We start from the raw sequence: 285,617 nt of genomic DNA, 5'->3' as shown, positions 1-285,617 counted from the left end.
GATGAATGCCCTTTATCACATGAAGCTATACCATCTCCTTGTGTGTTTCCTATTATGTCTGAGGTGTGGAAATCACATTTTCATCCTTCTCAAGCTGCTTGAGTCAGGTGACTGTGTGCCGTCAGTTTTAAACGTCATGTAGTATGTATTGCTTACACAATGTACATACTTGATAAACATATTTTTCAAATCTAACTTTAATCAGCTGGAAAATGATTTGTTCTCCAAGTATTGAGTACAAACTATGCAACAAGCACTATTTGGCCTTGGTGAGCAAGTCAGAAAAGATTCTTCCTCTTAAGAAACTTAATTTTAATGGAAACAGATGGTAAACAAACAGACACAATAAGAAAACTATGGCATCATCAACTCAATGGACATGAGTTTGAACAAACTCCGGGAGACAGTTAAGGACAGGGAAGCCTGGCATGCTACAGTCCATGGGATCGAAAAGAGTCAGACACAACTGAGCAACTGAACAACAAATCAGAGAGTCCCTGTGGAAAACCAACATGGGCTATGATAGGGAGTGAGGGGGGTGGAGGTACTGCTTCAGGATGGATGATCAGAAAGACCTCTGGGAAAATAAGACCTAAGGCGGGCTCTGGAGGCCAAAGAGTGAGCTGTGCAGAGACAAGAGGAAGGGCATTCCAGGCCAAGGGAATAGCTTGTGCAAAGGCCCTGGGGAAGGAAGGCAATTGGTGCCTGCTTCCTTTAGCAACTTGCAGGATTTCTCAACCTCAGCACTTGTCAGCTTGGGCTAGTACAACAAAATAACAAATGTTCATGGTGGTTTAAACAACGAGTAGTGATTTCTCACAGTTCTGAAGGCTGAGAAGTCCCAAGATCAAGGTCCGGGCAGATTTGATATCTGTTGAAGTCCTCTTCCTGGTTTGCAAAAAATGTCCTTTTGCTGCCGTGTCTTCACATGGCAGAGAGTCTCCTCTTCCTTATGGGAACAGATTTCATCATGGGGGCCTCACCTTCATGACCTCATTTAAGCTTAGTTATATCCCAAAGGCCCTGCTTCCAAATATCATGGCACTGGGGATTAGGACTTCAGCGTATGGACTTGGGGGCAGACAAATATTCAGTCCACGGCAAGGCTGTTGACACTTTTGGGCCAGATAATTCTTTGTCTGGGGGTTTTCCTGTGCCTTGTGGGACATTTAGGAGTCTCCTGGCACCACCCGCCCCAGCCTCTACACGTTAGACGCCAGTAGTCCCCTCCTCCCCTCTAAACTGTGGCAATCAGAATGTCTTAAGAGAGAGACCTCCCTGGTGGTCCAGTGGCTAAGACTCCGTGCTCCCAGTGCAGGGGGCCCGGGTTCCATCCCTGATCACAGAACTAGATCCTGCCTACTGCAACTAAGGGTTTGCCTGCCACGACTAAAAGATCCTGTGTGCCACAGTGAAGATGAAGGATCCCGTGTGCTGCAGCTAAGACCTGGCACAGCCAAGTAAATAAACATTAAAAACATAAAGGCTTTAGCTGGTTTGGGACAGAAGGTCATTCATGTGGAGGTACCTGCTAGAGAGAGGCTTCCCTGGTGGTTCCGTGGAAAAGAATCCACCTGCCAATACAAGAGACGAGGCTTCGATCCCTGGATCAAGAAGATCCCCAGGAGTAGGAAATGGCAACCCGCTCCAGTATTCCTGTCTGGAATATCCCATGGACAGAGGTGCCTGGCTGGGTACACTCCATGGGGTTGCCAAAGAGTAGGTCACGACTTGGCAACTAAACATCAGTAGGAGGAGGGGAGGCAGACCGTGACAAGCGTCGATGGGAAGATCGGGGGTTTCTATCTGCCAGCTTGCATTTTCGCACTGAAGCTTGAAGGTGAGGAGAGGCCCAAGAGTGGAGGAGGAGACTGGAGAAAGTGTGAAGCAGTCATTTGGAGAGTGGGAACAGGAAAAAGCCAGGGAAGTATATTAGGATTGATGAGTGAAGTGAAAGTCACTCAGTCGTGTCTGACTCTTTGGCACCCCATGGATTATACAGTCCATGGAATTCTCTAGGCCAGAATACTGGAATGGGTAGCCTGTTCCTTTCTCCAGGGGATTTTCCTGACCCAGGAGTAGCCGGTGTCAATTGTCCACTAGCTATCTGTGTACTTGAAGTGATACCAGCCAACAACTCTGAGGTTTTTAAAAATTCTTTATTGTGGTAAAATGTCTATGACACAAAACTTACCATTTTAACTACTTTCAAGTGGAATTAAGTCCATTCAAATTGTGGTGCAGCCATCTCCACCATCCTTCTCCAGAATTTGTTTGTTGTCTCACATTGACACTCTGCATCCATGAACCACTAGCTCCTGATTACCCCTCCTCCCAGCCCCTGGGAACCACAGCGGATGTGTTTCACCCCAGCGGTGTTCAGGTGTAGACAAGGAGCGGGTGAATGGTTGAGACACACAGCCTTGGAGATCAAAAGGAGAGGAAGGGAGTTAGGGGTGCTTGCAAAATGAGAGTTACAATGGGGCACCCCGTAACTCAGGCTGGATGAGCCAGGAGGTTGGAGGGGTTCATGAAGAGTGATCAATGGGTGTCTTTGGAGCCCCAGAGATGGTGCCATCTTCCTTCTCTTCCTTCCTCGTTATGGCAGGAGTCAAACCTCACTTCAGATTGAGTCATTCATGTGGTTCCCTACTGCGCTTCTCATCCTGGAGAATGTTCTTCAGAAGAGCCCAGAATGAGTCACCCCTTGAGTCACCTGGCACGATCCCGCCCCTCTGCACACTGCAGGGCCCTGGGATACACGCACCCAGAGAGGTAAGGGGAGAGACATATGGTGTTTATTTGGGGAGAGAGGTGCGTGTTCTATGAATAGCACAGCGATGCGAACAGGCAGGCTGACAGATGATTCCGCTTTATCTGATCACACAATATGGGCATCCACACTGTGTGAAATCCCCCGAAGCTTCGGGAACTTGCAAAACATCCTCCTTGCTTTCTGCCTCTCAGCCCTTGCTTTTCCCTTCACAACTGAAGTAGAGGCGGAAAGGCCCTTTCTCGAATGCTCTGAGCTCTACTTAGAAATTTCCTCTGAGCTCACCTCTTTGGTGCTCTTCATATTTAGTGCTGGGCTCTCTTCTGCATTGCTGATGAACTTGTCTCTTCTTCAAAACATGTTGGTTGTCCTTCTGCTGCGTTTTCTGATGTCGTCCATACATTTGGGGTGGGAGCGCGCTCAGTCCCTTCAGCTGTATCTGACTCTGTGCGACCCCAGGGACTGGAGCCCGCCAGACTTCTCTGTGCAGGGATTCTCCAGGCAAGAATACTGGAGTGGGTCACCATGCCCTCCTCCAGGCAAGAATACTGGAGTGGGTCGCCATGCCCTCCTCCAGGCGATCTTCCCTCCCCAGGGATGGAACCTGCGTCTCTTACATCTCCTGCATTGGTAGGCGGATTCTTTACCACTAGCCCACCTGGGAAGCGGGAGGGCTATTCATTCCATTCCTAAAAGGGGCACTTACACTGTGTATGAGGCTACCCCTTAGAGGGGAGCAGTGCTCCAGGCTGTCTCTCATAGCACAGATGCCCCTGAGGAGAAGACAGAAAGCCACAGAGGGTAGGTTTTCCATGATGGAAGAAGCCGAGGCAGGTCGCATCTTATATGGTGACACTGGGTTAACTGTTTGATAGATAAGTCTAATTTCACATAGAGTTATGTTTCTAGTAATACTTCAGAAGATGAAGGGAGTTCTCCAGTGGCCTAGTGGTTAGGATTCTGGGCTTTCACTGCTATAACCCAGGTTCAGTCCCTGGTTGGGGAACTGAGGTCCTGCAAGCCAAGGGTAAAATAAAAAAGTGATGTAGGAGGGCATCCGAATGCACTCTGTGATGATGGTGGCGGTCAGTGCAACAGAGGCGCTAAGGTCTTAATTTTATTTAAATTGAATTTAAATGGCCACATGGGGATAGTGGCTGCCATGTTGGACAGTGGAGCTTGTGTGTGTGTGTGTATGTATGCTAAGTCCTTCAGTCGTGTCCTATTCGTTGTGACCCTACGGACTCTGGCCCGCCAGGCTCCTCTGTCCATGGGGTTCTCCAGGCAAGAATACTGGAGTGGGTTGCCATGCCCTCCTCCAGGGGATCTTCCGGACCCAGGGGCTGAACCCATGTCTCTTACATGGGCAGGCAGGTTCTTTACCACTAGCGCCCCCCTGGAAAGCCCATGGCGGTTTGTAGTGGAGATCAACTTACTAAAAAGTTACAAGCTTTTCAATTAACATAATTTCAATTCAATTTACCCAATATCTAAATTATTATGATTGTCTTTGGCTGTGAGTAATAGGCTGGCTGAATAGCTGGCTACATAGGTGGGGGGTTTATTTTTCTCCTGTAAGAGAAGGGCTGATGGGCAGTGGGGGACTGGAAATGGAGATGGAAAATGAACCAAGGGCAAACAAAAAGCTTTGCAAAGTCAAAATTGTACAACTCCTGGAGCAGAGAAGTCGGCAAGATAGACCACAATTATGTATGTTATTACCCTTCAACCCAACAATTCCACTTATAGGAATCAACCCCACTCTGGATCAGGAATAAATAAAAAATGACTCATGTAAAAGATTATTCACTGCAATGTTACTGATGATTAAAAAAACTGGAAATAACCCAAGTGTCCATCAATAAGGGACTGTTTGGTTAGTTCATAATGCACTGTGCTGTGCTAAGCTGCTTCAGTCGTGTCAGACTCAGCGACCCCATGGACTGCAGCCTACCAGGCTTCTCCATCCATGGGATTTTCCAGGCAAGAGTACTGGAGTGGGGTGCCATTGCCTTCTCCGAAATCAATCAACTCTATGTCAATACAATTTTTTAAGTGTTTTAAGAAAATTAAATCCTGGGTTCATTTAATTAATTATTATTATTAAAATAAATTTTTTGACTCTACCCCACATCATATGAGACCTAAGTTCCCCAGGCAGGGATTGAACTCACACCCCGTATGCTGGAAGCCAGAGTCTCAAGCACCGGATGCCAGGGAAAAATCCCAAAACTTTTTAAATTAAAAGAAAAAAAATAATTTGGCAATGCATTAAAATAAAAAGCATTTAGCAATGCACGAAATTATTTTTTCACTTAAAAAATATTAGTCAACTTCATTTTTTAGAGAAGTTTGAGGCCCACAGCCAAGCTGAGGGGAAAGTAAGGAGGGTTCTCCTGTTACCCTCTGCCCTCCCCCACTCTCAGCCGCCTGCTCGGGACTTGCTGGCGTATTTGTTATAACTAATGAACCAACACTGACACATCATTATCACCCCAGATCCCCAGGGCAGGAGACTTACTGAGGGTTCACTCTTGCTGCTGTTCCATTCTCCGCACTTTGACGATTGTATAATGACACAGAAGCCCCGTGATGGGATCATTCAGAACAGTCGCGCTGCTCCAGAAATCCTCGGGGCTCCACCTTTTCATCCCTCTCTCCTTTCCTAATTCTTTTGCACTGTCTGCTGGTGATGGTTTTGGCTGTCACAGCTGGGGGTGTAGGTGTTCCTGGCATCTCGGGTGTTGAAGCCAGGGATACTGCGAAACACATTCTACGAGGCATGGAACAGCCCCGTGACAAGGAATTATCTGACTCAAACATGGCAATAGTACTGAGACTGAGAAATCTGTTGCCGAAGCTAAGCAGGAACCTCTTTAATCCACGACTATGTAGGGTGCACAGGGTTCGCTGGTGGCTCATTGGTACAGAATCCACCTGCCAATACAGGAGGCTCGGGTTTGATCCCTGGGTCAGAAAGATCCCCTGGAGAAGGAAATGGCAACCCACTCCAGTATTCTTGCCTGGAGAATCCCCGTGGACGGAGGAGCCTGATGGGCTACAGTCCATGGGGTCGCAAAGAGTCGGACATAACCTTTCAACTAAACAACAACAGTGATGTAGGGTACATAGTAGATACTCAGGAAATACTAAATAAGTAAATGAAGTGTTTGAATAACCCGAGAGAGCTACTTCTGAGTATACACAAAGGAAACATTATCTTATTAAATTCGGGTCCTGTGGTTGTTGTTTGGTGGGGTGGTCTGGCCAGGAAAGGGCATTTTGACAAGGAGAATGCCATTTTCTTTAATGGCCGTGCACCGAGAATCTGTGCGATAGAGGTCGTGCAAACACGCGTGGTGGTCCGTCGGCAGGTGTGAGTTCTGTGACACTGGGCAACAGCTGGTCTGTACTGTTAATCTGTAAGACAGAAAAGTCCTGGGGAAGCATTTAGCACAGAAGCAGCACTTCCCTCCTTTGTTTTATGAAACAGCCGAGAGATTCAGAAATGAAGAAAGGCGAGGGTGGCCGGTTCCTAAACACCACTTGAAAGTGCATTTTGTGTGCCCCGGAGAGTTTTTAATACAGTGTCTGGAGGAACTGCCAGGGAGAACACAGAAGCAAAAGCCTTCTGATATTTAGCTTGAAACAAAGCACAGAGACGTGAGATTCAAAACTAACGAAGAGAGGACTTTCAAAAAAGAAACCGGGGCTGCATTTCCTGGTTATCGCTCTCAAATCGATCGAGATTTGATTACCTACCACCGTGGGTAACCGCAGGCACCCTGGTGCCTCGGCTGTACCAGGAGACCAGGTACTTCTTGCCACACGTCCCTCCTTCGGAGACAATCCTCAGGGAAACTGAACCTCCCTTGGACCTGGTCAACTTCGTGTATTCCCAAGTCGGTCTTGCATGCTGCAAGCCACCCTTGCCTTGACAACACAGAGTGCCTCTCAGCCTCCTCTTCTGCAGACATGCATGCCCGCCAGAGCAGGGCAGGTCACCCAAGTCCGTACCAAAAAGAGGGAGATTCCCTCCAAGCTCTGGGAGCTCATGGGGAGCAAAGGAGACTGTATGAGGATGAACTATGGGAGCCACATGAAAACAGGCTGATTTTTCTAACAGTATTTTCTAAGTGCTCTGAGAACACCTGTGTGTGTGCGTGTGTGTAGTCGCTCAGTTGTGTCCGACTCTTTGCAACCCCATGGACTGTAGCCTGCCAAGCTCCTCTGTCCCTGGGATTCTCCAGGCAAGAATACTGGAGTGGGGTGCCATCTGAAAACACTGATGGCAGAGGGTTTATTTTGGGGGGCAGGCACCTCTGCCTGGGCTATCAGAGGATGCCTGGGAGAGAAGGTGACTTTTCATCTGGGTCTTAAACGTTAAATAAGAATGGAAACGGGGGAGAGTAGGGAAAACATTCCAGGCAGGAGGGGCACAGAGGAAAATCTGAGGGGTTGTAAATGGGCCCATTGTGTTTGAGGGTAAGACAGTCAGTGGGATGGGGGTTAGTGGCAGAGGGAGTAAGCTGGAACTTGACTGTAGAAGATGCTCATTAAATGGCAAAGCTAGCTGGCAGGGGTGCACAGTTGCTCAACTCCAGGGGGCGCTATTCCCAGGACAGTGTGAGGCTGTACCCATGGGCTCAGCTAATGGTTGCTGGGTGATTTCTTCTAGAAGGTTCACTGAGAGCTCTGATTATAGTTTATATTAGTTGATTCTCACTACCCCACAAGGAAAGTTTTATTTCCATTGCCAGTTTACAGATGGGAAGCTGAGGCACACACAGGTAAACTTGTGCAGCTATGAAGCAGTAGGTTTGGGGTTTTAATTCTGTTTGCTTCTACACCCAAGGCGGAGCGGTTCCTAAGTTTTGTCACTGCTGGCGCTCATAGGAAGTGACGTTTTAGGAGCCAGTAGGGTAAATGACGAAGCTGCTCACCATCTGAAAGGCCCTGGCCCAGGGACTGCTGTGACCCGGCCTGCAGCCTGGCCAGCCTGATGGCTGAGGGGACACCCGGACCCATTTCTGCAGCACCACTGGGTGGCAGGTGGGTCTCAGGTCTGGAGAGGACACTTGAGGTCGCTTTTCTAGACAAATTCGGGTTATATTCTGATTGAGCTCTCAAAGAGAGCATAGGGGGACAAAGTCCTGTTGGCTTCAGGCTTCTAGGCGGTTGGTTCTCAGTTTTGTAGTTTTATAGATCAAGGGCAAAATGGTGGTGGAAAAGCCTGGGGTCTGGAGACAGATGAGTCCGGTCATTTTTACATGACTCTGGACAAGATACTCGCTCTCTCTGAGCCTCAGTTTCTCTGGATGGAAAGGCTGTAGTAAATAGGCACTTCATTGATTTGGCATAAAGATTAAATGCAGTAGCTTCTATCAAGGAGCCAGTACCAGCTGTAAACGCCAGCTTCCTCCTCTGCTTCCTCTCCGCCCTCCAATCTTCGTCTTTCTGATTGGAAGCTACAGTGATGTCATGCTGGAGGGCGGTGGTTTGGGGAAAGCCGGGCGGCTGCTGCTAAGTCACTTCAGTCGTGTCCGACTCTGTGTGACCCCATAGACGGTAGCCCACCAGGCTCCCCCATCCCTGGGATTCTCCAGGCAAGAACACTGGAGTGGGTTGCCATTTCCTTCTCCAATGCATGAAAGTGAAAGTGAAGTTGCTCAGTCTTGTCCGACTCTTCGACTCTTCGGGACCCCATGGACTGCAGCCTACCAGGCTCCTCCGCCCGTGGGATTTCCCAGGCAAGAGTACTGGAGTGGGGTGCCATTGCCTTGTAAATAGGCACTTCATTGATCTGTCATAAAGATTAAATGCAGTAGCTTCTATCAAGGAGCTGGCACCACCTGTAAACACCAGCTTCCTTCTCTGCTTCCTCTCCGCCTTCCAATCTTCGTCTTTCTGATTGGAAGCTACAGTGCTGTCGTGCTGGAGGGTGGTGGTTTGGGGAAAGCCGGTCACTAGCCATCTATCAGCAAAACCACTTGTGGTGACTAATGGGGACAATGCTAGTGACATCGCCCTTCCGAATGCCTTCCGGGAGAAAGTACTCCTGACTTCTGTGGGCAGAGGCTTATAGCTGTCGAAACTGGCCATGAAAACAAGCAGGAAACAGTCCCACTGTTGCTGCCACTTTTTTTCCTTTGGTCATCTTGATCATTTAACTGTTTAAATATTTACGTTTATTTTGTTGTTAACATGAAGTTTACCCTCTTGACCACTTTTTAAATCTTTTTTGTGGACACACTGCCATGTGTGAGGTCTTCAGTTCTCCCGCCAGGGATCAAAGCCACACCCCTGCAATGGAAGATTGGCGTCCTGAACACTGGAGCACTTCCCCAACAATGAAAGTCCCCCATCTTTGAGTACTTTTAAGTGCACATTTCACTAGTATATTCACATTGTTGTGAAAGACATCTTCAGAACTTTCTATCTTGCAGACCTGAAAATCTATACCCATGAAATAGCAACTATACCCCCCCAGCCCCTGGCAACCACCATCATTTAATTTTTCAAAAGACAATTCAGTTTCCTGATAAGATGAACATTCCTCTCTGCCAGTCTAGCAGATTGCTTTTGAAATCGGTTAAATACTCCTGTGTTAGAGGCTGATCAGAATTTTGGGGTCTTTTTTTTTTTTTTTCAAAATTAGTATTCAGAGGAGGATCAGTGATACTACTTGAAGACACATATCTCACAGAACACCCATATCTTTTTTCTTCCCTAATAGCTGATGTATCCCACATTCATCCAATAGTCTGACAGTATCCTAGGTTTTACAAGTTCCCTAAAAGGCCCGCTACTGAGTTTGATCTACAGATCAGGCAAAGTATGAGTAAAGGATGCTAGCAGAAAAATCACCTGGACTGTCTTTCTGTTTGAAAAAAATAATCACCTCCCATCCTCTCCCCAACACGGCCTGGAACTTACCTGTGAAATCCTTGGGGAATGAAAACACACAGTATCTCTTGTAGGATTTGGTCCTGCGCCCTAAGAAGGGGCTCAAGCGATGCCTGTGCTGATCAGTAAAAGATAGAAGGACTCTGGGTGAGCAGAAAGGAAGTACTGAGACCCACAGTCACGGGTGCTTATCACATTCTGCAAAATCAGGTCTGTGATGTTCATTACTGTCTGCCTGGTTCTGGCCAGTTCACAGAATATCAAGGATGAAAGGCCCCGTTCCCTAAATAAATTCCACCAAGATATAGGAATCGACCCACAACAAATGAGTTCTCCAGAAGGGGCTTAGCACTTGTGGCTGGGGCGACCCCGCCTTATTCGGGTGTGATGGGGCAGCAGGCCGACATTTGTCTTTTCTTGTGTGTGTGTGCATGCACGCATGTGCGTGCCTGAGCGTGTGCACGTGCCGATTTCTCATCCCCACATTCCTTGTTTTCCTCCTCGGATGGGGATTCTGGGATGCTCAGCTGCCAGGAACAATGCTCTCTTTCTCTGGGACACATTTCTGAGCTGGCGTGTCGCGGGGCCTTTGCCCGGAAGATATGAATCTACTTTCCTTGGTCATCCAGGCCTCTGTTTATTGGGCCAGAAGCACTATTTGTCTTTCTCCCAGTGGGCATTTATTCGTGTTGACCAGCGAGATTTTTCTGGATCCCACCCGGGACAGCAGATTTCAGCTGCGCTCCTAAGAAGGCCTCCTCCCTGCCCCCTGGCTCAGCTTCCCGGTCCCTGCACCTGGTCCTCAACAAGCTCCTTCCTCTTCACCTCGAGTCTCATCTCTGCGCCTTTTGTTTCCTCACTTGCCTCCCCCACTTCCGCCCCCAATTCGTGGCGTAAATTGGGGATCTGGCCGGAAAGCTTTTCAGTGACCACAGGGTGGGCAGCCTTCCTGAGCTCGCTACTTTCTGTGCCCATCCAATGAGTAATGAATCAGGGAGACGTGTTTCAATAATTCTCCTGCCTTCAATTCTCAAACGCAGATCCCAGGGAGGTATAAGGAAGCGGCAGCCCTCAGAATTTCTTCTGTCCTGCATCTTCAGACACTGGGGCGCTCATTGGTCTCTATAAATAGTCAAGGAGGCTGGAACTATGGAGGGGGAAGGCTGGAAGGAAACTTGGAAGCTCTAGGTATATCCTGTGTCATCCTCGTTCAGAGCAAGACTTGAATGCTCCCTGGGTGTTCAGCTGCCAGAGCAAGTGAGGAAGGTCAGCAGTGGAGATGGAGGAGGAGGGGGAGACAAGGAGCCCCGTCCAAAGAGCGAGCTGGGTATCTGCTGGGACCTGACGGGGGGAGAGGGCCACTGACGGACATCCGTTTTCATACTTGTGTCATTAAGAGAATATACGCGCTTCAACTACAACATGGCAGGGGAAGCAAGATGCCTCTTTTGGGGATTTTTTTTGGAATATATTGGAATTATTGGAATATAATTACAATGTATGTATACGCGTATCCCCCTCTCTTGGACCTCCCTTCCAACCCTCCCCATCCTACCCACTGAGGGTGTGGATAAAGGGAAACCCTTTTGCACTGTTGGTGGGAATGTAAATTGGTGCAGCCACTATGGAGAACAATATGCAGGTTTCTTAAAAAAAATTAAAATGAAACTACCACATGAGCCAGAACTACCATCATCCCACTACTGGGCATATACCCTGAGAAAACCATAAATTCAAAAGCACACATTCATCCTAGCGTTCATAGCAGCACTATTTACATTAGCCAGGCCGTGGAAGCAACCTAAATACTCAGCAGAGGAAGGGATAAAGAAGATGTGGCATGCATAGACAAGGGGTTACCACTCAGCCCTCAAAAGCAACAACACTGGGTCATTTGTAGAGATGAGGATGGACCTAGAGCCTGTCATACAGAGTGAAGTGAGAAAGAGAAAAACAAGTATCGTGTATTAGCGCATAATTGTGGCATCTAGAAAAAAAGAGGCCTCTTTAGTGATGAACTTTGAAGGAAGACCTGAAGCAATTCTGATGCCTGGACCACAGGCCCAAGGGAAGACCAGGGAAGGATAAGCAGGTGGGCAGTGCTAGCTGGTGGGCAGCTTAGCACAGCCCCTCCCTGGTGTGGCCTCAGGAAGAGGTCACAGGAGAAAACTACCCAGGAAGCAAAACGCATTCTCTCAGAGCTTTCCACTTTCATCCTTTCGCATCATCAGATTTATGTTTCTCTCCTTGTCATATTCTCTCCAGTCTATTTCCAGATCTCAACCATGGGTAACCCTCATTTTCATTCTTTCAGCGTTGGTTATAAAGCCAGCCTTCCTGGCTGGCTTCCTGGGGTAGCTAGTTGGAGTGAACAAGTCATTCTCCCCTGTTCTGCTGGCTGGAGGAGGGGGCTCCGGTAGGTTCCGATGGGTGGACTTATGATGTCCAAAAGGGACGTCGTCAGTGGGTGCACTTCATAAGTGGAGGTTGCAGTAACGGGAATAAAACCGTGTGCACTGGATGTAGTGTTGAGGTAGTCTAGAGTACTTAATTTGTGTTGTTTGGTCCCTAACTCGTGTCTGACTCTTTGTGACCCCATCGACTGTAGCCTGCCAGGCTCCTCTGTCCATGGGATTTCCCAGGTAAGAACACTGGAGTGGGTGGCCATTTCCTCCTCGAGGGGACCTTCCCCCACCCAGGGATCGAACTTCCATCTCTTGATTGGTAGGCGGGTTCTTTATCACTGAGCCGCCTGGAAGCCCTTTATTTGTATAATGAAGTGAAGTGAAGTGAAGTGAAAGTTGTTCAGTCGTGTCCAACTCTTTTCGACTCTATAGACGACAGCCCGCCAAACTCTGTTCATGGAATTCTCCAGGCAAGAATACTAGAGTGGGTTGCCATTTCCTTCTCCAGGGGATCTTTCCAACCCAGGGATTGAACCTGGGTCTCCTGTATTGTAAGCAGACTTTACCATCTGAGCCACCGAGGTTCTGTGGAATGAGATCCTCAAAGCTGTGGCTGAAGATCCATGTGTTTACCGTTGCTCTATAGTTTACAGTAAGGACATGTTCTTAATGGTGTTCCACATTAGGCAAGAGTGTTTACTGAGGTCAGGTTCAAGTCTGGAGGGACCCCAACATCTTCCAGCCCTAGATGATTCTCCCACTCACTTCATGATCCAGGCTCTGAAGCAAGTGGTGGAGGGGGTCTTGGTGAGAAAGTGTGTTTTGAAGCCAAGGCTCGAGCTTCCTTTTGATTCCACGTTGCTTTAGGAGCTGCGTCAGTTAGTGGAAGGTGAATTCTGTTATCTGCCTGCATATGTGAACAGACACAAAGTTCAGTGTCCTTTCTTTAAAATGTGTTATTATGATTCCCTGGTAGCTCAGCTGGGAAAGAATCCGCCTGCAATGCAGGAGACCCCAGTTCAGCTCCTTGTTCCGGAAGTTCCCCTGAAGAAGGGATAGGCTACCCACTCCAGTATTGTGGGCCTTCCCTGGTGACTCAGACAGTAAAGAATCTGTCTGCCGTGTGGGAGATTTGGGTTCAATCCCTGGGTTGGGGAGATCCCCTGGAGGAGAGCATGGCAACTCACTCCAGTATTCTTGTCTGGAGAATTCCCATGGACAGAGAAGCCTGGGGGGGGGGGTCCCAGTCCGTGGGATCGAGAAGAGTCGGACACGACTGAGGACTGAGCACAGCACATTATGTTAAGTGCTTTTTATATACCAGGCTTTATACCCACAGGTAGTGAACTAAATGCTTTATCCAACAGTCTCACTCATTCCTAAAGAGCTCCCTTAGATAGAAACCCCCGTGATCATATCCCCATTTTACAGGGGAGGAAACAGAGGCTTAGGAGCTTCACAGCTCATCATGGAACAAGTGGCAGAGCCAGGATTTGAACCCATTTCTGTCTTGATTCCAAAGCCCACTTTCCAAACTATAAAGTGAGACTACCTCTCACTGCACGTCTTGGGTTTGAGTGATATCTTCATGTCCAGCGTGGTCTCCAACAGGCATCTCTGTAGACCTCTCACTCCCATTCCCCAAACACCAGCCTGGCTCCTCTTCTGCTCAGAATTAATGAGGGTGGGTGGCTGGGGTGACATCCGGGTGGCCTCCCGTGGTGAGCCCCCCAGTCCAAACCAAATGGCGAGATCAAGCCCACTGGGGGTGTCATTTCCTCACCCCCTAAAAGGAATTCAGTTGTTTCTGCTTGCCAAACGCTTCTGTTCCCTCGCTAAGCCCACGTTAGTCACTGGGATATGTCAGTATGTGAATGGATTTACTGTGTTCCAACAGCTGCCGAGGGCCGAGCATATGCCCCACACATGGCAGACAGAGGGGCTGGGGGTGGGGCGCCCGGCCGGCAACCGGGATCCCTGAGATCGTGCCCGGACCCTGAGACTGGAGAGAGGAGGCTGGAGGAAGACCAGCAAATCCTGGGGTCCGGCTCTTGGCTCCCCTTCCGCCCCCACCCTGCCAAAGTGATGAGGATACTCGTGAGCGGCGAGGGGACAGCCCTAGAAAACACGTCCCCTCCGAGGTGTGGCTCTTGTCCGCTCGCAAGGAAGCCCATCTGTCCGACAGTGCCTGAAATAACACCGCCGGCCGGCGGAGGAGTGTCCATTGTCACACGCGCATTTGGACCAAAGGTAGTCCCCACGGGCCCCTGTAATTCAAGTCACAACAGCCTCTTCCGTGCCAGAGAGGTGGGGAGTCAAAATGGTGACGGTGATTCCAGCAACCGGGAGGATTGTTTTCCTAAGCATTTCTGCCAGTGGCCGTGGAGGACTCTTTGTGTGCGGCACCCACAGGAGATCTTGAAATTTAGGCAGCTATCAAATTCCAAATTAAACACACCTCGGCGCAGCCTGGTCCTGTGGATCTGTGTTCGGGAAAGGCCAGAGTATGATTGTGCTGGAAGCTCTTAGATGGAACTCCTCCTAACAGGCTTTCGCAGGATCTCAAATTAGATGCTCGAGTTTGAAGCTAGCAGGCCAACGGAGCTGTTGTTTAAAAAACTCAGAAATAGTCTGCTTTGAACCTCGGGTCTTGGAATTTTCTAGAATGGGCTATTATGATCCAGTCATGTGGGGATTTTTCTTACTGTTTTTTACACCCAGATGGGCCTGGAGCTGATATCCGGCCTTTGTCACTCCTTTTCAGAGGTGAGCAGCAGTCAGACTGTAGCAAACATTTTCTCCTTTCCCCTAAATATTGACCTCGGGTGGGAGTGGGGGGAATCAAGATGGTGCCATCCAGGACTGAGGTTTAGAAAAGGATTCTTTTTCTAAACACGAACTGTGTTCTAAACACTGAACACGAACTGGGAATCCGTACAGTGTCAGATCCTAAACTTGCGTCTCTGCTGCTTTGGGCCCTTGGGCAAATTACTTAGCATCCCCGAGCCTCAGCTTTTTCTTCTATAAAATGGGGGAAATGGCAGCAAGAAGAACTAACTTGTTAGATTGTTGTGTGAATTAAATGATGTGATTAGGGGAGGAGCTTCCCTGGCGTCCCCATGGTTAAGATTCCCAGCTTTCATTGCAAGGGACATGGGTTCAATCCCCACTAAGGGAACTAAGACCCAGATACAGTGCAACTCAGCAAAAAAAAAAAAAAAAAAAGTAAAATGACATGATTGGAAATTCCCTGCAGTTGATCCCTGGTGGGGGAACTAAGGCCGTACGAGCTACAGCGCAGCCGAAAGAAAAAAAAAAAATGACATGATTAACAAAACATTTAGCACAGTACTCGACTCGTGCGATCAGCACTTAATGTATCAGTTCAGTTTTCGTGTCCGACTCTTTGCGACCCCATGAATCGCAGCACGCCAGGCCTCCCTGTCCATCACCATCTCCCAGAGTTCACTCAGACTCACATCCATCGAGTCGGTGATGCCATCCAGCCATCTCATCCTCAGTCGTCCCCTTCTCCTCCTGCCCCCAATCCCTCCCAGCATCAGAGTCTTTTCCAGTGAGTCAACTCTTGGCATCAGGTGGCCAAAGTACTGGAGTTTCAGCCTCAGCATCATTCCTTCCAAAGAACTCCCAGGGCTGATCTCCTTCAGGATGGACTGGTTGGATAGTAGAGTGTTTCTAAAGATGAAGATGGGAGTTGATTTTTGATGTTTCTTTTGTTCCCTTATCCCTCTTGGGGGAGTGTAAGGTTTATTCTTGGTTTGTTTTCTTGGAGAGGGGCTGCAGGAGCTCCAGCACAAGCGAAGCCCACAGAAAGGCGGAAGGCCGAGGCACTCGAGGTCAGTGGTGGAAACACAGGTTCACACTGGGGAGAAGATGCAGCAGCCCCAGGCTGGGCGCCGAGGGTTCCCAGGCCCGCGTGAAGCAGGCCAGGGACAGGGCGAGGCTGTGGGTGGGGGTTTGAGCCCCAGAAGGTTACTTTGTGGGATGCATGGATGGGTCAGCATGGGCTTCAGGATTGGCAGGAAAGAGGTTGATTTTTTTTTTTTTTAATTGTACCACAGTAAAATATACAGAACACAAATTTTACCATTTTAACCGCTTGTTTTTGAAATTTCTTTTCTTTTTTAAAAAAAATATTTTGACCACACTATGTGACATGTGGGACTTCCCTGGTGGCTCAATGGTAAAGAATCCGCCTATCAGTGCAGGAGACGCGGGTTTGATCCTTGGGTCGGGAAGATCCCCTGGAGAAGGAAATGGCAACCCGCTCCAGTGTTCTTGTCTGGGAAATCCCATGGACAGAGGAGTCTGGTGGGCTACAGTCCATGGGGTCGCAAAGAGTCAGACACGACTGAGCAACTAAGCACAGCACATAGTCCTTCTGTGTTTTATTTTTAAAAAAAACTATCATAATGTTTTCCGTAGTAGTTGTACCATTTTTACATTCCTACCAACAGTGCACACATGTTCTAACTTTACTATTCCTCACCAATACTTATTCTGTTTTTTCTTTTCTTTTTTAAAAAATAATTCTATCCTAATGGGTGGGAAGTGGCATCTCATTGTGGAGGAATGATTTTCACGGCGTCGTTAAAGAGTCAGTCTGTAAACAGAAGGTCTGACCGGCCCAGTGCCTGGCATGTGCTGAATGTTTCAGAACTACCCCTCCTTTAAGGCACTAGCGGTTTGAGCGTGTCGGGCCAAGCGATCTCAGCTCACTAGATTCTTAGCTTTCTCTGGGGCAGACCCTATTTGGAGACCAGTGGCCCACCTTGGCAGTGGGATTTTATGGCATCAATATGTCCATCCGGCCTCAAAAGTGGTCTTCACCAGCTTGGCGTGGTGCCTGACGTCCCCAGCAGGAAGGTTACCCGTTGACATGGAGACGAGGTGCTGGGAGGAGTGGCCTGCTGGTCCGTGTGAGCACCCTGGATGGCTGGTACCGGGCACGGAGTCCTGGGAAGGCAGGCCGGGGCCATCCTGTTGGGGAAAGGCAGGGAGACGATCTGAAGCTGGAAACCAGGCAATCTGGTGAGGCAGGGAAGGGCTGGGGACGGCCTAGGGCCAGCTCCTCTGTTCCTGGGTCAGTGGCTGAACGGGGACGTGTCCTCTCTCCTGTCAGCGTCAGAACTCCTGTGCGGCTTCATCCAGAACCAGCACACTCACTCTCTCTGGGACCTCTTTGGAATCTCGTCTCCTGTTCACCTTCTTTCCATCCTGTCCTGAAATGCACCCCCATTCATGCCTCCACTTGCCAGCTCCCTCCCACTTTGAGTTTTAGTCCCCGGGTTTCTCAGCAGCTGGAGCTTAACTAGAAAATCTAAAAGGCTTGATTCATCTTTGTTTGAGATCGCAAGTAGCTTCAGGCTAAATGTGCCAAGTGGGGTTTAGAGAATAAAAGGAAGATTTTGGAGAACGCAAGATTATGTCCTTTCCACGTTTAAGAGCGCGTTCTTGGTCGTATGGCCGTGGCAGTCAGTGGAGACGCAGGTGATGGAGGCATTTCCCCTCCTGTTGAGGAGTCTGGTGTGTGGCCAGGGACGTAAACGTAGAAGCCCGTGGATGTGGACAGTTTAAATGTCCCAGGTGCTGCCGTGAAGATTGTACACGGTCTGGGCAGGGGAGGCAGAAACAATTGGGGGGATGGCCCAGGGAAGGCTTCAAAGAGGAGGTGACCCCAGCTCACTCACCTTGGCTGCAGTATCAAATAATTGGGGTTTGAAAGGTGTCAGAGTCCAGAGCCTACCTTGCTATTGTATATATGGAATTTAAGTTTCTCTCCTTAATTTTCCTATGGTGCTTTTATGTTTTAAGAGAGAACTACATCAGAAAATGAAAGGCCACCAGCCAGGGTTCCAGGTCCGCCTTTCTTAAGTGGGATCTCAGGGGACAGCAGTTGGGTTACCTGTTTTCCTATCATTTCTCTATCCCGGGACTGTTGGGGATTAACAAACTGATGCTCAAAGAACTTGAAGAATCTTACATCGAAAAAACTTGTTAGTATCAAGTAGAAAGTACTTCTTATTAATATTTAGAAATGGTCAAACAACAGAAGTATATGTGAAAGAAGCTTTAGCTCTTTGATTGATCAAAAAGAAAACATGTTAAAACATTATACTTTAAACTCATGAGCAATCAAAAAATATATTTTTCCCTCCAAGTGTATTCATCTCTCCCTTCAAAAGTTAGTACACACTTAGAAGAACAAAAATTTTAAAAAGCAAACAAAAGTAAAAAAAGAAAAAAAAAGTATACATTTAAGGTTAGTAAATAATAGCTAGTAAACCCACTGTTATAATGGCTGCAGACAGGAGCAAAGCCATTTCATTTTCTTCAACTCAATAAATAAGCTAAAATCAAGATTCAAACTTTTTTTTGGCATTTTGTATATCTACATGTTATTTTATTCTTAAAAAGAAAAAGTGACCTTTTCTATGTTTTTTTATTTTAGGGATCCATCACTAAGTTTTTTGTAACTCCTGATATTGTCTAAAAAAAAATTAGGTTTTAAAAAAGACCGCTGATTTTCAGGCATTTATTCAAATATTTCCCTGCTTCTAAAATACATGGAAAAGTGATACGACTGCTTTCTTAAAGGATTTACCCCGGATTACTGTCTTCAAGTAAAGGGATCCTGAATTCAGTCCGGTTGTCAGTTTGATTAAGAAGGAAGTAGCTCATCTTAGTATAAATATTCGTGAACCGTGCTGTGTGACAGTCTGGCCCAGAGCACCCAGTGGGGGCAGCCTTCTAACTACCATTGGAAATATTCTAAATAATTTATTTTAGAATTAGCGGTGGTGGGTTTGAAGAAAAGACTTCTCTGTGGGCTTGTGATTTTCTTGGGGAGCAGAGTGAAGTCCCCACACCTAGGGGCTCTGGGCTGGTGGCAGTGTGTGGATGCCGCGTGGCTCCCGGATCCGCCTTACTTACATTCCTTACTTTATCCTAAGTGACCTCCCGTCAGTAACACTACACTTACATATTTAAGAAACAGGCACTTACAGTTCCTAATGCGGTAGCAGCAATTTCTTTCCTCTCAGAACTAAGACATTTTTGAAATGATGTATTGACATGAAAGTTAAGGGTAAGGGATGTGTCTAGATTCGGTGGTTCAGGGAAGAAAGGAGGAAGAGAGTTTTGAAGATGTTAGAAACTGTCGTTGCCATTTTGGGCTGTCAGCTTGGCTACCTGGAAGAAAGGAGGCAAGACAGTCTCCTCTTAATGGAAATTTCGAGGTGGGCTAGAAGAATATTTAAGAATTAGGGGATTAACATTTGGGGGAAGTGCAGCAGACATGGCCAGATTTTGTGGAAGTCATTCAGATGAAAATCTGAATCAGAAATTAAATCTAAGTGAATGGCATGCTTCTTCAGTTTACCAAAATGGTAACTTTAGTGATAGGAAAATAATGTGATCTGAACATGCCGTAATGAGAGTGACCGTGGGTGGTTAGTCTGGTCGTGGAACATGAGAAATTTTGTGTGTTTTGGACTAGGCAGGGGAGGGCTTGGACGGTCACCCTATTTCAGGAATGCTGTGTCAGCCAGGAGTCCTAGGGATTTGCCTGCCCTGTTTGTTATGTTTGAGTCTTTGGCTGTATGTGGGTTCCGTGTAAGATTTGAATGTCCTTCTTGGTTGGCTAGAATCTTTGCATGAGAGCACTTTTGAGGAATATTGGTAATGAAGCTGGGAGCCACTTAGGGAGCTGGCATAGAAATGCTTCTGGACACACGGACGAGCTACTGCAGGAAAGGGGCAGGTGCTTAGGATTAGCAAAGGAATTGCCCAGGAAATGGGGGAATGAGGCGGTTTTCCTGACTGCCCTGTGGCCGGCAAGGCACATTCCAAGCTGTAGTAGCCCGGGCGAGGGGGTGGAGGTGGGGTTGTTTTCAGGAAGAGGGGACAACCACACCACTTTCTTTCCTGGCAAAGTACACAAAATGCAGATTATACCACAGGTGGCTGAATCGATGCCAGGTTTCCCTCTAGATAATTCAGACCATGGAGATGAACGAAGAGATACCCAGAGCAAAGATGGTGGATGAGATAAAAGTGAGAAGTTTATGGTAGTGCTTCCGATCTTTTATTAATGGTGGCACACAGAGAAAATAGCATTATTTATCGATTTATTTTTCAAAGTTTTTTTAGCTGCACTGTGAGGCATACAGGATCTTAGTTCCCAGACCAGGCATGGAAGCCACGCCCCTCTGCACTGGAAGTACAGAGTCTTAGCCACTGGAGTACCAGGAAGTCCCAAGAAGATAATATTTTTATGGCAACTGGGCAGCTCTTGGCAGGAGATGACCACCTGGGAAGCTAAGGGTCACCTAAGGGTTGAGGAGATCAGAGGTTCAAGCACACACCTGGAACCCATTCTTGCACACTGACTGGGAAAATTCTAGCTCAGTGAGCATCATGATTGCAGAATGGAGCTCATGGAGCCCTTTGAGAATCTGATGAAGTTTATGGACCCTCATCCCAGAAAAACCATTACGTACGTGCATGCATGCCAAGTCGCTTCAGTCGTGTCCGACTCTGCAACCCCATGGACTGCAGTCCACTAGGCGCCTCTCTCTGTGGGATTCTCCAGGCAAGAATACTGGAGTGGGTTGCCATGCCCTCCTCCAGAGGATCTTCCCAACCCAGGGATTGAACCCAACTCTTACGTCTGCTGCGTTGGAAGGTGAATTCTTTACCACTAGCGCCACCTGGGAAGCCCTCCATCATGTACATACACATAGAATTTTACTCACAATTTCAAGAGCTTCATGAAGTGCTCAAGTCCACTTCTGGAACTCAGGATAAGAATCCTCCCTTTGGGTAACTAAAGAAAGGATGTTAATGAAGAAATGGAGGCAAAGTCATGTGGATAAACTCGAAAAAACACTCGGATTAAAAAAAAAATCCATCTCAAGAAGGACAAAACCACAAACTCTACCTAAAAGGGTTTTCAAAGACCCTGTCTGTAAAGCTCTTGCTTTGGAAATGGTTCAAAGGTTGGGGACACCAAGCAGAAAATATCCAGTCTAGGTAATTAGATCCAAACAATTGAGCAGATTGCAATGGTTGAGCAGATTGCTGAGCTCCATGTTGTCTACTTTCTCAAGGTATTAGTGCTAACTTGGTCAGGGTGATTATTTGGTAAACGGTCAGTGCAGAGGCACAAATTTCATTTCAGAATCCTTCCAAACTATTTTCCAAAGGAACCTTTTCGAATTCTCTGACTATGCATGGGGGAATGGGCTGGCCCTGGCCCTAGAGGCTCTACTGCTTGGCTTGTAATCAATTGTTCTGAGTGACTCGGCTTCACTTGCCCAGCTCAGGGCTATGCACCCTCAAACACCTAGATTCCTACCACAACAAGTACTCAAAACAAGCCATTCAGGGCTAAATGCCCTACCAATTATTTCAGGGACAAAACAAAAACCAGATCTCAAAAGGCTAAGTGGTGAGGAAGGCATGGAGGGTCAGCTTTACCTTGAATAATGCATGACTTCTGTTAGTTTAATCTCAGGTTTCACATCACGTGAAAAGTTGTCTCCTTGCAAAATGTAGCCTGGAGGGAAATTTTGCCAGTGTCGTGCTCTGGTGAGTTAATATGCATTGCAACAGTTTTATAACAGATTATTTACCAACGGGAACAGAATGCCTTGGCACGAGATGCCTTTGAGAGAGCAGTTGTGTTGCACCAGCTAATTCCATGTTTCAATCATTTCCACGCACCTCCTAGTTCTTGCAGGTTCTCTCAAACTCTTCCCTCTACTGGTGAAATGAAAGAACTGACAAGTAGGTGAGATTATGTTGCCCTCTGGTGTCTGCCAACCCCAAAGAAAGAGCTAGAACTCGAAGGGGACAAGTAGAAGGAAAACAGAGAGAAGACACTCCATACCAAGAGCAAGAGGGAGGGGTGGGGAGGTGAGGGAATGGGGAGAGAGGAAGGGGCATGAACCTGACGTGGATCCCACCTCTTCTTGCTGGTGAGTGACAGGTTTTCAGCTCCCCATACTGGCTGAGAAAGAGAGTGATTTGGGGCTATTGGCCTGATCAACCTGGAGCCTTTGTGATCTGAGATGGAGGAGGAGGTTCATGGGCGAATAGGGCCTGGCTTTTCTCTTTGGAGAACCAGTGGAGGAAGAAAACTGGGTGATGGCCATCCATCAGAATTGTAGATGCCTATCTGAGGACCCATCTCTCCCTTGATTGAAACCGAGATTTCCATCCCTTCTGGAGATTACCAGAAGATGCATGCTCCTTGGAAGGAAAGCTATGATAAACCTAGACAGTGTATGAAAAAGCAGAGCCATCACTTTGCCACAAAGGTCCATATAGTCAAAGCTATGGCTTTTCCTAGTAGTCATATACAGATGTGAGAGTTGGACCATAAAGAAGGCTGAGCACTGAAGAATTGATGCTTTTGAACTGTGGTGCTGGAGAAGACGCTTGAGAGTCCCTTGGACTGCAAGGAGAACCAACCAGTCCATCCTAAAGTAGATCAGTCCTGGGTGTCCATTGGAAGGACTGAAGCTGAAGCTCCAATACTTTGGCCACCTGATGTGAAGAGCCAACTCATTGGAAAAGACCCTGATGCCGAGAAAGACTGAGGGCAGGAGAAGGCAGTGACAGAGGATGAGATGGATGGCATCACCGACTCAGTGGACATGAATCTGAGCAAACTCCAGGAGATAGTGAAGGACAGGGAAGCCTGGCGTGCTGCAGGCCATGGGATCACAAAGAGTCAGATGTCACACAGAGATTCAACGACTGTGTAAGAAACTCAGGTTGGTGCTAACTAGAGTCAAGGAAACTGCGAAAGACTAGAAAACACAAGGGAGGTTTAGAGGGAGAAAAAAAAGCCAATGGAATCATTTCCAAAGATAGTTAATTCATAGATTTGCAAATTATTTCAATTTATTGAATCATTATGCAACTATGCAATGGAAAGAGAAGTACGCATAATAATAGTGGTCTCCCCAAACTCTTATCTGTAGGAACACAGATAAGGGGGGGCATGGATTGGGTCAGGAACCCTACTGGGCACTTCCTGTTTCACCTCCCCCGCCCCAGGTATTTCCCTCACAGGTGGAACAGCTTAGATGGATGCATATGAATGCCTAGGGTTGACTGTTAGGGCAAAGAAGCTGCAAAAGGACACTCTGAGCCCACGTGGGGTGTGTATGGGATCCTACTCATTTCACCTTTGAACTTGGGCTCTTTGAGTACCCCTTCACCTCAACTCACTTCCCTTGCATTTCCCCCCTCAGGAAGTGACTCCACTACTTTGGCCACCTAATTAGAAGAGCCCACTTGTCAGAAAAGACCCTGATGCTGGGAAAGATTGAGGGCAGGAGAAAGGGATGACAGAAGGTGAGATGGTTGGAGGGCATCTTTGACTCAATGGACATGAGTTTGAGCAAATTCCAGGAGACTGTGAAGGACAGGGAAGCCTGGCATCTTGCAGTCCATGGGGTGGCAAAGAGTGGGACATGGAGCAACTAAACAACAGCTTCTATAGCACTGGCTTTGCCAGTAACCTTCATGATCTTTTCTACAAACAAAGATTTGGTGAGGCTCACTGTTTTCAGACTGGGTTGTTGCTTAAGAAATCAGTTCATTTTGGCTTTGTTTTGTCAAAATATGAGATATACCGAATTGGATCAATCATTTTGCTAAATCCTCCCCTTGCCATGACCGTGTCTTCATTTGTAAGTCAAAGCTATTTTGTATTACCCATGCCACAAAATGATTTACAAAATGAAACAGAGAAACAATCTATTCTAATGGTTGGAAAGCAATAAAAAATATTTCAGTGCACCTGGCCAATCTTGACTTCTGGGGAGCGTTCACTTGTGAACTAAAAACCAGCTCTCAGGGTTCTAATTCCGAGGGCACATCTTCTAAGGAAAAAACTATCTTTGTTTTTTGGTTTCAGATTCTGCATGTGTCAAACAAAATTTATTAGCCTGCACCCCACTATCGGTGATGCTGTGCAGAACTGTAGTTGATTTCTGTGAGGCTGATTCTCAGAACGGAGGCTTGGAGGTTGGCGATGGAGGGAGAGGGGCTGAGGGTGGGCGTGGAGGTAGGTAAATTCATAAAAGGCGATCCTGTCAGTTTCCTCAGCCAGGGGTAGGGGGAGAGTGGGCTCTTAAATTCTAATCTTCCTAGGCCCCATTTTTTCCTCTATCTTCCTTCCTGTCTCAAATAACAGTGCCCTTGTGAAGAAAGATTTAAATTTTTTTTTTCTTTTTGCTTTTCTTGATTTTTGTTTTCTTTGACCAGGGTTGAGGGATCTTAGTTCCTCCGAACCAGGGATCAAACCCTTGTCCTGGCAGTGAAAACCTCTGATCTCTAACCACTGAACTGCCAGGGAATTCCCAAGAAAGGTATTTTAAAAACTAAAGAACAACAGATAAAAAAAAAAAAAAAATCTCAAAAAAAAAAAAAAAAATGGAGTGGGGGACTTCCCTACTGGTCCAGTGGTTGAGTCTTTGCCTTCCAGGGCTGGGGGTGTCAATCCCTGGTCAGGGAGCTAGGATCCCACATGCCTCATGGCCCCAAATCCAAAACATTAAAAACAAAAAAAAGAAGAAGCAGCGATATTGTAACAATAAAGAATTTTTAAAATGGTCCACATAAAAAAATCCTAATAAAACCCCAGCAGAAGTTTCTGGATGCCTATCTCACCCTCCTGCGGGCACCTCCCACCTCTCAGAGCCTGCCTGCAGCCCACGGCTAGGTGAACAGGAGATTTAAGGCTGTCGGGGTCGAGCTGCAAACCTGCTGGCACCCTGGCTGATGAATCAGTAGTAAAACTCGGCTCAGTAATATTTGTACGAAAAATGCAATGTTTGCACACTAAAGCTCTCCAGATTTTTAAGCCGTAGGAGTGAAGCCAGTTTACAATCAATGATAACAGGTTTCCCTCGTTGCCATTACCACAAATAGTATCTGATTTCGGCGAAATGGTGGCAGGCAGCAGGAGACCCAACAATGCAGATTTTAATCAGAAAATTTAATTTTATATACAATTCACAGTTTGTGCACGGCGAGAAGTGTTTCTCACTGCATGAACTTTCAGGACTCGGCTCCAAGCAAAAAGGAGTTTCAATTGATGTAACGCCTTTCTCAGCACACAATACCCCCAAAGCACTTCCTGGTAATGCGGGCTGGTGCTGCTGCAGGCCACATCTTTCTGAAAATCACCCAGCAGATTTATTCAGAGCAATTAAAAGAAGCGGCTGCTCCCCACGCAAATCTGTGGTTAATGTAGATATTAAGTTGGCCGAGATTTTAAGGCTGCGTGGCCTCCCTGGGTCCTCTCTGGGCTGAGTTGCTCCCTGCTAAAAGGTAGATTTCCGCCTGGGCTCATTGTGTTTCCTAGTTGACTTGTAAACTGAATAGAAGCCTCAATTGTAAATATTGATGGAGCCTTTAAGAGAAGGGCACTGGAGGAGCTGCCTCTGAGGATGAGCCCAGCAAGAGTGGTGGGTATGGGGTGAAGGGTCAGGGGTGCGGGCTCCTGATTCCCTCGCTGGACCAGAATGCTGGGTGCGTCCTAAGGGGTCAGGCTGGTATTTTGGATTTGGGGGTGGGAATGGAGGAGACCCTGTATTATGGAGCGGGGTGGGGGAATGTCACACACATACTTGGTAGGACTCTTGGTAAGAGTCAGAGGAGGCAGAGTCGGGGAGGCAGGAGATGGAAATGGCCAGAGGCTGAGCATCACAGGGAAGTTCAGTTCAGTTCAGTTGCTCAGTCATGTCCTACTCTTCGAGACACCAGGCCTCCCTGTCCATCACCAACTCCCGGAGTTAACCCAAACTCATGTCCATTGAGTCGGTGATGCCATCCAACCATCTCATTCTTGGTCGTCCCCTTCTCCTCCTGCCCTCAATCTTTCCCAGCATCAGGGTCTTTTCAGATGAGTCAGCTCTTCGCATGAGGTGACCAAAGGATTGGAGTTTCAGCTTCAACATCAGTCCTTCCAATGAATACCCAGGACTGATCTCCTTTAGGATGGACTGGTTGAATCTCCTTGCAGTCCAAGGGACTCTCTAGAGTCTTCTCCAACACCACAGTTTAAAAGCATTAATTCTTTGGTGCTCAGCTTTCTTCACAGTCCAACTCTCACATCCATACATGACTACTGGAAAAACCATAGCCTTGACTAGACAGACCTTTGTTGACAAAGTAACATCTCTACTTTTTAATATGCTGTCTAGGTTGGTCATAACTTTCCTTCCAAGGAGTAAGCATCTTTTAATTTAGTGGCCTGCAGTCACTATCTGCAGTGATTTTGGAGCCCCCAAAAATAAAGTCTGACACTGTTTCCACTGTTTCCCCATCTATTTCCCATGAAGTGATCGGACCAGATGCCAGGATCTTAAGTTTTCTGAATATTGAGCTTTAAGCCAACTTTTTCACTCTCCTCTTTCACTTTCATCAAGAGTCTCTTTAGTTCTTCTTCACTTTCTGCCATAAGCATGGTGTCATCTGCATATCTGAGGTTACTGATATTTCTCCTGGCAATCTTGATTCCAGCTTGTGCTTCTTCCAGCCCAGCGTTTCTCATGATGTACTCTGCATAGAAGTTAAATAAGCAGGGTGACAGTATACAGCCTTGATGTACTCCTTTTCCTATTTGGAACCAGTCTGTTGTTCCATGTCCAGTTCTAACTGTTGCTTCCTGACCTGCATATAGGTTTTTCAAGAGGCAGGTCAGGTGGTCTGGTATTCTCATCTCTTTCAGAATTTTCCACAGTTTATTGTGATCCACACAGTCAAAGGCTTTGGCATAGTCAATAAAGCAGAAATAGATGTTTTTCTGGAACTCTCTTGCTCTTTTGATGATCCAGCAGATGTTGGCAATTTAATCTCTGGTTCCTCTGCCTTTTCTAAAACAGGCTTGAACATCTGGAAGTTCACGGTTCACATATTGCTGAAGCCTGGCTTGGAGAATTTTAAGCATTACTTTACTGTCATGTGAGATGAGTGCAATTATGTGGTAGTTTGAGCATTCTTTGGCATTGCCTTTCTTTGGGATTGGAATGAAAACTGACCTTTTCCAATCCTGTGGCCACTGCTGAGTTTTCCAAATTTGGTGGCATATTGAGTGCAGCACTTTCACAGCATCATCTTTCAGGATTTGAAATAGCTCCACTGGAATGCCATCACCTCCACTAGCTTTGTTCATAGTGATGCTTTCTAAGGCCCACTTGACTTCACATTCCAGGATGTCTGGCTCTAGGTGAGTGATCACACCATCGTGATTATCTGGGTCGTAAGATCTTTTTTGTACAGTTCTTTTGTGTATTCTTGCCACCTCTTCTTAGTATCTTCTGCTTCCGTTAGGTCCATACCATTTCTGTCCTTTATTGAGCCCATCTTCGCATGAAATGTTCCCTTGGTATCTCTAATTTTCTTGAAGAGATCTCTATTCTTTCCCATTCTGTTGTTTTCCTCTATTTCTTTGCATTGATCGCTGAGGAAGGCTTTCTTATCTCTTCTTGCTATTCTTTGGAACTCTGTATTCAGATGCTTATATCTTTCCTTTTCTCCTTTGCTTTCCACTTCTCTTCTTTTCACAGCTATTTGTAAGGCCTCCTAAGACAGCCATTTTGCTTTTTTGCATTCTTTTTTCTTGGGGATGGTCTTGACCCCTGTCTCTTGTACAATGTCACGAACCTCCAATCCATAGTTCATCAGGCATTCTATCAGATCTAGTCCCTTAAATCTATTTCTCACTTCCACTGTATAATCAGAAGGGATTTGATTTAGGTCATACCTGAATGGTCTAATGGTTTTCCCCACTTCCTTCAGTTTAAATCTGAATTTGGCAATAAGGAGTTCATGATCTGAGCCACAGTCAGCTTCCGGTCTTGTTTTTGCTGACTGTATAGAGCTTCTCCATCTTTGGCTGCAAAGAATATACTCAATTTGATTTTGGTGTTGACCATCTGGTGATGTCCATGTGTAGAGTCTTCTCTTGTGTTGTTGGAAGAGGGTGTTTGCTATGACCAGTGCATTCTCTTGGCAAAACTCTATTAGCCTTTGCCCTGCTTCATTCTGTACTCCCAGGCCAAATTTGCCTGTTACTCCAGGTGTTTCTTCACTTCCTACTTTTGCATTCCAGTCCCCTATAATGAAAAGGACATCTTTTTTGGGTGTTAGTTCTAAAAGGTCTTGTAGGTCTTCATAGAACCATTCAACTTCAGCTTCTTCAGTGTTACTTGTCGAGATATAGGCTTGGACTACTGTGATATTGAATGGTTTGCCTTGGAAACAAACAGAGATGATTCTGTCATTTTTGAGATTGGATCCAAGTACTGCAAAGGATCCTCGTAGTTGAGACAGGAGCTCATCACTGAGTCATCCATACTGAGGTCTAGTTGGAGGAGGTAATGAGAGAGGCTCCTAAATAGAGGGGCTTGGTCTGAATTAGGGGCTTCCCTGGTGGCTCAGACAGTAAAGAATCTGCCTGCAGTGCAGGAGACCCAGGTTCAATCCCTGGGTCAGGAAGATGCCCTGGAGAAGGGAAGGACAACCCACTCCAGTATTCTTGCCTGGAGAATCCCGTAGTCGGAGGAGTCTGACGGGCTCCAGTCCATGGGGTCACAAAGAGTTGGACACGACTGAGGGACTAACATTTTTTAGGGCTTCCCAGGTCGGGGAAGAGCGCACCTGCAATGCAGGAGGCACACAAGATGCGGCTTTGATCCCTGGGTCTGACAGTTCTGTTGAGTGGGGACACTGGTGGCTTGGACAGAAGCCCCCAGCCCTGTTTTGTGCAGGACCCTGGGGGTGAAGTCACAAAGGCGCTGTGTGTGGCCGGTGGGAAGATGGCATTTACTTTTGACAGAGAGCTGGCGTCACTTACATACATGATCACTTTCAAGCCTCACAGCAACCCGAGGGAGGGTCTGTTTACCTAGAAGGAGCTGGTGGCTCAGAGAAGGGGTAAGTGACTTGCTTGGCTGCAGTCACAGAGTCAGCCAGTGACCACAGACCCACAGGGAGGGCCAAGTATTAACAGAGCCGGCCCCACTGGTGATCAAGTGCCCAGAATAGTGGAGCTTCAGCTTCAGCATCAGTCCTTCCAGTGAATATTCATGGTTGACTTCTTTTAGGAATGACTGGTTTGATCTTGCTGTCTAAGGGACTCTCAAGAGTCTTCTCCAGCACCACAATTTGAAAGCATCAATTTTTAGTGCTCAGCCTTCATTATGGGCCAACTCTCACATCCATACATGACTTGGAAAAGCATAGCTTTGACTAGACGGACCTTTGTCAGCAAAGTGATGTCTCTGCTTTTTAATACGCTGTCTAGGTTTGTCATAGGTTTTCTTCCAAGGAGCAAGCATCTTTTAATTTCATGGCTGATGCTGAAGCTAAAGCTGCAATACTTTGGCCACTTGATACAAAGAGCCGACTCATTGGAAAAGACCCTGAAGCTGGGAGAGATTGAGGGCAGGAGGAGAAGGGGACAACAGAGGATGAGATGGTTAGATAGCATCACTGACTCAAAGCAAATGAGTTTGACTCAATGGACACTCTCTCCTGGGAGAGAGTGAAGGACAGGGAATCTTGGTGTGCTGCAGACCATGGGGCTGCAAAGAGTCAGACACGACTTGGTGACTGAACAACAGCAACAGTGATGCTCTCTCAGGAGTGGGGGCAGGCAGGTCACTGTGGGATCCAGGCTTCAGTCCTAGGAGAAGGGCAGTCACGCCATGGCTCTGGGGGACAGGAGGGCACCCAGTATGTTCAGTGAGAAAAAGGACCCTGAGGCTGATCCAAAGGTAAGGTTTAGGCCAGAGAGGGAGAGGTAGAGACACACGACAGGCCCTGGTTAGCAGTCCCTGCCTGGGCCCTGTTTGGAAGCAGTGCTGAGCCTGCATCTGGACTCAGTTGGAAAGGATTCTGAGGTCGATTAGCCATGTCTGCCCTGGACCAAGGAAGGGGGAGTAGTAGTTATTTAGAAAGCATTTGCAACCCGCACTTAGATGTTTCTTGGCTTTGAGAATGTTCTTCTTTTGGTTAAATGCTTATTCAGGCTTCCCAGGTGGCTCAGATGGTAAAGTGTCTGCCTGCAATGCAGGAGACCTGGGTGCGATCCCTGGGTTGGGAAGATTCCCTGGAAGAGGCCATGGCAACCCACTCCTGTACTCTTGCCTGGAAAATCCCATGGACGGAGGAGCCTGGTAGACTACAGTCCATGGGGTCACAAAGAGTCAGACACGACTAAGCAACTTCACTTTAAATGCTTATCATCTTCCACAAACAGGAATCTTACGTCTCCTTCCCTGATTAACCTGAGCGAGTCCACGGTTTTGGAGTTACACCGCATCACAAGTCCTAGTAGGGGAGAGTCGTCAGGCATACACAAAGAGAAAGTCAAACAGAGTTCTTAATGAGAATTTAAAATTCACAGAACACAGGGAAGTTTAATTTATCTCATATTTATTTATATGGTACTTAGTACAAGCTGGCTTATAAAAAAAATCCTGAGCTTTACAGATGTTAACTCATTTACTCTTCATAACAACCCTAAAAGATAGGTTCTAGTATTAACCTCATTTTACAAATGGGAGAGCTAAAGCCCAGAGGAGCTAAGCAACTTGTCCAAGGTCACGTAGCTTTGTGAACTCAAGCAGTCTGATGCCAGTCTGCATGATTAAATCAACTGAGTCCACATTTCTGTTTTGCTTTCCTTGTGGTACTGTGCCTTCTATGCTTCCTGTTTGTTTTCCAGAATGGACTGTGAATTTTGAAGGAACGGATCACATTTAATTTAATTTCTTTTTTCCCCACACTTGGCAGCGTGCAGGATCGAAGTTCCCTGACCAAAGATTGAACCCTCGCAGTAGGAGGTGGAGTCTTAACCGCTGGACTGCTGGGGATATCCCTTAATTTTTTTTACTTTAATTTGTTTTAGGATGACATTTTACTGTGTATAAGTATCTGACACACAGGAGGAGCTGAAACAAGTCTACTATTAGTGGTATGATTTGGGGAATCAGTCATTTTGTATTTGAGTCATTTTCTGTTAGTGTGTCTGGTTCCACCACTAGAGTGAGCTTCTGGGGGTGGGACTGTGAGTTATTTCTTTCTCTGTCCCCATGATCTAACACAGTAGAGAGGAGACCCTCTCTCATTTGTTCATCAATCCATTAGCTCATTCAACAAAAATTGACTGAGAACAAGCATCATGCTTAGTGCTAGGAATGAACAAAATAGAAGAAATTTCTGTCTCTGTGGCTTAATTCCAACCTCGCAAGAACAGATATTAAAAAAATGATGCCGACATTCCTTACCGTTGACACGTTTGTGCATTTTGCCAAGAATAATACTAGATTATCTGTCACGGCAACTTGCAGTTCCTTCCTTTGCATACTGTGTGATGAAGTCAAGTCGCCAACAGCTGTTTACTTCCTCTTTTATGGACCAGCAGCCCTGGTAGCCCACTGTTAGTCAGATCTAATGTTTAAAGGTAAGAGCCAGCCCTTTTGGTGTAGAGCCGGCGCAAGAGTGATTGGGTTCCCACAAGGCGAGGGGGAACCGCGTCATCCCCTTTTGTTATATGAAAAGCTTCAAGCCTTATTAAGTGATGACAGAGAGTGCACTTGGCTTCTGGGATTTCTTTGAAGGCTTGCCTGTGGCCTGCCGCCTGGAAGCAGGAATGATTCCACAAATGGCCTGGGAGCCACCGTGCAGACCGCCCCTCGCACCAGGTCCAGGTGTGTAAACAGAGCAGACAGGCCCTCCCCCCGGGAGAGGGAATTCCGAGGGTGGACAGCTGGAAAGGAGCGGCGTTCGGGGCCGCTTTTCCTCCTGCAGTATCTCAAACATTCTCTTGACCCACTTTTCCAGTTCTCTGAGGCTGCTAATGCCATTAAGATCCTCCTAATGGAACAGGAGCAGGCTTTCTTCAGGACCCACCAGGAGTAGGTGGCCAAGGCGGGGGGTGGGGGGTGGGGATCAGGTTCCTCTCATGCCAGTCCTGGGCACGGTCCATGACTGGCCGCAGCTGAGCCGATCTTCCCAGTGCCCACATCCTGGCAGCAGGAGGCTTTAGATTGTATGAAAATTTCCTGCCAGGGTCTCTCTACCCAGGGCCTTCTAGGTGACCGCAGTACCATCAAAAGTGGTGTTTCATAGATTCTGTTTATAATTAGCTCCAACTTGCTTTTTTAAATTTTTGATATATATTTCATGAAAAATTTGGAAACACAAAAATGTAAAAAGAAGTCAAAATGAAAATCAGCAATAGGCTCTACCTCCAGACACAGTAATTGCTAACATTTTGGTGAATTTTCTTCTGTTGCGATTTCTTATTAACACCTTTGGAGAAGGAAATGGCAACCCACTCCAGTATATCTCGCCTGCAGTCAGACACGACTCAGCGACTATACACACACGAAATCACATTGTAATAATAATAACAGCTAACACTTGTTGAGGGCATACCATGTGTCAGGTACTCATCTTTTCAGTTAAGTCTCATAACCATCCTATGAGATAGGTACCACTATTACCCCCATTTCACAGAGAATAAAACTGAGGCACAGAGAGGCTAGTTTCTTGCCCAAGGTTCCTCAAATGTAAGAAGTACATAGAAGTCAGACAGTTCAGCTCCAGACTCTACATGCACAGCTTGGTATCTGTTGGTAGATGAAGCTTTTCTTTATTTATTCAGAAACACAAGTTTTAAGTGGCTGCTTAGTATTCCGTCATGGTTTCCATACTTCTCTAATTTAAATGATACAACTGTGAGTTGTGTTTGTGAATGAGGCTTTTTCTATATTTAGGATCACAGAATTTCCCAGATCCAGAGGTAAAAGGAATAAGTAAGTAACAGTAAGTCTGTGGATACACATTGCCAGATATTTTCCAGGAGGACTATACCTAGTTACACTGCCACCAGCCTTGGCAGGTTTTAGCCTTGGAGGTTTGCACTCAAAAAATGATTTAGTTTGCTAGTCAAAAAACTTGGAGAAGGCAATGGCACCCCACTCCAGTGTTCTTACCTGGAGAATCCCACGGACAGAGGAGCCTGGTGGGCTGCAGTCCATGGGATCTCGAAGAGTCGGACATGACTGAGCGACTTCACTTTCAATTTTCACTTTTCACTTTCATACATTGGAGAAGGAAATGGCAACCCACTCCAGTGTTCTTGCCTGGAGAATCCAGGGGGCAGGGGAGCCTGGTGGGCTGCCATCTATGGGGTTGCACAGAGTTGGACACGACTGAAGCGACTTAGCAGCAACAGTCAAAAAACTTATATTATTGTTCTAAATTTTCTCTGGTTCAGTTTCTGACTACTCTTGTAATAACAATGAACTTTCACTCTCATCCAAATTTTGATTTTGGGGCCTTCCCTGGAAGTCCAGTGGTTAGGATTTCATGGTTCCACAGCATAGAGTGGGGGCCTGGGTTCGATCCCTGGTCTGGGAACTATGATCCCACTAGCTTCGAGTGGGAAACAAAAAACAAATTCTGATTTTTGCCTAGATTTATTTTGCTCACCTTTAGTCATCCTTACTTAAAAAAACAAAATTAAATGGTAACAAACATTTTTCTGTTTACAAAACTTAGATCCATTTTAGAAAATAAGGAAAAACCCCAAATCCCACATTTGGGCTTCCCTGGTGGTTCAGATGGTAAAGAATCCTCCTGCCAGCACAGGAGACTTGGGTTCAATCCCTGGCTCGGGAAGATCCCCTGGAGAAGGAAATGGCAACCCACTCCAGTATTCTTGCCTGGGCAATTCCATGGACAGAGGAGCCTGCCAGGCTACAGTCCATGGGGTCACAAGAGTCAGACACGACTGAGGCGACTAAACAACCACAATTTTATCATTCATCGTATTTCTTGGCTATCACAATGATACGAGTTCACTGTAGCCAATTTGAAAGGTATAGAAAAGTGTAAAGGGGCAGAAAGTGAAATAACCAAGCAAGGGCAAATGTTTCAGCAGTTCTTGTCATTAAATGTTTTAAAAATCTTTTCATAAACATTCTTTTTTTATGATTGCATGAGAATCTACCTCCAAGATACTCTTGATTTCTTCCTTATTTTTCGGTCTCAGGCCTGGAGCCTTGGTGCACGTTTGTTGTAAAGGATAAGGAAGAGTAATTAGAACAGGATGGGGGCTGGGGAACCAGAATGAGAAAGGCTTTAACCACCCACGTTCTTTCACTCTGAAGGATCTATTGGACTCAGGGGCCTTGGGGCCAGCGTCAGGATGACCCTCTGAGCCCATCAGTGACACAGTGACATCACTTACTGCAGGCACACCGTAGAAGCTCAATTAATATCTGCCGGAGGAGTGAATTAATGAGCGTATACTATGTAGGTATGCCACATATTAGCATGCCATCTCCCTGTAACTCTATAGCTTTAATCATTGCATCTCGGCATTCCTTTCCTTTAAAAAAGAAAAAAAGAAAAAAGGTTTGCATCTGGGATCCCAGGTCCTGGCCTTATTAGGATCCTTGAGGAGTGTCCCAATAGAGGTCTTTCAGCCCAAGGCAAATAATTGAGATCAAAGCTCCCTGGATCTCTCCTGGGAGGTCCTTGGCCCTTTAGTCCAAATGACTGGAGTGCCCCTTTTCCCTTGGTGACCTGCAAGCATGCCACCTCCGATGCATGGGGAAGGGGAAGAGGAGGGAGCTACGGTGTGGGAAGGGTGAGGGGGTACTGTACTTGGGGGAGGCGGGGTGAGAGCCAGCGTTGACCAAGCTGGCTCAAAGGGCCAGGGAGACCCCAGCTGAGACTTTTTCCTAGAAGGAGCCCTTGCTTTCAGTGTGGTTTCCCTTGCTCTCTTGGGGCCATCAGAGGTGACAGCTAAGCTCACTTCTGCCTTCAAGGGGCCTGGGATGTCCCTTTGCTTCTGTTTTTATAAAACCAGTATGTTGTAAAGCTCTATGGTTCGAGTGTTTTGAGATCATCAGATGACACTGGGAGAAATACTGCTTTTGCCGAGATATTTTACATATATGTAGGAAAAATAAGTTTGAGAATATCAGTCATGGAGCATGACACTGCCACTGAAAAGAGCCAACTTAAGTGAGTTCACAGGAAGGGCAGACATCCACACAAGTGTACCTTATTTCAAAAGTTAAAAGTGAGACATCTCAAGGCTGTGACCATTCCAACCTATTCCGTGACCGGTCAGGGATGTGCATGTGGATAAAATTCCAAAGTATATCGTGGGAAGAATCAGTAAACTACTGTTCAAGCGGTGTGGCCCAAAATGTAGTTACGGAAACCTAAGTTCACTTTTTAAAGTTTAGCATGGCCAGGAGTTGCCAAATCATGTTACGATATTGTACCTTAGACCTCTAATGTAAAAGCCATATTGTGTCTTTCAGAGTTTTGTTTGGTTGTTTCTCTTTTTAACCTGCAAAATGATGGGTTCAACTGGGGTATTTACTAAATGTTCACCTGATAATTCTAATATGTGCCAGGGTCCAGATCTTTGGCTAAGGTGATCTTAAAAGTCCTTCTTTGGCACCAAAATGCTGTGATTTCTACAATTTTAAGTCATAATAAATAAGAGAATCAGATTCACGTAGCAGATAATTCTGCTTAAAAACATCTTCCTAAATTCAGAAGTCTCAGAAATCCTAAAATGAAACTTACTTAATAAGTGGTCCAACCCTCATGAAATATTTTGGGTGGAGCTTATGAATCTGGCAAGTTTATGTTTGTTCCAGATTCCAATATTCCTATATGAGTTTTAAGTCAACACCAAAAAAAAAAAAAGGATTTTTTGTCTTAGAGAGTCAGAATGTGGTCAAAGTGTTTCCAAGTGGAAATCAGAAGGCTCAAGTGAAACTTTATGGATAAGAGAGGAGAAATGAAGATATTCAATCTTTGCCGGTAGCTTGAGATGACAACTCCGTGTGTGTGTGTGTGTGTGTGTGTGTGTGAGAGAGAGAGAGAGAGAGAGATCTGGGAGGAGCAGCTGACATCGGGGACTATGTCACAGAAACTAGAGATGGTGGCAAACTGCAGCCATGGGGCCAGCATGCTCCTGGTTTCAAACTAGGAACCCTTTTCATTGAAGACTATGTCCCCAGAACCATCAAGGTTTCAAATGTAGTTCAACTGGAGATGGTTTTTATTTTCTTGCTATGAAGTCTGGAGTCCCAAGTTCAGGACACAAATGACCATATTCCGTGTCTACCGGAGAAGAGTGTCCGTTGCAAAAACATGTGACATTGAAGCCTCTCCATGAATAAGTCAGGAAACAGAACCATCCAAGTCTGGTATTTAGATTAGAAATACAAGTGAAGAAGGAAGGTTACCATCAGAAATGTGCATTTCTAAAGATATTCATTTGAAAGTTTTGAAAAAAAGTAAAGCTCATGCCCTGGGGCTTCTGGGTGTATGCACAAAATACAATAATTAAATTAAGTCCAGCAGTTAAAATTCCTCATAAAAAGAAAAAGCTGGAGCGCTTCCCAATGGGGAATGCTTGACTTAAAAGGAAGGTTTTACTCTGTGGCCTGAAGGTCAACAAACTGAGACTCTGTGGGAATGTATAAAATTTCTTAAAGGGGTTCTCCGGTCTTTGTTTTGTTGAAAGAAAATAAAAGAGCAAAAAGGGACAAGTTTTGAAAATTCAAAAAATGAAAGTGCAGTCCTAAAATCATCACGATTTTTATTAACGCAGCACTGGAGGCTATGGAAACACGCTCTTTTCTGAGTACTAATGCAAGACATATGCTCTCTGAGAAGGAAGGGAAAAGGCCAGTGGTGCCTTTGGAGCCAACTGTTTTCAAATGTGCTCATTTTCAGAGGCAGTGCATGCAAATTCATGACCCATTTATTTGCTACTTATTTTGAAAATATTCGCCTGAAATAGTCTCATAAATATATGTCACAATTTAAAATTCCTTAGATGATGCAAAGATGGACTGGTTTTCACAAAGCTCTTTGCAAAGCCAAGTTGCAAAAAAAAAAAATGATTTGGGGGGATTCCACCCTCAGTCATCCAAAGTGGAATGTTTATCATAATTTGAAAATACCTGTTTTTATAAATAATCATTTACTGTTACCTTTCTGTTAATGTCCTCCTCCGAAGAAATAAAGTTAAGAATGGGATAGAAAGCAGATTTTTATCTCTTTAAACTCTGTTATTCGTAAGCAGCCTTCTGGGTTCCCACGTGAGTTGCAGGTTGCACACTCACATGACATCTCCTGAAACATAAAGAACGAGTAACCAGTTTGCCAGACCCGCATCTTCTGGTTCGCTTAATGAGAATCTGAATGTTGGCCCTGCTTTAAGACGGCGCAGTCAAAATGCTGGACGTGAGAAATAGCAGCTTTGGCAGCAGTGTTTAGTTTACTGAGTGATTAGCAGCCTCACTGACATTCCTCCATGGATTTCCAAAGTATGGTATTAGCTCTCCTCTGCACTCCGGCTCTCTGCAGTGAAATGGGCCAATAAACTCCCCCCTGCCAAGTTCACAGTAAATGAAGGACCACAGAGGGTCCTGGAGGGGGAGTTCACAGCTTAAGAACCCTCGACTTACTACTTCCCAAACACAGACACGTCATTGGAAAAATTAATTTTTACCCACTTTTGTTTTCTTCCCTACATTCACTATTTTTTGGTTTGCGAATTTACAAGAAGAAGAAGGAAGGTCAAAAATTATAAGGAAAAGGGAAATAGAAGGAGAACAGTAGATGGAGGGGCTGGATGGAATGCGAGGTGATGCACAGAAGGGCGGGGGCCACGGGGGGATGCCGCAGGAGTAGGGGGCAGCCAAGAGGAGACCCCATCCTTGGGTCCAGGTCCAGCTCCTTCAGCCCTCTCCTGGAACCCCTTTCCTGATACCACCCACAACATCATCCATCCATTGCACCAGTCCTCCCAGGGGGCCATCCTGGCAAAATGCGTGCAGGGCTCTTTAGTCTGGGAGGGGCTCGTGGGGGGACACGAAGCCTACCTGGAGGAGGGGCTTGCGTGGCGGCAGGGGTCCCTGGCTGTTTGAACTGTGAGGATCTCAGGATCTCGCACTCCCCTCGCCAGGGTCAGGCAGTGTCTCTGAGGGAGGCAGCTGTTGAAAAAGAGGCTTCAGCTATGTTCTCGTTGGTTCAAAAAACTCCTCTGGCGCTTCCTTTGTGGGGAGCATAACGGGGGGTTCACGGTTGCGCACCCGTGTGGTTCTGTGATTTCATTTCCAGACTGTGGTCGAATTCTTGGTTTTGCCAGCTGTGTGACCTTGAGCAAGTCCACTGGAAGGGCCAATATTTGTACTCATCTGGGAGGCAGGATGTCTGATGGAGGAAACTGAGGTCTCAGGGCCTACTTTTAGTGAAAACATCTTTAGTGAGCTCTTACGGGGGTGCAGGGGGCTGAGCGATGAGGAGGAGTGGGATCTGGACATTCGTGGCAGTGTCCTTTGTTCAGTGCCCCACGCTGTTTCGGGGACACCCAGCCACCCCAGCACACAAAGTATTACATCAGAGCTCTTGACCCAGTGCAGTGGAGAACCAGGGGAGGGCCAGCACGTTGTCTCTGGGGAGCTGGGAAGACTTCACAGAAGTGCTCTTTAAGCTGCATCTTGCAAAATGGTTAGGAGTTGTTGGGTACCATGGAGAGGCGGGGGTGACGGCTCGTGCACAGCCTTTGCACTGGAGTGTCAGGCCCTGAAACCAGGCAGGCAGAGTCCAGCTGCGCAGTGGCCAGGGCCCCCCGGGGGGCAGGCAGTGTGTTGCTGGGTTGGTGTGGGAATGCCGGCAAGGCTCCTGGTAGCCGGTGCTCCCTCGCACCACACTGGGAAGAGCATCACAGAGCCACCCTGGAAGCCGCTGCCTGAATTCCAGTCCCTGGAAACTCCACGGAGGAAACGGATGTGTTCCTCTCCAAATCAGGGAGTCTGCATTATTAACACAGTTTTCCCAGAGATTCTAAGCCAGAAGTTCATGCTGGTTTAATGTTCTTCCTTCCATGGAACCCAAAAGAGCCCATTAAAAAGAAAAAAAATTAAGTAAGATGCCTAGAGTGGGTAGTCTTCTGAAGGAAGTCTCCACACCACAAAGCTGTGTCAGATGGAACGTTCAGTTTTCTCTGGACTCTTTCTGTGTCTGAATCACCAAAGCAACTGGATGCATTGTTTCAAGTCAAAACAAAACCCAAACCAGCTATGTGGCACTATGTAGACAAAAAACAAAAACAAAAAACACCCAGCCTTCTTTTCACTGAGTTCACCTCCTTAGCTAGGTATTTTTTTTAAGAAATGTACTTTTTAACTTGAAAGATAATTGCTTTACAATACTGTGTTGGTTTCTGCCATACATCAGTATTAGCTAGATACTTTTAACGTTGGGATATAGTCGGTGTTTGGTCATCTTTTGCTGTTCAGTGGATCAACTCTCTTACTGATATAATGAAGGGGATCTGTGAAGTTCCTTCTAGGGCTTAGACTAAACTCAGGGACCATGTCCCGTTTTCTCTGTGTCAACATGCTGCACACAGTGTGACAGAGAAATGGATTCTGAGCAACCGAGAAGTCTGATGGAGTTGCAGGATTCCCCCCTGGGTCAATAGGTAGGCACAGGTGATCTGAGCCTGGGTGGTTCTTCCTGGTGACGCGAAGCTTTGTCTTTGACTCAGGGTTTGGCAGTGATACTCCAAGAAGTCTGGTCCCCTCTGCCCTTCCTGAATGTCTGTCCTGATTCCCGAACAAGAACTCGTATTGGAGAAAAACACCCTGAGTTGGCCAAATTCGGCCCTAAGACTGAGCGCAGCTTTCCAATTCCCAGTGTCCAGCCAAGGGCAGAATGGGGCCAAGACCCAGTGTGTTTGATCTTCTAGCAAATCTGACAGGCTGTTTACAAACACGCAGAAAAGCTGACTTCGTTCCTCAGACCCCAGGCAGGACTCTGGTGTCAGGGCTGCAGCCTGGCTGAACTCTCAGGGGCCAAAAGAATTAGGGAGAAGGAGATGAAATAGGTGGGGGGGAAAAAAAAAGTGGCTGGTTTTCAAAGCATATGGCGTGTAGTTTTTCAAAGGCTACAGATTCTTAATCCGCACCTCTCCTGTTACTGTCACTGCAGTAGCCAGTGGCAGTTCTTTTTGTTTTGACATTTGATAGTATTTTATGCCTTTACTCCTTTTTTCACTTCACAGAAGGACATTTTAATTTTAAAAGGAAAGTGCGTCCAGAACCAGTCCTGCGGCTTTCAGACTAGCTGTCTGGCATCCAGTCGTGCTCAAGAGGTGTTTGTTGAATGAATAAGAGAATGAATGAAGTGATTCTCTCGAAAAAGTTATGAGGAATCTTTACCGTTAGCAAAGGTTGGGTTATTTTTCTTCCAGAAACTCGGAATTATCACTTAAAGTATCCTCTATGGAATCTGATAAGAAAATCAAAAAATAGGCTTTTGAAGCAAGTCACTAAAAAGCCCTCTGAAAGGGAATGTTCCTTTTTATCTTGATTCTAATATCGTGCTTAATAAGAGGGCAGTCCCTCCCACCCCCTGCAATGACTGAAAAGCAAGGTGACCCCGATCGGCCAAGGGTCCCCCGGTTAGGGATGGGCTCCGCGCTGGGCAGGCTCAGGCCTCCGGGGCTTCAGTCAGGGACCCCTGGACCCAGGGATGTGCCTGGCGCTAGCAGGGCCCCCAAGGGCCTCGTCCCGGCGCCCGGCCGCGGCGCCGACTTCGGAGGAGGGCACAGGGGCCGGCGGGTCCCCGGGGCGGGCGCGAGGGCCCCGCGCAGGTGTCGGGCCTGTGCGCGGGGTGCTGCGGGGGTGCGCGGGGGCCTGGGAGACCCGAGAGAGACGTTATTGTTGCACTGTAACGAGTCTGATTAACATGCTCCTGACACTTTCTCTTAGTTTCTCGGGCTCCTAGCAACAGCGCACAAAGGCGCGGGATTGTCCGGGCTCCGCGGGGACACGGGGCAGCCTTTGATCTGCCACCACTGCAGCGGGGCTGCGCGACGGGCTCGCCGGCTCGGGGCGGTCCGCGGTCCCGGCCCACTGCGCGCCCCCGCCCCGCCCGCCGGCCCGACGGCGCAGCCTCGGGAGCGGCCACCGCGCGGGCCGGCCTCGCCGGCCGGGCCCCGCACCGTGCGCCCGGCCCTCCGGCTTCGGGAAGCGCGGGTGGCGGGGACGCGGACTCAGCGCGCGGTGGATCCGCGCGCGAAGGTCCTTCCGACGGGGCGCGCGGTCCCAAACATCGGCCGCCCTTCCCGTCGCAAGATGCAAACGGTAAAACCTAGCGGGTCGCTTAGAGTGGAAGAAAATCAAAATTAAAAAAAAAAAAGGCGTGAACAACAAACAAATCCTCGAAGATTTTGTAAAACATTAAAAATTGTAAAGAAACATTCTGTAGGCTTCAGCCCGTTTAGCTAAATCTGTGCTCGATCGGAAGGGACTAACGATTTCGGTTTCCTCCTACAAATCACTTTTCGTCGCTGGCAGTTCTTATAGATTCGTAAGGAAATATGCTGCTAAACAGTTGCTGGAATTTAAACCAACTAACCACCACCACCACCATTCGTCACAGAGCAGTAAAAAGCTGCCCGTTCCCACCGCGCCGGCTTTCAGGTACTAAGGTCTTCGCAAGTCATTTATTTTCCATTTTGTTCATTCTCTTAACCCCCCACCCCATTCCGATGTAAAATAAGGTGTGGAAAGAAGGTCTAAGGTTTTAACATTTTAATGCTGAAGTCTGCTAATTACTTTCCCCCGAAGTTGTAACGTGGAAACCTCGCGGGGATGAGTGTCGCGCCGGGAGGACAGTGTCCCCCAGCCTGGGGTTCGGGCTTGCTGTTACAGAAGGTTCGGTGGCCGTCGGCAGCATTAGCCGGCACAATATCCTGCTGTTACTCTCAGGGCCCCTTTTGTAGCATCAACTGCCTTCCAAGAACCAGAGGTAAAAAATCAAAATCAAAACGGAAGACACTTAGCTTTCCAAGATAAAAAAGCAGAATTCCCTTCAAAAGAAAAAACGTGTATTAACTGCTCTCAAGACATCACTAGAAAATTCATCCTCCCTGTTGGAAGATCATTTTCCTGACGTCCCAAAGAATTATTAGGGGCTGAGGTGTTCATGATAACAACATGCATGTTTTAGAAGAGAAAAAGAAAACCCTACATGGTCTGTTCCATTTACTCAGCAAAATATGCCAGGCAAGGAGTTACTTTGAAATTCAAACTGGAGGCGGCAAGTCTTGGTTCTAGAAGACACTTTTCCCAGTCAGTCCCTGGAGGAGAGGATATCCAGGCGGTTGGGGATTCAATACTTGTAAATCTGATGTCCAGGAACTTCCCAACTTGTACTCAGGACAGTACCTGACTCCGCTGGAGTCCCCCTCACCATTTCAATAAAACATGATTGTACTGATATAATCCTCTATACATTAAAATGAGGTTGTCACAGATTGTCATTAAGACCTCAGTAAAACAATGAAGACATTATTGGGTACCCCCCCTCAGGCAAGGTATTAGGGGATAAAACAATCTACACCACACGGGTCCTATTGAGATTAATGAAAAAATTACGCAAAAAAAAATCTCAATTTCATTTCCCCGTGACGGGGCTTTGCATACATACAGTCGGTCTTGCCTTACACCTGATGATTTATTAAACTAATCTGCGGTGATCACCACTGATGTTCTCAACTCAATCTTGTCCTGGCTCATTTTCTAAGTAATTGTTTCTCATTAGTTCTGATAATGTTTTAATAGTGTTACCCATAATTTAGCCCCCAAGAATTAATAACAGGGGGGTAATATGGCAAAGCAGCTTGTGATGAGCTGCACAAAATAGAAACAGGTATGGTTTTTAATTAATCAAATTACTGCAAGGTTCTCTTCTGATAGCCAGGCCATGCCTAGATGGGAGGAATTCCCAGGTTGGACGTTGTCATATGCCAAGGGGGGTGAGCTCACCAGCTCCCGTTACCCACCCTGTATGACCTTAACCCACGGAGGCACCAAAGAGAAGTGGGTATGAAAACAGTGGGGATACCTCTAGCCTCCCAACATCTTTGTTCTTCCTTGACCCTGACTCAGCCCTCTTCTGGGTCCCTCATTAAGGTATGTGCTCAGAGAGTGGGGACCATGGCCCAGATTTTTTCCTTGATTGGGTCCTGGTGTCATGAGCTTACCATGATTGGGACCCTGGGTCTATAAGATGATAAATCTGATACTTAGGGAGACTTAAACAAGGTGGTTTTCTTGGAACAAAGTGTGGTTTGAGATGAAGAGTGTGGTGACTAGTCCAATATGGCCCGAAGTCTGGGAACATGTGATCCCACTGGGGATGGCGGTGGGGAAGACCTCGCCAGGCCCGGCTTTTAGGACCACCTGGAGATCCTGCTGAGATCATTGCTTTTCTTGAGGTCTGCATGCCTTTGCCCTGGCCTCTGGGGTCCCTTAGAGTGGGGGCTTTGGCTCTCAGGGACCTCCAGTTTCCAAGAGGTCCACCTATCAGGTTTCGGGGTTGCCTATGTAACAGGGGTAAAAATGAGGATGTCTCCCTTTCATGCTGTCAAAACCTGGGGCTAGGGGGAGGTTAATCTGGATCAGCCTGTGAGGATGGGCAGGGTAGCTGCATTGAAATGGGGGCTGCCTGTAGAAAGAACGAAGAAAGGCTTTTATTACCTTCTTTTGTTTAAGACAGGCTCTGCCTATGCGTCTGAAAACTAAGATCATGGCATCTGGTCCCATCACTTCATGGCAAATAGATGGGGAAACAAAGGAAACAGTGAGAGACTATTTTCTTGGGCTCCAAAATCACTGCAGACAGTGACTGCAGCCATGAAATGAAAAGACACTTGCTCCTTGGAAGAAAAGCTATGACAAACCTAGACAGCATATTAAAAAGCAGAGATGTTACTTTGCCGACAAAGGTCCGCATGGTTAAGGCTATGGTTTTTCCAGTAGTCATGTATGGATGTGAGAGCTGGACCATAAAGAAGGCTGAGCACCAAAGAATTGATGCTTTTGAACTGTGGTATTGGAGAAGGGTCTTGAGAGTCCCTTGGACTGCAAGGAGATCCAACCAATCAATCCTAAAGAAATCAACCCTGAATATTCATTGGAAGGATTGATGCTGAAGCTGAAACTCTAATACTTTGGCCACCTGATGCAAAGAGCCGACTCACTGGAAAAAATCCTGATGCTGGGAAAGATAGAAGGCAAGAGGAAAAGGGGATGACAGAGGATGAGATGATTGGATGGCATCACCAATTCAATGGACATGAGTTTGATCAAACTCCAGGAGATGGTGAAGGACAGGGAAGCCTGGTGTGCTGCAGTCCATGGGATCACAGAGTCGGACACACCTGAATGACTGACTGAACAACAGCAAATGCTTCTGATATCCTGATGGGTGTTGCAGTGCAGGAGAGAATGAGAGGAAGCCTCCATCTGCCTCCAAGCAGTCCTCCTGGATTTCAGTGTTCTGAGAAGCAGGGTCCAGCTGCACAAAAACCGTGGTTTTTAAACCACAGGTCATGATTTACCGTGTGCACACTGACAGCTTGCCTCGGTGGGCACAGCTGCTCAATAGGTTGGGGGTATGGCTTCTTCCATGACTGCTGCCCACTGCCACTGTCCAAAGTCCTGAAGCCCACTATGGTTGCAGGCTGGTCACCGCCAAGTTGGCTGAGACACCACCTTCATCCCTGCAGCCCCTCTGAGGGAGGAGGAAGCAGGTTCCCACCTTTTTTTTTTTTCCAAGTGGACACCAGTCAAGCAAATCCCATCTCAGTTAAGAGATGATGTCTCTTCCTGTCCCATGTTGGGGAGAATATCAGTTCATGTCTTAAGCCTGTGTTTCCCAGGACTTGCTCAGCCTGGATCATGTTCCTCTGCATGTCTGTGGCAACTGCTCTGCCCTGGTGGTGGATGCTGTGTGACTGCTTGTGGGCCTCTCCCACTTCGCTTGGGTTCCGTGGTGCCTTTCCTTGTACATAACCGTCAGCCCTACTCCCGACCCGGGCTTCCTGGAGGAGCTGGAAGAGGTAGGAGAAAAGCAAACCCCTGGTTGGGGCACATGGTAGGGGCCACATGGTAGATAAAAAGGGCATAGGAGGAGGTGAAAAATGAAAATTAAAAAAAAAACTGTTTTCTATTTACAAATTTAAATAAACAGAACAGCCTTCCCCGCAGTGTTTGTCTAAGAGTGGCAGCTTTGCTGCTGTGTAGGTCATGAAAAGGTTGGTGTAGAGTTTAAAACTTCCCATTCTGTTAATTTCTTAAAGAACAGTCGTCCGGAGTCTCCACACAAAGGCTCATGATTTAATGAGGAGCAGAAACAAAATCTCTGATTGTTGGTGTTTCAAATTTCATTGGCGTCCTCTGGCAAACACAAGTTGATCCTCTGCGGCTTCAATACCCTTTAGCCTTCAATATAAGAGCACATGCTGAATAGGGAAGAATGGCTGGTTGTTATGTTTATTTACCCTTACTACAAGCTGGGTTAACCTCTTCAAAACAGCTTTACTAAGCCCGTTAACCACACCACCCATATGACCTGTAGCCACATCTCTAATGTGATGCAAATCTCACAGGGGACCATATGCACCAGCTCGGAGGCATTGTGTCTTCTCAGAGGCTACAAGTTTATTGCTGAGGAGGCCCTGTCCCAGCCGTACATTTACGGGGGGGGGGGGGGGGAGATGGCCTCAATGGCAAACAGTTAAACAGGGAAATAAAGGGAGAGAATGGATGGTCTTGTGTTTCTGCACATTTATATTTTAATTGCTGGTAACAGTTGACCCAAAAGCATTCACCCAGGATGAGGGCTTTCAGAGTCATCACCTAGGAGTTTGAGGAGAGGGAGGTTTCATTTTGGGGGAGAGGGTGGAGGTGAAAGCAATCAGTTTTGACGATTTATTTTTACAAGGTATCTATATAAACCTGTATGGTCCTTAACTTTTCTACGCCATCCCTGTTGTTTTACCAGGTTACTAGTGAAATAAACACCATCCCTTCATTGAGTTGTTATTTTTTAAAAGGTTGGCCTTTCTTAAAAATTAACAGTGTTGTGTGAACAATGAACAATGTGGGAAACATCTAACATCAGCAGGGTGAAGGGAGTTTACGTACTCGGGAAAAATCTGTTTTGTTAAAGACTTAACTTTCACTCACAGCCCATCTCTCCCCACTCTTTTATCTCCCTGCGAAATCAGAAGTCCAAACTTGGAACACATCCATGAACAGTAAAATCACACACTTGGAACCAAAAAGAAGAAAGTTCATTTTTAGAGGAATAACTGGCCCCAGTGAGATAACAAAAAAAAAAAAAAAAACACAAAACTTGTGATTAACATGAACTGTAAACAGGGAAAGGCTCCAGTCCAGCATACTAAGAAGTTGCCTTGAGTATAATGGTTTGTCTTTAAGAAAAACCACTGTATATGTTCGGCCCACCTGATGAGAGCTTCATTTAGCAGATCATTTTTCCTTGATGGATGTGGCAAGCGTAACAATGTTCTGGGCCTGCTTCAGTAATGGCATGTCGATCATACTCCCTCGGAAAGTAAAGGCTCCCTGGAAGACAGAGAATACAAACTTCCTGAAAGAATGCGCGGAAATTATAGGCTTCCTTTCTGCGCACACTTGTACGACAAGAACATTTCAGATTCCACCTGAATTATACTGACTTTCCTACCCAACTTTTGAGAAAGCCAAAGTAAATTACAGGGGACAGACTTCTTTTCTTCCTCCTAAAGAAGGGGAGGGGAAAAAAAAAAACTCTTCAGCTTTTTAGTGGAAAGGAAAAACCATCAGACACAAGATATTGGAAACTGTTCATTTAACTCTTGAAATCAAGCAGAAAACAAGGGTTGAAGGAAAATGTAAATACTTCCTTATATGCTTTTTGAAATATTGCATAGGAGTGTGAAAACAGTAATACACTCTGGCAACTGATTGTTGTTGGGGTAAATAATTGTACGGTCAGGTTAACGGGAGAATGCTTCCTTCTTGCTGTAACCTAATTGCGGGGTAGCACTATCGTGTGACGGGAAGACCTAAGGCAGGGTACACTGGGTAAAAAGAGATCCCTGTCTGTCAGTACACATTCTTCAGAAACGGATTAAAGTGACAGGGGCCATGAGTCTGTACCAAAGAAACCATAGCTCTGTTGAATGGTGAGCCTGGAAAGAACCTGCAGTCTCTTGGTTTATCCCCATTTTACAGACTCACTTAAAAAAAAAAAATTCTTATTTATTTATTTGGATGCACCTGGTCTTACTTGTGGTATGTGGGATCTAGTTCCCCAACCAGGGATCAAACCCCGACCCCCTGCATTAGGAGTGTGGAGTCTTAGCCACTGGACCACCAGGAAAATCCCCCAAGGCTCACTTTAAAAAAAAAAAAAAAAACACTTTTGTAAATACTTATTGAATGTATCACATGATCTCAGTCCTGTTCTAGGTGAGGACTCTGAGACCCAAAGAAGTTAATGTGATTTTCCAAGGTCACTTCACTAGGGAATGTTAAAGCTGGGGCCAGTACTCGGGTCTCAGAACCCCAACCCTTCATTACAGACTCACACGTTAAGAGGACAAAGTAGTTCATTTAGTGCCTCAGAGAAAAGAAGAATTAAATGGACAGAAGCAGCATGCCCAGAGTCTGAAGTTAATGTCTTGTTACCCATGTTATTTTAATCACTTCTTTTTGCCGCTTACAATTATAGCTCTTCTCTTTCAAAAATATTCCCTGATGGGTCTGATGGTAAAAAAATCTGCCTGCAATGCAGAAGACCTGGGTTCAATCCCTGGGTTGGGAAGATACCCTGGAGGAGGAAATGGCAACCCACTCCAGTATTCTTGCCTGGGAAATCCCATGGACAGAAGAGCCTGGTGGGCTATAGTTCATGGGGTTGAAAAGAGTCCAACATGACTGAGCAACTAACACTTTCACGTTATTTATTTGGCTGTGCTGGGTCTTAGTTTCGGCATTTGAAATCTAGTTCCCTGACCAGGGATGGAACCCCAGGGCCCCCCGCATTGGGAGCGCAAAGTCTTAGCCCCTGAACCAGCAGGGAAGTTCTGTAATCGTAGCTCTTTTTAATTCCTTTTCTTTCTGTTGGTAAGTTTGTGGGTGTGAGTGGGGAGCGGGTGGTCTTTGGGGACCTGGAGGAAATCTCAGCCCTCATGCATGGTCCATTCGCATATTGTCGTTGTTGTTGATCGCTCAGCCGCGTCTATTTGTGACCCCATGGACTGCAGCACACCAGGCTCCTCTGTCCTTCATCTCCCGGAGCTTGCTCAACCTCATGTCCATTGAGTCAGTGATGCCATCCCACCATCTCATCCTCTGTCATCCCCTTCTCCTCCTGCCCTCAATCTTTCCCAGCATCAGGGTCTTTTCTAATGAGTTGGCTCTTTGTGTCAGGTGGCCAAATTATTGGAGCTTCAGTTTCAGCATCAGTTCTTTCAGCGAACATTTAGGGTTGATTTCCTTTAGGACTGACTGGTTTGATCTCTTTGCAGTCCAAGGGACTCTCTATAGAGTTTTCTACAACACCACAGTTCTAAAGCACCAATTCTTCAGTGCTCAGCCTTCCTTATGGTCCCACTCTCACATCCATACGTGACTAGTGGAAAAACCATAGCTTTGGCTATACAGACCTTTGTTGGCAAAGTAATGTCTCTGATTGGTATATACTGCCATTCATATATACTGCCCTCCAGTTGTGGATTTTACAAGTACCACCCCTAAACAGTCAATATTGTCATTTTTCAAGACTTCCGGAATGGTCTCTCGGGCTCCCTGGAAGCCCTCACCCCTTATAATAATATAGAGTTATACACAGAATGAAGGTTAAAAAAAGCTGGCAGGGAATCCTTAGCAGTGACTCTGAAATTTATTTACTGATCAACAATTGTAATCATACAATATTGAGAAATACGTAACAAAATAAAATTATTGGAGGACAATTGCTCTACCATATTGTGTTGGCTTCTGTCATGAAATTTATTTTTTAATCAAGAGAGAGTTAAAAGTCATTAGGATTAGAATCCTCCCCATTGCCTAGCCTTCTCAGCCTTGGAATGAGAAATCTGATTCAGATGAACACCTGCCTGGCCTAAAATCCTACACCGTGAAGTCATTTTCCAACCTGCCCATTTTACTATTTGAACCCACAGATTTGGTCTTTGCCTAATTTCATTCAACCTGAAGCTAATTTTGATCATCTCTGTGACCATGATGAATTTGGTTAGAAGTTGTAAGATACTCTGTGGGTTAGTGTGATAGGTGGAATCAGGGCGTGGGGCTCATGCTGCTTTACAAGGCAATTGTCTAGTTTTCTTATTGGAGTAAATGATGAAGACCAAAGGCCTCCTGGTTATCCGCCTACCGAGTGGATTAGGGCCCTGTAAAACAGCACATCTGTCCTGTGAACGCTTAAATAATAGGCTGGAGAGATGAAATTAGCACAGATGCACATGAAATCATAATTCTGCACAGAGAACCAAGGTGATGGCTTTGGGTCTACGCCATGTTCCCTGAATCTGCTTTGAATTCCACGTGCACATCAGAGATGCAAAATATTTCATGTAGAGTTTCAAGACAGGGAGATCATTTCTTTCTTTTATGGTGGTGGATTTTGCTTGACTTCCTTTGTTAAGCTTAAGCTGGAAAACAAAAGTTAACATTTTTGTTCTTTGGGTCCTTCATCTCTGCAAACAGGATTTTAGTGTGAAGAATCAGGCTTCCTAGTAGGAATATCCTCCTGCTTTCATGTATCAACCTAGAATATAGTTGGTTTTTTGTTTTGGTTTTTTGAGCATACTGGGCAGGCACATGGGATCTTAGTTCCCTCACCAGCGATTGAACCTGTGCCTCATACAGTGGAAGTGTGGAATCTTAACCACTGCCAGAGAAGCCCAAGGTTAGTTTTTTAACACAGGGAGCTACAAGTGAAGTTTAACGGTCTGCTGGTCAAGATTCAGAAAACTGAGGACTGTCAAAAGCTATTTGCATTTGTGGGGAGGGTCTGAAACATTCCTTAATGAGTGACTGGTTACAGATAGGTTTTGGTTTCACAGCTCAATGTGTTTCTGGGAAATTGGTGGCCCATTCTGGAAAGAAGCGGTAGGGCCTCCCTGGTGGCTCAGTGGTGGAGAGTCCGCCTGCCAGTGCAGGAGACATGGGCTCAGTCCCTGATCTGGGAAGATCCCACGTGCCAAGGAGCAACTAAATCCAAGCGTCACAACTACCGAGCCTGTGCTGTACAGCCCAGGAGCTGCAACTACTGAGTCCGCTTGCCGCAACTGCTGAAAGCTCTGCAACGAGAAGCCACCGCAATGACGAGCCCCGAGCACCACAGCTAGAGGTGCCCCACTTGTCCCAACTAGAGAAAAGCCTTCACAGATCCAGCACAGCTATAAATAAATGCATGCATAAGAAGAGGGAACTTCCATCAGCTTGAAGAGTTGGGCTATCATTTGGTTTAAAAATGCCTTTTAAGAGTCAGAAAGAGAAAGAGAAACATCGTATTCTAATGCATATATACAGAATCTAGAAAAATGGTACTGAAGAATTTATTTACAGGGCAGCAATGGAGAAACAGACATAAAGAATAGACTTACAGACATGGGGAGAGGGGAGGAGAGGGTGAGATGTATGGAAAGAGTAACATGGAAACTTACATTACCATCTGTAAAATAGAGAGCCAACAGGAATTTGCTGTATGGCTCAGGAAGCTCAAACAGGGGTTGTGTATCAACCTAGAGGGGTGGGATGGGGCAGGAGGTGGGAGGGACGTTCTAAAGGGAGGGGATATATGTGTCCCTAAGGCTGATTAATGTTGAGGTTTGACAGAAAACAACAAGATTCTGTGAAGCAATTATCCTTCATTAAAAAAATAAATTAATTTTTTAAAAATGCCTTTAAGTATTAAGTCATTCATAGTAACCTGGCGTGCTGCAGTTCATGGGTTCACCAAGGGTGAGGCATGACTTAGCAACTGAACAACATTCTCGGTTAAAAACCTTAATAACCATCACTACAGCAACAAGAAAGGAAGAAAGAAAGGGAAAGTGAAGTCGCGTCAAACTCTTGCGACCCCATGGACTGTGGCCCACCAGGCTCCTCCGTCCATGGGATTTTCCAGGCAAGAACTGGAGTGGGTTGCCATTTCCTTCTCCAGGGGATCTTCCTGACCCAGGGATCGAGCCCGAGTCTCCTGCATTGCAGGCAGATGCTTTATCATCTGAGCCACCAGTGATTCGGTACAGCAACAATGCAGTTCCTAGCCCCGGACTGTGCCGGGCCCTTGACATGCTTTATTTCCTGAAATGCTCGCAACAACCCCGTGAGGTAGATATGATGACCCACGCCCATTAACAAATTGTTTTCCTTTTTCTTTTCAATTGTAGTAAAAACAAATAACGTAAGTTCACCATCTTAACCATTTTTAAGTGTGTGAGCTGATAGTGTGAAGCTGATTCATTCTGCTGTGCAACAGGCCTTGAGAACGTCTTCATCTTGCAAAAGTGAAGCCCAGTCCCATCAGACAGCTACTCCCCATTACCCTTCCTCCATCCCCTGGCCACTCTGATTCTATGAGGATGTATCCATCCCCATATTATAACTGAGGAAACTGAGGCACAAAGAAACTTCTGTGAGTCTGCCCTGTAGCTCTTAAGTACAGAACTGGGATAACACCTAGCTCTATTTGATGCAAAGTGTGAGCTCCAGGCCCACATTTGTGGATTGTTCTCTGGGTGGGTTGCCTGGCCACCCAAATCAGAATCATCTGGTGGGGAGGCTGCTTGTTAAATGCAGATTCTTGGGCTCCATCCAATGAGGTTTCATGCAGAAGGTCTGGGCATTGGCAGGGAGCCCTCTGATGATTTGAATAGCTCACTGAAGTTTGAGAAGCTCCATGTTTTAGCTCTCCTGGGTAGCAATAGTTAGGCTGGCTTTGACATGGGTACAACTCCATCTTTGCTCTCAAGAGACGCAGGTGCCATACAATGCAACAAGAATTAGAGAAAAAGCCAGTGTGGTGAGCAAAGAGATGGGAGGCCTGGAAAGACTGCCTTTCTCCCCGGTGAGGACCATGTCTGCCAGTTTGCGCTGCTGACTTAGACACGATGCTGTGTACCTACTGATTCCCCCTAATGTTTCCCCTCAGTGCCATGCATTTGCCCCTAGAACTGCCATGGGGCCTCGGCTCCGTGCACAACAGCTTTTGTTCAGCCATTACCTATTGAGTTATTTGTTGTAATAAATCACTAGTCAGCCACTTTGGCACATCTTTCTATACACATGTAAACGGCTTCAGTCTCCTGCCAGTGAAGAGCAGTATCACCTTAGCATAGTTATCTGCATAGGAAGGGAAACAATTATTTATTGGGCCGTAGGTTTTCTAACATCTGGGTCATTGCATGGTGGTGAGATAGGCATTCAAGTAACACGAATGTTATCAGATCCTGATGTTCTTCAAGCAGGGAGAATTGGACTTACAGTTTGATGGCAAAAGGACGGGTGACGATGATGCTGACAGCAGTAATCATATGTATGGGAAATAGTCACATATTTTGCATTTCTGGCACTCAGCTCTTGCAGGTTTTTTTCCTCTGGAGTACTAAAAGAGTAATTTTCTAGTATCCATAAATGAATCTTCTTCTTTCCGTACTCACTGTATTTTCCAATAACTTCTTCGGGCATTCTCTTTGGCACATTCCCATGATGGCGTTGCTTATGTCAGAATTAATAATAATATTTTTGAGCACCGTTGTTATAGTCCTTTTTTCAGAGTAACATTCTCTTTTTTTCCTCTATGATGCTGTCTCTTATTTTAAATTAGCTTTTATTGGAGCTTAGTTGCTCTACAATGCTGTGATGCCTTCTATGGTAGGCTAAGTCTTATGCCCAGTGAATTATTTACCTCACTACGTTTCCTAGTGAATTCCTAGAACTTTTAGTCAGCAATGACCACTATGGAATTTGTGGTCTTGCTTGTGTCCTCTTCTTGCTAAAATCTCTTGGGCCCAGCCCTGACATCCCGTCACACAGCTCTTCCTTACTCCCAAACTTAGCTGTTCCTGATACCTCTCGATGGGGGAAACGAAGCTCTCACAGACACTGATGGGCACCGTTTCTTTCTTTCTTCCCCAGCTTTCATCCTATCACACTTGGAGTCCTTGGACAGGTCCTAGGATGGCCTGGGTCCCCTCACAATTTGGTTAATGGGTAAGGATGGCTTCCCTGGTGGCTCAGACGGTAAAGCGTCTGCCTGCAATGCCGGAGACCCGGGTTCGATTCCTGGGTTGAGAAGATCCCTTGGAGAAGGAAATGGCAATCCACTCCAGCACTCTTGCCTGGAAAATCCCATGGACAAAGGAGCCTGATAGGCTACAGTCCATGGGGTCGCAAAGAGTCCGACATGACTGAGCAACGTCACTTTCACTTTCACCAGGCACCCGAAGTTCATTGGGGAGGCTGTCAGCCCCCAGGCTGGCTAGCAGGGGTCTCACTGAAAGAGTGCTGGGGCATTCACAGGAGAGCTGCGTCTTCCTAACTGGGACCATGAGGTTATTTTTCTAGGATATCAGATCCTCCTTAAGCCTTGCTTTGTCTCCCTTTGGACTTACAGAATCAAGTGCAACCTCCTTAGCAGGGAGCCCAAGGCTCCCTGTGATGAGACCACACCCTGCCTCTGCTCTCGGCTTTGTCTCCTGCCAGTCCACACACACACACACACACACACACACACACACACGCACACACGCACACATGCACACACATGCACATGCACACGCAGGCTCTGCTCTGATCTGATGGTCCTTTCCCTATCTGACCAGCAAACTGCTGCTTATACTTCAAGATGACAGAAAGATGTTATGTCTGTGAAGCATTTCTAGACTTCCCTGGTTGGGCTCATTTCTCTCCTTCCTTCCCTCACACCCCCTCTCGTCATAACCTTTGTCACGATCTACTATGGAAAAGGAAATGGCAACACACTCCAGTGTTCTTGCCTGGAGAATCCCAGGGACAGAGGAGCCTGGTGGGCTGCTGTCTATTGGGTCGCACAGGGTTGGACATGACTGAAGCGACTTAGCACCAGCAGCGGCACGCTCTACTGTAATTATTTGTTTACACTGCCTTCTTTCTCACTGAGAAGCCCTTGAAGATGGGGGCTCCTATATCTTTGAATCCCCAGCATCCAAAACAAGGTTTTGAGTGGAGGTTGGCTCTTCTGTGGGGCCCGAGCTGAGTGACGGAGGGGAGAAAGACTTGGGAAGACAGGATCAACCTTACCTTTCTGCTGCCCTTTATCTGCAAGTGTCTGTTCCATGTGATCATTCCCTGGCCTGGTCACACTCCCTGGTGAGTTGGCTGAGCCTCCAGTAGGACACAGGGATAGACCGAAACAAATGCGCAATGCTGGGTTGGGGTCAGGTTAACTCTTGCAAATGACTTAACGGTTAAAAGTGCAAGCGAGTCCATCTGTAAGTGGTGCTTAAGGGATTAGAAGCTACCGAAAGAGCCATCAGATGGGGTGGTTTGGCCTGGGAAGGGCTCTGGGGGAACCGGAACTTTGAAGGTCAGCTTTGGAAGGTTAGGGATGCCCACTGAAGGTCAAGAGAAGGGCGGGGGAATGGAGCGGTGCATCCTGACGTGAGAGTGGGGCTGGCCCTCTGTGTCCTCTGCTCCCTGTGCCTCTGGTCGCCAGGGACTCAACAGATCAACCGATATGAAGGACCGCAGTATGAGCTACTGGCTCAGTCTACTGATGAAGGGGTTTCTCCAGGGCCTGAGGAACCAGAGCCTTGTCTCACATCAGTGAAAGCCATCGGAAGAGGGATAACAGACTTCCCCAGGACAAAGCACACGGGACTCAGTCTCCGCTTGATGCAGCGAGACTGCAACCCACAGGACTCCCTCTGTTCTCACTGCCTGCCCTGGCAGACCCGAGACTCACTCATCCCTGGACCCCAAGGGGAGGAAGTTAAAGCACTTGTTTTTTCCTTTATTCTGAGTAATTTTTCCTCTGTTCTAGGATAGTCTGGGGATCCAACAATTTGATTTACAGATACAAAGGTAAATCTTTGTATCTGTAAAAAATACTTATCTTTTTAAAGGAACTCCCTGATAGCTCAGATGGTAAACAATCTGCCTGCAATGCAGGAGACCCAGGTTCCCCCTGGGTCAGGAGGATCCCTGGAGAAGGGAATGGCAACCCACTCCAGTATTCTTGCCCGGAGAATTCCATAGACAGAGGAGCCTGGGGGGTTACAGTCCATGGGGTCACAAAGAGTCTGGGTGACTAACACTTTCACTTTCACATGAGTAGGACAGGACTAGAATCTAGGGTTTTTCACCCCAAATCTCAAACTCTTCCTGCTAATCAGTATACTTCAAATTATGACTGGTAACTATGGTACTTAAGAGGATTATAAAATTAATATCCAAAAATTTAATATATATTATTTTACATATACTGTATTTTAAAATTTTATTTAGATGTGACATAAAAAATGTCTAAACTGTTATTTCAGAGATATCATTACTTGAAATGAGGCTGAAAAGATTAATGCTATACAGAGAAGGTCCAGATAAACAAATATGTGAAAACATGATTTTAATAACTGACTTGGGAACAACTGAAATACAATATGCTTTCATTCAGAGTTCCCACTTGGAAGCTCTTAAAAATAATTATTATGACGGAAGAAACACCAAAGGATATTTTCAGTGAGAAAAAAATTCAATAATAAAAATGTGAATGACATTTTAAGTCCTCAAAATACCTGAAGCATTTGTAAGAAGGATTAAAGGAGGTGACATTTGATCCCTGTATGTGCTTCTGAATATCAGTAACCCTTTGTGTTATGGATAAACATCTTCTAAAACTGCCAGGGACAATAAAAGAATACTATTGAAGACCTGGGAAATAGAAAACATGTTTTTCTTTTTTAAAACACTTTAAATTGGAGTGCTCATTTGATAGGTATTTTAATATTTTGAATTAAAATTCAATGGCCATTTACTCCTATGACCAGAGAATTTGCAGATGCTCGTGTATCTCCACCTGAAATTTCTAAAAGCTCAACTGAAGTCATTCAACATGGGCAATTCACATTGGGCTGATCTGTCATTACTGCTGGCACCGAGATGCTGATGGGTGATGTTCCTTAGCCTTTGATGGGGAGGCCCTTTAAATAATTTGTAAGAATGTTAACAGTTGCAGTATTTGAAGGGGGTTCATTTTGTGCCTGATCGGGGAATACAGTGACCATTCAGGCCTGTGGAACTGCTGCAAGAGGATCCCTTCTGCCCCTGCCTCGGAGCCTGGCCTCAGAGGGGGTGTCCGGAGCTGGGAATCCTGCACCCTGGGCAGCCTGTCAGGTTTATCGTCTGTGTTCTAAATGGTGGGAAAGCCTGGAGAAGCTCCGTCCTTAGCCCGCCCAGCCTCCCTCCTGTCTTTTCCCCCGGAGCTGTCTGGCTTGAAGAGCACAGAACCCTCCTTGGAGAGTGGGATGAAGGGGTCTGTACGCCCCCACTGCAGGTCCACAGCCAGGTCAGTGCTGCCCAAGAGGGCGTGCGGGTCGTCCATTCAAGCGGCCCTTCTGTGACTTTCCACCTAACAGAAATGGGCAGCTCCCCGGGCGAGCACATTCTCAGTGGAACTCGGGAGCCTGCAGCTGAAACAAACAGCCATGCACAAGGATATACCAAGAGAAGGGACCTGCTTCTCAGGGCTCTTTCACCTGGGGTGGTGGCTAGGAATATGGGCTGTCTGCTCAGCTCCTCCTGGATTTTCTTTTTTTTCTCCACTGGGTCTGTGTTGCAGCACACAGCCTCTTCCTTGCAGTGTGGGGGCTTCTCTAGTTGCCCCCAGCAGAGGCGACCCTCGAGTTTCGGGGCATGTAGGCTTCAGTAGCTGTGGCCCATGGGCTTAGTTGCCTTGCAGCAGCATGTGGGATCTTCCCCGATCAGGGGTTGAATCTGTGTTCCCTGGACTGGCAGTATGTGCGCGCTAAGTCGCTTCAGTCATGTCTGACTCTATGTGACCCTATGAACCATAGCCAGGCCCCCAGGTTCCTCTGTCCATGGGATCCTCCAGGCAAGAACACTGTTGTGGGTTGCCATTCCCTTCTTCAGGGGATCTTCCTGACCCAGGGATCAAACCCGGGTCCCCTGCATTGGCAAGTGGATTCTTAAGCACTGAACCACCAGGGAAGCCCTTCAACCTGAGTGTGAATCTAGGCTCTGCCTTTTCCTAGCTTTGAGTGATCTGAGCCTTGATGTCTTCATCTGTAAAATGGGGATGATGATCCTTCCCCTTGTAGGGTTGTTGTGAGGATTAAATGAAAGGACGTACATCACTAGACAGGCTCTCAGTGTGTGGGAGCTGCGACTGCCACCACTGCTGCCATCACTGTCACCACGGCTGTGGTCCTGCCCCCAGCGAGCCGCTGCCACTCCCGTCATCAGGGCGGTCACCTCCACCTGTGGCTGTGTCCACCTCCAGGCCCACTGCCACCACACTGCGGCAGTCACTGCTACTGCCGTTGTTAGTCAGGGAAAGTGTCATCCAGTTTATCCCAGGAAGGGCCAGGGAGGAGCAGAGCATCAGATTATGACCAGATTTGAAGATTCCAGACTAGCTTTAAGGGTTCTGAGAGTCATCTGCGTTCTAGGAGATGTATGAGTAGACGGTGACTCCCTCCTCCCCAAAGCTTCCTGTTCCCTCTAAACTCTTATAAATCACAGATTGATTTGTCCCTGTAAGTAATGAGACTGAGAGGTGCTATGTATTTGACACAGCACCCGTATTTGAAAACAAATGCATTTTAAAGAATTAAAAAACAAAAAAGAAACTTAGAATATCTGCTGGAGGAGGTTCTAATCAAAGGCAGGTGACCAGAAGCTGGGAGCCAAAATCAGGCCAAGCATATACCACATGGAAAACTACCTACCAAAGTGAAACAGTTGGATTTCTAAACATATAAGCCTGAGTCTTTGGTCAAATGGTACAGTTTTCAGTAGCCGGTAAGCAGGAAAAGGAAAGTCACAGCATAAAACGAGGAGATTCTTTGGAACATGGGAACTGAGTGGATGTAAAATGAAGATTATCATTAACATCTTGCTTCTCAATAAGGAAGCATGAAATCATTTAGCTTGAGCTCTATACAGGAAGTAGAAACACACGTGTTGGACATTGGTAAGATTAATTTGAGACTCTGCCCATAGTTTTACGAAACTGGTGAAGTAAAGAAGAATTAGCAGAAGATCTGAAAGATGAATTTGGAAGGGAAGGTAGAGGTGGCTGAACAGTAGGGAGGAGAGCTGAGGTGAGTGTTTGGGTCAATTATCTTAATACGTGACCTGTCCTGAGCTGTCTACTTGCCCAGATGGAGTGTCTCCATGGACCAGAGCCTCTTTACTTCACAGACAGACAAGGAGACCAAAGACGCCTTCTGTTTCTAAGATTCTTCTCAGAACCCACTAAATGTAGGCAACAAGCTTTATCTTCTGTTTTTTAAAAATAGCTTTATTGAGGTATTATTTGCATACCATAAAGTTCACCCATTGTCAAGTATATAATTCGTTGACTTTTACTAATTACATAGAATTCTGCAACTATCACTGCTCAGATTTTTTTTGAAACTAGAAATCTTGTTGGAAAATATTTTATTTTTTAATACTGAGATAAATATGTAAATACCTTGCATTTAATATTTTATGTCAAATTTAAGCTGATATTACTATGAGAAAAGCAGAGAATGAAGGCCATTTTATAGCAGTTTGAAGCTGAGACTAATAATTTTAAACTTCTATTTTATATGTTGTAGTCTTATTCTTTCTTTGGAAAATACATCTAAACAAACTAACATTAACTAGAAGGCACTTTAAATTTTAAGCCATTTACTAAAATATAAATGATTAATAATTGATGAAATAGTGAAAATTTTTTCTTTCAATTTTTCTAGAAGGGGAAAAATGTCAGTATCATATATATTGTTAAACAGTACAATGAATAATTTCTTTTTAGCACTGTCAGAAATTTAGAAACCAGCTAGCTAAATAGTATTTACTAAATGTGTATCGTGTACTGATTTCTAAGATGCTGCAGGAGGATGTACAATAGGGAAAATTCTTTACTCTTTGGGTTAGTGGTAAGAAATGCCCCCACTTTTTTTTTTCATTGAGGTCCACTAACTTGAAAAAAAATAAGAGAATTCTAGAAACTTTTGCTTTCTATTTTTTGGTAAAATAAAAGCTCCATTTGCCTGCTTTTAATATTAAAAAGAATGAAAGGATTCTTTAATAAGCACCACAAAATATCAAAGGAATGCTCGGAACCTCTCTAGTATAATCAGCAGAAGGAGAGAAGGCAGGGGACAGGGGTGGGGTGGTGGAGATGATGTGGCAAGAAAGGAAGAGAGAGATACAGAAAAAGAGAAAACCAAAAAGAGTCCACAGAAAGGGAGCAGGGGAGGCAGAGGAAGGACATACACGGAAACACACGCAGACTCACACATCCTGAGAGGGAGAAGTCCCGTAAGAGGGAATGAGAGAGAAAGATGTCCCAGAGTGAAGCCACACTTTCATGGCCCTTGCTTGGTTCTTGCTCTTAAAGGAGCTGAAAGGCATGGTGTATTTCTGCAACCACAGGTGTAACTGAGAACAGGACTTTGGGAACTTGTCCTTTGAGTGAGATGAAACCCAGCTCGGGGTCAGACAGGGCCTCTTTACCAAAGGCCCCAGTCTAGCTCTGAGAGTTTCCAACCTAGCTTAGGAGATCGAATGACTAATAAAACAGAATGAGGTTTGCAGTGATCAGAGCCAAGATGTCTTTTTAGGGCAGGGCAGGTGGACAAGGCCAAGACAGAATTGAGAAGGAGGGAGCCACGTGGGGAATAATAGCTGGGAAGTTACATGGATTTTCAGTGCTCTTTCTTTTCTCATCACTTACTGCTCATGCGGAAAAAAAAAAGCGTATGACGAAGAAAAAGATTCTAATCGGAACTAATCAAATTCACATTTTGTTTTTGAGTGAATACTTTTTAAAGCTCTATCTAGTTTTGGTCATTAGCGTGCGGATTCATTGTGACCAAATTGAAACCAGATTTAAGTTAATTCTGCTCATATCTTTAGTGACAAAGTGAGCCCCGAATTCTGGTAAGGGCTGGATCACCACCTTGGGTGTGAGTGACCTTGGGTAACTTCCAAACCCTTGTTGGTTCTCTGTGTATTTTTTAAGTTGTAAACTGAAAGGATTTAACTAGAAGATTTTCTGAGATTTCATCCAACAGAATTACATTGTTTTCAACTGAAATTAAGCAAGGGAAAAAAAATCCTGAAAAATATAAGCCAGAAGAGAAGTATTTTGATTAAAATATCTTTAGGAATGTGTTATAAATCAAGGATGAAACAACTTGAAAAATCATCAGATTTAACCTACATACAAAATCTCTTATCCTCTAAAACTAAGCCAGCCACTTGCCACTAAACCTGTGTGAAACAAGGATATGATCAGCAGTAAAACTGTATTGCCTTGATTTAAATGCAATTTGTTGTTAATCAGATCAACTTTAAAGTCATTGTAGGCAGACTCAACTTTCTAAGAATTTGACTTCTTAAAAGTCAAAAGTATGGCATATAGTTCTAAAGATTTTCATTAACAAGGAAATAAATGGAGAAATGCAATAACTAAGCATCTCAAAAGAAGAGTGATGTCCCTTCCTCTCTCATTTTCACTGGCAATCACTTGGTTCTGATTTTGAGTGTTTCTGCTTACAAATAAATGGGGCAAGGCTGTGGGTGGTGGGGTGCATGAGTGTAGGAGGGCACACTGCTGTCTATTAGTGGAATCAACTCTTTCCTTTGACAAAGACAACAACCAAATCTTTGGATGGTTTATTTGATCTGCGTGAAAGAGTGGCAGTGGGATTTCTGGCACTTGAATAAGCGGAAACAATATTTTTGGCTAGGGAGACTTCTGAGTTCTCTCAGGGAGCCTTCTAGAAGGCCATCTGGACCAAACAGTATTTCTTTTGTAAAGCCCTGCATTTGGAAACAAAAATGAAAGGTGTGTGAGCCACAATCAGATACCTATGAAAATAACTTTATTTCAGTATTAGGGAGGGGGTATTATTCTTTGGATTTTTCTAGATCAAAAGATTTACATGAGGAAAAAAACCTCTTTCTTTTTTTTTTCTTTATTAAGATATAAGTTCCCATTTATATTCCTGTAGAGAATTTGCTTATTAATATAAACCAATTAATCTGAATTATTGCTTTCTCTGGAGTGAAGTTAGAATGTTTCAGTCACATGTATTGTTTATAGTTGTTATGTCAGCTAGTGACCTTGTTTTTGACCTTTATAATTACTAAAGGAACCTAGATTTTAAAGGTAGACACTTTTCCTTCCTTGGTTTTTAGCCAGCTTGCAAATGAAGAAAAAATACTAAAAAATTTACACAAAATCTTTCCAAAAACCAAACAAAGCATTTAAAGATTTCATATGAATAAAACAGACTGCTTAGAACACTGAAAACCTAGCAAAGTCATATTGGCAGCCAGACACTGCAGAAATATGAATATTCTAGCAAAGTACCTTTAAAAATCGATCTCACCTAATACATGTTGCTATTCTTAATATCTTCTGCTATACTTTCATATTTTTCTGTAAGAGCCTCTATTTGGAAAGAAATGGTAAATTCTTAAATTAGAATTTTCTGGCATTATCCATCATTTTAAAAGAGCAATTGACTATTTCCTTTAGCTGTCATTTTTGCCCAAGAAGTGATGAAATTAACACTGTGTTTAGAATATAGACATGAAAAAATACACAGTATCATACATATATGAATGTATATTTAGTACAAATATGTATGATATATGTGTTTATATATAAATTAAGGTTTCTATTAATATTAACTAATTATGTGTTTGAGATGGTTTCAATTATCCAATTTTCATACTATACATAATTCTTAGTTAATAACAAAAGAACTGCTAAAATCATATCTTAAAATAAACAATACTAAATTCAGTTCTAAATGGAGAATTTTCAAATACTGAAATCATTATTATGAAAAATGACATCAAAATGATGTAAACTTTTAAGAAAATATAAATTTAAGACAAATCACATGGGAGTGATCTATCCTGGCTAAAATATTTCACCAAATAATTTGAGGCTAACATAATTAATGACATGCAGATTGTATCTCAAAATGTATTTTTCTAGAAGGATAGAAGAAAGACTCAAGTTAGATTAATAGTGTGGATATATACCTCAGAACTGATGTCAGCTGAAGCAGAAATATTTTAGCTTATGGGAATTAAAACAGGAGCATAGAGTATGTGGAATGTTTAAATTACTTCCAACCGATTTTAATGAGTCCCTAATATTAATCTACAGTCCTAATTCTTATGCTGGGAGCTGTTACTATGCCAGACAAATTTTGTTAGCTTGAAAATAGTTTCCTTAAACAAAGCAGTCATAAGTATCATTACCTGCCCTACAGTGACAGATTATATGAGCAGATTGTTATTTTTTATTATTTAAAAATTATTTTTAATGTAAAGTATTTTTTATCCAACACTAGGATGAAGGGTATCAAACTTTATTTCCTTAGAACTTTCAATTAATAAAAAACTAAAAAATTTCCCATGATACTAAAGATAAACCCCAATAATTTATCTACTTTGGACCTAAGTATTCTCATGAAATTTGTTATTTGGAGGGGAGAGGAAAAAAAGGTAGAACTTTAATTTCCTAATAATATTATTATTATTACTACTATAGAAAATACAAATGACTCAGCACTAACGGTGAACTTAAGCTATATCTTTCGTCTTAGGGCAAAGTATAGTTTAAGATAGGAGCAGGAAGTAGAGAAAAGCAATGATACATAATTTTGCCTTCTTGGGTCATTTCTACTTGAAAGCATTACTTGAATGAAATTTTCATCAAAGGGTGAAAAAAAACATCTTTTAGAAATTTTAAGTATCTCCCTAGGACACAAACCATCAGCTTCCCATTCGTTGAGTCACCTGTGCTTTGGACAAAATATCCGAGGGTTTATGTTTTCATCAGCGGGTCACATTTGAAATAAAACAGATTAGATGTTTGTTGGAAGCAGTAGTTTATACAACTGAGCGACCTATTTATACTAAATCTTTACAAACAGAACCTACATTATTTAAACCCCAAGACCCCTCAAGACCCAGAGTCACCTACCTGGCAGACCCAATTTTTGTGACCAGTCAATTTATAGGCAAAGAGAAAGAAACATGCGAACTGGATAAAATAACCATATGTCCCCACTGGAAGCCCCATTACTTGAGTCATTTAAACCTTGCTGGACAAAGCACCAGGAGAATTTGCTGTAGGAAACAAACCTACACGAATGAGGCAGGGAAGAAATGACCTAATAGTAAATCTCCCTTCTGCTCTAATTTCTATGGTTCTGTGTTAAGAAAGGCTGTGCTACCACAATGTTGTGAAAGCTTATGCCTCAACAAGAGGGCATTTCTTATTTAAAAACAAAAACAAAAAAACCCCCAACAGTTCATAATTTAACACGTAAGTTGCCATCATCAAAAGGCAAGGACACTTTAGGGCAATTTTCCCTGGGAACAGCACTTTCATGATACAGTGGAAAAGTGTTGCTTTTCCCTTCATTCAATAACTTAAATGCCAGTAAAAGAGTTTATCTCTAGTTTGAATTTTGTTTGCTGGCTACTGAAACTTAGGGAAGCCTCTCCCACACCGCTAGCTGCTTATAATACCAGTGGCATCCTTTGATTTTATTCAATGTGAAACCCAGTGTAGACAGTTAAGGGAGGCATTGTTGGGCCAGAATGGAAGTCTACTTGGTCTGTGTTTTGATGGTGCCCATCCTGCCTCAGTTTATGTCAGGAGGAAGTACTTAATCAGGTGCATATCCTTAGCTGGAAAAAGTTACACACTGAGGTAGAGAACATTTAGTCAGTGTGTGCACAGGCAAGCAGGCAGGAGAGGGCAGTGAATGGAGTTATTTTGCATACATAAATGTTAAAGTACATGGCTCTTCTCTCTAGATGAATATATTTATTCATGGAGGAACTGAACTGGGGGGTCAAGATACAGAAAAAATATTTTTATGAACTGCAATTTTTTTATGGTTATTACTGATTTCAAACAAAAGGTTGCTATTTATCCTGAAATTGGTATAAGCCCTGATTTGGATGTTCCTAGTGTCACATTTTCTGCCTTTTGATTTTAAGTGCAAGTTTGTGCATAGAGGAGCCTACAAGTATGTGAGGGCAAGCATGCGTGCATGGTTGGGATTGAAGGCAGGTAATGAGAGGGAAGGAGTGACCCATTTAATATTGGTACCTAGTTTTGAAAATCTTGGGATTTTTAGGTGTTTTTACTCCAATGAAAAGTATAAGCCACACGTTTCACATTGATGTCACCGGTTCACCACTGAAAACCAACTTTGTTCTTTTTTTTGGTTGGCGGGGGTTACTGTTTAACGTTTAGAAACTTTATAATGTTTCAACACTTTCTCTCCTGAGTAGTTTTGCATCCTAGGCATCAAAACTTCACTCTTTATGTAAGTAACAAGGCTGAGTTTAGATATAACCTCTAGGATAGATTTATAAAGGCAACTTTCCTCCCATCCCCTTAAAAAGAGGCAAACGGTATTATTGCAAATAACCTTTAAGATAATTAACTGACGATGCTGCAACTAGCATAAAATCTTCCTTCGGGCGACACCTCATTTAAGTGTTACTGGCACAAAGTGGAGACAGATTGTGCATCACCACTGCAATATTTACACAGCAGAAACCCACAGAGCAGGAAACGCGAGGCTCAGTGATGCACTAAATTACGAACAACCGTACTCCAGTGTTAATTTGCTTTCCATTCGATCCAAATCTCAGGTCCAGAAATTGGTACTAACACACAGACAACCTCCCACTCTTAATGACTAAACGGGAGGAGATTTTTGTACTCCCCCCCCCAAATTAAAATAACTTGAAATTTATTTCTTCTCTCCCCAAGAATCATTTGATCAAACTGTGTTTATTTCATTACAACTTGCTCTCATTTTGATCTAAAATTATTTTCATATGAATGCCGCATTGGGGTCTGTAGAGCAAAACTAAACAGACTTCTATTTTCTCAAAGGCTGCCAGTATAAGTTTATGAAAAGAATAAAATGGGAAACTTGGGAGCCAGTGAGTGAAATATTTAGGAACGAGCAACAAATTTACCTTAAATGAATTTCTCACTGATGAATGATGTCCCCGTCTAAGCCCACACAAATCCTCCTCCCCCAAATAGGAGTTTTTTTAGAACCACGCAAACAATATATATTTTTTCATTCTTCTGCACAGTATTTTAAACATGAGTTTCACCCACCGTTTCGGGACATTTTAACACGTTTACCTTTCCTAATTGTTGATGTTCTTTAAAAGCAGCAATCAGTTCTTCAGCCCACTTAATTTTTTCAGCAGAAGGAGAAAACTGCTCCTGGACCACCGCAATTTGGTTCGGGTGTATCACCTGCTTACCTACGAGAAGATTAATAACACCGGAAGCACAAAACAACAAACAGATGTTCAAACAAAATGTCTCAGCCGCGCCAGGCTCCCGAATGCCTGCCTTACAGACTGTATGTAAAATAACTCATTCTGTTCAGAACTTTTTAAAAAGAAAATGACCACAATCAGGCAGGCCTTTCCAGAACACCACAGAAGAACAAATACAACAAAGGCAGTAATTGTGTTTTGGATGCTATAGAAATGTCACCTTAGTGCAGAAAATCTCTCATTTTTAGTTACAGGTGGATTGACCAGGCAGCTCACTGATTGACTGCTTTGGCTGGAACTTTAAAGGATAATGTCTGCAAATTAGAACAATTATTTTGAATTAAAGTAGAAAAAATTACATGTTAATTCTTTCCAATTCTGTAAGTTGTCTTTGGCTTTTTCTGTACCATTATTCCACCTTCCATGATTTCTTTTAAAAGCGGCCTGTCGGTTTTCATAGAGGTTACGGAAGCAGGTGTTATAACTACATTAATATCAAATGGTGTCTTATAATAATACATTTAATTTTCGTTCTTTCAGATGAATATGGTGCATCTTGTCTAACCACTAATATAAAATTGGATTTCAATTAAAAAATTTTATCCAGTATAGTAAAAAAGAAAGCAGAGTTGAACACTGAGGGTCTCTAGATTACCACATTTTTAAATGTTTAAATAAAAAAAAAATACAAAATGTTTTTCTAACAACAACAAAAAAGCCCCAGATTTTCCCTTTCTACTTATGGAATGAAGACTGGATATTTCTCCTTTATACAGATTATTAGACACTGCAGAAGAAATCTTATTTCTACAGCAATAGCTTTAAAAAAACTTTAAGAACCTTAAATAAAAATATTACATTAGAGTCACAGGATTCTATGAACAATTTAATAATCAGGGAAGAATGAAATCTAATCAGGTCATTAATAAAGTACAACATAATTTAATGTAATAATGATGAGATTATATTTTATAATATGATAAAATTATAGACATATTTGGTTCTTTAAAAATGAATGTATGCTTAATGATAATTTACTCTGCCAAGTATATTTGCTGGCATATCAATTTGCTTTGCTTTTGAAATAGCTGTTTTAAGTACAAATTATATCCTTGATGTTTTATAAAAGTCCATTCCTGTTATGGTCATTATTCTGTCGAATAAGAAAAAGAACAAAGTTTCTAAGAAAAAATTTTTTTAGCATTTCATGAAAAAGAGTTTAAGTGAATAAATATAACAATATCTTGTCTTCAGAGTGGCTTAATTAAAACATCCTCACGTTGTTTCATTCTTATCTGAGAGCATACTAATAAAACATTAAAATCCTATATAAATTTCTGGGAACAAATAACATCAGTGATGACAAACGAGATTTTTCAATATCAGATACTGAAATCATATTTAAGTAATCTAGCAGTTGTTACAATGTGATCAATAAAGGATGTCTGTCTGGTCGTCACTGTGTACTAATTGTTGGTCCTGAATTTTATAATTTATGTACACAACTTACACTGTTGGGTAAAAAGCCAGATTTCATGGGAACTTCTTGGTACAGATACCATAAATTGAGAAGCAAAACTTAAACTATTTACAATGCTGTGAAACTAATAGAGGCTTTCAAGTAGCCATATTTTGGTAATGAGGCTAAATTTTAAGATATGTGTTAAGTTTTAGAAATTTATGAACCTCCATATGTGAAGTTGTCTTTCATTGATCTTCTATATCCCAACAACTGAATGGCAGACTTTAATGCCATGTGGGAGTGAAGCAAATATTTTATACAGAAGAGTTGTTATTGACAAGTTACTGAGAGGGTGCAAAATTGGAAGACATTAAAATTTATGACCATGAAATCCTTTTTACAGTACCACTTGATATATCGTGCTTTAAATCAATACCTGTCAAGTCTTTTAGGTAACTGTATGATGGTGCCATTTTTGTCTTCTACAAAAGACTGCAAAAAAGAAGAAAACCCATAGTGCTTCATATTTATAATCTTTCTTCTCAGCATGTAGTACTGGAATAACTGTGATGCCTAAGTCAGCTGTTAAAGCTTTATTCCAAGATTTATTTTCGGATTCTTTTTATAAAAATAATTCCTAAAGTTAATAGTCATTTATATAGCTAATGCATTGATTTAAAATCAATCTACATGGATTGTGGCCCTGTGAAACAATGATTACAGAAGAGAAACTATAACCTGCTGTCTGAGGCATGGTTACGTGTCACAAAAGGACAACTCATTAAAAAAAAAATCTAATTTTTTAAAGCCTGGAAAATTCTTATAGCATAGATCCTTATCAGTGTTATAGATAACACAATACTTCATTGAATTTTAAAACTTTCAGTCTTTTGCTTCAAATAGGGTACGCAGTTCTCTTTTCCTGCCCTCCCTCCTTCCTTCCCCTTTTCTTCCTTCTTTCCTTTTCTCCCTTTTTGTGCAAAGCTCAAAGTATGGCAATTACATGACAAATAATTAGGACAAACAGATCATGAGTGGCGTAAAATGCTCATTAAAGCATTCGTTGTTTTAAAATACTACCAATAATCTCCTATCTTATTATCAGACCAATCACCTTTTATTGGTGTATAGAAATAACGTTGGGACAAGAAAGACCTTTCTTTCTAAAAACTGCAAGATGGCTCTGAGGTTTAGCTTCCTACTTCCCTGACTTGTTCCCTTGAATGTATAATGGGCACTGTACCCTCCCTACCTCCCCCTCCCTTCTACTTCCATTTTTTTGTGTGTGATTTAATACTCCCTGTTGTTGAGAAACAATGGTGCCAAGTCTGTAAGCTCCTCACACTGAGTTGGGCACAGTCTGGAAATTTAAATCTGATTTGAAATAACTTGTCTGCTACGATCGAATTAGGGACCAATTTAATTCAGTCCTCTCTCTTGGAGAAACTCGCAAACTCTCGTACAAGTTCTGGAGCAAACACTTACCCTAGAGGAAGCAGAGGACACCCAGGTTATCCTGAGTGATGATCAGAGAGGCCCCATCAATTCGGTGCTTTCTTTTTTTTTTTTAAATTGTATTAGTGCCCATTTCAGAGTAACATCTGGCTGCTTGGCAGCCAATGCCACATAGTTTAGACCAACAACATCAGGGTCTATTAGACAGATTTCATGGAGTCTTTCTCCAACTTTTCCATTTGGGTCACATCCTAAGAGGTCATCGGAAAGAGGCAGGTGTCACAGGTACAGAGCAAGGACAATCAATGCCAGGAACTCTTTTCTTCTGGGTCACTATTAAATGTAGGGGCGATTCATTTATTAATAGTTCAGATGATTGAGAAATTCTCTATAACAGACATCTTATTCATTTAGCAGATGTGGGGGAAATCACATTTTTAACTCTTTGTGTTAAAAACACCAACACATAATATTTGTTTTATTTAGACTGAAAGATCTCTGGTCAGGCACCTTGCCTATATTATGCACTCTGTCAAATGCAGAGTGTTGGCATTACTCCTACTGCCACAGTTAAAGCAAATAATGATGCTCTTTTAAATAAAAAGGCTCCCTGAAACCCTAAAAAAATAAATAAAAACACAAATGCAAAGGTCAGGGCTTTATTTAATTCTCCTATAAACTAACATTGTTTCTTCAGTCTTTCCATTTTACTTTGGGTTAAATTATCATCCATTAAGGTATCTTTTATATTGAAGGTCATTTTATGAAATGTTTCAGTCACCTCTACGCAAACACATTTCAAAAACATTTACAAGAAGAATAGCATGGATGCTTGTCTCTCTTATTTTTGGGTGGTGCATTTCTGATCACAATATTCTTAGAACTTGCAGCAGAAGAACAAATAATAATAAAAGAGATTATGGTGCTTTTTACCCACAGTTGTGTGTGTGTGTGTGTACAACTGCAGACATGTTTGTGTACAGAATCCTATTGTGGTTTTTAAAAAAATAGATTCTTGTTTCAAAAATACAATTTTCGGTTGCTCCCTGGGCTCCTGGGTATGAGTGACTGGGCACACCAATCAACAGATACCTATCTGCCTGCGCTCCGGGACCGGATTTCAAGGACCCGCTGATCTTAATGCCAGCCAACGCCCGTAGGTGTCACCCGGTGCACAGACGCTCACTGGGTGGTGGAAGGGAAAGGAGGGACTTGAAGTGGCAGAAAAATAAAAAGCTGGTTATTAGTTAAAAAGAAAAAAGAAAATATCACTAGATGTTTTTCAGAAATAAATTAATATTTTGGATATTTGAGTACTTTTTTTTTCCTACCCATCAACTCAAATTCTTAAGGCAGTTCACTCAGAAACACTGCTTATAATGGCCTTGCTCTTCCCCTCACATCAGCAAAAACTGCAGAAGAATTATTATTGAGGACAGAAAAAACTGGTAGGTATTATCAGGAGAAACTAAAATGAGTGCTTTGTTTTTTGACTTGCAGAGCCAAAGACGGATATTACCCTTTGTCTGGCAGGTTCTTGTTCTGGATAACTTTTTCATGTTTCAAACAGTGGGATAAGTATATGAGTCACCTGGCTACATTAAATACACCCAGTTCCTGGTTACATTTCTATTTTTCTGGAAAGTTTGCATAAACTAGATGCTGCTTTTTAGGGTATTATCGAGAATCGTACCAGTAAATCCCATTGCAGCTCCTTCTCTCGACTGCCTGAGGAGCCCCTCTTCATCCCGGAAGTCGATGTACACCAGATCTATGGCCTGTAGACCGAAGGCCTTTGCTACAACAATAATCTTCTGTCGAGCGTAGAGGATATCTTGGGTTTCCTTGCTACTTGTTGCACCTGAAGTGTTGACAGAGAAAGCAGATGTTAACTTTGGAAACTGGACCTTGACCTACTATTACAAAAACTCAAGTGTGTAAAGACTTCTGTGTCTACCTGGGGATTTCACCCTAGGGAAAGGATGATGCAAATAAAAAAGAAGAGAGGGTTCTGCGTAGGCAGAGTTAACTCTCACTTGTGTCTCTTTATCGTGCAAAGCTCTTTTCAAGTAATTACTTGCACATGCATTAAGAGAAGGCCCCTCCCCTATCTCGCAAACTAGACACAAATGACTCAATAGGTCACAAAGGACTCCTGGTGTATTCTTTTCCTTCTTGCCATTGCTCAGAAAGTGTCACTCCAAAAAAAAAAAAAAAGAAAGTGTCACTCCAAAGTCAGCACTATACAAGGTGGCCAAATAGCTGTGCGTGGAAATAGTTAACTCCCTTCGCTGAGCACAGAATTCGGGTACTGTGGCTGCAATGCTGTGTCATAACCGAGGTTCTGAGCCAAATACAGCAGCTTTGGGGTGTGGATGGGGAACTGGGAGAAACGAAAGGACACTGGTTTTGAGGGAGGCAGAAAGTGTCCACTGAGCTGTTGTATACACAAAAGTCTCCTGGAAAGAGTGGTATTAAAATAAGTTCCTTTCTTTCCCCCCAGGAAGGGGGACCAAGTGTCACTGTTTATATCTGGACCATGACACTGCTTAGGGAATGCTCCAGTTTTCAGGTCACTGGGACTGGGGTTTTGAAAATGCTTTGTGGCTGAGGCCCCTTTTCTAGACACACTCACAGCCTCTAGTGATACATCTACCCAGACCAAAGACATAGTGTGCCCAGGGGAGGAGGAAGATCAGTGAAAACCAGCATACTATCTCAATAAATATTTTATAATAAAGGAGCTCAGAAATATATTTAGAAATATATTAGGGTGGATTTGAGATCTATGTTAAATATTTACATACTACATTCAGTGTAGAAAATGATTCACTAAAGCAATGTGAAATTGCCTTAAATTTGTGTTACAAGTCTAGACAGCCCTCAGACTAATGGGAAAACAGCATGTTTAAACAACAGAGAAGTTGTTCACATAATGTACTGATTATGAACAATAAGTAGACGTCATATAGACCTGAACACGTCTGAGGCTACGACAAGCTTTTTATTAGTTATTTTATAAATGAATGGAAGTGTTGATGTAGGGTTCTGGAAGCAGGACAGCTATGAGGTGCCCTAAATTATCTCGAAGTGTTGCCCATGGTCATGGTTGGCAAATTGATGTTGCCATGTAAATGCCCATTCTTGAAGGGGCAAAGGAAAAATATATACACATAAACACAGCAGGAATGAGAGGAGAAACATGTCTTTGACACCTATGCTGGCTCGAAAGTCTTCTCCTCCAAAAATTACAGCATCTAGAAAAAGACCCACTTGAGGCCCGTTCTTTACTGCTTCTTCACACACTGCCTGTAAAAGAACAGAACCATACACACACACATTAGAGAAAAGCAGCATGGTATATTTCAGAAACAGAAAGATGCAACTCCTAACACCGTTTGGCTGAAAGCTATCCCGAAAATGCAGCCCCAATTCACCCCTTTCAAAAGTACTTAATATTGTCCAATGTAAATTATGTTGCATGTATTAGCTTTGCTTAATGGATTATATTAATATAGTTGTAAATATGTTATTAATATTGATATAATGTTCACATTTTAGTTCATCCAATCTTTAGAGAAACTTTCAAGTTCACTCATTTTGATGGTACTAGAAGTTACTTCTGTTTCTTCCAAAATTTGTTTCTGCTTTAGGAGACCTTCCAACAATGAACATAAAGGCGCAGGAGAAAAGGAAATAATTTAAAAATCAAACTAATTGGATTATTTGCACTGGGATCAAGATTTCTCAGTAAATGGTCTCAGGATTAAAAACAAACAATACAGAACTCTACAACTCCAGAAGAGAAAATAAAAACGCAGTAAGTCATCCAAGATGTATTAATAAGCATGGACATTTCTTGGTGAAAATAAAGATGAATAGCAGTCATCTTAGACACAACTGTGACTCTGGAAAGGTGGAGAGTCAGCATGCTAATATCTGTGGGTGGGGAAGACATGAGGAACGGGTGAGAGCACTGTTGATCAATTTCAGGGGCTGTGAGCACTTCTAAGTATATTATGAATAAAATGGCAAGTCAGTGCTTCAAATGAAATCACTGTATGAATCTAGTTGCGTCTAGGAAATATGCATCGATTATATTCTCAGAATTCTAGGGCAGGCTGGAAGAACTTGTGGTTCCTGGTGTAAACGTGCTGATGCAGCTCCCCAAGCGTCTGCACTCTGCCCCTCCTGCACGGGCCAGCAGGTCTCCAAGTTTCCTCTCCGAGCACTGGTTCGCCTATTACCTCCCCAGTACAGCTGGACTTTCTCTTTTTGTTTTTAGGTATTTCTCCTCTCCTGCCCTCTGCGATGGGGTACTACAGTGATGTTTACAGGTCAGATGGAATGTGAATGAAGCATATTTTGGATAACAACTTAGATGGCCACTGATCAACAGGAAGAAACAAGCTGGCTATGAATTTGTTAAGGCACATAGTTCAATGCGATCATACAATGGTGAAAAAGCTCGTATGTACATTAGGAAGTATTTTACATTCTAATGTGGCAAGTTAAAATAACATAGAACAAATTAGTATGTACACTAACTCAGAAACAGTAATCTCGGCTATTAGACATTATAGTTAATGTTGCTACAAACAGGCCTGAAAATTTCCCAGTAGATGGCAATTGTCACAAAAGAATAACTGAAAGTTAATTCATAAGGGTGACATATGTTCATGTACACTTACTCTATAAATGAAATAATTCACAGCAAAAATTTACAGTGATTAATTAAAATTAATGCCAGGGATATATAAATGTTTCATTTAAATATTTAGGACTAGGAAGTTTTTTCTTGCTACTTAGCCAGTTTCTTTGTTTTCTAAGATGCTCACAACCTGGTTTTTGGTTGTTACAGATAACACATGGTGCTCAAGGTTTACTGTGCTTTATAAATCTTTCTAGAAAAATATTTTAAGCAGATGTCAAGACTGAAAACCAAAGTTCTTTTCAGGTAATAAATAAAATACTGACTTATTAGCCACATTATGGATTTCTTACCTTAAAATTGAGCAAACCCATTGCAGTTTCCACAAAAGGGATTAAATTCATAGGTTGTTCAAGTTTTCGGTCTTTTAAGTAGAATGAAAATTTGTCTGTAAACTAAAATAAAAAGCGTCATAGGTGACTAGTGGGGGCAAAAATGTACAATCATTGACCTCTAGAATAGAAGTAGTATTTAAGTCTTTGACTTGAGGAAGTAATACATAAAAGAATTTTAAAGAAGAAAAAAAACAGAGGAAAGACTAAGGAAAAAAGGTAATAAAGTTTCCACCAAATGAAATAGTAAAACCCCAAACAGTATCATTTTCTTTTTTCCTGAAGGAACAATTTGAGGCCTAGGAGTTAGAGACAGAAGGAGAGATTCTTGAGTTTAAATACTTTCCTTGAAAACATATTTACTTAAGACCTCTCGCCTCCATTTCGTTCAGTGCAAGTGGCAGGCCCCTAAAACAATGAAGGCTCGGCTCTACCTGCCATTCTGGTTTCGTTTCCGACCCAGAAGGACATCAATGTGACTGTTCAGCAGCGTTCTACGTGGAATCCATATTATTCATTATAGCGACATTACCCTTTGTTCCGAGGTTTTTCTCCATAATTTTTTAGCTTACCTAGGAAGACCTTAAAAAGGAAGTTTAATTCTTTGAAGACCAAAGCTCGCCAATTTTTTCCATGAGACCAGTTCACAGCTAGCTCTGTGCTGTCAGTGGGGTAGCCCAAATTCCAAAATCTATCATCTGGAAACATACAAAAGCTCTCACACAGATCTCCCCCCACCCCTTTCAAAGGGGAAAAAAAAAACCCCACCACACTCTAAATTGTAAATCTATTATGTCCATCTAGATCTAATAAGATGTGGGGAGATAAAAACACACACACACACAGGTACGATAAAGATATTTTTGTAAATAAAGATAAAAACATATATATCCATTTTAAATTTAAGGAATATTCAGCCACTAATGGATATCAAAGGAAAAGGGAATTTTAATCATCTCTCCATTCAGTCTCAGTTGGGTAAATCATATCTAAGAGATTTGCATAAATATAAACCATCAAAGACTTTTCATCTTCAAAGGGGGTTTCAAGACCCTATAAGCTTTGTACTGTAATCATCGCAGGTCACCGCCCTGCAGGAACAGGGCTGCTATGGCAACATAAAAAAACTAATGCTTAAGGCTTAGCATAATATTCTGACTAATAGAAAGGAAACTCATTTTAAAAGCTGGCAGCCTATTTACCAGAAGCAGGATTAGAGGTGTTATTTCCCCTTTTAGCTGCCCCCTCCTTGCCTATGCAGCGTCCCTCCCCACCACAACCACCAAAAAAAATCTAATCACTGGGATCTTTAAAAAGCTTTTGAGCAATTTGCAGTAACTTTACAATTAGGCTAAAATAAATCACAGCTTTCAGTAATGAAGAATTATTCCCAGTTGCACCCACTGCCCCTCCCTTCCTCGACACCATCATCATCACCTCCTTAGCAACTTTACAAGGGAAGGAATAACTCAACCAAAATAGTAAGGAGGAAGCGAAGGCTACAATTTCAGGGGACAAACATATAGTATTCCACGAAAATGGAAAGAAAACATAATTTATGTCGCATTGAAGCTAGAAAATGGGTGATAAAATATTAGTGGCTTTGGGGTTACCTGTGCAGCCAAAAAAAATTTTTTCTTGTTCAAAACAAAACCTTGAAACGTCACTTGTCCCATTCTTGGTGATAATAGTTATAACTACAAAACCCATAAAAAACTGGGTAAATCTTTTACAACCCCTTCCCTGGTTCCTAGTGAGAAAATTCTCTATATTAGCCTTTTGTTTTTAAGCCAGGAGGGGCATTTAAAAATTAAATATTCTAGCCCATCCTCCTCCTCCTCCTCCTCCCCTTCTTTCTTAAAAATTGCATTAAGTACTAACACAAAAGGTAACTAGTGGAGAAGTTTCAATTAATTTTTTCAAAAGGAGACGATTAAATGTTTCCGGCCTGGTAAAGTGTTCATTTCAGCGAGGTGGAGGGGACTGGGGGGGGTTGTGTCGGGGGAGGGAAAGAAGGGGGACGATCACAAAGAGATTGGGGAGGAGATGAAGTAGCCGGGCTCAGCAATTCTTTCAATTCCAGTGCACACCCAATAGTGTGCTGGAAGAATGCACCCCGTTCGGGATTTGTGGGAGAATTGTCCCACCACAAAGGAGGCAGAGTCACGCTTGTTATAGTCCAATAAGCCGTGCCAGTCAAACAAGAACCCACACTAGCGACAAAAGGCCAGTAAGAGATTCTCACACAAAAGAAAACAAGGAAGCCCATCTTTCAGTTGTGCATCAGGCTCTGGGTTTTATGCTTCACATAAATACAAACGGAGAGCAAAAAATAAACAGCCCCGAAGACTTCTGTTAACTAGAAATCCTATTTAGATTTCGGTACTTTCCTCACAAGCCAGGGATTTAAAACAGCAAACAGAGGCTGTGGCCGAAGGCCGGGGTGAGCCCTCCCCTCTCAAATGAGGGGTAATAACAGTGATAAATAGGCATTAACTCAGAATCCAAAAGGGAACAGTGACTTCAGATTCCATTTCAATCAACCTAGGACACGTCCGGATCAGTCAGACCTGGAGGATGTGAACCTCCTCTCACCAGCACCTCCCAGCTGCTGGGGGGTGACCTAGCCCAGGAGAACTCTAGTTTGGAAAGTAAACGGGGGGCCCTTGAATGGAGGTCTTCAAGAAGACGCCGCGCGGAACTGTCCAACAGAAAAATAATGGCAGCTGTGTATGTCATTCTAAACTTTGCAGTAGCTGCATTAAAAGAGAAGGATGAAACAGGTGAGTTTCATTTTAATAAGAGGTTTATTCACCCCAGTGTGTCTGAAATATTATCATTTCAACATGTCATCGACATTAAAAATTATTGAGATGATTTACATTCTCTTTTTTGCAGGGGGGTGGGTGTGTGGGGAGGGTGCTGTGAGGTCTTCGAAGTCCCGGGTGTATTTTACACTTACAGCACATCTCAGTCTGGACTGGCCACACTTCAAGTGCTTCTACCCACGTGTGACAGGCAGCCACGGCACTAGAAAGCACAAAGCTGACACAGCTGTGAGGGCTGAAAAGGTGAGCTGTGTCTGGGTGTCATGTCTAAGACTCAGTTGTAGCCACCACTTTAGAGGTCACCTCGGACATGGCATCAAAAAGCTGTCCACACGCCCTCACCACGCCTCCAGCATCCGGGTGCCATGGGCACCCCCCCTGCCCCCGACTGGCACAATGGAACCACCCTATATTCAGCAGGGATCTGCAGCATCACAGTGACCCCTAAATAAAGTCTAGCCCCACCCAACTCCCCAACCCAGGTCCTGTTTTAACAATGAAAACAATCATAGTATAATCAGGCCCATTTCAAAGTTTTCTTAAGTAATTTGACATGCCAGGGTTTTATTGGCTGAAAAGTCTGTCATGAAACAAACACACCTGTCAGCAATTTAAAAAGGATGAACTAGGGAACTGTTCAGGAAATAATATCTGTGCTAATTAAAACCACTAGTTAAAAGCTTCCTGTCTCTTCCTCCAGTTGCCCTAAGGAGTGACCTTTTCCTCTCCTCCTTTAGGTTCATTTTTTTCCTTTGCAGTTAATGTGCTTTTGCCATCCACGATGACTTCAAACCAATCTGCCTAAGAGCCATGCACATCTCTACTCTTCCAGGTGGAGGGGTAGGGCCTAGCTGTATCTAGTCCCAGGTAAGCTGGTTTCCAGGGTTGCTCTACAGGAAGCTGTTCTGTCCAAACCACATATCTGTGCAGGCAGCAGAAGCATCATTTCAAGTGTAGAGCGTTTCCTGTTGAACACTTAGGGCAAAGCCAGGTTCTCCTTGGATGCAGGATATGGTCTTTTTGGTTCCTTTTTCTCGATTCCATTCTCCTCTGCTCTGTGTATGCATTTTCAAAACCTGAAGCATCCAAACCCTTCCTTTCTGCCAGTCTTTAATTAAAGCAAAGTGTATGAGCTACTCACCCAGTGGATTTCTTCAGGACCTTCAACCTTCGGGAGCATGAGGCTGGAAGGAAGGACCCGAGACTGCAGGATGGCCTCCAGGTCTTCTTCGGCCAGACCACTGGACACCGAGTTGATCCTCACACACTTTTCAGTTGGGCCCAGGTCAAAGTCTTCAAGAGTTTTTACTATTCTCAATCTAGCTTCATCCTATAAGTGTAGATAAAATGTATCTCCTTAGCTTATGTGCCATTGAGGGGAAACACAATCAAACCATCCATGAAATTCTTATGTGGGTTGAGAGTCTGAGCACCATTACAGTGCCTACTATAGCCACCAAGTAAATGATCTTTGAAATGACAGGCAAGTGATTGATTTCCAGACTTTATTAAAGTTGACTATAGCAGAGATGAGAGCCATTGTCATGCATGCTGGCAAAACTCTAAATATTTAACAGTAGGCTCATCTTGCTCATTAGGGCTTCCCTGGCGGCTCAGCGGTAAAGAAACTGCCTGCAAAACAGAAGACGCAGGAGACGTAGGTTCAATCTCTAGGTCAAGAAGATCCCCTGGAGGCGGGCATGGCAACCTACTCTAGTATTCTTGCTGGGGAAATTCCATGAACAGAGAAGCCTGGCGAGCTATGGTCCATGGGGTCTCGAAGAGTTGGACACGACTGAAGTGACAGAGCCTGTACGCAGGCACTTGCTCATTAGCATTACTTTTCCACTGGAAAGATAAAATAATTACTAGGTCACATTTATTGAGCATTTACTAAGCACTAGGCATGGTACTAAGTGCTCCACCTGCATTTTCTTATTTAATAAATACAAGAAACTAGATAACTTATGGACAAATGGTAGTCTTGACTGCCAGCATATTCACATTAGGGAAAAAATAAGGTTTTGTTTTTCTCTATCTACAGGCTTAATGCTTTTTATTCACTTAAAAATTATTTTGCAACTGTGTTGAATCTTGACATTCAATTAAGAAGGTGCTCACAGGAAAATGACACTCCCCGCTACAAAAAAGCTCCAACTTCTTTACATGGAAGGCAATAATATCACCAAGAAGAAATCCCTTCATGACGCGGGAGACAAATACATTTTTTTTCCCCCTTTGATTTGACAGGCTTTGCTCCACAGTTAAGTAAAGCTGAAAGGTTGAAAATCTGCTTCAGTATTTGAATTGTCCCCAGAAAAACTGTATGAAATTAAACATGTTATTTACTGACTTTAAGTTGGGGGTGATGAAGGTGGGGAAGGGGGTGGGGAGAGAGGAGTGCACTGAGGGCGTCAGGGCTGAAATCAAGAGGAAGAAAGCACTTGGGGTCATTACTTCCTGCCAATTTCAGTTTCAAAAACAAAGTCCTCCCACTTGCCAACAGCCCTCAACAAATTCTCATTGTCAGAATGAACACTTATCAAAAGTAGTTTCATTTGAGAAGGGTTTTTATGATACTAATAAAACTTTAAAGCTTCTCACTGCTGATGAATGTAGCTTGGGGAAAAAAAAAAGTCTTAACAATATACGGCCATTTGAACAGCCATAGTTATCTAGGAAAATCACAAACCAAAGCGGAGAGAAAAAAACAATTATTTGAGCCAATACTGAGTCAAAGTCCAATCAAGAAGACCAGCCAGGACAGTAGATTTAAACCAGACGGATGTAGGTCTGAGACTGGGTGGAAGCAGGGAAGACCTCCAAACGTGGTCTGAGTTAAACAGTGTGAGGAAACGCTTAGGGTTGTCAGCTCGGAAGCAGAGTCCAAGGGAGCAGTTTAAGATGGCTCCGTGCAGTCCTGATTTACTGAGCTCTGACTGCTACTAATTAGGCCGAGCTTAGACGAGAGCTCGTACTAGCTGCTGTGGGGGAGGATGCAGCCGCAGTGGCTGGGCTCCACCACGCTGTGGGCTGTTCTGCAGGGACAGAATGTTCCCACTTGCCCTACTGTGCCCTCTTGCTACAATCACTGAATAAGAAAATCCCGATGGTGAAGAGTAGAAGTCAACTCACTAGGATGGTTCCCAGGCTGTCTATGACTGTCGGGAGAAACGATGCCTGCGTGTATTTAGATCCACGGCCTCAGAGAACCGAAGATGTGCTAATGCTCCATGAAGCCTGGTGCAGCGGTAGAACTCAGGGTGGCTCCAGCTCAGAAACGTTTCAACTTCCAGGTTTTCCAAGGGCAGGTTGGGTGTGGAAAGGGTCTCCTGAGACAGAGTGAATGGAAAATGGAAGGGAACTAACCAGATTGTTTAGGCTGTAGTGCGTTTCATTTATTTGTTTATCGCTGTTTTTTTTAACTTTTTATTTTGTATCAGGCTATAGCTGATTAACAAACACTGTTGTGATAGTTTCAGGTGAATTGCAAAGGGACTCAGCTGTATATATACGTTTGATCCATTCTCCCGCAAACTCCCCTCCCATCCAGGCTGCCACATAACAGTGAGCAGAGTTCCCTGTGCTGCACAGCAGGTCCCTGTTGGTGATTCATTTCAAATATAGCGCTGTGTACATGTCCATCCCAAACTCCCTAACTATCCCTTCCCCCTTTCCTTCCTTCCGGCAACCATAAATTCATTCTCTAAGTCTGTGAGTTTCTGTTTTGTAAGTTCATTTGTATCGTTGCTTTTTAGATTTCACATGGACCTAGAGAGTGTCATACTGAGTGAAGTGAACCAGACAGAGAGGGAGAAACATCACATGAAGTGCAATTCTGAATCATCACTGCCATCCTCCCAGTTTAATCTGCACGTGCAAGATCCCCGGCAACATCCGCTTCCTAAATCGTTAATGTTGGGGTCAAACAAAATCTGACCTCTAAGCTGTTCAGTCGTTTTACTTGGATTTGAAGGGGACTGTTTGTTCAAAGCTCATGTTCTAAACCTGTCTGTGATTTTTATCTAAAGTCAGATTGCCATGGTTTCAGCACATTCTGGTTTACTTAGTAAAATTCGGCCCTTGTGAAATTGGCTGCAAATGAAGTACCCCATTCCAATTTTAGGCATAATCTGATTAGTACTTTTCATGCTATAATAATGAGCAGTGAATACTCAGCATTTTATTAAACTCTTTCCCCCCCACCCCCTTTCTGGCTCAGAATTCAAACCAAGCTCTTTCCAGTTCATCATTCTATACCTTTCCAAAAAAAGATGCTCGCTTTGGAGGTATTTTGCCACACAACACCCTTATTAACAGGCTGTTGCTTGTGACAATTTACATAAACCAAGTGTGCATCCCTCTGCTATGTATCCTAAAATATCCAACAACTTCCCTGAATTTACACCAACCAACAAGCATGTGGATTTTTTTTTCTTTTTGGTATTTTAATGGTGAAATATGTTACTGTGCTAGCAAACACACCCATGCCATCTGTTGGGTGAGAGGAAGGCAGTTTCTAGGAACAATTAGGTTTAGCTCTGGGTGTTTAGCTAGAGAGAGCCACAGTCCAGCAGTTGTGAAAAGAAGGAAAGTCTGTCCGCGCTATTCTCTCTCCCTTTCTCTCCAACGCAGACCTTGCCTCTTGCTCCTGGCTCTCTTACAGCTCTTTCATCTCCATCACCTCACTCCCTTTATGCTTTCATCCTCTTTCCCTCTCTTTCTCCTGTTTGGCCCTGACCTTCCTTCCAAGTTCCATCTCATTAGGGGGATTAGTAAGTCTTGGCCTGGCAGACACCACCTTCTCGAAAGGGCTATATGGATGATCTGCTGAGATTACTGGGAGGTAAGTGGTCCCTGGAGAAAGGAAGAAACGGAAATGGAGGCAAAAAGAGGCCACTAAGAAATGAAATTTTTGGCAGGCTGGGGGCCTGGGGGCAAGGGTGGAGGGGGTCTTACATTCTGGTAACAAAACAGGTCTTCCAAAATAAGGTTTAGTAGGAGCTGCATTCTAAATGTGTGAACACTGCAGCACAGCCTTGGCCAGCATTTCTCAATGTAGGATAAACTTGTCCTTCTAAGTCCTGACAACCTGAAAAGAGGGAGTAATGAATTTAAGGCCTTGCTCAACAATTACATTAGGTTTTTGCAGAGACTTAATTAGCATCGTGTGTTTGGAGTAGGTCTGATTCCAGAGGTAGGGTCTGCAAAGGTCACAGAGCAAGGTGGCACAGGTCAGAATGTTCGCAGGCCCCGGGTCTAAAAGGTGATGTTACCAAAGTTCCCACACTGCAATCGATATTTCGTGCCATGGGCTCCTCAGTGCAGTGGACCAGGGGCTAATAAACTTGTCCTTATACATAAGCCACCAGATTATGTGACTCTGTCTGGGCCAGGAACCAAGGCGTGCTATGATTTCAGAGACCGGGTTCTTATCACCTGGGGAAGAGAGACACACTCTGCTGACGTAAGAAAGCGAATAAATCAACCATCCCCGAAACCTGCAGACTCCAAAATGAAAGGAGAAAATATGCGTGCAGTTGGTTCACTTGGCACCCATTAGAGCTAATAACTAATCATCCTCGCAAGTTTTGAGCTCAGAATGATCAAATCTGCAAAGAAAACAACATCCGTCCACTTTTACACTCCAGTGGAAGAGGTGGTCCCTCGCGGCGGGGCGGCACAGTCTCGCCATCTGGAGAATAAATCGAGTGTGAAGTACAGTATAGTTTGGGACCAAGCTCCGTGGCGGCGGCTCAGCAGTCAGTTCATTAGTTCCAAACTTGCAGGGATTAGAGCGGCGTCTCTTTTACTCGGATAGGAAGAGACAGACAGGACCCGAGATGCAAGGAGGATGGTGACAACCAGGAGGAGCCCCTTGGGCTTATTTATAAAACTACAAAGTATAAACATACCCAAATAAGTGTCTTAAATAATAGCATTATCACAGTTTCATAACATCTGAATTAGCACCTTTTTCTTCTCCTACCCGCCCTCCACCACCCCTTGAACCTTTTATGTTAACCTACAGTTTGTTTTCAGAGGAAATCGCCAAGACAACCCTGAATGCAACAGGAGCAGAGGGAAAAGCCATGTGGTCGAAGGGAGATTTGGGAATTAAGAAATAATAAGGGTTCCCAGCTCCAGAGAGATGCTTAATCTGTGCAAATTTTTATTCTTTATATTAATATTCTTTTCCTACAAAAGGCAAATCACCACACCACATACCCAGAAACACTAGTGAATTCTTTCCTGAATTTGTCCAGTTCACCTCACTTCCATTTTATCTAATTCATCAAATGATGTCATAAGCATGGACTGGAACGAATTTGGGGCAGAAGGCCTTGATGTCAGCATCTATACGAAATGATTTTTTTGGAAAATTTTGAGATTGGTTGGTTTAAAATAAAAGGTTCTGATGCACTGTTCCATTTAAGGACTTCTTTTCCGTGTACGTTCTTTTCAAACATTAATATTAAAAAACAGAAGTGCCTGTGACATAAACAAGTCATCATTAGTAAGTTATTGTATTTTTCTGGTAAATATATCATAATCACAGAGACTGTTGTAGTGACTGTATTAGAAAAAAAGACAAATTTTCTTTGATTACTGCAACCTGGTAGTGTTTCTTCGGGTAAGGTGATACTGTTGAATTTTCTGGCCCATTGTTTTTCCTACATGGAAAAAAATCTTGGTTTACCCAGGTTTTTTTATTTTGTTTTGAGCTGAACCATGCAGCATGTGGGATCTTAGTTCCCTGGACAGGGGTTGAACTCATGCCCCCTGTGATGGAAGCACAAAATCTTAACCACTGGACTGCCAGGGAAATCCCATGGTTTGTCTATTTTCAAAAAAAAAAAAAAAAAAATCTACAGCAATACTGAACATACTATAAGTTCCCCGGCACAACAGGGAAGCCTGGTGTGCTGCAGTCCACAGGATCTTGAAGAGTCGGACATGACTGAGTGACTGGACTGAACTGAACTGGCTTAAAATTTCATTCACTGATAACACCAAAAGCACAGGTAACGAAAGAAAAAATAAACAAATTGGACTTTATGAAAATTTTTAGATATTATACATCAACAGAATAAAATCAATATTAACAGAATAAAGACACTATCAATAGAATAAAAAGGCAACCCAGAGAATGGGAGAAGATATTTACAAATTATATATCTGATAAAGGAATACATATTCAGAACATATATGGAACTCCTAAAACTCAACACCAAAAATAAACCGAACAAGTCAATTCAAAAATAGGCAAAGGACTTGAACAGACATTTCTCCTAAGATGTACAAATGGCCAATAAGCACATGAAAAGATGGTCCATATCATTAATCATTCAGTTCAGTTCAGTCGCTCAGTCGTGTCCGACTCTTTGCGACCCCATGAATCGCAGCACGCCAGGCCTCCCTGTCCATCACCAACTCCTGGAGTCTACCCAAAACTATGTCCATTGAGTCAGTGATGCCATCCAGCCATCTCATCCTCTGTCGTCCCCTTCTCCTGCCCCCAATCCCTCCCAGCATCAGGGTCTTTTCCAATGAGTCAGCTCTTTGTCTGAGGTGGCCAGTGTATTGGAGTTTCAGCTTTAGCATCAGTCCTTCCAATGAACACCCAGGACTGATCTCCATTAGAATGGACTGGTTGGATCTCCTTGCAGTCCAAGGGACTCTCAAGAGTCTTCTCCAACACCACAGTTATTAATTTTTTTTTTTTTTTGGAAAGTCACTCAGTCGTGTCTGACTCTTCGCGACCCCATGGACTATACTGTCCATGGAATTCTCCAAGCCAGAATACTAGAGTGGGTTGCCTTTCCCGTCTCCAGGGGATCTTCCCAACCCAGGGATCGAACCCAGGTCTCCTGCATTGTAGGTGGATTCTTTACCAGCTGAGCCACAAAGGAAGCCCTATTAATCATTAGGGAAATGCAAATTAAAACTACACTGAGATATCACTTCATACCCATTAGGATGGCTACTATCAAAAAACCCCCCAGAAAAACACAAGTATTGGGGAGGATGCGGAGAAATTGGAACTCTAGTGTACTATTGGTAGAAGTATAAAATGGTACAGCTGCTCCAGAAAATAATATGGCAGTTACTAAAAAAATTAAAAATAGAATTAGCGTACGATGCAGTAATCTCACTTCTGGGTATACACCCCAAAGCACTGAAAGCAGATCTCCAAGAAATTACTTGTACATCCATTTTTATAGCAGCATTATTCACAATAGTTAAAATGTGGAAGCAACCCAAGGGTCCACTGCCAGAAGAATGTGTGTTACTTGCTCAATCATGTCCGACTCTTTGACCCTGTGGACTGTAGCCCGCCAGGCTTCTCTGTCCATGGCATTCTCCTGGCAAGAATACTGGAGTGGGTTGCCATTTTCTCCTCCAGGGGATCTTCCCGACCCAGGGATAGAACTCGGGTCTCCCACATTGCGGGCAGATTCTTTACTGTCTGAGCCACTGGGTACTCGGACAGAAGAAGGGACAAGCGAAATGTGTTAAATACATACAATGGAATGTTATTCAATTTTATACAGGAAGGAAATTCTGACACATGATACAAGATGGATAAACCCCGAAGACACTGAGTTAAGTGCAACAAGTCGGTTACAAAAGGACAACAATGCGAATGTACTTAATAATCACTTAATGGTACACTTAAAAATGGCTATGATAGGGCTTCCCTGGTGGTCCAATGGTTAGGAGCCTGCCTGTCAGTGCAGGGAACATGGGTTCAGTCCCTGGTCCGGGAAGATCCCAGGTGCCACGAGGCAATGAAACCTGTGAGCCCCAGAGCCTGGGCTCCAAAACAGAAGCCACCACAATGAGAATCCCATACACCGCAGCTAGCAAGTAGGCCTCACCCACTGCAACTAGAGAAAGCCCTCATCCAGCAACAAAGACTAGCACAGCCAATAAATAAATAAATAAATATTTTTTAAAAAGAAACTCATGGTTTAAAAAATGAGTATGATGGTAGATTTTAAGTGATGTGTACTTTATCACAATTTAAAAAAATGAGGAAAATGTTCATTTACTGATTTCATCCCCCAAGTTATTACATTCTAGGCACTCTGCTCCGAAACTGTAGATTTTGGTACAGCAAAGTTTCTGATGTGTTTATTATGAGAGATTCTTAAAAACACAGGTTTATTAAAATGCCAAATCAGCTTCCATTCAAAGGACTGAAAAGGCTCAGGATGTGTATGAGGGCGTACTTTGGCATACAAGTCGCTCTTTAGGTCTCTGTTTTTAATTCTTCTGGGTATATACCTAGGAGTTGAATTGCTGGACCATTTAGTAATTTTATATTTAACTTTTTGAGGAACTGCCGAACTGTTTTCTATAGTGGTGTACATTTTACATTCTTATCAGCAATGTAGAAGAGTTCCAAATTTTTCCACACCCTTGCCAACAATTATTTTTCATTTTATTTGTTTTTGATAATGTGGCGGGTGTGATATCTCACTGTGGTTTTGATTTGCATTTCTTGAATGATTAATGATACTGAGCATCTTTTAATGTGTTTACTGGCCATCAGTACATGGATCTCCCTTGACTTATGATGGAGTCATGTCCCGATAAACCCATTGCAAGCTGAAAGTATTATCAGTTGAAATTGCATTTAATACACCTAACCTACTGAACATCAAAGGTCAGCCTAGCCTGCCTTAAATGTGCTCTGAACACTTAAATTAGCCTACAATAGGGCAAAACCATCTAAACATGAATACCTCATGTAATTTACTGACTACAGTCCTTAAAAGTGAAAAACTGAATGATTGTCCGGGTAGAGAAGGGTTGCAAGTATATCGACTGTCGACCTTAAGACCACTTTGCTGACAGGGAGCTGTGCTTCACTGTCGCTGCCCAGGATCACCAGAGAAGATCAGATCATGTAACACTTGACCAGGGGAAGATCAAAATTCAATATTCAGACTATGGTTTTCATTGAATGTGTATTGCTTTCCCACCAGGTGGACCACTGTAAGTCAACTACCATCTATACCTTCTTTGTAGAAAAATCTATTCTAGTGTTAAATTTTTAAAAATGGGTTGTCCTTTGGTTGTTGGATTATAAATGTTCTTTCTATATCCTAGATAGTAAATCCATATCAGATATCTATGATTCACAAATATTTTCTCCCCTTCTGTAAGCTGTCATTTCACTTTCCTGATGGTGTCTTATAATGCACAAAAGTTAATTTCGCTGAAGTCCAATTCATCTATTTTTTTCTTTGGTAGCTTGTGCTTCCGTGATCATTTTGTGATCATTGCCTAATCCAAGGTTACGGAGATTTACACCTATGTCTTCTAATAGTCTTATAGTTTTTACTTTAACATTTAGTCTTGATATAATTTCAGTCTACACATTGTATTCAGTGTGAGGTAGGGAGGCTTGTGATAGTTTTATTTCATGGTTTCGGTCCTCATCACTCAATAAAATACAATGAAAATTCCCTGGAAAGAGAAAACTCAGGGGGAAAGAAGGGGCTTACTCCCCTGGGACTCTTCACTCAGCTCTGCCCTTGCCCCTGACTGGAGAGTGGCTGGTGTTTAGCCTTCCCGTTCCCAAGGCTCTTTCCATTCCATATCACCATCCTGCTAGCTCTTCCTCTTTCACTTTGCCATTTCCCCACCTGATAGCTCAGTTGGTAAAGAATCCGCCTGCAATGCAGGAGACCCCAGTTCAAGTAGTGGGTCAGGAAGAGGGATTCCTGGTTCAATCCCTGGGTTGGGAAGACCCCCTGGAGAAGGGAAAGGCTACCCACTCGAGTATTCTGGCCTGGAGAATTCCATGGACTGTATAGTCCATGGGGTCGCAAAGAGTCGGACACGACTGAGTGACTCTCACTTTCACTTCACTTTCACTTTTCCCCACCTGCTCCGAGTGGATTTTCCTCAACTCTACATGACAGGCCTCGTGTGTGTGTGTGTGTGTTTCTGAGGACCTTGCCAGACTGTCCCATGAGCCTCTGAGGGACCTCAAACCCACACCCATAGGGAAATGTCAAGCTAGTCCTGAGAAGGTGTCCTGTATGGGCAGAGCTGTGTCTTTAACATTTCTTGTTAACTTTGTGATTTAATAGTGAGGCTTTGAGGTACACTCTGCACACAACACTCTGAAAAGACAAAGTATTTGCTTACTAAAGGCTGGCATAGCCTTTCTCAATGTAAAAAACAACAACCACACTCATGTGACTGGCGCTCTGGAGTCTGCAAGTTCACGGCTCTCTCCACTCATTACTTTGTTCCCGCTCACTGCTTGTTCTTAGCCTTAGAAAGGCCGTGGTATTTCTGTGTTCCAGCTGTGCAGCAGGGCACAGGGAGCCATGAGATTTGTTCCAAGGGCACTATCAGAGGGAGGAGGGAGGAACGGGGTGCTGTGACTGCTCTCTCCTGGGGGGTGAGGAGGGGCTGGGCAGTGGCCACGTCTCCATGATGGGAAGGATCCGGTGGACACCTGCACAATGTCTCACACGTGAGGTGTTTTATGTACTGAAGACCAAGCTTCTAGATACTTGAAAACATTTCAGTTCAGTCGCTCAGTCCTGTCCAACTCTTTGAGACCCCATGAACTGCAGCACGCCAGGCCTCCCTGTCCATCACCAACTCCTGGATCATGCTCAAACTCATCTCCATGGAGTTGGTGATGCCATGAAAACATTTAGATAATTGATAGGGTTTGTCCTTTTTAAAAAGTGACTGCTTGTGATTCTGAAAAGAACACTTCCTGAATATTATTCTCACATTTCAACTCGATGTCTGTGATCTGGAGCAATTAAAATTTTTTAACAAGTAGGATAGGGATCAGTCAAATGTTATCCACCATGCTGTGGATAAGTGTGGAGGAAGGGAAAAGACACATGTCACTTTATACATGCATGCTAAGTCGCTTCAGTCTTTTGTCCATGGGACTCTACAGGCAAGAGTACTGGAGTAGGTTGCCATGCCCTCCTCCAGGGGATCTTCCTGATCCAGGGATAGAACCTGCGTCTCTTTCGTCTAACCTGCTTTGCCAGGTGGCTTTTTTTTTTTTTTACCACTAATACCACCTGGGAAGCAAGTCACTTTATATTGACATGTAAATCAATGCAGGAAGGCATCACCCAGTTGCAGGGTCACAAGGCCTACAGGATGAGAAGTGAAATAACAGTTCGAGTCAGTGGCACAGACATTAGGATGTGGGACTCAGAGGCAGGAGAGAACACTGCAGCCTGAGAGCAGAAGCATGGGGGCTTGAGGGTTTCTGCAGGTGCAGAGGAGAAGGGATGACCCAGCAGAGAGCTGGCAAAGTGCAAAGGGCAGAGGCAGGAAAAGTGAGTGAATAAAAGGGCGGATGATCAGTACCTGTGACGTTAGGGACGGGAGGGGCCGTGCCGGGAGATCGACAAAAAGCCAGGAGATTCCCAAGCCGCCAGAGAGCCCAGGATTTAGGAGGCCCTGTTCCACCGGGGGAGGAAAGGGTGATGGGGTGGGTGGGACAAGGGTCACAGTTCAGGGGGGACTTCCCTGGTGGTCCAGTGGTGAGGACTCCGAGCTTTCTGCTGCAGGGGACGCGGGTTCCATCCCTGGTCGGAGAACTAAGACCCCCAGGTGCCGCGTGGTGGAGCCAAAATAATAATAATAATCATGGCAGTTCAGTTCTGCTTCCACAGTAGAAGCTGTCTGGTGCTCAAGCTTGGACTGCGAGAAGGTCCACCCTGCAGCCCCTTGAGCACTAAGACAAGGGTCCTGCTTGAGGCCGCCCTGCGCATGCTCGGCTTGGGGGGCGGGGGCATGGGCTTCCAGGGAGAGAGGGTCTCGGGTCCCAGAGCCACTGTTTTTGCCTTCGGAATGGGCGTTTGTATGCATTCTGGGATCTGAGTGAGGAGTGTCACAGTACCTTGAGAGCCCTTGAAAGCGAAATGGAAAGTACACGTGGGGCGGGAGAGCCAGCCTGCCGTCCTCCCCGCCCCTTCTAATTGGTCTCTCCCCACCTGGCCTCTGTCAGCGAAGGTGGCCTCCTGCCCACCTTGTGCAAAGCACAGCCCCAAGCAAAGCTGCCCTCTCCCTCTCAAGGGGCTCTGTTTGTGTTGGGTTGGAGGAGGTAATTAACTGTTTTGGTTTAAAAGCCCTCCTGCTGGGCTGCAGTCTGCGTGGGAGAATAAAAGCAAACAAGTGAAAGGGGAGTGTGTCATCAAAGGACTCTGCCCTTACCTGGCTTCCTTATAAGGATGAATACGGGGCTGCCTGCCACAGGTGTCACGGATTCCCCACACAGGGCAGGGCCGCGGGTCTTACATTCTTTTTTTTTTTTTTTTTAACAATAAACTGAGAGCGATCGGTTCATAGTTTAATGAGGCAGCCTTGCCAGTGGTTCCACAGACACACCAGGTAACAGCCATATCACCTGAATCCTGGCCTGAGCAGTTTTACTGTGATGCCAACATATTCTGGCTGATGACTTCCTTTACCTCTCAAGCCAACAGTGAGATCCATGGTTAGAAAGGGATCCAAATGGTCTTAATGTAAATATCAAGAAACAGTTTTTTAATGGTCCTGATGAACCTATCTGTAGGGCAGGAATAGAGATGCAGAGGAAGAGAACAAACGTGTGGATGTGGTGTGGAAGGAGAGGGTGGGACAAACTGAGAGAGTAGTGCTGACATATATACCCCACCACGGCATATACACCCCACCACGGCATACACACCCCACCGCGATATATATACCCCACCACAACATATATACCCCACCACGACATATACACCCCACCGTGACATATATACACCCACCGCGACATATACACCCCACCGCGACATATACACCCACCACGACATATATACACCCCACCGTGACATATACCCCCCACCAAGACATATATACACCCCACCAAGACATACATACACCCTACCAAGACATATACACCCCACCGTGACATATACACCCCCCCACGTGGAAAGCAGATGGCTAGTGGGAAGCTGCTGTGTTGCACAGAGCTCAGCTCCATGCTCTGTGGTGATCTAGAGGCATGGGAGGGAGAGGAAGGAGGCAGGTTTGTGAGAGAGGGGGTATATGTAACACATGAGCAGGTTCACTTTGCTGTGCTACAGAAACTGACACAGCATTGTAAAGTAACTATGCTAGTTTAGTCGTGGCCTTCTCTGCGACCACATGGACTGTAGCCTGCCAGACTCCTCTGTCCATGGGATTCTCCAGGAGTGGAGGAGTGGGTTGCTGTTTCCTTCTCCAAGGGATCTTCCCAACCCAGGGATCAAACCCAGATCTCCTGCGTTGTGGGCAGAGTCGTTACAACTGAGCTAGGAGGGAAGCATACTCCAATTTAAAAAAAGGTTTTAGAAAAGGATAAATGGAACAGAATAAAGAGTACAGAAAAACACCCACCACACCCAAACAAATATAGTCAACTGAACTTTGACAAAGGAGAAAAGATAATTCAGTGAAGAATGCTTAATCTTTTTTAAAAAACAAAAAACAGTTTTTTCTTGTAAGCCAATGTTTCTTCATTTATGGGGCTTCCCTGATGGCTCAGTTGGTGAAGAATCTGCCTGCAATGCAGGAGACCAGGGTTCGATTCTTAGGTCGGGAGGATCCGGCTCAGAGGTTAAAGCGGCTGCCGCCAATGCGGGAAACCGGGTTTGATCCCCGGGTCAGGAAGATCCCCTGGAGAAGGAAATGGCAACCCACTCCAGTATTCTTGCCTGGAGAATCCCATGGACGGAGGAGCTTGGTAGGCTGTAGTCCACAGGATTACAAAGAGTTGGACACGACTGAGTGACTTCACTTTCACTTTCTAGTATTCTTGCCTGGGAAATCCCAAGGACAGAGGAGCCTGGTGGGCTGCAGTCCACGGGGTCACAAGAGTCGGACACGATTTAGTGACTCAACTTCAACTTCTTCAACTTTCTTCAATTACATGGAAGAAAACATTCGTTTCCCTGCCCATCACCAAATTTTGGAGGCAGGTGGGGCTTTTTCTCTGTGAGGCTACGCTAAGTAAGGCAGGTTAGGATGGAGCTTGGCTGCAAAACTTCTGCCTGAGTGCCAAGTCCTTCAATATCACTTTGCTAAGGTGCTGACACAAAGGATCTTTTCTCCATAAGTAGGAAGTTATAAAAGCTTACAGACAGAAGTATAAACGTCTAATGATAAGGCACAAACAACCAGACTAAGCTTAACAGGAATTTGAGCTGGCTGTGGGTTCAAGGTCTTGATTCCTATTCTGGGCAGGAAGCTCTACCCCTGTGGCAGAAGAGCATCCCGAACAGGATTCTTTCCATTCCTTAGTGTTAATTAGTCTTCCTGGCAACTATGAATGAAGAAATCAAGTAACTGAATAAGCTCTGGGATGGCAGAAACAGAATATAAAGAAGTATTTCATGCAGTACGTTAAACTCATTAGTCTCACAAACTGCTTTTAAGGTAGTGAGGCTTCACAGCTAAAAGGAATTTTAAAACTCCCCACACAATATTACGAATTGTTTCTACCTTTGTTTCTTTTGATTTCTGTTGCTCAAATGTATACTCACAACCTCATTTTTTGGTAGCTGATCATTTATTTTTCATGGCTTGTTATTGTTGCTTGTCTTGCTTCCTAGTTATTTCCCAAAGAAAGTGGTAATTCAGAAAGAGTTTTTTTCTTTTGGGTAGCAGATGTAAAAGTATTATATTTTAAAGGGTAGAACTTTTCCATCTTATTCCTTATACATTTTATTTTATTCTAGAATCAGTGAGGAAGGGAATTCTCTGGCAGTCCAGTGGTTAGGACTCTGCATTTTCACTGACGGGGCCTGAGTTCAATTTCTGGTTGGGGAACTAAGATTCCAAAAGTTGTGAGGCACAGCCAAAAAAAAAGAGAGAGAGAAATCAACAAGGAAAGAAAAAGAAAAGAAAAGTACATTGTGCAAACTGGAAGAATGGAGGGTGATGATAGCCATCAGAAGAGTCTATTTTTATTTCTATAATTTTGTTTTTATTATTTTGCCACACTGTGGGGCATGCAGGATCTTAGTTTGCCCACCAGGGATTGAAGGCATACCTCCTCCAGTGGATTCTTAATCAATGGACAACCAGGGAAGTTCTAGAATATTCTATTTTTCAAAAGGCAGATTCTGCCCTATGAAAACTAAGCTTTGGTTACAGTGAAGAACCCTTCTTCAAGGACCAGGCTGCACGGAGGTTTCTCTCTGCTGACTTCACTCGGCAATTCCTCAGAAAATGGAAACCATGGAGAGAGTGGCAAAGCCCAGCATCATCTTCCCTAGCTCACAGACACCAGATCTTCTATGATTAAATGTTTTCCTCGAGAAAATGCTAATAAAACAATGCAATGGCTGGCATTGCCACACTTGGTTTTCATTGCATTTTACACCTTTTCCTCTTGCCAACTCTTCATGTTGACTTTCATTCCTTCACTGGTGCCAGGCAGGCTCACTGTGGAACCACTTGGGTTTTCTTCCCTCTTTCTGCACCCGGTGAATTTTCATAAAGCATTTAACGTGAGAACAAGCAGGTTAATCTGCCGTACCGGTGAGCCAGGCTCTCAGAAGGCCCCCTGCAACACTGCCATGTTTTGGCGTCAGAGTCAGAGGCCTGGGTCCCAGTGGTGGGAATGCTTGCCAGAGCCTTCTCTGTGCAGACACCAGGTGTGATTTAGCATAACAGATTGTGCGGACGCTCAGCGGCTCCTGTAACCCGTGCGTCAGAACCAAATCGCAGCCTTCGTGCAAGATGAAGACGAAGAGTCTCATGGGCTAGACATTCTGCCAGGAAAGGCTTCTGGACATAGAGGAAATGGAGAATCACCCCCGCTCCCCGCCCCTGCCCTTGCAACAAACGCCTGGTTTCAGGAACATAGACGTTCTCCTTCATGGTGTCAGTTCAAATCCCCTGTCAAATCACAATGCTATTTTCCTCTACTGACAGACAGGCAATGAGAACCAAAGATCATTTTTCATATTTAAAGAGAATACACAAAAAACAGAATTATAACGAAATTTAAAAGCTCACTGAATGCAGGAGACTTCTACGGTGGTCCAGTGGTTGAGATTCTGTGCTCTTAACACAGAGGCTTGGGTTCAATCCCTGGCTGGGGAACTAGATCCCACATGCCGCAACTCAAAGAACCTGCATGCTACAACTAAAGATCCGACATGCTGCAATGAAGACTGAAGATCCTGAATGCCACAGCTAAGGCCTGGCACAGCCAAATAAAGAAAATAATAAATAACTTGTATTTTAAAAAAAGCTCACTGAATCCAGCCTTTGCTCTATATCAGTTGACATTGACTTCAAATGCTGATGCTCTAGGTGTCAGCTCTCATGGCAATAATTAAGGAGATTGAGGAGGACTCCCAGGGAAGAGAACGTCCCTGGTGGCTCATATGGTAAAGAGTCTGCCTGCAGTGCAGGAGACCTGGGTTTGATCCTTGGGTCGGGAAGATCCCCTGGAGAAGGAAATGGCAACCCACTCTAGTATCCTTGCCTGGAAAATTCAATGGACAGAGGAGCCTGGCAGGCTACAGTCCATGGAGTCGCAAAGAGTTGGACATGACTGAGCAACTTCACTTCACTTCACTTCCCAGGGAAGAAGCCAAGCCTGGTGGCCAGCACAGTGCAGATTCCAGGGATGAGAAGAACGAGCTCCTTGAGGACGGCAAGCACAGGGAACCTCAAGAAAAGGACAGGCTCAAAGCAGAGGCACAGGCTGCCCCCATAGGGAGAGGGGCTGCAGTCACCCAGAAGACAATCTTAGGACAAACTTAGCAAACATGACTGCTGGAACTACCTGCCTTTTTGTCCAGATCACTGCCACAGGGCAACTTACTGCTCAGCGACGCGCAGTGAGTTACTAGAGAGAACCAGTGTGTTCCAATGCTGAGCAATATGGCTTTGGAATGACGTCTGTGTGCTCAGATATTCAAAGTCCCTTGAAAACAATGATGTACGGGCATACATGGTTCAAAGGACTTGTCTCTCATTCGCGATCACAGCACTCCTGAGGTGTAGGCAGGGCAGGTATTATTACCCACGACTGTTTGAAGAATGTGGGACTTATCCAGAGATTCCACACTAGTCAGCAGTCGAGATGAGGATGAACTCAGATGCCAGGCTTCCAATCTTGTGCTCTGTGTGTAGAACTCTTCTTTGAATATTTTATAGTCTCTCGTTTACCCAATAACCTGTAATCAACTATCTGTGTTCTGCTTAAACTCAGCTGATTCTGTAGTTGGCTACCAGGAGTCCTGGCCAATACAGGGACCATATACACATGCAAGATCCCATGTCTTTTTCACACGACAGGTGGGGAATACGCTTTGTACAGGGCAATCTGCATAATCATGTGTAATGACTACAGAGTCTTCTATTGCATGGGTATGCTGTAATTTGTCTAATCAATCCCCTTATGATTAAGATTTAAATTTAATTTTTTTTGCTATTAATTCGCTCATTTTATTTAACAGATATTTACTGAGCGCTCTTCATGTGCCAGGTACTATTTTAGGTAATGAAGACAACAGCTCCCTGTCTACATAGAACTTACATTCCGGTCAGAAAACAACTAATAAGCAAGTAAACTAATAAACAAATGCAGGCTATGAAAAGAGAACAGAATTTAGTAACGGGAGAGCTGTATATGAGTGTCAGAGAACATTCATCTTGGAGCACTTGTCTGAATAGTCCCTTAGGATAAATCCTAGAAGTACAAATGTAAGGTCAAAACACAGGCTCATTTAGATACCAAAAGGGGGCCATGAAATTCTGTCACAGTCCTCTTCTAAACTGGCTTTGAATCCAGCAAGTCTAGGTTCCAGTCCCAACTGGGCCGGTGACTGGCTAAGAGACTGGAGAGGCTGCTATCCACTGCACATGTCTGCACTTCTGTCCTCATCTGAGAAGTGGGGGTGATAAAAGTGCCTGACTCAGGAATTGGTTAAGATTGAAAATGATATGGCATAAGTGGTTAATAATGTTAGATGAAAAAAAAATACTCATTTAAGCGTGTACACTAAAATTGCTTTTTATTTTATTTTTTTAAATTGCTTTTTAAAAAGGGGTGGGACTTCCCTGGTGGTCCAGTGGTTAACAGTCTGACTGCCAGTGCAGGGGATACAGGTTCAATCCCTGGTCCGGAAAGATCCCACATGCTTCGAAGCAACTAAGCTCATGTGCCGCGACTACGGAAGTCCACACTCCAGAGCCTGTGCTCCTCAACAAGAGAAACTAGCGAAAGGAGACGCGTAGGCACTGCAAAAATCAATGACTGAGGGGCGTACAAATTTAAACTCCCGTTTCTTGGTGCCCAGCCAAGTTCTGAGCTCAAACTAGCTTGACCTGTCTGTTTTCCAGAACCCAGCATCCACACACCACCTGCAACCATGTGAGGACTGGAATGGGGTCTCATTCCAGTGGCTCTCATGTCCCTAGTGCTCAAACCAAAGGGAAATGCAGGGGGCTGGTCTCCTGTGCTGAGGAGAGTCCCCCAAGCAGCCAACATACTCACGGATGGTGGGACAGCCTGCCTCCCGAACCTTAGACCTTTCATTTTGTAGGAAACCAGGTCTTACGTACCACGTTTACTTTCCTACAGGTGCCACGGCCTTCTGTTGGCTGGATTCCTCAGCAGGGTGGGTAGGTCTAGCGCGCTCACCGCTACTTGATAAAAACCACAAATAGCAACCTGCTGAATGTTTTCATTTCAATGTAGAAACTCCAAACTGGAATCCTGAACTGGTGCCTTGGCAGCACTGGAAGGCCACAGGTTGCAGATGGCAGATGACTCACTGCCATCTGAAAAGGTCGATGCTGTTGGTCCAAAATGTGACCACACCCCACTTCTTTCTTTGTCCAACTGTTGTGGCCTAGGAGTGACGATTTTAAAGTTTCAAATTTGGACTGTATATAAGCTGATTTCTCAAGCCACATCCAATATGGTTTGGCAACCAGTACTACTCTGGTGTGATCTGACTAACAAGGTAGTAAAGAACAAGAAGGTGTCTATCTTTCTGCAAACTGTATGCATAGGTCACCTCTTTGAATGAAGGTGGTCGGGATTAAGGTGGCTGGCCATGCAATTGATTCATAAGAAGCCTGGTAAGAAGTTTTGGTTGATTACGACTAATTCTTCATCTACTCAGTGTGCTGAACACCACAGCTTCCATTGTTGTCTTCTTAAATCCAGCTATTCTTAACACCAGTTTTTCAAAAGCATGTTAAGAATGTTGTTTAATAACATAGGAACATGGAAAATCACCATATTTCATAAAAGTCAGGCTCTGACTTCTTTCAAAGCCAAACAACACATGTATTCAGAATTTTTTTTTTTACATTTCACCTTTTTAAAAAAGAATATTTCGATTTTTCTTGTTTTTGGCCATGCCATGCAGCATGTGGGGTCTTAGTTCCCTAACCAGGGATTGAGCTCTCGCCCCTTGCATTGGAAGGAGAGTCTGCCAGGAGCTACCACTGGACTGCCAGGGAAGTCCTTGACAACTCACTTTAACTGCCATGGAACATATGCCACAAATGGTAGCACTCCTGAAACAAAAATTCTATGTGTTTAGGGCCTGAAAAATTGGTTTCTGAGTTTCTTTCTGGCTTCAACATTCAACATTCTCTGTATAGCCCTACTCTGGTTAATTGTCTAAGAGAATCCCCTCCCTCCAATAGTAGAAATATGTACCCTTATGACTTCTTTTTGGATAAAAATAATGATATATTGCTGGCCTAATATTTTAATGGCACAAAATATCTAATGTTTGAGGATTCTTTTGCTTTAAATATAAAAGCTTACAATCTTTGTCATTTTAGATGGAATAGGTTTTTAAATTTTTGCTGAAATTTATTATTTACCTTTAAAATACATCTAATTATTTATCCATAATCAAAGAATAGATAGATAATGCCTATCATCTTTACTGCCTGTTTTAAAATTTTTTGGCCATGCTGCATGGCACACGGGACCTCAGTTCCCCAACCAGGGATTGAGCCCATGCCTCCTGCAGTGGGGGTGCAGAGTCGTCACCACTGGACTCCAGGGAAGTGCCTGCCATCTTACAACTGTATTAAAGAAGCATTGGGCTTCCCTGGCGGCTCAGTGGTGGAGAATCCACTTGCCAAAGCAGGAGATGCAAGAGACCTGGGTGCTATCCCTGGGTTGGGAAGATCCCCTGGAGTAGGAAATGGCTACCCACGCCAGTATTCTTGCCCGGAAAATTCCATGGTCAGAGGAGCCTGGAGGGCGACAGCTCATGGGGCCACAGAGAGCCAGACAGGACTGAACAGCTAAGTACACACACAGAGAAGCATTAAAGAGTATAGAAGCACTGGCACTTTGAGGACGTAGAATCAGGTGGTTTGGTGGAGGGCAAATCAGACATATCATGTAAGGAAAAACCAGTGAGTAGTTTTCAGGATCCAGTTTTCAGTCATAGTTAAGAAGCTCTATGATAAACCTTTCCAAGTATTTAGCAGTGTATTTCTCTGCTCTTCCCTGAGTGGATTGGTTTGGGTGGGGCATAGATGGGTATTTTTCAAGGCTCCCCTGGTGATTCTGATGGACAGTCAGGGTTGAGAACCCTCTCCTAAAGGCATATGCAAATATCTTGCCTGCTGGACACACAGCCGTCAAAGCACAGGTTAAGAAAAGCCTGCTGGGGAAGAGGAAAAACAGCAGCCTCTTAGCATTTGCCAGAAATGTTCAAGTTGCATTCTATTTATCACAAGAATCCTCACAAGCTAGTGGTAAAGAACCCATCTGCCTAATGCAGGAGACATAGAGATGCGGCTTCAATCCCTGGGTCAGGAAGACTCCTTGGAGGAGGGTATGGCAACCCACTCCTGTATTCTTGTCTGGAGAATCCCGTGGACAGAGGAGCCTGCAGGGCTATGGTCCACAGGGTCACACAGAGTCCGACACGACTGAAGTGACTCAGCACACACATCCCACTTGCAGCTGGCTGTTGACCTCCACTGGTGGTCAAATGGAGCTTTCGTTGACAATCTCCTCCCACTCTCTAGCTACCAAAACCCAGAAGTTACTATGGAACCCACACTCCTAATTCTGATAGTGACCAGTGGTAAATGGCTAGTTTACCCAGTCCACTTAGGGAATGGATTCTTGAGCTCCCTTGGAGGATAACTATAGGACTAGAGAAGTCTGTCTGACAATAAACTTCCTCTCCGGGGTATTTCTCAGCTTCGATATAAGTCTGAACCCACCAGTTCCCATTCATCTCCACAGTTACGCCTATCAGTCTTTGCCTTGTCTATATGTTGGGTTTTTCTACAGCATGTTGCACTTATTTAATGTGTCTATTGAACTGAATTAAAAAAGCAGCAGAAGTAAGGTAACGGTGGGGTCTAAGGTGGGTTCTATCAAGAGATCCTCTTGAGGTATGTAAGGAGAAACCAGTGGTACAAACTGGGGGTTGGCACCATGGTAACAGAGAATGTCAGGAAGATCCAAGACCAGTACAAGGTAAGTGCTTTCACATTTTTCCTACTGGGAAAATCAGCCATCAAAGCTAAGTTGCAAATTGGATTATAAAAAACAAATAAGCATACAATGAGTTGCTATTTAAAAACAATTGTTTGGAAATAAATAAATCCAACATTGTCACAGGGCCTCCCCAGTGGCTCAGTGGTAAAGAATCTGCCTGCAGTGCAGGAGCCATAAGAGACACAGATTCGACCCCTGGGTCAGGAAGATCCCCTGAAGGGGAATATGGCAACCCACTCCAGTATTCTTGCCTGGAGAATCTCCATGGACAGAGAAGCCTGGTGGGCTACAATCCACAGGGTCGCAGAGTCGGACGCAGCTGAAATGACTTAGCATGCAAGCAATACTGTCACAAACACTGTGAGCTGTTCACCCACAATTGTGAGCTAGCAAATTGAGTATAATAACAATAATGATATAATTCTAATACATAATATAATCAGTTCAGTTCAGTTGCTCAGTCGTGTCTGACTCTTGGCGATCCCATGAACCGCAGCACACCAGACCTCCCCGTCCATCATCAACTCCTGGAGTCTACCCAAACCCATGTCCATTGAGTCAGTGATGCCATCCAACCATCTCATCCTCTGTCGTCCCCTTCTCCTCCTGCCCTTAATCTTTCCCAGCATCAGGGTCTTTTCAAATGAGTCAGCTCTTCGCATTAGGTGGCCAAAGTATTGGAGTTTCAGCTTCAACATCAGTCCTTCCAATGAACACCCAGGACTGATCTCCTTTAGGATGGACTGGATCTCCTTGCAGTCCAACGGACTCTCAAGAGTCTTTTCCAACACCACAGTTTAAAAGCATCAATTCTTCGGCACTCAGCTTTCTTTATAGTCCAACTCTCACATCCATACGTGTCTAATATATTAATAACAATATAACATCATATTCTAAATGTGAAACAAAAACTATATTGGAAAACAGTTATTAAAAGATGTACTGAGACAGAGCTTTGAGAATATGTCAATAAATTTGGGCCAAATGACGAGAGAGTGAACTGTTTGATAAACGTATAATAAAACAGCAGAATTTTATTGATACTATTACTCCATGAAGCTGAAATACCCTAAAACAGAAAGACTAACAAAGAGCATCAATCTGATACAGAAATGAAGATACCAGAACAAGCCAGGGATGGAGGTCTGCAACCCATTTCTCTGATACTGGAGTGTTTCTTTCTTACAAAAAACACACAAAAAACCTTAAGAAAATGGTTCATTCAGAAGGTGATATTTCTACACAGCTGTTACATGAACAAAAAATGCTGATCTCTAAAGAGATCCAATATTCCAATTCAATAATACTATTAATATTAATGCTGTTTTAAGTCAGCATTTTTTATTATAGTAAAACTGACCATGATGTTACTAGAAAAAGAGATATCATAGCTCCCAATTAATGAAGTCCATCCTTGGAAATATACTCTTCTGAAGTGCATTAGTCCTTAAGGCCGCCATAAGCAATTATCAAAGTTGGCTGCTTACAACAATAGAGACTTCTCCTCTCCCAGCTCTGAAGACCAGAAATTTGAAATCAAGGTGTCACCCGGGCCATGCCCTTTCCTGGAGAATCCTTCCCTGCCTGTTCCAGTTCCCTCGGGCTGCTGGCGCTCCCCATGGCTGAGTCAGTCTGATCTCTGACTCTTGGCCCATGTGGACTTGTCCTCTGTGTCTCTGTGTCGCTGGAACTTAGTTCCCATCTGGGTGATCTAGGCTGGTCTCATTTTGACACCGTAACTATATCTCGGAGAACCCTTTTCCACACAAGGTTGCCTTTATAGGTTCTGGGGATTAGGATGTGGACACACCTTTCGAGAAGCCACCGATCAATCAATCCACTACGGGAAGCACATTCCATGAACAGCGGAATGAAAGGTTCTTCAAAAGAGCCACTACCAAATCGTGTGTTAATGAAGAATTCTCCCTTTCCCATTCTCTTTAAATTCTACATTAAAGATCACAATGCTGTCTGGAGCCATATTCAGGCTGCCCCTGTGTCCTGTGCATCACTGCCTGTTCTTGTCCTTTTTGGTTCTTGCTTCCACTGGAAGCACGTGGTGAAGGAGAAGAGGATGAGAGTGTAGCAATTCTGAATCACTGCTTTTAGGATGTGTGCTTGGGTTAATGCTTTCCTCCAAGAAAGCTGACTTTTAAACTTAGGTCTAGTAGATATCATCCAAAGAACACATTTTCAGATGACTGGCTAAGGTCTGGAATCATAAAAAATACAATTTTAGGGATGAAGGGAGTTCACTAATTATCCAGTCATTTTAGAAACCAGGAGACAAAAGTGAGATCAATAAATCACTGGAAGTCATCAATGCGAGGCGGGGCAGAGTCGAGACTATAACTCAAGTCCTCTGATCCCTACTTAAGCGTCTTTCCACTTAATTCAGAGTGTGATGCAGAGCTCTCTCCTCTGTGGACTACTCAAGTTGGTAGCCTCATGGGTACCACCCAATGAGACAATCAACCTTCTGTGGACTGAACGTTTGTTCCTCTAAAACTGCTATGGTGAAGCCCTAACCCCCAAACATGATGGCATTCGGAAGAGGGGGGTAGTTAGGTCATTAGGGTAGAGCCCTCGAATAGGATTAGTGCCCTCATAAAAAGAGACACAGGGCTTCCCTGGTGGCTCAGATGGTAAAGAATCTGCCTGCAATGCCAGAGATCTGGTTTGATCCCTGGGTTTGGGAGGATCCCCTGGAGAAGGGAATGGCAACCCACGCCAGTGTTCTTGCCTGGAGAATTCCACAGAGGAGCCTAATGGGTCCATGGGGTCGCAAAGAATTGGACACAACAGAGCAACGAATACTTCCACTTTCAAGAAGAGACATGGGAGAAGATTTTTCTCCCGTGTGTGGGCATAGCAAGATGATAGCCATCTACGAACCAGGATGAAAGCTCTTACCAGGAAGCAAACCATCCTGCAACCTTCGATCTTGGACTTCCAGCTTCCGGACAGTGACAAATAAATGTCTGTTGTTTAAGCAACTCAGTCTACAATACTCATGATATCAGCTCGAACTGATTAAGTCACAACCCAGTGAATATATTCCAAAATATTTACTGAATGTGTGCTACGGGCAGAGCTTGCACACTCAGGTGAGTGAATGACTGATGGCACCTGAAAGGCTGCAAGGCTTTGATGCAGCTTTCACATGAGGGTGTTGGGATGACTCTTCACTCCAGCCTTGGAAAAAAGTGAAGTGCCTAGAGTTTATATCCCCACTTAGAACTGCTTCTTAACTTGTCAGGTATCGTCGTTTGAGTCAAAAGCACTTCTTGGCCTAGAAAATAAGTCTCCTCATTCCTCTCTAGTGCTGAACTCTAAGATGAAGCAGGATCCTAAGGTCAACAGCCTAAGCTTTTTTTTTTTTTTTTTTAATTAAAATACACCATTGTTCATAAAATAAAGTATCATCCCTGGGGAAAAAATAAAGTATCATCTCTGGGGAATAGTAAAGCTATCAATTAGCTACTCATAAATGAGAGAGTCATTTTCTGGTGGACACACTGAGCAAAAAAGACCCAGATGGTGGATCCTTTTGGCATAGACTTATCTGCTCTGGCTGTCTAATACATTTCTTCACTGTGTTAATTCTTGCATCAGAACCATCATGGCAGTGTGCTTATTTCCAAGGAAGACGAAAATGGAGAGATTGTTGTCTGTAGGATTCTTGCCTTCCTCCTTCAACATGAGGGTGCCCTGTTCACTGCAGCAGGGGGCAACTGAAATGACCTGGATCGTTGGGTGAAAAATCTCAAAGCTCTGGCCCATGCAAGACTCAACATAATCCCTTCCCCATGAAACAGGAAAGGGGATTAGACTTTTGGGGGGTGGGGTGGGAGGGTAGTGGGGTAGTATTTTACCTGGGCTGGACCCGAAGCCTGAGGAAGATTCAGAATTTATTTTAAAATGAATTTGGCTGCCTGGGTAGAGCATGTTGCATTGCTGCTGGCTGCAGAGTGAGTCCCGCGGGCTTGCGGCCCTGCCTCCTTTCATGAGGAATCCCTGCCAATCCAGGATCTGTGAACTGCTTCTGCCAGCCAATCACTAATTTAGCATATGCACAAAGCCAATTTTTGGACACCATGATGGTGCCTGGCACCTCTGCAGCCCACCATGTTTGCAGAGCTCACAGTGAAATAAGTAGCTAGCAAGAGAGAGGAAAAAACATGCCATGCAAAGCCTTTTGAAATTCACAGATAAATCGCCTATGTATTATACATGTATGTGTGTCTCTCTCCTGCTTTTCCAACAGAAACTTCCCCCACGCCTTTCCTTGTAGTTATTTCATTTAGATTTTCAGTCTGGGATCCACTTAGCAATAGTCAACACTGACAAAGATAAAACCCGGCTACCCGCTGAGAACATCTGATTTTTAAAATGTAGAAATGCTGCTCTTTACAACATAGGAAATTTCCCTTTTAATTAGCTTCCAAATACACCCAAATAATTTGCAACTAGGAAATCATGCCATTTTCAAATACTTAAAAATAATTCCGAGGCACTGCAAAACCAATCTGATGAGAGGCACAAGCCAGTGAAACCTTCCATTCTGAGACAAATTCAGCTGTTTCTTTGGGAACAGCTGTCATAACCATGGGCTCATTCACCTAACCCTCTGGCTTTGATCATTGTTTCCTCTCAGAAAACCCGTGTCTAAGGTGTACTTGCTGAAATATTTGGGAACAAGTAATACAGGCTCAAGGGCACCCATGTGGATCTTCCTGCCTCCCTCCCTTCCATAGACTTCCTTGCCAATCCTCTAGTTTTCAAACAGTTTTTCAGGAGACAAGGTAGTCGCAAAAGCTCTCTGGTGTCACATCATGCTATCTTTGAAAACAAATACATGGACGGTGCTCACCCTGTGATGTGCTGGTTCTGAGTCCAAGGAGGGGTTTTTTGACTGTTCCCTGGGCATCAGTTCAGTTCAGTTCAGTCGCTCAGTCGTGTCCAACTCTTTGTGACCCCATGAATCGCAGCACGCCAGGCCTCCCTGTCCATCACCAACTCCATGACACCAAATCTCTGGACAGAAGGGAGGGGAGAGCCATTTGGTTTTCTGATGTGTCTTTCTCCCAGTGCTTAGACGGTGACGAACGGCCCACGTCTGGACTCTCTTGGTAAGTGGCGTCCCCGCTCTTCTGGCCGGGTGAGCCATCGCTGATAGTTTGCTAAGCGTGGGGTGCATGAACCCTACCAAACTATAACCGGACCTTACCTGCTACGGTTTCTGTTGGTTAAAAAAAAAAAAAAAAAAGTCTGAGCCCTGCCGGTATAAATATTTCAGGAGCTTGGCTGATGGCAAGCCTCGCACGACCATGCGGAAGCCAGGCGTGATTGCCCTGGCCTGGTGTGGGGCTCCCCAGGTGGCAGGGGCTGCGAGCGGGCCACGCCGTTGGTGGGGGGCAGACCTGAGTGCCTCCAGTCATTCCGAGTAGCCCCTGGGCTGATTGGTGACGAGGGCTGACAGGCTCCTGAGGGGAGGTCCTGTCCAGTTTCTCTCTGAGGCAGGCATGATGGGCCAGGCATGGGGTCCTGAAGCCGAGACTGGGGACTTTCTCGTGTGACTGTGAGTACATTCCTCCTCCACGAGGCCACACTCATGGTCTCTTTGGAGGCCCTTGGCTCGCCGGAGGATTACCATTAAGAGACGTCTGCTCAGCGGCGCCAGGTTCTTTCCCCGCCCCTCGGGGGCCAGCACGGTGCCTCCATGCAGATTCACCCAAGCCAGACAGAAGGGCAGGCCACCAGGTCTGGGAATTAGAGAGGGCGATCGATATGTGTATACGGAACACAGTCACGGACAATTGAAAAGGCTTACACGTAACCCCACTGGGAACGGCTTAAAACTGAAGCCTGTGATAAGTGACTCACGGAACCCAGACCCTGACGAGGACGCCTGGGGATGACCAGAGGTGAGGTTCCTAACATCTGTGATTCTCAGAGTTCAAATGGCTGGAAGTACGTAAACGATTCTAGGACTGGTTCTGCAAATAAATATACCTACTTAAAACAGGGAAGCAGTTTTCACTCCTGAGTGATCCTGAAACCTTGAAATACGCAATTATCACTTCTTAAGTTTCATGTCAAAGGCAAGACCACGTCATTGAAATATAGAGTGTACTACTTCAGCCCCACCGTCTTTGCAACTGGAGACAAGTGCCACCTCAGTGGTATACTGAGGTTCTTTAGTGATGGGCATGTGCTCAAGTGGGGAAACCACCTAGGGGAATAATTAGGGATTATAAAATTATGATAATGAAGGCAGATATGGGATTCAAATACAGATATTTTGAACTTCAAACTTCTGATAAGATACAATCAATAAGGATTTTTTAAAGTGTACTTTAGTTCTATCAGAATTTAGTAGATTTTAGGAAGATCTTAACTGCATTGTAATTTGGGATTAATTTATATAGTTTGTTGTTTTACTAATGCAGTTGATTTTCCTAGTGTAAAGAAAACATCTTGAACCTTGGACCACTGACAGCTGGGTTTCTAATAGAAAACAAAAAAGGCAAACTCAAAATAGAGAAAGGTTGTATCGATCAGGGCTCTCCAGAGAAACAGAACCAAAAGGAGATAGAGAAGTGACAGACAGACAGATAGACAGACAGATTTATTTTAAAGAATTATCTCATAAGATGATAAGTTCCAAATCCATCAGGCAAGTTGTGGGCTGGAAACTTGGGCAGAAGTTGATGCTGTAGTCTTAAGGCAGAATTTGTTTTTCAGGAAACCTCAATTTTTGCTTCTAAGGCCTGCAATTGATTGCATGAGGCCCACCAACATCACCCAGGGTAATCTAATCTGTGTAAAGTCCACTGACTGTAGATGTTAACCACATCTACAAAACATGGTCCCAGGAACATCGATATTCATGTTTGATTAAATAACTGGGTATTATAGTTTAGTCAAGGTGACACATAAGGCAGATCATCACAGTAGCTTTATTCCAAGCTGTGAAAAAACAGTAACTGCCTTCAGTCCATGGAGATTCAGCCTTCTTTCTCCCCTTTGGAAGAGTCCAAGTAATACCCCATTATATGAGGTATGACTGCTCGTGATCTGTGGCTCTACCGTTTTCCTCACCAGATACCCACTGGAGGAGGGTCACAGATCCTGAGCCTTGTACAGACGACGTGCAGAAAGGGGACTGGCAAACAAGCTGAAACGGAGGGAGGAAGATCTACCTATTTGGGTTCTACCAGTATCTCTGAAGCAGTTCCTCCAAGCACAGCCAGTACACAAACGGTTGTCTGTGCTGCCCATCTGACTGGTCCCTGGTACCTGCATTCCATTACCATCACTCTCGCCTAGTCACTCAATATGCCCTTTGAGCACGGTGTGCTCTTGACATGTGAGATTATGAACATATTGTATTGGGTCAACAAGCTATGGGTAGTCTTATCCCAGAGAAACATAAGCTTCCTTCTCTGCTAATTATACTCTAAATCTTTCCTGTCATAATTTTTGTATTTGTAAAACACTTTAAACACAAAACATCCTTCATCTGTGTGTGCTTAGTCGCTCAGTCATGGCTGACTCTTTGAGGCTCCCATGGACTGCAGCCCACCAGGCTCCTCTCTCCATGTGATTTCCCAGGCAAGAATACTGGAGTGGGTAGCCATTCCCTTCTCCAGGAGATCTTCCTGACTCAGGGATCAAAACCAAGTCTCCTGCATTGCAGGCAGATTCTTTACCATCTGAGCAACCAGGGAAGCCCTCATCTAAAGAGGACTAAATCAAAAGCACAAAACAAAACACGGAATAAGAACGTGTCCTTCTGGGACTTCTCTCGTGGTCAGTGGCTAAGACTCCAAGCTCCCAGTGCTGGGGGCCTGGGTTCGATCTCCAGTCAGGGAACTAGGTCTCACATGCCACAGCTAAAGATCCCACATTCCGCAAGAGCGAAGATCCTTTCTGATGCAACCAAGACCCGTGCAGCCAAATAAATAACAAATTTTAAAAGAATGCATCCTTTCGATCTCTGAGGTCAGACAATAGTAAGTAACATTTACATGGTACTTTGTCATTTGTTAAGTGCTTTCACATACATTTATTTTATTTTTATTTTGCAGCCACCTTGGGAGGTCATGATGGTATTATCACCATTTTACAGATGACGGAACCAAGGCTCAGAGAGGTTAACAGACTTTCCTGATGTCACCCGGCCATCAAGCTCTGAAGCAGGGACAGGAGCTGGGATCTTCTGCTCCAAGCTCCATGGTGAGCTGCCTAGACTACTTTGGGGCTTGTTGCTGGTGACCACCCCAACTCGCAGACCTCAGTTTATGGAGTTCCATAAACATGGCCAGAATCTGACTGTCCGATAAATCATGAAGTGACTATTTACCTATGGAAGACCGTTGCTGGAGGCAGTGTTCCCACATATGGTCAGGAACTTTTCCCTCTAGGTGTCTTACTTGGGTGCAGAAAGCTGTACTGGGAAGTAGTGGGAGCCGGCACAGTGAAGAGCAGGGAGTGAGAAGGGGGATGTGAATCTATTTCATACAGTGGAAACTTATGTCCTAACAAATAATTAAGAAAAAAATCCGAGGTTGTTTCCTCAGCTGATCATCACCAGCAGAGCCAACTTTGGATTAAACACTTCTGCTCAGTGGTTTTGACATTCTCAGTCAGGCATATCTTGATGAAATTAGAGATGCAGAAAATATTTTTTGATGGAGTGCAGGGGGAAAAAATGCTAGAAGGGAAGCCAATTCTGTGTGGAAACTTGTGCAGACAGAGATAAAGAGAAAGTAGGAGAATGAGAAGTGTGTGCGTGTGTGCGTGTGTGTGTATAAAATAAATGAAGGAAGATGAAAGCAAGTGACAGAAGAGGAAAGGGGAAGCTTGGGTGATGCTAATTAATTAAACTTTAAGATCTTGGCAGCAAGAGGTGTGTTTATCAACAATCCTCACTGAAACATACCTTTCCAACTATTAACTGTTTTATTTGCCAGAAATAGTCTCTGTCTAATTATTCTGTGCTTGTTTCAATCCAAAAGTGGAGAAGGAAATGTTAGTAAGTGAACATAGCCACTCTTATGCTATAAAATATACCTCTGCACAGAGGTTAATGTTTCAAAAATGCTCAATTAATGAAATGTAGCTGATTCAAACTATTTTACAAAAAAAAATTAAGTGGAGGGGTCTATTAGTTTGAAGGCCTTCAAAACAGTGGAAAAGAAAAACTAGACCAAAGATATAAAAAATAATAGAAGGTTAACCATTTAGGAATCTCTAAATAATATGCTTATACTAGGCCAACAGCAAGTCAACTTGTTTTCCTCTTGGGATTTAAGTCTAGAAAAGTCTGATTTGTGAGGATAGAATAAAGACTTGCAGACATGTCAAATGCTTTTAAAAGATTCTCTCTCATGTATCCTATCTGAGGTAGTTAATAAAGGATATACCATTAAAATAAGAGAATAAACCAAGAAAGAAAAAGACGTAAGATCCAGTAAACAGAATATTCAACTCAACAATTAAGTCTAAGAACTTCCCAGGAAGGGAGGGGAGGTCCCAAATAACAATCTAGTGAGCCGCCAGCTCAAGACTGGAGCAGTAGATGGTGACTCTGTTGGAGAGTCTGGGATTCAACCAGGTGAGAGAAATGGAGAAAATAAAGCAAATTCCATAGGTGAAGGGATAAACTGTCATACACTCACAGAGTAGAATACTATTCAGCAATAAACAGAAAAGCCATTAAACCACAAAAAGACATGAAGGAAACGTAAATGCATATTGTTAAGTGAAAGAAGCCAGTCTCATTCCAACTATATAACATTCTGGAGAAGGCAGAATTCTGGAGACAGGAAACATATCAGTGACTCCTAGGATTCCCTGGGAACAGGTGGAATAGAGCAGAGGGGATTTTTTAGGGCAATAAAACAGGATTGCCCTAACCCTAACCCTAACTGGATGGATCCAGTAAACAGAATATTCAATTCAGAAATTAAGCCAAAGAACTTCCCAGATAGGAAGGGAAATTCCCAGATAACAATCTGGTGAGCAACCACCTCAAGACTGGAGACTCTCTTGGAGAATATGGGATTGAATTAGGAAAGAGGTAGAAAATGAAGCAAATTCCATAGGTGAAATTAACTGTGGACTATAGTTAATATTTATGATATCTGTTCATTCATTTATTCACAAAATAATGTGAATTAAACCAATTAAGTGCCAGATATAGGGTAGATGCTGGGAATCCAAAGATGAATACGTTATAGTGCCTATCTTTAAGGTGCTCAGAGCCTAGTAAGAGATAATGGACAGAGATATACTTCAACATCCAAAATCTAATCCATCCCCTGAAAATGGCCAGATAGCAAGTTTTGGGAGGGCATGAGCCCTTCCATCATTTTGAATAGAATCAAAAGTATTATGTTTTCAGCCCACCTGAAAACCTTTAGAAAACAGTTTTGACACTTTAATTGCCCACATAACCATCTACCAGTCTACACAATGTAAAGGATTTAAAACATTGATTATAATTATTTAACAATGAATGAGTACTCATGGGTGCATTTTTTACAGTACATGAGACTATATAATAGCAGATACAACTTGTTTTCCTTCTGCACCATATTAAACATGTATGGTAGTGTACATAAACAATGTAACTATATGCTAATGAACCTCTCTCAGAAGACAATAACATGAGATGGAATTGATGTTAGTGATAACATACATGTTTAAATGACATGCAGTGTGATCCCAGCAGGCATGCAGCTGAACGCACTCTGACCTGAATTCATTCGAAATCCAAACTTTCTTTGTCAGTACACACATACAAACCCACGTTGGAATTTTGATCCAGATGGTAAATGCTGGGTTAAAAGTTTCTGCAAGTTGTGACTTGCAAGACAGTGACTGCTCCAATGGTGAGAGTTTAGACAGTGCAGGAGTTTTATACTAATATTGAGACTATGAAACAATGTGATGATGTCAAGGGTTATTCAATGGAAGTAGGAAACAAAACTGAACTTAGGTGAAAATGGCTAGGCATATATTATGTGCGCATACTGGCACGGCCATTCTGAAGGAGATCAGCCCTGGGATTTCTTTGGAAGGAATGATGTTAAAGCTGAAACTCCAGTACTTTGGCCACCTCATGCAAAGAGTTGACTCACTGGAAAAGACTCTGATGCTTGGGAGGGATTGGGGGCAGGAGGAGAAGGGGACGACAGAGGATGAGATGGCTGGATGGCATCACTGACTCGATGGACGTGAGTCTGAGTGAACTCAGGGATTTGGTGATGGACAGGGAGGCCTGGCGTGCTGCGATTCATGGGGTCGCAAAGAGTCGGACACGACTGAGCGACTGAACTGAACTGAACTTACGGGCATGGTAAACAAAGGGTCTTGAAGTAGTACATCCACTGTTACTTTGATGAATTTCTGAGTGATGTTTTCCTTTTCTATTATTCTATTATTGCTGTTACACTGCTGTTTGCTGTTGTATTGTTGTTTTTGCAGTTAAGACACGATTTTTTAAACATGCAAAAACAATGGATACTAAGATAAGCCCATGAACACAACCCCCAGCCCATGATCTTAGTGCCTGGTCAGACCACTGAAAGTGGAGGAGATCCAACACTCAGGAAACATTACCCGGATCAGATTTGCTTTAGCGAACCTGGTATTCTCTGCAACCAGCAGCCGAGAATGCACGTATCAACATTTGTATAATAAAATACAGGTATCTTGCTTTGCATAGTAGGTGGCTGAGGGTATATTACATGTTTGTAATTTAAATTATACTAAAGAAACACAAGGGGAACTCAGTATTTAAAAGTCCCTTGCAGAGAATTCTTTTGATGAGTAAAAATGTCTTTAACTTTAGTAGTCACCCCCCTGACTTAACTGTTTTGATAAGCTGGATTGTTTCAAAGCAGGGTATAACAGCAGCATCTCACACTTGTTTTAGACAATTATGGTACATCAGCTTGATGGAATATTAAACAGTCATTAACATTTATAATTACGAAGACTGCAGCGATGCGGAAAAAATGCTTGTGGTGTGCTAAGTGAAAAAGAGATAAATATAAAATTATAGTGAAACTATTACTGCAACGAAGTAAAAATGCATGAGGAAGAGCAGGAAGAGAACATGGAATAAGAAAAATATTTTTACACACATCACATTTTGACCTCAAGAGGATTAAGTGGAGCTTTTCAAAAAAGTAAATCCTACCTTACAGCTATAGAGATTGAAGAGGGCAGACCTCACGTTTTAACCACAGCAGTATGAGCTGCTGTAACAGACACCCACAATCATGGGGGCTTACACACTGGCAGTTCCTTTCTTATTCTTGTCAAAACTAATCTGTGATGGGGTGGAGTCAGGGTGCTGTGTCTTCTGGGACCCAGTGTGTCAGTGGTTCTCATCTTAATCCACAATGACCAAAGTCTCTCATCTGGCTGTTATATGGAAGATAGAGAAAAGCTTTTGTGGGTGAGAGGTTTTTGGGCTTTGGAGGTGGCACAGTGGCAAAGAATTCGTCAGTAATGCAGGAGACTCAGGTTCGACTCTTGTGTCGGGAAGATCCCCTGGAGTAGGAAATGGCAACCCACTCCAGTATTCTTGCCTAGGAAATTCCATGGACAGAGGAGCCTGGCTGGTGACAGTCCATGAGGCTGCAGAGTCAGACTCAACTGAGTGATTGAGCATGCATACACAGCTGGAAGTATACATCACTTCCATCCACATTCTGTGGGTTCAAAGATAATCACATGGCAATGTGACACTGCCAAGGAGGGAGGGAAATGTCATCTACGTAGCAGAAGGAAGTAGAAGAGGCTTTTGGTGACTAACTGGCTGATGTCTACCACACAAATTTCCACATCTAACAAGAGGGAGGGCAAGAACTGGAACCGAGGTCTTCCTATCTTAGCTCAGCACTTACGTTTTTATCTCTCACTCATATTCTGTGTGTGTGTGTGTGTGTGTGTGTGTGTGTGTGTGTGTGTGTGTGTGTGTGTGAATGTGTTGAAATCTAAGCAGAAGACAGTGCAAGTTGCTGAGTCATGTCCAACTCTTTGCAACCCCATGGACTTCTCCATGGAATTCTCCAGGCCAAAACACTGGAGCGGGTAGCCTTTCTCTTCTCCAGGGGATCTTCCCAACCCAGGGATCGAACCCAGGTCTCCCACATTGCAGGTGGATGCTTTACCAGCTGAGTCACAAGGGAAGCCCAAGAATACTGGAGTGGGTAGGCTAACCCTTCTCCAGCAGATCTTCCCAATCCACGAATCTAAACGGGGTCTCCTGCATTGCAAGCAGATTGTTTACCAACTGAGCTATCAGGGCAGCCCAAGCAGAAGACAGCTGTTCCACATTTAAGTACAACCAATATAGAATCTAATTCTTTTTAGGAAACACACTATATTCTCAGTGAAAATCATCCCTGGGAAGGAAATACCAGGGATGGACTCAGGTCCTTGAGCAAGAGAATCTGGTTAGGAGCTGACCTGGCTGAGAAAGAATGAGCAAATGCCTACGTAATTACGTGGCCCTTACATTTCCAGTGTCACTCACATCTTTGCATAAGTATGATCCCATTGTCGAAGGGAAGGAAGAAAATCCAATCCTACCTGTTGCATATATTAAGACCCCCCGCCACTTCCCACGAAATCCCAGCCAGAAGGCACTAGAAAAGAGCTGGCATATTTATCTTCTTTGCCGCCTTCTTTTACTCGGCCTTGCTCAGCTTTTCAGGTCTATTCCACTATGGCTGTGACCAATAAACATAAGGACACAGTCACTGGGAGCTATTTTTAAGCAAAAACATCTTCAACGGTACATTAAAATATTATTTGGGGCTACATCCTGAAAAACAGTTTTCTGTCCCAAATTTGGCATTTAAAAATTTATTTATTTATTTGGTTGCACCTGGTCTTAGTTGTGGCATGTGGGATGCAGTTCTCTGATTAGGGATCAAAACCGGGCTCCCTGCATGGAGAGAGGGAAGCCTTCACTACTGGACCACCCGAGAAGTCCCAAATTTGGCATTTTCCACATTAAATGTTTTCATTTGGTGAGAAATCAGTTCAAACCAGGACAAGTTGCCAAATCTTATTGGAACTTGGTGGAGCTTGGTGAGTGCTGTTTGTGTCAAACAAGCCAGAGCTTAAACTGGACAATGACAAAAATAAAACGGCTATTTTATATTCCTCTGTCCCCTGCCAAGGCTCACCAGTGCAATGCTTTGAACACTGAAGCACTGGGTAAATACTGAGCTAATCACGACGAACGTAATCATTATGTTATGCTGTTTGACTACAGTTTAGAAATGACTGAAGTAAGAATGGATAATCGAACCTACAGCAAATGCTGCCAGGCTGCTCTGCTTGTAGACTTCCTCTGAACTATTTTTTTCTTTTGGGCCACATTGTGCGGCATGCAGGAGCTTAGCTCCCCAACCAGGGATCAAATCCATACCGCCTGCATTGGAATCGCAGAGTCTTAACCACTGGACCCCAGGGAAGTCCTTGCTCTGAACATTTTAAGGTTCACCCATTCCCTCATCACCCACAACCCCTACATGCTCTCCCCCATACATCTACACACCCATCCATACACGCCATCCACACGCAAACACATCATACTCCTAGAGATACAACACACACACACACACACACACAACTGTACACACCCATCCACACACAGCATCCACACAAACACATCTATATACAGCATCCACATAAACACCATCTACACACACATACCCATCCACACACACCCCTGAACATACCCATCCACACACAAGTTGTGCCTTGAAGCTTGTAGGGTTTCAGGCCTCTTTTGGAACTGTGACGTCTAACCTTTATTCCTGGGAATGGCGCTCCTCACAGTTGTTCCACAGGGTGATCCTACCGGTCCTGGTGAGCAATTGGGGCTGAAGTGTCACCTCAAGAGGCAGAGTGGGACGACCGGGGCCAGGCATGCCACCGTGGGGCCACTAGAGAAGCTTGTGCTTCAGGAGCCCCACCTTGGCTCTCTCCCCATTTTTTTTTTTGAAATATTTATTTATCTGGCTGCACCAGGTCTGTTTAGGAGCCCTGGTGGCTCAGAGAGGGTAAAGTGGCTGCCTGAAACGCAGGAGATCCGGGTTTGATCCCTGGGTCACGAAGATCCCCTGGAGAAGGAAGTGGCAGCCCACTCCAGTACTCTTGCCTGGAAAATCTCATGGACAGAGGAGCCTGGTAGGCTACAGTCCATGGGGTCGCAAAGAGTTGGACACGACTGAGCAACTTCAGTTTCACCAGGTCTTAGTTGAGGCAGGCGAGATCTTTAGTTGCAGCATGTGAATTGGTTGAGGCATGTGGTATCTAGTTCCCCGACCAAGTATTGAACCCAGGCCCTCTGCATTGGGAGTGTGGAGTCATAGCCACTGGACCAAGTCCCTCTCCCAATTTTTCGTTTCAGTGTTTGAAAGAAACCTTGCCTTTGGGATAAAGGAACATCTAGGAGGCTTAATTCCTATGCTCTGAATTCTCTGTTTCAGATTCTAAGACCTGGGTAAATTCCTTACTTTTCCAATGGGTTTGCCAGCCCTTGAACCACGACTTGCCGTAACCCATAATATCTAAATGCTGCGGAGGAGGAAAGGGTAAATTAAGAGCTAGTGTCAGATTTCTTCAAAGAGAAAATGGTCTTTTAAAATTTTTTAAATTATTGCCTTTGATAAAGTTGGTATAGAAAGGCTAAGGGTAGAAAGAACTATTTCTGTTTGTTTAAAAACAAGCAAAAAAAAAAAAACTGGTTAGGCCATTTGCTAGTGGAAAGAACCCTCAGGGCAAGGCGGGGATGAACTAGGAATGAGAGAGAAAACCCAATTTCTCTGCAAAATAAAGAATGGAGAGGAAGCAAGGAGGGAGTAGGTAAGGTGGGGTGATTTTGGTCCATAACAATGGCCTATGGAGTTTTCTGTGATAGGAAATTTTGTGCTGTGATGTGATTCCCAGGGGTGGAGGACCAGAGGACGGCAAAGTGGCCATCATCTAGTTTTAGGTTAAGATGTCCTGAGCACTTATTGTAGGCCAGGCACTAGGTTATGCTGTCAACATGCACGTTTTTTTTTTTTTTTTGGCCATACCACTCTGCATATGGGATCTTAGCTCCCTGACCAGCAGTCAAACCTGCATCCCCTGCACTGGCAGCATGAAGTCTTAACCACCGAACTGCCTGGGAAGTCCTGACATGCATGTTCTGATTTAATCTTCAAACCTACTACTCTGTGATAAGCCCAGGGCTTCCCTGGTGGCTCAGCAGTAAAGAACTCCCCCTGCCAAAGCAGGAGACGCAGGTTAGATCCCTGGGTTGGGAAGGTCTCCTGAATGGAGGAAATGGCAACTCACTCCCGTATTCTTGTCTGGGAAATTCCATGGACAGAGGACCCTGGCGGGCTACAGTCCTTGGTGTTGCAAAGAGTCAGACACAACTGAGCGACTGGACAGCGACAACAAATCCCCATTTTACAGAGAAGGACTTGGAGGCATGCCGAGAGGCAGATACTCAGTAAATCAGAGTCCAATCTGAGTTTGACTGACTCTAAAATCCATCCTATTTATTAGCCACTGGAGCATATTCTCCTCGTGAACACTGAGGACTACAGCACTAAGCTATGGAGCAGAGATTATTTGTGGTTTACTAATTAAGGGGGATAAAAGCATCCCAGAAATGGCAAGCACTGAATAAGTACTAGTATCATTGTCTTGGAGCGTGACACTGACATCTGAAGGAAGCACTGCCATCTAAATGGAAACATGACAAGCCAACAAGGGCTTATTAATGTCACGTGAAAATGATACATGCTTGCATTCCACTGGATATTCACATTCTGAAAGCCATGCTCTCAGGCACTGGACTCTTCATTAAAGTCAGTCAGGATCGTTGGCAAATGCAGTAGAAAATACCGCCATATCACTTCATTTTTTTCTTCCCCTGGGACAATAGGAAGGAAAGCGGTGCACCATTTTGACGCAGATCTGTAAAGCAGAAATCATGGTGCCTTTACCACTCTTGCTTCAAAGAAAAGAAATTATAGCCTTTCGTTCTCCTAGCAGCATGTAACTAAGGTTTAGATGAGTGAACAGATGCATGCAAAAATCAGCCACGCGCATAGAAAACATTCATTTTCACAATCTGGTAAATCTGCTAGGTACACATGAAACGGAGCCAAACTGATTTCAGCAGAATGCAGTGCCACAGCCCCGGCACGACAGGGATCCTCCTCAGCCTCACTCCTTGGCAGGCCTGTTGCCATCCCAGATCCTGGGGGTATCGATCACCCAGCACCAAGGATGTATGAGCAGTTCTGTACATGGTGGCACGCTTTGCTCAACCCCAGCTGACTGGCTGTGTTATTTCCATCCCTAGGAATGGACCGGAACAGGCACCTGTGTCCTTGCTTTCCCCACTTCGAGGCCTTATCTGAGCTTCTTGCTACCCAGCCCCTCATCCCTCCTGTAGGTAGCTCACAGAATTATGGAATATAAAAACCCAAAGTGTCCTTAGGGACCATCTTGTCCACGTCTTTCACTTTATGGATGAAATCCAGGGAGGAGAAAAGTCTTGCCCAAGGCCACATGGGTCATTAATAATGGCCCAGGCACCTTCTGACTCCCAAACCCATGCTTTTTTCACCGCATGCAGTCTCCATTGAAATTTGGATTCAGATTATGGAAGAGGAAATTTCCGCAGTTCCATCAACCCCAAACATCTCTATGGCTATTAAATATTTATAGTGCAAAGGGCTCTATTTAGTCTGCCCTCGGGTTTCCTAATTGTCCACTAGACCACAAGGCCTCAAACCCATAACAATGCAAGTTTACCATCACAGGTTAGAAAGGCTGGGAGACAAAGGTATTTTAGAATGAAGAATCTTTTGGGAAAGGCAAAAGGTTACGCAGGCAGTTTATCTTATGTCACCCCACCCAGAAACCTGGAGCAAAATGTAGGACTAGTCACACACAGTGGATGGAGTGAACCAATTGCCCCATGTCAGTTTAGGGTAGATTTTGCTCCCAAGTGAAATCAGCTGAAAACTCATAATAAAATTTTTTGGCTTTCGGAGCTCTTTGGATTTTGAAATATAAATCATATAGGTTGTGGCATTAGCCACATAATTAATATTATTCATATTAAAACATGAATAATAGGGTTGTGGATTCCTATTATTCTCTTCACAAGTGGCCTTAAATAAGTATCAGGGACCAGTCGAAAAGCATCACTTTATCCATAACAGGGTAGCTTGTCACTAGAATTTCCATGGCTAGACTTAGGTTTCTCTGTAGGTTTCAGTTATGCCAGTTGCCTCTCGGTTAAATCCCAGATATTAACAGAAAATGGACTAGCCCTACACTGGCCAGACCTCAGGGAGCTTGGGTTCAGAAGCCGACGGCCCCGTTGGTTTCTTGGATCTTTTATAAAACAGATCCAGCTGGGATCACCGGAGGGGCAGGCACGTTACGACCAGCTGGGGAGGCCGTATGGGGATGGGCAGCAGCAGCACCTGTCCTCTTGGGCTTCGGTAAAAGCACAGCAGAGCCGACTTGCCACCGGGTCCCCAATGGGCAACCGATCGCGCCTGCATCCCGGGGCTTTCTCGGGCTCCAACCGCTTCTCAGCTTCCTCCTTCTCATCAGATGGGCAGGTTTCCAGAGCTGTCAGATTTTCTTCTGCCCAAGTTAACAGGGACATTGATTTTGGAGGAAGGGAGGCCCTTCTCCCCCAGCCCGTCCTTGCCTCGCTCCTGGCTCAGCCACGCCAGCTCTGTGGCATTGTCCGGTTTGATTAGCACTGCCTGGATGAGGCCCCCTTTCCCAGGCGGCCCCGGTGGTTCCCAGTACCTCTCCTCTTGGCATGTGGACGTGCACTTCTGCTCTCCCATGGAGAGCCCGCTTACCTGGGTAATGGGCACTTGACCCCCTGGTTTCCAAAGTGGGCTTCTGTATCACAGCAGGGCCTGCATCTATTTTTATTGTTTTCTGGATGGTCGCTGGGAGGGAGTCCTGTAAACGTGACCTTGCTTAGCTGGCTTTGGGACTGATGGAAATCAGATCACTTTGGGGGTTCTAATGGGCCTAGGCAGGGGGCTCTTGGGGTGGAGCAGGAGGGTCTGCTGCATTTATGAGGAAGCCCTTCACTCCTTCAGAACTGAACATGGCTTTCCTACAATCTTTCCAATGGCAGAGAACTGTAGGTACCTGTTTCTTTGAGGAAGTTCTCCATAAAAGATAGGAGGAGGGAATTTTACTTGAAAACTGTAACGATCTTCTAAGAAAAAGAGTCCATTTCTGTCTTTTGGAGCAGAGAAAGTAGCTAAGTTTGGAGGGGAAGGAGGGAGGGAAGGAAGGAAGGAAGTGAGGGGGAGAGGAAGGGAGGGTAGGGACCGGGTCTCCCATGTCCCCTGCGTCCCTCATCACCTCCTTTCTTCCCACTGACCACTGTGATGGCACACGGATGGCCTCACCATCCACTCCGATCCATTCCACAGCATCCGGAATAATATTTTTATAAGCCTCTCATCTCTGCTGCTTAAAGCCCTCAGTGGCCTTCCTCTGTCCTTAGAATACTTGGGTAGATCTGACGGTTCCTACCCAGGTCTGCATCATCCCATCCTGCTACCCCTCGAGCCTCATCCTGCAGGACCCCTGGGCTCTGGGCACTCCAGCCTCACGACCTTCTCCCAGGCTTCCTGCTCCCCCTGGGCCTTTGCAGATGCCTCTCCTCTGGCCCCCAAGGCTCTCCACTGCACTCCCCTTCTCGGTCTCGTTCTCGCTGTTGGAGCCTAATGTCATTTCCATAAGGACTCCTTCTCTCCAGCCTGTGGTCCTGTTGTATATGCCCATAGTACGTGCACTTTGTCTTCCCATCATTTATCACAGGTACACGTCAACCATGGTGGCCACTGGACCGATGTGAGCGTCTCTCTCCAGCCCATGAGCTCCACGGCAGGAGGGACCACATTTTCTTTGTTCACCTCCAGCATCAGTCTTCCCTTGCCGAACAGTGGATTCTCAACAACTACTTGATGAGAACTTCCCTAGTGGTCCAGTGGTTTAGAATCCACCTGGAAACAGAGGGGACACGTGTTTGATCTCTGGTCCCGGAAGATCATACATGCTGCGGAGCAACTAAACCCACACGCCACAGCTATTGAGCCTCTGTGCTGCAATTACTGAAGCCCATTCACTCCAGAACCTGTGCCCTGAAACAAGAGAAGCCACTGCAGTGAGCTGGTGTACCATAACTAGAGAGTAGCCACATCTAGAGAAACCCCATGGAAACAACAAAGATTCAGCAGAGCCAAAAAATATATAAATAAATAATTTAAAAAAAAGAATCTCAATTCAAAAAAATGAATTACCTGATGAGTTACTGAGTGAATCATTTTTCTAGCTGGTATGACTTTACCAACAACGCTAGGCCTATCTAAGAAAAAAGCCCCCTTGTTACTCGAGTGGGCAATGGGAATTTCCACTTGCCGACAAAGTCAGGGATGGGCTATTCTTGAGAGGCAGCACGATGAGCCTGTGTCTTTTACTCCCTGGGGACAAGTCTGCTGTGGTGGCTGCACCCAGCTTCACGTTTCCCTCCAAGGGGCCCCTCTCATGGCAGACTGGCATGCCTTCCCTGAGTTTTTGTGTCGGCCAAGAGGCACATGTCACGTTGGTAATAATGTCAGTAAACTCCGAAGCTGCCAAGGAGAGCGGCAAGCGAAGGCCCAGAGGAAGCCAGCAGAGCCTTAAACAAGAAGCCCTGGAAATCATCTCATTACCAGAGGTGCCAGCCGTTACACCCTGGCTGGAAGGGCATAATTGCTGAAAACAGCTCATCACTAACAGCCTGACAGCCAAGGGCCCGCCCCTTTCTTCACTCCCAGATCTGCCCCGTCATGAGGGGAAAGGTGCCAAAAGAAGAAACCATGCGTGAAGACATGGCTCCCGCCTTGGAGAGAGGACATTTCTGCCCCCAGCTTTCTCAAGATGCTTTGGGAGCCCTCTCTCTACTTGTTCCCAAGCTTGAATCCTTGATGGTTGTTGTTGTTTAGTCGCTAAGTCCTGTCCGATTCTTTGCAACCCCATGGACTGTAGCCTGCCAGGCTTCTCTGTCCATGGACTTTCCCAGGTCAGAAGACTGGAGTGGGTTGCCATTTCCTTCTCCAGGCTATCTTCCCTACCCAGGAAATCAACCACTGTTTCTCACGCTGGCAGGCAGGTTCTTCACCACTGAGCCACCAGGGAAGCCCCGAATCCTGGATGCTTTTGCCCATACGGAGTGCCTCTGGGTCCAAAGATGTGATCGCAAGCTCAGCACGGCAGAGGACAGTCTTCTGCGTGGCACTGGCCACCCAAGGAAGGGAGTCTCACAGAAGCAACATTTTTCTCTCGGGAGGGTATTGGGCAAATACAGATCAGGAACTCATCATGTAGACATGACTGGGGGAAAAAAAAAAAATAATCCAGCTGATGCGAAGAGCTGAGTCATTGGCAGAGACCCAGATGCTGAGAAAGATGGAGGGCATGAAGAGAAGAGAGCAACCGAGATGACATGGTTGGATGGCGTCACTGACTCAATGGACGTGAGTCTGAGCAAACTCCAGGAGATAGAGGACAGGGAAGCCTGGTGTGCTGCAATGCATGGGGTCGCAGAGAGTCGGACACAACTTAGTGAACAAACAACAACAGAAAAAAAAATAATGTTCCTCATAATTTCTTTGTCCAGTTGTACTTGTTATAATGTATTTATAGTAATCGATTAAAGCAAGTGGATGGATTCATCTAGCAAACGTCCACATAGATATCAAAACAGAAGTTACTGCACCTATCTGGGCAGGTATCTACTGCAGGTTGTATGTGTACAAAATTAGCAAGCATAGCACTCGGATAAATTCAAGCATGTCTTTCCCCCCTAAGCCACCTCCTTCAACCACCTGTTGGGCACATTTTGCGTGCCTGGCGCCATACTAGGTGCTTAGGACACAAATGTGGTTGTGGCCTCAAGGAATCTGTGTACTAGTGGAAGAAACCCACAGATAAGTCAGCAAGTGTGCTGTGCAGTAGAAAGTCCTAGAACTGAGGCAGTCAGTATAAATTTTTTAAATGTCTGAGGGTAGCTTTTGTGCACAGAAAAGACCATGTAGGTTACTTTGGTTTTTAAAATTACCAGCGTAAAGCATCTATCTTCTTTAGGCAGTGGTGTTCAGTTTACAAACTTATTATTCTATTTATAAAGAGAATGGATTAACTCAGGTTGAATAGGTTTAAATAAGTTCAAATCTCAACTGGTACCATTAACAGCTTTATTAAATTCCCTGAAACTTTAAAAACCGTATTCATGAATTTAATACATTTTCTTTTTAAGTGATTCAAATGCTTGCCCTAACAAGCTGAGAGATGTGAGAGTTGGACTATAAAGAAAGCTGAGCGCTGAAGAATTGATGCTTTTGAACTGTGGTGTTGGAGAAGACTCTTGAGAGTCCCTTGGACTGCAAAGAGATCCAACCAGTCCATCCTAAAGGAAATCAGTTCCGAATATTCATTGGAAGGACTAATGTTGAAGCCAGGACTCCAATACTTTGGCCACCTGATGCGAAGAGCTGACTCATTTGAAAAGACCCTGATGCTGGGAAAGATTGAAGGCGGGAGGAGAAGGGGATGACAGAGGATGAGAGTGGATGGCATCACTGACTCAATGGACATGAGTTTGAGTAAACTCTGGTGATGGACAGGGAGGCCTGGCATGCTGCAGTCAGTGGGTAGCAAAGAGTCAGACATGACTGAGTGACTGAACTGAACTAAACAAGCAAAACCTTTCCAAATACTTCAGTAGTGCTTGCAACTCTTAAATTACTGATACTATCTGTAGGGACTGACATTCCCCACAGGCCAAAGATGACCTCTCAGCACACAGATGCCCAGGTGATTCCTTGCTAAGAAGATCCCGACCCCTCTTAGGGTTGCTACAACAATGGGGAATGTCAAGTTTCTACCCTTCCAACAGAGTTGGTTTTCTTGAGTCTAAATTATAATCTAACTCAATTCTTTCCTCTCATTTGAGCTGTAGGCTTCTCACGCAAGTTGCTGCTAACTTTTTACAATGAACCACTTTTCATGTTCCTCATATTCTTGGTTGCGTCCCAATTTTTTTTTTCTTTGACAAAGTATCTTATTGTGGTAAAATATACCTAACTTCAGAATTCATACACATTGAGCATGTGTCAGAAATCCTTCCCTTTTTAAAGGTCGAATCCTATTCCATTGTATGGATATACCACATTTTGTTTATCTATTCATCTGTCATGGACACTTGGGTCATAGCTACAGTTTGGCTATTGTGAACCATGCTGAACATGGGTGTGCTGGGTTCTGATTCTTAGAGACACTTTAATGCCACCCAACTGGATTTTACATCTAATCAGACCTCTGTGGCTTAGTCATACTCATGTCAGGGCTTGAGCCTGATTCTTGGGAGCCCAGAGGGGAAGCGCCTAAATCAGAGTAGAACCCTGCAGCCACTGAGAATCAGAGTCTTCATAAAAACAATGGGGCTGGACTCAAGGCAAAAATATGGAAAATTAAAAATAAAAAACAAAGGAGACAGAATGAGAAATAAGTGCACATGAGAAGGAATTTCTTTCCACTATAAAAATATACACTGTACTATATCTTCCAATATTAAATACATGAAAAATGACTAACATGCAGATGAGCTATGCAGTGGAGAGTGTAGGCCTTGGAGTCACTCAGCGGTCTTGCGGCAAGCTGTCGAACTTCTTTCACATCTCAGTAAGAAAGCTTACATATAAAGTGCCTCTCGAGGACTAGGTACTAAAGACACGTGGACTGGACATTCTGCTCCTTATTGCTCTGAGGAGAAACAGCCAGCTGTGGTTTGCAACTGTGGCAGCGGAGCCTGAACCAGCTGGAGGTTAGGAGGCTACTTTTTCCCGTGAACATCCTTGCCAATAGGGGCTTCCCTGATAGCTCAGTTGGTAAAGAATCCTCCTGCAATGCAGAAGACTCAGATGGATTCCTGGGTCAGGAAAATCCTCTGGAGAAAGGATAGGCTATCCACTCCAGTATTCTTGGGCTTCCCTTGTGGCTCAGCTGGTGAAGAATCCGTCTGCAATGAGGGAGACCTGGGTTCGATCTCTGGGTTGGGAAGATCCCCTGGAGAAGGGAAAGGCTACCTGCTCCAGCACTCTGGCCTGGAGAATTCCATGGACTGTAGAGTCCATGGGGTCGCAGAGAGTGGGACACAACTGAGCGCCTTTCACCTTCTCTTTCACCTCAACAATCCCAGGCGAATGCCAGCTCTCATAGGAAGCACTCATGAAAAGCACAGGCCACCTGAGACGGGGTGTCGGTACATCCTTCCAATTCTGCAGTCCCTCTGTTGACCACCCAACCCACAGAATGGAGACACAGACAACCGGAGTGACAACAATGTTTAGTCAGATCAGGTCATGTCTATGTGTGAGCACGATGGCAGGGCTGGCCCTGTACAACCCGCCCACCCTTTACTGTCTCCCAGCAGCTCAGCCACTCAAGAGTCGGAGGCAACAGGGAAAAAAGGGAAATACAAGATGATACGGAAGGAGAGAAGGAAATCAGGTAGGGGGATAACTTGAAGTAGTAAGAACGAAGAGGGTTAAAATTAATTGAGCATATTCTATGCACCAGGCACTGTACTAAGGTGATTCATATACATGATCTTATTTAATCTTCGCAATAATCCAAGGAGGTAGGTACTATTAGTGTTTCTGTTTTTGAAAATGAGAAGTGTGAGTCTAAATGAAATTAAATATAACTTGCCCAAGATTAAGAAGTAATCGAGAAGAACTGAATCTATTTTTGCTTCCGGTATCTAAGGCGTTCATTTTACTGCAAAACTGCTAAAGTCACACAGGAGATAACTGGGCAGAGGGCATAAAGAAGCAAAATGCAGGAAACTCCCTAGCGATCCCGTGGTTTAGGTCTCGGTGCTTTCACAGCTGTAGCCCGAGTTCAGTCCCTGGGCGGGGAACTAACATCCCACAAGAAATACGTCTTAAAAAAAAATGTCTAAAAGGAAAAATTTACATAGATGGAAGCACTTTACTGCTAAAATTATAAGATGTTAAACTACATAATAATTACACAATAAGATTCTATACTAACTATTATAAAGCTGCAGTGACGAACTGGAGACCATGTACATTTTCAGCAGTAGGGGAATGGTTAACTGAACTGAAACCACTTGATGCATATATACATCTATTAAAATAATAAACACAAAGATTTCTATAGCAATAAAAAAGCAGAATATAAAATTATAACTATTCAATCATACAGGAATTACAGCAAAGCCTGAAAAAGAACAGGGAAGTATTAGAGTGAATTTTGCGTGAGACCGGTAGATTCAAAATGATTTATTTCCTTTTAAAAATATTCTTTATGGTTGTTAAAAGCAATAAAAGTTAAAAATTTGAAGTAGCTGACAAGACTTGTCCATAAAAATAAGGGCACCTGCTGGGTTGTTTTGATGACTAAATAAGTTAATGGATACAAAAGCTCCTAGGAACAGCCCCTGCAGGCACTCCACAGGTCTCCCTCCCTGCCCTCTTGACCTCACCTTTCCTTCCTTCCAGCTCCAGCATCCTGAAACTGCAGCATCAACTCTGGGCTCATGGTACCTCTGCACTCTCTTTCTCAGTGTGAGTGCTTCTTCGCTTTCTTATTGCCTTTATCTGTGACTTCCAGAGCTCAATAAGATCTGGTCACTTAACACTTTCTGATTCTCTCATCAAAATAAACTTCTTTTCTTTTGGTTAATATATGGTTTTTTTTGTTGTTGTTTTTTGGTGTTTTTTTTTTTTTTGCTTTTTTAAAAAAAGTATTTAGTATTTAACAGTCTGGTGGTTCTCCCAAAAATTAAACATAGAGTTACCATATGATCCAGGATTTCCACTTCTGGGTATGTATCGAAAAGAAGTGAAAGCAGGGACTTGAACAGCAGCATTATTCACAATAGACAAAAGATGGAATAACCCATGCCCAATGACAGATGAGTGGATAAACAGAATGTAGCATATATACACAATGGGATATTATTCCAGCCTTAAGAAGGAAAGACATTCTAGGGATTTCTTACTTTCTCATGGCATGTGGGATCTTGGTTCTTTGACCAGACAAACCCATGTCCCCTGTATTGCGAGGTGGATTCTTCATCACCAGACCACCAGGGAAGTCCCATGGGGCAGCTTCTGGGCTGGTGAAGCCAACAGCTCAGCAATGTCAAGGATGCCAATTTCTTCTGTACCCCCTTTGCCGCCCACAACGTTGTCTTTGCCCTAAGGCAGACAGTCCTTAGTAGTAACTGTTGTGACACACCCCTTTGTTGTTATTAGAAAGAAAGACTGATCTCTCTCTTTAAAAATGCATATTTATTTATTTATTTATTTGGCTGTGCTGGGCCTTAGTTGCAGCATGTGGGATCTTCTATCTTTGTTGCTGCGTGTGAGATCTAGTTCCCTAACCAGAGATCGAACCCACGCCTGCTGCGCTGGGAGCGTGGAGTCTTAGCCACTGGACCACCAGGGAAGTCCCCTGATTCTCTTCTAAGAGGAAGCAAAACTTTACTAGAAACCTTTGGCAAACCATTCCACATACCACACTGACAATGAGCAGGGGTCACTGGCCAGAGGACTTAATTAGCCTTCCCTGGCCTAGTCTGGCTTAGCCCTTGAGTCAGGATGGGTTCCGCGAATTTATTTCCTGATGCTCAGTGTCAGAGGAGAGCCTACCACAGCCATACCTCTCCCACCTCCACTGAGACCAACAAAGTAGCACATGCGGGAACACAGCTGGTCGCTAAGGATCCAGACTGAATTCCTGCCCTCCTGGGGCTTCCAGTCTAGAGCAAAAGAGAAGCCCTGTACAAGTATTACAGGGGTGATGCATTTTACAGAACGGAAAGTTCGTACAGCACAGGTGGCAATGGAGCCGGGAAAGTCACTGAGTCTCAGTGGTCCTGCAAGGCCTCCGAGGACAGATGCTCCTGTGAGACTCGGGGAGGATGCTGAGCAGAAGGGAGGGCGCATGTGAAGACTGGAGTGGAGAACAGACTGGACAGCGCCAGCCCTAGACCTTAAGTCCTGGGGACACCTCCCGGCCAGGGACCAAGTGTTTGTTCAGCCTTTCATTCACACATGCATTCATTTCATGAGTATCTACCTGCAGCAGGTGAGAGAGCATGTGTACATCACTGGTGAAAAGGACTTACCTAAAAGATGATTAGTCTGTGAATGAGCCAAGCCTTTTCCCCTCGTTCTCATTAACCATCTACTGTTTATTTGAACTTCGCTTGGAGTCTACCCGATAAAAATGTGAATTGAACTGGCTAATGTGTCCTTCCCTGAGCCAATCAGCGTGGCCAGTGGCATGTCACTGATTGCTTAGTCTTGAACCCCAGATTCCTTGGGGCCTGAGATCACACCTAGATAATCTGAGGTGGAATAGAAATGAAGAGCTGACCTCTGAGGAAAGAAAAATAGATGCTCAAGGGTAAACCACAAATGTCCTCTACACTGGTTCACATTCTTCCCAGGGAATGTTTCCACTCCTGTAGGAGACAAAGCCTTAAAAGAAGAGTCTTAAAAGGCTCTCTAACCATGGATTTTCCTGTGCTCTACTGGGGAAGCCTTGTGGATGGTGCTGTTTCTTCACCCCACCAAGCCACCAGCCCTGGTGTGCACCCAGGGACACAGGTCCTCCTTGCCAACATAAGTGAACATATGACACGATTGCTCTGCATGTAAACCTCTACCAGAAAACCAGCGTGTTGACATGATTGATATTCACATAATTATCCACATTAGTACATGAGACAGATATGCACAGGATTATCTACCTCAATACCTAAAGTGATTGATACCCGTGTGATTATCTGCCATGAAGACACGCCCTCCCCTGCTTCTAATGCAATTACCTTTCTCCGGATACATGGAATCAATGCCCACGTGATGACCTGCTTCAGATACACACATGATTGATGCCCATGCAATTATCTCACACAATGATATGCCACTGATTGATGTCCATGTGATTATCTGCTAAGATGATACCCATGCAAATGAAAATTGGCAAAACCTGCCAGCTCTAATAATAACCCTTACCAGCAAGCCAAAACCAATGGCTAAGACTTACGGAAGGTTCTTCTTTAAAAATAAAAAAGTCACTCGTACACTATTAAGTGTATGTTTGTGTGTGTGTGTATGAGAGAAAGATCCATCTTCTTGTGGTGCTTAAAGTAAAACTTGGACGAGGACTACAAAAATTAAATAAAATAAATGTCAAGGTCCTTCCCAGCTCTAAAATTCTCAGATTCTCAGGGTCTAACGATAACTGAAAAAGTGTTGGTGATTTCACAGAGTAGCAAAATATTTCTTCCACCACCAATTTGTGCTGTAATTAATGGACTCTTTGTGCCCTTTAGTGATCATATAAGGAAACCAGGAGCAGGGAATTACTGATGCAGATAACCATCTATGACCAAAGCTGGAGCACTGACATGGAAATCAGCAAGGCCACATTTCCAATTTGAGGGCGCGTGCCAGAATTACAGACAAGGCCACGTTCAGCTTTACCTCCCAGCCTCCACTGCTCTTCTTAAAAAAGAAACAGTCTAAGTCATAGCATGTTCGGTCATTTATCTTGTTCCCTTTCCTCAATTCGCCGTTCTGACTTTCAAGAAAGGCATGTAATATCCCCATAGAATGTGATGATTTTCTTTGTTATTGTCAAAAAATGCTAATCCATGAAGAGAACCTTCCTGGGTAATGTTAATTCAGCTGCCTGTTTTATAATAGGATTATGTTTTCCAGGATTTAAAAATCCCACTTGTTAGCTACCAAATAGACTTCTACAACAGCTATAAAATCTAATTTAATCCCTACTGGCATGAACGAAAGAGCCGAGGTACAATTTGTGTATAACTCCGCTTAACACCCTACAACCTCCAATAAATATGTAACATTGCTTTTGAAGTTATAAAAGGAAACTGTTCAGTGGGATAACGGGAGTCTCGTGGGTCCAATCATGCAATATCTCTAAGGCAGAACAAATGTTGTTTACATATGGTGAGGATTATGGGGAAAGTTTATTTAAACAGATTAATCCATGTTTACATGTATTAATGCTCCCTTTTCCATCATGCAAATTCAAGTTAAAATGATCTTCATTTCTTTCGTTTGAAAATAATTATAGGGAGAGAGTCAACTACTTGGTCTCTTACCATTTAGTTTCAGATCCTAATTAGTTTAGAATAAATTTCAGAACACTGTACCAAACTCAAAGTAGAAGGCTAACACTGTGTTTCAGTTTACAAAGGTGGAGGGCATTTTCTGGAGGATAAGTGAAGATAAGAGAAAGAGAGGGGACCCAGAAATGATCCTGTGGGCCAGAGAGAGTGGTGAGCAGATTCCCTTTTGTCTTTGGCTGTTCACTCTCCTATCATCCTCTCTTCACAAGTGCAGTAGAGTCGGCATTAAAGGGCCTTCTGGGAATGTAAAATTCAAGGGCGGTGAAACGGAGACATATTTCTTCTCGTGCCCCTGCCCAGCCCCTCCTCCTTCAGACAGGTGACTATCGGGAAGCTTATGGTAGGCCAGATGGGACCAGAGATGCTCTGGCAAATATTGTTTCAAGATGAAGGAGAGGAAAACAAGGAGGCTGACATGTAACATATCAAAGACTATCCAGGCACCGGGAAGTTGAACATGCATCTCAGGGCAACCCAACCTCTTTAAAGATGCAAATTGCAGTCAAACACAGAAAACAGTAGGGTTCTGTTTATCCTTTCACAAAGGGTGCAAACTGCTAATCAGGCTCCATTGCTGGGCTGGCCACTTTGTTTATCAATAAACAGGAAGACAGTTAGACTATAATTTTCTTGCCTAGCACTGGTAGCCAAAAGGAAATGCTGGCAGCTTGGTAGTACTGAGTTCCAGTTGCATCAAAACCCAATTATTATTGTAATAATGTATGAGTGTTTGCAAGTTGCACAGGCGTGCTACACATGTCCCCGGAATCATGTGAAACATATTGGCAGAGAACAAGCTTGGTGATACATGGACTAAGGGGAGCTGTCAAAATAGGCCGGTCCTCCAAGGGCTCAGCTGCGGAGTGCTGTTTAAAAACACACACATGCCGGAGTTAGTGTGGCAGATATGGAAGTCTTCTACATGTAAGACAACACAACAAAAACATGGTTTGACGAATATCAAATGACACATAGGCTCTGAAATGGGAAATTGGATTGGAAGATGCTATAATTGCCACTGCAAGCTCTGTTACCATGGAACACTTGTACACCCTTTTAAAGAGATGTTCAAAGTTACTTTCATGTCAGTGGAGCTCCCTGCCTAAGATACTGTAAAATCCCAAATCTAAGATATAGTGCAAGATCTCAAATCTAACATGCAATAAAATTTAATCATACATGTGTTTAGGCATTCAAATTGCCCAAATCGTGACCTTAGATGTTTGGTTCATTTTGTCTGTATAGATGCTGTATGAGAAATTAAGAGGGGACCTCCCTGGTGATCCAGTGGTTAAGAATCCAACTCACAATACAGGAGATGCGGGTTCAATTCCTGGTCTGGGAACCAAGATCCCACATTCTCTGGAGCTACTACTGAGCCCAAGCACCGTAACTGCTGCAGGAAGGAGGACCCCTTCCAAGGCCCGAAACTAGGCACTTGTCTAACACTTGGAAATGAATTGTCCGAGGAGACACATGTGCTGACAAAGCAAGAGATTTTATTGGGAAAAGGCACCCAGGTGGAGAGCAGTAGGGTAAGGAAACCCAGGAGAACTGCTCTCTCACATGGCTTGCAGTCTCAGGTTTTATGGTGATTTGATTAGTTTCCAGGTTGTCTTTAGCCAATCATTCTGACTTAAGAGTCCTTCCTGGCGGTGCACGCCTTGTTCAGCCAAAATGGATGCCAGAGAGAAGGATTCTGGGAGGTGGTCAGACAGGTGGTGTCTCCTTTTGACCTTTCCTGAACTCTTCTGATTGGTGGAGGCTTATTAGTTCCCTGTTCCTTACCAGGACCTCCTGTCATAAAACAACTCATGCAAATAGTTACTATGGTGCCTGGCCAGGGTGGGTGGTTTCAATCAGCGTGCTTCCCCTAACACAACTAGAGAATTCATGCACCACAGTGAAAGATCCTGCGTGATGCAACAAAGACCCCGCATACCACAGCTACGACCAGATGCACTGGTCTTAGAGGAAGAAGGAAATAACTTAAGATACACTTAATTAAAGAAAGAAAGAAATTAAGATACACTCCAAGGTTCACATAGCTTGCAAGACAGGGCATGTCAAATATAATGTACAAAGGAACTATAAGTCCTGTAACAATGCTTCTACTAATGTTGAAATACTAATGATACAAGGGTTAATAACAGTTACTATTCTATTGATCACATGTAACTCATTATTCTTGAAATGTTTGCTGAGCACTTGCTACATACTAGGCTCTCTGGTAAGCTGGGGGAGGGGATACCGTGGCACCCTCTTTACAACAGCTGACAGGGAAGCAGACATGGGATAAGTCATTACATTAAGGGGTGATGACTATTATAAGAGGGTGTGTGAGCCACTCACTCGTATATGCACCTAAGCAGTCTTTACCGCTATGCCTGGCTCTCCAAGGTGACAACCCAAAGCTACCTACCTTGGCAACTTGAGGTAGGGAACTGTGACTCAATTCTGTTAGGGCAATACTCGTGAAAATGTGGCAGGTTCTCTGTGGCTCTGTTCATAACTCTCATTAGCAACTATAGTGACCAAAAGTGCATCATAGGGTATGAACTGACTGGCTTCCTCACTCCTTAGCTGTGTGCCTTTGGCTAAGTTTGTTAATCTCTCTGTACTTCACTATCCTTGTAATCAATGGGGATAATAACAACACTTCTTTCACAGAGTTTCTGAGACCATGAAATAAGTTATTCCATGCAAAGCAGTTAGGGATAGTGCTGCCACACAGAAAATGCTACGTACTCAGTGCATGCATCCTCAATCACTAAGTCATGTCTGACTTCTGCGACCCCTGTAGCCCACCAGGCTCCTCTGTCCATGGGATTCTCCAGGCAAGAATACTGGAGAGTGGGTTGCCATTTCCTCCTCCAGGGGATCTTCCCAACCTAGGGATTGAACCCACGTCTCCTGCATCTCCTGCACTGGCATGTAGATTCTTTTACCACCAAACCACCTGGAAAGTCCATATGTACTCAGTAAATGTTCTCTTTCTTTGTGCTGTGCTCAGATGCTCAGTTGCGTCCAGTTCTTTGTGACCCCATGGACCATAGCCTGACAGGTTCCTCTGTCCATGGGATTCTCCCAGCCAGAATACTGACGTGGGTTGCCATACACTTCTCCAGAGGATCTTCCAGAGCCAGGGATTGAACTTGTGCCTCTTACATCCTTTGCACTGGCAGGCAGATTCTTTACCATTAGCTCCACTCTTTCTCTGCTGCTAAGTCGCTTTAGTCGTGTCCGACTCTGTGCGACCCCATAGACGGCAGCCCACCAGGCTCCGCCGTCCCTGGGATTCTCCAGGCAAGAACACTGGAGTGGGTTGCCATTTCCTTCTCCAAAGCATGAAAGTGAAAAGTGAGTGAAGTCGCTCAGTCGTGCCTGACTCTTAGCGACTCCATGGACTGCAAGTCTTTCTCTAATACTATTCTAAAACGATCTTCAGCACCTTGGTCAGCTCCAAGAGGCCTGGTCTTCCTTGTTAGAGCAGAGCTGGAAAGAATGATTGCGGTGAACTGCCTTTTGTCCCAGGAATGGCCAAAGTTGAAAATATCTATGCAGAATGTCTCCAAGGGGGATATGGAAAGCCCGGTCATGGCTTAGTCCAGAGAGGCGTGACTGGTCTGAGCAGAGGCAGTTCTTGATCTGGTTCCCCTTAACCCTCTTAAGACTCCAAACTTGGGTTCTTCATACCCACTTCAAGCTCCCTGTTCTCTCACAGACTATTTGGAATAGTCTTTTTTTTTTTTTGCATTTATTGACTCTGTCTACTTTGCCTTCTCCCAAGCATTTATCCATCCACAACTCTAGGGTAGAGAAGCTCTTGACATCCCCTGTGCTCTGACACCTGCACCAGCCAGGTCAGACCTTCAGCGTTCCCCTGCTGCTAGGGAAGGGGGATTAGATGGTGTGGATAAAAGGCTAGTGGAACAGCCTCTTGGTGCTCAACCCTAGCTTTGCTCCTCTATGACATACTGAGAAAACTTGAGGAGTCCAACAGAAGCCCACGTTGATCTCAGGCCAGCCTCCTGGCTCATCTTCCTCTCTTGACTTTTGCTCTTCTGACCAATGTCTAGGGAGTTCTTTTTGGCCTTGTTATCTGGAGCCAATTAATACTTTGCCCAAGAACATGCTGCTGTTTAGACTAGATCTGGCCGAGGAGGTTAATTTTTCATCAGTGAACAGTGAGCACAGTCACATCAGTGGGGAAAAAAACTGTAAAAACATATCCAAAACAGACAGCATATCTTCAGCAGAAGGCATCCTTGAGTTAATTCACAACTTGACATTTGCTCCCAACTAATCCATACTTTCCTTTTCTTCTCCCTTTAAAACACCATCTTTCCTAAACTACAGAGCTGGTATAGAATAAAAATTAAACTATGACCACCCTGGGAAGTTCTAATGTACTTATATCTGGCTTTTATTGAAGTGCAGTTGATTTACAATGTTGTATTAATTTCCGCTGAATAGCAAAGTTACGCAGTTAAACATATACATACTCTTTTTCATATTCTTTCCCATTCTAGTGTATAACAGGATATTGAATATAGTTTCCTGTGTTATACAGTTGTTGTTGTTATTTAGTCGTATCTGACTCTTTGTGACCCCAGGGACTGTAGCCCATCAGGCTCCTCTGTCCATGGGATTTCCCAGGCAAAAATACTAGAATGGGTTTCCATTTCCTTCATAAGGGATCTTCCAGATATAGGGAATCACCCCAAGTCTCCTGTATCAGCAGGCAGAATTCTTTACTGCTGAGCCACCAGGGAAGAGCCATGCTAAATAGTAGGACCTTGTTATTTATCCATCCTATGTATACCAGTTTGCACCTGCTACTTCAGGCTCCTCTCGGCCCCCACCCCTGACCTCCGGCCCAGGGCAGCTCCTCTTGGCCGCGCTCGCTCGTGCACCAGTGCAGCTGCTGTGCTCGTGCGCCATCGCAGCCACCGCACTGGAAAAGGTCAGTTTTCATCCCAACTCCAAAGAAAGGCAATGCTAAAGAATGCTCAAACTACTGCACAATTGCACTCATCTCACACACTAGTAAAGTAATGCTTAAAATTCTCCAAGCCAGGCTTCAGCAATACGTGAACTGTGAAATTCCAGATGTTCAAGCTGGTTTTAGAAAAGGCAGAGGAACCAGAGATCAAACTGCCAACATCCAATGGATCATCAAAAAAGCAAGACAGTTCCAGAAAAACATCTATGTCTCCTTTATTGACAATGCCAAAGCCTTTGACTGTGTGGAAAATTCTGAAAGAGATGGGCATACCAGACCACCTGACCTGCCTCTTGACAAACCTGTATGCAGATCAGGAAGCAACAGTTAGAACTGGACATGGAACAACAGACTGGTTCCAAATAGGAAAAGGAGTCCGTCAAGGCTGTATATTGTCATCCCGCTTATTTAACTTCTATGCAGAGTATATCATGAGAAACGCTGGGCTGGAGGAAGCACAAGCTGGAATCAAGACTGCTGGGAAAAATATCAATAACCTCAGATATGCAGATGACATCACCCTTATGGCAGAAAGTGAAGAACTAAAGAGCCTCTTGATGAAAGTGAAAGAGGAGAGTGAAAAAGTTAGCTTAAATCTCAATATTCAGAAAAATAAGATCATGGCATCTGGTCCCATCACTTCATGGCAGATAGCTGGGGAGACAGCGGAAACAGTGTCAGACTTTATTTTTGGGGGCTCCAAAATCACTGCAGATGGTGATTGCAGCCATGAAATTAAAAGACGCTTACTCCTTGGAAGGAAAGTTATGATCAACCTAGATAGCATATTCAAAAGCAGAGACATTACTTTGCCAACAAAGGTCTGTCTAGTCAAGGCTATGGTTTTTCCAGTGGTCATGTATGGAGGTGAGAGTTGGACTATAAAGAAAGCTGAGTGCCAAACAATTGATGCTTTTGAACTGTGGTGTTGGAGAAGTCTCTTGAGAGTTGCTTGGACTGCAAGGAGATCCAACCAGTCCATCCTAAGGGAGATCACTCCTGGGTGTTCATTGGAAGGACTGATATTGAAGCTGAAACTCCAAAACTTTGGCCACCTGTGCGAAGAGCTGACTCATTGGAAAAGACCCTAATGCTGGGAAAGATTGAGGGCAGGAGGAGAAGGGGACAACAGAGGATGAGATAGTTGGATGGCATCATCGACTTGATGGACAAGGGTTTGGGTGGACTCCAGGAGTTGGTGATGGACAGGGAGGCCTGGCATGCTGCGGTTCATGGGGTCACAGAGTCGGACACAACTAAGCGACTGAACTGAACCGAATTCAGGCTCTCAATCCTTCCCTCCCCCGCCCTCTCCTCCCTGGTGCTCTATGCCTGTGAATCTCTTTGTGTCTCACAGGTACGTTCATTTGTGTCATATTTTAGATTTCACATATAAGTGATATCATATGGTATTTGCCTGCCTTTCTGACTTACTTTCCAAAGCATGATAATCTCTAGGTCTATCCATGTTGCTGTGAATAGCATTATTTCATTCTTTTTTATGGCTGAGTAATATTCCATTACATATATATATATATATAGGTTCATACATACATATTTGGAATCAGTCTGTTTTTTCGTGTCTGGTTCTAACTGTTGCTTCTTGACTCACATACAGATTTCTCAGAAGGCTGTAAGGTGGTCTGGTATTCCCATCTCTTTAAGAATTTTTCATGGTTTGTTGTGATCCACACAGTCAAAGGCTTTAGAGTAGTCAGTGAAGCAGATGTTTTTCTGAAATTCTCTTGCTTTTTCTATGATCCAGCGGATGTTCACAATTTGATCTCTGGTTCCTCTGCCTTGTCTAAATCCAGCTTGAATATCTGGACATTCTCGGTTCACATACTGTTGAAGCCTAGCTTGGAAAATTTTGAGCATTACTTTGCTAGTTTTCTGAGGAACCTCCACATTCTTTTCCATAGTGACTGTGCCAACTTACATTCCCACCAGCAGTATAAGGGAGTTCCCTTTTCTCCATACCCTCTCCAGCATTTATTATTTGTAAACTTTTTAATGGTGGCCATCCTGACTGGTGTGAGGTGGTACCTCGTTGTAGTTTTGATTTGCATTTCTCTAATAAGCAGCAATGATGAGCACCTTTCCATGTGCCTGTTGACCATCTGTATGTACGTCTTCTTTGGAGAAATGTCTATTTAGGTCTTCTGTCCATTTTTCAACTGGGTTGTTTGCTATAAAATGATTTGAGCTGTTTGTATATTTTGGAAATTAAGCTGTTGTTGGTCACATCATTTGCAAATATTTTCTCCCAGTCATGGTTTCCTTTGCTGTACAGACTCTTGTAAATTTGGCTAGGTTTCATTTGTTTACTTTTTATTTCTATTGCCTTGGGAGACTGACCTAAGAAAACACTGGTACAATTTATATCAGAGGATATTTTGCCTATGTTCTCTTCTAGGAGTTTTATGGTATCATGTCTTATATTTAAGTCCTTAAGCCATTTGAGCTTATTCTTGTGTATGGTGTGAGGGTGTGTTCTAATTTCAGCGATTTACCCTCAGCTGTCCAACTTTTCCAATACTGTTTTCTGAAGAGAATGTCTTTTCCCTTTGTATGTTCTTGCCTCCTTTGTCGATGATTAATTATCCACAGGTATATAGGGATATTATTTCTTGTCTCTCTAAATCAGAATTTTAAATTCTGCCTTAAAATATACCCACTAATTCATTACTGAAAACATAGTGGTATTTAATACTTTGATATGAGCTGCTATTGTTGTTCAGTTGCCCAGTCGTGTCCAACTCTTTGCAACCCCATGGACTGCAGCATGCCTGGCTTTGTTGTCCCTCACTATCTCCCAGAGTTTGCCCAAGTTCCTGTCCATTGCATCAAAGATGCCATTCAACCATCTCATCCTCTGATGCCCTCTTCTCCTTCTGCCCTCAGTCTTTTCCCAGCATCAGAGACTTTTCCAGTGGGTCAGCTGTTTGCTCAGATGACCAAACCACTGGAGTGGCAGCTTTAGCATCAGTCCTTTCAACGAGTATTCAGGTAATATGACCTATGACTACCCAAATAAGCGAACCTGGACAAAACCCAGTTCTTTGGAATCAAGCACTTGCCCTGCCGGATTTCCAGCTGTGTCTGCTTTCCGCCTGTGTCCCCGTATTCTGGTGGCGGCTTTGTGCGCTTGGTTCTTTGGTCACTGAGATTTAGCAAACTGAAACATCTTGGGCTTCTTTAGTGAAACCCACCTGTGTTCCCCTGATTAAAAAGAACAGACTTCAACTGGTAACCAAAGTTGGAATAAATAAGCCGACTGGTTTTCACTCTAGTCTCCAAGCTATTTCTTACTTCATTTCAGAGGAAGCGGCTACAGTTTCGACTTTGATCAAGTTTGGCTTACTTAAGCTAAGTTCCTTTCTTTCAACCTTAATTTTAGACCTGGGCTTTCCATAGTCAGGTATATCATGTTATAGACACTCCATCTTACTTAATTGGATTCTTATAAATTGCTGGAAAAGATATAACCAGCAACTTGAAGCCTGTATCTCTTTGTATAAAGAGATTTTGCTGAGCTTATGAAATGGAAATTGCTGACTATTAAGACTGTAATAAAGGTATTTGAATCCTTGCACTAAGAAGATGCCCAGTTTGAAGAATAAAACAATGGGAGTTGCGGGGGCGGGGGGTGAGTTTTTGTTGTTGCTGTTTTACCAATTACTCCACAAAAGGGAAAGACTATTTAAGGGTACAAAGAGATTAATAAAAGACTGGAAATATTTGACTGCTTTTATGAAAACTTGGATTGGTTTTCATATCAGAACCTTTAAGGATCAAAAAGACCTTGCAGAGTTCCTAAGCACATTTCATCTCTCCATACTGTTCCCAAAAGACTCACAGACACCAAAACTCCTATTGAAGAATCTCCCAAGCGCTCAAGTCTTTTAATAAAAGCAAGGTCCCTGGGAGAGGAACCTTCCCATCCTAATTTCACTCCCCTATTGAAGAGGCGTTGGCTCCCCACACCCTGTATACATTGAATCATTTACTGAATGTCAGTTAGCTTTCTCCCTGTTGGGACAACACACCTCCTCGCCACTCTACTATTTTATTTCAACCAAAGTGAAAGCATTGGAGTATTTAAAATTTAACCCAGTCGATTTGTGTATGCATATAGTAAGTGTAAATGCAGGCTTAGTGTCTATGTACCTATGTGTGAGAGCGCACACACTTGCACAGGAGAGCCAAATGAGAGAGCACAAATTAGAATAGATAAGCTCAGGGAAGAAAAAAAGGTTAGAAAAAAAAAGGCAATTAAAAGCTTTACAGAGGAACTCAAGGGTTAACTGATTTAACGTGAAGAGTGTCAGGAACTCATATTTATATTACTTGAAGATTAAAGATAAGTCAACAACCTTGATTGATATTTGATATTGATATTTGTGTTTTGTTTTTGTTTTTTTGGCCAAGTGGCATGTGAGATCTTAGCTCCCCGACCAGGGATGGAACCTGTGCTCCTTGCAGTGGAAGAGCAGAGTCTTAACTGTTGGACTCCCAGGGAAGTTCAATATTTCGTGTTTCTTAATGAGCAACTCATGATTGCTTCCCTGGTGGCTCAGACGGTAAAGAATCCGCCCACAATGCAGGAGACCCAGGTTCGATCCCTGGGTTGGGAAGATCCCCTGGAGAAGGAAATGGCAAACCACCCCGGTATCCTTGTCCGGAAAATCCCATGGATGGGGGAGTCTGGTGGGCTACAGTCCACGGGGTTACAAAGAGTCAGACACGACTGAGTGACTAACACTTTCACTTTTCACACTTGCAAATGGGCTTCCCTGGTGGCTCAGAGGTAAAGAATTCACCTGCAGTGCAGGAGATGCAGTCCATGGGGTCACGAAGAGGCGGGCACAACTGAAGAGACGGAGCACGCACACACGCTTGCAGATGCGATGACTCCTGGGTTCTGCAGACTCTGACAGGTAACTACAGGAGTCCTGGTAAGAAGCACTCTCTCTGCAGAGTACTGAGAAAGTGGTTTATCGTAGGGAACAAAGGCGTACTCCCCTCATCTCTATGGTGTTACTTCCAACTGTCTCTCTACAACCACAATCCTTTAGGCCTTACATAGGTCCTTGTATCCAGGATGGATGGAGGGAAGCAATCAGATAATGTGGCCTACGGCTTCCCTGGTGGTCCGGTGGTAAAGAATCCACCTGCCAGTGCTGGGGATGTGGCTTCGACCCCTGATTCTAGAAGAGCCCACATGCCGCAGAGCAACTAAGCCTGTGCACCACAGCTGCTAAGCCCTTGCTTCTTAGAGCTCCGCAACAAGAGAAGCCACCGCAACGAGAAGGCCGAGCATCACAGCTGAGAAGCGGCCCGATCACTGTAACTACAGAAAGCCTGTGCACAGCAACCAAGACCCAGCACAGCCAGTAAGAAAGGAGTCTTTACAACAAACAAAAGCAACAAAGAACATGGCCCTGGGCAGGGGGTGGGGGCAGTGATCTTCTGGGGTTTCTGTAGCACTGACGGTTACTTAGGAGGCAAATAGCTTCCCCCTGCTTTTCACAATCGACAAGATAGCCCTCCTGGCAGCCCAAGGGGCTCCACGTGCAGAGCGGAGGGAGGGGAAGGGAGCTGCTTCTCCAACCCCTCACCGACCATGGGCTCCCCTCAACTGCTAAGGGCACCCCTCCTCCAACACCCCAGTCCCAGCCGGGGCTGTCCTCCTGGTCTGTTTCCCAGAACTGAGAATGGTGCTGTGCACGGGGCTTCTCAGGGGAGAAAGGCCTTCAGAGTCAGCCACCTTCCTCCACCCTTCTCTTACTCCTTTCTGTCAAGGACCCAGCACAGAGATGCAAAGTGAAAATCTACTGCTTAGCTGCTTGCGAAAGATAATTTTCTCTTTGTTTTCCTGAGGAAAAAAATTAAGTAAGATCTTTCTAAGATAGCTGTTTCGAGCCCCCTAGTGTTAAGAAATCTGTGAAGGTGCTTGAAAGAAAAAGTGGTTATTTTGCTGTCCCTAGAGTTTTTTCTTTGTCTACAATAGTGGAGAGAGAGGCTAAAAAAAAAAAATTAATAATAATAGCAAAACTGGCAAACTCTGTGACATTTAGAGCAAAAACTTACCTGTGCCAAAACATTACCCTGTGAGAGTCAGGAATCCAGAATGCAAACCAATACCAGTAACCCTCGGCATTCTAAGCAAGCATCAGTGACTTGAGTTGATGCATCAGACTCTTGGCCAGGGTTGCAGCTAAGACAACTGCTCTGAGGTATTTATCAGCTACTCATTCAACACATTATATGCCAGGCACTGTCCTAAGAAGCACTTTACAAGTACCCACCCACTTAATATAATTTTGTGGGGGTAGAGACTATTGTTACCATTATTGCCTTCATTTTACAGATGAGGAAACTGAGGCACAGAGAGATGGGCTAAAGTCCATTTGTCCAAGGTCACACTGTTAGGACAAGCTGATGTCAGACTCCAGACACCAGAATCCAACAGTCTGGCTCCACAGTCTGTTCTTGACCATCAAATGACTTGAAAGAGACACCTTAAGGAATATGCTAAATATCCATTCTCTTAAATCTTCTAAGCTTCATTATTTTAAAAATGACATGGCTGCTTCTTTAGAAAAGCAATATTTATCTAGCACTTGCAAGTTTGCAAAATGCTTTTCTATTTGTGCCTCACAGCTGGCCCTGTGGTGGCTAGTACAGGATTCATTATTACCAATCTCATGGGACAGATAAAGAAACAGAGCCTCATAGATTACAGGACTCAAGTTCCCTGGATAAATAGTGTTGAAATTGGGACCTTTACGTGGATTGTCTGTTGTCAAGCCCTCTACCCTTTCCACTGAACTGGGTTGTTGGTCTCAAATCAAGTTGCCTGTGAGTAACAGGGCAGATTTCACTAGCTCAGGTTCCCATAGAAAAGCCTTCTTCAAGTCACAACTCAGAGCTCCTCCTTTGGCTTCCTGAAGGATCCATGTAAGACCCTCATGATCCTACTCTCCAAATATACTCCCGCTCTTTACAAATCAAATTAGGAAAAAATCAGATTGTACATAAGTTGCTTCTGTCCTTCACAGGGAAACCTCCTCTCAGAAACTCCTGGAAGGTGTCCTCACCCAAATGTACTCAGATATAAAAACTCAGACAACAGGATATCCAACCCAGCTGAGAGGAGAAGGAATTCCCAGGGTGGGGGAAAGGTGAGTTTGGGATTGCAACTGTGCAACAGGCCTGAAGGACAGCTACTTCAGACTTGAGGGGATCGGAAGAGTCAAGGAGAGAGTTCTCCAAGAAGATGAAACTGAAAAAATACCAGATGCTTTGAAACATATTAAGAGGAGATTCAGACAATCAGGAAGAGGTGGGTTTTGCATTAGCAACAGCTGAATAGAAAAATAAACCAGGCGGAAAAAAGATAACTATGAACTCCAGGGAAAACAACAGGCTGGCAGAAAAGGAAAGGTGATCAGTTTATTACTATGTGACTCAACTCTGCTATTTTTTACACTGAACACCAATCTCCTCAAAGTTACATAGAACTGTATTAGGACAACTGACAGATGGGAAAGGTTCACATGCAATGGGAACAGGGTGGTAGTGGGGTGAGAAATAGTTCCCGTAGCATGGAGTCAATATCATGCCTGAAGTTGAAAAGATAATTCAAAACGTGTGTTGTTTAGAGACAAGGGACCATGCCACTCTCTTTGTTCTCCTCCTGCTTGCCATGGTGCCTGGCTGAGTAGGTACTCAATATTTACTGAGTATTTCAGTTTACACATTGAAACGTTAAACAAAGTTAAATATTTACTCAGCTAAAATAGCAGCCCAGGAGCCCTGCCTCTATCAGTTTCACTCCTACCTTCTTGGCCTCACCCAGCCTCATGGAGATTCACCAGAAATCTCTGCATTACTTGGCTTCTTTTCACTGTGTCCCAGCAAGCAGTGGCTTAGACAGCCTTGTATCTCCTCATGTATTTAAGAAGGAAAAGGAGAAGATAAGAGGGGAGTGGAGATGGTCTTTTCATCATCCATGCTTGGAAGGTGAGCTGGTAGGCCATCCCTGACATGAAGGAGCTGCTTAAACACAAATTGGATTAACAGGACAGGATTAGAGACTGCTGGAAGGTATTATATACTTATAAACTGCTCTGCTGAAGTGCCTCTTGTTTTCATTACAAGCCCACACTCCATAGAACCAGTCAGATGAAATATGGAATTGGTCAGTTACTAAAAATAGAAATAAAATGAAACATATAAAATGAAGTGACTAAGCTTTAATAATGCCAAGAAAGTTGAATTAGGCAATAAGAGTTCAGTTTAGCCAAACCATAACTAGATCATTTGAAATGAGAGTTTTAACATGGTAAGAAGTAAACATTAAAATGGTCTCTATCTCCTCCATCAAGAGGAATAATATTCAACAAGAAATATGATTAAAAGGTGACTTCAAGAAAGGAAAAAGAATAAGAGCTACATTAGAAGTTTCAGACTTATCTGGACATTTCAAATGAAGTCACCAGGTTTAAATGCAATAAAATCCTAAGAGACTGGAAGAATTTGCAGATGTGAATACAATGCTTCTGTCGGTAATCTTTGAGAAACTGCAGAGTATACAAAGGTGACAAAAGATAAAGAGAAGCCAAGGTACTAACTTTCAGAGAAAGGAGGAAAAGATTATATAATATGAGCTATGTAATATTCCATCACTTCCTGGCAAATACATGGGGAAACAGCATCAGACTTTATTTTTGGGGGCTCCAAAATCACTGCAGATGGTGACTGCAGCCATGAAATTAAAAGACGCTTACTCCTTGGAAGGAAAGTTATGACCAACCTAGATAGCATATTCAAAAGCAGAGACATTACTTTGCCAACAAAGATCCATCTAGTCAAGGCTATGGTTTTTCCAGTGGTCATGTATGGATGTGAGAGTTGGACTATAAAGAAAGCTGAGTGCTGATGTTTTTGAACTGTGGTGTTGGAGAAGACTCTTGAGAGTCCCTTGGACTGCAAGGAGATCCAACCAGTCCATCCTAAAGGAGATCAGTCCTGGGTGTTCTTTGGAAGGCCTGATGCTAAAGCTGAAACTCCAATACTTTGGCCACCTGATGTGAAGAGTTGACTCATTGGAAAAGACCCTGATGCTGGGAGGGATTGGGGGCAGGAGAAGAAGGGGACGACAGAGGATGAGATGGCTGGGTGGCATCACGGACTGAATGGACGTGAGTCTGAGTGAACTCCGGGAGTTAGTGATGGACAGGGAGGCCTTGCGTGCTGCAATTCATGGGGTCACAAAGAGTCAGACACAACTGAGCGACTGAACTGAACTGAACTGAATATGCCAACAAGTGAACTTGAGGCTGATTCCTGGCAAAAATTCAGGAGGTTCAAATCTTGGTTCTGCCATATAATGGCACTGTGTTCCTGGACCCTGGACAAAACTTTGATATAAGGTGTAAACAAGATAATTAAAGTATTTATTATAGCACCTCTTACATTCTCAGTACATGGTAGCTATTACCATTTTTCCATCTGCAGCACTTCAAAGTGAAGGTGGTAACGACGAGGTAGTACTGACAGGGGTTCTTCAAGATCAAGTCTCATCTACTTAAACTCATTTTTTTGGAGAGATGGAGGTACAGGGAGAGAGAAGGCATTGCTAAACCATGTAGATCAGAAAGGAGTCTTCATCTTGGAACACATTAGGTAAAAATCTCGTCTCTTCTTGTGAAAAGACTGGATTTTAAGAGAATTAGGTGACTGAATAACCATCTTCACAGAACTCATTCATGAACCTGACCTCTCCATGCTTCAGCTTCCTCATGTGTGCTGTGCTTAGTCACTCAGGCGTGTTCAACTCTTTGCGACCCCATGGACTGTAGCCCACCAGGCTCCTCTGTCCACGGGATTCTCCAGGCAAGAGTACTGGAGTGGGTTGCATGCCCTCCTCCAGGGGATCTTCCCGACCCAGGGACTGAACCTGAGTCTCCTGTGTCTCCTGCCTTGCAGGTAGATTCTTTACCCACTGAGCCATTAGGGAAGCCTTCCTTATCTGTATACAGAGTATAATAATAGTAACTCAATGGGATGTTACTCAAATTGAAACCTTTAGAACAATGCTTAGCATTTAGTCACCACTATATAAATGTCTGTTAAGGGACTTCCCTGGTGGTCCAGTGGTTAAGGCCCTGCACTTCCAATGCAGGGGTTATGGGAAAATACGACTCCACATTCTGCCTGGTGTGGCCAAAAAAAAAAAAAAGTTTGTTAAATAAACTTGAATAGAAGTTTCTAGCGGCATGTTTGCATAGCACTTGGCTCCAACCTCTTCAACATCTCTATCAGAAACCTGTCAAATTTTTGTACAGGGTGCTGGTCAGGTTCTCAGATAACATAAATGTTGGATGAGGAAATCAAAACCCAAAAAGACATTGACAGGCTGGGGCTATGAAATGAAATACATGAGATAAAATTAAGTCCTGGGTAAAAATTTTAAGAGAAAAAACGTGTTTTACAAGTGCTGGCCTGGCTTACCAGAACTCTCTGCGGGTAAGAAAAGGAAATTTGGTTGACTCCAAGTTCAGCATGTGTATAAGTGTGTCTGGCAGTTAACATCAATTTTAGGTGCACTGAGAACTGCAGTGTTCTGACTGTCTGGACATCTTCACCAAGACAGTGGGCACAATTTGCCCACCCTAAACTCTTCTCCCCTCGCCCCTCCTTAGGTTCCTCCTAAGTAGTGGCTCCAGGTATTAGGATGCGCTTCAGAACGCAGATTAACAGAAAGCAAACATGAGGCAGGAATGAACCATATTTCCAACTCAACTGGGTGGCAGGAAACATCCTTCGGTAGTAATGGGAAGATAGCCTCAAGGTTTGTGAAGAAATATAATTAGAAGTTTATCAGAGCACCGAATGGCTCACTGTGCTACATGCTAAAATAAATTCCCCTCTAATCATGATTACTACAGGATTTATCTAATCTATTTCCTATAGGAAATCAAACTACTCGAGGGCATTTTATCAAACTTACTCCTTGTTATAATCCCTGTCCCTGACAAAAGAAGATTTTTGTCATCCCATGGTACAGATAAGAAATTGAGGCAAAGAAGTAGAGTGAATCGCCCTGGGTCACAAAGAACTAGAACTACAATTTAGTATCTAATCTTAGAGTGGCTATGTGAGTTCTGGAAGGAAGAATACTGGAATCATATTACATCCTTCAAGAAAAGCCCTATTTACCTTAATCTGTGGAAGAAAGAAGATTAATTGTATTTTCCTTGGTGCATGCCAAAGATGTTGGATAGACGCTTTAGATTCCACATGTTTATTCTAATCCTTTACCATATACTTGTAAAGCCTTGGTGTCACCATTAGAAAGATGCTGGAAACTAACTTTTAAAAAAAAATAAGGCCACTATTGGTTTGCTAGAATCTCCAGGGAAACAATTAATCAAAAAAGTTGTACAGGACAAGCATGCTATTTCAGATCACCAAGGAAAAGAAACTATCCGCATAGATAAAACTTCAGATGGCCAGCCCCTCTGTGCCTCCAGCCCCACAGTCTATTCCCAGCCCAACCTCACTGTCGAAGGACTGGACAGGGGAAGGTCGAGGGAAAACATGTTTTTAATTTAAAAAGTTCCATGGCAACATCAGTTATTATAATGATTTATGTATTTTACCCAATTATTTGAACAAATCTGTGTTCATTATAAAAACCTAGAAAATGAAGATAAGCAAACCAAAATGAAACAAAAGGCATTCATCATGTTACCAGCCAGCAAGGACCTTTTGTATCTGTTTACAAACTGGGTATTTTTTAAGACGCATTTCTCTGATCAGGCCATGAGAAAACCAGCTAGAACCTGCAAGTTTGAAGTTCTGTGTGTAGTTTCCCTTTAACTATGGAGGGAAAACAGTGACTTATCCATTGAAGACTATTTGTTATTGGCACTTGTCCTGGAAAAGATAAGGTCACTCACTACACTTTTTACCTGGCAGTAAAAAGAAATAAATTCCTAATTTCATCTTATTGATCTGAAAAATTCATACCACAAGTCTAGGATTAACTGATTTACTTAAACCAGCAAATATCACAGCTGAAACAGATTGAGAATCGAATTCTCTTTCTTTTTAAGCATATATCTCTTTATCTATACACACACACATAATCATATATACTGAAGATCACAGTTTTAAATATATTTTGGCTGGATTCCTCCTGTCTCTTGGAGAAAAGAACCATACACATTCAGAACTCATACAAGGGCTGGTCAAGAATATATTCCATGCTGATATATTGTTCTTAGTTGCTCAGTCGTGTTCAACTCTTTGCAACCTCAAAGACTGTAGCCCACCAGGCTCCTCTGTCCATGGGATTCTCCAGCAAGAATACAGGAGGGGGGTTGCCATTTCCTTCTCCAGGAGATCGTCCTGACTCAGGGATCAAACCTGGGTCTTCTGCATTGCAGGTGGATTCTTTACCATCTGAGCCACCAGGGAAGCCCATGAGTATATTAGTAATCAGCACACAGTGAATATGGTAGACTCTTTCCAAATCGTGAGCAATGCTACCAAATTTCAATGCATTTCTTTTTTCCACTTTAAGGAAAAATCATGCCGTTACCTTTTTGTTCACAGCTACACCATCCTCACAGTCGAGCACCGCACAGTCTACATTCAGGGAGGGAATCTTGTTTATCTTCTTTTCATCATTGCCAGGTACATACAGCACGGCCCTCCGGGGGATGTACTTGTGGCTGAGTGAGGAACTGCATCCAAGCCTGGGCACGTCAGCTGCCAGGGACGCTTTCCTGCAGGAGACATAATTCAAGTTAGTCCAGAATAGAATTTACTTACAGACTTTTGAAAGACCTTATTTAAATGCAAAATTAAAAGAGAAAACATGGATAATTTTTTAGAATTACCGCAGAACATAATCACACATAACGACTAGGAAAATAATTATAGAAATAATCAAGAAACAGAATGTCATTTTGGCTGAGGTCTAAAAAATATATAACACGGTTTACTGACACAACCTTCTGAGAAAAAAAGGAGGGTGTACCTATCTCCTGTTGGAAAAACCCTTCCAGCATTAATATACTGTCTGGGTAGCATCCATGGAAGAAAAGTAAGCAAATTTATATCCAAAAGCTCGCAAAGAGTAAAACTACCTACAATTATATGAAAGTAAAAAGTAAAAAATAAACAATCTAGGGACTTCCCTGGTAGTCCAGTGGCTAAGACTCCATGATCCCAGTGCAGGGGGCCTGGGTTCCATCCCTTGTCAGGGAACTAGATCCCACATGCCACAACTAGAATAATCCCACAGACCACAACAAAAACTGAAAATCCCTAGTGGCAAGTAAGACCTGGAACTGCCAAAATAAATAAATATTTTTAAAAAGGAAAAAGAAAGTAAACTATACATGTAAGCAAAATCTATGGCTCTCTCCCTGATAGTAAATCTTTTTAAGTAGACAAGTGATTTGCATTCAATTTTAACAACAAAGAGGAATAGCTACTTCTTAAGACAGTAGAAAGGTGAATAAGAAAAGACCATTACTAATAATAGCTCTATAATTATGGTCAACTTGACTGCTGAAAATCTCAGATTCTTCATGTGTAAAAGTAATACTCACCTTGCAGTTTGTTGAGAAAATTAAGTTACAGGAAATAATGTATAAGAAGCGATCAGTTAGAGCCTGGGGGTTATCAGCTTGATGTGGTTGTGGGTGCGGCAGGCATGGCGGCCAATCGCTACCGCTCTTCCTGGAGACACTCCAGCTCCAGCAGCCTGCCTGCTTGGAAATTCTGCACTCTCCTCGCTTCTCCTACTGTACTAAGTTTAGCCTCCTGCGGAAATGAGAAGCGTTGGCTGAAAGCTCCTGTAGCTCACTGCAGCCCTTGCCCCTAACCTGGTCTGAGTTTGGTCCTGTGGACAAACCATGTTTTAGCCCATAATACACGGCAAGGGAAAATGAAATCAGTTCTCACCAAGGCCAGTTAGATCATTTGAGGTACCCTGTGTAAAGGGCTTTCCTGGTGGCTCAGTGGTAAAGAATCCACTTGCCAATGCAAGAGACCTGGGTCAGGAAGATCCCCCGGAGAAGGGAACAGCAACCCACTAAGTATTCTCGCCTGGGAAATCCCATGGACAGAGAAGACTAGCAGGCTACAGCCCATAGGGTCGCAAAAGCAACCTAACAACAAGAATTCTGTTTAAAATGAAAATGCAGAGCCCTTGTTCAAAATGTATGCGGAATTTCAAGATGGAAATAGAAGAACATCACACGAAGCACCAGACCCTTCTAAGCATAGGGCCTCTGTGACCATGCAGGTCACACACCCATGAAACTAGCCCTGTTCCTAAGAGATGGAGCTATATGTCATGAAAATCCCGGTCAAGGAAAGGTTAAAGCCCCAGCAAACTTGGGAACACCCTAATGTGTTATTTCCCCAGGGTAAACAGCATCATCCTTCTAAAAGTATGTCAGCTATACTCTCCATGAAAGCTCGTGACATTTGGTAGTTATCTGAAGTTAATTCCATCAAGTATTTTATACAGTTGTAACATTTTGTCATATTAGTGTAGCTTGTGACAATGTACACCAAGAAAAATCAGAATCTCCTTGGTGGCCCATCAGTTTTGTGAGGGCCCCCTTATTTGCTTTTTTAGCAGATCTTAATAAAACTTGAGTCTGAGTCTTATTTTTCTATAACATAAGCATTGTGCTATGTGAGGTATGGTGACAAATAGATGGATTTTAAAAGTGTATGTGTATTACAAGAAAAATTGATGCTTTTGAACTGTGTTGCTGGAGAAGAATCTTGGGAGTCCCTTGGACTGCAAGGAGATCAAACCAGTCAATCCTAAAGGAAATCAACCCTGAATATCCATTGGAAGGACTGATGCTATAGCTCCAGTACTTTGGCCACCTGATGCAAAGAGCTGACTCATTAGAAAAGACCCTGATGCTGGGAAAGATGGAGGGCAGGAGGAGAAAGGGGTGACAGAGGATGAGATGGTTACATGGCATCATCAACTCTACGGACATGAGTGTGAGCAAACTCCGGGCGATAGTGAAGGACACGGAAGCCTGGCATGTTGCAGTCCATGGGTCGCAAAGAGTTGGACATGACTGAGCGACTAAACAACAACAAAATTACAAGACATTTTACTTAGTATTTGATAAATATATTTGATATAGATATTTGATATATCTAGATATATCTAGTATATTTAATATAAAATACACCAGATAATTGAAGAATCTAAAAGTATCCATCATCATTTCATATTGATTGACATATCTGGTTTATCTTTAAAAAGAGAACATATAATGAATAGCAACAACCATGTTTTACTTATTCATACTGGAAACCAGAATTTGCAATATATACATTTCCTTTGAAAATGGCAAAAAATGCAATCAAAAGAGATAAAATTTTTATTTACCAGGAAATTCTTAGGGCAATTCTCATGAGGATTTATTGTAACTGCATGCGTAAAAACCAAAGAGACCTTCATTTCATGAAAACTGAGATTTCCTCCGTGTGAAATAGCTTCTGACTGCCAATGCGGATCCAGTCACTGTGGTCTCCAAGCCACACCGCCTGAGTGTAAAAGCTGGAGCCACACAGACATGGCTGACAGGTCACACCACCATCACGTTAAACATCCTGAGGGCAAATCATTCTTAGGATGTTCATATGATGTATAATTTTTAAAACAGAAAACCATTTTAAAAAGTCTTCTGCTACTGCTCAAGGTGTTTCTGCTGGTTTCCCAGATAAAGACTCCTATGACCACTGAAACATTGTTTTCCTCTTATCCCTGCTCAAACACTGTCAACAGCTCCCCATTACCTACAGGATTCAGCTCAGGCTCAGCGGACAGCCCTTTTCTGAATTTATATCCCAGGCTGCAACTGTCTACCCTAGGAAAATTAGGTTATGACTGTCTCCACAAAATGCCATATCATTTCCATTGTACCTGTATTTCTGCTGGAAGTTTATTTGAAACTTATGGATCCTTCCGGCTTGGCTCAGGGTCCACCTGATTGCGGAGCCTTTTCTGACCATTCATTTTGAAACTCTCGCAAGTTCAAAAACAGCGTTTATCATTGGTAACCAAACCAGAATCAGCAAAGGACTGGCTCTGTCATCATGGCTGAAGTTAATCAAGAGGCACGTGCTTTCTGGAAAGCCAATGGATGCTATAAACCAAGACACTTATAAAAGGTTCCTGCTTCAGATCCAGTAATTTCAAGTAACTCAACCTAATTCCTTCTGGGAATTGCTGTAGGTTAAATTCTTGTGTCCCCCACTCCAAAATTCACCTGTTGAAACATAATCCCCAAAATGATGGGCGGGCATTTGGGAGGTGATTAGTTATGAAGGAGAGAACATAGGTGATTAGTGCCCTTATAAAAGAGACACCAGAAAGCTCCCAAGCTGGCTCTGCCATGAGAGGACATAGTGAAGACTGCCATCTATGAACCAGGAAGTGCATTCTTGTCAGACACTGACTCTTCCAGAGCATTGAACTTGGAAGCCCCAGCCTCTAGAACTGTGAGAAATAAATTTCTATTGCTTATAAGCCACCCAGTCTATGGCAATTTGTTACAGCAGCCCAAATGAATTAAGACAGAAATTTATTTTTTTAAATGATCAGAAATAAAACTAGATATATATAATATTAAGAACTGAAAACAATCTTTAGGTCCATCAGCAGGATAAATTATAATACCTACAACCAATGACATTTTAATGCCATCATTAAAAAGTGTGTTAAAAACATTTATATGAAGATTGTTCTTTTCATAAACAGAAAATATAACATTATATATGCAATAACATCTCAACTTTATAAAAAATGCAAAGGAAAACATCTGAAATAAAGTACATCAAAATGTTCTTAAGGATGCCTCTGAACTGTATAGTCCAGGATTAAGATTTCTCTGCTTCTACACTCTTATCCTATTTTGCGCATTTAAAGCATGACTTTATTTTTCTTACACAGGTTTATTTTCCTAAATCTTTATTTGCTTTTGGTCGCACTGGGTTTTCGCTGATTTTCACGGGCTTCCTCTAGCTATGGTGAGCAGGGGCTACTCTCCAGTTACAGTGCGTGGGCTCCGCATTACAGTGGCTTCTCTTGTTGAGGAGCGCAGACTCAGCTGTTGTGACGCACCGGCTTAACTGCCCTGTAGCATGTGGAATTTTCCCGGGCCAGGGATCGAATCTGTGTCCCCTGCATTGACAGGTGGGTTCTTATCCACTGTACCACCAGGTAAGTCCAACCATCACTCTTTTCTAAAAAAATCCTTTTATAATAGCCTTGAAGTAAAGTGAAATGAAAGTCGCTCAGTCGTGTCCAACTCATTTGCAGTCCCACGGACTGTAGCCCACCAGGCTCTTCTGTCCTTGGGATTCCCCAGGCGAGAATACTGGAGTGGTTTGTCATTCCCTTCTCCAGGGGATCTTCCCAATCCAAGGTCAAACCCAGTCTCCCGCATTGCTGGTGGATTCTTTACCACCTGAGCCACCAGGAAAGCCTTAAAACAAACCAGTAAAATCATGTGAGAGGTTTCAAGTGGCAGCATAATATTGTGGAGAGTGTAAGAACCACCTATATGAAATTGCTGACATCTGACCATTTTGGCCACCAAAAATGCTAATTTTGTGTGGTTCAAGCCCATATTGTGACTGGCAGTCAGAAGAGAGGGTGAGAAGCACCATAATGGCTGCCCCATACAGGAGAGAGTCAAGTAGTATACTCACGCATAGCTACTATGGTGATCTGACACCCGGGTGGTGCTGGTCAGCACAGCCCCATGTCAGGAATCTGGTTGGACACCAGAAACCCTCAGTTAGATCACAAGCTTGCTGATGGAAGGGCAGTCTTAGGTCTCCCCACCCTTCCTTAGCACAGGCCTTGCTTACAAGAGGCACACAATTCTGTTACCTCATTACCCACCCCAGAGAAGGCAATGGCACCCCACTCCAGTACTCTTGCCTGGAAAATCCTATGGACAGAGGAGCCTGGTGGGCTGCAATCTATGGGGTCACTAAGAGTCGGACATGACTGAGCGACTTCACTTTCACTTTTCACTTTCATGCATTGGAGAAGGAAATGGCAACCCACTCCAGTGTTCTTGCCTGGAGAATCCCAGGGACGGGGGGAGCCTGGCGGGCTGCCGTCTATGGGGCCGCACAGAGTCGGACACGATGGAAGCAACTTAGCAGCAGCAGCAGCATTACCCACCCAAAGCCAGCTCTCCAGGAAGTGGGACTCTTCTGTGACCACCCTGTCCTTACTCTTCTTGGGCAAGAGTCAAGCTTAAGTGTTGGTTACACGTAGGAGGCCGTTTTCTATTCCCTCTCTCCTTTGCCATTCTGGAAGCTTTAACCCAAGCCACAGACTGTTGCTTCTCTGTTTACTCCTTTTTATAAATACAGTGGATGTCCTCATTTGGGACCTTCTTCACCTTTACTTAGAAGACCGTGGAAGTGTCTTATTTACCCTCCCGGCATCTACTTTGTTCTTCTGTTCATGCATTCAGTGAGCCCTTAGCAAGCACACACTGGGTGACCTGCATCAGCTCTCCGCTAGCACCCGGGGCAGGTCCCTTTGTGCAAATTAGAAGGTGCTCCCTGGAGCCTGCCAGCAGGTGGAAGGGCCGAGAGGTGCCTCCTGCTCCCGACGTGGCAGCTTTGATGCATAGAGATGAAGTGAAACTCAGCCCCACGCATGGCCTCAGTTTGGTAGGCACCTTGATCAGGGCACACCCTGCACAACCGCACAGGGCAGTCCTGACCCACACTGTGCTGGGCACTGCGGGGAGGTGGCACAGAAGATGCAGGTCAAGTCCAGCAGGTCCAGGGACACCCAGAAGATGGCCCACAAGCAGCTCTGGCAGACTACAGGCCCGTATAGAATGAAGCTTCAGGGAGCGAGATCACAGGTGGTTAAGACTGTCTGGAATAATGAGGAGGAGAGAGGTGTAGGGGGCACGGTTCAGGCTTCGGGTTATGTCGCAGACTCTGAGGTCCCGGTGGGGGCTGTCGCTCGGCAGGTGTGGCAGGAACCTGTCGTGGCTTCCCCAAGCCGCCCTCCTCCTGTCCTCCTGGCTTGTCCTCTCCTTCCCCCACCTCAGGCTGTTTCAAAATCTGTTCCCGACTACAGTTGTGCTCAGCACTGACTACTGAGTATGAACACAACTGCGGTGGGTGCAAGATCCAATTTATTTTATCTTACATATTTGAAATTAGGGCCTCTTGATAGTCAACATGCAAATGTATTCAAACAGTATGCAAAACAAGGGCATAAGATAAGTGGAAAAAAATCTGGTGGCCTTATGGTGAGTTCTCTCTACAGAGGGACCTTATTTCAGATAAGACATCCCTTGGTAGGTTCAGGGGCTCTTCTGGCTGGAGGGGGCTCCCTCCTGGCCTTGCTTTGGTCTTCTCCCTTTTCCTCCTCCAGCAGATACCATTTATTAACCATGTATATCACAGGAGGCATAAGCTAGCCCCAGTGCTGCTGGGGTTATCCACCTAGGATTCAACATAACCATCACCTGGGGAGCTTGTAAAATTTGTCAAATCCTGAACCCCACCCAGTGCGATCAAATCAAGCTGCTAAGTCACTTCAGTCGTGCCCGACTCTGTATGACCCCATAGACGGCAGCCCACCAGGCTCCCCCGTCCCTGGGATTCTCCAGGCAAGAACACTGGAGTGGGGTGCCATTTCCTTCTCCAATGCATGAAAGTGAAAAGTGAAAGTGAAGTCGCTCAGTCGTGTCTGACTCTTAGTGACCCCATGGACTGCAGCACACCAGGGTCCTCCGTCCATGGGATTTCCCAGACAAGAATACTGGAGTGGGTTGCCATTTCCTTCTCCAGGGGATCTTCCCAAGCCAGGCATCCAACCCGTGTCCCTCTCCTGCACTGGCAGGCAGATTCTTTACCACTGAGCCACCTGGGAAGTCCACATATACAAGTAGATGCTGTGAAAATAATAAAGTCATAACTGAAAATGCAGAAACTTGAAAAAAAAACAACTCATGTTTAAAGAAAAGTCTTCCTGATTAAAAAAAAAAATGATAGTATTTGAAATAGCAGCAATCAACTAAACTAATGTCCATTTGAGGCTCTGCAGCTTGGTATGTGACTTCTCACCCAAGTTAGTGGTTTCTTTACTTAGCTGACTGCTAGAACAGAGGTCTCTACTTTGGCTGCACATTACAGACCGGGGAACTTAGAAAAAGAGAAAACCCCAGGCCACACTCCAACCCAATTAAATCAAAGCCTTGCGGTGAATCCCAGGCATCAGTTTTTTTTAAACCTTCCAGGGAGATTTCAAGGTGCAGCCAAGATGAGAACCTCTGCATCACGGTTTCAGAGTACCACCAAAGTGTCTTATTGATCCTAGAAAGAATCGGGGGTCACTGGACTTTGAGAGTGGCCAGCATGTAATCCTACCTGCCCTTAAGCTTCTGCCCAGACTCCACTCCTCTCTTCTGGCCCAGGTAGCTGAGGGTCTGGAGGGCCCGGATACGGGCTCCACCAAACTTATAGCAAACACAGACAGAGAAGCAGCTCGCCGGAGCCCAGGCAAACATCCAGATCTGGGGCTTGGTTGACTGGGCAGCGTGGGACGGCGGGTGGAGGCTTGGGCTGAGCTCTCTTCACAAGCAGCAGAGCTCTCTGAAGCCAAGGCCAGGCGGAACATGCTGATCAGAGTCCGGGACCCTAACCGAGGACTCCACATCTTAGCCTTGACCCTGATACCTGGCTTGGAGATGCTCTTGCCTCACCCGTGGATGACGCTCAGCCAGCAGCATAGGCTGGAGGGCTCAGATGGAAGCAGGGAAGGCCAAGGGACTTCCAAGTTGTCCTTCTTGTTACACACAATCACTTCACACACCAAAGTGTATTGATCCTATAAGTTCCGGGCCTAATACTTTTTTTGGATTATTTCCATGGCAGTCCAGACTCAACCAGGTGCAGAAAAGAACTTGATTCAGGACTTTTCATGTCACTCAAATTCAAAGCTGAGTTAAAGAGCAATTTGGACTACAATGATGATTTAGGCAGCACGATTAATTCTAAATTATTTTAATGGATAATACCACGACGGTTAACGTTGTATGTCAACTTGACTAGGCCACAGGGTGCCCAGACGTTTGGTGGAACGTCATTCTGGCTGTGTCTTGCAGATATATGTGGACGAGATTAACATGTGGGTTAGGAGACTGAGTAGAGCCTTCCCTAGTGTGGGTGGGCCTCATCCAACAGATGAAGGTACTGAATAAGCCAGTGGTGCATACGCGCCAAGTCGACTTACTCCCCCAGTTAAAAGAAACTCCTCCTGCCCAAAAGCTTCCAGCTGGGACATGAGGTCTTTTTTTCCCCCTGATACTTCAGACTTGAACTGAAACATCAGTTCTTCCTGGTTCTCAAGTTTGCCAGCTTCAGACGGGAACTTACACCAAAGTCTCTCCTGGGTCCCCAGCTTTCTGACTGCCGCTCTTGGGACTTGTCGGCCTCCATAATCATGCCGGCCTCCACAATTTTTTTGGCCTTATAATACATCTCTTATATATTACACACTCACACACACACATGGATGTACCCTATTGGTTCTGCCTCTCTGGAGAATCCTGACAAAGACACTTACACATTACTAACTAGAGAGTTAACACATATTGGTGTCAACCAGGTGCTTTCCACACACCTCCACACTGCACCTCCCTGTCCTGACCCAACACAGCTGTGTGTGTAGCTCTCAGACCCCTGCCTGGCCAGCACAGGGGGACTGGACTGGACTCTCAAGCAAACTGAAGGAACAAATGAACTCAGGGCTGGATGGGTGGTTGGCTGGCCAGCTTTTAAGGAGAGAGGGCCACATGTTTCCATCAGCTGCTGTCCTCAGAGGGCTAAAAGGGGTGGAAGTGGTCACCATCATGCTCTTCACAGACTTCCCTGGACTGTCTTCCCAGAGGGCTGTGCTAATTTATTCCCCCACCAGCAGAGCATGCGGGTGCTGAGCTGACCACACGCTCATGCGCAGCCTGGCACTCCTTACCCCAGGCCTTTGGACATTCCAGTGGAAGAGGCATGATGGAGTGAGTGAAGGCGGTCATGAAAGGGGCTGGAGGGCTGAAGCCCTGGGTGAAGTTTTACAGCGGCCTTATTTGAGCAACGATGAAACAATCTATTTGGTGTTATTCAGTCACTAAGTCGAGCTTCTCAGGTGGTGCTAGTGGTAAAGAACCCGTCTGCCTATGCAGGAGAGTTAACAGGCATGGGTTTGATCCCTGCGTCGGGAAGATCCCCTGGAGGAGGGCATGGCAATGCACTCCAGTATTGTTGCATGGAGAATCCCATGGACAGAGGAGCGTGGAGGGCTATCAGCCATAGGGTCACAAAGAGCTGGACACAACTGAAGCGAGTTAGCACACATGCACAGTTATGAAGTCGTGTCTGATTCTTCTCAACCCCATGGACTGCAGCATGCCAGACGCCTCTCTCCTCCACTGTCTCCTGGAGTTTGCTCAGATACATGTCCATGGAGTCAGTGACGCTCTCTAACAATCTACTGATCATGTTAAGTCTTCAAGATTTAGTACTCAGGAAAGATCAGTATTTCCCACCTTGAACTGATCTGTATCCCATTGTTTTACACCTCTGCTGGTCAAATATTACTTCTTTATTGTGGTAAAACAAACACAACATAAAATTTACCATTTTAACCATTTTTAAGCCTACGATTCAATGGCATTAAGTACACTCCCACTGTTGTGTAACCATCACCACCATCTATTTCTGGAACTTCTCATCTTCCCAAACTGAGACGTATGTGTCCATGAAACAACAACCTGCCCATTCTCTCTGCCCCTAGCCCTTGGAAACCACTATTCTACTGTCTCTATGAATTTGACTATTCTAGGTGCCTCATGTAAAGTGAAATCATACAGAATGTGTCCTTTTGAGGCTGGCTTATTTCTATTAGCACAATGGCTACAACGTTCACCCATGTTGTGGCGTATGTGAGAATTTCCTTCCTTTTTCAGGTTAAATAATACTCCATCACATGTACATATCAGATTTTGTTTATCCATTTGTCCACTGATGGACACGGGTTATTTCCACCTTTTGGCAACTGTGAATAATGCTGCTATGAACAAATATCTCTTCAAGGCCCTGCTCTCAATTCTTTTGGGTATATCTCAGAAGTGGAACTGCTGGATCATGTGGTAATTCATCTTTTTCCCCCTTAGGCTACACCGCACAACATGCCAGATCTTAGTTCTCTGACCAGGAATCGAACCCCTGCAGTGCAAGTGCAGAGTCTTCACTGCTGGGAGTCCTTAAGTACCAGGAAGTTCCTCATATGGTAACTCTCTGTTTAACTTTTTGAGGAAAAACCATATTGCCTTCCATATTGGCTATATTACTTTACATTTCCACTCAAACATTATTTTAAAATATTTTATGCTACATTCAAGTCCAGTTATCCCTAAAAGGGTGTTTTGAACCAAAAAGCAAAAAATGGTAATAATAATCTTTCGTGTGCCTTTGCCCTTTAGGAACTATCTTCACAATTGCCAAGAAATTTTGGTAAATTCCCAATTGTTCATAAACATAAAAATAATAAAACAAATAAAGCATCCCTTTGAAATAATACATCAATACATTTCTATTTAGAACAGCACACAGAAGTCAGATGGCCCTTTAAGTTCTTTCCAAAAGATTATGACTCTAGGAGCTGATAAGGTTGAAAATAAAAATTTCTCACAGGAAAGGATGCACAAATCCTGATTCTTAGAGGATTCCTCTATTTGGGGCTGTATCTCCAGTCTTTTGAGGGGGTTGGAGGACCATACCTACACTGACTAGTCTATATACTGGGAATAAAACACTCAGAAAAATTGAGTTCTCTCTTATAAAACCTGTGGTCTGACCCTGTATGACAATTCTGATGCTCATGGAAGAACATGTGGGACTACAGTGAAGACAAGAGCCCATTCCTCCGTCTTTTGCAACCCACCCCACAAGTGACAGTCAAATTCAGCTACAAACTGCAGCCGTGCTTCTGACTATTAATAACTAGGTGTTTCCACCAGCATCTGTAATAACTGCGGCCCACGTATGTTCTCACTTTGCTAGGTTCCCAACTGCCCAGAGAGATTCCTTCCGTTTTGAAGAACGATGTTTCAGTTACTATGGCAACAGGGCAAGGAGAAGTGGGGAGCTTCGCTTGGGCACTAGAGCAAAAGAACAGCTATCTGTCCCCCCACCAGCAGAACAGGGCCATTCGTGAGATTAGCATGGGGTGCAAATATACACGAGCGTGCGGCCCACTTCACAAACACCAAGACATTTTCAGGGCCAACTCTCTCACAATGCAATTATATCACACCTTAATCGAGTGCTCCATTTTGTACTGAAAGCAAGAGATAGTCTTTTGTGTCCAAAGCAGATACACACACACACAGGATTGCTGTTTGCGGCCGCTGTAGGTTCACTTCTAAGGGAGGAGTCAGGGTGCATGGTGGGAGAGACCCATGAGCTGTGGCTCAGTCTTTCGGCCTCTGTGCGGTGCATGGGGAGGAGGGATGCTGGTGAGGGACGTCTTCCAGGCCTGTCCAGGAAACCCCAGGGAGAGGTGAGTGTCAAATAAGGGACAAATTTATCAGAAATGGAGGAAAAAACAGAATCCTTATTTTTGCTCACTCTGGTAAAATGGGTGTAATTCTGTTTCAGTGCAGATCTCTTCCTCTTTAGACCATCAGAACACCAAAGGGCAAAAGCAAGTGACCCCGGTGATGAGAGTCTTTTTCTTCTTTCACACAACAGAAGAAAGCAAACAAACATCCAAATCAAAAATTATTACTCTCCTAAGTGAAATAAGCCAGACATACAAGGGCAAGGGGTGTATGACTGCACTCTGCCAGGTACTGAGAGCAGATAATTCAGAGACGGAAGTAGCATGTTGAGGGGGAGAGGGGAGGGGAGTTACCATTTGGTGGGTACAGAGATTCACTTCAGGAAGATGAGAAAGTTCCGGAGATGGATGGTGATTGATGGTTGCACAACAGTGGGAACCTACTTCATGCCACTTAGGCTTTACATAGTTAAAATGGTAAATTGTATGCTATGTACATTTTACCACAGTGAAAAAAATGAAAAGTTAACAAATCTGTTTATACCATATCTGTTATATCTGTGCGATTGTTTCATAAACACAAATGTACTCATCGAATGCAGTACTGTTAATGCTCGGAGTCTACCATGAGCTGACCCTCAGATCAAGGGCTGAGCAAACATGGACAAGAAATCATGTGTCCAGAGACCCTCACTGGTCACTGAATCTGCTTCTTTGTCCACAGAACTGTAGTTCTCCAGGTAGGTGAATGGGTGGCGTATGTCCCAAAAACATAGAAAACCCCATACAACTGGGTGACCATTAAGGCTTACCATGTGGCGCTAGCGGTAAAGAACCAACTGCTAACGCAGGAGACATAAGAGAGGTGGGTTCCACCCCTGGGTCGGGAACATCCCCTGGAGAAGGAAACGACAACCCACTCCAGTATTCTTGCCTGGAGAATCCCATGGACAGAGGGGCCTGGTGGGCTACAGTCCATGGGGTCGCAAAAAGCCGGAGACGACTGAGCAACTAACTGCTTTCAATGGGTCCCAAAGAAGAGAGCAAGTTTTCCATGAAAACAGAGATCCATGTTTATATCCCGAACGCATTAGTCTTTATACATAAATGTGGCGGGAGCACCACTCTGCCCGGAGGCACTTGGGAACCTGGAAGCACCTCGAAGGGCAACACTGCCCTTTCAGCGAAAGGCAAATGAAGAAGAGTCTGACGCCCGCTAAGGCTGAGTCAACGCAGTAGCCAACAGGGAGCAGAGAGGGCAGGGGTGAGGGTGTTTGAGAGGAGGTGAGGGAGAGGAGGAGAATGGGGAGAAAGGGAGGGAGGAGGAAGGACGGATCCCGAGTTACGAAGGCAGATAAGAAAGTGGGGGGGGGGGAAGGGAGGCGGAGGGGAGGGCCGAGGGAGGTGGGGGATGGGACGAGCGGAGGGGAGAGGAGCTTTGTTTTGCGGCAAAGCCCCTTGATTCCTGTTGAAGAGGGGACGACAATAGAGCATGTGCCTGCTAGTGGGCATTCACCGTAATCCCACTTTCTTGCTCTACTTTTGGTGAGAAGAGGAGGAGCAGAGGTTTTATCTGAACGGAAAACTGGAGGGATTTTTTTTTTCCCTCCTCCCAGAGTGACACTGAGGTCAAGAGGGAAACCTGCTCTCCTTCACTGAACACGTTTAAGAACACAATGCGATTAGCATCTCTTCTGTTTCAGGGCTGCTTTTCAAGCTGGGGCTGCGGGAAACACAAAGAAGTCTAAAGGATGTTGTTTATTAATAGTTAACTGTTGATGTCGCTGAGAGCTTGGTCCAGGAACGATGCTCAGGACACTCTACCCATAGTGATTTGATAGATGGATTTCCCAGTGTTTGGAACCCTCAGAGGAAGCACCTGTCAAGCACAGAACGTGGAGCTTTCCCTAAATTGTAATTAAAACTTAAAGGACATGCCAGCTGACTTTCCTTAGCCTCTGTAAAGATGATTTGGGGTTTTGGATGGTGAAACTCTGATTGTAAGGAATAAACAGCTTATTTGTTCCACTCCTGGCCCAAGAGCAGAGCCTTATGTTTAGACTGTTCACTGCTGGCATTCCTGCCTGTGATCTGATTCTAAAATGAGTTGCAGAAAAGACAATATTTAGTAGTTAATGTATCCTTATTAAAACAGGCAATGGAGAGTATAGGAAATATTGTTACCACCAGGTCCATGAAAACACAACACAAAAAAGATCATTTACAAAATTTCTCCACTTAGAGATTCCATTAGTATTGGGTAATCCTATCTCAAAAAAATAATTTAAAGCTGAGATGACTGTTTCCTAGCTTGGGCAGAACTTTAGAAGTAACTGAGCAAACGTGAACTAGACAGATAAATTTCTCCTTAACTTCTTTTAAAAGGTCACAAAAGAAGACTGTCAGCCTGACAGATGTAACCATGGATTCATTTACAAAGTCCTTCAAAAGCTCAGAGGCTGCTAAAAGTGTCAAACAAGGCATCTTCCCCATGCCTCAGGTTCTTTGGTATGAAAGTAATCAAGGGAGAATTTTTTTCCTCCAGAATGGATCACAATTTTGAGAAAACATTCTCTCCGCATCTTATGTATTTTATATTATTAATTTTTTTGGTAGCTGTCATGAAAATCACTTAGGTTAAAGGAATCTCCGTTTTCTCCCTAAATTCTCTCAAAAGTTCCTTTCAAGTGTCAATCACAATGAAATGAGGCCAAAATGTTACACAGCTTAGAATTTTGGTATTTTGTTAGCTATCATCTTCTGATTATGCTGATTTGTAGATTTTGGGAAATTTTAATATTGATCTCTCTCTACCACTGAATAATTTTTAGAAAAAACCCAGTCTGAGTCTAATTGCCAGACCCGTACCACACACACGAAAGCTGTGAATACAAGCTGTGATCACGAATCACGTGTATGTGGGTTTGATTGTGTGGGACCCACAATAAGATTAAGATTGCTTTTTTCCTTCTTAATTATTCAGAGCTAAGTGTGATGAAAATTAAAACTAAACATATGGATGTAATCATGAAGACGTTCTCTAATATAGTTTTTTTTTTCTTTTTTTAAAAATATGTTTAATGTGCTACAGGCACTAACCCCTTTAAATATTTAAGGAAGGACTTCCTTGAACTTGCTCTAATTTTAGGGGAGCTTACAATTTTTTTTTTCTTATTCAATGCTACATTTTGCAATGCACCAGCCAAAATGCAAAACAGCCTCTTCTTCCTTTATATTTAAATCCCCCCAAATCCACTCTTACTGAATATGTATTGTGACTTAGTTTTCTGTGGAATAAACTGGTCAGACTCAGAGAGTAATACTTTTTATTTTAAATATAAAATGAACAAAAATTAAAATTAAAGGTGAATCTTTTCCGCAAGCTATAGGCCCATAACAATCTATGTTATAGTTTATTTGTGACTTGATGTAGGGGTTTTCTATGCTAATGGGAAGAGAGAGGAATAGGCTATCCAGAGACCAAGATAAGGAGACCATTTTTCATGTTTGTCTTTGGAACGCATCCACTAATTTCAAAAGCGAGTTTAATCTTGTTTCTATCTAGAGTTAACACCGATATCTGTCCTCCATTGGCATGTGTGACTGATATGCTGAGGGACAGGTGGCTCAGAAGCCGGTTAGGTGACAAGGACAGGCCACGTGAGGCTGAGAAGCTGTTGCAGGTTATCATGGCGCCATATGGACTGTCTCCAAATGGTGCTTCCTCTGATTCTGGCTTCAGAAATGCAAGCAGGGGACAGGGGAACTCTGAGCTACAAGTTAGGAGGCCTGAAACCACCATTTGCAGATAAACTGACACTGGATTTTGGCCTCTGCCTACCTGGCACAGTTCCCTGGCACCCTGGTTCCCTTCCTCCCAGCTCTCTCACTGACTCCACATTTAGCTGAGCTCACATTTCCTTGCTAACCCCAAACTCCTGGATGCACTTCCACGGGGAATTCAACTGCAGTCCGCCTCTCTAAACTGGTCCTTGCCCCAACAGTCCCTTTTGTCTTCCTCCTGGTTCTGCTCGCTTAGCTAGGTTGCAGCTGGAGGGCTTAGCAGAATGCTGACTGTCCGCAGGAGCCAAGCAGCCCCCCGTTACTTTAGTTTGACTAAGTTCCCCCTTGCCTGGTCTCTGTGACTGCAGCACAAGCACTCAACACAAGAGGATCTATTTCGGTTCAAAAACCAAATAGGAGAGCAAACTTTGTCACAGTCCTCCATGTCATCCAGCACTTTAAAGAAAACAGAGAAAAGGAGGAAAACTCAAGAACTCAGTTTATCTCATCCCCTGCAAGATCAGTAGACTGCAATAACAACCCAAAGGCAGGAGAAAAAAAAAAAACCATTGGATATTAACTTACAAAACACCAACATTTACATAGTAATTCCCGCTAATTACGAAAGAAAGATATAGTTGTTTGTTATAAACATCACCAGGTCTTGAGCAAACACCAAGAGCTCACCGCAGAGCCAAACCAAGCATTTGTCTAATCAGAGCCACTTCCCCAAGCGTTTTATTGGTACAGCTGCAGAGCACACATTTGATCACACATGCTAATAATCCCAGTTATGGCGCCTACATTTTAATCATTTGTTCTGGGCTTGTTTCTCAAACAATTAGCACTAATGAATGGTCAGAATACCTCGGATCATATATGTCTAATTGCAGTCAAGAGCGGTTCTCGTCTGCATGTACATTTCAATTTACCTCTGGGGATAATGTTTGTTAATTGTATTTCTTTATATGCAAGCGAAGAAAAAGGCAGCTCAGGCAAAAAGGGACTAAGTGTTCTCCTCTTTCCCTTTGTTCCCACAAGAAACTAAAGTCACTTCAAGAGGCACTTAATCCCATCATCCCCGGTTACAATTGCCTTGCAGCATCAATCAAAAAGAATCTGAAGTAAAACGATGCAGCTATATTGTGTAATTAAAAGCAATTCAGGTACTTATTGCTTGGGGCCCTTTACGGGTCCAAATACTTAAAATGGCCCTGCAGGGATCCTAAGCATTGTAGTGTTTTAAATTTGGACCGCAGTAATATCCAAAGGAAAGGAAGGAAGATGCAAAACAAAAAAACAAAAAACCTGAAAGACACAAACAACAAAAAAAGCCCACGACCTGTCCTCGTGCGATTTGTAAAGAAAAAGATCAGCAAAAGTCTGAAGTGAAAAAACCCATGAATCACAACTACAAAGTGAAATAAATGTAGAAAAAAGGGAAAGAGAAAAAGAAAAGAATTGATGTTTTCCAAATTCAACAGTCCCTGTCCCAATTCAACTTATGTATTTAAGAGAAAAAAAAAAAAGTGTCATAATATTGGCTGGGTCTCTTCAACCTGAGATGAAACAGCCTTTGACGATCTGTAACAAATGGATCTATATTATAACAACCAGAGGCTGTCTGAAAACTCAAAATACAAAGTAAATATATGGTATGTCTAATGCTAGTCACTTATAAAGGCAACATGTTAAAAGTACTTTTTTAAAGTTTGGCACAGATATGTAAAAAGTGATTTATTTAGGTCATTTAACAAAACTAAGTGTCTTGGCTTTTAAGGCTTCATATATGACTTTTTAAGCCAACAAGACTTTAACATACTATTTTCTGTTGTGTGCTTTTAACAAAGAGCCATCATTGACAGGAGGCTGGGAAAAGGCATAATTCTCTGGTTTTGATTCTTGGCTAAAATATATTTAAGTAAAAACACAATTCCTCAACAGATGTAAGACTAGATGTTAAAATAACAACGTGTGTTTAAGTTTTACCATCATTTCCCCCTTTATAATAAAAATGGGAAGGAAGGCTTCCTGTTGATTTATGAAAGAATTTCAGGGGAAAATGCTAAGCCTGTGCCAGAGTGAGCTATTGGATATTAAGGAACTTTTCAGAAAGACACCAGTTTACTCCCAGAATAAGGAGCATTCTGGAAACAGATGACTAGAGGAAATACTCCACACCACCAGAACACAGCACTTCACAGCAGCATCTATAAATATCAAAATACAGCTTAGTGGCAAACGTTATTGTGGCCTGAAAACCATTACGTGTGCACACGTGAGGGTCGTATGACTTAACATTCACATCACAAAATGATCGTCAAATAAGATATTCAACAATAGTTCATTTAAACATAGAGCTGACCTCATTTTCCACACAAACATTCTACCAATTTGAGTGCAGAAGCCTAGCTAAAAAACGCAAAAGTACTTCCGCAAAGCTTAACCTTATGCGAGCTGCTGGTGCCAAATGACAGAATGGAAAGGATTTTGCTTCCCTGTTTAAGAGAACCAAACTTTAAAACAAAAATCTATCATTTAAAAGAGTCTGCTGACCATGCTTCTTCAATTATATGGATCATAGTGTTAGAGATGCTATATGTGCTCAAGCAGTTTCATGTCGTGAGTTAAGTATATCCAATAAATTTAAACCTATTTATTATTATTCAGCATTCAGTCTTCAAGTATCCGTTCAAAATCATTATCCTCAATGAGTGGTGAGGGGTGGGGGGGTCTGACACACCCTCTTCACTGCAGTATTCTCATCACCTCTACCTTCTACTTGCCCTGGTGAGGTGGCACACTCCAAGGGAATAAGAAGACAATGTGGGTGACAGAAGAGCCCTGCGTTTGCCTGAGCTTGGCTCCCTGTCTTTCCATCGCCACCAAACGGCCCAGGTAATTTACTTCTTCATAATCAGGCACAAGTGTTTCTTTGCCACAAACTGTGCTGCCCTACTTGAAATGGGCTTCCCAGGTGGCGCTAGCGGCAAAGAACCTGCTTGCCAGTGCAGGAGACATGAGAGACTCTGGTTCAATCCCTGCGTCAGGAAGATTCCCTGGAGTAGGAAATGGCAACCTATTCCAGGATTCTTGCTTGGAGAATCCCATGGACAGAGGAGCCTGGCGGACTACAGTCCGTGGGGGTCACAGAGTCGGACACGACTGAAGTGACTTAGCATGCATGCACGCACCTGAAACAAACTAGAAAAAGACAGGCACCAAGCTGAAAAAAAACACCAACAAAAAATCTTCATTTTTGATCTACCAAAGTATCTGTTCATGTCCTACAGTTTTTATTTCACTAGCCTTTGAATCAAGGTAGGCAGGAACCTAATCTTAGGAAAAGGAAGTGTAAACTTTTAACGAGGGACATTTTAGGAACCCAAAACTGCACTAAAGGAGGAGAAAAACAGATTCACTGATAATGAGTATCGGGCCAAAGTCTGCCCTGTGATCTATCTCCTGTAACACTTCCCACTGACAAGTGCTCATCAATATCATATTTCTTTCGTCTCACACCCCAGGTCTGCTCACGGCTCCCCTGTCCCTGGTGCTCCCCTGGAACTGCCCAGGGATGGTGCCCACCACAGGGTGCCAGGAGGAGCCCTACAACCGGCCCTTCGATTCCTGCCATTGATCCAGCTGTGCGCATGCTGGCTAAATGCTACCAGGTTCAGGCTGGAGAGCAGAACTTGAAAATTCAGTGCTAATTACTGCGATTACAATCTGTGTCTCAAGCAGCCTCTGGGAAGTTGTCTACAGGAGACCTATCTCTGTATCCAAAGTCTCAGTTTGAGATGTAGAATCTATATATCCGAGGACTCTAACTCGTTAAGTTATAATATGGGCGTCAAGTTGTTCATGATACCTTCTCGTGCTCCATATACTACTGAGGCAAGCCCAGAACACAAAGTGTTCTTAAGAGACGCAGAGGGGAAAGGACCAGCAGAGCCACAGAGCCACATACATCACAAACACCAGCCCTGCAACCTGATGCTCGATGGTGATTCTTGTGAGATGATTTGAGATTCTTTGAACTCACTGAGGCAGTGAGTGGGGGCTTAAAGGAACGTGCTCACAGGCATCCTCCGTCCTCCAAGAGCCGGGGCCCAACTTGTCCTGAGAATCCTGAACCTCTTAGGATGCATGCCGGTTGTGTATTTACCACTGAGCTCCCAAAGGCAGATGTAGTGGAGTCAGAGAAAGTGATTTCATGAAGATATTTATGTGACATTAAAGAATCCAAAAAAACGTTGATGTGAGAGCATGCTAAGATATTAGTTCATTTTCCTGGGCTCACCAGCATTTCTTTACATACACGTGACTCCTTTGGAAACAGGCTGGGGAGCAAGGCAGCTAGTTCTCTGGACCACGAGGCTCGTTTTCCTTTCTCCACAGATGATGTGCAGATATGCTTGTCCCTGACCAAGCGTATACAAATAGAATTCTTCCTGGGGCATGAACATTAGAACAGAATTAATTGCTCTGAATCCTCATGCAGAATTCTAAAGGGATTTCTATTCTTGTGGCGACATCACAATGCTAGGTTTCTAGACGCTGCCAAAGAGCTGAGTGTGATTTCGCCTCTAATCCATCACGAGAGCCCTGGTGCAGCTGGCGAACACCACAAGGGCTTTCTGATTTGTGCCCAAAGCAGGGCTTCTGAGAAGGAGAGGTTTTTCAGGGGACACTTTGGTGGCAAGTGGGGTCCCAGGACAGTAGGCAAAACCTGAACTGTCATTTCGAGCCTGCCCTGAATCAGCCAACACATGGCAAACACCACAGGGCCTTTATGAAAATGTGACTTCAAATATTTTTCTTTCCTCCCCTCATTTCCTTAAGTACTCAGTTCACAAGTTGTGTGTGTAAGTGTTTATTTGGAAATGAAACTGCTTTTAAAAGGCTAAGTTGTTTAACATTAAGAACCCTGAAGAGAGAATGTAAAATATTCAGTATGAACTCATTCTATAGAACACCATTATTTGATGACTTACTTGCTGATTACTCAATCTAAATACAATTTTAAAAACAGAAGTGACTGCATGTTTTAGATTTTTGGTAAACTCAAATGGGTACTTCTCCTCTTAAGAATTAAATGAAGTCAGTGTTAGCAAAGCAAACCATTTCTGCATTTAAAAAATTTACTTAGCTCTATGTCAGGAGCTCCTGCCACTCAAAGTGACCAATCCTGTAAGTCAAAATTTTGGGATACATTAAGTTTTCATTTTTTTGTTGTTTTTTCTGTGTATCATGAGAGAACCAGCAAATCTCCTTAGTCTGTTTCTGAATCTGGATCTGTTTAGTTAGCAATAAGAACTTGGCCCTTTGATTAATTTCTAAAATACACAACTGCTCATATAGCTCAATGTCCAAAATGGAAAACAACAACAACAACAACAAGCAGCAACCCAACTGAAAAGTGGGCAGAACACCTAAATAGACATTTCTCCAAAGAAGAAATACAGATGGACAGCAGACATGAAAAAATGCTCAACATCCCTAATTATTAAAAAAAAGCAAATCAAAACTACAATGAGGCATCACTTCACACAGGTCAGAAAGGCTATCATCAAAACATCTACAGGTAATGAATGCTGGGGAGGGTGTAGAGAAAGGGAACACTCCTACACAGGTGGTGGAATGTAAACTGGTGCAGCCACTATGGAGAAGAGCATGCAGGTTCCTTAAAAAACTAAAAACAGAGCCACCATATGATCCAGCAATCCTACTCCTGGACATATACCTGGAGAAAACTCTAATTCAAAAAGGTACAGGCATGCCAATGTTCGCTGGAGCAATATTTACAGTAGCCAAGACACGGAAGCAACCTAAGTGTCCATCGAGAGATGAATGGATAAAGAAGATGGGTACACATATACAATGGAATGCTACTCAGCCATAAAAAAGAATGAAACAGTGCCATTTGCACCAACATGGATGGACCTAGAGATCACATATTAAGTGAAGTCAGTCAGAGGCAAATGTACGATATCACTTACATGTAGAATCTTTAAATAATGATACAAACGAACTTATTGACAAAACAGAAACAGACTCACAGACACAGAAAACAAATGTATGGTTACCAAAGGGGAAGAGGGGGGGATAAATTAGGAGTACAGAATTAATAGATACACACCATTATACACAAAATAAACAAGGATTTACTGTATAGCACAAGGAACTATATTCAGTATCTTGTAATAACTTAAAATGGAAAAGAATCTGAAAAGGAATATATGTGTACACACACATACACACATATATAACCAAATCACTCTGCTGTACACCAGAAACTAACACAACATTGTAAATCAACAATACTTCAATAAAAAAATAAAAAAGAACTCGGCCCTTTGGCTTGTGGACACTAATACAAGTTGATTAGTATCCAGCAAGGTGTGGCTCGGGGCCACACTCACGGGTGTGGACCAACTTGCTTACCATCTTCCTTCCTGGTTAATTGTAGGGACCATCCAAGTCACCAGCACTGGGTTTCTCAATGGCCAAGATACACTTACATTTGTTTCCTTTCTCAGACAAATTTCTCTAACAATTGTCTGCCCTATTTACCATACCATAGGCATAAATCTGTCCCCTGCAGGCTGAAAAACAGAGCTTACTCTCTTACTCTACAAGCCCACTAAATAGAAAATGCACCAAAAATAGGCTGTGATCAATACAAATAGGTCCAATGAAGACCGCTCCAGAAATAATTTCAATCAATTTCATACAATTGATTTGTTCTTTCAAGGAGCCCTTAATTTACTCAATCCCTGATTGAGTTGTTACATGAATCATGAAGGATTAACTATGAAGATAAAGGCAGATATTTCAATCAGGGAATACCCATGATGGCTTAATTAAAGAATTTTTGCATCTCACTTACAGAACAGTGCTGCTTAAGTACAGCGTGGCATTTATTTAAAGTGTCCCAGAGGCAATTAAGCCCTTGATTAACAATAAAATTTTCTTCCTTAACTTCATTCTCAATTACCATGAAGCTCATTTCTCATTGCTGGGAACTTTCAACACGTGGTACCCAGTGGCTTTAACTTGCATGTGATTCCACATAAACCATCAAAAAGGGTGAGGAGGAACCAAGATACATAGGAACCAGCATTTTCTAAAAGTTGGAAGTCTTGTTTGGCCACTTGCTCACTCGCTTCCCTCAGCTTGCAGCCTAGCCACGTCCATGTATCTGTGATGCCCCTACTTCGAGTTACAGTAGCAACAAGGGGATGTGGTGACCAGGATGAAATTCCTCTGAGAGTTCAGCTTTTCTTGAACTCAGAGCAGACTTGGATCTGGTGACACCGTAAGCGTGTCAAGTATCTCACACACACAGGAAGTCCAATCAATAATAGCTCCTACTCAGACCTCCCTGGTGGTCCAGCAGTTAAGACTCCGTGCTTCCACCGCAGGGCAGATGGGTCAATCCCTGGTTGGGGAACTAGGATCTCATATGCCACAAGGCACAGCCAAAAGATAGAAAAGGAAAGAAAAAAAAAAAGCTACTACTGTTAAGGATAAGACACCCCTGTCTCTTCCCTGACCTCTGTGAGCTAGACACGTGGGTCTGGGATAGACTGTCGCCTAGGATTCTATACAGGCATGCCGCTCACACCCACACAGACAGATGGTGCGGGGCACTCTGTCACATCTGGGAAACACACCTGCCAGGGGCACTAGGGAGCCCGCCTCCACGCTAAGGGTCGGCAGCACAGAAGATAAAAAAGTCAGATTTATCTTTCCTTTCTGACGCCCCTCAAGTTTTCAGAACTCAATAGCTGGACAAGCTATATACACATTTGGCCTTATCTGTGAATTTTTCATCTGCTCTACAAGAATGTTTCATGACTATGCACAATAATTTTCATCTAAAAGAAAGAAAAATCAAAAGGATTTGGCCACTTTTTATTTTAATGCTAGTGACATATGGAAGAAAAATTTGTCTGATTCAACAAACAGATACTGGACACATAAGCCACGCAGAGAAATTCGAAAGCAGAGGAGAGGATTGGCCTGGAAGAAACCGAAGTCTAGCTGGGGAGTCTGGGATCTCCAAGGTAAGAGGGCAAATTCTGACACTAGTTGGAACAGTGGGAGGGGCGATTCTGAGAAGGCTTCTCAGAGGTGGTGACAACAAACGGGGCCTTGGAAGGGGGAAGACAAACTCCAGGAGCAAAAAGCGCCTTGTGGGTGCAGTACGATGAGGAAGAATGAGACCGCCTCCTCAAGGGCCACCAGTGACTTTCTTTCTTTGTGAACGCCATGCCCGCCTTTAATTCTTATCTGTTGCCCTCCTGCATGTGGGGGATGGATTTTCAGGTATGAACACCAGCTATTTGAAATACCAAGGCAGTGTGTCCTGTTTCCAATTCTGTACTCTGTCACAGATGGTGACCAAAACAGTGACACTCAATATTCTAAAATTTTCTGACCTAAAACACTCCCTTTTTTACTCTCCGGTGAGATTTATTTATGCTTTAAAATCACCTTGGAATATATTGGACTTAAATATTAAGTAATAATTCTTAAACAGATAGGGTGTTCCTTTAAAATCAGAATCATGTTGAAAGGACCAGATTATATTTTGCATTATCTGCAGCTTATAAGAAAATTATTTGGGGGCTTCCTGTGGGCAAGGGACAGAATGTCTGACACAGATACAAAATGTTTAAATGAAAGGTACCACGATTCACACATACTAAGGAAAACAAACAAGTTCTCAATGGTAGACTTTGTTCCAGCTTTTTTCTTTTTAACATCTGTTGTGTCCTTTATTTGTATTATCTCACTGAATCCTTCCCAAAATCCTATGAAATAGGTACTATTATTGCCATCTATTTTATATAAGGAAATAGGTTTATTTTATCCTATAACCTTAAATTTTCAAACAGTTAGCAGTTGACACCATTATGCCACATTTCACAACTGATGCCAGTTTTTTCAGGGCATTGCACAAGCCAAAGAATATTAATTCACATCCATACTGGCTTCACGCTTAAAAAGAAAACTGAAATGGAGATTCAGGCAAAGAATGACAATGAAGATATCTTTTTCTCCCCTTCAAAATTTCTCTGTGTGACAGTTCAGAACAGGACTCAACAAACTTTATCTGAAAAGGCCAGATAAATTATTTCAGCTTTGTGAGGTGAGAGATGAACTCAAGGGTATTTAACAGGGACTTGTGTAACAAGAGGGAACCCAAATTTCCACACACTTGGTAATGACAAAATCCAAAATTAAATTGAGAACAATTTTTTAGTCATAAGGTTCTACCCGTGAGAATGGCACTCCTTTGCAGGGGGCGGGTGTATGTGTGTGCACGCGCAGATATAGTCAACTGAAGTTCAAAGGCAATGTTCCCTCTTCTCAATTCATTCATCTGGAAAAACCATTCTTAGTTTGAAAGCTGAACAAAAATAGACAGCAGGCAGAATGTGGCCCAACGACCCTGGTTTAGAATATTTCTCTGAGAGTTTAGCCATAGACAACCTCATATACCCCGGTGCGTGTGTGCTAAGTCGCTTCAGTCATGTCCGATTCTTTGTGACCCTATGGACTATAGCCTCTGTCCATGGGATTCTCCAGGCAAGAATACTGGAGTGGGTTGCCATGCCCCCCTCTGGGGGATCTTTCTGACCCAGGGATCGAATCCGGGTCTCTTACGTCTCCTGCACTGGCAGGTGGGTTCTTTACCACCAGCGCCACCTGGAAAGCCCCATATACCCTGGAAACTCAAGAGTTTTGTAGACACAGGGCCCAAGGCACAGAGGAGTACTCAGCTCTGAATCACAGGTCAGGGTACCAGTCCTGGTTGTTATTATCCAGAGACATCAACAAGCAGAAAGCCTCCAGGGCCCCTGGCTCCCTTCTCATGGATTCTCATTTTTTAACATCACTTGTTAACTTGGGAGCTTTGAAGTCACTGCCACACCTACTAGGTTGTGCTGTAGTAAAGAGAAGTCAGTTTGTGTAAATCATAGATCAGTTTGGTGTATATTTTCCTGTATTTGTGGCATTAAAAAGACTCAATTTCTCTTATCCCCCTTATCCTGACACCAATAAATCTCCTTTTTGGTAAAGTTTTAACAGATCAGTTTTGTGTTCCTAAGTGTATGCAGCATTTCACCCTCCTTTTAAATATAAACCCTAGAAACTTAGTCCTTTGTGGGTCCCCTGCTGTTTGTGCAACCACAGGGTAGGGGTAGGGGAGGAGGGGGGAAGGAGGTGAGGAGGAAAGATCCTGGCTTATAAAAGTCCAGAGTGTTAGACTAAAAAAACGCAGAGCAGGGTAGAAGACACGAATCAGAAATCCCACAAACAGAGGAGGTTATTTTTCTTTGAAAGGATTAAGGATTGTAGATTTGCATGCTTACTTAGACAGAATAAAACAATATTGTTAACTTTTTGCCTCATTCAGTTTGGGTCTGAACAAGATAAAGGTCGGGCCCATTCAAAACTCCTATTATAATTATCTTCTTCCCTTTAAGATAATGGGACATTAGGTGAGAGATTTGGGGTTATACTCCACTCAGGAAACCACCATGGAGAAGAAAGTGGGGAACACACCCAGAACTCGAGGGGAGACTAACCTGGTACAGCTTTTCCCTGCCTTTCAAGGAGACAGACATTCTAGGTAAAGCTTGCTCACCACTGAGAGCTAAATTCCAGTTCTAGCATCAAACCAGACATTTTGATTCCAGTTGTTCAGGACAAACAGGGAAATGCACGCAGCTAATTTATAAGTGTCCAAAGGAACATGAGCTGTTTCTTTTGAGGAGAGGAACCAGATTTTCCAAATTAGTCCAACTTCTAGTTGATAGGCTAAACACCCATATATCTCCATCCAGAAGGAATAAGGGCTCCTGATGATTAATCATGCTTTCAGGAAGTAGTTAAACACCACTGTGTTGCACACTGGTAGTGCCCAAGATAAAAAGCCAGGGGAATAGGCGAAGGAGGAGAGGGAGGAAGTTAAGGCAGTAATTTTGACAATAAAGTGGAAAGGGCTTCAAGGGTTCAAATTACAACAGGGTCCGTTCAATTCAGCTTGAGCAGCCCTCCTTGTCTACACCAGTAAGTCTGTTGATTCGCCTGATACAGCCAACTCCCCAGTAATTAAAATTTCTTAAAGATTTTCTCTTTAACTATCCCTCCTGCACAGTATATCACTGGGACTACAAGGTGTTAAAAAGACTTAATCTAAATGACTGGCCACAATGATAAGGAAGAACAGGAGGTAATACCTGAGAGGGGGAAAGAGAGACAAAGAAATAACTTTAAGAACCACGATTTTAGGGAGTTGTGATTTTAGGAAGTTTTGCTTCCCAACCCAAGAATCGAACCCGGGTCTCCTGTATTGCAGGTGTATTCCTTACCAACTGAGCTATCAGGGAAGCCCATACCTTGAATACAGTAGATGCTAATTAAACATATAAATGAGTAAAAAATGAATTTGTAAAAGCTCCAAATCTTAAACTAGCTTTATATAAATATCTGCCCCTTAATCATTTAATAGTGATAATAATTATTTGTAAAGAATTTTAAAAATTAGAAGAGCAAGTATAATTATACTGCTTCCCTACTAACCAATGTACTCCATTAATCATGCAAATGAAAACAGTGACTGACACAGTCAGGAAATTTCTAAAGAAGTCAATGTATTTTTAAATATCTTTGAGTGAAGTATAAAGTCCTGTAGAAACTGAAGGGTGGTGGGTGAGGGTGATGAATGCCTCTTTGACTACACACTGTGTTTTTATATTTTAGCTCTATTTTTAAGCTCTCAAGATATTTATAGCACTGAGTTTACAGCTATGTTCTCAGAGATAAGGAACAGGGGGTACAAGTTTTATTTAAAACTCACTTAAAATAGCAAAATTATAAAACAGTGATTCATTATCATAATCCTCCTGTGGACATAGATCAAAACACACAGGAAACCGATTTCTCTCGGAAAAGTGAAGAAAGAAAAGACCTCTTTAAAACAATGCCCTATAATGTTGAAATCCTTAAAACAATTTGGTCTGAAAGATGTAGGCATCTTTACATCATATATTGCATCCAGAAAAGAGGGAAAATAAAGAAAAAAAGGAATAGATACTCCCAGCAAAAACAAAGCCCCAGCAGAATATACTGCAAAAATGCAAAGCTTCTGACACTGGTCATGCAAATATACATACACTTTCTGTGTCTGAAAATGCATCAACCCCTTAGACTCCAACAGAGAAGCAAGTGAGTGACAGGTTCTACTGAACAATCAAGTAGCGGTTCCTAAAATGCTAAAGCAATGTGAAACCATTTTGGGGTGGAGTTTGGGGTGGATTTTCCTTTTTAGCTAGAAAACAAAGAAGTCAGAAGTGACAGCAGAGGCCTTCTGAACATCAGGAGAGTCCGAGGCTCCCCCATGCCCATCACTCGGCATCACCGCCATCTGTGTTTCCCTACACTCTGTACATGAGACACATCCATTACATGTCTCTCCTCCAACCTTTTCCCACCTCACGGCCTCTATCTCTTCACACTTCTGAAACAAGTGCATGGCCTTCCCCATCACTCATCACATTGAGAATTGCAATATTTCTGTTCTTTTGGTGAACTCATCAGTGGTTTGATGCTTTGAGGCATTCTCCCTTTTTTAAAAGCAAGCTAGAGAGGGACTTCCCTGGTGGTCCAGTGGTTAAGACTCCAAGCTCCAATGCAGGAGGCTAGGGTTTGGTCCCTGGTCAGGCAGCTAGATCTCACGTGCAGCAACTAAGATCGAAGATCCCATGGGCCGCAACTAAGACCCTGAACAGCCAAATTAAGTGAAAGTCAAAGTCGCTCAGTCCTGTCCAACTCTTTGTGATCCCATGGACTGTACAGCCACAGAATTTTCCAGGCCAGAATACTGGAATGGGTAGCCCTTCCCTTCTCCATGGAATCTTCCCAACCCAGGGATCGAACCCAGGTCTCCCGCATTGCAGATTCTTTACCAGCTGATACAAGCGAAGCCCAGGAAATTTAGTAATTAATTTGAAAAAGGCAAGCTAGAGAGTCATTTTTCCTGCTGTGAGCCTTTTTCATTTAAGTAAAGTCACTTTCAGTTTATAAAGAAAGCTTGCTAGCCCTATTTTGACCATGCCAATCCTTCTAACTTTTCTACCGACAATCATGTTTCTTTACAGAGTGTGACTTGCCTATATTGACAAAGTACAAGGTACAGAATCCTCGACGCCCCTCCCTGAAGCCCTCCAGTGAAGCTCTCTGGGTCCTGGCGGGCTCCCTCTCACACTCTGGTGCTGGGTGGACTCCCTCCCAGCCATGGATTCCACGGCCCTCCCCTCCATGGGATCTGCTCCTTGGTGTCCTGAAGAAGCATCTGGGGCTAGAATGCGGATCCCCGGGGCCTCTGGGGCCCTTGTGCACCACTCTCAGAGGCAGCCCTGATCCTGAGTCTCACTGTCTCCACTTGGAAGGGACCCACCTCAGCCCTCCTCTTGGGCCAGTTCAGCCAGGCCTAAGGAAAGACGAAGGGCAAGCATCAGTACTTGAGGCGGCCGTCCCGGGTTCTGATTAGCAAAGAGGTCAGTAAGGCGGCCAAATGCTTTCTGCCCAGTCTTGATCAGTAATGGGGCTGTCCCTGCTAAGGCCCGTTTTCTGTGCCTCCTGCCTGCCACTGGGCCTGCCACCCTGTCCTTGCACTAGTAGGCTATGGTGGTAATCATTTCATGGACTGTAACCCGTCAGGCTCCTCTGTCCATGGAATTCTCCAGGCAAGAATACTGGAGTGGGTTGCCCTTCCGTTCTCCAGGGGATGAAACCTGGGGTCTCCTACACTGCAGTCAGATTCTTTACCATCTGAGCCACCGGGAAAGCTTATTTCCACCACATCTGCTAGGCAAATTATAAAAGGCAAACTCAGATGCTGAACGAAGTCCATTAACACAGGAATGAAAGGCCTCGGCCACCCACTTGAGAGGCTGGTTTCCTGAGCAACCACAGGTGCACCCTGCGATCCACGGCCAAGGTGACAAGCTTTGGAAAGAAGGGCCTTACAGCACCTGCCGTCTCCAGCCAGGGGCTGGTCTGGGAACAGCACTAAGAGTGTAGCACAGCACTGACTGGGGGTGCAGTCAGGACAGCCGCACGCTTGAAATTCAAGAATGGGCTGAAAGTGGCCCAGGGTGCAGCGCTCCTCTTCCTCTATTCCTATTCTGTATCCAGGCTTCCCCAGTGGCTCAGCGGGAAAGAATCCACCTGCACAGCAGGAGCCACTGGAGACACAGGTTCCATCCCTGGGTCAGGAAGATCGTCTGGAGGAGGGCATGGCAACCCACTCCAGTATTCTTGCCTAGAGAATCCCATGGACAGAGGAGCCTGACAGACTACAGTCCATGGAGTCGCAGAGTCAGACACAACTGAAGCAGCTTAGCACACATGCAAACTGTATCCACAGTCGAAAATCTCACTTGGTTAATTGACAGAGAAAGAAAAAGAACCTGTCAACAACTCTCGAGTTCCCCACCTTTGGGCCAAAGGCCATCTGTAATTTCTCTGGTCCTCTCTGGGGGAGGGAAGGAGTGAGGATATACCAGCTGGCCCCTCTTCCCATCTACATACATTTCCAAAGCCCATCAAACTCTGAAGATATTCAGCCCCAAACTGACCAAGGTGTCCAAAAGTACACACCTTACTAGATGGAACTATGCCTCAGAGAGACACTGATGGCCAGCACCACCAGCCTCCACTGCCGGTGTCTTTTCCGTAAGCCTAAGTGATACTCAAGCAGATGACTGACAAAGAAGTCTAATCTGAAAGATCGTGGAAGAAAGATTCAGTAACTGACTTGTAAGTGGAGGCCTTTTTGGTTAAGATCATACATGATATATAAGATATAAGATGATATATATATATATATGATATACATATATATATATGTGTGTGTATATAAGATATATCCATGATTTCCTTAGAAACAGCAGAGTACATCTGCCGGTCATCAACAGTGCGTAAGGAACACTGCAGCATGCAGAAACACCCTCCCTAACTTAGGGCTCACACGTTTAAAAGACAGGAGAAATCAAGCAGAAACCTTCTCGGTGCTACTTGTTCTGAACTTATGATGAGAGAGAACTTTTAATGCAGTCCTTTATCCTAATCTACAGGAAGAAGACAACTGGATGGCCCTTACCACTATCTTTCTCAAGCTCTAAAATAACAAGGCCCCACAGAACTTCCAATTCCATCACCTCATGGCAAATAGATGGAGATAAAGTGGAAACAGATTTTATTTTCTTGGACTTCAAAATCACTGTGGATGGTGACTGCAGCCACAAAATTAAAAGACATTTGCTCCTTGGAAGAAAAACTATGACAAACCTCACTACTGCTGCTGCTAAGTCACTTCAGTTGTGTCCAACTCTGTGCGACCCCATAGATGGCAGCCCACCAGGCTCCCCCGTCCCTGGGATTCTCCAGGCAAGAACACTGGAGTGGGTTGCCATTTCCTTCTCCAATGCATGAAAGTGAAAGTGAAGTCGCTCAGTCGTGTCCGACCCTCAGCGAACCCATGGACTGCAGCCTACCAGGCTCCTCCATCCATGGGATTTTCCAGGCAAGAGTACTGGATTGGGGTGCCATTGCCTTCTCCGGACAAACCTCACTAGACAGCATATTAAAAAGAAGATTCATTACCTTGCCAACAAAGGTCTGTCTAGTCAAAGCTATGGTTTTTCCAGTAGTCACGTATGGATGTGAGAGTCGGACCATAAAGAAGGCTGAGCATCAAAGAACTGATGCTTTCGAACTATGGTACTTTCGAACTATGCAGGACTCTTGAGAGTCCCTTGGATAGCAAAAAGATCAAACCAGTCAATTCTAAAGAAAATCAACCCTGAACATTCACTGGAAGGACGGATGCTGAAGCTGAAGCTCCACTACCTTGGCCACCTGATGTGAAGAGCTGACTCATTGGAAAAGACCCCGATGCTGGGGAAGATTGAGGGCAGGAGATGAAGGGGACGACAGACGATGAGACAGTTGGATGGCATCACTGACACAAGTTTGAACAAACTCTGGGAGATGGTGAAGGACAGGAAAGCCTGGTGTGCTCCAGTCCATGGGGTCTCAAAGAGTGGGACAAGACTTAGCAACTGAACAACAATATAGAACTTCCAGAACACACTTTTCCAGAAAGTTTTCAGCATTACAAAGCAGAAGCAACAACTGTCTTGGATATTAAAAAAAAACAACAACCCCAAAACTGCTATTTTAACTTAATATGTATTAAGAAAGACCCATATTATACTGAATGGGTTTTTAGAAACACTCACCAAACACAGTAAGAGCAGTATAATGGGATCTGTAATATTACTTCTAACATTCTCTGTAAATAAAGACCAAAAGGTATCATTTTCTGTGAGATCTATTATAAGGTAAAAGGACAATTTTCTTCCAGAAGCACTTTGTGCAGTTAGCTGTGGGAGAGAGAACTGGGGGGTTTTCAAGCCTCGATCTGTTATCAAGCCTGTGTTTCAGAGGAAACGATTCACTTGCTCGGTGGCCTACTCCTGCTACTTTCTGGATCCCAGATCTGACCCGAGAGTGGCAGAGGCTGAAATGCACTTCTGTTGACTCTTTTTTTCCACTTGGTTTCGGAAGACAAGGTTTAAGGTGCCCAGATGACCACAACCCTCCCATTTTACCAGTGACCTTCCACCCCACCTGCCCTCTGATAAGACCTTTATCTGAAAAGAAGCTATAGCCCTGGAAGAAATGTGGCTTGGTTTTGGTGAGAAATTAAGGCTGTGGCCTCTTTCCTCTCAGCAATCACCATGCTGATTTTGGAAAATTTCTACTGTACAGAAATATTTCAAACACTGTATCTGCAATTATGCTTCAAATAAGCAAATGAGGTGGGTATTCCCTGGATCTGAAAAATCTTTGCAGTCTTTTCCACTGAATGAAGTTCTCAGTATACATCCCTGTTCTCTATCTGGTGGGGGCATCAAGAGGGAATGAGCAGGTAATTTCCTGGCTCCTGGGTGTGCATGATGGGAATGGGATGCTGATGCTTGAGGCCCTGTGGGTACCTCAGTGTCCCCTATTTCTGGGGAATTAGGAGTGAGATTTGCTGACGATTCCACATGGGACAAGCCCCGTGCTAGCCACTTTACCATATGCAGAGAACTTGGTTCACGCACCAAGCCCTGAGCTCCTGCCTTTCAGGGGAGGAAAAGTAAGTGACAGCTTGTGTTCTTTCCATGACACCATTCTGCCTCTATGGCTCGCTTGAATTTCAAATCTGGAGAAATCCATCAGTCAAGCAACGTCAGCATTCCAAGAGCTATGGTCAGGCTTGAGTAACCTATTCATAGACAGGCTGGTGGCTCAAACAGTAAAGAATCGACCTGCAATGCAGGAGACCTGGGTTCGATCCCTGGGTAGGGAAGATTCCCCTGGAGGAGGGCACAGCAACCCAGTATTCTTGCCTAGAGAATCCCTGTGGACAGAGGAGCCTGGCAGGCTGCAGTCCATGGGGTCGCAAAGAGTCAGACACGACTGAGCGACTACGCACAGCACACAGCACAGACAGGCTTCAGAAAGAACACACCCACCTTCGCAAGGAGTGCAGGGTTATGACAAAGAAAAACTAGGACACGTAAGGGTTTCCAGTATTTGTAATAATCACTGTAGATATAAATAAAAAACCAATTACACTGATAATTATAATAATGTTGATACAATTCTATGAGTCCAGCATAAAACAGCAGTTTAATAAACATGTGATGAATGAACAGGTTTGTCTTTGGGTTCTTAATCTGGGAACAATACCAAAAAAAAAAAAAAAAAAAAAACCACAAACGAGAGGGAGCTAACATCTTATTCATTTCAAAACAACAATTTTTGGACTTGCCTGGTTGTCCAGTGGTTAGGATTTCAAGCTTCCAATGCAGGGGGCACGGGTTCGAACCCTGACTGGGAACTAAGATCTCACATGTCGCGTGGTGTGGCCAAAACAAAACAAACCCCAGATAACAATTTTTAAAACTTTTATGATTGGCTATTAACCATTAGCAGTATCGCCACAATGATCATGAAACATACTCTAAAATTAGTTCTGAAATCTTGCTTAACTTCTTTACATAAGCATATCTCACATATAAATTCATTAAAATAAGCCCAACTACCCCATTTTCAAATGGAAAACCAAAAAACCAAGCAATTGTACCCCCCCAGACCCCAGACTCTCTCCTCAAGTCAGGACTTAAGTCAGGACCTGTTGCCTTCATGAGCATGTGCAGTGGCTGAATTAACAGGACAGGAAGCTGCAGCCCTAAGAACCGGCCCAGCGTAGCTAGTGAGTAAACCACAAAGGAGAGGGGATTTAAACCATCACAACGATGCTCCCCTGGGAGCCGTTCCGGTCCATCAGAACCCAAATTCTAACGTTTCAGTGGCGCTTTAAATGCAGGCACACCTAACAGACTTTGCATTTGCAATAAAGAAAATTGTATACCTTTCCAAAATCAGCTCATAAAACACAGTAAATACCTGATTACGTTTCCAACTAAGTGCTTTAAATACATCCTAACCTGTTTCTGGGTTACAACAGCCAAAAGAGTGACTACCCGCCCCTGGGTTTCTATAGTACAGTACTCAAAGGTCCCCTTGCAGCTCTGATGGCCTCTTGCAAACAAAGCTGGTAAATAAAAGAGAGCGGATGACAAAAGAATCCAGTTTCCTACCTGATCCTGACCAGCCAGCCCAGGGCAAAGCTTCAACTCTCCCAGAGCAGCCTCAGGGAAAGCAAGCACTGGTCGCCCTTACTTGCCTCTTTTCTTGCTTTTGTTTCCTTTGAGAGTCATGCCTGCAACTTTCCCAGGATGTGAGTTTCTGAGTCAGAGGCAGATCCAGTGCCTCTAGAAGAGTTCACCATGGTAAAGCACCATTGTACTTACTGTTAGTTCTCTCCTTCTCTTATGTCAAGATTTCTTTCTGCCACCAACGTGAGAGCGGGCTCTTCGCTGAGCCAAGATCTCAGATACTGGTCATGTTGAAAGGCTGGCCCTGCTCGACAAAGATTAGCGAGCTGTCTGCAGCAGCCCCTTCTCTTCACCATAGCCAAGTAGGCCCGATAAATGCTAATACTCAGCATGACGCATCAAGAACTTTAAGCCTCCGCAATGGCTAAGCAGAAAGTATCACAAATTTACTGAAATTATCTGTGGCACAAAAGAAAAGAGAAGGAATTAATCAAAGTCTCTCTCTTAATGCAATGCTTGATTGAACTACCCCAATCCCTTTTTAAATAGGATACTGGTGGCAAGTGACCCTGATGGCAGGCCCTAGTGAGACACACAAGGAACACTTGTTCCATTTTTTTCTTTTATGACCTCATTAAGGAGGATTTTGAAGATTGTTCCTGAATATGAGAACAAAGTGTCTTAAGACATCTCTGCTTTTTGTGTCTTTTAGCCTTTTACTGCTGGGATGGCCTTTAGGTCTGTGTTTATAACTAGGTACACTTATGCTCACACTCATCTCCCCCTCCTAAAACAAGAATCAAGTAAGAGGATCTGGAGGAAAGGAGTTAGAGCTATACACCTCTAGATGCAGAGATGCACTAGTTTCTTACACCAGAAAGTTTTGCCAAGACCAACTTGGGATCCACTCTTTTTTCATCTCCTCCGAGTTGGAGCTGCCATTAATTAGCCCTGGCGGCTGTTCGGAGGCTCTTATCAAGGGAGGGCTCAGACTGCCAAATCTGCTGGTGTGAAAATAGTCCACCGCCAGCAACATTTTTTCTGCGTGTTTGTTGACTCCGCGCTTCGCTTTAATATGGAAGATTATATTTTAAGATAAGAAACAAACAAACAGATTTACAACCGAAAGCTTGAAAGGCAAACAGCAAAAAAGCCAGCCAAGGACCGAGCCTAAATGTAGTATTTTTATTGACTTCTTAGAAACCAAATAACCTGGCATATTAGTGTGTGCATTCTGCAACAGACATTCAGCCCCATTGTACTACTTAGAAGAGAATAAAAAGAAACCCTACTGTTTGAAACCCAGCGGAACATCCCCACAACAGGGCACAACTGTTCCCTCATGCATGAATGGGAAGGAGATGAAAGAAAAGATGGACTTCTGAGGTACAGCAAAAAACAAAGACAACAAAAGTGCTGATCATGAGGGAATGACACAACTCATTGCAGCGAAAAGGATGAGAGAAAGGAGCTCGGACAATGGCGAGGACAGCGAAGTGACACGCGGGAGAATTGAAAAATCTACAGAAGTGTCTCTTCTCTCCACCCTTGATGAAAAACAATTAGATGTTGGTACATCTGTCATAGAAAAGATCACTGAAACCTGTTACCATCATTATGTACGGTACACTCAACTGCCCAAACTGTAACTCTCCAATTAAACACTGCCACCTCTGCTTCTCACCCTTGCTAAAATGAAAAGTGTTCACTTCTACGATGCTTTACAACATCTGAATATGTTGAAACGGATGATAAAGGCTGAGGGGTACTGAAAATGTGTATCTATGCATGTATGTGCGCACAGAGGTTTAAAATACTCTATGTAAAAGATGGGCTTCAGGAATTGGTATATAAACTCAGCTTTTGTTTGTAAAATACTCTCTCCTTGACTCACGTTACAGAGATATTTGCTCTAAATTTTGCATTGGTTTTCATCCAATAGCAGCTCCAAATATTTTGGCATTAAGTTTGTTTGTTCTCAAACGCCACTACCAAGAAGATATTGTTTGCAAATGCCTAATATGGATGAAGCTCACAATCGAATGCTACTTTTAGGTAAATGCTGTCATTTGTAATGGGATGGGAATAATTACTTTGGGATGTTTCTGTTTCTCTTAAGAAACAGAGGCATGCCTGTCCACACTTCACTCGTGTTGAGCCCTCCTAATAAAGTGTTCAGTGAAAAAATCCTATCAACCAAATACATCATCAATTAAAAAAAACACCATATGAAATCCTCACACGATGCTTATTGCTCCAGAAGTCCACCAGCCTGGGAAGTCACACTGCTTTTAAGTGAGCTCCTGAGCGTTACTCCTTGCTTGATAACATGCAGCCCCTCATGAAACCCCAAAGCAGTTATTGACCCTGTCAGGATGCCTGATTAATGGACAAACGTAGTAACTGATTAGCAAAGAAGTGTGAATTAAAAGGGGGCACAGCATCAATAACCAGCTTCTAACAAAAGTGGTTGACGTAAAATGTAAAACAAGAGCCCGCGGCTATATCTCATCAAAGGCACGCTTTTCTTACAAAGGGGAGAGACCGGGAAATAAACAGGCCTAGTGTCCCGAGCCCTGTGAGTCTTTAACCCTTCCTCTTGGTAAGGGTCCTGTGTGGAGTCAGCAAGCAGGTTGGGAACTGCCTGTCCATCCACTTGCAGTCCACTTTCAGATGTCGAGCAGATGAGCCACTTAACTGTTCCCATTGTCCCCAGACTTAAGAAAAAGCACGTAAGAAGTCCTATTCTCTCTTCATTTTGTTTACTGCGACCTCTCTTCACTTATGTCCTCATCAAAAAATAAATTCTGCTTGCTCAGGGGCCCCTGGAGAGACAGGCAACATTACTCTCTAGAATGTTGCTTCCATCTGCTTCTGAGCATGAAAAATAAATTTATTCAGTCAATCAGTCAGTCATCCAGCACCTGGTACAGGCCAGTCATTCCTCTGAGCTGGGTGATACAGAGACAAATAAGGTTCACAGCAAGCTGAGTGAATGCAGACCCTGCTCCTGCTTAGAACACACAGAAATATTGCAGAATCTAAAGCAAAAGTTAAAGGGAACGCGCTGGCGGTCCATTGGTTAGGACTCGGTGCTTTTACTGCTGTGGCCTCGGTTCAATTCCCAGTTGAAGAGCTAAGATCCCACAAGCTAAGAGGCACGGCCAAGAATAAATATATACATAAAATAAAGCAAAGGTTTAATACATATCTCAGCTTGAAACAGAAAGGAAATCTTCAAGTGGTAAAACAAAGCAAGAATTTCAGAGCTGGAGTTCCTGGAGCTGATGCCGTGTCTACAGAGGGGCATCAGCCCTGGAACAAAGACTAGGGGCTGGAGTGTCAACACCCTTGTGGGACAGAAGACACCAACTTGGGCTTGTGCAAGGTGAGGGAACTGGACAAACTGGACCCCTTTAAAAGCAATCTAATCCACAAATAGGGAACTAGAACCTAGACAGCATATTAAAAAGCAGAGATATTACTTTGTCGACAAAAGTCTGTATAGGTAAAGCTATGGTTTTTCCAGTAGTCATGTATGGATGTGACAGTTGGACCACAAAGAAAGCTGAGTGCCAAAGAATTGGTGCTTTTGAACTATGGTGTTGGAGAAGACGCTGGAGAGTCCCTTGGACAGCAAGATGATCCAAGTAGACAATCCTAAAGGAAATCAGTCCTGAAATTTATTGGAAGGACTGATGCTGAAGCTGAAACTCCAATACTTTGGCCACCTGATGCAAAGAACTGACTCATTGGAAAAGACCCTGTTGCTGGGAAAGATTGAAGGCGGGAGGAGAGGGGGACAACAGAGGATGAGATGGTTGGATGGCATCACCGATTCGTTGGACATGAGTTTGAGCACGCTCCGGGAGATGGTGAAGGACAGAGAAGCCTGAGATGCTGCAGACCTTGAGATCGCAAAGAGTCAGACACAACTGAGCAACTGAACTGAGAAGAACAATGTCCACAAAGAAACAGCAAGATGGCTGGAGGTCTGGCTTGGGCTGTATGAAAATAAATAAAGCTTTTTATATGAGTCATCAAAACCACAAGCCTGTGTTAACAGCAAGTACAGGCATGAAGTTTATACCACCTGGATGGGTTTGAAGTCACAGACAGAGAAATTAAAATTAAAAACTTGAGTTTAAGACTCTAAAAAAACTGAGCTTTAGTCTGCAGAAAAGAAATGCAAAGCAGTGCTGCAAGAATGTATCCACAGTCTGGGGTACATGAACCTCCAGAGGTGAAAACAACCCCTTCTGAAGATGAGCTCACAACAGAATCCTAACCATGGAAGGAAATAACCCACCAGGAGAGAGACTCACTAAGCACACCAGTACTTTGGCCACCTCATGCGAAGAGTTGACTCATTGGAAAAGACTCTGATGCTGGGAGGGATTGGGGGCAGGAGGAGAAGGGGACGACAGAGGATGAGATGGCTGGATGGCATCACCAACTCGATGGACATGGGTCTGAGTGAACTCTGGGAGTTAGTGATGGACACGGAGGCCTGGTGTGCTGCGATTCATGGGGTTGCAGAGTCGGACACGACTGAGCGACTGAACTGAACTGAACTGAAGGGTGAATAGGTATCTGGCGAGAGTCCCTTGGACTGCAAGGAGATCCAACCAGTCTATCCTAGAGGAAATCAGTCCTGAATATTTGTTGGAAGGACTGATGCTGAAGCTGAAACTCCAATACTTTGGCCACCTGATGTGAAGAACTGACTCATTGGAAAAGACCCCGATGCTGGAAAAGGTTGAAGAGGGGAGGAGAAGGGGACAACAGAGGATGAGATGGTTGGATGGCATCACCTACGAGATGGACATGAGTTTCAGTAGGCTCTGGGAGTTGGTGATAGACAGGGAAGCCTGGTGTGCTGAAGTCCATGGGGTTGCAAAGAGCTGGACACGACTGAGAGACTGAACTGGACTGAACTAGAAATGAGTGAAAAACCTCAGTAGGAATATGAAATATATATCTGAAGTTATTAAAAGTGACACAGGAAGGAAGAGTAACCATTGAAAGATTGGGACAGTATTGGAAATAAAATTTAATTCAAAAGAATCAAATTTAGCATTTTTGAAAGGGAAAAAATATAGTCACAAAATGAATAAGTAAAACAGTAGGTTAGATATGCCTGAAAAAAGAATCAGTGAGTTCCGAGGTCACTTAACAGTACATGAAAGAACAGCGTAGGAAAAGGGCAATGAAAGGGACCAGGGAAACCGGCAGACTTTAGAAAAGCAACAAGCCTGGGAAGATAACCCCCTCCTTTACCTCTCTCTCCTGCCTGGGTAAACAGTCACAAATTCCCTCAAGTCCTGTGCTGACTTCGTAAGTCTCAATGACAAAGACCACTGACAAAAATGTGGTGCAGTGTAAATAATAACAGCTTTATTATTCCCCCAGCTCCACTGGGGCAGAGAAAAGCAGCAGACGGTCCCCGGAAAGAACAAATGTTAGTACTGCCCAGTCCAGAATGCAACCCGCCTTTTTTGCTCTGGGCCTCTGGAGGGGAAAAGGAGAAACACTGTCCAATCTCAAGTTTCTTAAAAACAAACACACAAAGAAAAACCCAAGCCACCAATTTAGAGATAGTTAAGAATGAAGTCAGTTACAGAAATGCAGTAAGGCTCTCTTCTCCAACTAGATCTTTCATCTTCATTTCATACAGGTGCTCATCTGCATTTCCTTTTTATTGAAAGAACATACACATAAAAGCCTACTGATAAACTCCTACCTCTTGTTAAGAGTTTGGAATTGCGGCAATTTCTAGGAGTTAACAATTTATAAGATGTTGTGATCTTTCCAAAAAGAGAACAGTCAAGCTGAGAAGTTGAGGAGAAATGTGGGAAGAGAGAAAATAAACTTTTCAACTACAGAATTTTTGGAACAGACACTGGAGTGAAGGGCATGGAAATTTTCTTGAACACCTGTTCTTGCTAGGAATTTTTTTTTTTTTTTGCATGCTCTTGCATGAGACAGAAAAGGAAAAAAATACAAGCTAAAAGGAAGCAAATGGATTCCCCATTGAAATCTTTGTGATGGAATCAAGAAATATATGCCCAAAAGAATGTATGAAGTACATGAATGGGGGATGAACAAATTGGTGGGTGGCTGAGGATTCTACACAGTGAGGTATTGCCATCGATGAAGTATTGATGAAACTCTGCCATCAGCTGATGAAGTACTGCCATCACCCACAGCACTCACATTTTCAGCAGAATCCTTAGGTCCACGTGGTACAGCTACGTGCTACATGGCACGTGCCGGGAAATACACAGGCTGAGGAGTCTGACAGAACCTGTTTGGTGGTGGCAGACACAAATGTTAATGATTTCTGTGTGCTCAATTCTAAAGAAACAATTCTGAAATGATTTTTGAACATAAGGGAAATGATGAGTTTTGAGGAGCTAGCCTGGTAAAAATACAGCTTGGGCAAGTACACACATCATGCAGCTCTATCAACCCCCTAATTCAAGGTCAACCATCATTTTCAACAGCAACAAGATTAACTGCCATTACAAAGAGAACTTTTTTTTAGTAACTAGTGTTTCAAACTTCTAAATCTGTTTTATCATAGATCATACCATTGTAAACGATCTCTCAAAATCATTAATCCGAAAATGAAGACCAAATCTCTCTCTAAAAAAGTCAACTCAGGCTTGCACTTAAGTACTCAAGTTCAACTGCATGTGCTTGGAAGAAAAAAGTTGAAAGGAAATACTTTAAATAGTATAATTTATGCCTGGCTCCGCCAGCCACTTAACTCACTAAGAACAAAGATGTAAATCAGCCTATGAAAGTACCCCAGGTCCCCTGAACCTCTCATCCTGTCTTGGGGGCTAAGTGTGATGCCTGGGTTTAAAACTGAATTGCAAACTATGCATTTTTCCAAGAGTCTACCTCTAAATGTAGCCACCCTCCCCTCTGGCATTTAGCTGAAGGAATGGAGATCTGCCCCCATGCTAGAGGCAAAAATAAATCTGTGGCCAATTTAATGACATATTATTTAATATAACAGCACAACAGATTTGAACTTGACTGTATATGACTATCCCTTTTCCAACGGTTTTTAATGCCAAATACCCAAGACAGGTGCAATTACTCCAAATCACCTTTCATACAATGATACTCTATTGATAAGTTTTTGTCTCAGAAGTACAGAACAAAGTCATCCAAAACTACTAAGAAGCCAAAATCCATCCACTTATCTGCAGCCCCAGTGTGTCACCCACGAGAGCCTCATAATAACTGGAGCCATTCAATGAGGGACCTCTCAGAATGAGACGTGGCAAGAGACCTGGAGAGTGGTAGACAAAGCTTTGAGATGGTTTCATACTTTCTGGGCATATCTGGCCCAGGAGCACATTGTATATTTTCCAGTGGCTTTGTCTTCGTTGTGTGTGTGTTCTTTTAATTGTGGTTAAATATACTTAATTAACATGGGCTTCCCTGGTGGCTCAGATGGTAAAGAATCTACCTGCAATGCAGGAAACCGGGATTTGATCCCTGGATCAGGAGGATCCCCTGGGGAAGGAAATGACAACCCACTCCAGTATTCTTGTCTGGAGAATCCCACGGACAGAGGAGGCTGGTGGGCTATGCCCCATGCGACTGCAAAGAGTCAGACACTACCGAGTGACTTTCACTTTCATTCACATACATAACATACAATTGACCATTTTAATCATTTCTAATTGTTTGGTTCGGTGGCATTAAGAACATTCTCACTGTTATGCGAACATTACCACCATTCACCTTCAGAACTTTTATCATCATTCCAATCTGAAACTCTGGACCTGGTAAACAGTGCTTCCCCATTCTCCACCTCCTCCGGTCCCTGGTCACCATTATTCTGTGTTCTGTTTCCATGAGTTTCCTTCGTTTGTACCTCAGGTAAATAGAATCATACGTTATGTCCTTTTCTATCCGGCTTGTTTCACTTAGCATAATGTTTTCAAGGTTCATCCGTGTTGTAGCCTTGGTCAGTATTTCCTTCCTTTTTAAGGCTGAACAATACTCTGTTGTACAGGTACACCTCATTTTGTTTATCCATTCATTCCTCAATGGACACTTGGGTTGCTCCCACCTTTTGACTATTGTGAATAATGCTACTATTACCTGGGTGTCCAAATATCTGTTCAAGTCCCTGCTTTCGATTCTTTTGGGGCTATTTGGTGATATACCCATAAGAGGAATTGCTGGATCATATGGAATTCCATGTTTAATCCCTTCATTGTATTTTTCTTACAGGTAATGTAAACAGATGCGTCCCTTGCAGTGTGTGCCAGGTGCAGTGAGTGGTGAGGTTTCTAAATGCCAATTTTTTAAAAGCTCCAAATGAGTAAATTAAGTTTAAAAAGCAAATTTAAAAGACAGATGTGATGAAAACACTGCCTAACACATAACAGATAACCAATAGGTAGTTGCTGAACGAATGTGAAAGTGGTTTTAAAATCTAACAGACCTGGTTCCAAGTGTTGGCGGCTGTTTACCAGGGGTATGACTGAGTCCTGCTTCACTCCTTTGATAAAATGGGGGTAATCTTACACAGCTGCTGTTACGTTGCCAGAATTAAATGAGACAGTCTATGTGAACTGGTGAGGATTCCCCATGTGCACTAAGTGCTCCATAAAAGGCTGCTATCATTATTGCTGCCATGAGTATTCATAACCTCTGGCTACTTATGGTCACAGAGATCATTTGGAGATTTGGTTTCCACATCCCACCAAGGGCACCCACGGCTGTCACTGAAACACCTCTAAGCTTGCACCACGCTGAGCTGAAGAGACAACAGACAAGGGCTTACGGCTGTCTTACATCATCCTCCGCAGCATCACGGAAGCAGTGTCAGCGTCCTCTGCACTCAGAAGGGAAAATACACACTCTGAAACTGACATCAACAAAGGAATCTTGACAATCAGGGTGGGGAAAAAAATCCAACTTTCCCATAACGAACAGTAAATCACTTGTTTTCAAGTTCCTTCGTGCTGTGCTCAGAGACAAGAGAATATATTGACAGGATCCCACAAATACCTTCACACTGAAAAGAAGAGTTATTACAGTGTTGATTCTTGAGGCATAAAGCGTATTACTGTGGCAAATAACATCTGGGTTCGTGGAAACCTTGCTCGAAAGGCCATCCATAAAATGCCAAAAGCCAGGACCAGCCATGTCTTCAAGCATCACAGTGTGAAAAGGAACATAAAGCCTTCTGCACCCTCAGCTGCTGTGTAAAAGTTGTCTGTTGTGATTCCTTGTACACGGGGGCTGTCACAGCATTGAACAGGGAAGGAGTCACAACTCCAGAGTTTACGACACCAATACGACGGATGGCAGGACTGTCACTCCTACACGGTAGGTCCTGTGCCCAACAAGGGGTGTTTACAAGTAACCATTTAGCACCTTCCTTCCAGTATTTTTACACCACGCTCCTGCCTTTCCTGTGGAGAAGAGAAGCGAGGAGAATACGCTTTCTCTTCGGTGCTGAAATTTAAAATTGGATAATGTAATCACATGTGAGTTGGGTTTTTTCCTTTTAATGGCAATGCTTAAAATCTCTTCTGTGTCAATGATGCAGGGGAAAAAAAAAAATCTTACTCCTTAAAATGACTCTTTCATAGAACATCAGGGTTAGTTTGTGAGTGGCACGTTTTAAAAACATTTAATCAGTGATCTGAATATACGTCAACACCTTCTGGCGGCGTGCTATAAAACGTGAACCTTGTCAACAGCAACAGAAAGAGGTGACACACGTGGGACACAGAGCTTTTATGCTGACACACAGTAATAATATAATTTTAAAATTTATCATCTGTTTAGCTGCAAGCAACAACAATTAATCTTTTTGACAACTCATATAATACTTTAAATAACACCTGAGAAGAAAAACAATGCATTCCAATTCTTACTTTCATTGTCTTCCAGGCCTTTGTAGCTACAAGTACATATAAAACCACACACAATAAATTTTGTGATTAGGATTAAAATGTTAGCAAAAAATATTTCCCTGTCACCTCATATCCCCCTTTGCCTCAGTTAATAAAATTACTTAACACAAGAACCGTAAGTGAGAGCGAGTCCCAGGGGAAGCGTGGGCCACCGAGGGTTCACTTCTGTCACGTCAAATGACATTTCATTCCCAAATCATTTAACCTACGACTTCACGGGGCTGGTTATAGCTTGAATAGAATTCTAGTGGGGGCCCAGAAATGACACTAATCCCTTTCCTGGAAACTCCATCAGGGCCTGACAATCCCAAGCCCATCTGATACCAACAATTTAAAAACTACAGCCAGGCAAACCGTCTTCATAACGTTCAGAAGCATGTGAACATGTATGTGGTGTACGGTCTGGTCTCTTGCATGTCCTGCGAAGCTTCATGGGATTTAGATTAGACTACATTAACACCCGTAATTCATCTCTTTCCTATTATACATTAAATCAAAGCATTTTTCCTAATGTACCTGCTGACCCAGTGCCCTGCTCACCCTGAGATTTGAAAGTCTGTGGGTTAAAGCAAAGCCAAAAACATCAGCACAAAAGAGGGCTGATGTTCCTCTCACTAGTAAATCGCAAGCTTGTGACATCTGCAGATGAAATGAAATGGGAAGGTTGTTGCAAATCACCCCACTGTCCACAAATCTCTTTTTTAAAAAAAGATATTTTTATTCATTTATTTGGCTGTTGTTGCAAACCACTGCACGGTCCACATACCTCTTTCCTTTTAAAAAAAAATATTTATTTTTCTTTATTTCTTTGGCAATGCTGGGTCTTAGCTGCAGCATGCAAGATCTTTAGTTGTGGCATGCGAACTCTTAGTTGTGGCATGTGGGATCTAGTTCCTTCACCAGGGATCGAACCTGGGCCCCCTGAATTGGGAGTGCTGAGTTTTAGCCACTGGACCACCAGGGAAGTCCCCACAGACCTCTTTCAACAGTCTTTCAAGACTCTGACTGTCCTCATTTGAAAGATGAGGAAACCAGAGTGCCGAAACTCTAATTCAAGGATTTGCGAAAGCCACATCCCAGGTGTCTTCTATTGTCACACACCCTAAACGGCAGCCAAGACTCAAAAATAAGAAACTAGCTCCAAGAGCTTGGCCAAATGGGTCTGGACACTAGAGTACAATGGCTTATGCTTTGGGAAAGTACCGGCAGCAGACACACAGGAAAAATACGAGCTCTGCTGCAAAGCAGAGGGAAGACAGTGTCAGAGGAAGACGTAGGTCATGAGATCTCAGTGTGCATGTTTGTGAAAAAATTAGAGGGTTGAGCATGTACAGCCCTTTGTCTACAGGTATTTTGTTCTTTTGGGGTCTTTGTTTTCATTCTTTTCTTTTTCCTTCTTTCCCAAGTCTAGGCCTCCCAGGAAGTGATCAAACTGATTTTTACCGTGTGCTGTGTGTCTTTTATGCACGTTAGGACTTGAGCCGTAGATTTTAGGGAAGCCCTAAGGGCTCAGTGGTAAAGCATCCGCCTGCCAATACAGGAAACACAAGAGACGTGGGTTCCATCCTTGGGTCAGGAAGATCCCCTGGTGAAGGAAATGGCAACCTACTCCAGTGTTCTTGCCTGGGAAATCCCATGGACAGAAGAGCCTGGGAGGCTACAGTCCACGGGACTGCAAAAGAGTCGGATACGACTTAGTGACTAAACAACAAGAAGAAGTAGATTTTGATTTCAATACTTTTTTCCCTAATGAATGATCAGTGTTACATGATTCTGGTGCCAGACTTCAATATGCCCCATAACTTGCTTTACGTGTTTCTTAGAAAAAAACTGCAAATTCTTTTTCAGAAAAAGATTTTTCAGAGGAGAGCCTGCCAGTCTACACAGAATGTCAGACTTTCTCTAATGGCTATGCTGACTTGGGGACCATTACTTTAAATGTATATTTGGAGCCTCTAAGCAAAAAAAAAAAAAACTTCATAAAGGTTTCCTTCATCCTTTGTTAATTACTGATGAAGTAATCCCCCATGTGACATGTCTCCCTCTGTGTCTGAGCTCTAACCAGCTGCTTGTATAGCATTTGAAACTGTAGCAGGAACTTCTAAACATGGACAGGTTATTTTGAAAGGGAGAATTCTGGGGTGAATTCTGGATCTGTGAGGGGACCATGGCACCCCCAAGGTGCTCTGTTCTCACTGTGGGGACCAGGAAGCTGAGACAGAGGGCTTCGAGAATTTGCTGACATCTGTGCTCCTGATCTCCTGACTTCTGTCCAATTTCCTCCTGGTACTTAACCATTTTCTTAGCCCTGAAAGGCATAAAAAGACTTTTCCACCAAGGAGTTCTTTCCCCAACTATCAAAGCAGGGGGAAAAAAATCCCCCATACTTAATTAATTGATATACAAGTTTCCTTTTAACTATACCTAGTATTAATATTTAAGTCTCCGGCCTGAACCAGACCTCTCCAGCTAGTGGGAAAGGCACACTGATGTCCTTTCCCAGTATATACGCAGGAGAACAACTCTTAAAATGTGTTTAATTACAGGGAGCCCTTCACAGCATGGAACCGGAGCACTGGGATCTCAGAAAGCAATTTTCCATTTAGTTGGTACTCCTCAGCTAATTAAAAAAACCAAACGGGCCAGCAATCTGGACAAGGAAACAGTGCACACGCCACACGTTACAACCCAGGGAAAGGCACGCGTGAGCCCGAGTGGAGCGAGAGCCGCAGGAGCCCAAAGGTGGACAGCAGCCCTTTACCGCAGTGGCCCTGACGGGTGGGGACGCGCCTGGCTGGCGACCCACACGCCGCCCTCTCACTTCCTGGCTGAGACACGCCAGCACTCCGGCCATCTGTTGTATCTGCAGAGATCCCCAACTCAGAGGAGAAGAGAAACATGCTTCAGCTGCAGCTGGAACACACATGCTTGCCAGTGATGTGGGCTCTTGGCATGGCCAGGATTTCAGGTTTGAGCCCTCAGTGACTGATTACTTTCCCCACTCCTCGACTGTTTCATCAGGTTCCCCGGGTCTTTGCAGGAATCTGTCTGGGCAGTGACAGTGACAAGGGAGGGAGGGTGCAGAGCAGCCACTGGCTTTCCAAGGGCCCAGCTCTCCTCTGACTGTTGAAATGTTTCCTGGGGGAAGGAAGGAGGTCCCAGAGACCTGGTGCAGGTTGCGCCCACCATAAATCCTGCTCAGCTTCCTTCCATTTACAGTCTATTGCATTAACATTTCTTTTGTGCTGGCTTCTGCTGGGAAGCTATTGTAAATTTGGGCAATTACAACTTTGGTTCCATCCGTCCCTCCCCTCCTCGGTAGGCACTGGAACATCAAAGGTGGCCCGTTCAGCAGAGGTTGGCTCTGTCTCTTAAATCCAACCTGAAATAGATGTTATTAGGAAGAGCTGGCTCTGGACAAAAGGTAGCAGGATGAATTATAAAGACGCTGCTCTGACCTTCTGAGAAAGTCTTAAAATAAGCTTTCTTAAACCCCGGGCACAAGCTGCCAAGTCAAAGCCTGGGCAGGCACTGGAGGGCCTCCTTGTCCAAATCCTCATAAAGTAGATGCATGAGTCACGTCAGACAGGCGTAGGCCCCTGAATGGCAAGGTTCTACCAGCCCGGCCTCTGCTTGTGCCTCAGTGGTGCTTAAAATAATCTTTCTTTCAAAGCATCTGTGTAAGCCAGAGTGGGTCCCCACTGCTGCTGTGTGGCTCAGGCAGCCTGGAGAAAGCCCAAGACCCTGGTGAGGCCCCCAGCAGATATAAGGAGGGTCAGTAACCAGCTGGAAAGCTTGATGGACGATAGGGAGCTGCTTCCATTCCTGACAAGCTGTCACTTGTTACAGAGAAGAGAGAGAGTGTGTGCGTCTCAGGGGTGCTGGGGATTTCACTGGTCAGCTTCAATCTCAAAAACTTTCTGAGAACCTACTGGGTCCCATGGTGGGTACTGGACTGGGAGGAGTGGGGTTCAAGGATGAACAGCAACAACCCTTGTCTCAAGAAACTTAAAAGCCAGTGGAAGATGCAGGCCTGATGATATCTGACTGTTAGCTGCTTCCTAACAAGTTTCATCACATAGGCACAAAATGCCATCATTCTAGCTCTTCAACACGTTAAATATAGAGTTATCACATGACCCAGCAATTTTACTCCTAGGTCTGCCCAAGAAACATCAAAACATATGTCCACAATGTACGCGAACGTCCACAGTGGCATTGTTCACAATAGCCAAGAAGTGGAAATGACTCACATGTCTATGATGCATGAATGGATAAATAAAATGCAGTATATTCTTGCAATGAGACATCATAAAAAGTAATGAAATATCAATCTATGCTACAACAGGGAATGTAGTAGTGTTAGTCACTCAGTTGTGTCAGAGTTGTGACCCCATGGACTGTAGCCTGCCAGGCTCCTCTGTCCATGGGATTCTCCAGGCAAGAATGCTGGAGTGGATTGCTACTTCCTTCTCCAGGGGATCTTCCCAACTCAGAGAAGGTCTCCTGCATTGCAGGCAGATTCTTTACTGCATTGCAGGGAAGCCCCACAACAGGGATGAACCTTGAAAACATTACGATAGAGAGAAAGCAGCCAGACACAAAAGGGCACAACCATATAATTACACTTATATGAAGTGTCCAGAATAGGCAAATCTAAAGACTGGGGAAGCGGACCCAGGGATTCTCAGGGAAGGGAAGAGGGGAATGTGACAGCTGATGGGTATGGGGCTTCTCCTCTGGCGAGGAAAACATTCTGGGATTAAGCAGCACTAATCATTGCACAACTTTGTAAACAGAGTGAAAAACTGAATCATACATGTTAAAGGGTGAATTTTATGGTATTTGAATGATATCTCAATAAAACTTCCCTGGTGGCTCAGACAGTAAATAAAGAACCTACTTACAATGCAGGAAACCCAGGTTTGATCCCTGGGTCTGGAAGATCCCCTGGAAGAGGGAATGGCTACCCACTCCCAGTATTCTTGCCTGGAGAACCCATGGACAGAGGAGCCTGGGTGGGCTAAAATCCAAAGGGTCACAGAGAGCTGGACATGGCTGAGAGACTAACACATTCATTTTCAATAAAACTTTTTCTTTTCTTTTGATAGCTTATGGGATGTTAGTTCCCCAACCAGGAATTGACCCCAGGCCCTCAGCAGTGAGAGCCCAGAGTCCTAACCACTGGACCACCAGAGAATTCCCAAATCTTATTTTGAAATGCTATGGGAGTTTAGGGTTGGGAGTAATGTGACTAAGGGAAAAAGATTGTTATATATGCCACCTCTGCTTGTATTAAGAACACAGTAAGGATTCTAAGAACTTTCTAAACAGGAAAGCATGAATGAAGGACGATAAGAGGTTACTGGATTCATTGCTCACTGGGATACCTCCTGGTTTGAAGAATGGACACTGAGTTTCTACTTTGTGGATTACTGTTAACTGTGATAGAGTCCATAGAAATAACATTCTAAAAACACAAGGATTTAGAGCACTCTGTGCAGTGTGAGTTTCAGGTTTTGAGGATTCTAGAAACTCCTGTTCTGTGTTCCCACCACCCTCCAGGCTCTGTTTTCACCATCACGTGGAGCAGCTGATATTTATTTATCTTTTAAGCAATTTGGGGGCAGTAACTATCCCTTTCACCCCTAGTACCAGCAGTACATATAATAGAGGGGACTCACAAGTGACTGTGGAAGAAGGAAGGAAGGATGAAGGGAGGGAGGGAAGGGGTCATTATTTGCTTATAATGAGCTTATAGTCTAATTCCTCAGGCTTTCTTATTTCTCCATCTTCTTATCAGGAGGTGTTATTACACTAAAAATTTTTGGTACTCTAATGCTGTTTTTGTATGTCAAAAGTGGTCAGACAGCAGCAGTTTCCTATGGTTCAATCTAATACACAGTCACAGGAAACTATCATTTCAGTCCTATTTCATTACACAAATGTGTTTTGAACTTGGGGCTCTGGAAGCTCCGTAGGGAACACCAACTGAGAGGCAAGCGAAGGGTCTCTGATCCTCTCCTTGTTGCTGCTGTTCAACAAGTCGTGACCAAGTCGTGACTCTGCGACAGGCTCCCCTGTCTTCCTCTATCCCCTGGAGTTGGCACTGCTACCTCCTCCAAAAAAACAAACCAGAGGTTCTATATGGAGTTGGTTTGAACTAAAGACCTAAAGACACGTGTCTAAAAATTAGTTTGCACAGTTAATTTACAACTCTAGACCAACTTGGTTATTCACTAAGAAAATGACCTTTAGGTCAAGAAAATAAGGAGTAATGCTTAAGCTCTTTCCTCTCTGTTCCACTGAAAACCATAATGCTGACAAATTTTCAAGCTACCTACCAATAGGGCATCTAAAGAGAGGCATCGGCAGGAGAGACAGCCATGCTAGAAATTCTGCATGGGGTGGCGACAGGCGTTAGAAACTTGAAGCAGTAATCCAAGAGTTAATCAGGAGAGAGAGTGAATCCAGGAAGTGCTTATTAACCCGAGCCTTTCAGTACTGTCTATACCACCCTGCTGCCTCTAACCAAATAGGACACTGTAGGTCTCAGGATGACAGAAAGCTTTTGTTGAAGTAGGAGGTTGACAGCTATCTGTGAGGAGGGTTTTTTGTTTATTTGTTTGTTATTCAAATAACTTTCCCCCCTGAAGAAATTCAAAAGGAAAATGTCAGAAGTCTGTGATTAATGGTTTTTTAAAATAGATGGGATTTCCACACCCCATCCCCGTTGAGCTGAAAAGTATGTATGGAAAAGGAATCCACCTCATTAAATGGTAAATCCTCATATGTTTACGTTTGATATTGACTCTTTCAAAGGAATTGTGCTTGTAAGTCAGATGAGGGACAGGAGGGTGTGTCTGAGTATCAGCGTTCTCTGAAGGGCAGCTGTTCAGGAACATTGTCAGATCATAATGACAAGAACTGGAACTCTGCTGATCAACTGGTGATGGGAAGTCACCCAGTCCTGTCTTCTCCTCCAAGCTGTGCATTATTAATGTGCTTCCTAAAATACCTTCATAATTATTTTTTAAAATACATGCTGTGGGGAAGGCTGGGGTGGCCAGGGAAGGTGGTCACCGGGAGTAGGGGGTTGGAGACAAGGGGAAGATTCCAGAAAGGGAAAACCTACACTAAAAACTACCTCCTTTTAATTTTTTTAAAAGGTTCCTCTTAATCAGCTCTTAAAGCAAAGACAGAAGCTGAAAACATTCCATGTAAATGAACAGCAAAGGACTCCAAATGCTTAGCAGACCAGAACACCGGAAAGAGCTCACTTGGTACCGCCAGGCCTGACCGGCTTTAGTGGATTTAACAACAAAAAAGAAGATGGCGCCAAATAACCAAACTACATGGGACCTGCCCTTCCAGCAAGGAAAGTGGGTAACACTTTCCACTGGGGGATGCAGGGGAGGTCTAGGGAGATAAATTCTACTTAACACAACAATGCGGATAGCATTTAGGCCGCATGCAAATTTCATCTGCAGAGCTTGCAAATGGAATGCAATTTACTGCTCAAAGGATGTAACCTATTTGAGTTAGAAAGCTAGTTAATAAAACCTTCTAGAAAAGAATGCAGAGTTAATCGCCATCCATCTCCTGGGCTATTTCAACTGGGCTCTTTTTATTTGCTGTTAAGCAAAATTCTAAATTCTAAATTGTTACAGCAAATCATGTTTCAATATCCTAAGAAAAGACAAGTTAGGTTTTGGTCGAATTTAAGTCCCTTTAATAAAACCCTTGATAAGTTGAAGCTGAAGCTGCTTTTCTCCCCAGAACTTGTTCTGTGGTGGATAAAATTTTCAACAACTATAAAAGTTTCAAGTAGGGTCACATCTAGAAAGTAATAGTAAATAAACGTAACCATTCATAAACGGTGCTAGATTTTTGCATTCCTGAAGTTGAAATAATTGAGTACAATCTTCAAAAAGCATTCACTTGCAGATATAGTTGGCATATGGGATGTAAACCCTACTCCTTCCTTGCTGTGAATCATGGAATTAAAGATAGAAATTATTTTTATCTCCAGTTTTCCTCCTGACTTTTTCTTCCCCTGCAGCATGCCTGCACTAAATAATTTTTGTTTTTCACTGATAACAAGAGAAGTTTGCACCAGACTATTCCTCTGGGACAACCTGTCAACGATCGCAAGGATCCAATTCAAAACTTCCTGCAAACAGTGCGCTCACGGCTCTTTCTTGATTCCATTTCCCCCTGAAGCTTGCTGAAGGAAGCACAGTGCTTCTTCATTCTGTGTTGGTATATGTGCTTCTGAATTCTGAAACTGAGAATGAACCATATCCACTTTTCAATAACTAGGCTTAAAATGTCAAAGACTTGATAAGAAGTCGTTGAGTAGAACAAGATACTTCATGGATTGGTATTAAGCCCTAAGGGCTGGATGCTAAGACCTTCTACACTTCAGAGTGTTGAGTTCAGCCAGCCACTTGCTAAGGGTGCTTGGGGTGTGAGGCTTACTTTATGGAGCATCCTTCCACACCTGAGTGGGCAGACCTGGAAAGTGCAGGCCTTACCTTGGCCACAGTCCCAAAAGGTACATCTGTACCACTGGCTTTTGTCAGGATGAATGATGGTGTTGAGTCATTTCAGGAAAGCAACCCAGTTGCCAAAATATAACTGCCAAAATATTTGGAATAATGTAATTTAGCGCTTTAACGTCATTTTACTTCCTGAATTTACAAATAAGGAAGAAGCTGCCTCTGGCCATTATAGCTTTTTCTTGCTCTGTACATTCCTTTCCAGCATCAGCTATTTTCACTACACTCCATCCCACACTGAAGCTGGAAGAGACACTTACTGAGCACATTGCTTCTCTCTTCATGTCACCACTTCCTCATTCTCAGTTCACTTGCTATTCTCCTGGTAATGCTGAGTCTGTATGCTTAAAAAAATTTTTTTGACTAAAGAAAAGCTTAAGGAATGATATCATTAGCAAATGCAAATATGCTAATTCACATAAAAAGATAAGGCTTAAAAAGTCCAACCTGTCATATGTAAAATTATTTTAATGACATATTCAAGAAGAATCTGGAGATTATGTTGCCAAGAAGGCAATACTTCTAAGGCAATCTTACAAAGTATATGAAATCACAGACTGTAATATCCTGCAACTATTTTAATTTTAAAAGCTCAGTTTACAAATATATACCAATATTTTTCTCACTTTTAATCACTCCCCCACTGTTTTAGCATAAGAGCTAAAATAACCTAAAACTGCCCCTTAAAACACACACAGCAAGTCTGTTACACAGATCGAGAAAACAAAAAATGTATGAAGGAAAGAATGTTTTAAATAATCTGAAACAGAGTAGCAAAAAAATGTGTGGTTTCTAGGTTTCAGCTACTATTAAAGAATTTTCCTGGGAGAATTTTACTTTAAAGCAACTCTAAATGAAAATGCATATAATTAAGGGAAAGACCATTGCTTCAAACAGATTGACTGTCTTTAACAAGTTTCTCTCTTTCTAGCTACTCAGATATGCTATATTTCCTAATTATCACCTTTTAAGGGCCATCTGGGCCCATTCCTCCCCATCAGGGGGCAATTCCATTTGCATTGTTCCTGGGTTTAGTCATGATCAAGTAGTCTGGTGGTAAAGTTCATTAGAAATTAGAACAGAAGCAGTCAACCCAACACAGTAAACCAAGTATCTGATGCTTAAGGCACCCACAGGAGAGACGTAAGCCCTCCCTGCCTATTCTCACATAACTAACAAGTCTGCCATGTGCATTTTATCAAATTGCTTAAAGAAACATTCAGCTAGTCCCTGGCCAGGTATGTAATGAAAATTTGATTAAGCCTCCTCATACTGCAAAACATTTCTCAATTAAAGCAACATAACGATAGTCCCTTATGTCTTCTGGTTCCAAAGTCTATTAAAAACCCTTTAATGATTCCCTCATTTAGCCTACCATTCACAAGCAGTATACCACTTCCTTCCTGTAGAGAACACACAAGAATTATCCTAATTGTATTTTCTGTGAAACAAATGCACATTGCAGAGAAGGCGTATCCAACCCACCGACCGACACTGATGGGTATGGGTTCCAAAGACATTCCCTTTTGTCCTCATCAGTGGATAACCCTATACATCCACACATTCCTTACAAATGTGTCTGTGTGCCAAAGGGAAGCTTGGCCCCTGGATGTGCTAGATGGCTAGGCAGCTGCCCTACAACAGGGCTGATTGCAAACAGCGTGGCTAATTCAAGGCAGCCACATACAAGGGTTCCCGCTTCATACCTCGTAAGGTTAGATACATAAAACCCAGGAAATAGTTACTGCCTCATCTTGCAGTTTCTGAGCCTGGCTTGCAATGGCCATCTTAATCCGAAATGCCAGCCTATTGAGATCGACAAGGAGCGCTCCCTGCTGAGACCCAGAGCCTCATCGGGCTACACCTTAGTCTTGCAAATGAAGACAGCTGCAGCAGGCCCTAATCTATGCAAGGCAGGTGTAGCCCTGGGGCGCTCCAAAAGTGACCCTAGGAGCTCTTAGGGCTGTGAAGTTAAGAAGTTACTGTTATAAAAAGACTTATTTCATAGCCTCTCATTATCGAGGTTACTATGCTTTTTAAAAGAACAATGGCTTATTTCCTCCCATTTGTACCTTGGTTTTCTTCTCTGCCTTTCTGAAATTCCCTTATTTAGACAGTCCCTAATTCTGACTCCATCTGGGACACAGCAAATCAGTCGCCTAGCTCACGCCTAAGTCATGCTGCTCATTCAATGCTTTGTTGAAAAACTGGTTCTACATCAAGTTACCCCATTTAAAAAACCCATCCTAAAATCTACTCTTCACACATTAGTAGAGATTTCAGGAGAAACGTATGCCCTATAGGATCTTTCTGAGGTCTGACTAGTAAATAAAAATAATTCAATATTGCTTCGTAAAAAGAATCTACAGCAAAACAGAGCACCACTGAAACTGAGCCAGCAATAATTAGCTCAAGAAGTATCACTGAGTCCCCCCTTTCCTCTCTCACCCTCCCTTCTCTCTCTCTTTGAATGTGTTAAAATAAATACATCTATGTCGGAAGCCAGTTCCTGGTCTCCGGCGTCCTTCCAAAGGCTGAGGAAACAGAAAGTCAGGGGTGTTTCTGCCTTAAGAGGGACTGGGGTGCACCTGGGGAGGGCTTGGCTGGGTCCCCAGCAAGGCCACCACCTGAGGCTGTGACAGGACCCTGAACTGAGAATATGTGGAGGGTTCCAGACAGAAAAGGGGACTCAGCAAACCTTAAAGCTTATCCTCTGGGAAGACCCCCGCTCCCCACCCCCATTCTGAAAGACTTAAGTTTTGCTCAGATGATGCTTAAGTCATGTAGGTCTCGACAGAAAAGGCTGATGAAAAGCCAAAACCTTATATGTGATTTCTATACTGAAAGCTTGTCATTAAATGTCATTTTTAATAGTATTACTTTGAGACATACTTTGGCTTTCCAGGTAGCTCAGTGGTAAAGAATAAGCCTGCCAATGCAGGGGACGCAGGAGATGTGGGTTTGAGCCCTGGGTAGGGAAGATCCCATGGAGGAGGAAATGGCAACCCACTCCAGTACTCTTGTCTGGAAGATCCCATGATCAGGGCTCTCCTAGCCCTGAGGAGCAAGGCAGGCTACGGTCCATGGGGTCCCACAGAGTCGGATATGACTTAGCAACTAAACCACAACAACAAAGGCATACTTCTAAAATCTGGGAGCTCATATGTGAATTTTGAAGTAAAGATGATAAATATTTTTAAACACTAGCATTTTCTTGAAGAATTATTTTAGAACTTTTAAAAATCAGTTCTCCTTTAGTCTTCTACTCTTCACTTTAGGAATACACATAATAGGCTCCCCGCCCCCCCCCCCCACAATTCCTATAGAACTGTTGAGTCTTTATAAAAGTATAAAATTTGAAACAAGTGCAGAAAGCCTGTAAATGTGCCAGAAATACCGGGCTACACTTCCACACCCATTACCTCTAACAATTTCACAAGAAGGGGCACATTTTCATGAGTTGTCTGATGTTTTAGCAACAAGACTCCTATGGGCTTTAATGGAAGTCACACAGCTAAAACTCCATGTACCACTTTGAAAATTTAAGAGTAATTGCTAAGTCCCCCTTAGAGGGTCATAGAAATATTAAAAACCAAAGTATTTTGCTAAGAACTCCAATTATGCCTGAAGGCTTACATCAGATTTTATAAAATGATTGGTCACATATATAATGTACTCTAATGCTGTTTTATTGGCTGGTTGTTTTCCTTATAAAAGAGGCTCTTTGTGAAGTCCTGTCTGAAAGGGAACATACAATACGGTGAACTGCCGATCTGGGGTTCACCTAAATCCATGGCTCAGTCTTACAGGGGAGGGATGTGTGAGAAATAAATGGACTTAGGAACATTTTACCTTGTTATTTATAGACCCAGAAGGGATCGTTTAGTTCACTGTTCCATCAGGCTGATAGATTTTTAAGAAATGTATTAAACTTTTTAACAAAACCAGTCTGCTGCCCTGGTGGATATTCATCTTCAGAATCTGTTTTGACTGAGTCGGTGCGACTGACCCTCAACATGTGACACAGCGGCAGCCTTTGTCTGAGGACCCCTGTCATAAGGAGAACTTCTGACCTCTTTCTGGAATCATGCATAAGAAGTTTTATTAATTTGAGGGAAGAATCCAACATTTCTATTTAAATAATTTCAAACTAACAGAAAAGCTGCGAGCATAGCACCAGAAAACTCCTGAATACCCCTTACCAGATTCACCAAGTGTTAACATTTTGTCACAATTGCTTTATTATGACTTTCTCTCTCTATCGATTGACTGATGTTCATCTATGATATGTGTGCTTATATTTTCTTCTGAACCATTTGTAAGTTGTAAACATTGTGTCCCATTACCCCTAAATACTCCCCTAAATCAAGGACACTTTCCTACACAACTGCACCACAATGTTCAAAATCAAGAACAACATTGGTACCATACTGTTATCTATTCCATAGACATAATTGATATCTCATAAACTGTCCCAATAATGTAATTTATGCCCATTTTTTCCCTGGCCCATGACCCAATCCCAAATCAGTCACTGCATTTAGTTTTCACACCTCTTTAGACTCAGCGAACTGCAATACTATGTTCTTCTTAAAGATTGCTCACAGGATCTCTTTGGTAGTACAGTGGCTAAGAATCCACCTGCCAATGCAGGGGACATGGGTTCGATCCCGGGTCTGGGAAGATTTCACAAGCCATGGAGCAACTGAGCCTGTGTTCCCCAACTACTGAGCCCGTACTCTAGAGCCCATGAGCTACAACTACAGCGCTGAAGCGCCACAGATACCGCAGCCTGTCCACCTAGAGCCGGTACTCCACAAGAGAAGCCGCCACAGTGAGAAGTCTGTGCGCTGCAGCCAGAGAGAGCCCACGCGCAGCAACAAAAACCCAGCGAAGCCAAAAATAAACAAACCTTTAAAAAAACTGTGGCATCAGATATTCTCTTGTACACATGTGGAGGGAGACACTGCTTTTAAAGAATGCCTTCCATCTGCTGTTGTGGGCATTGCCATATTGATATTCTTTCATTAGAGGCCAACTTCTAGCTGCCACTATCCATAAAAACATTAGCCAGTGAAATCTTAGCCACTATATACCATTTTGGTTTCCATCACAGTCCTGAATGCAAAAGTTTCCCAAACAAATATCGAAAAATGCAGACTGAGCATCCTAAATTTTTATATTAACTATTGTCCCAGGAATCAAACATGGGCATTTAGATACTGTTATTTAAATTCTAAATATGCGCACTGGAGAATAATACAATTTAGGATGCCATTTCACACACCAGGACTTGACGGGTCAAATATTTTCTCCGAATGAAGTTGAACAGGCTCCTGGAAATCTGAAGGCAGTTGCTGATTGTTGTATATAATCAATGGCTAGAGCAATCTTGTCTTTAGAACATTTCTTTCCATTTCGAACCGACATCTCCTTCTCAGTATCCTCCTCCCATTTTGTAAGCAGTAGAATTACAGTTCATATAAAATGGGTTGTGGTTACTCACTACATGACACCTGGACAGACGGGCCCTTTGCAGATATAACAGGTCTGTGCTTCACTACCACCCCCCCCAACACACACACACACAGCTATTCACATCCCCATCTGAGGGGCTCCAAGAGTGACTCAAAAGGTAAACAGAAAGTCCCAGCTCAGTGAACATCTGAGTACCGCTCCGGTAAAGATTCCTCACTCAGATCCTCCAAGTGAGGAAGGTGTAAGTGAGAATACTCCAAAAGACCATATTGCTAGAGAGGAGTTCTGGGACATTAAAGAGCACTTCTTGATGCTCCTAGAACACTGCAGTCTCCCCTTTAAAACATGTACTCAGGGCAGAGTTTAATTAGCTGTACAATTGAGGTCACAAAGCTTTTTTTCTAAAGGAGCAGCATATTAGCAGTACAAACAGGTTTGAATATTCTGAATGAGAAAAACCAATCACTGCAGACAGACTTTTCCCTGCCTGGAGCAAGGACCAGCACTTGGGTCAGTCCTCATTAGATGTGTGGTGAGTGAATGAACGCTGGGAGAATTATCTTGCACTTTCTGTTTTTAAAGAGTTAACCTACATAAAAATATCAAGAGAATGAAATATTTCACAGTAACGCTTACTGCCTACTTCTTAATTATACAAAAGATGATTGTAACAAACCTGCTCCTAAAACAAAAGAAAGGATAATAATATTTTCCTAATTTTGGTTTGGTTGCAGAAAAGGCAAATTGGTACATAATTAACAATTTGTTGGTGCAAATTTATCTGCATCTTTTAATTGGTGTTAATTAGATTAGGACTAAAATTTCTTTAATCCTCTATCTTGCCTTTTTTGATGCAAACTAATTTTCTCAGCTGGATGTCAAAGTTTCCCATTAATTACACTTTTCTAACTGGAGCTTCTTCAACCACAAAGACTCAAACATATAGAACGACAGCAGTTTTCAGAAGGCCTAGGGACCAACCTTTTGGGGAAAAGAAGAAACAGTGAGAACTGACACTTTGGAGATAAGCAGTGAACCCACCCAAATTCACTGGTGAAGCAAGGCTTCCACAGTTAGGAGATCCTGGCCTGTCTGAGAGGAGCCTCCAGCATTTGGTGGTTGTAAATGACATCCTGTGATGTGAGCCTGCCACACAAAGCAGGTGTTAGAGCAACACAACAGTGACAAAATGTGTAGCTGCACAGTGAAGAAGATCATCTATTGTAAATGCCAAGAATAACAACATGCTGCCTTTTATGGCTACCTAGGAGCCATTCTGAATACTGGTAGACCCTCTTCCAATGCAAAACAAACGCAAAGGTGAAGTTCCCGATTTCATATGGTTTCCTCCAAACATTGTAACCCTTCTACCATGGCTAACGTGTCAGGGGGAAAGCCACAAAATACATTCAATATCTTTTATGACAAGGTGACCCGAAATAAAACTTAATGTAGTTGAGGATTTTTGATAGCTCTTTATCCATTGCTTTCCTCTCACTACGCAGCAATGATGATTGAAACCTGATGTGTACTGAAAAAAAAGGGCTATAAAACATTTTATGTACAAATAAAACAGTAGCCATTAAGTTCTGCTATGATGTCTGAGTAGATATTCAGCATGAAAACATGATAAAACAACTGTAAACCGATTGTGATCAAATGTTATTACAATGACTTGTCTCCAGTGAACGACATGAACTAAACACAGTCACAGACTTCTCCAAAATTACTTTGGGCAGAGAACCAAGAGAACACTATATCCTTTCTTCACTAAAGGCATTTTGCCAAATAAATCGCAAGCACACAAGCTTTAATAACCACGGCCAAAAAAGCACTTGGGAACTCATTATGGAAATGTTTAAAACCATGCACACACACGCATGTGCACACGCACACACATGCAATCATATCTGATAAAACTCTTTCATATTAATACAATTCCACTGAAAATGCCACGTTTGAGATTTTTAATTGGTGCTCCCCAGAAGTAAATCCACGGACTGATAGGCAGTTACAAGTCTTTTTTTCTCTCCTCAAAGTCAATGTATTATTTGGCTGCCTTTCCTGTCATCTTTGTTTTGAACATGCTGCAAGAAGATCTACTTGAAGACTTTTATGCAGCTGAAAGTAAACAATGACCTGGATTCTGAAAGTAACCATAATTTTTCAGTAAGTCAATGCAGGTAAACTCTCTCCCTCACTCTACCCTTTCTGATAGGGCTTACTACACTTTTATGTTCCAAAACAGAACAAAGAAAAATATCTATTCATTGAACACTGCAGTAATTCAAAGTAACTGTTGTTTGAAAAGCTCTGGGAACTTAGGACCAGGAAAAGAAAGAGATGCATTCCAGGTCCTCCTTTTTAACCCTGTCTCATTTCTTCACCTTGAGCCCTGAAATGTGGCAGTACCAATACAAGCTAAATATTAATATTAGTAGGAAAGTAGAAATTTAATTCTACTCCTAAGAACATACCCCAGAAAACACATGTCCACACAAACACTTGTATTCAAAAATTCATATTATTACTACTCACAGGAGTCAAAAAGCAGGAGCAACCCAAGTGTCCATCAGCCGATCAATGGCATTTACAATATGGTCTATCCATGCAATGGAATATTTTTGAGCCATAAAAAGTAGTCAATACTCATACATGCTAGAACACAGACGAACCTTGAAAACCTTATGCTGAGGGGAAGAAGCCACTCACAAAAGACGTTATTACATGACTCCACCTGTATGAAATATCCAGAAGCAGCAGATCTATAGAAACAGGAAGTAAATGTGTGGATGGCTAGGACTGAGGGTCACAGAGGCAATGACCACTAATAGGTATGAGGTTTCTTTCTAGGGTGATGAAAATGTTTTAAAACTGACTGGGGTGACGGTTGTACAACTCTGTAAACAGACTAAGAGCCACTGAACTGTGCTCTTTAAGTGGATAAACTGTACGGCATGTAAGTTATAGTTCAATAAAGCTGTTAGGTGTGTGTTAGCTGCTCAGTCATGTTCAACTCTCTGTGACCCCATGGACTGTAGCCTGCCAGGCTCCTCCGTCCATGGGATTTTCTAGGCAAGAATACTGGAGTGGGCTGCCATTTCCTTCTGCACAGGATCTTCCTGACCCAGGGATCAAACCCTGGTCTCCTGGATTGCGGATGGACTCTTTACCATCTGAGCCACCAGGGAGGTACAAAGGTTATACAAATATTTTTAAAGCAGAGATCATAATGTTTCTGGGCCCCTTTAACGTGTGTTTCAATAGCAGCTCCGGGGTCAAGCATCAACATTGATGAGTGTTCCAAATACACTTTTATTTAAATTTTCTCCTGAAGAAAACTACAAAAAACCCATACTTCCTCCAAATCTGCTCCAACGAGACCACCAGTGACCGCCCCCCGCCCCCAGCCTTGTCGCTAAATTCAGCAAGTAGCCAGTTCTCAGTTCCCAGGTTACTTTCCGCACAAGCAGCGTCTGGCACCGTCACCACCTCCACCCCCTCGATATACTGTCCTACTTGATTTCCAGGACACCGTCTCCTTAGTTGTCGTTCTCTCTTTCTGCTTCCCTCTCACCTCCCCCACCCCACCTCTTAATGTTGGAGTGTGTTGCTGGCTCTGCAGCCTTGCACTCACTGCTGCCCAGTCTTACTGCTTTAAATCCCACGTCTATGCTAGCAATGTGCACAGGCCGATCTCCAGTCCAGGCCTCGTTCTAAACGCCTGACCCATATATTCAACTGCTGAGTTGGCATCTCCACTCTGACTTTAATTGTTGCTGTTGTTCAGTCGCCCAGTCATGTCCAACTCTTTGTGACCCCATGGACACTAGCCTACCAGGCTCCTCCATCCATGGAATTTGCCAGGCAAGAGTACTGGAGTGGGCTGCCATTTCCTTTTCCAGAGGATCTTCCCAATCCAGGGATCGAACGCAGGTCTCCTGCATTGCAGACAGACGCTTTACCATCTGAGCCACCAGGGAAGCATAGCAGATAATCTCAAATTCAACACATCCAAAGCTAAACTGATCTCTCCCCTCTCCTTGTCCCCAAACCCAAGAAAATCATGCGATAGCCTCTCCCATCTCACTTGAGAGCAGCTTCAAGCCAAAACTCTTGACAGTCATCCTTGTCACTTCTTTTATTTACAGCTGAGAAATATTCAGTCCACCAGGAGATCTTGTTGCTTCTGCTTCAGAATATGTCTAAACTACCTCTCACTACTTCCCACTCTGGTTTCAGCCACCATCAGCCCTCACCTGGCTCAAGGCAGCCACCTTTGACTGGTTTCTCTGCTTCTACCCTTTTTCCCTACAGTCAACCCCCACCATAGATTCCAGAGGCATCGGCTTAAAATATGAGTCCTGAGATTTCCCCATGGGTCCAGTGGTTAAGACTCCACGTTTCCACTGCACGGGGCACAGGTTTGATTCCAGGTCAGGGAACTAAGCACCCACAAGCCATGAGACGCAGTGAAAAAAATTAAAAACACAATAAATAAAATAAAGAATCCTACCAGGTCTCTTCTGTGTTCAACACTGCGAGGGTTTCCTCTCCGTTAGAAGTAAAGGTGAAAATCCTTATGGCGATCTGGCCCCCGTCGCCTCTCCCCTCATTTCCTAGCGCTTCTAACCCTTCTCATTCCACAAGCCTCCCGGTCTCCGTGCCATCCTCGGACACACAGGGCTGTTCCCCTTGCCTCAAGCGCTCTCCTCCCAAATATACGCATTTATATATAAGATACATAAGTCCCTCACTCCTTCAGGCCTTCGCTAGCATTTCACCTTCTCAGCTGGGCTTATCCTTACCACCCTATTTCATTATTATCATCATCATTATTATTTTTTGCCAAGCCTCAAGGCTTGCGGGATCTTAGTTCCCCGACCAAGGATTGAGCCCTCGCCCTTGGCAGTGAAAGCACACAGTCCCAACCACTGGGCAGCCAGAGAAATCCCCTTACTACCCTACTTTAAGTGGCAATTTGACTCCCACCTCTGCTCTGACCTGTTTCCTTTGCTCAATTGCAACTTTTCTGTCACCACCTTCTAAAATTCTGCATGATTTACCTGTTTATTATCTCTGCTGTTTGTTGTCAGGCTCTAAAACATAAGTTCCAGGAGGGTGGATCTTTGTTCTGTTCACTGATGGATCTCAACTACCTAGAACATGGTAGTTTCTCAATTCATATTTGTTGGATGACCGAATGACTATTGAAAATCCGACCAGACTCATCAGCAGCTGCCCACATTTGTTTAATAGTGACTTTATGACTTAAAGGCATAAAGTTTTGTTACACGGAATTTTAAACAAAACAATAGTGGGGAAAATCAAGCTAAAGAATTACTGTTGCTGTTTAATATATATATTAGAGCCCTAAAACATGCCAGGTAACACAGAGGAGATTATCTCAACTCCATGAGTCTTCAATGAAATTGTGGATGATGAGATATTCACACTTGTCTAGTTAGAACCCTGTATGGAACAACTGATTGGTTCAAGATCAAGAAAGGAGTATGACAGGGCTGTCTGCTGTCATCCTGTTTAATCTGTACGCTGAGCACATCATGAGAAATGCCAGGCTGGAGGAGTTACAAGCCAGAATCAAGACAGGCAGGAGAAACATCAACAACCTCAGACATGCAGATGATACATGCTAATGGCAGAAAGCGAAGAGGAATTAAAGGGCCTCTTGATGAGGGTGAAGCAGGAGAGTGAAAGAGCTGGCTTAAGACTAAATATTAAACTAAGAACATGGCAACCAGCTCCATTACTGCAGGGCAAGCAGAAGGGGAAAAGGTGGAAGTAGTGAGTTTTCTTCTTCTTGAGCTCCAAAATCACTGCGGACAGTGACTGTAGCCATGAAATCAGAAGATGATTGCTTCTTGGCAGGAAAAGGACGACAGACCTGAACAGTGTGTTGAAAACCAGAGATGTTACTCTGACAACAAACGTCCATATAATCAAGGCTGTGGTCTTCCCAGTGGTCACATATGGTTGTGAGAGCTGAACCATAAAGAAAGCAGAATGCCAAAGAATTGATGCCTCTGAACTGTGGTGTTGGAGAAGACTCCTGACAGTCCCTTGGACTGCAAGGAGATCAAATCAGTCAATCTTAAGGGAGATCAACCCTGAATATTCACTGGAAGAACTGATGCTGAAGCTCTCGTATTTTGGTCATCTGATGGGAACAGACAACTCGTTGAAAAAGTCCCTGATGCTGGGAAAGATTGAGGGCAGAAGGAGAAGAGGGCATCAGAGGATGAGATGGCTGGACGGCATCACCGATGCAATGAACGTGAACATGGGCAAACTCCAGGAGTTGGTGAGGGACAGGGAGGCCTGGCAATCTGCAGTCCATGGGGTCTCAAAGAGTCGGACATGACTGGGCAACTGAATAACAAGAACAAGCAAATGGAAATTCACAGGTGAAGGAGAATAATGTAGTATAGGTCTCCTAAGAGCTTAAGCGTCAGCCCTTGGAGCAGAGAGGAGGAAAGATTTTGAAGAAGTCAATCTGATCTTTGAGGCGTTCAGAGGTGGTATTTTGGCCATGCCGCTCAGCTTGCAGGATCTCTGTTCCCTGACCAGAGATGGAACCAGAGCCCCTGGCAGAGGGAGCACTGAGTCCGAACCACTGGACTGCCAGGGAACGTCCTGTTCAGAGTTCTATGGGGGTTCTTCTCCCTGCGATAATATATAAGATGGCCTTGAAATAGATAGAGGGTCTGAAAATTGCCCAGGCTATAAAAGGAGAAAAGTTAGTGACCTATCCTGTTTATAACACTGGTCTTCTTGTAAGCAAAATGTGTTGTTGAGTCTAGAAAAAAAGAACACATTGATCTTACAATTTGCAATTTTAGAAATGCTATATTAAATTTTCTGATGAGACTGTGGAAGCACTGGTGTATCCTCAGTCAAAATTTTATATATTAAAAAACTTATCCTTCTGGCATTTTCTAACTGACAAAAAACCCCCAAAGCAAAAGATGCAAAGCAGTTCCTGACAGTGTGTTTGCTTTTTCTTGAGAAGGGCTCATGCAGGGGCTAATAAGAACATAGTTATTACCACAAATAATATTCCTAATAATAATAGCTAACAACTAATAATAATACAGCTCTGTATTAAACAGCTATACATCTTCTAGAAGACATGCGCAGATGCGATGCTCGTGCATCACCCGGGAGGGCTGCAGCACCTGCTCCGAGGCGGCAGCTCCAGCACACAGCTCACCTTTCCTGTGCTCACAGCCGCACCTGGTACAGGGGGTGCAGAGTAAACTCAAAAAATAAACACACCAGTGACTGACGAGGATTTGTATCTCTGGACCTTCAGCATGGCTTACATCTTCTTTCCAAGCATCTTTTTTTTTCACTTTAAAAATTTTTTCTTCTTTTTTAATACAGAGAGTCCATCAGTTCAGTTCCCATGAATCGCAGCACGCCAGGCCTCCTTGCCCATCACCAACTCCCGGAGTTCACTCAGATTCACGTCCATCGAGCCCGTGATGCCATCCAGCCATCTCATCCTCTGTCATCCCCTTCTCCTCCTGCCTCCAATCCCTCCCAGCATCAGAGTCCTTTCCAATGAATCAACTCTTCACATGAGGTGGCCAAAGTACTGAAGTTTCAGCTTTAGCATCAGTCCTTCCAAAAAACACTCAGGACTGATCTCCTTTAGGATGGACTGGTTGGATCTCCTTGCAGTCCAACAGACTCTCAAGAGTCTTCTCCAACACCATAGTTCAAAAGCATCAATTGTTTGGCACTAAGCTTTCTTCACAGTCCAACTCTCACATCCATACATGACCACAGGAAAAACCATAGCCTTGACTAGAGGGACCTTTGTTGGCAAAGTAATGTCTCTGCTTTTGAATATGCTATCTAGGTTGGTCGTAACTTTCCTTCCAAGAAGTAACCGTCTTTTAATTTCATGGCTGAAATCACCATCTGCAGTGATTTTGGAGCCCCAAAAATAAAGTCTGACACTGTTTCCACTGTTTCCCCATCTATTTCCCATGAAGTGATGGGACCAGATGCCATGATCTTTGTTTTCTGAATGTTGAGCTTTAAGCCAACTTTTTCACTCTCCTCTTTCACTTTCATCAAGAGGCTTTTTACTTCCTCTTCACTTTCTCCCATAAGGGTGGTGTCATCTGCATATCTGATGTTACTGATATTTCTCCTGGCAATCTTGATTCCAGCTTGTGCTTCTTCCAGCCCAGCCTTTCTCATGATGTACTCTGCATAGAAGTTAAATGAGCAGGGTGACAATATACAGCCTTGACGTACTCCTTTTCCTATTTGGAACCAGTCTGTTGTTCCATGTCCAGTTCTAACTATTGCTTCCTGACCTGCATATAGGTTTCTCAAGAGGCAGGTCAGGTGGTCTGGTATTCCTATCTTTTTCAGAATTTTCCACAGTTTATTGTGATCCACACAGTCAAATGCTTTGACATAGTCAATAAAGCAGAAATAGATGCTTTCCTGGAATTCTCTTGCTTTTTCCATGATCCAGTGAAACTGAAAGTGAAGTCGCTCAGTCGTGTCTGACTCTTTGTGACCCCATGGACGGTAACCTACAGGCTCTGCAGTCTGTGGGATTTTCCAGGCAAGAGTACTGGAGTGGGCTGCCATTTCCTTCTCTGGGGGATCTTGCCAACCCAGGGATCAAACCCAGGTCTCCTGCATTGCAGACAGACGCTTTACCATCTGAGCCACTAGGAAAGCCCATGAGCCAGCGGATGTCGGCAATTTGATCTCTGGTTCCTCTGCCTTTCTAAAACCAGCTTGAACCTCTGGAAGTTCACGGTTCATGTATTGCTGAAGCCTAGCTTGGAGAATTTTGAGCATTACTTTACTAGCATGTGAGATGAGTACAATTGTGTGGTAGTTTGAGCATTCTTTGACATTACTTTTCTTTGGGATTGGAATGGAAACTGACCTTTTCCAGTCCTGTGGCCACTGCTGAGTTTTCCAAATTTGCTGGCATATTGAATGCAGCACTTTCACAGCATCATCTTTCAGGATTTGAAATAGCTCAACTGGAATTCCATCACCTCCACTAGCTTTGTTCGTAGTGATGCTAAGGCCTACTTGAGTTCACATTCCAGGAAGTCTGGCTCTAGGTGAGTGATCACACTATCATGATTATCTGGGTCATGAAGCTCCATATCCTGTCCCAAATACTAGGTCAAGAGGAGAGCAGGAATTCACCCAGGCTCCTCAGGAACCACTGCAGTCTATGCTGGGTAAAACTGGCCCACACGTGAACATCTTTGAGTTTTACACTAGCTCTTTATAAATTTCTCAATATATCCCATATGACTCTTTATAATATACCTTTGGGCAAACTATAATATTGCCCAGAAGCTTCAGTTTTATACACAAATATTAAAAAAGATGAGTAGCCCCCATAGGGAGAAGGCAACAGTACCCCAATCCAGTACTCTTGCCTGGAAAATCCTATGGACGGAGGAGCCTGGTAGGCTGCGGTCCATGGGGTCGCTAAGAGTCGGATATGACTGAGCGACTTCACTTTCACTTTTCATTTTCATGCACTGGAGAAGGAAATGGCAACCCACTCCAGCGTTCTTGCCTGGAGAATCCCAGGGACGGGGGAGCCTGGTGGGCTGCCGTCTATGGGGTCGCACAGAGTCGGAAACGACTGAAGTGACTTAGCAGCAGCCCCCATAGAATATGAAGGATTGAATAAAACAATGCTTATCATTGTAAGTCCCAATGTATCTGTTATTACCAGTAAACTTTGTATCACAAATCTATGAGCGCTGGATATGGGACCTTAGTGGGACCACCAGGGATCAAACCTGGGCCCCTGCACTGGGGAGTGTGGAGTCTCTAACCAGTGGATCACCAGGTACATCCCCCAAATCTAAATGTATTAAACTGCTTTCATTATGACTACTCCCAATACTAATTAAAATTATGATAGTGAAGTGAAGTCGCTCAGTCGTGTCCGACTCTTTGCGACCCCATGGACTGTAGCCTACCAAGCTCCTCTGTCCATGGGATTTTTCAGGCAATAGTACTGGAGTGGATTGCCATTTCCTTCTCCAGAGGATCTTCCCGACCCAGAGATGGAACCCGGGTTTCCTGCATTGTAGACAGACGCTTTACCATCTGAGCCACCAGGGAAGTAAAAAAATTATGATAAGCTATAATTAATAGTTACGTGGCTGAGTGCTAACCATATTCCAGGCAATAATCTTAGAAGTTTAGATACACAAGTCTCATCTGATCACAGTAAAGGTATCCTCATTTTTCAAAGGAGAGAACTAAGACTCAGAAAAATCAAATGACTTCCTTAGGGTCACAGAACAACAAATAGTGACAGGATACTAACCTCTGGGGCCTATGCGCTTAAACATTAAGCTCTCCTGTCTTCAAATTAAAACCAGAAGTGGAGGAATGTGCATTAACCACTTGTTGCTGCTGTTGTTCAGCTGCTAAGCTGTTTGTTACCCCATAGACTGCAGCACCCCCAAGCTTCCCTGTCCTTCACTATCTCCCAGAGTTTGCTCAAACTCAAGTCCATTGAGTCGGTGATGCCATCCAACCATCTCATGCTCTTTCACCTCCTTCTCCTCCCGCCCCCAATCCTTCCCAGCACTAGGGTCTTTTCCAATGAGTCAGCTTTTTGCATCAGGTGGCCAGAAGTATTGTAGCTTCAGCTTCAGTATCAGTCCTTCCACTGAATATTCAGGGTTGATTTCCTTTAGGATCGACTGGTTTGATCTCCTTGCTGTCCAAGGGACTCTCAAGAGTCTTCTCCAGCATCACAATTCGAAAGCACCATTTCTTTGGTGCATTAATCACTCCAAGATCACAGCATAAATTACTGAAAGTTTGCATAGTAAGTTGCTCAGGTTGATTTGTTCAGCAGTATTTGTTGAACACTTACTATGTGCCGGCTAGTCTGCTAGACACTTGGAAGGACGCAGGAGGATGGGATCCTTGGCCTGGAGGCTGCTGGCCTGTGTGGGAATCACCCAAAGGTCAGCAGGAGCCTGAGAGTCACAGCTGAGGACTGAAAGTGAAAGAGAGAAGGTGAGGTGGGGAGTGTGTGCTTGCCAGTGGGTGGGCAGCATGATTCAGGGAGTGACTCCAGGCAGAAGAGGAGTCTCTCAGCGTGGCTTCCCCCTGCAAGCCTGGGTCTTCTCACCTACAGACAGGGCTATCCCAATCACTTCCTAACTTAGGTGCTGTCTCCAGTCTTTCCCTTGCCTCCAACAAGCCCTTGAATCTACCTTGCTGACTGCCATGGATAAATCTTCCTAACATGCAATTGTACACATTCTTAAGTTTGAAAATTCTTAAAGGCTCCCCCAGATCAGCCCTAACTCCTCCAACGTGATAGTCCAAAGTCCTTCATTAAATCTTCCATTCTTCATTGAGCGTGGGGCTGATGGATGTCTGTTTTCAAAGCACATGTCTAGAAACTGTAAACAAGTTATAGTTCAGGAAATAATAAAATGCCATGGGAAATTCCACATAAAATTATTTGCATAGTGAGAACTTTTAAAGCATCATTTATACGCAGGGAAATTTCTAACAGATCTTTCACTAAAATTAAATAATAGAATGAGAAAACAAACCTATAAGGAAACTGAACAGATTGTCTAAGACTAAACTTGTCCTGCAGTTCCAGGAACTCTTTTTCTAATCCTGAGATGTGTACTGTGTGGGGTGCAGAATATTGTTTATATCTCAGTTGTAACAGCTCTTAAAAGCTAAAAATAGGGGCCTCTATGTGGAATGAAAAAGAAAGTTTATAATATCCATGCAACTGAAGGCTGGCTCTCAGTGACTAGGAAATCTTTCAGAGGTGAAGAAAACAAAACAATAATTTTTAAACATCATCCAACTTTACATTTCCTATTTGCAAACTAGGGTTCCTGGGGATACCCAGCTTTGTCAAGGCTTATGACTCCCCCACCTCGCTGCTGATTCTTAAAGAATACTGTAAAAAGAGTCTGGATTTTTTGCACATGGTTAGAGAAGGCTCTGGAGAAGGCAATGGCACCCCACTCCAGTACTCTTGCCTGGAAAGTCCCATGGATGGAAGAGCCTGATAGGCTGCAGTCCGTGGGGTCGCTAAGAGTTGGACACAACTGGGCAGCTTCACTTTCACTTTTCACTTTCCTGCATTGGAGAAGGAAATGGTAACCCACTCCAGTGTTCTTGCCTGGAGAATCCCAGGGATGGGGAAGCCTGGTGAGCTGACGTCTATGGGGTCGCACAGAGTCGGACATGACTGAAGCAACTTAGCAGCAACAGCAGAGAAGACTCTGGAAGGAAGTTAGGAAGGACAACTCACAGTTCTTCACAGTATTTTGAGCCCTTAATACTTCACTCCCCATTCAAAGCTGAGGCCCTGGGACTTCCCTGGTGGTCCAGTGGCTAAGATTCCAAGCTCCCAGTGCAGGGGGCCTTGGTTCAGACCCCGATCAGAGAACTAGATTCCACATGTCACAACTCAAGAGTTCCCATGCCTCAACTAAAAGAGCCTGTGGGCCACAACTAATAGTCAAATTAATAAGTAAATATTTTTTAAAAAGCTGAGGCCCATAAAGGCACCAGTGGTTCTTCCTGACAGTTGGAGGCACTGCTGGGGGCTCCAACTCCTGACCTCCGCCTTGAACCAGCTTGTCCAGCTCCCTGGTGCTTTGAACCTACCTTCTGTCCCTCCAGTTCTTCACCTAGATTACCATCTTGATTTGACTGTACCATGGCCTCCGAGTTTGGTTTTATCCCTTAATCCTATTTCGTGGTTTGGCTCCAGCACCTCAGACCTGGCTGGGCCACCCTCAGCTCACCTCTCCAGAAGGAACCCTGGGCTGGGGATGCTGTGCCAGCTTCACGTCCAGGCCATGAGGAGGTTTTGTCACAGGCAATGGAGAGTGGCAGGTGTCTTCATTTTATCTGCAAACACATCTGTCTACTCCAAATGGCCAATGGTTCATTAAAGGTGAAGTTTTATTTTTGTTGCTCACTGTTTCATATGTATTTAGCTAGCATTATTGGAAAATGGGCTTCCCTGGTGGCTCAGAGAATAAAAAATTCTGCCTGCAATGTGGGAAACCCCAGTTCAATCACTGAGTCGGGAAAGAAGGGAATGGCTACCCACTCTCGTATTCTTGCCTGGAGATTTCCACAGACAGAGGAGCCTGGAGGGCTACACTCCATGGGGTCGCAAAAAGTCAGACATAACTAAGTGACTAACTCTTTCACTTTTCATTTTCACTGGAAAATCATGGGCAAAAGCTTTGTTTCTCAGATGGCCATAGAATTCTTCAAATTATACACACACACATTCCATTCATATTCTTTTGTTCTGAAACAGACCAACTGCCAACTGGAATATTAGGGATAGTTTAATCTTTAGGGGAAATCAGGTGAATGTGGCAAGAGTTGACTGGTAAAACTTAAGAGAAAATGTGTGACTATTAGGAATATCTACTATAGTCAAAAAGCTAAAGAGAAAAAAGCCTTTCGGGTAATACCAAATACATTATATGACTTCACAAAAACAATTTTGAATGTGGGCGTTAATTGGTTTCACTAAAATGTTCAATCTTATTCTGTAAACACCCAAAGACCATCTAGGAAACTGAGGCCAAAACACATACACACAAAACTGTGTCTTACTGATCACTTTCGAATCCTAAACCTATTGTAGAATGAGACACAGGGCGGCCTCTCCAAACTTCCAACGGCAGTGTACCATCTATAAAAAGCAATATCCTTTAAGCAGGACTAAACTTCAATCCTTTCCATAATCTGACTGCGGGTGTGAGAGACAGAGAAGAAGAGGGAGGAGAAACAGTGACGGGGCAAGATTACAGTTGATTTAAGATGAAAACAATGGATTATGTGCTCAATGTTCCTCCTTCCACTCTGTTCAAAACTTAGCCAGCTTCACACTCACAGACTGATTGCGTGCGGGGGGGCTTAGTTGCAAGTGTCAGCACTACTATATTCTGGCAGGGCAATGATTTCTGACAAACCCTGAATCCAAAAGCTTCCAATAAAACCTCCCAATGCAACTTGCTTCTCTGCTTGTTTTGGGGTCTACATGAAGGTTGTTTAGCTTAGGTTGGAAACCCTCCAAGCAGAATTCTGACACATCTCCCGCGTCCAGACCCTCAGTTGGGGCCCAGGACATTGAGATGCCGCTCCCACGTGCTCTGCCACTCTCAAGGGTGAGACGCACGGCCTTTCAACAAGACCTCCCCAGTATAGGCAGCATTGTGTGACAAACAGGAAAACCACTGCAGAACAGCCCTGAAGATCACCAAGAACATCCTTAGTCAGCGGCTCATTTTAAATTTTGTTAATCTAGGTGACTTTGGGGTCCAGTGGCTTTGGAGGACAATGGAAATTTTCACATTAACGGTGTGAATTCTGTACTGTATTTTGATACCTGCTACATCTGATTCAAATGCATAAAAAAAGGTCTGCATAATGAAAAGCCATTCATTTTTCCGTTTCCTGTCTCAGCAGGAATAGAAAGCAATTCCAAGCCACTCTGCAAATATACCCAAGGTTAAAGATTTTGGAGGGAGGAGCCTGCCAGCATCTCATGCCCTGAATCACTGAAGCATTTCAGTAGACTAACTGATTCAAAATAATAACTGAAGAAAGAAGGAAGAAAAATCCTGAGAGATTTGCAAAGGTTCTAGTGCAGAACAGGTTCTTTCTAGAACCATCTCAAGAGTGGCTGGTCACGCTGGACTCTATCTCTGGGGTTTGCTCCTAGATGCACCACGGTGCCCCCTGAATTCGGTGAGGGTCAGACAGCTGAAAGCCACTCTGGAGTGGTCACAGTTAACACTCGGCCCAGGGTGGGGTCTCAGCTTGACAATGCAAGAGTTCTCTAGGTGACAATCTGTTTATCTCCACCCCCTAGACTGTTCTCAAGTGTCCATCCCTTCTTCCCTTAATCCCCATTGCCATCATTCTCCATGTGGCCTGTCAACCGTGCTGCCTAAAGAACCTCCCAGAGACCATCATCACCCAGGCCTCCCGACCCGAGTTCCTTGGAGAAGGTAGCCCTGGATACGGAGGTCTCTTCTCTCTTCTCATCCTCAGCTCCTCCAAATGAAGCCCGCAGTAAATCCCTCCCCAGACATATCTTGGAAATGATTAATCTCTCAGATTAACCGAATGGGCTCAAATATAAAAATATTTTTAAAGAACAGTAGGGTCGTTAAAGAGTGACAGATTTAAGCGCCATCTGGGCTCGCTGGTCAGGGTGGCGCGAATTCCATCAAACGGCTGAATGGTGCATGATCTGGGAATCCCATCTGTTTTATCTAACATGAATCAGTCCAATGGTTTAGCCATTTTGATGTTAGAGTTGTTTAAAGAAAACCCCAGACATATAATATCAATAGTTTTTTCCCCCTCTAAACTTCTAGGAGCAAATTACATGCTTGGTTATCACAATTAAAGTAAGAAATAAAGCTTAATTTGATTCTAAGAACAGACCTGGTGAAATTCCAAATAGGCTTTTTTTTCCATAAAATGATTATTTTCACAATTTTTTTTTTAAACTTTGGGTTATCATATGAAGTTTTTAAAAAGATTTTCACTGAAAACTATATTAATAAGATTTTGGATCTTACAGAATAGCAAATTTTGAGGTCTTATTTCTCATTTTAATTCTTCCTTCTCTGCTCCCCTCAATGAAAATATTTTTAATGAAAATAATATGAAAGTATTGTAACGAAAAAGTAGTCAAGAATATCACTTAGACAATTTTAATTTTTCTTAAGAAATATGCATTTCTTTTTTTAACAAGTAATGTCTTTTCCTAGCTTTTATAAATTGCTTTTAACCTTGCACTTCGGATTGCCTGCCTGTCTTGCTGTGCTATAATAGTTCTTAGAAACACTAATCAGATTTTCCTGCCCAATAACATAGTTCTGTTTCTGAACAGTAGCAACAAACATCTCAAAACAAATATTCTGAATACCTAGTCTTTAACAAGCAGGGGAAAATATTAAAAGTAAATATATTTTGTCTGTTTTGAGATCTCATAAGAAAGAAATTACAGTCAACTACAAATCAGACTATCCTTTAATGGAAAAACACTATTCTGCTATGATATTGTGATTATAATTTTTATTTTTAAAAATATGAGGGATATTTTACTATTTTTTACATTTTAGTATTATGCTATAACATAGCATGCTATGATATAGTAGATGTGAAACAGATAAAAACAAAGCAATCATCCAACAAAAATTCAGATAGCTGTGCATTCAAAGGGGCATTGCACACTATCACATGATTGTATTCCTGTTTTTGTCATCTTTCGTAGCTACTATGTGAAACCAAAATAAATTCTTCAGTCCTAGATTTGTAGTTTTTAGCCATTTTACATACCAAATATATTTCCTAAAGCACAGAATCCTCTGGAAATATAATGCTGGAACTACATGGTATGTTACATGTGTGTGCATTTATTGATTCCTCATCTATAAAACCAGGATAATAATATCTTCCTGTCAAACTCTTTCAAGAATTATGTGCAATCATGTTTGTAAAAATTCCAAAGTGCTGTGCAAGTGTAAGGTATCATTAGTAATCATAATAACAATAATTCCATATTCTTATTGAACAAAACTACAGAAAAATAAAACATCCTTTCTCTAAATCTCCTTTATGATTAAATGAAGAAGCACATTTATATGCACTCTTTCTAAAGCAGCATTTCACAACTGGCTTCAAAGTATACAGGGAATTCCAAAGATTCAGAGAAAAAAATTTCTGCAATTGACATATTTTTTAATGCAGAAGTGAACAGTCAAATTATTATAAACTTTATTTGTATCCTTTACTTTCCTAAAAGCTGCTGTGGCCAGTTCAGAATTCTAAAAAGCATATGAAAACTTCTGGCTGAGGGTACTGGTCCAGAGCTCAAACAGGATTTATGTTGCTAATCATCAGTGGTCGAGAGTTATTCATTTAGATGAAGGCAAGTGCTGGGACCGCAGACCTTTTCTCCTTTTCCTTCAAGTTTAGAAAATCACAAAAAGACAAGAGACTTTTTGGAGGATAAATGCTATGTACAAAGTCTTTATGGAGAAAAGCCCTGATTATTAAAATGTCATTATATTTGCAGTTCTATCCCTCCCTGCCTCACCTGAAACAAAAGAAATAGGTCCCAGTATCAGCCCCAGGGTATTCTTCCCCTCCCTCCGTTGGGGCCAAGCCTGCCGAGCTCCTGGAATAGCAGGAGCCAACCAGATCCAGCCAAACCCAGGTTTCCTGATGCTGGAACAGCTCAGGTTGTCCCCGTGAGATGCCAGCTGGCTTCTGCACAAAGGTGTCAAGCTTTGTGTGTCGATAATCCCTTTGGCTTTCTCAGCATCCCCAAGTCAGGCAGACACACACTGGATACTTGAATCAGGTGGTCACAGTACTGACGTCTGGTCCCCATGCCTGTGAGGTGCCCACATCCCTAGGCATATCCCCAACTGCAGGGCCTGGGGCACTCACTCAGCGGGCATACCCCAAAAGGGCTCAGTTACACTTGGCTATGAGCTGGTCCTGCTACCCAGCTGCAGGGTGTTAGGACACACGAGGCCACGGGCTGCGGGGTGGGCAACAGTAAGTGCTTCGGGTAAAAATTACAGCAGTTACAGTTGTGGGGGAACTACCACAGTGACATTCTTCCTCGGCAGCTGAAAGGACCTTAGTGAGGAAGTGCGCATTCAAAGATGCCAACCAGAAAATGTTATTTTTGATATTTATACCCGCACATGTGGCTGGTATCAAACAAAGCCCTGCCTGCTCCGGTTTCACAGACATACGACTTGTTTGCTCTAGTGCAACTGAAGGATGCTATTTCTAGGGTTTATAAAGTCTAAGAAAATTTTCCCCTTGGGGATCGCCTATGTAGCACAAGGTGAACTAACAGAAGTGATAAGCTAGTACTGCCCTGTTTTCTTCCAGCATATTCCTTGACAAAATAATCATTTTGAAACCACAGGTCATTTAAATGTATCTCACTCTCCATATCTGGGTGTATCTGAGTCATTTTATTTAACTGTGGTTTAAAGAAAATGCTCAGTGTCCTGAATCCAGCCTGAGAAGCTTTTTCTTTGTATTTTGAGCAACTGAACAGTGGCCTGTTTAAAAGTAACGTAAACAGAAAAACCCCACATTACAAGAAGAACAATGCCAGCAAACGAATAAGTGGCTGAGTGACCTAAACAATATTTAATTCTCAATAAGATCTCATACCTTACCAAACCAGTGAAGTGTGCCATGAGATTGGGAAATATTTTATAAACGTGCTGCACTTTATAGGTTATCAAGTCAGATGGTGGCAAAAGATAAAATGGTATGACCCATTTGCCAGGTTACCCCGTAAATCTGTACTTTAAAATGTGACAATTTGTCAAATTAGTAATATGAATGAAAAATTAGCCTTCTAAAAAAAAAAATCTTTACTTTCTATTCATTATGATCATTGCCTAATGTTTTAAACACTTAGAAAGTATAAATCTATTTTTCAAAGAATAATTTCAACAAAATAGGATGAATGGCCTAACATCAGTAGCTAATAATTCTCGATGAAAGCAGCTATGGGGAAGAGACCCTGGAAGAGATTTAGAATCTACTTTGGCTCAAGATAATTGATGAAATTCTATTCCCCTATAAGAAAAACTGTTAGTAGCTGGATCAGACTTTTAAAAATGATGTTGAGTGCTAACATCTAGTCCAATCATTTAAAACATACACACACACAACACAATTAAAGCTGTGCGGAGAAGCGTTTTAAATAATCCCAAACATCCAAAACTTCTGTAGCTTTGGTAAAAGGATCGTAAAGTACGCGACAACCAGAGCAAACCTCTTTAAAGCGACAGAATAGCAAGGAAAGGTCAGGGAGCCAAGCAGGTCAACAAAGTCCTTCTTCCCCATTTGGGGTCATTCTTCCCTCCAGCACTGATTGGTCTCCCCGTAAATTCCACATTAGCTCCTCCCTTCAACGGTAGCAGGAACACTTGAACTGCCTTCTCTCTCCACAAAAGTTTAGTTTGCTGATTGGGCGTGAAACAAAGGGAAGACAGCAGGGGTACAGTTTATAAGGGGGCAGGCGAGGTTGACAGGCTATTGTGCTCTGGAGGCATCCACAAGCTGTTAATTCTATTTTAACATCGTTAATAAGACTGTTAACACATCAGACTTTGTTTAGAGACCTTGAAAACATCAACAAACTATTAAATGAACCACCTGAAATAAAATAGTATCTACTTTGGAAGTATCAAAATCATATTTTCTTAAGAAGGAAAAACCAAAAACCCTTGAGATGAAAAGACTAAAGAAAGGAAATAGGAAATTCATTTCTGTAAAATGTGTGTAAAGACCCTGCATTCTTAGGTTTAACGCTCTTGAAACATTCTTTTTTATTTTGATATCATCTTCCATCTATGGATTTTGCAAATAAGGAAGTTAGATCGAAACACAACCATGTCCTTGTCCTTATGCAAAAAGGGATTAAAAATACAGGTTTAACTAAATATTTCAAATGAATAATTAGTCTTTCAGATTAACAGCAGTTAATTTTACAATAGAATAGGAAAATGTTTTGATCTCACTCTTCAAAAAATTAGGAAAACACCTCATTGTATTTATAAGTGCAATTTTTGTGTAATTTCATGTCCAACTAAAAAACTGTTGACTCATTTCAGTAAGAGTAAAAAGCTCCAATTCATGACTTAGGGAAAATAACATTCTCTAAAAACTATTTTAATTTTTTCTCTTTTTCTTCACTTATCTTAATTTTAGGAATTAAGACTCTTCAAAGTGAAAAGTATTATGCTTAAAATCAAGGAGACTAAATAAGCAGCAATCTATATTCAAAAATAAATGTAAAGAAAATATTTTCATTAGAGTTTTTTGGTGTAAATTTATTTTTAGGGTCAAACTTTTTTCAATTAAAATAGCATATTTCTTATAGAATAGTCTAACCACTAAAAGTATTATAATTGACATTTAACTATCTTTTCACTCAAAGCAAAACAGCCTCAAATATATAGGAAATAATGTAGTGATTTTTAAAACAATTTTTAGGCACTGTATATATCTGAAATCTAGTGACAGAAAAAAATTTAAAGCATTCTGGATGTGACAAAGTATTGATTTTTCCAACACTCTGTAGTACAAAATATGTAGAATTTTAAATATCCATGCCTGTGATTTAAAAGAACCATTATTTCATACTCTTGCCAGCATGGGAGAGAAAAATCAAAAAGCATGAGAAATTATGGTAGTGTAACATTATGGAGAAGCGATAAGACAGTTTTTGGAAGAGAGCAGAGAATCCTCGGGAATATTTAAGTATTTTGATTCCTTTGAGTGCTGCTGTTTGTTTGTGGGCTTGGGTGGGGGAAGACAGTGGATGAAAACAGGGAGAGAAAATTCACAAAACAAGGACATCAATATGAGAACACAGACATGCAAACTTCTGGGCAAATGCACCTTCGTACGCAGGAGAGAGTGCTCTCAACAGGTCAAGGGACCCGTGTGCAGAGGCTGCTGTGTGCAAGGCGTGGCGACTTCGGGTGACACAGTCTGGGAAAGCCTCAGTCACCACACGTTCTGAAAAGTGGAAACCGAGGCAGCAGCCCTGAATGATGGCTGGTGGGGGGATCATATCTCGCTGCCACTGTTCAATCGCCTTGCCCACATACAATGCCTGCTTCTTCCTCCAGCTTCCTGCAATCTTTCATGTTTCAGACACACATATTTCCACCCAAGTGTTTCAGTTGCCATAACAACTTCATAAATTTGTTCTCAGACGTCCCTTTTAATCACATCATTTACAAAAAGCTGGATGGGTCAGGACACTGCCTCAATTTATTCCATTCACACCTGGCTCCTGAGGAGTCTTGTTACTTGTTCCTTTTCGCTAAGAAGCTCAAACACCTGAAAATAATGTCACTATTCCGCTCCCAGGCAGAATTTTTTGGTTTTTTTAAATCAGTTTGTGTGTGGCCTTATCAAGCTTTTAAAACCCAGGCGACATAACGCCCAGGAACCTTCCTCTGCCTCGTGGAAGTACTGGACGGTGCTGCCTGCGCAGTGGTATACGCACAGAACGGCTCCTTGATTTCCAGATATCAATTATTTATGCCACTAATAGGTTTTTGATAGAATCCTAGCCATTTTAATCGGCTTCTGGTGACTATTACTACCTGGTATCTTTAAAATATTATCTACCTTAGGATGGGAAAATGCAACTATGCTAATTTATAACAGTTCCAATGGCAGGCATTCATTTTTAAAATATTTGGGGATCTTTTCGGGTTTTGTTCCAATAAAGAATAAGGCATAATATCTCTGGCACCATTAAATGAATGACTTTTGCCAACACCAAGAACCAAACAATGGAAAACAAGATGCCACCAACAAACAGAGAGTTGGGGCGGGGGTGGGCGGGTGTGTGTGCAAGCGGTGTCAAAAAATTCGGCTGGGCTTTTTGCAAATCCAGAGAAGCCCAAGGCACTTCTGAAATGCAGCTAACAACGCAAAAGGCCCTGAAGTGGTGTTGAGGGCCACAGTTTGCTATTAGACACCACAGAAGGAAACATGTGAAAGTCCACTCAAGTGAACTTTAGAATGTGCAAGCGTAAAATAAAATCGAGAGTAAGAGAGAAGTTAGGGCTATTTGTCGGTCCTAGAGTTTTAGTTTTAATTGTACTCTTGGTTGGTTAGAACAGAAATACAGAAATTCAAACTGAAGAGGAATGAGCTGGAGGGAAAAAATACTGTTTATAACTCCATCTGTTGAAAATTAAAACGCAAGGTGTACAGTATGCAACTCAGGACTAACAAAAACAAGTAAATATTGGTTATATTTAGGACAGAGTATAAGAACAGATATTATGTAAAAAGTTAGACCTTCTACTTCAAAAAATACTACACAAGTTCTTTGCCACTGGGGAAAAAAAACAACCCTCTTTTAATTATGTAACGAGTGAGAAGGTAGGATTCTTTACCTTTGAATACTAAATGAGGAAACAGCAGCATCAAAGGCAGGCTTGATCTGTTCTGCCTGAAAAATTAATAGGCTTGACAAGTCCTGTAGGATAGCTTCTCCAGTCGCAAAAAAAGAGGCTCTAGTGACACCCACAGTCCCGGGAACAAAATGCAGCTGTGAAGGAGGGTCTGGGGTTGGGGGAGGGCTTTTTTGTTCGTTTGGGGGCTTTGGGTTTGTTTGTTTTTTCTTTCCTCACAACGGCAAAGCCTCCCGCCATAAGCCTAAGCAGGCTCTCCGGGTGCTCCCACCCCTTCGGCCGGCTCTGCCCGCTTCTCCGCGCGGCCACCGCCCCGCTGCCAGTCAGAGGGGGAAGCCTGCAGCTACAGGAGGGCCTGGTTGGGAGACCCGGCCACCCCAGGCCCGCGGTTTCAAAGGGCAGGGAGTTGAAAGGAGGGGAGGACCGCGAGAGAGGCCGGGATGCCGAGGGAAGACATCAATTCAGCATTCCTCAGCGGCTTCAGGTCTTCACCCTTGCTTTCTTTTCCCCTCTTCCCTCCCGGAAGGGTGAGGCGGGAACCAGCACTTCAAAGGGAAAACTTTCCCGGGGCTTGCGTGGAAGGATATTCGCTCTTACTCTTCCCACCGGTGTGATTAACACCAGAGGTTGTTATTATTTTTGACAAAAAAATGATCTCGCTTAAAGAAGACCACCTTTCATCTCCTGAGCCGCTTGTTGATGAAGCTGTTGGTGTTAAGACAGGGTGGGGAGGGTGACAGCCCAAGAAGCCGGGCCCCCTTCAGAAAAATGGAAGGGACACTTCTGCAGGGCAGGGCCAGGCAGGCGGCCTTCTGCTGGCGCGGCCAACTCTCATCCTCCTCTTTTGTCCTCCACCCCTCTGCACCCCACTCCTGTGGCAGGGCCGACGGGGGGCCAGAGCTTCAACGGAAAGGGGAGGGACGGAAAAAGATTGCCAATTCAATAGTAGGAAACCAACCGTATGGGGCAGGATAAGGCGGGCGCACAGGCTTGAGCTCCGTGTCTGGGGCTGAGAGAAAACATGGAGGCTCAAGGCAAGTGCCTCCTAATGAAACAAATTTGGCTTAGTTACTGGGAAACGCTGATAAAGAAACTAGCTGAAGACGACTATTGAAAGATGAAGGAAAGCAGAGCTGCTTAAAGCACTCCATAACAAATCTTAATTGCTCAAAACAAAGCAGCTGAGTTTCAAGAGCGCTTAAGAGGCCTTTCAGCTGTAACTTGCAGCACAAAGCCCATGCAATATTATCTTAAAAAAAAAAATTTCAGGATCAAGGATGGAGTTAGAACTTAACCTTTTTTGAAGGGTGTAATTTTTTTCTATCCCGCCACCCTCCCGCAACTAAGTCAAGATTTAGTAACAGTTACTACAATTTAACTACAAGTCTTTTACTGCCTTTTTTAAAGCAAATCTAAGGGAATGAGACCCACGTGCCTTCATTTCAGAAAGGCTCAAAATGTGAATTTAAAAGAATAAAACATTCCTGAACAATTATAAAGTCAAGACGGATTTTGGAAAGAACTATCAAAAGACAATATTTGTATAGAATTTGAGCATTAGCGGCTAGCCTGACACAGCAAAACCATTGTATTTTCCACTAGTTTTGTTTTGCTATATACAGCTGTGTTTTCACAGATGCAAAGCCATGTGTCTCCACCAAAAGGCCTAGCCTTCCCTTCAGATGTGAATGCAGATCAAAGGTTCAAACGCAGAAATACAAGATCCTTTCCCCTTTGGAACATGTTTTTATTTTTCTGCAGTGGCTGCAAACCAGAATTTCCATCTGTTGCCCTGCTGCAGTGTAAAGGTGAGCCTTAACAGTGGGGCTCAGAGCCCTGTTCTCTCAGCTAAGAAGCGCACGGAGGGAGCACGTCTGCATGGACGCGCCAAACGCTCCCCGAGAGGCCCACACAGCTGAGACAGAACTGAGCCAGGCAGGGGCAGAATCCGTTTTAGTTGATAGGTTAGACATTAATTTTCTTATTTCTTTAAATATCAGAACAGATTATAGAATTTTTTAAGATCAGGTTTTGCAACATGCACTTTGATAAAGATAACAATATCAACTGTGATTTCCTGCCTACCCCTTCTCCCCACTATCCCCAGATATTTTACATTTGAATCTTGGCTTATGGAAAATTCTCCAGCAATAAAAAATAATTTCATAAAATTAAGTGACTTTAAAAATTTCATTATAAGTCACTACCATGTAATTTTTAACAGAAATATTTTAAACATTTCTTGTTCCTATTATCTTTTTAAAAATAACTCTTTCCTCCTCAATTTCCATTCTTTTTATTGAACAGACCCCCCCCCCAGGATGACTGAGGAGAAACGAGTTTCCCTCTGTTAACTGCTCTAAAAATGGATTTACTGCCACGTAAATATGTGCTTAAGAGAACAGTAAAAATACAGTACTGTGGCTAAAAATGTGGGAGGCTTTGAACATATTTTTGGCAGGTTTTTAGAAAGACCGACAGGCGCACCTACCTATCGGTAGAAGATCAAGAAAGGTTAGAGGGGTGAATTGGTGGATGGTTGGTGGAGATGGCAGATACAAAGCTTTGGCTAGTCCCTAGAGAGATTTTACAACAGCCCAAAGTGGAAGCATGGCATGGACCAGTCCTAACGCCAATGTGTGAGTGCCATCTAGTGGTCAGCCCAGAACTGCACTCTGGTCTACCTACACCTACAACCGCTCTGTTCTTTGTGGCTCCTTACCCCTATTTCCTCGCTCCACTGTGGCTCATTCCAGCAATCTCAACCCTCCTGTCCAATAACTCTAGCTTTTCTGCCCTACTATAAACAACAACAACAAAAACCCAAAAGTTTACGAACAAAACAAGTTTAAAAAGGACGATCCCAAAGGTTGGGTCTGCCAGAAGCAAACTATGTAGCCACAGGTGTCCCCACTCCAAGGAGGCGGGGAAGCCACGTGAGAAGCCTTACAGAGGCTGTTTCGACAGTAAGGAATTGCTGCAGCCACACCTGACGCGCCAAGTTGCTTCAGTCATGTTCGCCTCTTTGCGACTCAATGGACTAAAGCCCACCGGGTTCTTCAGTCTGTGGAATTTTCCAGGCAACAACTTCCAGAATTGTTGAGTGTGTTGCCATGCCCTTCTCTAGGGACATCTTCCCCACCCAGGGATCGAACCCATGTCTCTTATGTCCCCAGCACTGGCAGGCACGTTCTTTACCCTGAGTGCCACCTGAGAAGCCCTGAAGGGCCAGGCTAAGTAAACAGCCCTGCTGTTTGCACACACACGCTCTCTGGTTTCAGTCCAGTCTTTCTTGGGTGGGGGCGGGGAGCGGTGTGGGGAACAGCTTTACGACTGGACAGCAATACTCCTCCACTGGTTCCTGAGAGGTAGAGAAAGGGAGGTAGTCAGTTACAGCTGAAAAGTCCCTATTTCAGCTCTCACTCTCCAGCTCAAGTGACTCAGAATGGTGAAGACACTCCATCAGCCCACCACCAGCTGACCCAGGAGATAAGAACTACCTTCATCATCCCCTCCTGCTCTGAGAACCACTGGGCAAATCTGAAATGAGGAAGCTTGTCTTATTAATGATAATGAGAAACAGTGCCGATATTAATCCTCCAGCAGGACCGACACGAGTGAGAAGCCCAGAGCCCACTCTCCCGGCCCAGTCGCTAGAGGCCACTGCTCTGGCTTCATTCTGGGAGTCACGCCCCAAAAGAGCACAGCTATCCGGACTGTGTGTGTGTGTGTGTGTGTGTGTGTGTGTGTGTGTGATTCTGGGAGTCACGCCCCAAAAGAGCACAGCTATCCGGACTGTGTGTGTGTGTGTGTGTGTGTGTGTGTGTGTGTGTGTGATTCTGGGAGTCACGCCCCAAAAGAGCACAGCTATCCGGACTGTGTGTGTGTGTGTGTGTGTCATTCTGGGAGTCACGCCCCAAAAGAGCACAGCTATCCGGACTGTGTGTGTGTGTGTGTGTGTGTGTGTGTGTGTGTCATTCTGGGAGTCACGCCCCAAAAGAGCACAGCTATCCGGACTGTGTGTGTGTGTGTGTGTGTGTGTGTGTGTGTGTGTCATTCTGGGAGTCACGCCCCAAAAGAGCACAGCTATCCGGACTGTGTGTGTGTGTGTGTGTGTCATTCTGGGAGTCACGCCCCAAAAGAGCACAGCTATCCGGACTGTGTGTGTGTGTGTATGTGTGTGTGTGTGTGTGATTCTGGGAGTCACGCCCCAAAAGAGCACAGCTATCCGGTGTGTGTGTGTGTGTGTGTGTGTGTCATTCTGGGAGTCACGCCCCAAAAGAGCACAGCTATCCGGACTCTGTGTGTGTGTGTGTGTGTGTGTCATTCTGGGAGTCACGCCCCAAAAGAGCACAGCTATCCGGACATGTGTGTGTGTGTGTGTGTGTGTGTGTGTGTGTGTGTGTGTGTGTGTGTGTGCTCAGTTGTGCCCAGCTCTTTGTGACCCTCCCTGGACTGTAGCCCACCGGATTCCTCTGTCCATGGGATTATCCCGGCAAGAATACTAGAGTGGTTGCCATTTCCTACGCCAAGGGATCCTCCTGACTTAAGGATTGAACCCTCATCTCTTGTGTCTCCTGCATTGGCAGGCAGATTCTTGACCACTGCGCCACCTGGGAAACCCAGAAACAAGATGCAATACTGCACACTTGCCATACCCCATTCCCAGCTTTACTGAGATATAATTGACGTATAATACTGTGTACATTTGAAGTGTACAATGCAATGATTTGATTTACATATATATGGCAGAATGATCACCATGATAAGGTTAGTTAACCTATCACTTCACGTAATTACTATTTGTGAGAGTGTGGTAAGAACATTTAAGATCTACTTAGGCCTGGCAAGGAGGAGGGTTCTTGAGACAGATCAGCAAATACACAGAAAGAATGGGCTTTGGAGTGAGTCTGTGCAGGTGTCCGGTTCTGCCAAGCATTGGTGTGTGATCCGAGCAAGATACAACTCTCTGGGTCTCGTGTCCATCCAGTATGAAAGAGGGATCCCAACACCTGTCCTGCATCAGACTTAAATGAGACGGTGAGTTCATGAAGCTCAGAGGCAGCCTAGGAGTGGGACTCAGGGCACATTCAGTGACTGACAGAAAGGAGGGAGGCGATAACCAAGGGATGACAGTGGTGTGCATCACTATGGGTGTGTGTCTGTGTGTGTGTGCATGCGCGTGTGTGTTCAGTCATGTCTGCCTCCTTGTGACCCTATGGACTGTTTAGCCCACCAGACTCTTCTGTCCACGGGATTCTCCAGGCAACAATACTTGAGTGGGTTGCCATTGCCTCCTCCAGGGGATCTTCCCGACCCAAGGATTGAACCCGTGACTCTTGCATCTCCTGCACTGGCAGGAGGGTTCTTTACCTGGAAAAGTCCCCTTGGGTGCTATACTGAAAGGACCCAAAGCACTGTCCACGTTCCCCTGCCCATGCAAAGCAGGCCAGCTGAGCACAGCTGAATGCTTAAGAACACCTTAAGGTTCTGAAGTTTCTTAACCTCAATGAACATGTTCCCTAATCTATAAATCGGAGCTGGTGATAGCATCAGGCTTACAGGACTGTTTCGAGGCATAAAAGGACAATAGGTAAAGCACCGAGTACAAGTCTGGCTCATACGTGGCAGTGTGAGGCTGGAGATATTAGCCACTGGGTTTAATCCTGTAGGATTCATGTCAGCACTTTTCTTTCTCATTGTTGTTAATAAGACCAGCTTCCTGCATTTCAGTTTTGCCTGTTGCACATTGACAGTGAGGACCCGAGACATTTTCCTTTTATTAAAATACTACTTAATTTCTGGGCATTCCCTGGTGGTTCAAAGCTAGGACGCCACGCTTCCACTGCCAAGCGGTGCAGGTTCAACCCCTTAGTTCTTACAGGAACAAAGATCCCATTACCTGTGTGGGACGGAACAACAACAACAAAAAATCTGTTTAAATCAATCCCTGGTCAGAGAACTAAGATTCCCATAAGCCGTGTGGCTCAGACCAAAAAAAAAAGGGGGGGTCAAATTATTTAATTTAAAAGCTGTGACTTGGGACTTCCTTAGAGGTCCAGAGGTTAAACATCCACCTTGCAGTGGAGTGGATTGCAGGTTCGGTCCCTGGTGGGGGAACTAACATCCCACGTGCCGTGGAACAGCTAAGCGCACGCGCCACAGCTGCTCACTGAGCCTTTACCCCCTGGAGCCCTTGAGCCACAACGAGAGCGTCCGTGTGCCACAACGAAAGATCCCACACGATGCGATGGAGAGCCTCTATGCCACGACTAAGACTCGACACAGCCACATGAACAGGTAAGTAGTTTTTACAAAATAAAAGCTGTAACTCATCTCAGAACCTACTGTTCGTGGAACTCTGCTGAATATTACGTGGCAGCCTAGATGAGCGGGAGTCTGGGGGAGAATGGATACATGCATATGCGCGGCTGAGTCCCTTTGATGTTCACTTGAAACTACCACAACATTGTTAATTGGCTCTACCCCAATCCAAAATAAAAGGTTTTTGTTATTTTTTTTAAAAAACTGATTTGTCTCCGTGCAGTTCACCCCTGGCTTTGAGGCTGGAGGCTCAGTGCTCCACGCACCTGTACCCACTGCTCTGTGACTGCTTTGAAGACCTTGCTAACGAGCAAGACTGCGGTGACGCGGAAGCAGCAGAATGTAAACGGGTGGAGAAGACTCTGGGCCCGAAGATGTGGGTTGGCCCGGCCCACCCTGCCACACGCACGGTTGAGAGTGAGGGTGCACAGCCGAGCCAGCCCTTCCTCCTCATGCCCGGCTCAGTCCTGCCCGTGTGGACACGCCGGTGTGCGTGCCCAGGTCCCATGCCTCACGCCCCAGGCCTGCCCGACCCTTCAGTTACCCTCTGGTCTGGGGTGCCAACGCTACTGCTGACAGCGTCAGCACACTAGATGGGCCATCTATCGATGCCCAGCTGACAACGCCATTTTCCAGTCCTTCCTATGTCTGGGTATATTCTGGGATGATGTTCTGGTTGATAAGGTCTGGCCAGAGTGAGCAGAAATATGGAGCCCCCTAAAAGGAAGGAGTGTGTCCTCCCATTTCCGGTGTGATGAGCCGGGCCTGAGCAGCCGTCTTGGGTAAGACATGTGCCGTGTGCTGAGGATATAAGAGCCACGGGATAAAAGGAACCTGGGTCCTCACTGAGCCTCCATGTGAGTCCTCCTCCACCTACTCCCAGTTTAAGTGACAGAGAAATTATCTTTGATGAAGGCACCCTTTTTTGTGGCCTTTTTTGACCACAACACCCAAACCTATATCCTGACTGAAACTCTATAGCTACTGGATGCGTCTGAATGAAATGGGCACTGAGCCCATCGTGTCTGGCATGTTATCACTTGACTCAATCTAATTCTGAGCAGAAGGGACAAGAAAACCAAAGCTATTCTGCTGATCCCCATGGACACTGGATCACTGTGGGATTCCAAAGTAAAGGAGAAGGTTAACAAAAACTAACCAGGAGGGACTTTCCTGGTGGTTCAATGATTAAGACTGAACTTCTACTTCAGGGGGGTGCTGGTTCAATCCCTGCTCAGGGAACTAGGATCCCACCACTGTGCATCATGGCCAAAACCAACAAAAAACTAGAAAACAGATGGAAAGCCAAGGAAAGGAGGAAATAATCCTAGCAGCTTCATGTGCGGTATTTTTGAATTTTCAAGTAGATGTAGGTGATTGAGAAGATACTTCAAAATGAAACATCATTTCAGTTCAGTTCAGTCGCTCAGTTGTGTCTGACTCTTTGCGACCGCATGAACTGCAGCACGCCAGGCCTCCCTGTGCATCACCAACTCCCGGAGTTTACTCAAACCCATGTCCATCGAGGCGGTGATGCCATCCAGCCATTTCATCCTCTGTCGTCCCCTTCTCCTCCTACTCCCAATCCCTCCCAGCATCAGGGTCTTTTCCAATGAGTCAACTCTTCGCATGAGGTGGCCAAAGTATTGGAGTTTCAGCTTTAGCATCAGTCCTTTCAATGAACATCCAATGAACATCTCCTTTAGAATGGACTAGTTGGATCTCCTTGCAGTCCAAGGACTCTCGAGAGTCTTCTCCAACACCACAGTTCAAAAGCATCACCTCTTCAGTGCTCAGCTTTCTTCACAGTCCAACTCTCGCATCCATACATGACCGCTGGAAAAACCATAGCCTTGACTAGATGGACCTTTGTTGGCGAAGTAATATCTCTGCTTTTCAATATGCTATCTAGGTTGGTCATAACTTTTCTTCCAAGGAGTAAGCGTCTTTTAATTTCATGGCTGAAATCACCATCTGCAGTGATTTTGGAGCCCAAAAAAATAAAGTCTGACACTGTTTCCACTGTTTCCCCATCTATTTCCCATGAAGTGATGGGACCAGATGCCATGATCTTTGTTTTCTGAATGTTGAGCTTTAAGCCAAATTTTTCACTCTCCTCTTTCACTTTCATCAAGAGGCTTTTTACTTCCTCTTCACTTTCTGCCATAAGGGTGGTGTCATCTGCATATCTGAGGTTATTGATATTTCTCCTGGCAATCTTGATTCCAGCTTGTGCTTCTTCCAGCCCAGCGTTTCTCATGATGTACTCCGCATATAAGTTAAATAAGCAGGGTGACAATATACAGCCTTGACGTACTCCTTTTCCTATTTGGAAGCAGTCTGTTGTTCCATGTCCAGTTCTAACTGTTGCTTCCTGACCTGCATACAGGTTTCTCAAGAGGCAGGTCATTTCAGTTGGTTATAATATTGGCAAATGAACACCATTACCCTTGGATGAGTAAATGAGACACAGACACGTGCAAAGGAGTTAACAGTGAGTGACTTAAAGTCAAGATTCCAAGCTTTCTAGGTGCTCCCCCTCATAGATGATTTTACTTTTCAGCTATTTTTGTCCCCAGATTATCCGCCTCAAGAGAGGGACTCCTCAGTGTCCCGTTACTGAATCCCGCTCTTTCAAAAACAGCACGTATCATGATGCTTGCATTTTGAAACACCTGCAGGTGCTCCTAGTTGCCTACAAAGCAACGTCTGAAATCCTTAGACTCGGGACTTCCCTGGTGGTCCAACGGTTAAGACTCCGTGCTTCCACTGAACGAGGCACAGGCTCAGTCCCTGACTGGGGAACTAAGATCCCGTGTGCTCTGACTGTAGATAGACAGATGATAAGATTGTTGTTGCTGCTCACTAAGTCATGTCCGACTCTGCAGCCCGTGGACTGCAGCCTGCCAGACTCCCCTGTCCTTCCCCATCTCCCGGAGTTTGCTCAAATTCATGTCCATTCAATTGGTGATGCTGTCAAACCATCTCACCCTCTGTCACCCTCTTCTTTTGCCTTCAGTCTTTCAAGATAGATAGATAAAATCCTTAGCCCAGTGGTCTAGGCTCCCTAAACTTGACCCAAACCTGACTTTCTGATCTCATCTCCTAATCTTCTCCCAGCACAAGGCACACCCTCGTGACTCCGTGACTGTGCTCACAGAATTCCACCTCCCAGGGTTATCCGCCTTCTTCCATGTGCATTCAAAGCCTACTTATCCTGGAAATGTTACTCTGTCGCCACCTGCTCGTCATCTTTTAGGTCGTGTCTCTCCCGGCTCGTGACTGCAGCTCCTCCCACCTTTCTCTCAGCCACCCCAGGTGGCCGCCTCAGTCCTTCCCACTTGGTTGAATGGTAGCCACTGTTTCATCTGATTGCTTTAAAAGGAGAAATAAACTTCAGGGGCATCTTCGCCTGCAGGGCCCAACCAAGAACCCCACTGTCTCCACACAGAAGGAAAGAGGACATGACCCGTTGAGCAGTCTCCCACGCACCTTGCCCACCTTGCTTCCTCCACCCTGCACCCCCAGTTTCTATTTTTGGCAAAGTGATGCTGGCTGGCAGGGGCTGTGTTAGCAATCCCTCCCAGGGGTATAATGCATTTCAAAAGAACGTCCCTTTGGGGAGAAGAAAGGCTTGCTCAGACTCCCTAGAAAGTCACACAGAATGGCCAGTCTGGGTGCTCAAATGCTAGAAATGGAAGAGCGTTCCATGTGAACACTTCGTGGTTACTGACTGCCCCAGATCCACTCCACCTCTTGAGAATCTGCCTCATCCTGCTCACAGCTTAAGTAAGTGTTAGTCGCTCAGTCGTGTCTGACTCTCTGTGGCCCCATGGACTGTAGCCCGCCAGGCTCCTCTGTCTATGATATTCCAGGCAAGAATACTAGAGTGGGTTGCCATGCCCTTCTCCAGAAGATTTTCCCAACCCAGGGATCAAACCCGGGTCTCCTGCATTGCAGGCAGATTCTTTACCATCTGAGCTACCACCAGGGAAGCCCCATAGCCTGGTCTGCTGGAATATCATCAAGGTGCCCGGCTCTCTCAGAGCTGAGCGGTGGACACGGTTAGAGCAGTCAGACACTCCTGTCCCAGACCCTGCCTCTTCTGGGGGCAGCGCATCCAGCCTGGTGGCTGAGCTGGGGAAGATGGTGGTGCTGCCGCCAAGATGACTGAGCCACCTTCCCTGATTCTGAGTGTCTCCATACTCTTCCGATAAGTCCCCCTTTCTCCTGAGAGCCAGATTCAATCTGTTGCTTAACCAAGAACTCTTTTTTCTTTTCCGGCCACACCTCCCTCGAGGCATGCGGGATCTCAGTTCCCGACCAGGGACTGTACTCTTGCACCCTACAGTGGAAGCACGGGGTCTTAACCACTGGGCCACCAGGGAGGTCCAAGAATCTTTCTTTTAAACTAAATTTTACTGGAGTATAGTTGATTTACAAGGCTGTGTCATTTCTGCTATACAACAAAGTGAACCATTATACATATATCCACTTTTTTAGATTCTTTTCTCATATAGGTCAATACAGAGTATTGAGTCAAGTTCCCTGGGCTACACAATAGGCTCTTAGAATCTATTTTATATACAGCAGTGTGTACATGTCAATCCCAATCTTCCAATTTATTCCTTCCCCACTTCCCCCTTGGTAACCATAAGTTTTTAACCAAGAATCTTACCTGACAGAAAGTCAAAACCCAGAATTTCATTTCATTCAAAAAGTATTTATTCAGGTCTTGCCACGCACTCAGCACCGAGGCAACTGCCTTTTGAAAGCAGGTAAAGGGCTCTCTTCCTCCGCAGGTTTAATTTGACATGGGGGACAGGAGGGGGTGCATAGAGCACAGTCACACGCGAGCAAAGCCACAGGGGTGCCGGGGAAGGGCGTGAGCCAGCCAGGGTGGGCGTGGGGGACCAGCAAGACTTTGCAGGAGCAAGGTGGTATTTGCTCTGCAGGATTTCACCAGGTGGAAAATGGGGAGAAGGGCCCTGCTGGCAGAAGAAACAGCCTGAGCAACAGCAGAAATGGGGCTGCCTCATTGCAGTAAGAATTTTAATGTGACTAGAGGATCTGGCACAAGGGGTGGGAAGGAGATAATTCTGGAAAGGAGATTTGGGGTCAGGGTGTAAAAGACATGGTGTGGCCACGTAAGGTCTTCAGTCTTCAGTGTTGGGAGCTACTGGAACTTGTAGAGTAGAGCAATGAGCTCTGTACGCAGAGAGCTCCTTCTAGAAGATGAACAGGAGGGAGGAGGGGCCAGCCAGAGGGCAACAGCAAGGGGTCAAGACGGCCGCGAGGAAGAGACGACAGAAGCCATGGCCGAGATATAAAAAATCAAGGGGGTTGGCTGGAGTCAAGGGTAATTCCAAAGGCATCAGCCACAAAGCAAGGAAACGTGGCTTCAGAGCCAAGGCCTCAAGGGGTGGAATGGCCAGGACGGCGCCTCCCCACTTACCTTACTCCTCAGAAGGGCACATTTACCTGTGGCCAAACCAAGATTCAACCTCACCCCTACGGAGGAACTTAGGGGTACAGGTTGACTCCCAGGCAGACAGAAATGGTAAAAGTGAACCAACACTCTGTTCTCTGCTACTTCCCTTCTTCAAAAATTTTTTTCATGAAGATTTGAGAACATTTAACACATAAATCCTTCATCACAGTTTCAAAATTTCCCCCACCCCTTATCTCCTTTAATAACACATAAGTTAAGATTTGCCAAAGAAACGATGACATTGTAAAGGTACATCTCACTGAAATCTACTTAATTGTTACATTTGTTTAGCTTTTTTGACACAATTTTTAAGAGTGTTTATATTCTTCCAGAACTGCATTTGGACTATCATATGAAAAATGGGTGCCAATTAGAAGTATTTTGGCTAAAACCAGTTCCTGCACATCATTGTCTTATGCTAGGAGTGAGCTGGCATGAACAACAAAGGGTTGCTATTAATAGCACAACACAGAACGCAAGTGGAAAACTTGAGTGAAATTATGTTTTTTAAAACCCACTGTTTAGTGCCCAGAAAAGGGACAGACTGTGCAGCATCTGTGCTGGGGGGATATGGAACTAATAAATCATTGCCATTTTTACTACGCACAGGCAGAAAACGATAGTCTGTCCAAAGCCGAACATGTGCTGTCCGAGAAAAATGATTTACGTTCCAGGGCTTTTTTTTTTCCACTTGATTTGAAAGTTTACGCATTTAGGCATCTGAAATGACTTTATTAATTTAACTCTCCTGTAATCATTAACAGGTTTTTTTTTTTTAATTTGAGAAGGGTTACATTTATGAATGAATATTACTATAAACATATATACATCCTTATGTTCAAACGTAAAACATTCATTGCAAAGTCTGATGTAAAGCCACATCATACCTATGACTGAGCTGGAAAAAAATTGGACTTTGATGGCTGTAAAAAAAATGACTAGTTTTTAGAAAACTCCTTGTGAAGCAAGATGGCTAACTTTCTACCATCAATCCAAGAAAGCCATAAGAAAAGCCTACCTTTTTGTGGAATTAATTTTGTCAGAATATCAAAGCAAGTTTTATAACAGACTTGAAACACTGACGACAGTACAATATCCTTCCTCAATAAGCAACTACCCAAGGCTAATTTCTTAAGCCTTAGGCACACTTGGCCATCCTATCTGCTCTGGAATACATTAATGTAATAGAAAGGCGCTTCTAAATAGTAACACAGGCAGTTCCACTAATCAGATTATCATCGTAATGTATTGACAGTGAGAGAAGTCACAGAAAACAAGGACTGACAGGATGCTGTTTCAGCATTCAAAGGACAATGGACTCCTTATTTTGGCATTCCATGATCATTTTACCTACACCCTCTTTGAGAAAACTGGTAAAATTCAGGAAGCAGGGCCTAGAGGGGCTAATACATACTTGGAGTCTTCTGAACAGTCAACGGCGTTCAGGTTTTTGTCCTAGGACTTGAAAAGTTAAAGGCATGGTCCTGCCAATTGTGAGATGCCCTCTCCAACATGGACCACCCACAACTGCGGATTTTCCATCTGGTGAACAAAACAGACAGCTCCCTAATTATTTTTAAAAAGGATTTTTTTCCCCTAACATACTTTCTTTATTTGTCTGTGACCTGGAACTTAATGGAAAACCTGGTGCATGCCAACTTCATTTCTTATAATGAAACATCCCATTTTTATTGTTTTAACTAGGGTTTTTCAAAGGCTCTAAGATAGAAATTATTACCCCCAGAGCTAACACACCAAGTCACCAAGACAATTCCCATGAACAACTGTTTTCTCTGAACAGAGAATATCTTGTTTTAAATATTAACCATTGAAGTTTTCGCTTACAATCAACATGATGAAAATAGGAGGGAAATTATTTTCAATCGTTTTCAACAGGGCACCCATACTGCTAGTGTCAAAATCGATGGCTTTTCCAACAAAATGGCCACCTCTGCCAAAAGCATGCTCAGAAATGCCAACTGTAATTAAAATCTGGCACCTGTCTTGGGCACCAAATTTGCTTCTAATATCTCCATGTTGAAATGTGTCTCAGCTTTGAGAGGACGTAAGATGCTTCTTGCCCTCTGCCCTTTGGAAAAACACTCGAGTGGAAAAATTGACGGCTGTTTTCCCGAAAATTACATTTTTAAATCTGAGCTATCCTAAATTTTCTCTGCTTTCTCTCCTTGAATCTGTTTGTTTAATTAGTCCCAAGAGACTCAGCATACATTCCCTTCACACATTTTGTTTTTATAAACCTCAGGAAAAATAAGTTCTTCCTAGTATGGAGTTGTGCTTGGTGAGGGGCGGGGGGGTTGGTGGTGGTTTAGCATGGATATATTTCACAAACATTTACATTCTATGGAAGTGGGAGGCATAGAAGCGGTGGGAGGAAGGCTTTCCTACGAGGGTTTTTCAGAGACCAGAGCAATAAATCTTGACGTGATGCACAGTGTCCTCTCTGGCCATGGTCAATGGACAAGCCTGTGCCCCAACTACTGCTTTGTTGAGCTGGGGCCCCTAGAATCTAAGGCTTTAGTTCTTTAAAGTATCCACACCATTTCTCCAAAAGGAAATCTCTTCTCTTATAATGCTGTCACACACTGGACATCTGGGTCCACCTAGGTGAGGCCAGAGTGGTCTTCAGGCCCCCACAAACCCAGGGGACAAGAGGCCAGAGTGTGCGATGGCCTGAAAGCAGGCTCGTGCCCGCCTCACTAACCACTGGAGCGCAAAGCCTAGCAGAGGGCCTCGCACGGAGAGGGTGCTGAACAAATGCTATGGAAAGAAGAGCGGGCGGATCCCCTGTGAATGCACCTTTGTAAAGAGCGCCTTATGCTGAGACTTCATAAGGCCACCTTGGCTTCAGTAGTAAAAAGAACCTGATGAAGTGGATTGTAAATCCTTCATGTGCAAGAAGATGCCTTTCTACCAAGACTTCTTGGGGGAGCAGACACACAGATGTTCTGACCTTGGGACTTGCCGGCCTCCCTCCTCAGCTGACCATCAGCAACGCTATGCACCCCAGACCCCTCCTAAGTTCCTGTAACACTTCACTTTTCATCAGAAGTGAGACTTAAAGAGGCAAGGGAAGTGTGGCAGACCACATAAGGTTCAAACAGAATTTACTATTAAATAAAGCAGGAAGCGTATAAAAGTGGAGCTTAATGTATGACATGTCTATGCTCAAAAAGACTCATCGAATCCTTTCTAAAAAGAAATTCACCAAGAGGTTGCTTCTTTGGAACTGAAAATTACTTTCTCCCAATGGTAAAGATATTACAAAGGATGGCCAGGCACTCACGACGGCTCACAAAACCCCACTTGACCCCACAATGTTCCAGAATGCTGAATGACACCCACCACTCTCTGCAACAGCCTGCTCATGGGAAGGGCATGTGGAGTGTAAACTCAGGAACTCCACAGCTGCAGGAACAAAGACACCCAGGACATGGCTCGTAGCCTATGGATGCCTCATACTCCCCTAAACAAAGCCATCTCCCTGGATCAGAAATTTCTCTAAGGCAGCATTTAAAAAAAAAATTTTTTTTTTTTTTACTGCAGCCCACAAGAAAAAAACATTTCCGATGGAGAGCCCATAAACACACACATCCCCCACATATTAGAAGAAATAAACGTTTTTTATAAAATAAAGCTTAACCTGTGATGTACTTTGACTAGAACAGTTTTTACATTATTCTGGTTCATCTTTTCAAATGCTCGTCATGACCCAAGAAATATATTTACAGCTCGCTATGGGTTGGGATGGGCTTCCCAGGTGGCGCGGTGGTAAACAATCCTCCTGCCCATGCAGGAGACCCAGGTTCGATACCTAGGTCAGGAAGATCCTCTGGAAGAGGAAACGGCAACTCACTCCAGTATTCCTGCTTGGGAAATCACATGGACAGAGGAGCCTGGTGAGCTATAGTCCATGGGGTCACCAAGAGTCAGACATGACTGAGAGACTGAGCACTCAGATGGGTGGGGACCCCCACGATCTAAACCACCACTGTCCAGAACGGCCCAAATGGAGGAGCCAGGGTGCAAAGAGTGGTGGGTGCTGAGGTGTATTCCCTCAACTTGTTATATTGTATGGCTAACCTTTAATGTGACTATGAATAACAGGATTAAAATGAGACAATTTCCTGCAAATGTGTCAGAAATTCATGCGTCCCTTGGTTCAGGCTCCCACCTGGTCAATTCTCTCCTCCTCTTTGTCTACCTTGTCGAAGATGTTAGGTGTTAGCAGAAAAGCTGAGGATGCGGATAATTATAGATGCTAGGTAACAAGGACAGAGACTGCCAATCACACTGATGAAAAGATGGAAGATGTGTAAACTTTAAAAGAAAGAAACCTGGCTACGCAGAACACTGAGCTGCCACTTACTCAATGATTGGGCTGTTCTCAGCACAGCGCCGCACACACTGTGGCTCGCAGTGGAACCAGTCGGCGCCCCCTCCAGGAGCCGCCGCAGAAGGCGGAGAGGCGCGGGATCCCGAGCCTTCTAGCCCTTTCGGTACAAACCTACCACTTTCCTCTCTAGAAAAAAGCCCAAACATTCTGGATGAAGGAGCGACCCTGGTGACTCCTGGGTCACATAAGTACCAAGAGGAGCCCCACGAGTCCTAGGGCAAAGTCCTCAGAAGGCCCAGTGCGCACTTGAGTTCAGTGGCTGAGAAAAGAGGCAATACTCTGGCTCTCAGCCTAGTGATGGACTCGAGCAACGCCCCCCTACCCACCCCAGCCCCAACCAATGCCATGACCACCGCCAGCCCTCCCTCCCCTGGCTGAGGCTGACAATGATGGGATATCCCCAGTGATCAGGGCCACATTCACAAGACGCACACAGTAGCCAAAGCTGCAGTCCTGAAGGGTTAGAGTGTGAGGTTCCTGTGTGCGCTCAGTCACTCAGTCGTGTCCGACTCTTTACGACCCTGTGGACCGTAGCCCGCCAGGCTCCTCTGTCCATGGGAGTCTCCAGGCAAGAATACTGGAGTGGGCTGCCATTTCCTTCTCCAGGGGATCTTCCTGACCCAGCGAGCGAGCCCCGCGTTTGCAGGTGGGTTCTTTACCACTGCGCCACCTGAGAAGCCTGTGAGGCCCCCACCCCTCCCCAAAGAGTGTGAGCTTTCCAACCAAACTTGAGGATTCTTCCCGGTGACCTGTCAGAACCACCCTGCATCGTGTCTGAGACCCTGGGGCCCTTATAGGCATTCCTCCCAGGGGGAGGGGTCCTCCATGAGATATGTCCCATGGGTTTTCAGCACCATAGGTATGAATCTTCTGCATTCTGTCACATTTTATTTTTAAATTCCATTCAAAACTTGGGGAGCATGATTTCAAGATTAAATTTTAAATGGTTTAATTTGACTTAATGTTTCCAAAAGGAAAATACACGGATCTCAGAAACATCTCACTCCACTGAGTTCCTCTTGAACCTTTTATTTCCGTGCTGTCTTTCCTTCTTCTGTTGTGGGGCTTTTTAAAGAAATAAAGTGATGAAGGGCATATGATAAGTAATGTCAAGATGCATACAGCATCAGGTGTCAGTGCATGCTAAGTCGCTGAGTTGTGTCTGACTCTGTGTGACCCCATGGACTGTAGCCTGCCAGGCTCCTCTGTCCAGGGGATTCTCCAGGCAAGAGTACTGGAGCGGGGAGCCGTTCCCTTCTCCAGGGGGTGTTCCCCGACCCAGGGATTGAACTGAGTCGCTCATGTCTCCTGCATTTGGCAGGTGGCTTCCTTACCACTAGCGCCACCTGGGAAGCTCATGGTGTCAGTACCACAATCTAAATAGCCCTGGTTCATGTGGGTTCCTAACTTTATCCACTAACAACTCATTTTAACCTACAGGTTATAAATGACTAATTACCCACATTAAAAACTTTTTTAGTTGGAGAATGACTGCTTCACAATGTTGAGTTGGTTTTTGCTGTACAACAACATGAATCAGCTATGAAAGTGAAAGTCGCTCAGTCATGTCCGACTCTTTGCGACCCCATTGACTATATAGTCCATGGAATTTTCCAGGCCAGAATACTGGAGTGGGTAGCCTTTCCCTTCTCCAGGGGATCTTCCCAATCCAGGAATTGAACGCAGGTCTCCAGCATTGCAGGTGGATTCTTCACCAGCTGAGCCACAAGGGAGCCCAAGAATACTGGAGTGGGTAGCCTATCCCTTCTCCAGATCTTCCCAACCCAGGAATCGAACCAGGGTCTCCTGCATTGCAGCTGGATTCTTTACCAACTGAGCTACCAGAGAAGCCATATATCTCCTCCCTCTACCCTTATTTTAAAATCAGCACAAAGCATGCTATGTCAACTGGGGTTATATCAACTGCAAATAATGTCTGACTGTAGGCTTACATTGGTGATCTAGGAAAAGACTCTCAGGAGGATTGAAGGCGAGAATTTTCAGAGAAAACTCCACAGGAAAAAATGATATGTTTGTTGTTTGGCAACATGGTTTATAAAGCCAAGCAATGAAAATCCTATGTTAGAAAGATGATAAACGTGAAACAAAGTAAAGCTAGGCACTTGTTCTTTGTGTTAACTCCTCTCATAAGGGACACATCTTTAGGAAACACATCAGCATGACTAGTTTGAATCCGTACCTCCCACCACACATTCCTATACATACATCTGTGCATGTCTATGTCTGGGTACGTGCATACCGATTTCCAGAGCAGCAACAATCCCACAGTCCTGAAGATGAAGTAGCAGGGGGCATTGCCCATTAAGTCATCGGTCCCAGGCCTTCACCTCCTAATTGACAACTTCAGGGCTACTTTCATCGCTTGTCAACTGCAAACCCACACTCGATTTTTCCTTCTAGATGACGCTACATCTGCAACACAGCAGTGCTTCTGACATACTGCAGCAAGTCTCCTATGAGTATTTCTTCGGAAGCACAACTTAATAAAGGGCGGATTTGGAGGAAACCTGCTAAATATTTTTCACATCTACCAACAACTGAAAAGCACATGGTGGGGGAAAAAACACATTTTTATGCTTAAAATATTTTCCACTAGTCAGCAGTAATTCAAGCTATTTAAAGCAAATAGATATGGATTTAAGTAAAGTATATAAGGATACTTGATACAACCAAAAATACCTTCAGCCTAACACGGTGAAACTAGTGAAACATTAAAGATGACAATTTACATAAAAAACAACAGTGAAATATATTCAGCTCTAAGCTAAGTGATTTTTAAAACCCATAATGAGACAAACAAAATACTAAATAGTTTACCACGCAACTGTTCAGTTTATTAAATTGCCTTTGAAAAAATAATTGGTTTAATAGGTGCTTTAAGCATTATTTTCATGATTAAAAGAACACCAAAAATAAATGAACCAATTCAAATTTTACTTTTATAGTATCAAAAGCTAGATTAAAATCACACTGTTCTGTTTAATTAAACACTATAGTACACAGAAAATATAAGTTTTAAACCAAGCATACATCAATCACACATCTGGAATTTTCCCAGATAATTTCATTTTTAAGTATTTTGTCCAATTAGCCATTTCTATAAACATACTCAAGTCACGTGTGGTTTGTGGGAACCAATTTGTGATTCTAAAAATACAGTCACCTTGAATAAGCTAAAAGGATAGGTTTTATGTTTTCTTCTCTTTTGGGCTTTCATTTGTTATATACTGACATAAATGCACTTAAACAACTGTGAAAGCAGCGGGGCACTCCTTTAAGAATGATTCTAAATACTTATGTTCTAGAATTGGATTTGGCCAAGTATTTATTGTTATAGTTACCAATATTTATGAAACAATGGATGACTAAAGCATAGTGATTTGCGTATCTAGAGGTTTAATGCTCCATATTGCCACTGTGACCACAATGAGGTGGGTAAGGACATGGAGAGAATCCAGAACCATGCATTTTTCCTAATTGCCAGCAGAACTACCATTTTACCTACACACTAGCCAAGAAAACCAGGCTTGCTACACATGTTATGAAAGATAATCACAAACGTTCTCCTTTAAACCTTGTCGGGAAAATCCGCTGGAGAAGGGAATGGCAACCCACTCCAGTGTTCTTGCCTGGAGAAGTCCATGGACAGAGGAGCCTGGTGGGCTACAGTCCATGGGCGACTGAACTGAACTGAAGCAGGCTGCAGAAACAGGCACTTGGCTCCTACTCTATTCTTCAGTAGGTCTGTAAATCTGGATAACTCACCTTACTTCTCTGCATCTCACGTTCTTCACCTGTAAAACAGCCAAAAGAATACTTTCCTCATGCTAATGTTAATGTATAAAAGCACAGTCTTTGCAATGTAGCAAGAACTCAAAACAGTGTAGTCCTCCCCAAGAATAAGAACTGGATCCAGGACCTCCTTGGTGGTGCAGCAGGTGTAAGAGCCCACCTGCCAATGCGGGTGACGTGGGTTGGATCCCTGGTCGGGGAAGATCCCATATGCCACATGGGACAACTGTGCCACAACTGCGGAACCCCGCGCACCTAGAGCCCGTTCTCCTTGAAAAGAAGCCACCGCAGTGAGGAGCCCACGCACCACAACAAACACCCAGGGCAGCCAAAAATAAATAAATAAAATTACATTAAAAAAAAACCAAAACACCTGGATCCAAAAGAGGGCAGAGATGGAGTCAAGATAAAGAGAACAGTATGCTGGGGATGAGAGCTCCAGTGGGATGGGAGGTCACAGAGGAAGGCGGAAGAAAAGAGGAGAGAAGGATAAAAGAGAGGCCAAAAATAAGCAGGTCTTTGTTCAAGGGAAGATTCCATCAAACGTATCTCGTTCAGAACACTTCAGTCAACATGTGTGGAAGCCCTGCCCACAACTCTTCCACTTTTAAGAATTTCTCTGCAACTTCTGGGCTCCTACCAGCCTGGTACCTGCCTTATTACTAGGAATTCTTTTCAGAGACTATACTAACCATCAGCCGTTCTAAAGCTATTCCCAACCCCAAGAAGACCGTCCTTACAAATACGTTAAGGCGTGTACTACAAGCGGTTCCCAGAGTAAAGAAAGGGGAGGAGGCCTGACAGAAGGGGATGGCTTTGAAAGAGGCACTGCACGATTCAGCAGGACAGTATGCCCCACACTCCCTCTAGGAAAGGCGGTGCTGGGGTAGCCCACCTGACACTTCCGCTAGGAATGCCCCAAGCTGCTTTGGCAGGAGAGGATGGGCTTGTGTAGCCAGCATCTGAGCCTGTTTCAGCTCGATGGCAGCAATCCACTTCCAGGGTGGGCCCCAGCTCACAGTGATGTGGAGCACAGCTACCGAGGGAGGGAAGCCACATCCAACCACCTCCGCACCTCTCAGGGTCAGCGGGGGAGGAAATGCTTTCTGCCACATCATGAAGAAGGCCGCCTGGTGACTCATAACAGGGGCACTGGCAGAGAGTCCTTCAGATGAATAAACCACGCGCCAAGCAGAGAGGCATGCACCAGGACATTCTGAGACCCTCAAAGGAGGGTCAGCATGAAATCTCCTTGGGAAAGGAAGAAGTCTTCAGAAGAAACCGGACTGAAAACAGGAAGCTGGAGCCACAGAAGCCAGAGGGACCAGTGGCTTCTCCCAGATAACTCTGGTCTCCTGGCGTGGGACCACCTCACTGCAGCCCAGACCCATCTGTGTCTCTGGAAAGACCTGGGCTTGATATGAAGGATGGAAATACTACCGAATGCCTACAGAGTCCACTATCAGAGTCCCTCTGGGTCACCCGTGGGAATCAGGAAGAATGTTTCCTACCGGCCAGAAAAAGAGACGAGCTGCAGAAGGACCCAAGACTCTTACTGTAACAGGCCCCGAGAATAGGAGGGTGTCGCTGAGCACCAGGGACAGCTCTGAGCAGACCGAGGCAATTAACTAAGTATGTTACTCCTGGAGGAGGGGAGGTGGCAGGGACTGGGCACACTGAGATTTAGTGTCACGTGTACGTTGGGGGGCAAAGCCTAGAGCACCTTGGTCAAACACATCATTATGTCCAGGTGGATTCTGCAGACTTTTCTCGATCGACAGGTTGTTGAACTGTCCCCAAATCTTCTGCTTTTCCTCGTGGTTTCAGTTAAAGGGTTGTTAGCAGGGACTCTGAAGCTGGGCCGGCCCACCGTGAGAACCGTTTGTCATTCCCACAGGCAGCCAAGAGCCTGAATCCCATCCCCATGCGGTGACCCTCCACCTCCCGAGCCAGTGGAAGCTGGAAATGGTTCCCCATTCTCCATTCGCTAAAGCCCCTCTCCGTCCCACACACCTGCCCCAGCCTGGGAATTCAGTCAGCCACACAAAAGTGCCAGAACCATACAGGAATAGCCGTTCCAAGGTAAAACCTCCATACTGGCTGTGACGCAACTGTCATCAGAGCCCACATTTATTTTTAATTTAACGAAAAGTATTCAGTTACACTTGTTCCACTTGTAGCAGGGCCCATTTCCTTTCCACCCTCATTCACGAAGGCAGAGTAAGAAAATGCAACTTCACAACAAGTAGGAAAGAGTTGGCCGTTGTCTCAGCCTTTGCAGTCAGATGTCTCACGGGATTTGCCCTAAATGCTTAAAGGCACCTTTGAGATTCTGATAACCCAAGACTAGAAGCTGTATTATGGACTGACCGCCGTCCAGAGCCTAAAGCGAAGGTTTACAAGCCTGTTCTGCCTTCCTTCAGCCCCTCCGTGCTTATAAATGACACCTTCCAGTGTCTTAAACTATGAGAGGAAGCTTGCCCCAAATTCTCAGGCTGCTAATGGTTTCACATAAAATGAGCTCCTACAATTTTATTACCACCCTGGTGTGAACTTGCAGGTGAGGGGCCACCAGGGAAAGGATGAAGACTTGTCTCTCACTCCTGGCCTCCTGACTTTTCCAACTTTCCCACTCAGGGTTTCAAATGATGGCTTTAACTCCCAAGGCTGCTGCTGAAGCCAAACAGGCTCTACTATGTTACTTAGAGAAAGCAGGAGTAAGCCACCAAGTTCCTCAGCACAGAGAGGGAATTCAAATTCATTTCCTAACTTTACACTTATGAAGTTGATAAACCCACTGACCCCGTACATTCTGACATGGCAAAGAGATCCAATCATTCCATCCTAAAGGAGATCAGTTCTGGGTGTTTATTGAAAGGACTGATGCTGATGCTAAAACTCCAATACTTTGGCCACCTCATGCGAAGAGTTGACTCATTGGAAAAGACCCTGATGCTGGGAACGACTGAGGGCAGGAGAAGAAGGGGATGACAGAGGGTGAGATGGTTGGATGGCATCACTGACTCAATGGACGTGGGTTTAGGTGAACTCTGGGAATTGGTGATGGACAGGGAGGCCTGGTGTGCTGTGATTCATGGGGTTGCAAAGAGTTGGACCTGACTGAGTAACTGAACTGAACTGATACATTTAGTGGGTATCAGTCAATCTGCATGTTGGGAAGTAACTACCGGAAAATGTTCCATTTCACATTTCAATCAGGTAAGCCAGACAATCATCCATTTTGAACATATCATATTGGGTTGTTCAAAAACTTCCTTCGGGTTTTTCCATATGCTGATACAGAAAAACCCAAACGAACTTTTTCGCCAACCCAATATATGATGCCTGTGTCTCACACCACCAAGATCAGATCACTCTACTTAGAAAAGAGGTCGTGTCAGCATTCAAGGAAAACGTCCTGTGCACTGCACAGTTCAGAGCCTCTGCATTCATCTGAAGTTTCAACCACACACCACATGCCAAATCAGCACTGATGAGCTGATTCTGAAAGAAACTTTTAAACCAGGGCTGATTATCCACAAATACATGAAGTTCACATGTTCAGATACATCTAACTTTGTATGACTATTTCTTACCTCTGGAAGTGATTTATGACAGGCTAAATAGATAAATGGGTTCAGTTCAGTTCAGTTCAGTCGCTCAGTCGTGTCCGACTCTTTGCAACCCCATGAATCGCAGCATGCCAGGCCTCCCTGTCCATCACCAACTCCCGGAGTTCACTCAGACTCACGTCCATCAAGTCAGTGATGCCATCCAGCCATCTCATCCTCGGTCGTCCCCTTCTCCTCCTGCCGCCAATCCCTCCCAGCATCAGAGTCTTTTCCAATGAGTCAACTCTTCATAGATGGTATTAATAAATCTAAAAATATTTACAACATTATTTCTCCTAGGGGAATTTAAAAGCCTAAAACTATACAATTAAGAGTAATTTCACAGTTTTCAAAAGCAGCTGACTAATAAATAATGAATGCTTAGTGGTGGGAGCTGAGGATGTTTCTCAGTACCTTTTAAAAAATAGAAAAGGCAAACTAACGTAAATGTCTAAATGTAAAAACAGTTCAATATGGCAGGCTTTAACTACTTTCAAAACTTAAAAAAAATTTCACATTCAAGTAAAACAAAATTCCACATAAATGGCTTATATGTTCAAAAGCCTTCAACTCAAAATTCACACACAAAAAGCTTCCCTTTTTAAGACCAAAGTTCTTCTAAGATCGTTTGTCATAGGCTTAGAAGTGGTGAAAACCAAACCAGCTGCCAAAAATTATTTACTTTGTAGCACAAACGACAAAGGATGTAACACCCACTAAGTGACCTGCAGAGAAAATACAAGGTTAATTTATTCTGCATGCTTTCCGTTTTACTTTCTGTTAAAATAATGCTCATCACCATATCCAACTCTTTCTTCGGGCATTTTATCCTAATCAAAAATAGAGGCAAAGGAAGGAACACAGGGGGGGAAAATGCAAGTGGCAAGAAACAAACAGATCAGGATTTCTCAGTCAGAAATTTAAGATTAACCCTTTCATTAAGGATAAATCTACAATAAAGAACAACACAAATACTCTTTTCCTCTCAAACGTGTAGGATTAAAACTTGGATTTATTGCAACATCTACTGTATTCTCAACATGTTTTTATATACATAGTAGCTTTTGGATCTTTTCAGATTCAAAAGCACCAGCCAAAACAGAGCCAGAGTGACTGCCCTGAACCGAGCTCCTGCCAGATAAGCCATAACTGTAGACAGTCCTGTAAGTGTAGTGACAACAGACCCGGTTTGTTAGTCCTGAAAATATATAAGTTCTTTGTAACTGAAGCTCTGGAATGGCATCTGTCTTAAATTACATCCACCTGGGATTGTGTTCCAACAACCAATATAGGCAGATTACTGGAACTTGAAAACCTCACTTTTTTGGTAATTGACATTTAAATTGTTTGAAGTTTCTCATTAAGGTCTCTTAAGAAATTAACTACAGATGTTGGAAACGAAGTGGAGAGCGCTCAGAGAAATGAAGTCACCTGAAGGCTCCCAGTAACTAGGAGTATTTAAATATAGTAAGTGCCTTGGAAGGAGAGGATGGGCTGGCCTGCCTCACAGGCTGCAGAGCCTCGTCCCTTTTTCTCTATTCCCGTTAGGTGTCCCAGCACATTTTGAATGTAATTAAAAGAAACGAAAGAGGCAAGAAGTTGAAATGACACGGGACTACCACCTAGCCCAGAGCACAGAGTGAAGAGCTCACTTGCTGAAGGCTGAGAGACTTGAAACATCTCCACTGTCTCCGGGTTACTGACGGGATGTAAATCTGAAATCCTGGTCTGGTCTTAGAAGCCCTTCACAGCCTGACCCCAACTGGTCAGCGAGCTTCACGTCCAGCCCTGCTGCCACAAGGCACCCACACTCCACAGGGACCCGTCTGACGGCCCCTGCTGGGCTCTGCACATACAGTTCCTCGGCCAGGAAGGCTTTGCCCTCTCCAGTGATCCTTCCAGAGCTGCTCAGAGGTCCATTCCCCTGTGAATGGACCCCAAGTCCTCTGAAGGCACTCCCCCTCTCTTCCCATTTAGATGATACACTTCTTAGAATGAAGTCCCTATCTGACATGAAATGTACCAAATAAAGGACCTCCAGGTGCCTGCCACCGAAAAGACCTTTGGGAAATTTTCTCCCATTCCCCCTTCTTGGCAGCGGCCTAGGACTTAGCAGGGATATAGTTCTCATTCTTTTCAGGAGAAAGTATAAATGAATGACTGAATAATTAAAAGAGATGTGTTAAAGAGACTTTTACTTAAAAAGAATACCATTGATATAAGACAGAATTTCCTGTTGGAAAAACCGTTCTATGAAGGAAAATACTTTTCCCATTTACCTGCATAATAAAATCAATGAGCTCTGCTAAAAAATGCTTTTGTCCTAACTAAAATAAAAATCAAATTTAAAAACACTGAGAGCGAGCGAGAGAATCACATCAAGCAGTAAACCATATGGTTGTGGAAATAAAAAGATAAGTTTCCTCATCCCTCATTAACAGCAATCCTGGAAATGCTAACATTGCTACTAATTCCTCAGAAACAGTACACTAATTAGTAAAAGGCACCTGTGTCAACAGTCCTATTTCCATTTTTAAAAGTCGTTTCTTCAGCTGAGGCCTGGGGTCCTCACTTAGCACATTAGACATTTGTGGAGCCTAAAAACTGCTCATCACAGCTGGTCACTGGCTAGTTGCTAATGCTCAGCGGCTTCCACACACAACAAAATGTGTGGAGCCATCCAGCTGGTTTTAGAAACTCGCGAGCTAGCCGCCCCACTCTACCGAGGCGCTGCGCTGGGACAGGAATCCAGGAAGGTGGCACCTTGTCCTCCAGGAGCACAGAGCACAGCGGGCCTCCCGAATAGGGGGATTCTGCCCCAGATCCAACCATGACTTCCTGAATTCTGGATGGAGAAGATGACAGACTCTTCCAACAGCAACTCAGTAACTCCAGTGCTGGCCAGGAGGAGTCCACAATCAAAGTGGGAGATGCACGCTTCCTATGACACCTCACTTCAGCTGACACCCCGGGCTATCTGGGCAGGGAGAAGGGAATGATGAGGGGTAGCGGGGAAAACAGAAGCAGAAAAGATTTCCGAATAAAAGCTGCTAAAGTTCCTCCATTGAGCTGAAAGACCATGGACTTTTCTTTAATACACCTTCCAGAGGCTGAGTTGAAGAAAAGAAGTGTGTTCCACAGGTGAGAAATTCTGAAATAAATGGAATGTACCTGGGACAGAAACCCTGGCTGAGGAAGCGCTTTCAACTCCACAGACTTGGACTGAGGGGGTTCTCCCAGTGACCCCCCCATGCTGGGTCACAGCAAGATCTCATCTCCCCCTCCCCACAGCTCGCGCTGGTAAATGAATCCTGTAAGCAAGCACGCACAGAAGACACCCCCTTTATGCTTTCGAAAACTCTTTCCCAAAAAGGAGAATACTGAGGAGGCTGAAAACAGCCCTGGACTGTGTTCAAAAACTCAAGCCAAGAAAGAACCTTCAGATTTGACATCTTAAATTAGCAGCAATGTTTAGACAAATCTATAATCGAGGAAAACATACATACACCCACACTCACACCAAAAAAGCTTGCCTTTCCACCCTCTCATGTCAAGTGGATAATTAATGAACTGTTTACTGTGACTATCTGATGATTTTTTTTTCACGCAGGAATTTTATATTAAGCACCTACTATGCGTCAGACGTTGTGCTGGGCACAAGCACAGAGGGGTGAACGCAGAGATTCCAGCTTCGTGGAAGAGACCAATCATAAGAAGGAAGTGCACCCATCCACATCCTGAGACTAAACTGAAGATGTGATGGGGGATTAGAGGCCGAGGGCAGAAAGGGGGGTGAGGGCGGGCATGCTTCAGCCCATGGGGCTGAGGGGAGTGCGGGCATGGCTTCACGCGTCTATCTTCTTTTTTTCTCTTACGTCCACTGTGGTGTTCTTATGAGCCAGGCACCATGCCCAGCGCCCATTTCATTTCATTCTAACCACTTTCTGTGCTATCATGGGCCCATTACAGATGAGGGGACCAGAAGGAGCTGGCTAGTCAGTGGCAAGGCCGGGGCTCTGTCTCAGGTCTGGGGTCTTGGGAAACTGTCTGAACCCCACTGGTCCTCAAAGCCTTCCTCGCTTAAGGAAGCAAGAGATGGTGATGATGCTGGGATGAGTGTGTGAGAAGGGTGGGAGGGGGTGAGAAGTGAGACAGAGAAGGGGTGAGAACAGACACACCCTGGAGGGCCACAGGAGGGCACTGGAAGGGTGCTAAGCAGTGAAGTGAGATGAACCAACTTGTGTATTTAAAACTAGTTTGGAGGAACCACAAGGAGACACCACTCCACACCACTAGGATGGCGACAATGAAAGCAATGGAAAATAACAAGCGCTGGCAAGGATACAGAGAAACTAGAACGCTTGTGCACAGCCAGCAGAACTGCCCAGTGGCCAGGGCAGCCGCTGTGGAAAACGGTTTGGTGGTTGCTCTGAAAGTTAAACACAGATTTACCACGTGGCCCAGCAATTCATTCCCAGGTACACGTCCAAAAGGATTTAAAACCAGTGCTCAAATCCTTGTGTATGGATGTTTACAACAGCACCATTCACATCTGTCAAATGTCCATCAACTGATGAATGGATAAACAGAATATAGCCTATACCTACAAAACTACAATTAGCATCTGCCTACAATGCAATACTGTTCAGCCATAACGGGGAGCAGAATACTGACTGATACATGATATAGATACGGATGAATCTCAAAACTGTTATTCTAGTTGAAAACATCCAGTCACACAAGGCCACATACTGCATGACTCCACCTGTATGAGATATACCAAAGAGGAGGAAACAGCCCAGTGGCTGCCTGGAGCTGGAGGAGGAGGACTAGGGAGTGGCTGCTGGCAGGCACAGGGTTTTTTTGGGGTGATGAAAATGTTTGGGAATAGAGATTATAGTTGTACAACACTAAATGTATTACACTGTATACTTTTAAATGGTTAATTTTATATTATGTAAATGTTACCTCAATTTAAAAAAATGGGTTGGAGGGGTATAGTGGATGTGCAAGACCCCCTTCATAGAGGTCCAGATGGGAGATGCTCACTTGAAAGGTGACACTGGAGACAAAGAGAACCACGAGACATTTCTGGAGGCAGACCCAACAAGTCTTGATAACAGAATATACATGCCAGTACCTCTGCAGGCGGCACGTAACATGGGAGGTGAGGAGGGTGGTGAGGCAGATCAATCACAAAGCTACTCCACGAGCTCAAACCTGACGAGAGGAGAGCAGACGTGGCAAGCAGAATAACGGCCCCCAAAGACATCCCTGGCCTAACTCCTGGAGCCCAGGAATGTGGCAGGTTACACGGCCAAGTGGAATTAAGGTTGCTAATCAGATGACCCCGAGACGGGGAGATTAGCCTGGATCATCCAGTAGGCTCAGCATAAACACAAACATCCTTGTAAGTGGAAGGATGAGGCAGAGGCAAGAGAACCAGAGAAATGGCAGCCTGAGAAGGATCTGACCCATGGCTGCTGGCTCTTGACGGAGGAAGGGGCCACGAGCCAAAATATCTGGGCAGTGCTAGAAGCCGGAGGAGCAAACGGACCCTCCCCCGAGGCCTCCACAAAGGGGTGCAGCTCCGCTGACACCTTGGTTTCAGCCCACTGGAGCCCACTGCAGACTCCTGACTTCCAGAAATGTAAAGTAAAAACTCTGCACTGTTTTAAGCCACCAAGTTTGTGATGATGTTACAGCAATAGGAAACTAACACAGCGGGGAAGAGTTGGCAGCTGAAGAAGAGAATCAACAGGCCTGGCAACAGACAGGGCATGGGTGGGAGGAGAGATGAGGGCGCCCCAGACGACGGGGAGTCGGGCCCGAGATGCCCTTAACGAAGGGACAGAGGAGCGAGCGCCGTCAGAGGGGCTGCGTTGCAGAGGGAAGGGGCAGAGGGCTGCTGCCTCAGAGTCTGGCGAAGGGCGACTTCGAGGAGCAAGTGGCATCTCTGACAGTCCTGAGGTGAGAGGCGGGAGGAAGAGTGTGAGCAAATCGGAGAGGGGACAGGGCTCGGCGGGTGTGGAGAAGGTGGGGGTTCTGGCCGAATGGCCCAAGGCGACGGGAGGAACACTGGCAAGGTGGGTGAGGGATGAGGGGGCCTGTGCCGCCATCCCGAGGAGTCCAGGCAGCAGACCGCTGGAGGGCATCAGGGAATTGATGCCATCTGGGGGGATGGGTCGGAGGACTGGAGGCCAGCTGTAGGAAACTGGGCAAGAAGTGGGTACGCGACTGTGAGTGTGGGGCTGCTGAGAGTAAGGCTTCTCCCCACTCTCAGGCATGTGTCCAGACCCCTGGTGAATCCAGACTGTTCTACAGCACAGGAGAGACTGATGACCCAAACTCACAGGCTGGACCTTTGTCCAGAGGATGGGGGATGGGGGAGGGACACCTCAAGCCTCTCTGATGCCCACACTTGCTTCCCTGGCAGAGGAAAGATTCTCTGTGCCGGCCGGCTCTTGCAGGTAGGACGTTTGTTAAAATGTGCTGCGCTCGGGTGGGGCAGCACACCAGGTTCGCACACGCTGGTTTTGTCAGTCTCTGAGCATCACTGGGCTTCCCCGGTGGCTCAGACGGTAAAGAATCCGCCTGCAGTGCAGGAGACCTGGGCTGCACCCCTTGGTTGGAAAGATCCCCTAGAGAAGGGAATGGCAACCCATCCCAGTATTCTTGCCTGGACAATCCCGTGGACAGGAGAGGCTTGTGGGCTACAGTCCCTGGGGTCACCAGGAGGCGAACACGACTGAAGGACCAGCACTTTCCCTTTCTGGGCATCACCAGGTGAACAGCTGACCATGAGAACTAAGAACACTGTGCTTCGAGCACTGGGGCATTTGTGGGGCAGGAGGAAGCTCGAGGGGGATGGGATGAAAGCAGAAGTCACACCTTTACTTTTCCAAGTCATGCTTGCAGATAACACTAATTTAGGACACATGCCTCTTCTTACTCCTGAGTTCTTCTAGGCTCTGTATTCCCACTACACCCCAATTACTTCAGAATCACAGCCCCTCTGTACTGCGGCAGTCAGCAGTCACTTGATTGAGGGCTTGGACAGAGCGCCTGCCAGAGGTCCCTACTGCAGAGAGAGAGAGGGAAACAGTGAAAACACCTCCTGACACCTGAGACCTAAAGCATGAGGATGAATAACGCATGAACAAACATCTCCCAAGATGGCAGGAGGGAAGGGTACAAATCAACCGATGCAGGCCGTGCCCCTAAATTTAGGGGAAGCAGAGCTTTTATTATCCTCAATCTCTGGTCAAATTGAACTCAAATGGACCAAAATAACCCATAGCTCAAAAAAGCCATATATTTCATATTTCTGAATTCTCCAAAGTCCTCTTGCTTGAGGTCAATAATTCCTTCCTAGATTACGGAATGTCAGTAGGCAGGAGGCGTCTAGTCCACCCTCTTTAACTGTGAGAAAATAAGGATCAGTTTAGACAAGGGCCTTGAATGAGGTCAAGGGCTAACAGCAGGGTCAGCGCTGGACTGGAACCCTAGAGGATCTATCCAGGGTCTTCCTGCTCATAACAGAGTTAGAAATCTGATCTTGTAAACTGCTTTTTCTTTTTTGACTTGTAAGAAAACCCTGAATAGCATCAATAAGAGATATTAGACCAACTCCAATTTTTAGGAGCTTGAATACTTTCTCCTTTAATCTGAACTATTTCGTGAAGGCAGAAATCACCCAAGGGTGACCTGTGACTCACTGGTACAATTTAAAGATGTTATCATTGTTTCAAAGAAACCCACTTTAGACTCAAACCCTTAATACCGGGCTTCTGTGCTCTGTCTAAAACAGGCACTAACAATCGCCAAAGGGTGGCAGTAGCCCAAAGGTCTACTGATGGATTCGCAGATAAAGTGTGGTATGGACACATAATGAGATATTAACCAGCCTTAAAAAGGAAGGAAATTCTGATTCCCCATAATATGGATGAACCTTCAGGACATTATGCTAAATGAAATAATCCAGATGCAAAAGACAAACATCACCTGCTTCCACTCACAGGAGAATACAGAACAGCCGTTTGTAAAACAGACTAGCGGTTACGGGACCCGGTGGGGGGGTGGGGGGTGGGGGGATGGGGAGTCACTGTTCAATGGGTACAGGGTTTCAGTCTCGGATGAGGAAAAGGTTCTGGAGACGGATGGTGGTGAAGATTGTAAAAGTGCTTAAAATGGTAAATGTATGTTATGTGTATTTTTACCACAATAAAAAAGGCACTAATCTCCAGATGCAGTATCTTTCAAACAGCAAATCTCTATCAGGCATTTACTGGGGCCAGGTACTGCTTCAGGGCCAAGGTACAGAGCAGCGGGATAAATACACCAAGCCCATGTTCTCAGGAACACGGAGGCTGGGGGTGGGGCAGACGACCTACAAACAGGTGAGCACACAGAACGGCAGGTGGAAGCGAGTGCAACGGAGAAAGACACCAGCGGGGCGAGACTGTGCTTCGTCGGGAAAGACCCCTCCAACGGTTGACGTCTAAGCAGACTTAAAGGGACAGAGTGCTGCGGGCTGACCCACGACCCTGAGGAGCTGGAAGGGGCAAGAGGAGGGAGGGGCCGATAAAGAAGCCCAGAGCTGCTTCTTAAATGTCTCATAAACTGTCATATCCACGGGGTCGCAGAGAGTCAGACACGACTGAGCGACTGAACGGAATTGAAATTGTCAAAGGGACCGTTTATAGGTCAGTATAGAAAGAAATATGCCTTCTACATCTATGTGTCTTTCATTCACGTTAAAATGAACAGGAAAACCTATTCCCCTATCTTTTACTAAGATGCACGCCTCTCAGGAGACAACTTACATCGTTCATTGTTAGGGCGCCCTCCAGTGTCTCCATATGAAAACAGCATCGGGCACGGATTATTTTTTTTCCCTCCTAAATTTTGGTTTTTGGCCAAAAAGTAAAGTGGGCATATCATCCTGCTCACAAAGAATCCTGTGAGATTAAGTAAGACAAGTCAAGTGGAAGTGCTTTAAAATAAGCCTGCACTTCTTGTAAGGTTGTGCAACATATACATATGTATGCAATGATGTAAAATGACTAGATAAACTTTTAGAAGGTTCATGTTTTAAAGTGCACTTTTTTTTTTTTTGGCAAAGTACAACTTACAGCTAAAAGGCAAACACAATCTACCACTAAATTTTAACGCTAATTTTACTAGGGGTGGCAAGTGCTGTCTTTACCATTTTTCAGTATTGGGGGGCTCTAAATATCAATAATAGAAGAGACCTACATATACTTACAGAGAATTTTGGTCACTCTGCTTTCTTGGTCAGAAATACAGCATGGAGTAAATGATGGTTACATTTTACATTTAGGAACTTTTACTTTGCATTTATGTGTACAGATTGTATATTATATACAATCCCATACAAAGTTTGTCAGAAAGATTGAAATCATATGTATAGTTTTATAACCTCTTTTTGGCACTTATCAATTTACTGTGGGAAATTTTTTATGTTAAAAAAAGAATACAGCATGGGGAAACAGTTCAGACAGACTTGTTCATATCAAGCAGCCTATTAAAATGGAATCCTTACTTTCTCATGGAAATTGGTTTTGGTTCTGTTATTATGGAATCAAGCACTTTTGTCAGTTTCAAAGCCTTAGAGGAAGACGTTACATGCAGTGTAGTTCTGAAAAGAACTTAGTAGAAGTTTAACTACGTGGCTGTTTACAGAAACACTTGCAGGCTGGGTCAGTGTGACGCTGAGGCCACAGAGGGAAAAGCCACCAGTGGTTACAGTCAGGAGACGGGGCTCTCTCTAGACCTGGCACCACTAGCTGTCTGACCAGCAGGAAAGACAGTCTCTGCTTATTTTACTGTGCATGAGTCTACTGATGCCAAGGAAAACGTGCAAGTAGGCCTCCAAAAGACATACTGCAATCCAGATATATCCAGCACCATTTCTGGAGGGCAATCTGACAACAAGCATCAAAAGGCTTAAGATGTCCACACTCTTTCACCCAGCAAGTTCATACACAGAAGATCACCTCCAAGAACTTAAGTAAGGGTAGCCACAGAGACCTGAATATAGGGACATCTATCTGTGCATTTCTTAAGAAAAACAAACAAACTTGGAGACACACACAATGAACAACTGCGGCTATATACAGAGAAACATATATGTGATGGCTGTGGAACAACAGCAAACACCAGTGCGCGAAGACTAGTGTGTGTGTGCTCGGCCACGTCTGACTCTTTGCCATCCCATGGACTGGAGTCTGCTGGGCTGTTCTGTCCATGAAATCTTCCAGGCAAGAATACTGGGGTGGGTTGCCATATCCTAAACTTTAACCAAAACATAAAATGAAAGCAACTAAATAAAAAGTCATCTGAAATCTGGCTTACAATTGAAAAAGGAAGGAAAGGAGGGAGGAAGGAACGGAAAACGAGACAAAGAAGGGAAGGAAAGAAAAAAGGAAGGAAGCAGGACTTCCCTAGTGGTCCGGTGGTTAAGAATTCACTTTGCAATGCAGGGGACACGGGTTCGATTCCTGGTTGGGGAACTACGATCCTACATGCTGTGGAGCAACTAGGCGCACACATCACAACTAGAGAATCCTCGCACCGCAAAGAAAAATCCTGCGCGCAGCAACTAATGCAGCCAGATAAAGAAAGAAGGAAGAAAGGAATGTCAATTCTGGGACCCACTTACTGTCTCTATCATTCAAATGAGTTATTTAATTGATAAGGTATCTTCAAGTAACAACATGAAATAAATTAAAACTTTTATGAATTATAATGGATTTAAATGTACACCCAAGTGACTTATATGAAAACACAAATACTATTTCTTCGGAATTTTCTTTATTGATTAGTAAAGTTTTAAACTTAACCTGTCAAGATCACGAGCAATGCACAGAGGATAAATAAGAAACATGTAACAACAGAACACAGCCCAGCTGCGCTCAGAGGCAAGAAAGCATTTTGTTTTTACAACTAACAACTCTTCCATTCTTAAGAATGTTCATCAAGCCCACCAACAGCCACTCCCCAAGGAGCCCAGCTTTCTTCTCCCTGTCTTCCTGACATCTCAGCCACATGCACCTGTGGGCTTCCCCACAGGGAATCAGTCATGTAGAAAATGGCAGCTCCTACAGAGCGGCCTCTGCAACACTTAGTTAAGGAAACTGTGACCAGAGGCTGTTTTCAGAAATTACATCCATCAGACCTTGGCTGTTGTAAAGCCATCACTGGAGAAAATAACCACTTCAGGAAGTGCCGATGCTCAGCAGTGTCAGCCTCCCCAGACGCTGCCTCACTGACCGTGTGAGGCTCGCCTACACCCGAGCATACGCGCTCACCTCTCAGACTCAGATGTGACCAGAGAATACCCATTCTCAGTGCCCCATTATGGAGTATTTCTAGAACAATACTCATGCCGTAAGAAGTGCTGATGCCACTCAAACATTCCACGAAGCAGGGATGCTCAGGAGAGTTCCCTGAGAGGACAGACTTTGGTGGCTACAGTTATTCAGAGTAGAAGAAAGAAGAGCACATGTTATGAAACTGTCCTCCAAGCCTTTCTGGATCCGTGGGGCCCGGAAGTGAGCAGGTGAAAGTCTCTCCGTTCCCATTCCCGCCTTTCCTCCCTACCCTTAGCATCTCCCTTGGCCAACCCAGTGACCTTCCTCTCAGGGTTCTAGCCCTCAGCAAAACTCTATACAAATGTACGAACGGTACAATGGGAGTGGAAGCCCTACACAGCTGGAATGGGTCCACCAGCGAAGCTTATGCTAATCTGCAGACTTGGCACAGCCTTGCTGGCGCACAGCCCCTGGCTGGGAATCTCCCTCCAGCGACATCTGCTCCAGGAGGCACCACCCACGTGCCTGTGCGTCTCCCAGCACAGGCCGAGCTGCCGCTTTCAGCTCTTGCTCGCCAGCTTGGTTACTGCCCACTAGTTCTGACTCTGGTTTTACATTTCCCACCAACTTCTCTGTCCAGGCCACGGGCATGTGGCCTGCCTCCAGGCTTCACCTGGTCTATCTACCCTCTTATGGTATTTCCTATTTCCTCAGAGTCTCTCACCTCTTCTCTGCAGCCCTACTCCTAGCAGAGGCTCTTTTTTCTCAAAAAAAAAAAAAAAAAAGCATTCCAAATACTCTTTCCCATCCCATTCTTTTAGTTGCTTAGTCATGTCTGACTCTTTGTGACCCAACTGACCATAGTCCTCCCATCTCATTCTTTTAGGAGGCCTTTCTAGAAGGCTCTAGGTCCAATTCTTGGACCTCTGGTCTACCATCTTAGATCACCTTTACTCCATCCTTCAGCCCTTCCTTTCTCTATCTCTACGGTAAATAACCATCCTTCTTTGCCTGAAACAGAGGAGCTTCCTGGAATGTGGGACCTTCAATGCTAAAACCAGGACAGTAGTCCTAGGCAAGTTGAGACAGCTGTTCCCTCTATCTCCCTAAACTAAAGTTTCTTTCTGCCTCATAACCCAAAACATCATTTTTTGTTTACAGCATCCCGTTTAGCTTCTCACTATGCATTTGGGCAACTAAAGTCAATTTCTAATGATGCCAACAAGTATTTAAAAATACCTAACACTTCGCACTGAGCTTTTAATATCAAGTCAAGTGACAAAGTACACATATTCTTAGAATTCTGAGTTCTTTTCAAAATGCTCACTCAAAAGTTTGTTCTTTTTAACCCCGGCCTCCTTTTTACCATTCTTTCTATAAAGGCTTTTCCCCTTGCTCGCTCACTGCTTTCATTCTTCTATGCCCTACAGTTTCTCCCCTCTGCACTCTTCTTCTCCCATCTCCATCCTCCATTCGAGTGGTTATTAAAAGATCAAATTAAACCCAAGGTAAGCTGAAGACAAAAAATAATGAATATTGGAACAGAAATCAATGAAATTGAAAACAGAAAACAGAGAAAAATCAATAAAACCAAAAACAGTTCTTTAAAGAGATCAATAAACTGAAAACTCTAGCCAGACTGATCAAGCAAAAAGCAGAGAAAAAAGGACTACAAATATCAGGCAGAGAGAGCAAGTCACTACTGACAATATGAACATGAAAAGGATGACAGGGCTGGAGGCAGGAGTGAGGGTTAGTTGCAAAAGGGCTCACGAGAACTTGGGGGATGGTAGAAATTCAGGGGTGACCTAAAACTGGCCCATGGGGATGCGCTGCACAATTCTATATTCAAGAATTGTTGCATACAATACTCTTACCAGCTGCTTTAGCTATTATCAAGGTTCTGGGACATTCTAAGCTTGATTTTCTGGAAGCTAGAGTGTTCCAACTTGCTGATAATAATTCAAGGAATGCTGCCCTTAAAGGGACCAACAGCAGCCAAACTTCTGTTATGATCCAAAGGGATATTTCCACAAATGATCATTTAGAAAAATTGGCTAGAGAAGCCCAACAACTGGCCTCAGAAAAAGGAAAACAAATCCGGAAATTACATAACTGTTGGTTTGATAAAAAGAGAAAGCTCTGGTTTGGGCAAAACAACAACTCAGCTAAAATTCCCACTCCTCGCCCCCATACCTGCATTAAACCACTGGTCTACTGACAAATGATGGAGAAGGGAATGGCAACCCACTCCAGTATTATTGCCTGGGGAATTCCATGGACAGCGGAGCCTGGTAGGCTGCAGTCCATGCGGTGGCAAAGAGTTGAACATGACTGAGCGACTACACACAACAACTGACAGATGATAGCCCTCATGCATCAGTACTGGTGGGGAAATTAACAAGGCCACAGAAGGTGTCTGCCTCACCTGTTACACAGTCCAAAGTACAATCCAGGGAAGCCATTCTTATTGCTCCCAGGTATCTTAACCTGTTTAATGAACCATCTGAGGTCTGGCAAATGAATTTTATACATTTACTCCATCTAGTGGATATAAATGTGTTTCACTCACGGCCTGTATGTTTCCCACTGAACCGAAGGCTTCCCCTGCAGAATTCCTCTCAAACTTCATAGTATTTAAGGAATCCATGTTTACTGGCCAGGCACTTCGACAAGAATGTGCTGTCTGTTTGGTTTTACAGCACTTTCATTGTACTTGCCACCCTCGATCATCTTGTTTATTTAAACACACTAACATCATTATTAAGACTCAATTGGCAAAACCTGTAGAGACACTCTAACTATTTTGGCCAAAAGCATTCCATTGATATTTCTAAATCTCAGATCCACCCCTTTGGAACTCATAAACTTGCATCCTTTGGAACAGTCACAGAATGTCCAATACACTTGACTCCTGCTTCTTTTGACCCACAGCTGATAAAAGCAGAGATACTCTAATATTGCAAAGGCCTAACTGGTGCTGTTAAAAGTAACCATGTTTTGGTAGAGCAATCTTTTCACAGTGTGCCCTCAGGAAATGAAGACCTTAAGTATCACACACTGATTGCAACCTGGAGATTTCATCTTTTGAAAAAGACACCTCCAGAACTCTCTTCAATCTCACTGGAAAGGCCTCTATCAGATACTGCTAACCAACCACTGTGCCACCAAACTCCAAGGAACAGACTCCTGGATTCACGTGACACCCCTGAATAAAGTTTGAAGTCTGACTGGAACTGCGTGTCACCTGGTGACCTGAAAGCAAAGATTTTCCAGAATGAAGAAGGTAACAACTGATGAGACAGCTTTCTATATACATACAATACGTAAAAATAATCATATATTAAAAAAGAAGAAAAGGGAACTATATAGATAAAATATTTCTCTATTGTCTGGAGTTAAGTCAGTATAAATCAAAAGTAGATTCTGATAAGATATATACGGTGATATACAAACAATTAAATACTATCCAGCCACAGGAAGGAATGGAGTTCTAATACATGCTACACACCATGGAAGACTCTTGAATTATGCTAAGTGAAATAAGCCAGAAACAAAATGACAAATATTGTGTGATTCCACTTATATGAAATACCTAAAAGAGGCAAATTTAAGAAGACAAAAAGTAGATTAGAGAATACCAGGTGCTAGGGAATGAGGAGTTACTGTTAATAGGTACAGAGTTTCTGTTTGGAGTGATGAAAAAACTGAGGGGATAATGATGATGTCTGCAAAGCACTGTGAATATGATAATGCCACTAATCTGTACACCCAAAATAGTTAAGATGGCAAAGCTTGTTATACATATTTTACCACACTTTTTTAAAGAGGCATATAGTAAGCCTGAGGGCAACCACTAAAAAAATAGTGAAAAAAATCATTAAAGAAATAAAAAATATCATGTAAGAAAATATTCACTTAATGCAAAAGAAAGCAACAGTAAAAGAATGTAAGAACAAAAAAGAGACGAAACATATAGAAACCAATACCAAATAAATACATCACAAGAAAGGAAAACTACAGACTAACGTCACTCATGAATATAGATGTAAAACCCTCAAAAAATATTCACAAATCAAATCCAACAATGTATACATAAAAAGAACTATAGGCCATGACCAAGTGGGATTTATTCCAGGTACACAAGGCTAGCCCAATATTCAGAAATCACTTAATATAATCTGCCACATCAACAGGCTAAAGAGAATCTTACTGTTTTACAAATGTATGAAATCACCTCACTGGAGGGGCTGAGGAGAAAAGGTGCTAACCCAAGTAACTGGAAATAAGTGGAATCTCTACGACTAAAGGGAAAGGAACTGTACCTAAGCTCCGGACTTTTAAAGTCTTTTCCCGTGAAGTATGGTCTAACAAGTCAGACACTGCTACATATACACTGAAATTGAATAACTAAGTGACTGGATAGTGTATGGTGGGAGCCAGGTCTCTCACTGTTGGGGTAAAAATTTACAAACAAGCCAGGTGAGCAGCCTAGAATGATCCATGTGGTAACGGGTTAGAATATAATATGAACTCACCTTTAGCTCAATATAGATGCAGACGGTTACATGAGAAATATTTCTAGATCTGCACATATGCATGGATTACTATTTACACAAATTTACAAAATTTACAGAAATTTACACAAATTTCTTTGCTCTGCCAGCTGAGAGGATTTAAGACATTCCTAGCCGTGGGCAGTTACGCGCCCCCAACGAGGGCAGGGTATTTCTGTAAATTCGTCGGTAGCAGCAGAGAGCTGCTGGGCTGGAGAAAGGAAAGGCAGGGAAGCACCAGGGACACCTCTGCAACAGAGGGCAACGCTGGAGGGTCGGGAAGAGGGCTCGTTAACTGCCTAACAGCAACGCTGCTGATGCTCTAAAAACAGAAGAGAAAAGCCACCAGAAGCCAGTCCACTGGCTTGAAGCGGAAGTGCTAGACAACTGGGATAGAAAGTAAGACCCCTGCAGGCAGACTTTTTAAAGCTGACCTTGGGCACATTTACTTTTCCCTTCCCCGTGTGTTCTGAAGGCGCCAGGACCCACAGAATTTAACCTGGGAAGGGGTCTGCATGAAAGCCCGCTGCCACAGCCTTGGTGGGGTGTCTAAGAGTGCTGAGAATAGGCCAGCGTGCTAAGAGGAATGAAGTGCATTATGAGCTTAGCCCCAGGAAACTTAGAAGTCAGTGACTGGGTCTGGTCACTGGACCCATTGTTGAAGAGGCCACAGAAGCTGGCCCCTTCATAGGCCAGAAAAGGACTTTCTGGAAGGGTCTGAGTACACCCTTTCAGGGGCTCCTCTGGCTTCACTGTTGACCCCAGAACCCGGAGAGATTACCAGACCAGGATCTAGGAAATGGGAAGGTGGGATGCACAAGCCAGGTGGCTCCTGGCATGGAACACCAGTGAGTCAGGAAGTACCGAGCAAGCAGATGTAACCAAGGTCCAGAGCAGGAGCCTCTGATTTGGTTTTTGAACCCAACTCTGCCATTCTCTGCTTTGTCAGTCAGCCTCTGCGAGCCCTGGTTTCCTCATCTTTATAAATGAGTCACCCAGCTTCTTTCCATAGTGATCAGGAAACAATGAGGGAACACATATGTGCATGTGGTTGGCAAACAAGCAAATCTCAACCAGTGGTTCTCAAAGCGTCATCTGAGGACACCTGGGGTGAGGAGGCGGCTCCCTGAGAACCTGTGAAAGGGTCTTCGAGGTCTTCCCTTTTCCAACTGGCTTGTGCATGAGCCTGGAGATTTCTAGGTAAACTTTCTCCAAGACAGGTGATATGCGACTCCAACTGTCCTTAATTAAACTGAAGACATTTTAAAAAATATAAAACCACGCCACTTTTTTTTAAAATATTTTTCATTAAAGATGCAATCTGGGTTCAATTTAAATGGATTTGTGATTTTAAAATGATGAAACTTTTAAATTAAAAAAAAATCAACAGATATAAGCAAAAACTCTTCGAGGTCTTCAATAATTTCTCAGCGAGTAAAGGGGTCCTGAGACCAAACAGTTTGGGAACCGCTGCGTGAACAAACAGGTGGAGGCGAGCCGCCTCCCGGCCCTACGTTCCTGGCTTCCCTGTGTGGGGCCGCGAGTTTTGTTTTCTGGGTTTGAGAGGTCGAACTTTTGTACCCATTTTACAGACTCAGGCTGCGGCCCTCCCGCACTGAGGCGCCGACACTGCGGGGGGTGGGGGCGACCCCCGCGGGGCGTTGCCGACCTTGGCAAAGGTCGAGCACGCGCGCTCGGGAGGTTCTCGGCGCTCGCGGCCCGCGGGGCTTCCCGCCAGGGGCCGAGGAGGCCGCGCCTGCGCAGCGCCGAGCCGAATCCCTACCCACAACGAGCGCGGCCGAGCGGCGGGGGACTGGGGACCTGCACTCACAGCCTAGGCAGCGCCGCCGCCGTCGCTCCTCGCGCCGCCCTCCTCAGCAATCGCTGCGCCATCTTCCCGACGCGCGCGCCCCGCCCTCGCTCTGTCCGTCTTCACTTCGTCCCGCCCCCTCCACGCCCCGCCCACTCCCCGCAAGCCACGCCCCCGCGCTCCGAGCTGCCCCCTCGGGCTGTCAGAGCTTCCAGGCTGAGTTCAGTTCAGTCTAATCGCTCAGTCGCGTCCGACTCTTTGCGACCCCATGAATCGCAGCACGCCAAGCCTCCCTGTCCGTCACCAACTCCCGGAGTTCACTCAGACTCGCGTCCATCGAGTTAGTGATGCCATCCAGCCATCTCATTCTCGGTCATCCCCTTCTCCTGCCCCCAATCCCTCCCAGCACCAAAGTCTTTTCCAATGAGTCAACTCTTCACATGAGGTGGCCAAAGTACTCAGTTCAGTCTAATCGCTCAGTCGCGTCCTACTCTTTGCGACCCCATGGACTGCAGCACGCCAGACCTCCCTGTCCATCACCAGCTCCCGGAGCTTACTCAAACTCATGTCCGTTGAGTCGGTGATGCCATCCAACCATCCTGTCCTCTGTCGTCCCTTCTCCCGCCTTCAATCTTTCCCAGCATCAGGGTCTTTTCAAATGAGTCAGTTCTTGGCATCAGGGGGCCAAAGTATTGGAGCTTCAGCTTCAGCATCAGTCCTTCCAATGAATATTCAGGACTGATTTCCTTTAGGAGGGACTGGTTGGATCTCCTTGCAGTCCAAGGGACTCTCAAGAGTCTTCCCTTGATCTTCCCTTGTGGCTCAGCTGGTAAAGAATCCGCCTGCAATGTGGGAGACCTGGGTTCAATCCCTGGGTTGGAAAGATCCCCTGGAGGAGGGAAAGGCTACCCACTCCAGTATTCTGGCCTGGAGAATTCCCTGGACTATATAGTCCATGGGGTCGCAAAGAGTCTGACACGATTGAGCGACTTTCACTTCACTTCACTTCAGGTTCCAGGCTGAAACGCGAAGCAAAGTCTAAAGGAGGGGTGAGGGGTTCCTTCTTGAGCGGGTCTTTGGGTGATTGAATCCAACCCTGCCCATGCTTCTGGGTTTTTAGGGTGGCTTTTGAGAGACCTTGCATATTCCCAGCCCAACATAGCCAGATTTTCAAGGGATTTCTTTGTTGGTTTTGTTTAAATATTACCTAACAAAGTTTGTGAGCCTCACCTTGTGTGTGCCTCGGTTAACAGTTAATCCTTTATGGAGCATTTATGCCTGTAATAGGGTCAGAATAGCTACTGCTGGGAGTTTTCTGGGCCAGGGAAATGCTTGTTGAAGACACGGGGCAGCACACACCACCCTTCACTCCGACTCCTTCCTGCCAGATAGCAAATACAACTCTAGCTTCACAGTCAGGAGAATACGAAGATATTGAACAGCTTACCAGCTGTGTGACTTTGGGCAAATTACTTAACCTCACCCTGCTTCAGTTTCCCCCTGTAAAAAGGAAATACAAATAGGACTCACCTCATAGGGTAATTATAAGGTATTATAAGGATATGTTGCGTTAATGTATATAAAGAGCTTAAAACCTCTTCTGGCTCAGAGCACATGCTCAGTAATGTTAACTACTTATTATCATCACACCAATTCCTTTCTTAACACTCCTTAGTGACATCTGATGAGAAGTGTTAAAAAACAAATGAAGAACCACCTTGAAAATTCTGAGTAGACAAACAAAGTTTCATTGTACAATCAAAGCCTAATTTGACTTATTTTGCAAGACAACTTGACCTACGTTGTTTCTTGCTTATGCCTCTGGAAATCACAAGCAAAACTTGAACTACTTCCCAAGGCTGATATGAGGTAACCGCTGCTCAATTCCTTATCATTGAAGAAAAGTCGAATACCATAAATATCATAACTAATCACTGTGAAGAATAAACAAATGAGCTGCTTGGTCTCATTCCATGCTTTGGTTTGAGTGCTTCCAGTTTGAAAGACGTCTTTTCGGTCTGTCCACAATAAACTTCCACCAATTACTACCTCGGGCATCCGTTGGTTTTACTTCTGTTACTTATCAACTTTTGACAGTGTTTAGAATAAAACCCCAGTTCTTCACCATGACTCTGAAGCCCGTACTCTAATTTGGCCCCTGCCTGTCTCTTCAACCTCGTCTCAGCCCCACCTATCTTCTTTCTGTGGGTTTTTTTGGGCGGAGGGATTTGGGTTTTTTTTGGGGGGGGGGCGGTCAAGCCCCACAGCATGTAGAGACCTAGTTCCCTGACCAGGGATGGAACCTGTACCCCCTGCTTTGGAAGCTTGCAGTCTTAACCATGGGACCACCAGGGAAGTTTTTTGTTTTTTTAACATGATAAGCTCTCTCCCACTTCAGGGCACATGCTGTTTCTTATCCCCAGAACTCTTATGGCTAGACTGTCGCATACCCTATCTGCCACCTGCTCGAAGAGCCTGAGCCAACAACCCGCACTAGAGCATCATCCTGGTCTGTTTCACTGGCACAGCCGCCTGAGCGTCTCTATCACAGCCCGCATCACAGCGTTTCTTTACCAACTTGTGAATTTACTTTCTTACTCTTGCCCTTCCTCCCGTGGTTCTCAAGGTGGGAGGGAGTATGCCCATAGTCGGATGGGTTTGGGAGTGTGTGGTTGTCATTTAGAAAGTAGGGCTAGGGGATGTTTGGACTTTCCCACTCGCAGAAAGGCTGCTGGTGCTCTGCTCTAGAAACACTGTCTATAGAAATAGAATGTGACCTCTTTAAGAGCAGGGACCCAGTGTATCTTGTCATTGCTGTGTGCCCCCAGCACGAGGCCCAGTGACTTGCCACCTGTGGGTATTTAATAAATATAAGATGAAAATGTTCCTCTGGCCTCATTATAATTCTGAGAACTGCCATGTGAGTTGTTATCCTTACTAAAAATGCCCCGGACCTTATGAATTTTTTAGGTAAAATACAACCTCCAGTGACTCTTTTGCTAACTGATTCCAATTTCTTTCAAATTCTGCTTGAAGAAATTATAGCTATGCCCATTCTAACCAGGACTACTGTGGTTTTATTGAACCTCTTGTGAGATTACTAACTTGTGTGTTTTAAGGATTGTTTCCCTGGTAGCTCAGATGGTAAAGCGTCTGCCTACAATGCGGGAGACCTGGGTTCGATCCCTGGGTCAGGAAGATCCCCTGGAGAAGGAAATGGCAACCCACTCCAGGACTCTTGCCTGGAAAATCCCATGGACTGATGAGCCTGGTAGGCTACAGTCCATGGGGTCACTAAGAGTCAGACACGACTGAGCAACTTCACTTCACTTCCTAATGTTGGTAGACTTTATTAACTTCATCTACCTAGTATACGGATTCCTGGAGGAAACTATTTTTCCAGATATAATAGAGAAAGGGATAGAGTTCTTTTCCTAGAGCTAGTCAAATATGTCTTTACTCAAGCCTCCAAAACTGAAAGAAAAAGAAAATTGTGTTTGCTCGAAGGGCACTAAAAAAATGAAATTTAGCAGGTTGAGTAATTCTGTGAGACCTTGTTGAGTTAAGCAATCTGGTGAGATAAGAAGGAAGGCTAACAGAAGCATCACAACTCCAGAGCACACTGGGCTTACAGGTGACGAGGGTGGGTACCAGAATAACCAATCAACGATGATCACTGTTGAAGCTGAGAAATGGGTACATGGGTGGGAGTGGGGTTTATTATGTGTTCCTCAATTTACATATGTTTAAAAATATTCTTAACAAAAAATTAAAAATCAATTCAAATAATGCCTTGCATAGAAAGAGCCAGATGCAAATTTATCCAAAGCCAGTTAACCTCAGGGCCGCTGACTTGCACTGGTCCCCTCCAAGTGCCCACCAGGGCACAAGGGCATTTGTTTTTGTAAACTGCACCAAAGTAAGATATTTTAACTACCGTTGGTTAAGACACTTTCTTCGTCTACTCCAACTGTACCTCTCTCAGATTTCCTTGATGTTGGATGGCGTTGGAACGGCTGCATGTATTTTGGGAGTCCAGCTAAGGAAAAGCTGAGCTGGGACATATTTGGCTTAGATTTAATAGAATACGTTCCTGTGATTTGCAGTCACTTCCATGTTTAATTATGAGCAGTTCTGGTTTAAGAATGGCTTTCAGGAATTCTGCTGCCCACTGTACTGACTTGTGTGCATAAAGATGCAAAGGTCAGAGGTCATATCCCAATAAGAACGTGCCCCTTGGGCACCTGGCCCCAGCAGTGCGTGCGTAGTAAAAGAGAAACAGAATTTGGAGGGCATGGAGCCAGAGACCATCCGTGGAAAATTCTTCCAGTCACCAGAAATGTAAAATTGTCGAGAGAGGGTTTGGTCCTTATCTCCATCTGGCCAATATGGAAGCTCTCTCCTGTGTGGAATACACTGTGATAGCATCGTGATGGCTTTCATAGTGTTGGCTCAGCTTGGCTGGGACCACTTCTCCCAGAATTTCCTTGCCTGTGGGATACCAGGTTGGGGTTGTTCACAAGAGACATTCGCATGAGCTCTGGAAGGTGGAGATGAAGCCCCAGGTCCTGTAGGCTCAACCTGTTGACATGGGACAGTCAGTGTTTATTTCCTCTCTTTTGAGACTATCTACAGATTCCTGAGTGTTCATTGGAAGGACCGATGTTGAAGCTGAAGCTCCGATACTCTGGCCACCTGATGCAAAGAGCTGACTCATTTGAAAAAACCCTCATGCTGGGAAAGATTGAAGGCGGGAGGCAAAGGGGATGACAGAGGATGAGATGGCTGGATGGCATCACCGACTCAATGGACACAAGTTTGGGTGAACTCCAGGAGTTGGTGATGGACAGGGAGGCCTGGAGTGCTATGGTTCATGGGGTCGCAAAGAGGAGGACACCACTGAGCAACTGAACTGAACTGAACAGATCTCATGACTTTACCTTCAAATCCAACTCATTCTTTTCCAGCTCAGACAAACATTTATTGACATGATTCCTGATCTCAAAGTTCAGGCACAAGCTACAACATGGATGGAGCTTGAGGACATTATGCTAAATGAAATAAGCCAGTCACAAAAGGACAGGTACTATAAACGATTTCACTTATATGAAGTTTCCCAGAGTAGTCAAATTCATAGAGACAGAAAGAGAATGGGGGCTGCCAGGGCCTGGAGGGAAGGGAAATAGGGAGCTAGTGTCTGATGGGTACAGAGTTCAGAAAGATGAAGTCTTTCTGAAAGATGAACAGAGGTCTAGGGGTGGATGGTGATGGGTCCACAGCAGTGTGAGTGTACTTAACGCCAGTGAGCTGTACATGTAATACGGTTAAAATGGTGAATTTTATGAAGTTCATATTTTTCCAAATAAGAAAAAAGATTTCATTTACCTATTTTTAAAGTATAACTGATTTACAATGTTATATAGTTTCAGATGTATAACATAGTAATTCAATATTTTTATATATTACCTGCCATTTAAAGTCATTCATATCCATGAGTTTGTTTTCTTATACTCATTCATGTTTTATTTTTTAGATTCCATATATAAGTGAAAACATTCAGTATTTACTTGTCTTTCTCTATCTGACTTACTTCACAAAGCATAATACCCTCCAGTCCATCTATGTTTTTGCAAATAGCAATTTTTAAATTTCTTTTTTTGTAGCTGAGTAATATTCCACGGTATGTGTTCACTACATCTTCTTTATCCAGTCATCTGTTAATGGACACTGAGTTTGGGTCCACTTCTTGGCTATTGTGAATAACGCTGCTATAAGCATCGGTGTGCACATATCTTTTCTAATTAGTGTTTCATTTTCTTTGGATAAATGCCCAGGAGTGGAATAGTTGGATCATATGGTAGTTCTGTTTTTAATTCTTTAAAAAAAAACAAACGATTTTAAAAAGCAGCAAGAAAGGGGCAGCCAGGTAAGTGGGAAAAACAGGTGAGCTCTGAGTCTGCTGGTGCATGTGGGAAGGGGAATATGGAAATAGAAAAGATGCTGCAATTCCTTCTGTGTGAGAGGGCCAGGGAAACCAGGAGGCTCTGCAGAGAACGGATAAAACTGGACGTGGGGAGTGAGCCTGAGACATTAGAGGAAGACCGGAGCAAGCAGAGAGGGCTGCTCCAGACTAAACCACAGGAATGCCCAAGTCTCAAGCAACGCTGCCCTCCAACATAAGGGTCTCCTGAATGGAAACAGGGTACATTGTCACCACTTGGTCTTTTTTTTTTGTTCTGACAGCAGAGAATGCAGGATCCTAGGTCCCCTGACAAGGGATCGAACCCTGGTTCCCTGCATTGGAAGGGCAGAGTCTTAACCACTGCTGCCGGGGAAGTCCCACCATTTGGTCTTAATAATTGTCATGAAACTCGAATAACTCTCACTGTTAATCTTTGAGGTACTGAATTTTTGTATTGGCTCAGCTACACTTTTGGAAAACAGTCACACCCCAGGAGATATTGAATAACAATAATAATCAACCCATGGTTTACAGTAATCATTTCAAGCTTGAATAACTTAAATAACCACTTACAGCAGTGCTGATTAGGAAAATGAAGCAGCATTATTCCTTTGTTACAAACACCAAAGGCTCTTTATCATAATCCATTTTCCCCTTCCTTTGGGTGTCTGGCCCATGTAGGTTATTTTCACCAAAGTTGCGTCTCAAAGGCTTGAGGCCAGTGTCACTGATTCAAGACTTCAGAATGTTGCACTTAGAAAGAAGCATATTAGAAGTTCTGTAGAATAATTTTTCAACAGTGGCATGGATAGAACTACACTCTGAAACCATCCAGGCCTCCCGCTGCTCTAATACAAAACCCTCCCAGCCTTACCTCCTGGCAGGCGCTGCCTTTGATAACGTGATGACTGTGTCTGGCTTTCTTGGGGAGAGAGGAGACTGTCTGTCAAATTTAGGCCAAATGCAAACTAACTAGAGACCACATTGTGGACTATCTGAGCCTCAGCTTTCTCTTTATAAGGTGGGGGAAGTTAGACTTAGCTGACCTCTAAAATTCCTTCTGGCTCCCAAATACTGATTGTATCACTAAGATTCTTTTCGAATCTCAGCCTCTGAAACTGTGCTGCAGCGCCCCCTAGTGTCTCAGGGAGATGGTTTCCCAACCCCCGCCATCCCCACCCCCACCTCTCCAACCTCCCGCACTCTCCCTCTGGGACTCTCTGGGGCCCTTCCCCTGATCCACTTCCTTTTTTCCAAAGCCCTTTGTTGTTGTTTAGTCTCATCCTAGGGGAAAAAGTGAAGGGGAAAAAGTGACAGTGAAAGTCACTCAGTCGTGTCCGACTCTGTCCATGAAATTCTCCAGGCCAGAACACTGGAGTGGGCTCTTCTCTTCTCCAGGGGATCTTCCCAACCCAGGGATCAAACCTAGGTCTCCCGCATTGCAGGAGGATTCTATCAGAGAAGCCCTAATCCTCAGGGACTGGAATGCAAAAGTAGGAAGTCAAGAGATACCTGCATTAACAGGCAAGTTTGGCCTTGGAGTACAAAATGAAGCAGGGCAAAGGTTAACAGACTTTTGCCAAAGCACTTCTAAATAACTAGATATTATTTGCGATGTTTCTGTTGAATGTAAGCCCTGTGAGAACAGAGATTTTTGCCTGTTTTGTTCACTGATGTATCCCAAGCCCCCGGAACACAGCCTGGCATCTGACAGACGTTTAGAATTCATTTGTCAAACTAGAAGTTTCAATCTTGAGGCATCCTCTGCCAAGATTTTTATCCTTTGCTTAGTTTTCCCTGTTGCTTTTTTTTTTTTTTCAATTGGAGGATAATTGCTTTACAATATTGTGTTGGCTTCTGCCATACATCAACACGAATCAGCCACAGGTACGCACATATCTCCTTCTTCCTGGATGCCCCCCCAACCTCTCACCCCATCCCACCCCTCCAGGGGGTCACAGGGCACTGGGTTGAACTCCCCTTGACACACAGCAAATTCCCACTGGCTATCTATTTTACACATGGTGATGTATATGTTTCCATACTATTCTCTCCATTCGTCCCACCCTCTCCTTCCCCGACTGTATCCACAAGTCTCCTCTCTGTGGCTGCTTCTTCATTAATGCCCTGCAAATAGCTTCATCAGTACCATCTCTCTAGATTCCGTACTCATGCATCAATATACATGTCTTTCTCTTTCCAACTTGCTTCACTCTGTATAACAGGCTCTGGGTTCACCCACCTCACAATGAATACTAGAGAGGATGTGCAGATAAGGGAACCCCTGTCACTTTAATTCACTTTTTATATTAAGGATTATCTTAATATATAATTCTTAATATATATTATATAGAATAATATATAATTATCTTAATATATAATTATCATAGTATATAATTATCTTAATATATATGCTGTTTCTTCTTTTTTAATTTTGAAAAAATTTTTATATTTTGGACTCACCTCACAGCACACAAGTTCTTAGTTCCTTGATCAGAGATCAAACTCTTGCCTCATGCATTGGAAGCATGGAGTCTTAAACATTGGACCTCCAGGGAAGTCCCCAGTTTCTTTTTTTTCTTAATTGCCTGTGCTGTGGGCTGCATAATAGCCCCCACGATGTCTGCATGCTAATTTCCAGAACCTGTGAATATGTTACTTTGCAAATGTGATGAAATTAAGGATCTTGAGATGGGGTGATTATTCTCGATTGTGTGGCTATGCCCAATGTAATCACATGGTCCTTGGGACAGAGAAGCAAGCGGGTCAGGGTCAGAACAAGATATGACATAGACTCAAGTTCCGAGGGATGAGGGGCCCAAGGCGAGGAATGCAGGCATCTTCCAGAAACTGGAGAAGGCAAGGAAACGGCTTCTCCTCTCCAGCTGCCAGGAGGAACACAGCTTTGCTGATGCCTCAGTTTTATCCCCATGAGAGCTATTTTGGACTTGTTACCTCCAGAACTGTAAGGCTGTGTTGTTTTAAGGCACCAAGGTTGTGGTCATTTAGTACAGCAGCAGGAAGAAGCGAATACATCCAGTAAAAATAAAACCTGCCCACGCACACTGCTTCATACAAACCAGCCAATTTCAAGCCCAAAGTGGCACAGTTGGTTCAGATGACCGCAAACATCTCTATCCGTGTCAGACAGAATCATTAAACTCTCGCTCTGGCCAGAACCTCCTTGACTGAAAGTTTCTAAAGAGAGCAACTTCAGTACTTTTTCAAGCCAGAATTTTGGGATCTTTTCTCTCTATGTCATTTGAAAAGGATTCTCCACTCCTGAACTGTTTAAATTGAGACCCAAGGCCCTTACCACTGCCTGAAGTCACATTATACACTTACTTGCTTATTGCCTGGCGTTACTGTCATTCATTTGCTGCCTTCCATTAGAATGTAAGCCCCGTGGGGGTGGAACCTGAGTTTGCTTTGTTTTCCGCTGTGTGTTCAATGCCTCAAATGATGCTGAGACCCAGTAGATGCTAAATAAATATTGAGTGAATAGCTGGGAAGTTGACTTGCTAAGGAGAGGTCAGAAATCCTTTAGCACCACTTTGTCCTACCTCTGAGAGAAGACAAATAGCCGTTCAAATGCAGCTGAAAATGATGAGATTCAAGGGGGGAGGGCAAATGCGGTGCGTGCTCAGTCATGACCGACTCTTTGGACCCCATGGACTGCAGCCCACCAGGCTCCTCTGTCCGTGAAAATTTTCAGGCAAGCATAGTGGAGTGGGTTGCCATCCCCTCCCTCCAGGACATCCTCCCGGCCCAGGGATCAAACCTGCGTCTCTTGCATCTCCTGCATTAGCAGGTGGATTCTTTACCACTGAGTCACCTGGCCAGGTTGTTAGTTTTGAGTGATGAGAGGAAATGAAGGAGTCACGTAAGGATAAGAGTGAGAATGGAGGAGGCACGGAAGTTATAGCCAGGCTTTGAAATGACTCCTTGCCCGACTTTTCACAAATTACATGTTTAGGAAATAAAGAGGATGTTTGTTACCTGTAAAAATGTACCACGTCCAGCAATCCCACTTGTGTCGTGGAATAGCTGGTTGCTGTTGTTCAGTCACTCAGGCCTGTTCGACTTTTTGTGACCCCATGGACTGCAGTATGCCAGGCTTCCCTGTCCTTCACTATCTCCCTGAGTTTGCTCAAATTCATGTGCGTTGAGTCGGTGATGTCATCCAGCCATCTCATCCTGTCATCCCCTTCTCCTCCTGCCTTCAATCTTTCCCAGCATCAGGATCTTTTCCAATGAGTTGGCTCTTCACATCAAGTGACCAAAGTATTGGAGCTTCATCTTCAGCCGAAAACGAATTCAAAAAAATATATGCACCACAGTGTTCCCTGCAGCACTGTATACAATAGCCAAGACGTGGAAGTAAGCTAAATGACCCTCAGCAGAGGCATGGGTAAAAATGTGGTGCATATGTACAATGGACTACAACTCAGGCATGAAAAGAATGACAGAATACCATTTGCCACAATGGGGATGGACCTAGAGATTATCAAACTAAGTGAAGGAAGTCAGACAGAGAAAAACCAAAATCATATATTGCTTACATATGAAATCTAAAAAAATGATAGAAATGAACTTGCTTACAAAACAGAAATAGACCCACAGATGTAGAAAACAAACCTATGGTCACCAAAAAAGGACTTGTGGTTACCAAAGGGCTTTCCTGATAGCTCCGTTGGTGGCGAATCCGCCTGCAATGCAGGAGACTCTGGTTCGATTCCTGGGTCGGGAAGATACCCTGGAGAAGGGAAAGGCTACCCACTCCCGTATTCTGGCCTGGAGAATCCCATGGACTCTATAGTCCTTGGGGTCGCAAACAGTTGGACAGGACTGAGCGACTTTCACTTTCACAAAAGGGGAATGGTGGGGGGATAAATTAGGAGTTTGAGATTAACATACACACATTATTATATATATATATATATATATATATATATATATATATATATAAAACCAAAAGGGACCTACCATATAGCAGGGAACTATACTCAATATTTTATAATAACCAATAAGGGAAGATTATCTGAAAAAGAATATGTGTGTGTATGTATGTATAACTGAATCACTTTGCTGTATACCTGAAACTAACACATTATAAACCAACTATACTTCAATTTTTAAAAATCTATTAGAAAATCTTTTAGAAATCTATTAGAAATATATTAAATTAACTTAATAATAAGTTAATTTATTAACAAAATAATAAGTTAATTTATTAACTTATGGTGCTAAGGAGAGCGGCCCCGTCTTGGCTACTACTAGGTAGCCCTATGAAAGGTAAATAGTAATAACTTGTGAAGGAACTAATGTGCATGGTTATTCACTGTATCATGATTTGTTATTGCAAAATATTAGGTAAAAATCTAAATGTTTCATCACGCGGCCAATTTTTTAAAGTACGTACATGAAACAATAGAAAATATGCAATCATAAAAAGAATTTCCTTAACAGTTTATGTCCTTATTCTTTTTACTAATTTCTGAATACAGAAAGCAGAAATAATACAGAAGCAGTTTCATTACAATAGAATGCATTGCAAGGGAAAAAAACGACACGGCACAGAACAATTGTATTCTATCATTTGTGTAAAAAGAAGACTGAAATAAAAATATGGTTCACACTTTATTAATTTTTAAATTTGTTTTATTTTGGGCTGCGCTGTGTCTTCGTTGCTATGTGAGGCCTTTCTCTTGTTACAGCAGGTTGGGGCAGCTCTCTAGCTGCAGTGTACAGGCTTCTCATTGTGAGGGCTTCTCCTGGTGCAGAGCTTGAGCTGTATTTTCATAAATGAAAACCACTTGTAGTATTTAATCAGTACTATATGTCTGTTTTGTAGAAATAAAATGCTGCTTAGAGATTCTCTTTAAATATTTCTTATTTTTGTGCTTAAACATATTTTCTGTTGATCTATGGAATGTTCTGTACAGAGATGCATTGTTGTACTGTTGGGCTAGGCCGTTTTTTTCAAAATCTGGAGTTATCCAAGTATCTTTGACCATGTTAAAAAATATAGTATTTTTTGTTATTAAAATTTTGACTGCATAATTAAGAAGAAAACTCTGAAGGGAAAAATGTGTGTGTGTGTGTTAGTCACTCAGTCGTGTTTGACTCTTTGCAACCCCTGGTGGACCGCAGCCCAGCAGGCTCCTCTGTCCATGGGATTCTCCAGGCAAGAATACTAGAGTGGGTTGCCATGCCCTCCTCTAGGGGATCTTCCCAACCCAGGGATGGAACCTGGGTCTCCTGTGTTCCAGACAGATTCTTTTCCATCTGAGCCACCAGGGAACCTCGAAAGGAAAAATAATGCTTCTAAATGATAGGGGTCACCTGTTGGAGGAAGCAGGGACAAGGCACATGCAGATGGCGATGGGGAAGGTTTCCACCATATCCCTTCGGCAATTTTGAAACTTTTGAACCATTTACATGTATTATTTATTCAAAACATTAAATTTAAATCATATGAACAATAAGTCAAAAAGAAGAAGAGAAGCCACAGTCTTACCCCCCTAGACCCAGGTCCCTAACGCAGCCTGACACAGAGACCCTGCACCACGGTTGCCTGTGGACAGTGGGGTACCATACGCATGCTGGTGTCTCTGTGGCCACAGAGCTCTGGGTCTGTTTCATATACCATACTGGCTTGAAAACTCCCCAAGTCCCAGCCTCTGATTCCCAGACTCAGGGCCCAGCGACTTGCACAGTTGACAGAGTCTTCCCAGCCTCTGTGGACAGGAGACTTGATAAAATGTGCAACATTGAACCCTATGATGAAAGCTGGTTGGTTAAGACTCTCTGGCTTTTGTGGAATAATCTTTAATGCACCAGACAAGAAGACTGCTAACCAGCCTTATTACTGACAATTTCCTCCCGTCCCTGGTAGGGCAGGCAGACGATTTGAGGATTATCCAGGCTCTGACAAATCCCCTGGGCCCTGACAATCTCGTTTACAAAAGAATCAGATCTGTTTATTGCTGATAATAAATGGTATGCCCTAAGGTTTGCTTGTAAGTAACATGTCAATCGCTTTTTTTTTTCTTTTAGCAATAGGAACCAAACTTAGATTCAGCCTGATAAACTGGGCATTTGGGATTTTATGTGATGTAATTTCTCTGAATGATTTCTTAATCCCCCTTTTCTAAACCTTTGCTCCCCAGCTCGTGATGACATAAACAGCCTTTATTCAGAGCAAAAATTGTCCACCTAACAAAAGAGCCTGTTCCTGAGGCTAACATTCACTGGTCATGGCGATTTATTTTTATTTGTTGCTCTAAGAATTATTTAAAACAAAAGGACAAAGCACATCTTGAACTTATATGTCTGATAAGCTGAGCTCTCTGAATGCAAAGACCATATCCTCATTCGTCTCTGTATTCCTTGCAATAGGCATAGTAGCTCACACACTGTAGATTCTCAAAACCAGTTATGAGATTGCCTTGTTCATAAACTACCATCATTTCTTCAGTGAAATGTTCTCTGGTATTTAAATGTTAGCGAACTACATTTAGAAACCCAAATAATGAATAATTTACAGTAGCTCTGTCCTTCCTCTTGATTTCTGAGAAGTAAAATGCCCTGCCAAATTCTAACCTATGCATATTATGAGTATTTAATCTTATTCATAACATCTCATTGAACGTGGCTATTTTTTCAAGTACTGCTGCATAAGGAAAATCTCCAAGCAAAAGTTAATATCTCCCTTCAGTTCAGTTCAGTTCAGTCGCTCAGTTGTGTCCAACTCTTTGCGACCCCATGAATCGCAGCACGCCAGGCCTCCCTGTCCATCACCATCTCCCGGAGTTCACTCAGACTCACGTCCATTGTGTCAGTGACGCCATCCAGCCATCTCATCCTCTGTCGTCCCTTCTCCTCCTGCCCCCAATCCCTCCCAGCATCAGAGTCTTTTCCAGTGAGTCAACTCTTCGCATGAGGTGGCCAAAGTACTGGAGTTTCTGCTTTAGCATCATTCCTTCCAAAGAGATCCCAGGGCGGATCTCCTCAGAATGGACTGGTTGGATCTCCTTACAGTCCAAGGGACTCTCAAGAGTCTTCTCCAACACCACAGTTCAAAAGCACCACCTCTTCAGTGCTCAGCTTTCTTCACAGTCCAACTCTCACATCCATACATGACTACTGGAAAAACCATAGCCTTGACTAGACGGACCTTAGTCGGCAAAGTAATGTCTCTGCTTTTGAATATGCTATCTAGGTTGGTCATAACTTTTCTTCCAAGGAGTAAGCGTCTTTTAATTTCATGGCTGCAATCACCATCTGCAGTGATTTTGCAGCCCCCAAAAATAAAGTCTGACACTGTTTCCACTGTTTCCCCATCTATTTCCCATGGAGTGATGGGACCGGATGCCATGATCTTCATTTTCTGAATGTTGAGCTTTAAGCCAACTTTTTCTCTCTCCTCTTTCACTTTCATCAAGAGGCTTTTTAGCTCCTCTTCACTTTCTGCCATAAGGGTGGTGTCATCTGCATATGTGAGGTTATTGATATTTCTCCCAGCAATCTTGATTCCAGCTTGTGTTTCTTCCAGTCCAGCATTTCTCATGATGTACTCTGCATATAAGTTAAATAAGCAGGGTGACAATATACAGCCTTGACGTACTCCTTTTCCTATTTGGAACCACTCTGTTGTTCCATAATATTAATCTGTGTGACTCTGGTCTTCTGACTGTTTTCCTTTAAGTTGCTCCTGAAACTGATGCAAAAGCCTGGACTTGGAGGGAACTCTGGGCTCCTATATTTCTTTTGTGGAGGGGTGGGGGAAGGGGGAACTTACTCTTCTGTATTTTGTACACTAGTCTAGGGATTAATGAGGACCTGTCTGGTGAAGAAACAATCATTGGTACCCCAATTCATCCTCATCCATGTATAATATTCCTCATTCTAGTTTTCTGCCTAAGGAAGCAATACAGCTAGCCGGATGATTTCCAGCGTTCAAAATCAAGGCTTCTTCTGAAGGTTTCGTCACTAGTTTTCTCCAATTTAGAGGAGTTTTAGGATTCCAGAGGTTGAAAAGGCCCAACTGTTGCATGTCTCTCTCCCTTTTTAAAAACAGTCTTATTTATCTCTATGTGGCTGTGCTGGTCTTCACTGCCACACCAGCTTTTCTCTAGCTGTGATGAGCCGGGGCTGTTCTTCGTTGCAGTGCACACGCTTCTCATTGCAGTGACTTCTCTTGTGGAGCAGGGCTCTGGGGCGTGCAGACTTCAGTGCTTCTAGCTCCCAGGCTCCAGAGCACAGGTTCAACACTTGTGGCGCAAGGCCTTAGCTGCTCCCTGGCACGTGGGATCTTTCCAGACCAAGGATCAAACCCGTATCTCCTGCATTGGCAGGTGGATTCTTTACCACTGAGCCACCAGGGAAGCCCATCTCTCTCTTTTAAAATCCCAGTTAGTATTCAATATATATTCATTATAGACTGATTGAAACATATGGAAATAAATCAACGGGGGCATGGGGAGAAAGTTAACATTGAAAGGTAATTATGAATATTCTGATGGTTTCCTTATAGATAGATTCTTAAGCATTTTTCTATTGTATGTGTGTATTTCTATCTCTCTCTCTCCATAGATGGATAGATGATTCACACACACACACACACACACACACACACACACACACACACAAATTTCTATGGGGTTGCAAAGGGTCGGACACGACTGAGCAACTGAACAACAACACTCTTAACAAATACAACACATATACATACTGCTTTAAAATTTGTTTTCTTTGCTCTCAATAAATTACTAAAACATACACTTAAGGTTATATTGTAACACTCCAACACACATGAAAATATTCATATATTTTCTTTTGCAGAAGTGAAAAAGAAATAAAATACATATGTAAAAATACTGAAAACAAATCTAGTGAAGGGTCCTATGTAAGCCATGAAAATGAGTTCAAAATATTAGGAAATTAGTTTCTTCTAATTCAAATTTTTTTCTTTACTTTGGTTAACTTTGGAAAATATTTTTCGCACCATAAACTTTTTGTAGGAACACAGCTAGGAGATTCTCCTATTGTCATGTAATCCTGAGCTTAAAGTTGGCAAAGTCTAGTTTTTCTTCTTCTTTTTCTTCTTCTTTTTTTATTTTAAGCCTTTTAATTTAACTTATTGACCCCAGTATTTTTGCTACATCCATTGCTAGGATCAAATCATTATACTTTTCAAAAGCATTCCTTTAACCTGAGGTCAAACAAATGTGAAATATGAGGAAGTTATAAATAGACTGAAATCTAGAACAACCATAACCCTGATATCTAAATTTTTATATCTTTGAAGTACACTGAATACAGTAAGAATGCAGACTTTTTCTTTTCCAGCCAGAGAAACCACACACACACAAAAAAGAATAAAAGAAATGGTCTCTTTCTCATTTCTGTAGTCAACCTCTCCATCCAAAAAAAGAAAGTGGGGGAGGATTTAAGTCAAGCCAACAAAAATAAACTGTTGCCACTGTTTATTGAGAAAATAATTCCTTGAGATTTTGTTTTTCCCCAAAGAACTACCCCCAAAAAAAATCATAAAGAAGATCTCTGGCTTAGTTTATTTCCTAGAGGAAAAAATTGTTAACATTTGTTTATTTTGTAAAGCCTACCAATAACGAGTAGACCCATAAAATTCCCCTCTTTTTTGTGTGTGGTGGGAAAGAAGCAGGGGGCAGGCTAAGTTTGGCCTGCAGTGTGAATATACTTTGCTGTCTGGAATTGCCCAATCTTGTCTGTCTTCTATAAGATTCCCAAGGTCCATGAATCATGTCCCAGATGAACAGCCCAAAGGGTATTGGATGGATGATTGGAGGGAGACCAGACAATGGGAGACTCTGAAATCCAGATGGTAGAGTCTAGAGTGGACTCTGCGGTAGATTGGGTTAATGACTCCAGGTCTCCCCTTTTCTCTGCGTCCACACCCTTCCATAGGCTCAGCGGAGGTTGACTATCTCTCCTGGTCCCTTGACTTTGAGCTTGGCCAATGATGGTGTGTCAGTTTCCAACTCTAGGCCTTGGGAAATCTCCGCGTTTCTGCATCGCCATGAGAAGAGCACCCTCTGGCAAAGCCCACCCTCTGAACAGGAGACGGCGGGGAGAGGAAGGTCCTGTGGGCAGAGCTGCCCCCTCAGACCTGCAGGAGACACAAAGCTGCCCCAACGGGAAGCAGAGCCCCCAGCTCAGTCCAGATTGGCTGAGCTGAACTGAACTGAACTGAACTGACTGACTGATTTGAACACACATTTGTATTTAAACTGTTCAAATAATCATTGTTTTAGATCAATTAAAGCATGCTTCAAGAATCGGTTTTAACATCTCTGTTCTAATGCACTATAGAAAAAATTTCTTTCTTATTTCTTCAGTAGTAGAGCCTCAAAAGTGGTGTTAGAAATCCAGAATCTAACCTTGTCCTCTCAAGAAACAAGTGGAAGAGGTTTTGGATCTGATTAAAAACATTATTCTAAGGGAAATATCTGCAGAGAGAGAAACCCTAGGTCTACATTTTTAATTAATGTAGTTTGAGCTGGGATTGGGGCTCTTGAAGCTGAGAGTCCTAAATCAGCAGGTATTCAAGAAATAGTAGCTGAACAGCATTCAATAGGGAATTGACTCTTAGAGCTTGCCTGACTTCATATTTCATGCTTCTTCCTATAAAGGCCTTGAAGCCAAATGGCAGCAGAAAAGGCATAAAGTCTGCATTGTTGAAATAGACGTGGATTCACGGGCTTTTGAAA

The 285,617-nt window shown here is 44.0% G+C and overlaps 1 protein-coding gene across 3 annotated transcripts; it reads right to left on the bottom strand.

Annotated features, from left to right (window-relative positions):
* Positions 1–45,363: 45,363 nt before the first annotated feature.
* On the bottom strand, positions 45,364–267,994 carry CLYBL (citramalyl-CoA lyase). 3 transcript variants are annotated; one of them, XM_068984529.1, is made up of 9 exons: positions 267,924–267,994; positions 145,906–146,092; positions 77,575–77,763; positions 73,567–73,668; positions 71,778–71,871; positions 70,256–70,423; positions 65,503–65,627; positions 46,512–46,631; positions 45,364–45,482 (listed from the first exon to the last, which is right to left on the bottom strand). In XM_068984529.1, the coding sequence occupies exons 1-8, from the start codon at positions 267,983–267,985 to the stop codon at positions 46,536–46,538; spliced, it is 1,023 nt and encodes a 340-aa protein (XP_068840630.1). In that variant the 5' UTR covers positions 267,986–267,994; the 3' UTR covers positions 45,364–45,482; positions 46,512–46,535. The 3 variants fall into 3 exon arrangements, with proteins under 3 accessions (XP_068840630.1, XP_068840631.1, XP_068840632.1); XM_068984530.1 differs by having other exon boundaries at positions 45,380–45,502; XM_068984531.1 differs by having other exon boundaries at positions 45,411–45,475.
* Between the last annotated feature and the right edge of the window lie 17,623 nt (positions 267,995–285,617).

Source organism: Capricornis sumatraensis, chromosome 12, assembly GCF_032405125.1.
Source record: "Capricornis sumatraensis isolate serow.1 chromosome 12, serow.2, whole genome shotgun sequence".
Classification (NCBI taxonomy): Eukaryota; Metazoa; Chordata; class Mammalia; order Artiodactyla; family Bovidae; genus Capricornis; species Capricornis sumatraensis.
The sequence above is the reverse complement of the archived record's forward strand: the minus strand, read 5'-3'. Positions and strand labels throughout refer to the sequence as shown.

Excerpts from the sequence above, each read along its gene's own strand:
- CLYBL (XM_068984529.1), bottom strand. The coding sequence starts at position 267,985 with ATGGCGCAGCGATTGCTGAGGAGGGCGGCGCGAGGAGCGACGGCGGCG. Across the intron at positions 146,093-267,923 it reads GCGGCGGCGCTGCCTAGGCT|GAAAGCGTCCCTGGCAGCTG; the intron begins GTGAGTGCAGGT and ends TGTCTCCTGCAG. Across the intron at positions 70,424-71,777 it reads AGACTTTCGAGCCAGCATAG|GTGCAACAAGTAGCAAGGAA; the intron begins GTGTCAAAGACA and ends TCAACACTTCAG.